Genomic DNA, 288,358 nt, shown 5'->3' on the forward strand with positions numbered 1-288,358 from the left:
AGGCTGTGACAGCCGATTTATAGCATTTATAAGTGTTTACTGTATCTGTTTCTGCTTGTTTTCTGAAAAAAAAAAAAAAAAAATCTCTTGTTTTCCCGCCTTACTGAGCTAGAATAGTCCAGTTTCAGAGCTTGCTGATCCCTGGACTCTGTTTGCAGTTCCTGTTACTGACTCTTTACCTAATTTGGAAGAGAGGAAGTTCCCTTGCTTACCAGTGGGAGTGGGAAGCATTGAGCTGCCTGTTGGTCCAGTTTTGTGAGGTTTCAGCCAGCAACTTGTAGTTTATTGGTCGTTTTGGGCCAGTTCCTAGCTTCTTTCAGCCCCCTGATATAAAAAATGCTAAACGCGCGTTTTTTGGCTTGTACCTACTCAGCACAGATCCTCGTGGTGGCCAGCAGAGTAATCCAAGCTTCAGAGAGCTGAAAAAGCGACTTTACCTGATTTAAGTATATTTTTTTGTGGCTTTCCACTTCTATTTATCTAGCAACTGTATTTCACCTGCTTGCTGATACATTGTTATTGTTTATTCTGCATTTATTCTGTTATTGCACTTGTTTCTCAGTTTGTTACTTTTAAAATCTGTAACTGTTGCAAATTGTTTGTGTAGGCTGTGACAGCCGATTTATAGCATTTATAAGTGTTTACTGTATCTGTTTCTGCTTGTTTTCTGAAAAAAAAAAAACAAAAAAAATCTCTTGTTTTCCCGCCTTACTGAGCTAGAATAGTCCAGTTTCAGAGCTTGCTGATCCCTGGACTCTGTTTGCAGTTCCTGTTACTGATTCTTTACTTAATTTGGAAGAGAGGAAGTTCCCTTGCTTACCAGTGGGAGTGGGAAGCATTGAGCTGCCTGTTGGTCCAGTTTTGTGAGGTTTCAGCCAGCAACTTGTAGTTTATTGGTCGTTTTGGGCCAGTTCCTAGTTTCTTTCAGCCACCTGATATAAAAAAGCTTAAACTCGCTATTATGCCGGGTTTAGCGATGAAGGCTGAGCTGCTACCAAGGTACACTAGGGCAGCGCCTCGTTAAGCAGATTTAAACTATTAGGCTACCTTAAATTCCACCTTCTTCAAATTTTCTCCCTCTTAAAACTACCTTCCTTCCTCGAACTATACTACTGATCTAACTTCAGCAGCTATCCTATAACTAAATAGATCATCTCTACCTGACTCTAAGTAGCCTATTCTGTATCTGTCAAACCTAGCACTTGCTCCTACAGTACTTATCACCTAGATACAGCACTCTTTGTTATAGATAGTACCCCAAAAAGGCTTAACCCCATTTCTCGGACACACCCACATCCCACGGAATCTCTTTTAAATTTTTTTTGTCTATTCCTTCTAGCATGCTCAGAGGGATCAGTTGCTAGTATCCTCTCCTGCTCAGCTGGTGAACCTGGGAATATTGAGGCAATGTTAAATTGCCCCATGTACACAGACAACCCCTCTCCTCCTCCCACACAAAACACAAATACATACGCGGTAGAGATGCAACTATACGTACAAACTGGAGGCTGAGCTCTCTCAACTTAGGACCGACAAGACCAGGACAGGAGGAGAAGGTTACCACACACACACTATAGACCCAGTCTCACAGAGTACCATCACAACCTCAAATCATACACATAAACACACACAAAGACATACCTCGAGGCTCTGATCAGAAATCTACTAAAAACAGCAGAGGCCACCAAAGCTGACACCCAAACAACCACCACCTCAGAACACAACACACCTGCAACACATTGGACCCCACAGTCAGGGTGTCAAACAGTCACAGCCCTTAAGGCCAAACACAATGCCAGACACACTAGTCATTGGTGACTCCATAGTCAGACACACTGACGCCCCGCCACCAGACTGAGTAAGGAGAGAGTTGCAGTAAGCTGCCCGTCGGAGCTAGAATCCGCCACATAACGCCAGCACTCAGGTCCAGGTGCAATTAACCATAGAGCAAGACTGCTCTGCAAATTGCTTGGCATGTTACAGAGCCACAAACTCAGGAACCTCCACATAGGCTTTCATTGAAAACTACTGGAGGGATAAATGTATCTCCAAACACCATCACATACTAAGGTGAGCTTCAATTACTTCCTAATATAGACTGGGAACACTACTCGAAGCCCCAAACACCCTATGAGTTCCTGGAATTCATAAACTCAAATGTGGAACAGCCTGAATCACCATGGAGAAAACATGCTTCAGTCATCACGAACATGGGAGCACAATGTTCAACACCGGAGAATATACCCCTCACTGGTGAGATCAGGATCACAAACTAATCTTGCTGGAGGTCCTCATCCCACCCCACCTGAAATAAAAGACCACAGTAAAAACTTCGGCAGAGCTTCACACTTCTAAAGAGCTAGTGTGGTCTGCTCCTTTAAAAGGAGCCCGAGCCGTGGTGGAAAACAGTACTCAAGCCGCTGAATCGCTTCACGCAAATGCCTTCTAGCACCTGCACGGCACTGCATGGATAAGGCAATCCCAAGCAAAACAAAGACTCTTTGTGTACCAAGGGCAAGCGTCAATCTGGTGGACCCCAGCCATAAACAAACTCTACAACAATTTTGAGGGAAAAATAGCTAAAGACTCAAAGACAATCATTAAGGCCTTATCCTGCAGACATTGCCAACATACTGGCTGGCGGTTTCAGTGCAAACTTCTCCCCACAAAGGAGTCTCTCAACAGCAGGTACAAATACCACTCAGTCATTGTCCACGCTGGTGTAAACGACCTGAGACGTACCTCCTTGGACTACATGAAAAGAGACATTGAGGAGCTCTCTGATTATGTAGCCCAGGCAGGTATGACTCTGACCTTGAGCAGTATCCTACCTTCACCAAGAATGATGCCACAATACAGAGATAAGATGATCAGCTTTAACAATTGGCTTAAACTCTGGTGTCATTCAAAGGGGATCCAATGTCTGTCTGCCTGGGATGACATGCTGGACAAGCCACGCTGCTTCACAAGGGACGGCTTGCACCTGTCACCCCTGGGATTCGGATATTGGCAAAGGCTCTTGCCACCCCCATAGTGCCTTTTTTAGGCAAGGCGCAAATTCTAAACCTACCACCCTAGAACACAAAAAAGGAAAAAAACTAAGGGTAATGCTGCTCAATGCCAGAAGTCTAAATCTCAAAATGCACGCACTCGAGGCCCTTCTCAGTATGGAGAACATCGATGTCTGTGCTGTGACAGAAACCTGGTTCAAGGCTCCTGAGAGCACCCCAGCACTAACAGGTTTTACCTCATACCATGCCTCCGGCCCCAAAATCCGGACAATACCAAGAAAGGAGGGGGGGGTATCCATATTCATCAAGGACACCCACACCTCAAGACTGGTGGCAACGCACGATGCATCGGAGACCATCCAGGTGCAATTAGCCATAGGCAAGACTGCTCTGCAAATTGTAGCATGTTACAGGCCACCTCACAAACTCAGGAACCTCACATGGCTTTCCTGAAAACACTGGAGGGGATAAATGTATCTCCAAACACCATCATACTAGGTGACTTCAATTACCCTAATATAGACTGGGGACACTACTCAAGCCCAAACACCCTAGCCCAAAAGTTCCTGGAATTCATAAACTCAAATGCCATGGAACAACTAGTCACCATCCCCACAAGAGGAGAAAACATACTTGATCTCATCATCACGAACATGGGAGCACAATGTTCAACACCGAAGTATACCCCTCACTGGTGAGATCATATCACAAACTAATCTTCTGGAGGTCCTCATCCCACCCCACCTGAAATAAAAAGACCACAGTAAAAACTTCTAAAGCCGACTTCACACTTCTAAAGACTAGTGTGGTCTCCTTTAAGGCCCCCGAGCTGGCAGAAAACAGTACTCAAGCCGCTGAATCACTTACAAATGCCTTCTACCAGCACCTGCAGGACTGCATGGATAAGGCAATCCCAAGCAAAACAAAGACTCTTTGTTCCAAGGGCAAGCGCCCAGTCTGGTGGACCCCAGCCATAAACAAACTCTGCAACAAAAGGAGGAAGCTACTACAAGATAGAGCAAAATCCTTAAAAGGTAAGACACCTTTGATCACTATAAGTAAAAAGCTAAGAGCTCTCATAAAATCATCCAAAGCAAATTTTGAGAGAAAAATAGCTAAAGACTCAAAAGACAATCATAAGGCCTTCTTTAGCTATGTTAGAAACCTGGGAGGAAACTCCCAGATATGCTCAGAACTAGTTCAAAATGATAGGAAGATTACTAATCCTACAGACATTGCCAACATACTGGCTGACAGGTTCAGTGCAAACTTCTCCCCCCCTCCCCCCCAAAAGGAGAGATATCTATACCAAATGGTTGCAGCCCACAAAAACTTTCAAACGCCCAAGTGAGAACTGCTCTCTCCAAAGCAAAAAACACAGCATCCATGGGACCTGATGGTGTCCCAGGCTGTGTACTCCACGAACTCAACGAGGATTTAAACCCACAGCTAGGACAGCTGTTTAATCATAGTCTCACCTCTGGATACGTACCAGGAGTGGCACTGCGACTGTGGTCCCACTTCACAAAGGCGGTGCCTCCACAGACCCTGGAAATTACCGGCCCATTAGCTTGACAAGCCTTATCTGCAAAGCTATGGAGAGGATCATAATGGACCTCATAAATAAAGACATAGGGAATTTGCAGACTTTGGATCCAACCCAGTTTGGCTTTGTCAAAGGCAGATCATGCCTTTTAAACTTGGTTGACTTTTTCGAAACAGTCACCAAAGCCATTGATGAGGGAAAGGCAGTCCATACAGCCTACCTCGATCTGGCGAAGGCCTTCGACACAATACCCCACTTGGGTATCATTGAAAAACTCATCAGCTTAAATGTTAACCCATACATCACAAGATGGGTTGCAAACTGGCTGAGTGACAGAACCCACAGGGTCAGAGTTGCTGGCGCCATGTCAGACTCAAAGCCTGTCACAAGTGGTGTCCCACAGGGCTCAGTCCTGGGCCCACTCTTGTTTGGCATCTACTTTTCAAGTACAAGCAAACACAGGAGGGTTATGGTTGACAAAGTTTGCAGATGACTGCAAACTGGGCCAGAGTCGAAAACACATCTGACACAGATATCCTTCAGAAGGGTCTCACAGAAACGGATGACTGGTGCCAGAGCCATGGCCTAAAGTTAAATGCCAAAAATGCATAGTCATACCCTTCGGGAAAAACAAGGTTACCCCTAGCTACCATATAGGTGGTAATCCTCTGAGCACAGAAGAAGTTATCAGGGACCTGGGGACCCAGGTTGACAGTAGCCTGTCATTCGACACCCATGTAGCTAAAGTAGTTAGGAAGACCTTCTACATTGCCCACCTTATCATGAAGGGATTCACATCTAGATCAAGGGAGGTCATAGTCTCCTATACTCATCACTCATCAGACCAATGATTGAGTACAATGCCCCATTCGGAATGTATCTGACCCGACACTTGCAGCAGCTGGAGAGGCCACAAAAGTTCCTCACCAAAAGGATAAAGGGTCTCAAAAATCTGTCCTATGCTGCCCGACTGAAAGAACTCCAGCTCTATTCAGTTGCTTACCGCTTGCTCAGAGGTGACCTTTGCCTGACATACAAGGCCATGTCTAACCCAGATTTGATGAATATGCTTCACCTCAAAAAATCTAGATCCATCAGAGCCATAAGGGCGGGAGACTTAAACCTCGACACGGCTATTAATAGGACGTGCTGGAGGGATAGATTCATCACCCAAAGACTCCCTATGCTGTGGAACAAAATCCTGGTATATGTGAGGCAGAGCACCTCGCTGGCCTTGTTCAAGAGAAATCTTGACCAATGGATGGGAGATCGCAGATATACTCCAGGGATTACCTCAGTGTCACTGCTAGACAGAGGCACAGCAAAATAATGGGTATAGTTCCCCATACAAAAGGGGTGGCGTAAGCCACAAAACTATGGGCTAGGCTTATAAATGCCCTCGGGCAGATAGCCTAGTATGAACCTATGAACCTATGAACTTCTCACTGTCAGGTGGACAGGAATTCTGAACATCTTTTGAAAAAAAAAAAAATTTTTGAAGAAATCTCTTCTCACTTTTGCCCCTGCACCCCCCACTTGAATATACAGACTCCGAGATCACACAAGTTTAACAAACATGGTAACTACAATTAAACAATGAATACTCTTGACACTGGCAAATCTGCATGGTTCGTCACTCATAGGTTCATACTAGGCTATCTGCCCTGGGGCAATTATAAGCCTAGCCCGATTCTGTATGGCTTACGCCACCCCTTGATTTGAGTATACTGTGCCCTTTTTAAGGTTTAGTTTACTGTGCCTCTGTCTAATAGTGACACGGGAGTAATCCCTGGGACAAACCTACGATCCCCCATCCACTTATCGAGATTCTTCTTGAAGAGATTCAGTGAGGTGCTCTGCCTCACATGAACTGGAATTCTATTCCAGAGCGAAGGGAGCCTCTGGGTTATGAACCTGTCCCTCCAGCAAGTTCTATTTATTTCTGTGCTGAGGTTTAAGTCCCTCGAGCATGTGGCTCTAAGGGATTTAGATTTACTGAGGTGGAGCATGTCCATTAATTCTGGATTTGACATAGCTTTGTATGTCAGGCATAGATTGCCTCAAAGTAGGCGGTATGCAACTGAGTAGAGATGGAGTTTTTTTAACCGAGCAGCATATGGCATCTGTTTGAGACCCTTGATCCTCTTGGTGAGATACTTTTGGGGTCTTTCTAATTGCTGCAGGTGTCAGGTAAGGTACATCCCAAAAGGGGCATTGTATTCTATGATGGGCCTGATGAGGGATGAATAAAGGGGCACGATTACCTCTCTTGATCTAGATGTGAAACCCTTCGTGATGAGGTGGGCTATGTAGAAGGTCTTTCTAACCACTTTGGCAATGTGATTTTCAAAGGAGAGATTGCTATCAACTTGGGTCCCCAGGTCCCTAATAACTTTCCCTGTACTTAATGGGTTTCCGCCTATGTGGTAATTTGTGGGCACATTGTTTTTGCCAAAGGGTATGACTATACATTTTTTGGCATTTAGCTTTAAACCATGGCGCTGGCACCAGTTATCTGTCTCTGTGAGACCTTTTGAAGGATGTTTGTGTCAGCTGGAGAGTTGATTATGGCCCAGTTTGCAGTCGTCTGCGAACTTGGTGAGCCATAGTCCTCCCACGTTTGCCTGTACCTCGGAAAAGTATATACCGAACAAGAGTGGTCCCAGGACAGAACCCTGTGGGATGCCACTTGTGACCGGTTTCGAGTCTGACATGGCTTCAGCAACTCTCACTCTGTGGGTTCTGTCTTTGAGCCAGTTTGCAACCCATCTTGTGACATAGGGGTTTATATTTAAGCTGGATAGCTTATCTATGATGCCCGAGTGGGGTATTGTGTCAAATGCCTCTGCAAGGTCCAGATAGGCTGTGTGGACTACCTTCCCTTCATCTATGGCTTTGGTGACTGTTTCAAAGAAGGCAACCAGGTTCAAAAGGCAGGATCTGCCCTTGACAAAGCCGAACTGGGTAGGATCTAGTGTCTGTAGGTCCCCAATGTCTTTGTTTATGAGCTCCATGATGATCCTCTCCATAGCCTTGCAGACTAAGCTAGTCAGGCTTATGGGGCGATAGTTTCCAGGGTCCGTAGAGGCTCCACCCTTGTGGAGTGGGACCACTGTTGCTGTACGCCATTCTGTGGGCACATATCCTGTAGTGAGGCTGAGAATGTATAGCTGTTTTATTTGAGGGATTAGTTCTTCTTGTAGTTCATGTAGGACACAACCTGGGACGCCATCTGGTCCCATGGAAGCAGTGTTTTTTGCTTTGGAGAGGGCAGCCTTCACCTGAGCATCTGAGATGTTTTGGAGGCAGCCCTCTGCTGGGATAGATACTTGCTCTTTTGGTGGGGAGGGGGTGGAGGAGTTTGCTCTGAACCTGTCTGCTAGGATATTGGCGATGTCTGTGGGTTCAGTGTATTTTTTGTCGTTTAGAATGAACTCAGAACAAGTCTGGGAGTTGCATCCCAGGTTTCTAACATAACTGAAAAAAGCCTTATGATTGTCTTTGGTGTCCTGTGCAATTTTCTCTCGAAGCTGGCCTTGGAGAATTTTATGAGGGATCGTAATTTTTTTCTAGTACTGATCAGAGATGCCTTCCCTATTAGGGATTTTGCTCTATCATGTAGTAGCTTCCTCCTTCTGTTGTACAGTTTATTTATGGCAGGGGTCCACCAGACTGGATGCCTGCCTTTGGATGATTGGGTCTTGGTTTTGTTTGGGATAGCATGATCCATGCATTCCTGGAGATGTCCATAGAATGCATTTATATAGGATTCTGCAGTTTGGGCTGTAATTTCCACTGGCCCTGGGGCCTTGAAGGATTCCACTTCAGTTTTGAGAAGTGAGAAGTTCGCTTTTGAGAAGTTTTTCACTGTGGTTTTCTGGACTGGGGGTGGGGTCGGGATGTGGACATCTAGTGAAATTAATTTATGGTCTGATCTTACCAATGAGGGATATACTTCTGGTGTGGAGCATAGAGTCCCCATGTTGGTAATGATCAGGTCTAGTATGTTGTCCCCTCTTGTGGGAGTGGTGACTAATTGTTCCATAGCATTTGAGTTTATAATTTCCAGGAATCTTTGGGCTAAGGTGCTGGGGCTTGAGTAGTGCTCCCAGTCAATGTTTGGGTAGTTGAAGTCGCCCAATATAATGGTGTTCGGAGAGATCTTCATGTTCTCCAATGTTTTCAGGAAGGCCGAATGGGATCCCTGACTTTGAGAGGTTGGTCTGTAGGATGCTATAAACTGAAAAGCAGTCTTGCCCACTGTTAGTTGCACATGGATGGTCTCCGATACTTCGTGCAATGCCACTAACCTGGAGGTGTGGATATCCTTGATAAATATGGAAACTCCCCCTCCTTTTGTGGTTCGGTCCGGGTTTTGGGGCCAAAAAGCATGATACGAGGTATAGCCTGGTAGTGCTGGGGTGCTCTCTGGAGCCTTGAACCAGGTTTCTGTCACTGCACAGATATCAATGTTCTCCATACTGAGGAGAGCTTTGAGTGCGTGCATCTTGAGGTTAAGACTTCTGGCGTTTAGCAGCATTACCCTTAGTTTCTTGTTCCTTGTGCTGTCTATGGGGGTGGGTTTGACTTTTGAGCCTTGCCTAAAAAAGGCAAGAGCCTTTGCCAATATCCAAAAGCCCAGTGGTGACAGGTGCAAGCCGTCCCTAGCAAAGCAACGTGGCTTGTCGAGCATGTCATCCCAGGCTGACAGACACTGGATCCCCTTTGAATGACACCAAAATTTTAGCCAATTGTTAAAATCGATCATTTTTGTCTTTGTACTGTGGCATCACTCTAGGTGAGGGTAAGATGCTGCTCAAGGTCAGGGTCATACCAGCCTGGGCTACATGATCAGAGAGCTCCTCTATGTCTCCAGGGAGGTACATCTCAGGTCATTCACACCAGCATGTACAATGACTGAGTCATATTTGTATTTGCTTTGGAGTGACCTGAGTGCTTGCATTATGTGTCGGATCCTAGCACCAGACAGGCAGCTCACCGTGACCTTCTCTTTATTCAGCCTGGTGAGCGGGACGTCAGTGTGTCTGACAATAGAGTCACCTATAACAAGAGTATCAGTTGTGTTATTCAGCCTTAAGGGCTGTGGCTGCTTGGCACACTGACTTTGTGGGTTATGTGTTGTGTGTGTTTTGTTTTGAGGTAGCGTTTGCTTGGATATCTGCTTTGGTGGTCTCTGTTGCTTAGGTAGATTTTTATTTAGAGCCTACGAGTATGTTTTTGTGTATTTATGTGTTTGGTTTGCTGATGTGGTGGGACTATGTGATACTGGAATTGTGTTGTGTGAGGTTACCTTCTCCTCCTGACTGGTTACATCAGTTTTGAGATGAGAGAGCTCAGCCTCCAGTTTGGCTAAATAGTTGCATCTCTCACATATATTTGAACCTGTTTGGAGGAGGAGGAGAGGGTTGTCCGTGTACATGAGACAGTTGTAACATTGCCTCAAAATTCCCAGATTCACCAGCTGGACTGGAGAGGAAACCATTGACTGACCTTTGGACATGCTAGAGTAATAGGGAAACTGAATTTAAGACGGACCAATAGAGGACAGGGTAATCATAGAGAGTATAATAGTAAGTAGTGCTTAAGGTTTAACAGTGCTAACTTATAGGATTACTTAATTGGACCAGTGAAGGGCCTTAGAATGAGAATATGGTGTTTAAATTGAGAGAGAGAGAGAGAGAGAGAGAGAGAGAGAGAGAGAGAGAGAGAGAGAGCAGTTCTAAGGGAAAAAAGTGAAGAGCAGACTTTGTGGAGCCAGGAATAGTTTAAACCCAATTAGGCGGCGCTGCCCGTTGTTGCGCTATGCTCAAAAACGTGCAAAACCGCGCAAGAGAGGGTTTTAAGAGAGGAAGATAAAGGAGTTTTGGAACTGACCCAAAATGGCCAATATAACTACAGTTTCAAGTCAGTAACCACTCCCACAGGGGCAAGCAGGCTGCTCAATGTTTTTCACTGCCACTGATCAACAGAGAGACTTTCCTTTAGCCCAAGCAAAAAATGGCCTCACAGAAACTTACAAACAGTTCAAGAACAGCAAGCCTGTAACTGAACTTTTTTAAATCTCGGAAAAGTGGGAAAAAAGCAAGATTTTTTTAGTTTTTTTGTTTTTTCAGAGATAGCAGAGGTTAACAAGTATCAACAAGTTATAACAGTGCAGTAAATGACCCCACACAAGAGTGCTAGGCCAAAGACAGATAAAATGCAAGTTTTGAGAAAAAAACGATTTTAAAAATAAGTGCAAACAGGAAATTCAGTAAACAGCTCTAGGTTGTGCTCTAAATCATGCATAATTAACATGGCATGTCATACACCCTTGCTACGTCAATCACTTTTGTCATGTCCACTTCTGCACAGAAATGCCAGTGCTTCTACTTATAGTAACTGCCAGAAAATCAGTTACTAGTAAAACAGAAATCAAAATCTAAACCAACTATACTAGAAGTCATGAATATAGTAAGAGATAAAACAAGTGGAACTAAATTTGGAAAAAGGTAGGAGAAAACTACATAAGAAAAAATGGGAATTGTGGGAACAATACATACAGCAGGAGTGTCCAACCCGCGACCCGCGGGCCGCATGTGGCCCTCAGAGCTCTTCCATGCGGCCCAGCGACCCTTAAATTTAAATTTAAATGTAATTTCACTTTTTTTCCGTGTGTTTGCACGTCCGCGTAGTTTTGCTCTTCTGCGCATGCGCCAACTTTCTTTTTTTTACGTTTTTTCCATACCAGCGTCTTTCCGCTGGTATGCGCATGCGCGAAAACACCGTTCGGGCGATTTTTATAAAGAAAAGCTGCAGGAAGGAGCGAGATCATAGCGTAGCCATAGAGAGAGGATTTATTTTGTTTATTTCGTTGTGTACACACCGACTACTACACTACAACAAAGGTAAGTTACAAGAGGAAGGCTCAGCTCGCCAAGAATCTATGTGTTTTCATTAGCAAAAATGCTTTTTGATTGTTTCAGGTAGTAATATGTGACTGCCTCTTGTTTGAGATGCAGGTCTGTGTCCCTCTGTCTACAATGGGACATCTAAAGAAGCGCTGGGCATTTGGGCAGACTAGGTAGAGTACCCGACAATGTACAACTGAATGTCAACTACCTTATGTTATAGTGAAAATGCATGATTTTTGTCATGCTTTTATGCTGATCCCATATTGGGATGTTGTGTGGTATTCAAACATGCAAATAAAGTAGTTTTTATTGTATTAAGGTTAAATACTTTTAGGTAATGTTTACTGTTGGCATCAGTTTTTATTCATACAAATAGAGTGGTTAATATTATACTGAAGTTCTAATATTAATACTTGTAATCATAATTCTAATTTTATTAAGACACTCACATAATAATAACACTATGGTACTACTTTTCAAGGTTGCCTGCTGGGACTTAATGCTGACAACATGAGATGCATAAATACTCAGATTCCAGCACAGCTGCTTGTGTTCTGTCTTTCTGTTCCTTTTTTCTTTCTTCTTTTTGAAGAAAAACACAGTTGTGCATAGCATACTAAATGCTCACAGTTTGTCTTTTTTATTTCAAATTAGTACAGTCAGGATGTCCTTTTCACATATATCCACACCCACACATTTCAAGCTAGCTTTTACTCATTTGCTTGTCCCTGCTTTTTCTATAACACAAGATGATGACTTACCCATAATTATTACAATTACATTTGTAACATAAGCATGGTAGATGTTCACCTGCTGCCAATTTCCATTATGTACTGAATTTATACTACAAAAGCTCAGCTTACTTGAACATTTACTTTCATGATGAATGTACTCCTACAGCTGTACCTTTCATTGCAGCCTGCTTTGTTAAAGACTTGTGCAGCTGACCTGAATAAACCCAGGGTTGTCAAGTACACCTTTATGGTATGATCTTGGGGTTAATCGCATTAAAGTGGTGGTGTGCATGAAGGTCTACCTCTGCATGGGTAGATGCAAAGCCTTCAGCAGTACCTTTTTTTAGTTATTTGTTATGATACTGAATTCCTGTTTTTAATTTGCATAACACAAAATTGCACTGTCTTTTGATAAAACATTTGATACTATAAATACGTAATTGTGTGTTGTTCCATGGCTATGTCATTGAAAAGTATTACTGTTTATATGCCAATGCTGCACAGGTGTAATTTAGATGGCATTCTCCTCTCCCCAAAGCAGTAAACCCATATTTGCCTTTTCCTCAAATCTGCTATCAAAATATTGAGTTAGAAACATATCTTTATCTGGTAATTTTACACATTTTTTATACAAAGTTTTAGTATAATCTTATGAAACTGTCCTATGAGCAGAATGAAAGAATAACTCCAGCTGCTTCTTGAAATCTAATTTTCATACCTGCTGTGGAATCTTTCTTTGTGGAGGAATAGCATTAATTATTGCTGCAGTTTGTGTTGCATTTTGCAGAAAAATATGCTGAATATGTGACTTTGAAATATACATACTGTGGTAGTTTTTTTAATTACACAGATGAAATAAAAGTGAATTAGAATACAGTCAGAGACTTAAAGTGCTTATCTCATGCTGTAGTGTAGTGAATGAGTGTATTGCTGTCTTAGGAGAGGGGATTGGTGACTAATCTAATGACATTGCGTTTGAATACTCAGTATGGTTGTGAAGTTTGCATTTTCAGTTCTGTGCAGCACACAGTTGTCCTTTATCACTTCTCTGTTTAAGTTTTAGTATTTCCTTTCCTTGTTTCTAGGAGTGAGAGGGAAAGACTGTTAAGTTAATCAAAAGGTGGAGCTGATCTAGTTCATTTTCCAGAAAAAATATCTTGCTAAATGGAGCACGAGTGTTCCATAACTAGGAAGCCATTTTAAATTAGTTTTAATTTTTTGTTGATGTAATAGGTGTCATATTTTAACAAAAAATTAGGTGTCATATTTTAACAAAAAAAAAAGGAAAAAATTATCTTAGCTGCACATTGTTCACATTTTGTGGAACTCCTATTGTTTTAATTTTTAACAGCATAAGCAAGCTGGTCTGATTTTTACTATTGATGCCAAAAAGCATGGTTGTACATAAGTATTTTGCTCCCTTAGAACTATGCTTCTGGAGAACTTAAATACTTTCTCTGGCATCTAATTTAATAAGCTACTGTAAAAGGAGATGTTACAAAAGTATACAGCTCTAAGATTGTTGTTGTGTGACATTTTGTACCTGTTTTGGCTAACCAGAGTTGTGACTACATTCTCATCATTATATCAGATGCATTTAAATAAGATATGTGATTCATGCATGTAGCCCACTTTTTTCCCACTCTCTTCATGTTTTTCATTGACAGCTTAAATTTAAAAGATGCAAGCTAGGTTAATGCATATCCCTTTTAGGGATGTATGGGTTTACAATACATCTTTGTTAGCTATATGCCATAAAGTCAGTACACAGAAAAACAGCTCAAGGAATTTGTGTTTCACAAAAGGACTGTAGGACATTGCACAACATACAAACACTTTGAGCTGATGTCACTGTCTGCCCAGATTCATTTTCCTTGATTTGCCTAATTTTATCTTCTGCGTCTTGTTCCTTGTTAGTGTACAAGTTCAAAGTTTTCATCCATCCAAGCCAGTATCATCCCCATGTTTTCCTGTTCCTCTGTTACTTCACTGTTTTACTGATTATCTGAATGCTTTCCCTTTTGCTTTTTGATTGTTTCAGGTAGTAATACATTTTGCCTGTATAACAGCAGTGTTAATTCAGCCCTCTGTAGCTTCCAGGCCACTACGTGTTTTACTTTGGAATTTAATCAATTTGACAGTTAAATCTTCCTTGAATCCTGACCATATCTCTCAACTGTCCAGATTTTTGCCTCATATTTTTTGTCTGTTCCTCATAACATTTGTGGTTTTCTGGCAAATACCTGGGATGATCTGAGGATTGAAGTCACTAAACTAAATAATGACATACATTTGAGTTTCAGACTTCAAATCATTCAGAAAATGTATGTTAACACAAACGCTGTTACTCTGTCAACTTTCTAAGTTTATAATAGCAATATTTAAAAATCTGTCCCTATTTTGGGGCCTTTGTCCCCCCATTTTGTCAGGCTTTGTCCAGATTTCTTGTACTAAGTCTGTACACCTTCATTGTTTTGGAGGTTATGGGGGGATGATAAAAGGGGCTTAGCTTGTGATCACTGAAGGTGTTTGTACTCTCAGCCAGCCATACAGTGAACATTCAATGATCATATCACAATTGTTTTATTTATTATTTTTTGTTAGCTTAGTTAGTCAGGGAGAGCAGGCAAGCATGTCAGCAGAGGAGTATGGCAAGCTGACAAGGAGCCAGTTGGCTGAAATGTGCCAGACTAAAGGACTTGTGTATGCTAACCTAACTAAAGCAGACATGATTGCAGCTTTAGGCACAGCTGCATCACAGAACAGCAACATCGAGGACAATCAGACTGGCTGTGGAGATGTAAAACTCTCAGAAAATGGACAGTTCAACCTTTCCACATAGGACTTAAAAATCCATCTGGAGCTAAAGAGACTTGAATTGGAGGACAAGGGTTTGGAAATAGTGTGTGCGAGTGTGTGTGTGTGAGTGTGAGGGAAAGTTAGTTGGTAGTAACTTTTGAGCCAGAAAAACATCATCCTCATGGATAGAGTGAGTCCCATGCACACATGTTTAACGTGGTTTACAGTGAAATTGGTATGTTGTCTTGAGATACAACAGAAAGGAACTGGGGTCTATATTCAGCAATGGAATAAGGATTGAATAACATGGCTTTGGATTTGTAGATATTCTGTAATGTAAAAGATTATGGCAAAATAACCATGCTTGCATTCAATTTATATCTCCTGCAGAACAAGATGAACTCAAAATGCCCCAGAAGCTACAGTTGGCAATGCATAGTTATCATAGCACTTTCTAAGGCTGCATTGGTCTTGAAGTCTGTCTGTAAATGAAAAGTGCTCCTTATATTGAGAGTTCGAGCTAAGGTTCAAAACAATTAATTTTCTAGCTAGCCTGCGTGTGTAGTAAAATGGAAGCCTTCAAGGAAATGTGTGTGTTAATTTATCTTTGCTTATGGGAGGGGGTGCAATTGGTGCAGAAGGAGAGGGTGGTGACCCCTCTCATCTGTTCAGATGTTCGTAGAATGTCTGTTTGTCTTATTTTTAGTCTTTTCCCCTCTATAAATTTGTCATTTTCTGGTAAATCGATGAGGATTAAGTCGCCGGCTAAAGCTAAATGGTGACATACACTTGAGTTTCAGAGTTCATATCCTTCAGAAAATGCATCCTAACTCAAATCCTGTTATTGCAACTTTCTATGTTTATAAGAGCAGTTTTTAAAATGTGTCCTTTTGGGGCTTTTTCCACTTCATTTATTAGGCTTTACCTGGTTTACCAGATTTCTTGCCCTGTCAGGTTTTGTGGTATGGGGTGGATGTTGGGGGGGGGAGTGGTCATGATTGCTGGACACAGCAACTGTATGTACAGTATAATAAACATGCTTCAGCTTTCTAGTCTCTGGGGGAAAAAAGATTGTTTATGATAGAATCTGCGACTGTGCTGTTACTAAACTTGTCAAATGCAATGTGGCAGAGAGAAGAGGGGAAAGAATTACAGGACTGATGGATTCAGGGAGCATGATTGTATTAGTTATAGTACACAGTATGTCTGTAAGCATAAAACAAGTAGTAAAAAGAAAATGTATCATTTCCTGCAAGTGTTGTGTGTTTTTTGGTTGTATGGTTTGCATTGTTTTTCGGCATAATTGATACAACTACATTGTAAAGCTGTGCACAGTTTTCAGAAAATATTTTTGGGCTTGGGTCTGGGAAGGTAATGTGGAGTTGTTTGTAGTGAAAATTTAAAACACCTCGATAATCAAACTTTTTCATGCATTATAGTAGTTGTGTCTTAAAAAATAAAGGGCTGCTTTCTTTGTGTAAAACAGGATATTTAAGCAAACTTGTCCTTACTTAACTTGTGTGTGGCCAAAGCCAAAAAGTAAGCATCAGATTTCTCTTCTGTCCTGGCTAATGAGACTTACGATGATGGAAATGAATGTACTGTAACAGAAGGGGAGGGGGTGAAGAAATAAAGTAACCTCAAAGAAAAAGAAGAGTAGATAGTGGGAGACAGACACAAAACATTAATATTTTTTTCTAATACAGTGTTAACGGATAGATTTCTACTGTTTGTGGGAATTGTAAAGTTGGCTAAGCAATTTGAGTGTGATGTTTATGTTTCAGGTCGATATTGCAAACGTTTCTGATAAACAGTCTTTTTGGAGGGAAGGGGTTCTTGTCATTTGAACCACAACAATGTTCTGGGGATAGTTACTTTTATTTTATAACAAAATGTTTGTATTTGGCACGTAAATGTAGTTACACTAGGAAGAATTTTGGTACAGGACATAGAAAATGGAGGTAACAGATGAGAGTAATCAATGTGTGTGTCTGAATGACAATAAGGAAATAGCTGCAGGATAAAACTGAATTGTGGATAAATACAGAATACACTGTTATTTGGACCAATTTTAATTCCTGTCTGATAGTGGAGTAGAAAAGGAAAATACACAATTAGGAGATGTGAATGTTGTTGTAGTCACTAGTATCTTTTGGCTTTTCCTGGTTAGGGGTCGCCACAGCGGAACTCCAGTCTGCTAAAGATTGGTAGTTGATTTTTACGTGCCGAGTTACCAGCCCTGACGCACAACCTTCAACGAAGGTACGCCCATTCACGCATGTCTCCACACTGAAGATGCTATAGCTGAGAATTGAACCAGACAGCAACACACAACCGCAGCACCACCACCATGGTCTAATTAGGTGTGAATATTAGTCATTAATAAATATAAGCATATTACACAAGTGAAACAGTCTCTGCCAAAGTGACCCCCTCCAGCATATTACTACCCCTCCTCCCATTCTGCCCTAACTGAGGTGGGTTCATAGGTTCATAACTAGGCTATCTGCCCTAGGGCATTTATAAGCCTAGCCAGAATGTGTTTGGCTTTCACCACCCATTTTAAATTTATTTTGTTATGCCCTTTTTCGAGGTTAGTATACTGTGCCTCTGTCTAACAGTGACACAGAAATGATACCCGGGGTAAACCTACGATCGCCCATCCACTCATCAAGATTCCTCTTGAAGAGAGGAAATGAGGGACTCTGCCTAACCTGGACTGGGATTTTATTCCAGAGTGAAGGGAACCTCTGGGTTATGAATTTGTCCCTCCAGCATGTCCTATTTATTTCAGTGCTGAGGTTCAAGTCTCTTGAGTGCATAGCTTGATGGGATTTGGATTTTCTGAGGTGCAGCATGTCCATTAATTCCGGGTTGGACATGGCTTTATACGTCAGGCACAGATTGCCTCTGAACAGGCGGTATGCCACTGAGTAGAGCTGGAGTTTCTTTAACCGGGCAGCATATGGCATCTGTTTGAGCCCTTTGATCCTCTTGGTGAGGTACTTTTGGGGTCTTTCCAATTGCTGCAGGTGTCTGGTAAGGTCCATCCCAAAAGGGGCATTGTACTCAATTATGGGCCTGGTGAGGGTAAGATGCTACTCAAGGGCAGGGTCATACCGGCCTGGTCTACATGCTCAGAGAGCTCCTTTATGTCTCTTTTCATGTAGTCCAGGGAGGTACGTCTCAGGTCATTCACACCAGCATGAACAATGACCGAGTCATATTTGTACTTGCCTTGCAGTGACCTGAGTGCTTGTGTTATGTGGCGGATCCTAGCGCCCGACAGGCTGCTCACCGTGACCCTCTCCTTGTTCAGCCTGGTGAGCGGGACGTCAGTGTGCCTGACGATAGTCACCTATTACAAGTGTATCAGGTGTGTTGTTTAGTCTTAAGGGCTGTGACTGCTCGGTACACTGGCTTTGTGAGATATGTGTTGCACGTGTTTTGTTTTGGGGTAGCGGTTGCTTAGGTGTCTGCTGCTTAGGCAGATAAAATCTCAGGACATTTGCCATTTTTTTAAATTTTTTGTCAGGACACAACTGCCCAAAGAGGGACTGTCCCTCGCAAAGTGGGACAGGTGGTAACCCTAATTGAACTATGCTGACTCATTTGTAAAATTACTTGGTAATTATACAGTCTGAATAATTCATTACAATATTTCAGTTTGTTATACTGTTCCATTGGTTATTCATCAGTGCTGTCTATACTAGGCAAAATGACTCAAAAGAAAGGGGTGTTAAAATCTGTAGTCTAGTGAACGTCCATCAAACTAATATGAAACGGAGGTCAATATGTATATATAATATATATTGATTGTGGCCTTTTCCAGTAGGTATCTGTCTGCATGTCTGTCTGTTAACTGACTATGTAAGCTAGTCTGTGAACATCTCAATGCATTCGTGCTTGAAGTGTTTGAAGCATTCCTGAATTTCACAATTGCCTGTTGCAATTACTGAAGTAAGCATCACGAGTGCAAATTACATACAAAACAAGGCATTATGACAAAAAATACTTTTTGTCTTAATTAAATAAACAAACCAGCCACAATTAAAAGGTTTTTAAATATATTTAATAATAAACAATAAAAAGAATAAGACAATATTCAATAACTCAATGAATAAAGTGACACAGTTCAGAATTGCAGGAAATACATTGCAGGACAATCTCAAAATACAGAAAACATCTACTAATCTTGCTATATTGCAATCTGTCCCTAAGAGAGGTTACTTATCTCTCAGAAATGTGCCTAAGCCCTGGAACTGGAAGTCATAAAACAGTAGTAAACAGTTTTACATTTGAAACCTGTCATTTTGTCTGTTTCCACACAAAAGAACTTCTGGCTGCAGTGTAGACATCCTGTCTTGTTGATGAGATAACACAGTCGTAAAACAATTCACTTCATTTGTTACCTAGCATTTGGCAAAACTCCTTCTCTATCAATACAGACAGTTATAAAACAATTCACTTCTGTTCTTACTGTTGTCAAATTTAACTCTTTATGTTCCAACTTCTACCTTACAGCACACATCTGCATAGGTATAGTTACAATACACACATCTCTGTTCTTTCCCAGCAGGGTACACTGGTTACATTCTTGAAGCTCAGTACAGAACATACAGTTCAACACACACTTCTGCACCAATAGTTTAATATACACATATGTATAGTTTTTTTTTTACATTTGTAAGACAAGCATAGGAAGCATATTAATATTCAAAAATGACACAGAATTATGTACATTGTACAAAATAACATCTAGCTGGGCTGGCAGCCTCACAACCGCTTTACCCAAAACTTTGGCCCAAAAGGGATGATGATGCATTTGTTGGCATTCGGCTTGCAGTCATTTGTATGGCACCAGTCATTTGTTTGGGTGAGACCCTCTTATTCAGAATTGTTTTATTAAGTCAGTGATGTGAATTCTTTACTTTATTCATTGCAAATTTGTTGGCTTAATGTTGTGGATTGTAATACTGTAGGGCTGCTAATGTTGACATTTTACCTACTTTGGACGGCTGGAGTGGTTTTCGCAGTGTGAATTGGTAGTACAGTAGTAGTGAATTAATGACAGTGCCAGTTTTTTTCATTGCAAGTGAATGACTTTTCTTGGGTAGCATGCAAAGTACACAGTATTTAACTTGAAACTTGATGGTACAGCTCTGATTATGTCATTGAAAGCTGCCATTCTTGTAGCAGTAAGAAACTGTTGATTACATGCAGCTAACCATACATGTTCATAGCTCTATCGCAGTCCATCTGAATTTCATGAATTATGAAGAACTTTTCAAAATGCCCAGTATTACTGGCACAGAGTACAGACCAACAGTCACAGTAAATGTGATGTGCTTTATGCGTAATGGGTGTTTTGAAGACTAATGGCATTAGTACTACAAATGAAACAAAGTGCCTCACTGGCCCTCATGTGTAATCTGCCCAACAGGATGGGTAACTGTAAATTCATCCCAGGGATATTTTTGTGTTATTTTGCAGATGTGAAATGATCCCTTGAACACCATTAACATATACTACTACAAGTATGGATAGTTTTAATTTTTATTTCCTTATTTTTTAATGTAAATTGTTAGCCATTGTTTTAAAAATTATATAACTAGGAATAAAGTAGTTAAGTTACTCCTCTTTTACTTTTCAGATGGCTTCTACATCTGGTCAAACCAAAACCGTGGAACGCAAGATAGCGGACGAAAGAAGAGTCTCAGGAAAAATGGACTGATGAGTACTTCTTTGTTGAATCTCATAAAGCGCTGTCTCGTGTGCAGAGAAGTGGTATCCGTTTTCAAGGACTACAATTTAAAAAGGCATTATATTCAAACGCACCCCAAATTAAGTGAATTGCAAGGAGTGTCCCGTCAACAGAAAATATCAGAATTAAAAAAAAGTCTTACATTTCAACAACAGCTGTTTCGAAAATCAGCTACTCAACCGGATTCTTTACTGAAGGCAAGTTATGTTGTAGCAAATTTAATTGCGAAAAAATCCAAGCCATTTGCCGATGGTGAATTTGTTAAAGAATGCCTTGAAAGTGTAGCAGACATAATTTGCCCTGAAAAAAAATCAGAATTTTCTAAAATCAGTTTATCACACCAGACAATCGCAAGGCGTGTGGAAGATATAGCCAAATCTATTGAAAATATGTTGGAATCTCGGTGTGCAACTTTCAAGTATTACTCCATAGCTTTGGATGACAGCACTGATATTACAGATACGGCACAACTCGCCATATTTATTCGTGGTGTTGACAACGATTTCAATATTACTGAAGAACTGGCCTGTATGGTTCCACTGAAAGACACAACGAAGTCTGCTGATCTGTACAAGGCAGTAAAAGAAACACTGGCAAGATTTTCCTTGACCATCACAAACCTGTCTGGCATAGTAACTGATGGTGCTCCAGCTATGGTTGGAAAGAGGGAAGGACTAACAACACTGATGGAAGAAGATGCAAAACAGATCAGTAATGTGCATTTCATGAAGTACCACTGCATTATACATCAAGAAAATTTGTCTGCACAGACTTTAAAAATGGAAAATGCTATGAATGTTGTTGTTAAAACAATAAATTTCATAAGATCCAGAGGATTAAATCACCGCCAGTTTCAGGAGTTTGACTACTTCGGAATCTACCTATGGAGACATCTTGTACTTTACTGCAGTGAGGTGGTTAAGTCGTGGAAAAATGCTGAAACGCTTCTATGACTTACAAGATGAAATAAAGTCCTTTATGGAGTTAAAAGGAAAGCCTGTACCTGAATTTGAAAGTGCAAGCTGGATGGCTGATTTAGCCTTCTTAGTAGACATCACTGCTCATTTAAACGACCTGAACTTGCACCTCCAAGGGGAAAATCTATTAATAAATGACATGTTTCAAACAGTGACGGCATTTGAAATGAAACTGAAATTGTGGCACAGTCAGATTAAGAACAATAGCTTCATTCACTTTGCAACACTGTCTGAGCAAAGCCATGCAAATACTGAAAAATATGTGGCATTACTTAATAGTTTAGCACAGGAGTTTGAGAGCAGATTTCAAGATTTTAGAAAACACCAACAACAGTTCAGTATATTTGCTACTCCATTCTCAGTTGACATCGACATGTTGCCTGCAAACCTGCAACTGGAATGCATAGAATTGCAGTCAGATATGCAACTTAAAGAAAAATTTCTGCAAGCATCTTTATTTGACTTTTATAAGTTATACCTACCCAAAGAAAAATATCCATCACTTCACGAACATGCCCTGTTCATGACATCTCTTACGGGGAGTACATACATTTGCGAGCAGTTTTTTTCTCGTATGAAGCATACAAAAAATAAAATCAGAACAAAAATTTCAGATGAGCATCTTGAAAATACTCTTCGCATCGCCACTACATCTATCAAACCTGATATAGACGCACTGGTATCAAAAAGACAAGCTCAGTCTTCACATTAAAAAGGTTATGCTCATAATGTTTGTCTACTCTACTACACAAAAGAACAATCCTGACTTGACAGCCTGAACCTCCTGATATGGACACTTAAGTATAACAAGAACTAGGACCAATAAGTTTGAAGTCTGCAAAGGTCTGTGCCTGGCTGCACCCTTGTGAACTGGTTTCACGAATAAACATTGCCACTACTATTTTATTATAAAGTCACTTATTTGTTTAAATGTGAGAAATGCAGATTGGAGAGGCAACTGCAAAACAGCATGTGAGTTTACCTTGTGAAACTGGAGTGTGTTTTGGCATACTACCATATTCTTTGTGTCTCCACAGTAAGCGGGTGAACCAAAGTTAAATGTGTTGTACCATCTGTTAGTGACAGTGAAACAAATGTAAAAATAAAAATTGTTCATTTTTTAAGAAGTAAAAGTGTCATCATTCCTGATATTGCCAGTGCCATATTTCAGGGACAGATTGCAAAGCTAGAAACAGAAGAATACATGAGCGCTTTGGACAACATATGGCCATTAAGGACATGATGGAAGACATGGAAACCAGCAAAATCACAGGTATGATCTCATACAAATTGAAAGGTATGTACCTGTTAATTTTTTTTACAAATAAACTTTACTAAGATGATTTAACTGTTTTTTAAATAATTAGAAAGAGATATTGAATTTTAGGGCAAATATGCATTTATTAATATTTATTAATTTATTTATTGTTCAAATTAACCTACAACAATACAGCCACATTAGTCCGCATAAACCAGTGCTTTTTTTTTTTTTTTTGCTCTTCAGTTAATGTGAGACTTTTTTTTTTTTTTTTTGGTCCTCACCTGCCGTTTGCCCCCAGACCATTTTTGTTAACTCAATGCGGCCCTTGCAACTGAAAAGGTTGGACACCCCTGACATACAGGGAAGGAATAACATTTAAAAGAATGCAGGACTTAAATGAGCTATGTAATGTTTGACTGAAAATGACTGGATAGATAAAATATGATGTACGTTTGCAACTGGGAGTGTGTCATTACGGTTTGGGATATAAAATGCTTGCAACTAGGATTGTGTCAGTGTGGTTTGTTTTTATTTATATAACTGTATGCTTCTTGTTTAAAAACAGGGCAGGAATTGAATAATTGATGTAATGTTGCTTAGATTATATAGCAATGTATGTGAAGCATAATGTTTGTAAACGTGAACTTAATAGTTTTAACTATTTTTATATACATGTAAATTTGCCTATGTCACGGGTAACAATTCATTAAAGGTTAACAAAAAAGTACTCAACATCCTCTCTCACACAACTTCATACGCTCATAGCACAAAACTGCAGGTAATAAATAATTTAAGAAGTGCAAAACAAAGAGGCATGCTAATATGCGATAGTCGAAAATAAAAACGCAACAGCAACTGCATGGTTCTAGTGCGAATAATTTAATCAAATTTTAGTCTGCAGTATTCAGCACAGTGCCCTACAGCCTAATTAGAAAAAGGAGCACATAATCAAAACAAGAGCCATTGTAACTTGGTGTTTCTAGTAGTATCCACTCCAAGATAATGTTTCGGTTAAGGTGAATACAAGGTCACCACCACTAAACGTTGGGTGGTTGCAGAGTTGAAAAAAATATGTATCAGAAGCAAAATCCAGAGTTTATTAGAATAGGAAAATCCTTGCAGGAACAGTCATTAAGTAACAAACAGACCTAATGCTGGAACCCCGTGTCAGCAAATAAAAAACGCAACAATGCGGGACAACACAGGAGGCAAGCAAGTCACTGTTCAAGAAGTTACTTTTTCAGAAGCCTTAAGCATTACCAATTAGATATATGTAGTCAGTCTTTTATGAAATCAGTACTCTGGTTGTCAGCTGCCATTTTCAGGGCCTGTCTTCGCTTGAAGTACCGATATGCCCGCATACTGCAAATATAACCTCCATAGACTGTCAGTAGCATCATAGAGCCAGAAAACACTTTGTAGCCAATATCAGCAATACGCTTCCCTGAAGGCATGTTACCCAAAGTCTCAAACACGATAAATATAGGCTTGCAAAATAGAAAGATAGACGCTAATGCCCAATATATAACGCTTACAAAACGGAAACGTGCCAAGCTATACTACCTCCTAATTGAGCACAACAATACAACTTCGTGGAAATTGAAGCATCTAATAGACTTATGCGCCGGAAGTTATACTTCAGAACCACCAATTTTTCTCAAATCTATTCTGTTTTTATTTCCACTGTTGTAGTTTTCGGTTTGCAACTTTTATTTATATTAGTATATCTGTATTTGGACTTTAGAATGCATTACAAACAGATTGTGTAAACTAGAACTTATGACGGACACAAGGTCAAACTACCATCTCATACAGGACAAAGGGTAAACATTTCCGGAAGACTACGAATATTATTTTAATGACGTATTTCCGATTGGCGACACGAGTATTATTTGGTATTATGTGAATATTCGTTATGATTGGGTATAGGGATTTTTAGTTATATCATTAGTCCAGCAGAAGGTGGTGTGTAAAGAGAAGAGTGGGTCATTAAGGTATAAAGGAAGGATTGCGTTTGAAAGGGTTGGAAACCGTAGGAATGGCCGAACAAGTGCAGAAAAAACTGCAGGCAGAGCTTGAAAAATACCAACAGTTGCAGAAAGGTAACATATGTTCTTTTAGACTTCGTGTGTACAAAATGCAAGAACTTGTGACGAAACGGCCGGCAAGATCCCTTGCTCAGACGTAGCAGTGCTTTGCTGAGTAGAGTATATAGAGGATAGTGAATTTAGCAGCATAATTTGGAAGAACAGTATATATTCAGAATAAGTTTTATGTAAAGCTGTTTACAAATTCGTTAACCAAAGGGGTAGGCTGTACTTAAAGCGTTCTCTAGCCATGACCTGGGCTAAAGGCAGTACAATTACACTTTGTAAAGTATACAGAATGTATAACATTATAGCATTTGTTTGAAGATAGATTATAGCAAAGTAAGGAAGGTAGGCACATGAGTATTTTAACTCTATGGAACAGATCTGCCTTAGGAGCCATTCTTGTCCTGCCATATAATCCTTGCTAAGTGAGGACTAACTGAAGTGGTGGAGTTGTGGGAGGAGTCTGCTAGAATGTATGCTGGGTGAATTGGGAGGAATGCAAGGGGATAGCAAGATGTGCAATGTGAATGCCTTGAATAGATAGGTTTGTATTGCACCCCTTGCAGTTTTGTGCAAAGTGGGTTGGTAAAGTGCCATGTAGAGTCTGCCTGGGACGGCATGATCGACAGTCCACAATGCTTTGCCAGAGATGGCCTGCACCTGTCGCCCTTAGGATTCCGGATACTGGCTAAGGCTCTTGCCACCCCTATAGTGCCTTTTTTAGGCAAGGTTCAAATGACAAATTCACCACCGTAACAGGTACAAGCAAGCAAAATCTGAGGGTAATGCTACTCAATGCTAGAAGTCTAAACCTCAAAATGCACTCACTCGAGGCACTCCTTAAAATGGAGAACATTGACATCTGTGCGGTGACAGATGACCTGGTTCAAAGCTCCAGAGAGCACCCCTGCATTACCAGGCTTCAATTCATACCACACCTTTCGGCACTAAGGGTGGAGGCGTGTCCATATTCATTAAGGATATCCACACCTCCAGGCTAGTTGCGCAGCATAATGCATCCGAGATTGTCCAAGTGCAACTAACTCTGGGCAAGACCGTAATCCAATTTGTAGCTTGCTACAGACCCCCCACCATGCCCCGGGATTCACACTCCTCATTTCTTGAAGCACTGGAAAGTATTAGAGTACAACCCAACACCCTAATAATGGGCGATTTCAACTACCCCACCATTAACTGGGAAAACTACTCATGTACCAAATCTTTTGCTCAACGTTTTCTAGAATTCATAAATTCCAACGCCTTGGATCAACTTATTCACACCCCCACCAGGGGCAGCAATATCCTAGACCTGGTCATTACCAACATGGGGAAACCGGTGTTCCACACCAGAGATCAGTTCCTCGTTGGTCAGATCCAACCACAAGCTAATCAGCCTAGACATCCACATCCCACCCCCAGCCCCAATTAGGGAAACCATCATAAAAATCTTCTCCAAAGCCAACTTCACACTACTTAAGACAGAAGTGGCAAACTTCATGACACCCATGCAGACGGACAATAGAGGTATGACTGCCGAATCCTACACAAATGCGCACGAGTGCATGGATCATGCTGTCCCTAATAGAACCAAGATGTTATCCTCCAAAAAAAAGGAAGCCAATTTGGTGGTCCTCTGCCATAAACAAACTCTACAACAGAAGAAAGAAACTGTTGCAAAAAAGAGTAAAATCCCATGACTGGAGGAACTCCCTGGTCAACCTCAGTAAGAAGCTGAGATCCCTCATAAAATCTTCCAAAGCTAGTTATGAAAACAAAATTGCCACTGACTCTAAAGATAAACACAAAGCATTCTATAGCTATGTCAAGAATCTATATGGGAACACTCAGATCTGCTCTGAGTTACAGCACAATGGCACTAAATATACAGAACCAACTGATATTGCCAACATCCTAGCAGATAGGTTCAGTGCTAACTTTACCCCCTAGAGGGCCCATCTCTATACCGGAAGAATGCAAAGTTCCTATAATCACGGCTGCACCGGTAAAAAAACACACTCTCCAAAGACAAGAACACAGCATCCATGGGACCTGACAATATCCCAGGCTGCGTTCTACACGAACTACAGAATGAACTGGCACCCTACCCAAGTACCATGTTCAATCATAGCCTCACCTCAAGCTTTGTACCCACTGAATTGCGTACTGCGACGGTTATCCCACTCCACAAAGGGGGAGCCACGACAGACCCTGGGAACTACCGCCCCATTAGCCTGACGAGCCTGGTCTGCAAGGCCATGGAATGTATCATTGTGGAACTCATAAACAAAGACATTGGTAATCTCCAAACTCTGGACCCCACCCAGTTTGGATTTGTAAAAGGCAGATCATGTCTCCTAAACCTGATTGGCTTCTTTGAAGCAATCACCAAAGCCATAGATGAGGGTAAAATGGTTCACACAGCTTATCTAGATCTCGCCAAGGCTTTCAACACCATCCCCCACTCTGGAATTATAGATAAGCTCACTAAACTAGGTATAAATTATGTCACAAGATGGTTGCCAACTGGCTCACGGACAGAACCCACACTGTGAAAGTAGCGGATTCCAAATCCGACATCAGACCAGTGATAAGTGGAGTACCACAGGGTTCAGTCCTGGGTCCTCTCATGTTTGGTGTCTACTTCTCTGAAGTGCAAGCCAACACAGAAGGTCTTTGGCTAGCAAAGTTTGCAGATGACTGCAAAGTAGGAGCCATAATCGAAACTCCTAACGATGTGGACAAACTACAAAAGGGCCTCACGGAGACAGATACCTGGTGTCAAAGCCATGGCCTGAAGCTCAGTGCCAAAAAGTGTATTGTCATCCCCTTTGGTAAAAACTCTGTACCCATGAACTACCACATAGCTGTAGTCTACTTAATGCCGAAAATGTGATGAGACCTTGGGACACAGGTGGACAGTAGTCTCTCCTTTGATAATCACATTGCCACAGTGGTCAGGAAATCCTTCTATGTGGCTCATTTCATCACAAAAGGAGTCTCATCCAGAAAAAAAGAGGTCATTGTTCCCCTCTACTCATCACTCATTAGAGTAGAGTACAACGCCCCTTTTGGTATGTACCTCACAAGACATCTACAACAACTGGAAAGACCACAGAAATACCTCACAAAGAGGATTACTGGCCTCAAACAGATGCCCTATGCAGACCGTCTCAAAAAACTACAGCTTTACTCCATCGCATATCGCCTACTCAGGGGCGATCTCTACCCAACATACAAAGCTATGTCAAACCCAGAGCTGTTGGACATGCTCCACTTAAAGAAATCCCAATCCCTCCGAGCAACACGCTCTAGGGACCTAAACCTTGTCACCACAATAAACAGAACATGCTGGAGGGATAGATTCCTGTCCCAGAGACTTCCCATACTCTGGAACAGACTACCTATCTATGTCAAACAGAGCTCCTCATTAGCACTCTTCAAGAAAAATCTTGATGATTGGATGGGAAATGGGAAATTCACCGGGGATCACTTCTGTGGCTCTGCTTGACAGGGGCACAGGAAAATAATTTTCTTGGGTGGCGAAAGCCAGGGTACATTTTTTGGCTAGGTTTGTATGGGCCCTAGGGCTGATAGCCTAGTACCTACCTATGAGTGTGTGAGATGCCATTTGGAGCAGCAGAGTGTTGATTGAAGTGGTGGAATGCAGGGAGAGTGCCTGCAGGGTGCTAGCAGACTAGTGGAATGTAGCAGGTGTATCAGATAGACCATTGGAGTGGCTTGACCACTCACATCTGTTTCTCTTACAAACCTTGCAGCATTGTGCAGGTTGGAGTGACACGTGGATTGCTGGAGTACCATGTGGAGTGTATCTCTGCAGACATAGCAGTGCTGTCCAACATTGAATGCCAATTGTTGCTTGGCACAGTGTGTTGTGTGGAGTGCCAGGTGGATCTTCAGAGTGTTGGATGATGGTGCTGGTTGATCCAGCAGAATACCTCTTATAGACATGTCTGTCTGGTGAACCCAGCTTTGTTGGGTAGAATGTTTGATGCACCTGGCATACAGTCTGTGCCAGAGGGCTGAAGAGTGCCAGTTGGTGTGCTGGGCAGAATATGCTGCCTAAATTCTAGGTGAATGACACACATACTCCATAAATTATTTACTCATGGTTAATTATTTAGGAAACCTGTTTCTTTTAATTTATTTTATATTTGTTGGCTAGGTAGGTGTGCTCTTCCTAATACCTTTTCAAACACAACTGTGGCCTTATGGCTATATGCAAAGAATATATACAGACCTGTAGTAGTGAAGCATAACAGAAGTAGATAAAATATAAAACATAAAACTTACAGCAGTCTGTGAGTCCTAAGCATAGTGCTTTTATACAGATAGCATTCAAGTGAGTCAACTCCAAACCTCTTGGGCTCTGTTTAGCCTCCACTAATAAGCATCTGGAGCCATGGAATTGCACTTTCCATAAATCTGTGTAGCCAGCTTGGTTGAAATGGGCATCCTGAGACAGTGTAGCAATTGTGTCATATTTACTGGCAACCATTGCTTAAACAAATTGACACTGTGTGAGAGATGAAATTTTATGATGCTAGTGGAGGCAAAGCTCTCGGACAAAGCCAGTACAAATAGCCAGCATGTTGTCGCTACCATACAACACTAAACTAAATCAATCACACACTGCACAGGTCCAACACAGAGATGTACATATGCTGAGGCTGTTTAAAGTATTCAAATGCAAATAGTCCAGCAACATCCTACCAAACCACCAGGTAGACCGATTGTTTTGGGTCGAGGATCTCTGACAGAACCATTATCTGCTTTCTTACAGAACATCTACAACCACTTCTTCATCTAGTCAGATCTAGAATCGGACACCACTCAGTTTCTCAATATCATCAATGACACACAGTTGGAACCAGGTTGGCTTTTATGCACATTGGACGTTACTACCCTATACACAAATATCCCACATTGGGTAGGATTGGAAGCCATCCTATTCTGGCTAAATAAAGCTGAATTATTTACTCCAGGTTTCAATACTCTTCTTGTTTGCTTAGCTGAACATGTTCTTACTAAGAATGTTTTTTTACTTTCATGGGAGATGTTACTAGCAGTTAAGAGGTACAGCTATGGGAGCGTCTTTCGCTCCCATTTATGCAGACCTTTTCATGGGCTACATCGAAGAACAATTGATATATGAGAACCGTAACATATATTTCTGGATAACATGGACATTTGGAGACGCTATTTGGATGTTTGTTGGATGGTGTGGAGGGGTGATGCTGGATATGCCCAGGAATTTGTGGAATATTTAAATGAAAAGTGGGGGATACACTTCACACTTAATTATGATTGCAAGCAAGTCACATTCCTGGATGTTTACATCTCATGACCATACACTGCAAACGGAGGTTTATAGAAAATTTCCCCAATTTTAACACCTTCATGCTTCCAGTTATCACCCCTTCCACATCATCCAGAATTTTCCTAAATCCCTGTTTTTATGCATCAAGCGTATATGTTCTTCAGATGAAGCCTATAATACCAGTAAAAATGATCTATCCCAAAGATTTCTAAACAGGGGCTATCATACAGACAACATTAGTAGGGCATGTTCATTTGCTACTGAACAAGGCAGGAGGACTTTGCTGACTTATGGGAAGGGATCCCAGAGAAGTGATAGACAATCTTCCCAACCTATCCGTCTGGTCACAGCATTTGGAAGCAATATCGATGGCTTCAAACGCATTATTAATAACCATTGGGACATTTTGTTGGCCAATGAAAAATTAGCTGGAATGCTCTTTCCACAATGTCTTTTTTCCTACAGACGAGGTTGTACAATTAACTCCCATTTTACTCACTATAAACATTCCACTCCTATTACTACACAACAGACTACTTTATTTGGGGACAAGTTAGTTGGCAGTAATCCTTGTGGCCATTGCAGTGCTTGTACACATGTTTGCAAAACAAAAGAATTTACCGGCAGCAATACCCCACATATTTTTCAAATCAGATGCTTTGGCAACTGTAGCAGTGACTGGGTCATCTATTTGGCCACCTGTTTGTGCTCTGCCTTTTATGTAGGGCAAGCATCTCTGCCATTAAAACATAGGTTCAGCGAACATCTTAGCGATATAGGAAATAAAAGAATATCCAATGCTCTTTATAAAGATACAATGACCCATGCCACTGCTAAATTTCAATTTATAATTTTTGACAAAATTCAAGGAAATAAATCTAATAAAACAGGTCGGCATTCTATATTAAATAATAAGGAATCTGGATGGATTGTCAGGCTGGGGGCCCAGCTTCAATGAATTAAGCTAATTTAGGCATGTACCAATCAACTTTGACTCTTGTCTGATATTGCATTATATAAATGTTAAGTGAATGAATGTTAGCTAATGCACTGAAGAAGGCTTTACTTTTGGCCGAAACCGGTTTGCTGTTCGTTTTGCCACATTAAAGAATTTTATATTCTACACATCTCCTTGGTGCTGGACTATTTTGTGTGTTTGATTACATTTTGGTTTGGTCCGTGCAACTTGTCTCACTTGTGTGGGGTTGAGTAAGGTTGCAGCATCGCTGTTTAAAGTAACCTACTAAAACCACAGAGGTCTCTTAAATGTAACCTAAGAAAAAAGTGCTGTCAGCATCCTCACAAGTACATAATGCAGGCAGCATTCTGAAGTTAAAGCAAATGTTAAGGATTTATGGCTGAGCAAGATTGCAGATAACTCTAAACTCGGTGCTGTCATAAATTCTCTAGAGGGCACCACAATCCTCTAAATGGACCTTTTCCAAAGAAATAGCTGGTGCCAAAATAATGGACTAAAACTAAATGCCAAGAAATGTGCAATGGTATTCTTTGGCAAGCATGACTTCCCTTGTAACTGTCATGTTGACAGCCCACTCCCAAAAGTTGATCCTAATGTCAGGCATCTGGGAACTTATGCCAGCAATGAAATGTCCTTTGGTCATGACATAGCCGGTATTGTAAATATGTCCTTTTGAATCTCACAGCTTATATCTAAAGGTATGGTGTCCAGGTCCAGGGATGTAATCATTCCACTGTAGTTTGCTCTTATTATCCAGTATAATGCCCCTTTTGGTATACACCTGTCCAAACAATTGTTAGAGCTGGAATGACCATAACACTATCTCTCAAAAAAAAAAAAATCAAGGACCTAAATTATAAAAGCTATACAAACCATCTAAAAACCTTGTCACTCTTCACAGTATAGAGCCTCAGTAGATTCTGTCCTTTTAGACCTATTACACATTTGCAGGTCCAGTGGTAGCATGCACGTCTGCTCAAGGGATTTAAGTCTTTTTTATAGGCTCATAGGCGAGTACTAGGCTGTTGCCCTGAAGGGACATTTTAAGTTGAGCTATGTTACCAATTTGTCAACTAGCTGTGTTATCCCATAGGTGTTTAAATAACCTTGCCATGGCTATATTTAAATAGTTCTCATTTATAGCAGATTATTTTGATTGGGTATCACCTTCAGTGTATTTGGGTTCCCTACTGTAAGGCATGTGTTTAAGCACTGCTTTTGTCCATTAGGAGGATGGGGATCAGTCCTGGGGTTAATTTTTATTTCCCATCCCTGGTCCAAATTACACTTAAAAAGGGTCATAGAAGGCCATTATTTTACATAAGGGGAGTCTGTCCCATAGTAATGGTATCTCTAGGACATGTACCTGTCCTTGCAAACCGTTCTGTTTGTTGCAGAAGAGGTTGAGCAGGCATATGTTGCATTTTAGTAGTCTGTATGAGACAGAGTATGGGGACATGGCTTTGAGATATTCCGTGTAGGTTACATGTCTTCTTCTTCTTTCGGCTTTTCCCGGTTAGGGGTCGCCACAGCAGATCACCTGTCTGCTCATGATTGGCAGTGGAGTTTTACAGTGTTGAGTTGCCAGCCCGGCGCCCAACCTTCCACAGAAGGCACACACATGCACACACTCATGCCTAGGGCCAATTTAGAGTATCCAATTCACCTACAGCATGTCTTTGGGATGTGGGAGGAAACCGGAGCACCCGGAGGAAACCCATGCAACCACAGGGAGGACATGCAGACTCCACACAGAAGGCACCCCAGCCAAGGATCGAACCGGAGAACCTCTTGCTGTGAGGCAACATCGCTAACCGCTGCACCATGGCCGCCATATGGCCCACTATTCTTTATGTAAGGAATCTCTGTGGATGCTCCAGGTGTTGCAGGTGCTTGGACAGGTACTCAGCAAAGGGGACATTGTTCTGTATGATGGGCCTAACAACATCTGGGTAAAGTGGGACAGTGACCTCTCTGGACCTAGATGCTATTCTTTTATGTATAAGCTGAACAATATGGAAGGACTTTCTCACAGCAGTGAACAAGTGTTGGTCCAAAGCTAGGTCACTGTCAATGTACATGCCCAAATCTCTGACTTCTGGGTCTATTGTTAGGGAAGCATTGTCAATATTATAATTCCCAGGGGTAGTTGATTTTCAAAGGACACAATAATGCACTGTTTGTCATGTAGTTTAGTACATGACTCTGACATCAGTTATTTGTTTGGGATAAGCCCAAATGTAGGATATTGGAGAACTTTGGAGAGTAATTGACTGGTCTCAGCTTGCAGTTATCCACCAACTTGGGCAACCGTAGCCCTTGATGTTTGATTTGACTTCTGAGAAGTAGATGTCAGAACACCTGCCACATGACAGAGTGATACCACTTGTGACAAGCGTTTTTGTTCAACTTTACTCTGTATTTCTGTAGGTTCAACTTTTTGGCTTATCACACACGATTAGATCCAACAAGCTCTGCCTCATAAGTTGCTAGGATACAAGTGCATGCTACTGCACCCGCATTCTGTGAGCCAGTTTGCAAGCCATCAGGAGACATAGGGGGTTTATTTCTAGTTTAACAGGCTTATCTATAATGTGTGAGTGGGGTATAGTATCAAAGGCCTTGTCCAGGTCAAGGTAGCTAGAGTGTACAATCTTCCCTTCATTCATTGCTTCCATGACTTTTTCAGAAAACCCCACTTGGTTGAGTTAGTTTGGAGGCTGAAGTTGAAAAGTGTTGTTAGGAGCATAAAAATCTTTTTTTTTAACACTATTTAATATGCATCCTGGGATATTGTCTGGGTTCATGGAAGCAGTACTTCTGGCATTTGAGACTGCCTCCAGGACTTCATCTTTGTGATAGCTGGGTCATATGGTTCCCTAATATTTTTGGTGAAATTACTGCAGGGTGAGGGGGTTGAAGTTTGATCTGAATTTTTCAGCCAATATGTTTGATGTATCCTCAGCTTCCTTATAGGTGGCATGATTTATGATTAGCTCAGTTGTGTATTGCCCTTGAGACTGCCTTTTTGCAATATAAATTGAACATATTAGATGAGTAGGTATTTATATCACATAGAATACCACTTCTATGAAGCAATCTTCCACTCTGTATAAAGAAAAGTACTTCTCTTACTCTATTCGAAAAGTTGGATGACTGGATGAGGACCATCAATTCATCCCAGCATCGTCATCCCTCATGGATAAAGGGCCATAAGTAAATGTCCCAGCATATATTTGTTCTGCCCACTTCTGGGTTATTTATACACAAAATGTAAAAGCTAAACAATTACCAGAAGAATGTGAAGATGGGTTTCATATGATCCTGTCACAGTAACCTATAAGTACTATGAGCCTGTGAAGAGCCATATTGCTAACAGTAGTCAAGTGTCATAACAAAGTATTGAATCATACTGTAGAAGTGGGTAAGAAACAATAGTACAAGTGGTGTACATTTTACATCTTAAATTATATCTCCTTTTTGTAAGCTATCTGCATATACATGAGATGCTACTGTGCTACACGATGTACAACAAAGACTTAAACCCAGGTAATGTTGACAGTTGAATTTGTGTGTATTCTTCAAGTGTTCCATAGTTTGGATGTCAGAGCATTGTGGGGGGAGATATGATGATTATGTTATTGGCTAGAGATGGCTGCAGTACTCCTATAGGTGCCTAAATTTTAAAGTGGAGAGGAGGAGACTGGCTGTGGCCTGGTACTGTCATATGGTTAGCTGTTTGAAAAGTATTGCAGTGACATTTGTATCTAGGATCAAGATGAATGAAGCTGCAAATCTGATTGAATGTAGTTTGCAAACAGTGGATGCTTCTTGGAGTAGTGTTGAATAACACTGGGAAGGCATATTCAGGTCTGGGAATAAAAACTTGTTTTTAACCAGATACTCTCTCGCTTAATGAGTAAGGCAAATGGAAATGGAGTATACTACACTTAACTTGATGTTTACCTTTTCTGTTATGATCTCTCTCTGTAAGGCTATTAGAAGGGTGGGGGGACCTACTGTAAGTTGAAGATGTTTGTAATGAGAAGTTATTTTCTGGATGGAGTTATCCATTCAAACTATAGAGAGTAGTTTGCATTTTCTAATTTTTTTTGCTGAGTACTGAAAAGCATGGTTCATAGGTAGGTACTAGGCTATTGGCCCTGGGGCCTATATAAGCCTAGCCAAAAAGGTACCCTAGCTTTCGCCACCCAAGAAAAGTATTTTCCTGTGCCCCTGTCTAGCAGAGCCACAGAAGTGATCCCCAGGGTGAATTTCCTATTTCCCATCCAATCATCAAGATTTTTCTTGAAGAGTGCTAAAGAGGGGCTTTGTTTTAAATAGTTTGTTCCAGAGTATGGGAAGTCTCTGGGGCAGGAATCTATCCCTCCAGCGTGTTCTGTTTATTGTGGTGACAAGGTTTAGGTCCCTTGAGCGTGTAGCTCGGAGGGATTGGGATTTCTTTAAGTGGAGCATATCCAACAGCTCTGGGTTTGACATAGCTTTGTATGTCAGGCAGAGATCGCCTCTGAGTAGACGATATGCAACAGAGTAAAGCTGGAGTTGTTTGAGACGGTCTGCTTAGGGCATCTGTTTGAGACCGGCAATCCTCTTTGTGAGATATTTCTGTGGCCTTTCCATTTGTTATAGATGTCTTGTTGGGTACATACCAAAAGGGAGCGTTGTACTCTATAATGGGTCTAATGAGTGATGAGTAGAGGGGAGCAATGACCTCCTTTTTTCTGGATGAGAAACCTTTTGTGATGAGGTGTGCCACATAGAAGGATTTCCAGACTACTGTGGCGATGTGTTTATCAAAGGAGAGACCACTGTCCACCTGTGTCCCAAGGTCTCTTGTCATACTTTCGGTGTTAAGTAGACTACTGCCTATGTGGTAGTTCATGGGTACAGATTTTTTAACAAAGGGAATGACAGTGCACTTTTTGGCATTGAGCTTGAGGCCATGGCTTTGACACCAGGCATCTATCTCAGTGAGGACCTTTTTGTAGGATGTCCACATCATTAGGCGTTTCAGTTTATGGCTCCTAGTTTGCAGCCATCTGCTAACTTTGTTAGCCAAATACCTTCTGTGTTAGCCTGTACTTCAGAGAAGTAGATACCAAACAGGAGAGGACCCAGGACTGAACCCTGTGGTACACCACTTGTCATTGGTCTGGAGTTGGATTTGGAGTCTGCTACTTTCACAGTGTGGGTTCTGTCAGTGAGCCAGTTGGCAACCCATCTTGTGACATAGGGATTTATACCTAGTTTAGTGAGTTTATTTATACTTCCAGAGTGAGGGATGGTGTTGAAAGCCTTGACAAGATCTAGATAGGCTGTGTGAACCACCTTACCCTTGTCTACGGCTTTGGTGACTGCTTCAAAGAAGTCAGTCAGGTTTAGGAGACATGATATACCTTTTACAAACCCAAACTGGGTGGGGTCCAGAGTTTGGCGATTACCAGTGTCTTTGTTTATAAGTTCCATGATGATATGTTCCATGGCCTTGCAGACCAGGCTCGTCAGGCTAATGGAGTGGTAGTTCCCGGGGTCCGTGGTGGCTCCTCCTTTTGTGGAGTGGGAGAACCATCGCTGTGTGCCATACAGTGGGCACAAATCCTGAGGTGAGGCTATGATTGAACATGGCACTTGGGTGGGGTGCCAGTTCGTTCTGTAGTTCGTGTAGAACGCAGCCTGGGATGTTGTCGGGTCCCATGGACGCTGTGTTCTTGGCTTTGGAGTGTGTGGTTTTTACTCTTGCAGCCATGATTACAGGAACTTTGCATTCTTCTGGTATAGAGATGGGCCTTTTAGGGGGTGAGAGGGGGGTAAAGTTAGCACTGAACCTATCTGCCAGGATGTTGGCAATATCAGTTGGTTCTGTATATTTAGTGCCATTGTGCTGTAACTCAGAGCAGATCTGAGAGTTGCCATTGAGATTCTTGACATAGCTATAGAATGCTTTGTGGTTGTCTTTAGAATCAGTGGCAACTTTGTTTTTGTAGCTGACTTTGGAGGATTTTGTGAGGGATCTCAGCTTCTTACTGAGGCTGACCAGGGAGTTCCTCCAATCATGGGATTTTTTTTTTTTTTTTTTTTTTGCAACCGATTCTTTCTTCTGTTGTAGAGTTTGTTTATGGCAGGGGACCACCAGATTGGCTTTCTTTTTTTGGAGGATAGCATCTTGGTTCTGTTAGGGCTAGCATGATCCACGCACTTGTGTAAGTGCTTATAAAGTGCATTTGTGTAGGATTCAACAGTCGTACCTCTGTTGTCCATCTGCATGGGTGTCGTGAAGTTTGCCACTTCTGTCTTAAGAAGCGTGAAGTTGGCTTTGAAGAAAATTTTTAAGGTGGTTTCCCTAATGGGGGTGGGATGTGGATGTCTAGGGTGATTAGCTTGTGGTCAGATCTGACCAACCAGGAATTGACCTCTGGTGTGGAACACCAGTCTCCCCTGTTGGTAATGACCAGGTCTAGGATATTGCTTCCCTTGGTGGGTGTGTGGATAAGTTGATCCAAGGCACTGGAATTTATGAATTCCAGAAAATGTTGAGCAAAAGAGTTGGTACATGAGTAGTATTCCCAGTTAATGGTGGGGTAGTTGAAATCGCCCATTATTAGGATGTTGGGTTGTACCCTAATATTTTCCATTGTATCAAGAAATGAGGAGTGGGAATCCTGGGGCATGGTGGGGGATCTGTAGCAAGCTACAATTTGGATTGCAGTCTTGCCCAGAGTTAGTTGCACTTTGATAATCTTGGATGCATTATGCTGAACAACTAGCTTGGATGTGTGGATATCCTTAATGAATATAGACACGCCTCCACCTTTAGTGTTTCGGTCCAGGTTAGGTGGCCGAAAGGTGTGGTATGAATTATAGTCTGGTAATGCAGGGGTGCTCTCTGGAGCCTTGAACCAGGTCTCAGTCACTGCACAGATGCCGATGTTCTCCATTTTAAGGAGTGCCTCGAGTGAGTGCATTTTGAGGTTTAGACTTCTAGCGTCGAATAGCATTACTCTCAGATTTTGCTTGCTTGTACCTGTTACGGTGGTGAATTTGTCATTTGAACCTTGCCTAAATAAGGCACTATAGGTGTGGCAAGAGCCTTAGCCAGTATCTAGAATCCCAAGGGCGACAGGTGCAGGCCATCTCTGACAAAGCATCGTGGTCTGTCGATCATGTCATCCCAGGTAGACAGATACAGGATCCCCTTAGAATGACACCAAAAACTTAGTCAATTGTTGAAGTCAGTTATTGCAATTAAGATTTAAATAGTGTGTGGCAAGGCATTCAGAGAGTAAGTTGAACCTATTCTGTAGGAGACTGTGTAGAGTGGAGGTAGATGGACATGATTGATGAAGTATAATTGCACGGAGGGTGCTGTTTACTTGAATCAATGTAGTTGGTGAGATCATTAATAGGGAATAGGATGGGAGCAAGAATTGCCTATTATATGAAATGAAGCTTCCTGTAGATAGTTCAGTAAGATAGTTCAGTAGCATTAAAGATGCATGGACTGACCATATGTGACATCCCACTTTTTAGTATATGACCTTGGTTTTTCACACTTTTATAATTTGTTCTTATTTATCTTGAAATGATTCTACCTTGGTGTATTTATCAGCAACAGCTGTACCAGTATGTTCTTTTGTACTTGTATCTGACTGCCGTAATAATGAGTCAGTTAAAATGTACAGCACATTCCAGGCTTGTCTGTCAGTTGTGCAGCAACCTATTGGAATACCTCAAGTGCTTATGAAGTAACTGGAAGTGTAAGGAATCTGTACCTTTCTGACTGATTTACACATGCTAATGGGTATAATTTATGCCAACAACCCCCTCAAGTTTTCATTTGCTTGTGTAACAGCTGTTTAGAGCTGCTCTAGTAGTGGTGAAATATAAAACTAACAATAAAGAATTTTGTACCTTTCTAACTGTTGTGTAGAGTGGGAAGCTTTCGTTTTCTAATGTTATCTGTCAGAACTCTTGATGTGAATTCAGTAGTGAAAAAAACTTTTGTATTTGGGATTGAGACCAACTTTGCAAGCAAATGTCTCTTGTTAAGTCACATTGTTCAGGTCTTAACACATCAGTATGGATGCAAGCATTGCTGTAGAACAGTAACCATACTGTTTGTCTATTCTGATGGGCTTCAGTCCCCAGTACTTCAGTAGTATTTTCAGATGCAGTGTTTTACATTATGCACCAGTGTCTAGTTTATAGTTAACATTTTGCTTATTAATGCTCACTACTGCTTGTCCGCTGTCTTGTATGTATTTTTAGAATTCTTTTTATCAACTCTTTTCAGTCTCAAATGTTTTCTTTTTCAAAATAGCATGCAAAATGGTTTTCAACAAAATTGTTTTCCCCTTTACCCATTTAACAAAATGGCCTTCAGTAACTCTGATTTGGCAAGTTTTAAAATGGCAAAAATGAAAACAAACGGAACGGATACAAACTGGGTTATAAAAACTGGAAACTTTTAATAAAAGCAAAAATTCAAACTCCAAATTATAAAATGGATTAGTGCTTTTATCTGTTTACCATAAACAATCCTGACTTCTTCAGATACTGTATTCATCTAACCAGCGGTTTAAAAAACAGTAGTCATTCCATTAATCAAGTATCCTAATTAATTATATGACATTACTTTATACCCTCCCCCTTGCTTTAAAACCAGCCTTATTATGACATACCTTACATACCATTAACCTAAGTTTTAGTACACGTAAATGTAGAAATACTATAAAAATATAACAATTATATACAGTTACATAAATAAATAAATTACATATATAACAAAATCCAGTATTTTTATCTATCCAGAGCTTTTATTCCCAATAAGCAGTAGATAGAGCAACAATCGTTCAACCCAGGCCAACTGCAGGCATTAAACTTCAGTTGCCATAGCAACTCCTTTTTTTTCCTCCAAATATAAACTTCATGCACCTCCCCTTGGGCTAATATTTAATCTGATGATGTAAATCTTTGTTCATTCCTTACTGATAGGACTTCGGTTTCGTCCTCGGAACTGACACGGCCATTTCCAAGCTCGCACTAGCCAAAAACTCTCAGCTAAGACCTTCCCATAATGCCCCTCTCATAGTCTCTTCAGATCTCGTTTGCTGTGTTCCTCGTCAGACGTGCCAAGCCTTCTCTCTCAAAGCTAAGTGTAAAATTTGTGTTTCTCTCAAAACTTTACCTTTTTTAGTCAGTCTCGCTAATTTCTCCTCTCACCTGTAAATTTCTTCTAGTTCCTACCCTCTACCTTTGGTAGTTACCCTTATACCATCGTTGGTACTGTCCCTCTCTCCTTTTGGTAGGCCCTCTTTTTACCACTTGTGGCATTTCTAGATACCATTGTTGGTACTCTCTCTCTCCTTCTATATAGCTTACAAAAAAAAAAAACCTTCCTCCTTTCAGCTTGTTGTTTCCTTTCTTGATAATTTTTTTTTTTTTTTTTTTGACGGCGTACATTGTCAGAAAAAACTAAATTGGAGTTTAAGCAGTGTGAAAAGTGTGGGCATAAGATGCCCAACTCAGACGGTCACGCTCGGTGTGTTTATTGTTTGGGTGTGGACCATATAAATGCTTTGTGTGACATCTGCTCTAGTTTCAGTAATGGCACTCTAGCCGAAAACAAAAACAAACTGATTTTGAAGGGTTTAATAAAAACGCCTTTTTCGGAGGCTCTTTCTGAGACAGAGGTCTCACCACCTTCTAAGACCAAAAAACACATAGAGAAACGGAGTCACCTGATTCCTACATCTCTGTCCGTTATGAAACCGAGTCGACACAGAGCTTCTCTGGCGCCTTCAGGGCAGACAACCTCGGCACCAGGCTCTGTGTCTTCTCCCTCAGTGCAGTCTCTGATGTTGGCTCCTATTATGGTTCCAGCTTCAGCACCATAGTCTTCAGTGCTGTCCTTGGTTCTGACACTGGCTTTGACGACCATATCCGCTTCGGCACCATCCCCGGCCACGGTGCCGATAGCTTATTCGGTTCCACATACTATGACCCCATCAGTTCCAAAGGTTGAACACCTTCCAAGAACCAGATACTCTCCAACTTACAACCCCTTTTTGGGGCACCAATTTAGCCCCTTTCTTGAAAGACCTGACTCTGCTTCAGCAGCCTCCTATAGATCCACCAGGAGCCTCCTATAGATCCACCAGGAGCCTTTCAGAACAAGATGTAGTGCGGGTTGTGGACCAGCTTCTGGCAGCTAGAGGATTCCTCACCCCGGCTATACCTTCCTTCTCCTTTGGAATGCAGCCTTTTACAGCATACTCGCCAGTATTTCCTCCTCTGGCCTCTTCCCAGGCTCCGGAGATCTCGCTACCAATGACCATCCCGGTACATACTGTCTCTGCTCCGGCGGAGTTTCCCCTATCGGCACCGACTACCCTTGGTGCATCTGCTCCTTTGGAAAAGGTACACTCTGAGCGTGTTTGGGCTGTCAGCATTGTGGTTCCTAGTTTTGCGCCTATTTTTTCACTGGCACTGTCTATGTCCATGGCCCCACCAACAGCTACCCAGTCCTCTTGGAGCTCCTCGGGGTGGGGTGTGACCCCGGTTCTGAGGTTGTCCTTCTCTGTTCTGGGCTCCCATCTCTCCTCGGGCTGGCCTGCTTTCCAGGTGATGGAGAGAGTCCTTGCCTCCACAGGCTCGCAGTCAGCACCAATGGCATCGAAACCAGAATCCCCTTCTAGCATGCAGCTATTCCAAACCCCTACTCTAGGATCCAGGGCATGGGAGCCGCAAGACCTTCCCTTGAAGGGAACTCTTTCTCTGGAGTCGTCCTTAGAAGATCCCACTGGAGAGCTACCCCAAAAGAAATGGTGCAAGAGGAAGAACCATGATTCCCCTGAGGAATCTATCACTGAGGACACCAATTGCGATGAGGGAGAAGGGTCCCCACAGTCTCCCCTAGAAGATGTCTCATTTGGAGACATTCTCAAAATCGTCAAGCAGAGAGGAGACTGGAAGTCCTCTAACCCTTCGGAGTAATCTGTGTTCAAAGCCTTCCGTGCCTGGCCATCTACCTCCTGGGTGGCCCCACCTGTGGATGAGCTTGTAAAGCTGATCGTGCAGCATGCCTGGAAGGCCCCAGGCAACTTAGAACCTGTCCCCTGGAGGCTGGACAAAATTTTATCCACCCCCCCAAAGATCAGCCCAATTGGTCCAAGCAGTTGACAGTTGATTCCATGGTCATGGCAGCAGCCACCAAGAGGTAACTGACAGAAGATAGTTCCACTGTGCATGACCCGAACAGGGAGTTTCGTGCCATGGACATACTGAGGAAGCGGACCTATGCTTCAGCGACCTTTGCCATTCGGTCACTGAACTATCTGGCACACTTCACTCGCCTCCAAGAGACCTAATTTCTGAAATGTCTACTTCTTTGGTGGGGGGTACTGCCTGATGAGGTGAGTGACACTGCCACCTTGCAGCTAGCTACCCTAGAATCTCTCTCTAACTCCTTGATGCGATTGATATCTCACACCACCGTGGGAGCAGCTCGAGCAGCCGCATCAGGCATAGTCATAAGTCACGCTTGGATGCGTTTGTGTGGTTTCACAGACCCCCTTTGTCTTCCTTCGTCAACATGCCTGTCGACGAATTTTCACTCTTTGGTCCCAAAGTATGTTAGACACCACGAAGTGAGAAAGACTGAAAGACCTTGTCTGCTGTGGGCATACATTTTTCCACCTCCCAGAGGTCCTATTCCAGGAACCAGAGGGGAGGGAAATTGTGGTTCAGAAAGTCCCAAGGATCTTTGTGACACTCGTGGTGAGCAATCCCCCCAGGGCAGAGGGGGCAACTCATCTGAAAGACTCCCATTTCTGGGCAGAGGGGGTCCATGTAACCAGGGTATTAGAGATTTCCTTCTCTGGCCGACCCTACAAGCGCTCCTGAGCAGAGACCCAATTACTTTCTTCTGGAAGCAGTCGGGGGTCATGTTTCTCTGCACCTACTAGCCTGGCAACTTATTACTACCGATTTTTGGGTGCAGAGAGTAATATCCAGAGGCTGCCATATCCCATTCGATCTTTCTCCGTGACTCCTCAAACGAATCCCCGATGTTCTACCCAATCAGAGGGAGGTAGGAGCCTTAGAAATAGAAAAGCTGCTAAGAAAGAGTCATCCAGCCAGTCCCACCAGACCAGAGAGGATCCGGGTTTTACTCAAGGTTCTTTTTCGTGCTAAAAAAGACAGGGGACTGGAGACAAATCCTGGATCTCAGCCTGTTGAACAAATTTATAAAACCTCAAAAATTCTGGATGGTCACGGTACAATCCATTCTCCCTTTTCTAGGAAAGGACAACTAGATGTGCTCTATAGATCTCCAGGACACGTATTACCACATAAAGATGGACAAGCACTCCCGGAGATTTCTCTGCTTTTGGCTGGGAGCCAATCACTACCAGTTCAGGGTACTGCCATTCGGTCTCTCGACACCCCCCCCCCAGAGTGTTCACCAAATGTATGGCAGTTGTAGTAGCTCATCTTCAACTACAAGGATTCCAGGTGTTTCCATATCTAGACGATTGGCTCCTTACTGCCACAACCAGGAATCTTCTCATCCACAGCCTCCCGTACACTCAAGGCCTTGCGCTCCGCTTGGGGATTACGATCAACAAAGGCAAATCTCAAATGTCCCCAACAAAAACATTGGAATTTATTGGAGCGATCTTCGACGCAACATCCTGTCAAGCTTACCTCCCTCCTCACAGGCTTTCAAAAATAAGAAACCAGATCCAAGTCCTCCATAGACTTTTGTACCTGCACGCCTTGTACTACAACTGTTAGGCTCTATGGCAGCAGCCATTACCCTAGTGAGGTTGCACATGAGGCTATTACAATAGCCTCTTTCATCACAATTGTCGATCTTAACCCACCCCCTCGACCACATGATACGCCTTACAAACCTTTGCAAGAAACAACTGCTATGGTAGATGAAGCCAGAATCAAATCTTTGTTGACCGTTCTGCCTCCCTCAGCCCAGGGCCACGGTGAACACGGATGCTTCCCTATTGGGGGGGGGGGGCATTTCCAGGAAGACTGTCCAAGGCACTTGGTCCCCCATGGAGGCCAGTTTGCACATAAATGTCCTGGAATTGAGGGCAGTTCTCTTAGCGTTGCAAGTGTTCCATACATCCCTCCCTTCCGGGACCATAGCAATGCAGACGGACAACATGTCAATCGTCTAGTATATAAACAAACAAGGCGGAACCAGGTCTTGTCCCCTGTGTCGGGAAGTCTTGAGGATTTGGCACTGGGTGATAGCTTCGAACCACTTTCTTATAGCAATGCACATTCCTGGGAGTTCCAACTTTATTGCGGGCAATCTGAGCAGGAACATCCTGATGCCTCACGAGTGGTCCCTCAATCCGGTAATAGCAGATCGGATTTTTCACCGTTGGGGCAGGCCTTGCTGCGATCTGTTTGCTTCCCCTCTAAACAACAAATGCAGAAGCTACTTTGCCCTGATTCCCCCCCCCCCTCAGGGGGAATTACAGAGTGATGCTCTACTGCACGATTGGCCCCCGGGTCTACTGTATGCCTTCCCCCGTTTCCCCTCATCCCAAAATTCCTCCAGAAAGCTCAAACGCTGAGAAGGAAAGTGATCCTCATTGCCCCTGTCAAGTCTTGTTGAATGGCCTCATCTGACTCACAGCCCGTGGATCCTCTGTCAATCCCAAGGTCTGCTATCTCACCCTGCGGGACTGATTCATCCCAATCTCCACAGCCTCAAGCTCACAGCTTGGTTCCTCCACTTCCAATGATTGCCGGGCTGCCTGATATTTCATCTCCTGTCCGGGAGATTCTTCTGGCTTCACACAAACCTTCCACCAGGAAAATTTATTCTAGTAAATGGGCTAGGTTATCTACATAGGCCAAAGAGCAGGATATAGACCCTTTCTCTATGCCTATTCAGAAGATCCTATAGTACCCGACTACTCTTCTACATGCAAAAGCCTCATGCAGAAGCCTCAGCAGTGACAATTACTGTACATTTAGCAGCTTTCGCAAATTTTCATAGTGGACTCTATAATTCTTCTGTTATGTCACACCATCTGTGCAAAACTTTCTTGGAAGTAGTATTACATGTTAAACCTCCTGTCAAGCTCTCCATAGAACCGTGGGACTTGACTTTGGTACTTCAGTCGTTAGCAAGCCCTCCTTTCAAACCTTCTAATTCATGTGATATAAAATTTTTATCTTGGAAGACTCTACTTCTAGTAGCACTTACCTCAGCGAGAAGAGTACCTTGAGTTGCAGGCCTTGAGTGTCGAGAGACCTTACTTAAATTTCTACAGGGGTAGAGTGTCCCTACGTACTGACCCTTCCTTCTTGCCCAAGGTCATCTCTGGATCTTTTGCACACCCTTGATGTTCATAGGCAGCTTCATTTTTATTTGGACAGAACTAAATCTTTCAGAAAAATGGATCAGTGGTTTGTGGCCTTTGCGGGACCCAGATTGGGTAAACCTGTCTCCAGAGTGACTCTATCCTCCTGTCTTAGAAATGTATTACCTTCATCTACCATCAGAATAAACTGCTCTTACCTTCCAGAGTAAAGGCTCATTCCACTAAATGGCTACTTCTGTGGCTTTTCATTCCAAAGCCTCTATGGATAATATCTACGCAGCAGCCACTTGGGCAAGACCTCATACCTTTAGCACTCATTACAAATTGGATTTGGCCTCCAGAGGACGACCATCTTTTGGCTCTATGGTGCTCAGGAATATCCTTCCTTAGGGTCACCCAGGACTCAAGTAGCTGGGGACTCAGTCCTATCAGTAAGGAATGAATAAAGATTTACAACATCAGGTAAAGAAGTTACGTTTTACCATAACGTTCCATCTGTGTTGTAGATCTTTATTCATTCATTACTTCCCGCCATCCTTCCCCCTGCCTGGTCTCCTTGCGGACTTTAGGATCTCCTGGTTAAGGTATTTGCTCAAACAGAGCCTCCTACTATCTCTCTTATCTGTATAATATAGGGGCGGGAAAACTCGATCTGAAGAGACTGAGAGGGGCATTATGAGTAGGTCTTGCCTGAGAGTTTTTGGCTGGTGTGAGCTTGGAAACGGTCGTGTCGGTTCCAAGGATGGAGCCAAAGTCCTATCAGTAATGAATGAATAAAGATTTACAACACAGATGGAACATTATGGTAAGACATAACTTTTTTTTTTTTTTTTTATCAATAGCCATATATTTAAACGTATTGGCAGGGAACTGACTTGTATGCCTTGTCAAAGCATTATTGTCTTTACCTTTCTTAATGTTGTATTCATGTTCGTATATCCTATCCCTGAACCTACGTTCAGTTTTTCCTACATAAAAACATGAACATTCTTGGTAAGAAGCCAAATATGCAACATTTTTTGAGTTGCAATTAAACCTTTCCATCAATTTATATTTGGTTCCCCATAATGTAAAGCAGTTCCCTATTGTAATATTATTACAATATGGAAACCTACCAATTTTACCATACAATTTATATAACCCTTTTCTCTCCAATTGGGTTTCTCCAATATATTTTTGAAATTTAATTCCCTTTGAAAAAATACTTTGGGGATCAACCCCACCTTTTCTCTAATGTTCTTATTGTCCAGCAAGATAGTCCAATTTTTTTGTAAGAATCTATTTAACCAATTTATGATCAGCACTAAACGTAGTTACAAAATTCAAAGAAAAATTAGAATTAGTTAATACTTTTATTTCTTTCCTCCATGTCCCCTAAATATTGATCCAAACATCTATATTGCTGCCCCCTACACAGTATAGGTTGGAATATTCCACTCTTTCCCTTATTAAATACCTCTGAATAGAACTCCTGTAGTAAATTCAATGAGTACCCCTTTCTCTCAAACATAGAAATCAAATTCTCACATTATTTAACAAAATCATCCTCCAAAGACACCATTCTTGCTGCCCTAACTAATTGGCCTTTAACAACTGATCTTTTTCGATGGTATGGGTGGGAGCTGGTAAGCCAGTTTGTCATAGGACATGGATTCTAATAAGGTTGTAGCTGTTTCTGAGGACTTCCAAGATGACTGCACATTGAGTAACAGCTTAATTCTAGCTCTCCCAGTGTGAAAACAGAAACTTTACAGAGAAAGCCAGTGGACCTATACTTTTGGGTAAATTTCAGTAACTGGCTAGTAAGTTCACTGCCTGGATTCCAGGAAAAAAAAGAAATGCAGAGGAACTGAATGAAAATCTGCTACAAAAACACTCACTGGAGAAAGAACTGCAGGTGTTCAGCAAAAAGCAGTGCAAGCTTCAGATTTGACTTTCAGTAACCTAGAGGAAAGTATAGGACAACTACACACAGACCTGATTAACATAATCAAAACACTGATGGAGTATATCGACTCAAACAACAAAAGCATGGAAAAAATGGAAGAAGCTTTAAACGGATATTCAGATGTGGTGATAAAAGTGCAAAACCCAGAGGTCAAAATGAAGAAAATTCTGGCTGAATATGAGCCTGCACAAAAAGATGAATTAAAAAAAAATAGAATTAGAGGACAGAGCACGCAGGGAAAACCTCAGATTTTTTGCAGTACCAGAGAAGTTGGCAGGAACAGATTGCTTTCATTTTATTAAAGCACAAATAAGCAACTGGGCTACTGTTTCACAATGGGAATTATTAATTGAAAGGGCATATTATGTATATGCTCCAAACCTGGCTATGAGACAGCAAGCTAGACCTTTGGTACTAAATATGCAGTTTTACCAGTAGAATGAGTTGATTTTGGAAAAACTGTGGCAGAAGGACAAAGTTTTAAATGTGGGAAACAGCAGTGTGTGTGTGGAGAATGGCTACTCATTGTACACGAGGCAGAAGAGGAGTTCATGTATTCATTATTTAGAGAATGTCAAGAAGTAGGCGTGTGATTCAAACTGTTATGCCCAGCTATCCTTCAAATTATTTTTCCCTGGAAGGACATGTTAAGGAGAAATACAAAAGTATGTCCAACAAAAAGTGAGCTGTAAAATAGAAGGAGCTTGTCCTTGTTCTTTTGGTAATAAAGAACACAGAGACTGTGCCAATGAAACCTTTTCCAATGTTTCAATGGAAAATGCTTGAGAGAAGGGGGGGGGGGCACGAGTCAGTTAGAATAATCAAAAGTACATTGGAAATGAAGCAGATATATAATCTGGGAGATGGAGATGAACAGAAATAAAATCAGTAACTTGGAAATTGAGAAATGTGGGTTTACGGAGCAATAATTATATTTGTGAAATATGACCAAACAAATCTAGAAATACTAGACTTTCAATTTTGTTAAATGTGTAGGGGACTCTAAAGCATATACCCTACTTCATGTCATTAATGTTTGGAAAAATAACTAGGAGAGGGGAAAAGAGGGAAGTTTAACTGTAAGTAAAACAATTTTTCTTAATGGTACTGTTTTAATATTGCAGGATTTTCTTTACATGCTATAAAGTAAAGTAATGTTTTCTCAGTTATTTTTAAGTGCAACAGGGATACCAGTGTAAATATGGGCTCCTTTTTTTCCTTTCTCCCTTCTTCGCTCTTTTTCCTTGTTCAGTTTTAAGAAATGTAAGCACTGCAAAAAAGAGGAAGAAAAATCTGTTTTTTTAAGAGTATGACAAAAAATTACAGTGCTTTTTTTCATTCTTGCATAGTGGAATGATTGGATTAAGGCCCTTAGCTTGATATCGTAACACTTTTTAAGAGAATGAAAGTAAATAGAGTATTAAATATTATACTTTTTTTGTATTAAATAAATGTATGCTTAGTAATTTTGTATCTGGTTCTCATGTCTTTAGGAGACGATCTAATAAAGAGAAATGGCGAGGAGATAATGTTCTCTGAAAGTATTCAAGTGTTTCCCCAGCTGAGAAAGCTGTAAAGATAAGACAAAACCTTACAGCACTTAATAGAAGAACAGGGTGCACCATGTGTCTTGGCATGGATAACCTTTCTTTTAGGTTATCTCAAGTCCAGGAATGTGGCTGTCAGTTTGGAACGTTTGTTCCTGTTAGGAGGGTGAAGCTTTAATATTTGAAGACATACATAGTTTTGTGCTTTAAGTTAATGGGTGTTAAGGAATTTTTTTTTTTTTTTTGAAGACTTTCAATAAAGCAAAATGTTTTGCAAGATGTGACATATGCTCAAATGGATATTTCAAGAAACAACTGTATAAAAGATCAACCCTCCAAACAGTGTATGCATGTAACACAAAAGCTGAAACTAGACATTTAACAAAAAGCTATCCTGCATAAAGGTAGGAATAATATCTTTTAAGAGAATGTTTTCTGTAATGTCTTTAAATGTCAACTGTGTCATGGATAAATACAAAAAAGAAACAGTAGTGAACTATTTAAAAAATGAAGAGTGCAAATATGTATGCTACAGGAGAGACAGTTGGAAAGAACTCAACATGTGAATTTAATAAAGAAAGGTTTTCAGGATGGTTATTCAGTGGAATACCTTGGGCAAAGGAAAAGACAACTACTTAATTGCAAGAGGAGCTCCAATAGTGATATAAGAGGATCAAAAGATAACAATGGTAGATTTGTAGTACTAAGGGGCTACTGACAAGGGAGGAGGATTACAATGACACCTATTTATATTCTACCTAAAACTGCTACAGTGGAGCTTAAGAAAATTCTGGTAAAAATGATCTGCTTTCGGCGGGGAATATTACTTGTAGGTGGGGAATGGAATGGAATTTGATTTGCAACAGTAAATGTGTCTGGGGGCCCCAGAAGGGAAGATATAACAGAAAGGTAGATTTTTGAAGATATTCATGAAAATATTTGGAGTGGAAGATGTCAATTCAGTACTAGGAATTCGGAGTGAATTTACATAATATTCCCCAAGATACAAAAACTGATCTAGGCTAGACAGAATTTACATTTCACAAGAACGTGCATTTAATTGAAGGTCTTGTTACCACCCAGTAACTATTTCAGATCATGCACCAACAATAACTAAAATAAAAGCACATGGTAATGAAATAAAAATGGGACACTGGTGCTCTCCCACCTATCTTTTGAAAAGAGAGGAATTTAAGGAATGTGTAATGGGAATATTTAGGAGCTATTAGAGATGGTAGAAATTTCTTCTGAAAATATGGCTAGGGAGATGGATAAAATTGAAGTGGAATTTAAAAATATGGTGGACATAAAAGAAAGGGAGCCATGGTTAAGAAGTAAGAAGAATTATTTAGAGGGACTGATAAATGTTTAAGTATTGCAAAATAGGGGGAATCTCACAGAACAAGAAGACTAGCAATTGCAGAATGCTGAACAGAAAATAAAGGATTGCCTGGGTAATATGTATGAGTTTAGAAAAGATTGCTGTTTAAGCAACTGTTTTTTGATGATTGTAGATTACAAAAACTTTTAGTGCAGCGACTCTGGCAACAGAAAGTAGAAAGGGCTGTTGCCAAGCTTAGGAAGGCTGTAACATAGGAGGTTACTAGGCTAATGGTCCTGGGGCCCTTATAAGCGTAGCCAAGATTTTTATCACCAAAAAAGAAACCTCAATCAGCACCTGTCGCCCTTGTCAATGAGGGACAAAGGTGGAACCCCTGGGAGAAATTTATGGTTTCCCATGCACTCATCAAGATTGCGTTTGAAGAGGGCTAGTGCGGTATTCTGTTTGACATGTATGGGAAGTCTGTTCCAGAGATGGGGCAACCTCTGGGAGACTAAGCTCTCTCTCCAGCAGGTTTTGTTGATGTTGCATATTGGATTTAGGCCTATGAGCGGGTTTATGGATATGGAGCATCTCTAGTAAGGCAGGGTCCGATATAACATTATAGGGTAGACACGGATCACCTCTGAGCAGTCTGAGACAGAGTAGAGTGATGGTGATTTAAGCCTGTTTGCATAGGATAGTTGTTGGAGGCCATGGATTCTCTGTGAGGTATTTTTGTGGCCTTTCCAGTTGGTGCAGGTGTTTGGAGAGGTACATACCAAACGGGGCATTATACTCAATCATAGGCCTAATAAGGGAGGAGTACAGAGAGGTAATAACCTCCTTTTTTCTGGATGTAATCCCTTTACTTATAAGATGAATCAAGTAAAAGGCTTTTCTGACCACAACTGCCACGTGATGGTCGAAATGTGAGATTGTTGTCAACCTGAGGACATGGGTCACTCACCACAGATTGTGTGCTTAGAGGGTTACCATTGATGTAATCAGTAGGGGCCATGTTTTTGACGAATGGTATGATGATGCATTTTTTGCATTTAACTTAAGGCCGTGACCTAGGCACCAGTTATTTGTAGCTGTGAGACCCAGTTGCAGTATGCTAACATCAACTGGGGAGTCAGTGGCCGCACCCAACTTAGTCATCCGCAAACTTGGTCAGCCACAGGCCCTTTCTTTGCATGGTCCTCTGATAAGTATATGCCAAGCAACAGGACAGATCCTGGGGAACACCACTAGTGACAGGTCAGCTGTGGAGGTGGCAGCACCTATTCTGACCTTGTGGGTCCTATCTGTGAGCCAGTTGACCAACCATCTGACTAGATAAGAATTCAGAGACAGAATTTATGAACACACTTATGCTATTACCCACAAGTTTCATGTTGTATCTTCCCCTGACCATACATTTAAATTCTTGATTATTGACATATTAGATAATAATCTTAGAGGTGGTCCCTATCCCCTGAAACTCTTGGAACTGGAATTAAAGTGGCAAATAAAATTAAATGCAAGTAACTTTCCAGGTCTGAATGAAGCTTTATCAATAGGAGTCCTATTAAAATTGAAAAGTTTGGCGAGATAAATAAATTAAAAAATAGTAAATTTGTTTTTTATACAACTAATAGTAATACTAGTATAATAAATAGAAGGTTACAAATAAGAAGTTATGTAATTTTGAATGTTCTTTCAAAAGTGTATATAAGCTATCTTAGTTTTTCGAGTGAGATATTTATATTATACAAGCACTGGATGTTTTATTTATTTCATATATTTGTCATTTCATTCTTTTTATTATTTTTTTTTATTATTTTTATCATCCTTTTTTCATTTTCATTTGTATTGTTCATTATAATAATAGATTAGAGTTTGTAATTTATTTCTCTAGCTATGTATAAGGTTTACTATTTATCAAGTTCTGAGTCTACCATTATTACTTACATGGATTAATTTCCATAGTGCATCATTGCCTAGCCATATAAACTTGTGCCTTTAAAAGTTAAATTTCTTAATTGCTTAATTAAGCATTATTGTTTAATTTTGGCGCCTTTTTTTATATATAAAAATATGTAGAAGTTAATCTATTTGTATTCTGAAGAAGGCTAACTACTGTGTGCCGAAAAGCGCTTCAATAAAGGTTCGTTCTCCAGGTTGGACGTGGTTCTATTCTTTGAATTCACACAAAGTTGTGTTAGCTTTTCGATGAAGCCCGAGTGAGGGATTGTGTCAAAGGCCTTGGCCAGGTCAAGGTAAGCTGTATGTACTGACTTGCCTCATCCAGGGCCTTGGTGACTGTTTCAAAGAAGTCAGCTAGGTTCAATAGGCAAAATCTTTCCCTGACCAATCCGAATTGGGTGGGTTCGAGTGCTTGGAGATTGCCTATGTTCTTGTTTGAGATCCATAATAATATGCTCCATGACTTTACAGATTAGACTTGTCAAGCTGATGGGGCGATAGTTTCCTGGGTCAGTAGCGGCACCACCTTTGTGCATAGGGATGAATATGGCAGTTCTCCACTGTGCTGGAATGAAGCCTGTAGTTAGGCTGTGGTTGAATAGGGTGCTCAGTAGCAAAGCTAGTTCTTGCTGGAGATGGTGCAGAATATAGCCTGGGATACAATCCTGTCCCATGGAAGCTGTGTTCTTTGCCTTGGATAGGGTATTTAACACTTGATCTAAAGAGATGTGAGGTGTGGGAAAAGTATCGTGGATGTTGACTGGGCCTTTGGGGGCGATATGGGGGGTAAAGTTTGCCCTGAACCTATCGGCCAGCAGCTTGGCTAAGTTAGCAGGATTGGTGTAAGTGGTATAATTAAGTAAAAGTAATGGTTTTCGGCTTTTCCCGGTTAGGGGTCACCACAGCGGAACTCCGGTGCTAGTTTGGAACAAACTTGAACTTTGGCATGGAGATTTTTAATGTAACTGAGGAAGGACTTGTGGTTTCTCTTTGTTTTGAAGGCTAGTTTCAACTCCTAATTGGCTTTGGAAGTTTTCACTAGTGATCTAATTTGTTTGTTGAGGTGGGGGGGGGGGTTCGGATTTGGAATTTGTTCCTTTTTACCCTTTGGCAACAGTTTCTTCCTTTTGTTGTAAAGGCTGTTGATAGTGGGTGTCCACCAGGTAGGTTTGTGTTTCCTTGAGGAGCAGATTTTAGTTCTGTTGGGTATGGCTGAGTCCATCCAGTTGTACAGGTGCGTGTATACTGCACTGGCGTACTGTTAAGCATAGTTGTCTGCATCTTCTGTGGGGGGTGGTGGTGTGAAGCTGTTGATACCCTCCAAGGAAGATAAGGGATCCTGTAGAAGTATTAGAGATATTTTGGAAATTGTATGAAAGTCTGTATAAAGCAGAGAAAAATGGACATTATGAAGAAGGTACAAATGAAAATGGCATATTTAATTCTTCTATAAACAAGATTAGAGGTAGATGAGACTAATATAGACTAATATACCCTAACACTGATTGCCCAGCAGGGCAAGGCTCTTTATTCACCCCTCACCAAACCAAGCGGCTCACCCTACTATTCAGGCATGACCAAAAGGCAACTTCAGGTGCACTCTCCAGTCCAGCTGGTGAATCTGGGTATCCTGAGGCAATGTTTACAACTGCCTCATGTGCACGGACGACCCTCTCCTCCTACCACAAAGCACTAACATATGCGAGAGATGCAATTATATAGCCAAACTGGAAGCTAAGCTGTCTCCACCCAAGACTGGAACAGACAGTCAAGAGGAGAAGATTAACACTTGCACCACACCTCCAGCTGCACACAGACCTACTAAAACAGCACTGGCAAAAAAATACACATAAATACACAAAATCATACTCTGAGGCTCTAAATAAAAACCTGCAAAAGCATCAGAGACCTCCAAAGCAGACACCCAAACAACTTGCACTTCCCGTCAAAAACCAGACAACACATAAAACACAAAATCAGTGTGCCACACAATCACAGCTTTTAAGGCGAAATAACGTACCTAACACACTAGTAATAGGTGACTCTATAGTCAGGTACACTGACGTCCCACTCACAAGGCTGGACAAGTAGAAGGTTACTGTTAGCTGCCTGTCGGGAGCCAGAATCTGCCACATAACACAAGCACTCCAGGTCACTCCAGAACAAGTACAAATATGACTCTGTCATTGTTCATGTTGGTGTGAATGACCTGAGATGTACTACATGAAAAGAGACATGGAAAAGCTCTCTGATCATGCAGCCCAGGCTGGTATGACCCTGACTAGCATCCTGCCCTCACCAAGAATGATACCTCAGTATAAAGAAAAAAATATCAATTTCAACAATTTGCTAAGCTTCTGGTGTCATTCAAAGGGGATCCAGTGTCTGTCAACCTGGGACGACGTGCTTGACAAGCCACATTGCTTCACAAGAGATGGCTTGCACCTGTCACCCCTAGGCTTTTGAATACTGGCCAAGGCTGTTGCTGCCCCCATAGTGCCTTTTTTAGGCAAGGCTCAAAAGTCAAACCCACCTCCGTAAACAGCACAATTAACAAAAAAACTGAGGGTTATGCTACTCTGCTAGGAGTTTAAATCTCAAAATGCACGCGCTTGAAGTAGTCCTCAGTATGGAGAACGTCGACATCTGTGCAGTAACTGAAACCTGGTTCAAGGCTCCAGAGAGCACCCCAGCACTACCGGGCTACAACTCATACCACACGTTTCGGCCACAGAACACGGACCGAAACACAAAAGGAGGGGGTGTATCCATATTCATCAAGGATACCTACACCTCCAAGAAGGAAAGGCATCCCTGATCAGTATCAGTAAGAAACTAAGGTCCCTCATGAAATCATCCAAGGCTAACTTCGAAAGAAAAATAGCCAAGGATTCAAAAGATAACCACAAATCCTTCTTTAGCTATGTTAAGAATCTAATTGGCAACTCGCAGATATGCACTGAACTAGTGCAAAGTAGCACAAAAATGTATTTTTATTTTATTTTATTTTACATTTGTTGACCGGGCTAGTCCAACTGGATACATGTCCATTTTCAGTGTAGGCCCGGGGAGAAAAGCTCCACATTCCAGAAAAAGATCACGATAGCGTAAGTACATTACAAGATTTAACAAGTTTAACTAGTAAATACATTTTAGCTAAGAGAATACTAGTAAATGCATTTTAGCTTAAGAGTAAGGAAAAAATATTCTAAGCTAACAAATCATGTTTGGATATACATACAACCAAAAACAGTAGGTAAGTAACATTGAGCAATATTTGAACTTTCAGTTGGTTTTACAGACAAATATGTTAATAGAAAAGGAAATCACTAGTTTTGTGTGAGTGAGAAGAATAGGGTCAAGGAAGTTAGTTTGAGTTTGCACAGGGGCATAGCCAGTGTAATTTAAGGTATGGTTTGAGCTTGGATTTAAATAGGGTAGTAGAAGGTAGGGAGGTAAGATAAGTAGGGAGGGAGTTCCAGGTTTTACCTGGGTATACTGAACCTACTGATATTGCCAACATCCTGGCAGATTCAGTGCAAACTTCACCCCCCCTCTCACCACCAAAAGGGCCCACGACAATACTGGAAAAGTGTAGTGTCCCAAAAATCACACACACAGGTGAAAACAGCCCTTTCAAAAGCCAACAGCACAGCGTCAGTGGGATAGATGGTGTCCCAGACTGCATCTTGCACGAACTGCAGAACTAACTAACCCTCCACCTAAACACGCTGTTCAACCTCAGCCTCTCCCCAGGCTACGTGCCCATAGAATGGCGCACAGCAGCTGTTGTTCCTCTCCTCAAAGAAGGGGCCACAACTGACCCTGGTAACTATCGCCCCATAAGCCTGACTAGCCTGGTCTGCAAGGCTATGGAGCACATCATCATTGAACTCATTAACAAAGACATTGGGAACCTCCAAACACTTGACCTGACCCAGTTCAGCTTTAGGGGCAGATCATGCCTACTAAACCTGGTTGACTTCTTTGAGACGGTCACCAAGGCCATAGACGAGGGAAAGGTGGTTCACACAGCCTACCTTGACCTCACCAAGGCCATAGACAAGGGAAAGATGGTTCACACAGCCTACCTTGACCTCGCCAATGCTTTCGACACTATTCCCCACTCGGGTATTACAGAAAAACTCACCAGCCTGAACATAAACCCCTATGTCACTAGATGGGTTGCCAACTGGCTTACAGACAGAACTCGCACGGTAAAAATAGCGGGCCCCAGGTCCGTGTCTAAACCAGTCACAAGTGGTGTCCCACAAGGCTCAGTCCTCGGACCCCTACTGTTTGGCATATACTTCTCAGAAGTACAGGCAAACACAGGAGGACTATGGCTAGGCAAGTTCGCCAGTGACTGCAAACTGGGAGCCATAATTGACACTCCAGCTGACAAGGACATCCTCCAAAAGGGCCTTACTGAGATGGACACCTGGTGTCAAAGTCATGGCCTCAAGCTAAATGCCAAAAAATGCATATTCATCCCATTTGGGAAAAACAAAACGCCCACAAATTACCACATAGGTGGCAGCCTCCTTAATACAGAAGAGGCAATAAGAGATCTGGGGACCCAGGTAGATAGTAATCTCTCCTTTGACAATCATATTGCCAAAGTAGTTAGGAAACCCTTCTATGTGGCCCATCTAATTACTAAAGGGTTCTCCTGTAGAAATAGAGGTTTTAGTGCCCCTCTACTCATCACTCATTAGACACATCATAGAGTAAAATGCCCCGTTTGGGATGTACCTCACAAGACACTTCCAATAGCTGGAAAGACCACAAAAGTACCTCACCAAGAGGATTACTGGCCTCAAACATATGTCCTATGCAGCCCGACTGAAAACTCCGGCTGTACTCAGTGGCATATCGCTTACTCAGAGGTGATCTCTGCCCGACTTACAAAGCCATGTCCAACTCAGAATTGATGGACATGCTCCACCTAAAGAAATCCAAGTCACTGCGAGCCACGCGCTCTAGTGAGCTAAACCTCACCACAGCAATAAATAGAACATGCTGGAGGGATAGATTCCTGTCGCAGAGACTCCCCATGCTTTGGAACAAAATTCCAAATTACATCAGGCAGAGCCCCTCTCTAACCCTCTTCAAGAAAAACCTTGACGAGTGGATGGGTAACAGAAAATACACCCCTGGGATCACTTCATTGGCTCTGCTTGACAGAGGATCAGTTAATTAATCAATGGGGTGGCGAAAGCCGACACAATCTAGCTAGGCTTATAAATGCCCTTGGGCAGATAGCCTAGTACCTGCCTATGAGGCTCAATTACTAACTGTTAAGAAAGGAGGAGATGAGATAAACGTGGTGATGTATAAGCAGTCTGCAGGAAAGTTCCCAGAAATGGATGGTATTTTTGTGGAAGTTTGGAAGCTAGGATGGAAAACACTGATAAAGATATGGAAGGTTTTATTTAACAGTATTTTCAGAGGAGGAGAAATCCCAACATCCTAGAAGAAAGAAGTGGTGGCTGTAATACCTAAACTGGGTAACGATCCATCAGATCCAGCTTCATTCAGGCCCATTTCAATACTAAATGATGATTATAAAGCGTTTGTCTATAATGGCTAAAAAAATGGCAAAAGTGATGCCAACATTGATAGGTATGGATCATTGTGATTTTGCGGAGGGGAGGCAAACATTTGACAGCATTAACAGAACATTAAGAAGGGAAACAGAATGCAGAGAAAGCATTTGAGAGAGTAAACTGGGACTTTATCAGCAAGGCAGTGTAAGCAGTTGCATTCCTGATAAAATTATAAGGTTGATTAGGAGGATATATAAGGGATTAGAGGTGAAAATTAAAGTAGGTGGGTACTTCTCTGATAAATTCTGCTTGAGCAGAGGAGCTAGGCAGGGATGTCCTATTTCCCCTTTGTTTGCATTATATTTAGAACCATTGGCAAAGAAATGAGGGACTCAGAAATTCAAGGGTATAATTGGTATTATAGTCAAGAAAAGCTGTCTCTGTTTGCAGATATTGTTTTATACTTGATAAAACCTGAAGGTGACATTACAGTGTTGTGGAACATTGATGCAGTTTCATATTTTTTCAGGGTACAAAATGAATGAAGCTAAAACAAAGGCAATAGTAGTAAATTATGTACCCACACATGAATTGGTTCAGCAATATCCATATTTATGGGGACTCCATAAGTATTTAGGAGTATAGATTAAAAACGTTTTCAGTGTGGCAGCTAAGGATATGTGGTAAGAGACTTGACAAAAGATAAAAACAAAAGCTGAGAAATTGGAAGCTCTGTTACATGGATATGGATAGTAAGATACAATCAGGCATATTTTTATGAACTAGAAGAGAATTATAAAGAGCTGAAGCATTTTATCTGGGAGGAGGAGAAGACAACAAGAGTCGAGTGGGATAAGATGATTCTTCAAATAGAACAAGGCGGATTGGGATTGCCCGATTTGAAGGGATATTTCAGAGCTACACAGATAAGGCTCCTATACATAGCACAAGCAGAAACCTATAATTCAAAGTGGAAAGGGGTGATGATGAAACGGGGAGAAGCTGAAGAAACAAGGAGAGACTGGGATTTTGGGTGCAGACCTTTAAGGAGAATAACAATAATCCTGCAGAATATTCTATTCCTAAATTAGCAGAAGGTATTTAAGAACTAAGACAACCCAGGAATGGAGAAAGGAGATTCTGTTGATAGGGATAACTGCAACTGGAGTTGGACAATAGGCAAGGGGCTGGAATTTATTGGAGGAAACTGGCAAAGGGACCAAGGTATTAGGAGCAAATACCTAGAGAGGGGAAGGTAATAGAATGGGAAGATGCCAAGAATTTATTTGGACTACAGGTTACAGATTGCCTTTCCCTATCAAGGATTGGTATTGGAATATAAGCAAAGAGAAAGAAATAGGGGGTTCCTAAACGAAAGACCAGCACTAGTAGAGTCTTAGAGTTTAGAACAGAAGCTGCTGTTAAAAAAAGGAATAATTAGGAGATCATACAAAATGCTGCATGATAATTATAAGAATTAGTCAGAGGAGGTTAGAAAAGATTGGGAAGATAGATTGGATAAGCAATTCAAAAAGAAACAATGGGAGGAAATATGTTTGCCTCCCAAATATGCAAAAACTCTAGAAGATTTAGGAGTTTTCATGGAAATGTTTACATAGATATTTCTATACCCCAAGTAGACTCCAGAGAATTTTTCCTCGGGTAAACAGCAAATGTTGGAGGTGTGATGGGGGAAGAAAAAGGTAACTGGGAACATTTTCTGGGATTGTAATGTGTTGGCATACTTTAGATTCCCTTCAGACTACACTGTCAGAGATACTGGGTGAGCAAATTGGTGCAACTAGGGAAATAATATTTCTGAGGTATGATAAAATATTGGAATTGCCTAGACATAGTAGGGCCTTGCTGAGTCTGGGAATAGGACGAAAACGTATATTGTGAAGAACGTTAATGTAGAGTGGTGTTCGGAGTTAGTTTCTTTTTGTGTTTGGAGAGCTTTACTAATAAATTCGTTGTTCCTGTACAAGATTTACTTTCTGGTTCTCCGTTCTTTTGGATTTCCTTGCTGAGTCTAATTATGATGGCTGCCAAAAAAGCAATTACTAGAAAATGGAAATCCAAGTCTAAACCAACTGTACTAGTAATAGTGAATATAGTAACAGAGGTAAAACAATAGGAAATGGGGTCTTTTATAAAAGGGTAGGAGCAAATTACTCAAGGAACAATAGATATAGGGGAGGAATGAGGTTTAAAAGAAGGCAGGAGTTGAATGAGCTATGTAATGTTTGACAATGAGTGGGTAAATTGTAAGTGATCTATAATGGTTGAAACTAAAATTATGTCAATATGGTCTGATTTAAAATACTTGCAACTATGACTGTCAGTATGGTTTGTTTTCATTTATATAAATGTATGATTGTCTGTCATAAGTGATAATTTAATAAAGATGCTCCTTGTTAAAAAAAAAAAAAAAAAAAAAGAAGTTGTAACTGTTTCTCATAATAGCCATTGTGTTGCTTCATTTTTCATTGTACTCCAGAGCATTCTGTTTTATCGGTTAAGTATGCAACTGTCCAGATTTGCTCTGTTCTTCAACTAAGTAACATAAGTATTTGTAGTCCCTGCAGACTTTGTACAGCACACATGACAAATCCTTTTAGGCTTGCAGTGGTTTCTGAAGTTCTCTTGTACTTCTGCTTTGTTTCTGTTCTTCAGAGAAACTTAGAATTAAAGCTTTAAGTGTATGTTGCAAAAATGTGTCACATTTTAGGTTTTCAGTTATTCCACTTGCAGTGTTCCAAGGATTAAATATAGCTGTTAATTCCTTGTATCAGGAGAATAACTGGTGATTGCACCTCAGTCAGGTTTCCACGTGAATTATACTTTTCTTCCAATCACTTGTTGCTCTTAAAAGCAAATGTGTCTTCACTTTCATAGGTATATTTCTTCATTTCTGCAAATTTCTCCACTCTTAAGACTGTGATAGCTGCATAGTGAGTAGACAACATGGAAATATTTTGTTTGCAACTAACCTCCCATAAGTTTTTAAAGTGCACTCCAGAATAAATGTGTAGCAAGTGTAGCTTGTAATAAATAGATCACTACGTTTTAAAGCAGTGTACCCAGTATATGACTCGGGCTAGCAGAATGGCTTGCAAGACCTAGCTATTTGCCTAACAGGATGTGTGGTGTGACCTTTTGGCACCTGGCACACAGTCTCTTGCTGGGAGGAGAGGCAGAGTGTCAGAGGGACCAGTGAAATGCCTCGGCCATATTGTGTGTGTGTGTGTGTGTGTGTGTGTGTGTGTGTGTGTGTAGCACATCAAGCAGCGCTTTGATGAGTGTGGTGTCTTGTCACACCATCTATAATAGCTGGGATTACTTGGTTTAGTGAGTGTATGACTACTGGAATTCTGGATGGTTTTCCTAGCAGAGTGCCAGCTGGAGTGCGGTGTGGACCAGTGGAGTGCCTTAACCAGATATGACTATTTGTAACATGCAAATGTTTGTCATTGTGCTTATATAGTATAAAGACTGCAAATGTGACTAGCTTCCATGTGTTTATTCAGAATGAACTTCCAGAAGGACTTTGTACCATGAAAAAATTAACTGTGGTGTGGAATTAGCATAATTACCTGCCTAATATACCTGACTCTTCAAGTTATAAAGTTTTTATGCAATAGCGTCGTCGTAGTCTTCTTTCGGCTGCTCCCGTTACGGGTCGTCACAGCGGATCAAATGTTTCCATTTCTTCCTGTCCTCTGCATCTTGCTGTGTCACACCAACCACCTGCATGTCCTCTCTCACCACATCCATAAACCTTATCTTAGGCCTTCCTCTTTCCCTGTTACCCGGCAGCTTCGTCCTTAGCATCTTTTTCCCAGTATACTCTGCATCCCTCCTCGGCACATGTCCAAACCAACGTAATCTTGCCTCTCTGGCTTTGTCTCCAAACCTTCCAACCTGGGCTGACCCTCTAATATACTTATTCCTAATCCTGTCCATCCTCGTCACACCCAGTGCAAATCTTAACATCTTCAACTCTGCCATGTCAAGCTCTGACTCTTGCCTTTTTGTCAATGCCACTGTCTCCAACCCATATAACATAGCTGGTCTCACTACCCTCTTGTAGACCTTCCCTTTCACTCTTACTGGTACTATTCCATCACAAATCACTCCTGATACTCCTCTCCACCCACTCCATCCTGCCTGTACTCTTCTTCACCTCTCTTCCACACTCACCATTACTCTGAACTGTTGATCCCAAGTATTTAAACTCATCCACCTTCGCCACCTCTGCTCCCTGCATCCTCACCATTCCTCTGTCCTCCCTCTCATTCACACACACACACGCACACACACACCCACACACATTCTGTCTTAGTCCTGCTGACCTTCGTTCCTCTTCTCTCTAGAGCATGTCTCCACCTCTCCAGGGTCTCCTCCACCTGTTTCCTACGCTCATTACAGATCACAGTGTCATCTGCAAACATCATAGTCCATGGGGACCCCTGTCTAATCTCGTCTGTCAACCTGTCCATCACCATTGCAAATAAGCAAAGGGCTCAGAGCTGATCCTTGATGTAATCCCACCTCCACCTTAAACACATCCGTCACTCCCACTGCAGACCTCACCTCTGTCACACTACCCTCGTATATATCCTGTACCACTCTTACATACTTCTGTGACACTCCCGACTTCCTCATACAGTACAACAACTCCTCTCTAGGCACCCTGTCATATGCTTTCCTTCTGAACTTCTCTGTACTTCTACATCAACACACTCAGAGCAAACATCACATCTGTAGTGCTCTTTCCTGGCATGAAACCATACTGCTGATCACTAATCACCTCGCTTCTTAACCTAGCTTCCACTACTCTTTCTCATAACTTCATGCTGTGACTGATCAGTTTAAACCCTCTGTAGTTACTACAGCTCTGCACATCACCCTTATTCTTAAAAATCGGTACCAAAACACTTTTTCTCCATTACCCAGGCATCCTCTCACTTTCCGAGATTTCATTAAACAATCTAGTTAAAAACTCCACTGCCATTTCACCTAAACACCTCCATGCTTCCACAGGTATGTCATCTGGACCAACAGCCTTTCCATTCTTCATAGCCATCCTTGCTTCCTCTTTGCTAATCCACTGCACTTCATGATTCACTATCCGCACATCATCCAACCTTCTCTCCCTCTCATTCTCTTCATTCATCAGCCCCTCAAAGTACTCTCTCCAGCTGCTCAACACACTCTCCTCGCCTGTGAGTACATTTCCGTCATTATCCATTATAACCCTTACCTGCTGCGCATCTTTACTAGCTCGGTCCCTCTGTCTAGCCAATCGGCACAGGTCCTTTTCTCTCTCCTTAGTGTCTAACCTTTCATACAACTCTTCATACTCCTTATCCTTCGCCACCTCTCTCTTTGCCATGCACCTCATCACCTTATACAGCGTGCACCTCATCACCTTATACAGCGTGCAGTATGTTAATGTGTTATTCATTTTAACTAACTCTACACTGAGGATGACATGAGTTTAATTTTTTAATGTCCAATTATACTTTTTTGTTATTATTCAAGAAAGAAGTCTTTTTCAGTCCTTAGAATCACGTTCATTTTCAACTGTTTATATATTTGTTCTTCGGTGCCAGTATTTCTGTATGTCCAATCATTATGTTTTGGACAGGTATTGTTATAACTCGGTCTTTTAGTGCAAGAAATCTGGACAAAGCCAAAAATGGGGACAGATTTTAAATATTGCTCTTATAAGCATAGAAAGTTGTTAAAATAACAGGTTTTGTGTTGGCACGCATTTTCGGAAGGATATGACATCAACTCTGTCTATCATCGTTTGGTGACTTAAATTTCCAGTGGTTTTGCCAGAAAGCTACAATTTTTTATGAGTAGCAGACCAAAAATGTGAGGCAGAAATATGGGCATTTTGCAAAAATCTGCCCAGTTGAGAGGTATGATTATTATTATGTTGCAACTTTCTTGGAGATGTAATTGGAGGATCTCTGTGTACTAATTACAGTACTGGTTGTAACACACCTGGGTGCTCGGCTTTCCTTAACTTTGGTATGTTTGCTTTAATGTTTCTGATTCTTTCTGTATAGCTTTCCATCCTCCCAACAAACAGATTGGTTGTCTTGATTCAGCAGCTTGATCAACTAATTTTCATAACTCTTGATGTGAATCTTCAATCTTTTCTTTTCTGTAACCTTTACACTCAACGTATGACACACTCCTGTTTTATTTCTTGATTTCTGTCTCCTCTTGTACGCCTGTTCCCACTTTTCTGGAATACCCTAAACTATTTGTGCACTGCAATCCCCTTTTTAAAATTTACATTCTTTGACAACTGGTACTTGGCATATTCACCTAGTCTATGTTGAAGCTGTAATCACCCCCCCCCCCCCCAAAAAGTAAAATATATATATATTTTTTTTTTACTTTTTTCGTCATTTATACAATATTTATTACAGAGTTAAACCTGCTATAACAGTTTTTTTTATTAAATTCTAATTTTACCGTAAATTACTTTATTTGTATTTTCTGTGGAGATTTTCTTAATATTCCCCTATATACTAGAATCTGTTCTCTACTCTTTCCCTCTCTTAAGGTGAAATTAAAACAGTTGTAAACTTATTCTCGCTTACTCAGATGTATAATTACAATTATCAGAATCTGTTGCTTTATTATTGCAGAATATTCTTCACACCTGAATTTGGAAATCTAAAAGTGAAGTTTACACACAATTGCCAGTCACTAATAAATGGTATAGTAAAATAAGACTAACATTCTGTATATTGCACTGTAAATGCAACCCTATACATTGTATGTAAATGTTGACTATATTGTTCTCTTTGCGTCTTAACAGAGATGTTTGCCATCTCTGTATACTGTCTGTATCTTATATAAATGTATTTCTACTGTTTTATGTCGTGTGGAGCTTTGCTCCCTGGACCTCTGCAGAAAAGAGGTTTTATTGTTCTTCTGGGCTTTCCCATTAGTCAAATGCAATAACTATAAACTAAAATGAATTATTATTAGGTTCATGGGTAAGTACTAGGCTAGCTGACCTTGCGGGCTCTTTTAACCCTAGCAAATTTCCCTTTTTAAGCTCTAGTTAGCCTATCCCTTTTGGTTATAGATTGGCCTTGCCCATCCCATGGTTGATAATTGCACATTACCCCAATGAAAATAATTCAGGTCATACTGTAGATAATTTGAGAGGACCCACGCAGGGGATAAAGCATTTAGGAGCTGCCTTTGTCCATTAGTAGTATAGATGACAGTCCTAGGGTAAATTTTCTGTTAATCAATCCATAGAACCCCGGTTGAGCTAAAATATACACAGTGGAAAACTTTGTTTTATATGGATGGGGACTCTGTTCTAGAGCAGCGACATCCTCTCTGAGATATACGTGCCCCTCCAAACCATTTTGTTGATCTTGTAGAACAGATTTAGTTCCATAGACTGTGTTTGATACCTTTTGACATGTTGTGCAGTAAATCCATAGCACTGAATTGGAGGATGTCATGTATGTCGGACACAGGTCACCCTTTAGCAGTCTGTAGGCTACTGAGTATAGTGACAGGGCTTTGAGTTGACCCATTTAGGACATGTTGTGGCCTTGTATCCTTTAGTAAGGTATTTCTGGGGACGTTCCTTTTGTTGCAGATGTCTGGAGAGATACATGCATTATATTTTAATGACTGGCCTAATGAGGCCTGAGTAAAGGGGAGATGGTGACATCTGGAGATCTAGACACAATCCCTGTGTTTTATAAGCTGTGCAGTATAGAAGGACGTTCTTATAACAGTGGACACATGCTGTCAAAACCTAGGTCAGTGCTCGCATAAGTTCCCAAATCCCAAACAATTGGGTTAACTCTTACCAGTGTATAGTCAGTGTGGTAGTACCATGGAATAGATGACTTCCCAAAGGATACAGTAATGTATGATGTTAAGTTGTCTATCTCGCCTTCATTCTTGCTGGTTGGGTTCGGAGCCGATCCTCGGCTCTGACTGCCATTTTCAAAAGCTCGAGAGCTGCATACTGGCTCGAGGCCACCCCATATCCCATGATGCCTGGCGCTAGATACCCAGATCTCATTTGCCGCTTCTGCTGCGAGGTTGTCTTACTGGCTCAGGTCTTATATTTTATTATTATTATCTCTTTTTTTGATAAAACTAGTAGGTTTAGTGTAGTTTATAAATCGTAGTATACTATCTTTCTTGGGGTATCTTTGTTTAGGTTTATATCCTTCCCTTCAGAACTCTCGTTTTAGTTAGAGAGTTTTCCCCCCCCTCTCTTTTCTGAAGTAGCCGTTTAAGTTAGAGGCTAACCTATCTTCTCTTTTAAAAAAAAATATATATAGTTAGTATTTACTTAGTTTAGTCTTTTGTTGTTGTTAGACTATTGTGTGTATACTTGACTGTTTTTGGTATAGTAATTTTGTGTGTGTTAGTTACTATACAAAAATTGTTATAGTTGCGTTTTTTTATCTGGTATTCCTTCTTTAGCTATGTGGATGCTGCGGTGGTGGTGCTGCGATAGCGTTGTCGCCTCACAGTAAGACGTTGTCCTGTTCGATTCTCGGCTAAAGCGTCTTCTGTGTGGAGACCTGCGTGAATGGGCGTACCTTCGTCGAAGGTTGTGCGTCAGGCCTGGCAAGTTGGTACGTAAAAATCTACTGCCAATCATTAGCGGACCAGAGTTCCGCTGTGGCGACCCCTAACTGGGAAAAGCCGAAAGATACAACATTCCTCCTTTAGCTATGTCTAAGGATACCAAGGTGTCCGGATTCAAGAAGTGTGATTCATGCTGTCAGAAGATGTCTGACAGATGGTCACACTTCTTGTGTCTATTGTCTCGGCGCCGTGCACCTGCAGGACTCTTGTTCGGTTTGCCATGCTTTCAGTCCGAGAGTCCTACCGGAGCGTAGGAATAAGTTAATCCTACGGGGTTTGCTCAAACCCGAGGAGTCACCGGCTAAGGCTCAGCCCGTGAAGTCCTCCAAGCCACCTAAACCTCCGACTCCCAGTTGGAGCCATCATTAGGTGAAGCTGCTACTTCTGCCTTTGTTCCGGCTGGAACCGATGTGCCTGCCTCTGTCGGTTCCGACACACACTTCGGAGCCGACAGGGAGTCGAAAGAGATCTAGGTCTCCCTCCCTGAAGTCTATACGCTCGGCTCCGAGGTCTCCTCTGCTCCAATCGGAGCGCAGTCATCGGTCCTCCCACTCTTCTCGGTCATCGAGATTGTCAGATCATGAGACCCCAAGTGTGGGGAAGCCACGCTCCAGGGCACCCCCTTGGGTGTATCGTCCTCTTCCGAGGCCTCCCCTGATCATTCAGAGGAACCACCTCATATGAGGAAATGCAAGAGGAAGCATGTTGATTCCTCTGAGTCTGTCGCATCAGATACCGACTTGGAGGATTCGGAAGGGTCCCCAAGATCCCCCTCTGAAGATGTCTCCTTTTCAGACATCCTTGAGATGCTTAGGCAGAGGGGAAACTGGACTACCCTAAGCCCCTCCGAGGATGAGTCTGTATTCCTGGATGCGTTTGGATCCCGACCTTCCACCTCCTGGGTGTCCCCGCCTTTTGACCCACTCATGTCCGTGGTGGCTCGGAAGACATGGTCAGCTCCAGGCACAGTGGAACCCACCCCCAGAAGACCCGCTAAATTCATAATGGCACCACAGGATAAACAGTTTTTGACCAAAGATGTCCCTGTTGATGCCATGGTGGTATCGGCAGCCACGAAGAAGGAGTTGGCTGAAACTTCTTCATCTGTCCATCCTCCTCACAAGGAGTCCAGGACGATGGACAGATACGGGAAGCGGATGTTCTCTTCAGCGACTTTTTCTATGAGGTCACTAAATTACTTGTGCCACTTTACCCGCCTTCAAAGGGATCTCCTTAAAGAGCTTGGAGATACCCTCCAAGATCCATCAGCTGAGGGGGCCCGGGCTAAGACAGCCTCCCAGCTGGTGACTCTTAATTCAGTGGTGAACTCCTCCATGAGGCTTATTTCTTATGCAGCAGATGGTGCGAGTAGAGCTGCAGGCACAGGTGTTGCTCTAAGAAGACACGCTTTGATGCGGCTATGTAACTTTGCGGAACCTTTCCGAGCGTCTTTTACCAACACCCCCTTTGATGGTTCCTCTCTTTTTGGATCACAGATGGACACCAGGTGTGAACAGGAAGACAAGACTCTCTCTCTGCTGTTGGAGTCTGTTGTTCCACTCCTTCTAGATCGTATCCCAAGGGTCAGAAGAGCGGAAAGATGTGGTTCCAGAAATTTCAGGGAGCCTTGCCGGACACACGTGGTGAGTTCCCATCCAGGGGCAGAGGAGGGAACAATAATAGACGCTGCCCTCATGGCAGAGCGGGGTCCGCAAAACCAGGGCAGCAGAGAATCCTTCTCTGAGAAGCCCTCCCACCATCCCTAAAGGGTTGCCCGACTGCTCACCTCTGGAGGCAGTTGGGGGTTAGATTATCACTGTACCCAAGGGCCTGGCAAGACATAACACAAGACAAATGTGTATGGTCAGTTATACCCGGAGGCTACAGAATACCCTTCATTCTCACTCCCGTAAAGTCATACAATTCCCTTCCAGATGTTCCACCCAGTCTAAGGAATCAAGCAGTACAAGAAATTTCAGAACTGTTAAGAAAATGAGCCATCCAGCAAGGATCCGGAATTTACTCAAGGTTCTTTTTGGTACCAAAAAAGACAGGGGACTAGAGACCCAGTCTGGATCTCTGCAGACTGAACAGGTCTGTACAAAGAACCAAGTTTCAGATGGTCACGCTACAGTCCATTATGTCCTTTCTGGGTCAGGACAATTGGATGTGCTCTATAGATCTTCAGGACGCGTACTACCATGTCAAAATTGACAGATGCTCCAGAAGATTCCTCCGCTTCCGGCTGGGAGCCAGCCATTACCAGTTTGATCTCACCACAGCCCCCCCGGGTGTTCACCAAATGCATGGCAGTAGTTACCGCTCACCTGAGACTGCAAGGATTCCAGGTGTTTCCATATCTAGACGACTGACTCCTTACTGCTACCACCAGGCATCACCTTTTGCGAGCCAGAGACTTCACTATCGACACTTGCTCCAGACTAGGTATCCCAATAAATTTCAAAAAGTCTGCATTGTCGCCCATCACCTTTATAGGCGCAAATTTAAATACAAAAGACATGTCAGTGAGTCTTCCACCAGACAGGGTAGTAGTGATTCATCAACATGTACAGGTCTTATTAGCATGCAAGAGAATTCAAGCCAGGTTCGTCCTCCAAACTCTAGGTCTCATGGCAGCAGCTATCATACTCATTCCTCTAGCTCGTTTTCACATGAGGATCCTCCAGTGGCTGCTTTTCACCCAATGGTTCTTCCAGCAGCTTCCCATGTCTCACATGATTATGATCACTTAAGCATGCAAAAAGCACCTTGCATGGTGGATGGTCTCCACATCAGTACCCCTAGGCAGACCATTTGTACTTCCCCCTCCTCTTGCTACGGTTACCATGGATGCTTCCCTGATAGGGTGGGGAGGGGGGCATTATCAGAGCAGGACAGTCCAAGGCACCTGGCAACCTCACGAGTACCACCTGCATATAAATGTCTTTGAGATGAGGGCCGTGCTTCTAGCGTTGCAAGCTCTACGGGACTCTCTTCCTACTGGGACCATTGCAATTCAAACGGACAATGTGTCAGTAGTGTGGTACATCAACAAGCAGGGCGGAACCAAGTCCTATCCTCTATGTCGAGAAGCACTCCGACTCTGGCAGTGGGCGATCTCTTCCCAACGGTTTCTGATCGCAATGCACATCCCTGGGAAGTCCAATGTCATAGCAGACAGACTGAGCAGAGCAATTCTCATGCCTCACGAGTGGTCTCTGAATTAAGCAGTTGCAGACCAAATATACCGCAAATGGGGCCAGCCTTGCTGCGACCTTTTCGCCACCCCTTTCAACAGCAAACGCAACAAATTCTTCTCTCTCCTTCCTCTTCCCGGACATCCCCCCAGAGACGCTGTAGTCCACGATTGGCCTCAGGGACTTCTTTATGAATTCCCTCCGTTTCCCCTTATTCCAAAACTGATGTAGAAAGCTACCATTTTGGGCTGCAGAATGATCCTCATTGCTCCTTACTGGCCTTGACAAATATGGTTCCCGTTCCTGCATCATCTCCTCGAGCAGCCTTGGACTCTGGACCCAGTTCCAGACCACCTGATCCATCAGTCGGGCGGGCTGCACCAATCCCTGCAATCTGTCCAGCTCACTGCTTGGTTGCTTCATTTCCAACCTTAGCCAGGCTTCCAGATATCTCCCCGTCCGTGTGGGAAATTATTTTATCATCGCACAAGTCTACCACTAGAAAAGCTTACGCTAGTAAGTGTGGAAACGTTTTTCTTCCTGGGCAGAGACTAAGAGTATAGCCCCCTTTTTAGCCCCTATACACTACATTTTGGATTTTTTTGCGGAACCTTTCCATTCTGGGTCTGCTTCTGCTACAATTAGAGTTCAGTTAGCTGCAATTTCAAATTTTCACATTGGCCTGTCGGGAAATAATATCATGTAGCACAAGCTGTGTAAAGCCTTTCTCAAGGGTACAACTCTGCTCAGGCCTCCAGTGAGAGATCCCCCACCTCCGTGGGATCTAAATTTGATTTTAGCTCCTCTAATATTGCCTCACTTCGAACCTGAAGCTTCTTGTTCCCTGAAGTTTTTATCGTGGAAAACTCTTTCTGGTAGCCATTACTTCAGCCAGAAGAGTTTCGGAACTGCAGGCTCTTTGTTCTTGTCCTCCGTATCTAGTGTTCCACAATGATAGGGTTGCTCTCAGGACTAATCCTTCCTTCCTTCCTAAGATCTCTTTAGAAAATAACTTGAATCAGTACATAGATCTTCCTGTGTTTTTTTCCCAACCATTCCAACAGGGTGGAATACAAATTGCATCAGTTAGATGTTCACAGGCAACTACGCTTTTATTTGCATAGAACGAAAGATATCAGGAAATCGGACCAACATTTCCTTTCCTATGCTGAGAGTAAACAAGGTCTTCCAGTTTCAAAAGTAACCTTGTCCAGGTGGTTGACTTCTATCATCACATTTATCTATCAACTGAGGAATAAAGAGTTACCTGTTAAACCAAAAGGTCACTCCACTAGAGCTTTAGCCACTTCTGTGGCTTTTCAGGCTAGGTTGCCCATGGAATCTATTTATTTGTGCTGCGGCTACATGGGCCAACCCACATACTTTCATTTCACAATATAAGTTAGATTTGGTTTCCAGGAACCGAGCTGATTTTGGTTCCACTGTTCTGAAGAGTTTGTTCCGATGAGCCACCCAGGATTTTAGGTGCTAGGGACGCTGTCCCAACCAGCAAGAATGAAGGCGAGATAGACAACTTAACATAAAGAAGTTATGTACCTACCATAACGTTCTATGTTAGTTTGTCGTCTTCTTTCTTGCATCCCACCCTCCATCCCCCTATCCCTGTTGCCAGAGAAGAGTTCTTTATGGTGTTTGTTCACTGGCTGAGTCTTCTCTGGCTATTCCTTTCTGTCTATTAGCCTCTCTGGAGGTTTTATATATTCCAGGATAGGATCCTTTGCTTTATTGTGTTTGCAGTTAGTCTTACCAAACGAGATCTGGGTATCTAGCGTCAGGCATCATGGGATATGGGGTGGCCTCGAGCCAGTATGCAGCTCTCGGGCTTTTGAAGATGGCCGAGTTGGAGCCGAGGATCGACTCCAAACCCAACCAGCAAGAAGAAAGCGAGAAGAAGACAACTAACATGGAACGTTATGGTATGTACACAACTTCTTTTTTGGTACTTCATTTCAGTCTATGGTTTTGGCACTTTTTTTTTTATTTGGGACAAACCTTCCTGCAGGATGGCCAAGTCATTTGAAGATTCAATGACTTCTCCTAGCTTGCAGTCATCTGCAGACTTAGTCAGACCGGACCTTTTTGGTATTGGTTTTTACTTCAGAAAAGTAGATGCCAAACAGGTGTGGTCCTGGCACAGAATACTAGGGGACTACTCTGGTGACTGGTCTCTCTGGGAAGGTAACTTCCCCCAGTTTTGATTATCTGCCTCATATCTGAGCCTGTTGGCAATCCAGCAGGTGACATAGGGGTTTATCCCCAGTTTATTTAGCTTTTCTGCTATGCCTGAGTGAAAAATTGTCAATAGCTGTGGCCAAGTTGAGGTATGTGATGTGCCCATTTTGCCTTCATCCATTGCTTACTTAACTTTTCAAAAAAAAAAAAAAAAAGTCATCAAAGCATGAGCTGCTTTTGATTTAAATCAGACTGAGACGTGCCCAGTGTCTGGAGGTTGCCTATGTCCTAATTGATTAGTTCTGTGATAAATCTTTCTAAGGCTTTGTATGCAAGATTGGTTAGACTTTGGATTTGTAATTGCTTGGGCATATGGAAGGTCCTCCCTTATGCAGGGTCTGACTAGCTATTCTCTAATTTGCTTGATACAAAACCTACATGAAGGCGGAGTCTGAATAGTGTTGTCAGGGGTGTGGCTAACTGGTGCTTCATCTTATTTAAGATGCATGCATGGATATTGTCAGGACCCATCAGTGCAGTATTTTTAGCTTTTGATAGCACTTTTATGACTTTTTTTTTGTGATAGCTGGAGCCAAACTAGTTTCTGGTATATGTTGAAGGACAGACATTGGGGAAAGAGGGGTAAAGTTAGAGCTAAATTTATCAGCTGTTAGGCTCGCTGTATCTTCAGCATCAGTGTAAGTAACATCATTCACATTTGGCTCACAGCATTGCCACATTGTATTTTTGAGATTACGAACAGAACTAAAAAATGTGTCATGATTGAGTTTGACTTGGGTAGCTATTTTAGCCTCCAACATGGCTTTGGTATATTTTATTAGGCTCCTGAGTTTGTTCATTTCAGTGACCTAAGACTGTAACATTCTGGGAATTGCTCTTACTTTTGATTAAAATTCTTTTCATTTTATTATACAGTTTGTTGATATTGTAGTTCCATCATGTGGGTTTGTTTAAGGTATTGTGGGTAGAGGGGATCTCTGGTTTGTTTTATTTCAAAGGAGACTTTTTTTTATGATTAGACAAAAAGTGATGAAGATACTCAAAGGTCGATGCAGGATGTTCCATGTTAGCAAGGACAAGATCCAATATGTTATTTCCCCATAGTTGGTACTCTGACTAATTGTTCTAGGGCACATGTATTGACAAAGTCCAGGAATCACTGTGCTTGTGCACTAGTGGTAGTATAATTTCCCAAACTATAGTTAACGAGTAGCAGTTAATTAGTAAGAAACCTGCTGAGAAGTGAGCGTAAAATACAAGGCAGGGATGACCTCTTTTTTTTTTTTTTCCCCCATTTTCTTAATGGATATAGAGCATTGAAAATGAGGTGCAAACATCGGAGGGTGTGAGTGGAATGGGTGTGAGGCAAGAACAGCATTGTTTGCAGTCATCCTTATGTATCTAAAATCCAGAACAAGCTGTCCCTGTATTGTGAAATATTTTGAGACCGTTCTAAATGTTTTCATGTTATATAGTAAATGTATTTAAAACCAAAAGCCATACCTGTAAACTAAAAGCCCGTGCATGAGTTAATGGAGCAAGTCCCATACCTTTGGGGCATGAAGAAATTAAAGTACTTAGGACCATGGCTTAGGAAAGGCTTGTTAGTAGCAGCAAAGAAGAGGACGTGAGGGGGGCATGGGATTGCTTGATTTAAAGAGGCCTGTTTAGGCTACATAGTTAATATATTACCTGTACTATAAGTAGGGTGTGGGGTATAAACCAAAATGGAAAGATATGAGGCAAGGAGGGCTTACCAGAGATGGTGAGAGACTGTTTTTTGGAAGCAGTGAGAACAAAATCAGTCAGAACATTATGTGTATAAATTGGTAGGTAGTATACTGAAAAATGAGCTAATGAGGAAATAGAATTAAGGCATTTTGCCAACATGGTTCCCAAATAAAGGGAAGGAGAAGTGGGTAAGAGTTGGGAATAACTGGAAAAAGTTACCAAGAAACTGGTGTGCTAGGAGCAAATTACATGGGGGTTGTTTAAGAGAATGATGGGAAGGAAAATGACTTTTGATTACATGACAAGGATAAGCTGCCCTATCAGGGAATAATAGCAGAATGTAGACACAGAAAGGAATAACGGGCGAGTGGCTGCCTATGGTAGAATATTGGTCGAACTGAGAACAGGTAGGGTTATAAAAAGGGGGATAACCTCTTGGGAAATTCTGTATACCCTACTAATGTCTTAAAAATCGATCCAAGGAACTTTGGCAGGATTGGGAGAAAAGGTTGAATGGACAGTTTGCAAAGGATCAATGGGAGAAGTTTTCATGGTTTCGACATATATCCTTAAATCAAGATGGTTTAGGATATTTGCATATAAATGCTTGCATAGATATTTAAACCCCAAACAGATTGCACAGGTTCTTTCCTCAGGTTCAGAGTAACAGCTGGAGGTGTGTGGAGAAACTGCACGTTTTGGGGAGTGTGCAGAGCTGGCAAAGGTTAGACACACTGCAAAATGCTACAGGGCTGATGCTAGCTGGGCAAGTGGAAGTTATTTAGATGCTGCTAAGTTAAAGTAGGGGAGGTAGAATGTTATGACGTAAGGTCTTGTTAAAATTAGTTATGTTAATAGCAAAAAAAGTGATAACTAGAAACTTGAAATTAACTCATTACATCTAAGGGACTCCTTCGGGCACCTCTGCAGTTACCTCCTACTGACTCTTGTTAGACATCAAATGTTGTTCATATTTGCATTAATAATTCCAAAAACATGTAAGGTATCAGATGATTTCATCTTAAAGCATGCATGATGGCAAACACAATTGTATTGATATTTGACATCTGTCTAATGCAGCTAGCGATACTGAATATTATTTCTATACTGTTTGTATTGTAATAATTTTCATATTTCTCTAAATATCTCAATATCCAGGTAGTACACATAGAACTGCCGTGGTGGGTACAGTGGTAGTGTTGTTGCCTCACAGCAAGAGGTTCTCCTGTTCAATTCTCGGCTGGAGTGCCTTCTGTGTGGAGTTTGCATGTCCTCCCCACGGTCGAGTGGCCTTCGAAAGACATGCGTGAATGGTTGTGCCTTTGCTGAAGGATGGGCGTCGGGCTGGCAACTTGGCACCATAAAAATCTACTGCCAATCATTAACGGACCGGAATTCCACTGTGGCGACCCCTAACCGGGAAAAGCCAAAAAGACAAACAACAAACGCACAGAACTGCTTAGAGTCATATGAAAGCTCACAATTGTATGAAAAAAATCCTGGTGGCAGTATCTGTCTTGCTTGAATGGTTACTGAGATATCATAAGCTTTTTAAACTACATTACAGAATTGATATTTAACCGCCTTTATTGTGGCTTATAAAACACCAAACTGAATGAATGCCACTAATGTAGATATTAATTTGTCCTGAATATTATGCCATTTACAGTTTTCTAGTAACACTTTTGGTTCCGGAGATATGAATATTTGTTTTAACTGCAAGGTGATAACTTCATTTTTAAAGGCTCAAGCTGCACCGTCTGGGAGTTGATTGTAAAACTACATACTCAAAAGAGTTGTACTGGAGGGAATGAATTAAGGGTTATACTGCCCTTTGAAGATGTGCTAGGAATTGTAAAGGAAATAAAACAGTAGGAGGAAGATTTGCTATACAGGGGAAAAAGCAAGATGTGTACTCTTGAATGGCAGTGTATGAGAGACCATTACCTTCACAGTAGAGACCAGAGTAATTGGAGAAAAGAATACTGGGAAGATTCAGAAATGGCACAAAATAGAATGGTGAATGACAGGCATATATTTTTTTTGTGTATTTATTTGGTGACCAGGATAGAGCGCTAATCCAATTGGACTGCTTTCAGGCTCAGCCCCGGGTCTAAAAATAAAGCAAAGTATTTCTACCAATAAAACATTTCAAGGTGTTTAGCAATAGGTAGCAGAGATGGAATTTAGGAGTGACTAAAGCGGTCACCAGGTTGGAAACTGTTGTTAAAGGCTTAGACACAATGGTCAAATCAATCCAGTATAAAAATACACACTACAGAGTAGAAACCGTGCTTACATCTTATCATGCAGTCATAATGTGCATTACGTACACTGAAATTTGCTGCTGTTAACTGGTGCTGTTGCTAAAGTAAGTGTGGGAAGAAGATGTTGCAGTCTGTAGGGATTATGAGAAGTGGAGAATCTGGAGGAGGGAAGGTGGGAAAGGAGTGATTAAAAGAAATCCAGCAGTACCTAGCACTAAGAGCTAGTTGGTAACATGTCAAGTATACACTAAAGTTTGGACTAATTCTGAAAATACTGAGTGTGGGGTTAGAGGATGGTTGCAGAAAGAGGTGTGAGGAGTTGTGTTAAGTGATGGAGCTGTTTATAGTGCACTTACACTGGGCCTGTTTATAGAGTGCTTTTTCATTTCTCCAGAATTTCATTTGAGATAATATGGACTTTGTGTGTTAATGTGGGTACAACTGAGAATGTGTGTTCAGTACATTTTAGATTAGTAAGTGGGGGTATGTAAGTGTAAAGACTGGAAGAGGGATCCGAGTTTATATGGTGACAGATATGTCTGCAATCCTTTGAGTGAAAAAAGGGAAGCTTTCTTCCATGGCAAGTTTGAAGAACAGTTGTTTGGAATGCACAGCCATCTGACTTTTTTTTGGTAGTGGCTTTCCTTTTTAGTGAGAGGGTTATACGTCTGCAAATGTTATCAGAGATAGACCAAAGTATTGGTAGGTTTTTGTTGTCAGGTGGAGGAAGTCTCTGTACCATATAGGGAAATGCGGCCACTTTTTTATAGCTGCTCTAACTCCTCGACAGTAGTGGAAAATAAAATAGTAAAAAAAAATGTTGGAGAAATTAAAAATTGCACAAAAAAGAGTGGTTAATGGCATGTGGGTTCACTGAATAGAATACTTGAGTTGTTAGAAATATTCACTTCCTAATAAATTAATAAGTAAATTCATTAAGTTTACGATGATAGTGGTGGTGGTGATTTTGGAAATGTTTGGAAAACTGAGTTCAGTAAAGGTAGAAAGAAGACAGCCACAGCCTTGAAAGCATGGTCTCCCTGCTTCTTTTTCCCATCTTATGGTAGTAGCTCTCTGTTTGAGGTACTTCAGAACCATGCTGCCTCTCACCCATCTGGTAAACCTCCCCCAGATATTCACTTTCTCCACCCAGCCTCTTGGTTTATGCAGAATGCTTATTATCAAAAATGGAGAATCTCCTAGGGTTGTCTAGATTTTTTCCTGTGCATAAGGAAAATATATAAAGCGGGGGGGGGGGGGGCACATTTTCTGATTTTAGGCCATGGCCACTGCCAGAGGATATATATATATATATATATATATATATATATATATATATATATATATATATATATATATATGTGTGTGTGTGTATATATATATATATATATATCTATAAAACTACTTTGCACAAATATTTCTGTTAGTATTGACAATTCCTTTAAGTCCGCCTTTCACCATTTCCAATTTTCTGCAGTGGTTTTAAAACATTTTATTGGCTTCTCAAGTATTATAAAGGTGTTCTGAAGGGCATTTTCCTCATCAGACTATCTTTCAGGAGAAGTTAATATTGCCTCTCTTCAAACTTGCTTCTACTGTAGAATTTTTTATTTTGAGGAATACCGTTTCTGGTGGCTGTAACTTCAGTCAGAAGGATCTCAGAGATTCAGACTTTGGAAAGTGCATCCAGGGGTTTTTGTGGAGAAATGCATCTTTTGCCTAAAGTAGCCAGTTGTTAACATTTGAAAAAGGTTGTGAGTCTCCCTATATATTGTCTAAATCATTCAAGTAAAGCAGAGATTACCTTACATTGTCTGGATTTTTATAAGCATTCCTAATTTTTATGTAGACTAGACAAAACCTGTTCAGAGATTATTTGTATTGTATGCTTCCCAGTAGATTACATTTCAGACGTCACTGTATTTTGGTAACATACTAAATGCATTCAATTCTAGGTATGGCATATCTTTTGTCATATAGTCCCACAGTAGATTCTGAAGAGCAGTAGCTATGCCTCAGGCATATTTGAGAAATTATTTTCTAAACCAGTTTTTTTTAAAACTTGCCCCCTCCCCTGGAACTGTTCAGCAATCCAGCTGTTGTCCTGGCTTCTACACCTGCTCGATCCCCAGTTCCCGCAGTGGATCCTTCTGGGTACCCCCCAACGTAATCATTCACAGGGTGAACCCCATGACTTCTTGAAGTCTGCCTTGGTGATAACTCATTTGTAGTTGTGGAGAATGGGAGATCCCTCTAGGAGTTGGGAGCCTTCATCCTTATAGTTGCTGGTCTGAATCCGTACCCTACAGAATAGATTGTGCAGTGAAGTCAGAGATGTCATCACCACTCCCTATAGTCTTAAGTGGGTGACGTTTGAGACACTGGCATTGACCTTCTCTAAATCCTCCCCCATAAGTAGAAGAACAGGCCATTAGTTGCTTCATCTTGACCCCCCCATTTGTCCCTTCTGACAACTGAAGTCCTTTGCCAAACTGTGGTTCAGTGCTGTGCAAACTGACACCCTACCTCAGCAGCATGAGTGTCAACTCCTGGATGACATTTCTGCAGCTGTGTGACATGGGCTCTTCTGCATACTTTTACAAGGCACTGTTAGCATGATGTGAACACAAAGTCTAGGTTCTTCTGCAAGGCCACTAGCTTAAGAGCAATTCTTTCCGTATTTCCTCACAACATTGAGCTAGGGGACTCTGTCCTCAAATGAGGATGATGGACTTGAATAGTCATGGATGCACCATTTATGTACCTACCATCAAGCTGGATGTAGGTGATCCAAGGCCATCCTCCTTCAGATACTTCTTCCCCAGCTTGAGGCCTAGAGGTGGTGGACAAGGTTACTGTTTTTTATATTGGTGTTTGCTCTTTAATACAGTATTCATTTTAGGTGACACACTGTTAAGTCTAGGGAGGAGTGGAGAAGGGTGATAATATGGGTAAGGGAAAGGAGTTTGTCTGGGAAGAATTCCTCTGCTGAGCCGACTTGCATACTTTCAAATGTCCATGATTTTGACTGAAATTTTTGTTCTGTCCTTCCTAATTCCTGTTTAAAGCTGGTATCATTGGAAGATAAGGTAGTGGATTACATTTAATGAATAAGGACAATAGGCTCCGTTTACATTACGTTTTCTCATTCTGTCAACTTCTCAAGTTAATATTAGTAATTTTAAAGTGTCCCTGATTATTTCTGGATTAGTCCCTGATTTAAGCACGGAGGGCTATGCTGACTTGAGCCTATGGCTAAGTCCTGAAAGTTTTGAATAGCATGTACTGTGATTGCATAGGTCTGTCTTTTTATAGTTAGTTTGCAAGTTCATTTTGCAATTTATGTAAGGTATGACTTGTTAGTATGGGTTTGAAGTAGTTGTATTGTAGGAGGAGGGTATATGTGTTGATTATTCATTCTTTCCTTCATTTTTGATTGAATGTTGATCTCCTAGCTTTGATTGGCTATGCTGTTATTGAATACAACTGCCCTGTTTTTGATTGGTTATTATTTTTCCTGTTTTAATTTTTGTGCTTTTCCTTTTGATTGGTGTGGTGGTTATGGCTATATGGTTAAAGATATGTGGGTAGGGGTGGAGAAACCAAGTAGAGTGAGGAAGTGCAGAAAATACTTGTGATCTGCAAGAAAAAAAAATCAGCTGCCTTGTTTCAACACCTGAATCTCAACATTAATAAGTAGAGCCACACAAGATTTACCTAATCAGGATATGAGGTGCTTTGGTTTTGTTACCCTTTGGTCATAAAAATTTCTGAGTAAAACTGCCAGTGGTGAGAGCAGTTAGCACTGACTGCAGCTAGTGTAACTCATGAGGAGCAGATTGAGTTTCTCCCAGCAGAGAGACTAAGTAGAAGGTGTAGTCTGCAGGCAGCAACAACACAATGCTACATAGTAAAATGGGAGGTACACTGGGTTTATTATTAAGTAGTAACAGCAGAAAGACTTGCACATATTTCATTTGTGACAAAAATGAGCATCATCTCACTTTCAGTCCTTTTCCCTGCAGCATCTGCAATGATTAAATATGTATGAGTTTGTACTTGCTCATTGGCTTGGGGTGAAGGAGGTGATCACAGTGACTAGTAGATTGGGATCCGTTGTAAACAAAATTAAGTGAAGTAGTGCTTAATTGTAGGTAATGTGCTCTAGGCAATGGCTAAAATACTCTAAACCAAACTATTAACTTGCTACATGGATATCTAGACACATTTAAGCACCATAATTAAAAGCATGAATTTAATGTTCAGACTAACATTGCAGCAAGCTATAACCATACAGTAGAATTCGGTATGCAGATACTCCAAATCTACATAGTAGCTTCTGTCACATGGTAAGAGATGTTTCAGAAACATAAACAATGGTATACTTCATTTGCTAGATCCTCTGTCACACTTGTAATGGTTAGCTGTATAAGGGGAAGGAGCCAGATACAGTTGAAAGTTGAGTATTGTTTAAGAAACCCATGTCCTGCACTTTACCTAATCATCCTTGAATATTCAGAATAGCTGAAAAGGTATGAAAAATCTGTATTTAGACAGGTAAGTGTATGTTTGTACAGTAGTACTCAAAATATGAGTAGCATTTTCTGTAGTGTATCTGCATGCTAAGGATGCAAGTGGAAACACTTTGCGTTGCAGAGTAGCAGGTGTGTCATTCAGTTCTAAGCCAAACTACAATTTATTGGGTAATAATTGTATTTCAAGACAGTTTTTACAGTGTTATTCCAAGATAACAAAATTGCATATTAATAAAATATGCAAAAAAATGTTTATAGAGTGATGCATCTCCCTAATGTAATCCAAGTCTGTGCTTGAAAGAACAAATTTAATTTAGGCTATGATCTTGATACAGTTAAGCCCTGTGCCCTGCCAGTAGTATTCTATTTCCACAGAGTGCAGTCAAGACCAAAAGGTAGCTGGGAAATGACTCCAATACAAAGACCTTTCTGACCTTTAAAAAAAATGTCTGCTGCTTCAGGTCAAACTTTGAACATCGACATTACTAAGTAGCAGCCCAGAATCCTTAAGTAATAGTGTTGCCTTTTTGGAATATAAACTGTTTTATTAGGATGTCCGTGGGGCATAGAAAATTCCAGAATTAAAACTAATTAAGATTAATAGTACACTTATTAAACCATTTTATGTGGGAAGAGGAGTTAGCACTGTCCTTGGCTATCGAACCTCTAAAGGACAGGTTGAACTGTTTCCAGCATTTGGACTGAAAAGAAAATGCAGTCAGCATGCTGCAGCACTGTGCTGCACACTAAAGTGTGAGAAACATTGGGCTTGTTTAATAGTAACAGCAGGAAGGCATTCCGAACAGCTTAAGATGCAACAAAAACTGTATGCAAATGGGCTACAAGTTCCAGTAACTCTTGTTTCATTTGTTAGAAAAGTGTTGCATGGATTCATAATTTACTGTGTTTTTTTTTTTTTTTTTTTGACTTTTATTAGTTGCTGAGAGATTAATACATGTGTACAAGTTGACAAATTACTTGCCGAATATTCCACCCCCCTCAAATAAAAGGGCTGCTGCCTTTGAGGATGCTACTGCTCCTGCCACAATTCAAGGTCATGCCGTGCTTCAGGAAAGGAGACAATCAGCACATCTTTGCTCATCTACAACTAGTTCCAAATATACTTCCAGTACAAGCACATGCCTCCCATCCCAGTATGTTTGGGAACTTGTACAGCCTTCCATACCTGGGCAGTGAATATAGACTTGAGAAAGTGCTTTTTGTATATTCAGCATTCTTGCATACACCTTCACATTCAGCAAGTATGAGTGGCAGTGTCTGTCTAGTTGCTTTTTCCTCAAACTCCCCTTCACTCATACATACCCCTACTGGTTAGAGTCAAACTGACATGTTTTAGTGTTTGCTAGATAGTTGTCTGTTTCTGTTTACTGTTGTAAATGGTAACCCATTAATTGTAGGCCAAAGTGCGAGCTCTGACAGCCAGTTTACCTCATACTGCTAACATGTAGTGCCGTTATACTGCTGTGACCTATTGTAATGTCACCAGTGATGCAGCAAAGCTTCAGTGAGGAAGCTTCTCTTCTTGATAGCAGCATGCAGTACTTCAGTAGCATTCATCTCAGTGTAATTTGTACATCAGAGTCAGTCTATGATGTTTTGCTTGATGGTGGGCTCTGATCATCATATGTGACATGTGGGTATGGACATTGGTTGGGGAGTGCAAAGGCATCTGTTTCACATGCACTTAAAGCATGTGTTATTCAGGTCTAGTCTGCAGCGGTGCTATAGTGATAGGGCATAGAAAATGTTCCATATCTGTGCTGCTTCCTGATTGTGACATGTAACACATTTGCACCATTCTGACCTGTACCACTATATCTTTAGGAGTGACACATTATTGATCAGTAATATTCTTATCTAACAGTGAGATATAGTGTGTTATACACACTGAGGAAGTTATTAATAACAAATGTGTAAAAGCATGGAACTTCCAGCTGTGCTGTTCTTTGATGGTAATGCAAAATACAGTGGCACAGTTAGGTGGCTATTAAAGAAAGTGTCTTAGCTGTGGTGATCCTTGCTAGCATGCAGTATCATTATAGTTTGCCTACAGCTGTGCTTAAAAAAGACCTATTTCTTAACAGCTGTACTGCTGGGATTTTGATAATGTTATTGTTGCATATTTTTTATTAACTGGCACTTTCTTATAGTAGGACATGGTACCCTTCTACAGTGGGAACCATTCTGCCATTGAGAGACATGGTTTTATCTCACAGCTGTACCTCTCCTAACAGTGCCAGCATGTCAGATATGTTATTGGTTGGAATGAAGCCAGAAGAAGGAGCCAAGTATCTGACTGTACTATTTGATGCTTCTATATCACGTTATCGAAAGTTTACTTAATTGAATCAATAAAGGTTGAACTTTATTGATCGATTTAAGTAAAACATCGAATAACGTAAAAAAATGAGCAGGGGCAAGTCCCCCCACTTAAATATACCAACTCCAAGACCGCACTACATTGAGGTAAACGGAAATCTCCCCTAACAGAGATTTCCGTTTACTTGCACGATGTTCTTCACTTTCGATATTGTCGTGCTGACAATATCAGACTCTCTATTGTCAGCTTACTACAACGTGAAGTAGACCCTGTTTGATGGTACCTTGTAGTGCTAAAGCAGCCTGTACAGTTATATCACTGTGGATCTGATGTAGTCCTTTTCATTCTTTCTCAACACATGGGTTTGGATTAAGTCCTCTGATCCGACTCGGCCGTGTACTCCAGATTTTGGATCTGGCTCCCTGTACCCTTAATGCTGTATTCCATCCCCATTACCTCAGATCTCATTTGCCACCACCGTGAACAGTTGCAGGTTCCTCTCTCGAGTTTTAGCAGTGATTTTTTTTCATGAGTTGATTCAACTTTTTTGATCTTGTTAAATCCTTATCTTTTTCTTTACTATAGTTAATCCTCCATGTTAGTTGTTTTGCAGGATGTTAGGACCTTTTTTGCTCATTTCTTCTTCCTACTGTTCTGATAAGGGAGGGTGGCCTAATGGTTAAGGTGTTTGCCTTGCAAACACAAGGTGCACGGTTTGAGTCTCACAAGTTATAATTGGCTAGGCTTAAAATGGCTCGCAAGGGCAGTTAGCTTAGTACTAATCTATGAATCTACTAATCTATGAATCTACTAATCTATGAATCTATTGCTATTGCTGATATTTATTTATTTATTTGTCGTTGAGCTTTTTACCATTAAGGTATTTCCTTAGATTACCATTGCTGGTAATTTAATTTTTTTTTTTTACTAAATTTTTCTCCTATCAAAAAAAAAACTCTCTCTACTTATATTGGTTTCTTTTGTTTTAGTTGCTTACCATGTTAGATAAACTGATCGGATTCAAAAAATTTACTTCTTGTTGGCATAAAATCCTTAATTCAGATGTCCACAAGGACTGTGTGTACTGTCTTTGAGCCAGGCACTTGGACATTGCATGTACCATATGTTCCACATTCAATCCAAGAGCCTTGGCAAAATGACGAAACAAGTTAATTTCAAAGGGCCTCTCCCTTCCAAATCTTCTTCTGGGGCTCAAACCCACTCCAAAACTACCAAGTCTGCTCCATTACAGCACAAGAAATGCTCCCCACTGAAGTCCTCCAGGTAGTCTTCGGAGTCACTGTCCAAAAACAGAAAAACTTAGGATCTGACACTTTCCAATCCAAAGACCCAATCCTCAGATCCAAAGGCTTCAGCTCCAGTTGTTGTTTTGATAAGCCCTACAGCACTACCCTTGGATCCTAGATCCTCTGATCCGAAACCTGGTACTTCTTACAGGAGCCTTACTGTGGAGTATGTCCTGAATCCCATTTCACCCACCATGCACTTTCCATTGCTTCAAACACCAGAGAGACATTCCAGGCCACCATGCAGTGCGTCCTCCAGAATTTTGGAAGAGGATGTGGATAGGATGATGTGAATTTCTCAGAGTTCAGATCCAGGTGGAGGTCTTACAACTCTGTCCCCTATCAGATTTGTGAGTCTTCCTATGATGTCCAAAACAATCGTATCTCCTCCTTGATCCATCCAGTGGATGTTCTTCGTGTTTCACTGTTGCATTCATTACATTTGGGTAATCTGCTGGCAGGTTGCCCTCAGTCTGCCTGATTAACAAAGTCTTGGGTCCTGCGTCGGTTGCTGTCCCTTCTTCCATGATGTCAGGTCGTCAGGGGTATAAAAATGCAGCTGATGCCATTTTCATCAGTCTTTCTTGCCGCACGGTGCCCGAAGCAGAAGCCATTCTTAAGTGCCGGTCGGCAGACTCATGAAATTTTCGTTTTCGAGTTTCAGATCCGAAGTCTTCAACTTAAAGCTAAGTACCCTGTTGGGTAAACTTTTTCTTGCTCCTTACCAATGTCAGTAAAAGTTAATAATTGTATTGTGGGAAGCAAATACCTCGTAAGGATTTTCATTTGTACTGTATTCCTTGCCTAGGCCCTGACCACAACGTGCCTTTCTGTTCGTTTTGTGCTAAATTTAATCAACGCACTATTAAGCGTTGGTATATTTTTGCATCTAAATATTTTGACTCAAGATTTAACTATCCAGAAATGTCATCTGTTAGCAATCTGACTACCGGAATAAAAGAAAGACAGAGACAGACCGTCTAGGTCCAAAATTGACGACTAAGCTTCTCCTAAGCCAGTCGCCAATTTGCTGGTACTCGGTGAGGTGCTTTCGCAGCCCCTGATACCCGCTACGTTTGATTCGCAGGCCTCTACTGAGGCTCATTCAGAGTCCGGTATGCCACGAGACACTTGAACCCGTGGATGTCTCTACCTTATATGGGTCCGGAGCCGCTGAGCAGGCACCAGCTTCTGAGGGTGTTTTCAGGCCTAAAGATTTGTATTTTAAACCAACGCCATCTTCAAAACCTAGGCCAAAATCAACTTCTATGTCTAAAAAAATTACGCTTGGGCCACGTGCACAGGCCCCTATGCATAAAAACAAATGATAAAAACAGCTGAGGATTTAATTACCTTGATCAGTTTCCCGTTCCCCTTCTGCTAAGAGGCCTAGGCAAGGCACTGACTGTGAATCATCAGATCAGGTTTCTATTTCTTCTGATCAGGAATCATCTATTCCACCTTATGAGGACTCTGATGCAGAAGAATCCATCCTTTCTGCTTCTCCTGAGGATTTTTCTTTTGGAGAAACTTTCACTGGGAGAGTCAGGATTTCTCAGAATCTAAAAAGAGGCTTGGGGATTTCCTTCCTTCCTTCTTCCTCAGCACAGGCCTTTGGCTATACCTCCTGTCTAGACATTGTTGATGTTTTCTCAGAATCCAGCATGGCTCCTGATTCCCTGCCTCTGGCTCCTAGTAAGCCAGACAGATATTACAGGGTTCCTGACTCCCACAAATTCCTTTTTAAAAACCCTACTGCTGACACTGAAACCATTTCTCAGGGTCCCAAGGGCGTTAAGGCCTCTACTGCTAAAAATCCTACCACTTCTGATAGAGACTCCAGGGCGCTGGATAGATGGGGTAAGAAGGTTTACACGTCTGCAACCTTGGCAATCGGGGCTTTAAACTGTCAATTTCATATGCTTAAATATCAGCAGCATGTCATGGGCTTACTTAAACAGAAAATGATGTTGATTTCTGACTGTGTGGAAAATAGAGTTACAGGATTTATTGCATTCAGCTGAAAAAGTTGGAAAGCATACTTTGCAATGTGGTTTTGATTCCTTGGAGGCCTCTTGCATGGCCGCTGTAACTGGATCTGTGATAAGAAGGCATGCTTGGCTCAAGGAGCAAAGTATGCCTGATCATGTTAAAGCAAAATTGTTGGATGCTCCTTTACAACAGGACAGTCTATTTGGTAATAAGGCAGAAGAAGTTTTGAAAAAGATGGAAGATGAAGCTAAATCTATGCAAGCTGTAAAAAATTTCCTACAAGTGCAGCCGCCCAGGTTCACTAGGCACTGGCCTACTAAGAATTGATCCTTTCCAGTACTCATCAGAGCCGCTCAGGTCAAACCCAGACACTCCAAAGGCTTCAGGTTTCAGTCACAAGGAACTTACAGAACAAAACAATGGGGTGCCTCCACCTCCAAATCAGGAAGTAACAAGGCACCTCCCTATGGTAAACAGTCTCAATGACTTTCCTCTGCCATCTCCAAGAACTTATCTTTTGGCAGCCCCTTTGGGGAGGAAAACTGGCACTTCATGCACGAAATTGTCATCTAATTACCCAGGAAAAGTGGGTTTCAAATATAGTATCCCAGGGATACAAATTTCATTTCCACACATTGCCAATCCCAAACGGATGGCCAGATCTGCCTCCAAATCAGTGGGCAGAGGCCCAGAAACAAGTTATGTCTCTCATGAGTATGGGGGCTATTCCACCAGTACCAGAAAAGGAAAAGGGACAAGGTTTTTATTCAAGACTTTTCCTGGCACCCAGAAAAGACAAATCATGGCGTCCAATTCTGGACTTTTCCATTTTAAATACATTTCTGGACATTCCAAGATTCAATGTGCTTGACTCTACAACAGTTACTGCCTATGCTAGGCACGGATGCCTGGTTGGTAACTCTAGACTTAAGAGGCTTACCTGCATATCTCAATCAGGGAATCTTGCAGAAAATACCTCTGCTTCAAAGCAGGCTATTTGCATTACCAGTTCTCCGCACTGCCCTTTGGCTTATCTACTGCCCCCAGGGTCTTCACAAACGTGCTTGGCACCAGTAATTGCATTTTGCAGACAAAGAAACATTCAAATGTATCCTTACCTAGACGATTGTCTAATTCAGGCAGAAAACAAGGACACACTTCTACAGCATCTGGCGTTTGTAAAAAGGCTTCTAACTTGTCTAGGGTACACCATAAACGAAAATAAATCACAGCTGGTACCCTCTCAACTAATTACAGTCCTGGGTGCAAGCTTGAATACAACTGCCCAGATGACTTACCTCATGCCAGAAAAACAAATTCAATTGATGACTTACTTCAAACAAGTGGCCACAAAAACCCAGCTATCTGCAAGACAAATTCTGCAGGCCTTTGGGTTCATGGCTTCCTGCATTCTACTAATTCCATATGCAAGACTGCATATGAGGAAACTTTAATGGTACCTAAAAAGCTTATGGAGTCAGCTTTGTCACAGCCTGGAAACTGATTCCCATCATTCCTTGCCTGCAGCAAGAGTTCCTATGGTGGGCAGAGGCCTGTCACCAGAACAAGGGACTGTCATTCATTCCATCCCCTGCCACCCAAACCCTGACTACAGACCCATCAAATTATGCTTGGTGGGCGCATCTGGCAGGGAGATACATTCAGGGTGAATGGAGCCCAAATCAAATGCACCTACATATTGACAAGAAAGAGATGCTAGCTGTACAGAATGCTCTGACAGCCTTCAAGGATTATCTCCATCTAGGGCAACTACTGATAAAGACAGACAACACCACAGTCATGTGGTACATAAACAAGCAGGGAGGGTACCCATTCCTACCCCCTTTGCAGACTAGCCATGGCTTTGTGGAACACTGCCTTGACTTACCAAATACATCTACAAGCTCAATTCCTGCCAGGAAAGCAAAATACTCTGGCAGACGAACTAAGCAGAAATCTTATGGACCCACTCGAATGGAAACTGGATCCACAAATCTTCAGCATGTTGACATGCAAATGGGGGAGCCCAGACCTAGATCTTTTTGCCTCACCCCAAAACTATCAGTTGGACAAATTCTGCACAAGAATTCATCACAAAAAAGCTTTGAAAGTGGATGCTCTATCCTTCAGCTGGAAAAACCTATCAGTCTATGCCTTTCCCCCTCTGCTCTCCAAGGTCTTACTAAAAGTCAGACAGGAAAAACCAAAAATGATTCTGATTGCTCCAGACTGGCCTCGCCAACACTGGCACCCGCTCCTATGCAATATGTCACACCTTTCTCCATGGTACCTGCCTCAGACACCTTATCTACTGTCTCAGCAGAACTATCAAATTCTGCACACTCTGCTCCAAACTCTGAATCTTGCAGCATGGCTAATCCAACTAATTTCACCAGTTACATCTCTCAACAAACCTGTGATGGATGCCATTTTGGAGGCTAGAAGGCCTAGTACTAGAAAATGTTATGCTGATAAATGGAAAATTCTGTGCCTGGAACTAAGCACAAGGAATAAACACAGCAATGCCCAATATTTCTCACATTCTGCAATATTTAACTGCGATGCTTCACAAGGGCCTATTTTTTTCTTCCATAAAAATCCATGCCTCTGCCATTCCAGCTCATTACAACACAGAGCCTCCCCTCTTTTCCCATCCCCTGCTAAAGCAGTACCTCAGAGGGGTCAAAAGTTTAAGACCTCCCAGGAGAGCACAAACTCCTGCATGGGACCTCAATTTTGTGTTGGAAAAGCTCACCCTACCTCCATTTGAACCAGCTGCTACTGCAGACATAAAATTCATCTCTTGGAAGACAGCATCTGATATTGTTAATTCTCGTTCGTTCCATACACATGGGTATCGGTTCCGAGCTCTCGTCAGCTTCAAACTCTCGAGCTAAACTATTACCCACAACCCCCCTCTCCCTGTTACCTCAGATTTCGTTTGCCACTTTGCCATTCGGTCGTGTCAAGCTACTTCTCTTGAGCTAAGTACAGTCAATTGTTTAATAGCTTTACAGATTACTTTTCTGTCGGAAAAGTTCATATTTTATTGCCTCTTACCCTATCGCATCTAGCATTCATAATCTCTTCAGGTCTTTCTGCTTCTTTCTTTACCACTTTTACTGCAAGGTATTCTCTCTCTACCATGGTTGGTAATCCTTTTCCCTTTTCTCTCATACCTTCTGGTACTATCTTGTACCATTACTGGTACCTTTTCTATTAATTAATTTGCTGTCATGGCAGATAAGAAAAGTAGTCCGGGGTTTAAGCGGTGTTCTGATTGTGGATACAAACTGCCTACTTCTGATGCACACTGTGTGTGTGTTTCTTGTTTGGGAGCTTCTCATTTGTCTGTTGACCAACCCTGTACTGTTTGAGAACTTTTCTAATAGAACCTTGTTGGAAAGGAAAAACAAGCTGTTACTGAAGGGACTTCTAAAATCTCCCTTTTCAGAGGCTATTTCTGGGTCGGAGGCCTCAACCCCTCCTAGAGCCCATAAGAAAAACTTGGATGTTCCTACTAAGGCTAAGTCTTTGCCTTCATCCCCAGCTGGGGACTCCCACTAACCAAAACCTAAAAAGGATATAGTTTTGGCTCCGGAGCTCTCTGTCAGCCCCAGTGCTTTCGGTGCCTAGACCTTTGGCACTGAGGCCTTCGGCTCCATTAGTGATTTCGGCTCCATCCTCTTCTGCAACCTTCTCTATATCGGCACCGAGGGGCTCCTTGGTTCAGACCATTACCACTGTATCAGCACTGACCGTTCAGTCAGTGCAGACCTTGACTGCTTCGGCTCCGAGATTTTCCTCGGAACCGACTCCTTTATTATGGACTCCAGTTTTGTCTGTTCCAGCTTCGGCACCGACAACCACTTCGGCATTGTTCCCTGTGTTAGTGCAGACCATGACCTCAGTACCGATGACGACTTCGGTGCAGACAACGGTAGTCCAGTCTCTCTCGGCACCGTTGTCCTTTGTGCGGTCAGATGAGATGGGCACCGAGACTGCCTCTTTTGTGGACAAGCCTGTTTCTCCCTCTGTCTCCGTGACATCCACTAGAAGCCTTTCCGAATATGTGTTGCGTCTTCTGGACCAGGTACTCTTGGCCAGAGGTACTCCCACCCCCCCCCCCTCGGGAACTATCCTTCCTTGGGAGGTGATCACCCATCTCCAAAGACCCCTTCTTATTCTCTTCCTTCATTGCCTTTGAAGTCCATGGATATAGCACAGTCTTCCCCTTCTGCGGTTCCCTTTATGGATCTCACTAAGGAACCGCAGTTGCCTTCGTGGCAGGAAAGTTTTGCTATGACCCAGGATGTCAGTTGTGACACGCATAGCTTACTGTTCCACAGCCATCCAGGGACTCCAGGTTGGCAGGCTGAACCACTTAGGGGAGGGGTGACCCCTGTCCTAGACATGCGCTCCTCTTCGGGTCGACCAGCCTTCCAACTGATGGAGAAGGCTTTTGCTGCTGCTGGCGATACCAGACTGGCTATACCTCCGCCGTCCTCTGGTACACTGGTTTCGCAAGTCGTACCTAGCGGACACCGGGTGCAAAGACCGCACGACATATTGCCTCAGGAATCCCCTTTTCCGTTGTCTTCTCCAGCTTCTCCCGCTGAGGAGGTCCACCGGAAAAGTTTGTGTAAGAGGAAGCACATGGACTCCACAGAGGAATCCCTCACCAAAGACACAGATTTTGATGAGGGGGAAGGATCCCCTCTGTCACCCTCTGAGGTATCCTTTGGTGATATCCTCAAAATCCTGAAACAGAGAGGTGACTGGCAGTCCTCTAATCTGACCTCTGAGGAATCTGTATTCCTGCAGGCCTTTCGCGCCCGGCCCCCTACCTCCTGGGTTACTCCACCTGCCGATTAACTTGCCCGGCTCATCGTGCAGCGTGCTTGGAAGGCTCCTGATACCGTCAAAACTATTCCCCGGAGGCCAGATAAGCTCTTGTCCCCTCCTGCTTCGTATCCCCATTGGTCCAAAGATATTCCTGTGGATGCTTTGGTGGTGGCGGCCGCAACAAAAAAGGATCTGGCAGAAGAAAGCCAGACTGTCCATCCACCTAACAAAGAGTCCTGGGCCCTGGACAGGATAGGGAAGTGCACCTTTGCTTCAGCGACCTTTGCTATCGGGTCCCTGAATTGTATGGCACATTTTACCAGGCTTCAAAGGGATCTGGTTTCTGAGCTCTCTGAAACCTTGGCTGGTGCCGTGTCTGAGGTCCGTGACAAAGTGGCCTCTCAGCTGGCCACCATTGAATCTATATCGAACTCCTCTATGCGACTGATATTTCATGCATCAGAAGGATCATATAGAGCAGCGGGTTCAGCTGTGGTCTTGAGATGACGTGCCTGGATGCGCTTGTGTAACTTCGCGGAACCCTTTAAGTCTTCTTTTCTTAATGCCCCGATTGAGGCATCCTCGTTGTGTTTGGGCCCAAAGTTAAAAGCACACTGGCCAGATGTGAACAGGACGGTAAGACCCTTTCTGCAGTAGGTGTCCGTTATTCTTCCCCTCATCGTGCATTCTCCCGAAACCAAAAGAGTGGGAAGATATGGTTCAAGAAATCAGAGTCCTTTCCGTGACACGCAGGCCGAGTTCTTCCCTAAGAGGCAGAGGGGGGAAACTCACAGGGAAGACTCTCCTTTCGGGGCAGAGGGGGTCTGCGTAACCAGGGTTCCAGGGATTCTTTCCCTGGTCATTCCTACCAGTGCTCCTGAAGAGCGGCCCAACTCATTTCCTCTGGAGGTGGTTGGGGGACGTTTTTCCTTGTGTATCCTTCTGCCTGGCTAACCATCACCACCGATTCCTAGGTACAAAGGATTATAACCAGAGGTTATCATATCCCCTTCGGTCTTTGTCCCGTCCCTTCAAAAAATCTTCCAGACGTTCCACCCAGTCAAAGGGAAGAAGCAGCACTAGAGATAGATAAGCTGCTAAGAAAGAGAGCCATCCAAATAGTCCCTCCAGACCAGATAGGATCTGGATTTTATTCAAGACTGTTTTTGGTGCCAAAGAAAACAGGGGACTGGAGACTAATTATGGATCTCAGTGTATTGAACAAGCTTGTGAGAGTACAAAAATTCTGGATGGTCACAATACAGTCTATCCTTCCGCTTTTGGAAAAAGACTATTAGATGTGCTCTATAGATCTTCAAGATGCATACTACCACATAAAGGTGGACAGGCCATAAAGAAGATTTCTGTGCTTCCGTGCCGGAGCCAGTCACTACCAGTTCAGAGTACTGCCCTTCAGACTCTCTACAGCCCCCAGAGTGTTCACAAAGTGCATGGCAGTTGTCACAGCTCACTTGCGACTTCAAGGATTCCAGGTGTTTCCATACTTAGACGACTGGCTCATTTCCACCCCCACCAGACATCTACTGGAAAAAGCCCTGGCATACTCTCTCCTCGCTGCTCAAAGGCTAGGCATAACCATAAGCTGGCAAAAATCCAATCTCACCCCATCTCAGTCGGCAGAATTCATAGAGATTATCTTGGACACAAAAAACTGCCGAGCTGCTATTGCAGAGCACAGAATTCTAAGGATATAGCAACAACTAATTCCAATCCTTTCAAAGGAAAAATCCTTGGCTCACTCGGTTCTACAGCTGTTGGGTTCCATGGCAGCCTCCATCACCATTGTTACCCTGGCCAGGTTTCACATGAGGCTTCTACAATGGCTACTGCTCACCCAATGGTATCATTTTCAGCATCCTCTTTCAGCCATGATTCGAGTAACCCACAGGTGCAGACAGGATTTAAATTGGTGGATGACAGACTATCTCTCTCAATGGTCTCGGCCCTTCTTCCCCCAGCAACCCAAGGCCACAGTGACCACGGACGCCTCCCTGATGGGATGGGGGGGCTATGTCAGGGACAGACTGTCCAAGGCACTTGGTCTGAACTGAAGGCCCATCTGCATATAAATGTTCTAGAGCTGATGGCTGTGCTTCTGGCGTTGCAGGCATTCTATCCCCTGCTGCCTTCTGGGACAATTGCGATTCAATCAGACAACGTGGCGGCTCTCTGGTACATAAACAAGCAAGGTGGAACCATATCTTACCCCCTTTGTCGAGAGGCCATGAGGATATGGCAATGGGCGATGGCTACCAACCGTTTTCTAGTAACGCACATTCCTGGGAGTTCCAGCATGATAGCAGACAGACTCAGCAGGTGCATTCTTCAACCTCACAAGTGGTCCCTGATCCCTTGATAGCGACTGAGATCTTCCACCGCTGGGGCCATCCTTGCTGCAACCTCTTTGCATCCCCGACCAACTACAAATGCAACAACTACTTCGCCCTGATCCCCCCCTCCCGGACAGTCACCCAGGGACGCTCTAGTCCACGATTGGCCCTCAGGTCTTCTTTATGCATTTCCACCCTTTCCCCTCATTCCCCAGTTTCTGACGAAAGCCCATCTGTTGAAGAGCCAGGTGATCCTCATAGCACCATATTGGCCTCGACAGATTTGGTTCCCCTTCCTTTGGCCTCCCCTACTAGATCGACCATGGATTCTCCATCCAACACCGAAGTTGATCTCACATCCACACATCTTGATTCATCCCAACTTGAACAGCCTGAAGCTCACAGTTTGGCTACTCCAATTCCCCTGATTGTCAGGTAGAATGATCTTTCTTTACCAGTACGTGATATTCTCATTGCTTCTCATAAGTCTTCCACTAGAATTAATTATCTGAGCAAGTGGAAAAGATTTACCTGTTGGCTGAAAGATAAACAAGTAGACCCCTTTTCAGCACCAGTGTCGATAATACTAGACTATCTGGCCGACCTGTTTCAATCGGGTCTGTCGGCCTCTACCATTAGAGTTCATTTGGCTGCAATTTCTAATTTTAATGAGGATGTACAAGATTCATGTCTTATGTCCCATAAATTGTGCAAGACCTTCATAAAAGGTGTGAATCATCTGAAGCCACCTTTTAGAGAACCTATTCAACCATGGGATTCATCATTAGTTCTACAAGCTCTGACAATGTCACCTTTTGAACCAGCCTCTTGTTGCGATCTCAAGTATTTGTCATGGAAAACCTTGTTTTTGGTCGCCATTACTTCTGCCAGACGTATTTCTGAGCTTCAAGCTTTATGTATCAAGAGTCCATACTTGATTTTTCATAGAGATATTGTCTGAGAACTAATCCGTCATTTCTGCCTAAAGTGATCTCTGAAATGTCCATTAATCAAGCCATTGAATTGCCAGTTTTTTTTTCCCAATCATTCAAACAGAGGAGAGTATTGCCTACATACCCTAGATATACACAGGCAAATCCATTTTTACTTGGGGCTAAACCCTTTCATAAATCTGACCAGTTATTTTTGGCCTTTTCTGGACCTAGATTAGGATCTGCTGTTGCTAAGATCACATTAGCTAGATGGTTGAAGGACTGTGTGACCTTTATTTATACACACCGTAATATCTCATTGCCTGCTACCATGAAAGCTCATTCAACAAGGTCGGTGGCAACTTCTGCTGCCTTCCATGCCAGAGCTGCTTTACATGACATCTGTGCAGCTGCAACTTGGGCTACACCTCATACCTTCATCAATCATTACAAATTGGATTTGGCCTCCAGGGGAAGAGCATCTTTCAGTTCTGTGGTGCTCAGGAATGTCCTTCCATGAGAGCCTCCCAGGAATAGAGGTAGCTGGGGACACTGTCCCATACTTAAGGAATGAACGAGGATTAACAATATCAGATAAAGAAGTTATGCCTTACCATAATGTTCCATCTGTATTGTTGATCCTCGTTCAGTCATTACGACACTCCCTCCTTCCCCCTCCTGTGGCTTCTAGTGGATCTCACCATCTGGTTCTATTAGGTTTTGACCAGAGGTAGCCTCTACCTTCTTTGACTTGCAAACTCAATCTGAGGTAACGGGGAGAGGGGGGTTGTGGGTAAGAGTTTAGCTCGAGAGTTTGAAGCTGACGCGAGCTTAGAAAATGGCCAGCTCGGTTCCGAGCTCGGAACCGATACCCATGCGTAATGACTGAACGAGGATCAACAATACAGATGAAACGTTATGGTAACTTCTTTTTTTCTTTTAGCAGTCACTTCAGCCAGAAGGATTTCAGAACTACAGGATCTCATGGCAGTGGAGCCTTTATATTATCTTTTACCCGGACAGGGTGGCTCTCAGGACCAATCCTTTATGCCTAAAGTGGTATCTAGTGTGGCTCTTAATCAGACCATTCATCTGCCAACTTTTTTTCCCAAATCCACAGAACAAGGGTGAGTGGATTCTGCATTCATTGGATGTACACAGACAACTAAGATTCTACAGGACAAACTCTCTAAGAAAATCTGAGCAATTACTGGTGGCATTTGCTGCAAGGGCAGAGGGAAGGGCTATTTCAAAGCATACTATTTCAAAACGGATAAGCCATTGTATTCGTTTCTGTTACATGCACCATGGTAAGCCCGTCCCCAAGGGGATCAAATCCCATTCCACCAGGGCTGCATTTACTTCTGCAGCCTTTCTCAGAGGGGTTCCTACTAGAGACATTCTAGAAGCTGCTACCTGGAGCTCTGTTCATACGTTCACCAAACATTACCATTTACCTCTCTTCTCTAAATCCAGAGCAGGCTTTGCCACTGCTGTCCTGCAGGGCCTTTATCGCTGCTCCTAATGCTTTAGAATTCCATCCTCCCAACCACAGCTTTGGGATTCTACCCAAATGTAATGACTGCAACAGTGAAACACGAAGAACATAGTAAGTTGTGTACACTTATCATAAATGTAGATGTTCGAATGTATTCACTGTTGCAGTCCTGGTTACCCACCCGCCAGCCCCCTATTTTTCTCTTACTATACCTCTTCTTTCTTTTACTGTGCTCAAAAGCCTTTTTGGTGTATTTGTTTTTATTTGGAGGTATATTTTCTGTGTTCTAAATTACATGTGTGTGTATGTATATATATATATATATATATATATATATATATATATATATATATATATATATATATATATATATATATATATATATATATATATATATATATGTATATATATATATATATATATATATATATATATATATATATATATATATATATATATATATATATATATAGATATATATATATATATATATTTTGCTCTCCATTTGGGGGCACCTGACATCTGGGGCAAGAAAAACTGATGAAAATGGCGTCGGCTGCATGTTTTATACCCCTGATGACCTGACGTCATGGAAGAAGGGACAGCAACCGACGCAGGATCCAAGACTTTGTTAATCAGGCTGACTGAGGGCAACCTGCCAGCAGATTACCCAAATGTAACTGCAACAGTGAATACACTCTAACATCTACATTTATGGTAAGTGTACACAACTGTACTTTTCAGAGTCCCAGGATCCGAACTCACTGAGAGGTTCAGCATCAGATCCGAAGAAAATATGTTCATCTCCAACCATATCCCTTACTAGTTCCGTTCCGATACCGAAAGTATCGGTGTCTGATCCGAGGGGCCAAGATAGACTCTGATGTTGTCGGGTCCATTCCTCCCCCTCGGAGCCTTGGCCCTGGACAGCTCTGGTCCTGTTTCATCCTCGAGGCACTGATCTGAGACTGCTGGAAACCTACCTTCGCTGCGAGTTCCGGCTTGAGAAGGCTGGTTGAAGCCTCTCTGGGTCTGTTGGTCTTTGAAGTTGTGGAAGGGGCCTTTTCTGTTACCAGAGAACTGCCTTCTCATTTTTTGGATCCAACTCCCCCTTCTCATCGGCTGTGACCGCTGAGGCAGTCAAACCTACTCCACAGGGACAGCCAGTTCTAATAAGTGTCCACTTAGTTCCGATTGAGGAACCTCCCCTCTCTTCCGACACCTTCCCTGAGCATAGCCCACAGAGGAGGCACATTGGAAGCGAATGTGCAGGAGACACCTTGACTCCCCGATGGAGTCACTCGTGGAGGATACAGATTTTGATGGAGAAGGGTCGCCCAAATCACCATCCGACATCTCCTTCGGAGACATTTTAGAGATCCTCAAACAAAAAGGTAGCTGTTTTTCCCCAAACCCCTCAATGAGTCTGTGTTTTGGGAGGCTTTTGGTTCTGGCCTGCCTACATCTTGGGTTACCTCCCCTCCCCAGCAGATTAATTTAATTTATTGATTTGGTCTCCACCCGGCTCGGAAGGAACCAGATATCATTGAACCAATCCCGAAGGGACCTGACAGGTTTTTAGCCCCGCCAAAAGAGCAAAGGAGTCCCAGTTGATACTGTGGTGGTGGCAGCAACCACCAAGAAAGAGCTAGCAGAGCTCTTCCGTCCATCCACCAAACAGGGAGTCTAGGACACTGGACAGATTTGGAAAGTGAGTCTTTACCTCGGCAGCCTTTGCACTGAGATCTCTAAATTATCTGGCACACTTTGAGGCTTCAGAGAGATTTAACCAAAGAGAGATTTCAAAATTCTCTGAGTCCATGTCTGCAGAGGACTTCAAAAGAACGTCATTGCAGCTGGCCACTCTTTTTTGTCTATTTAAAGTGTTTCAAAAAGGTTGGTCTGTCACACATCTGAAGGCTCCTCACGAGCGGCTGGTTCAGGCATTGCCTTTAGGAGACATGCCTGAATATGGCTTTGCAACTTTGCAGAGCCCTTTAAGACGTCTTTTATCACTGCCCCATTCGATTGTACATCTTTATTTGGGCTGTCAGTGAGAGAGAGGGATGCTTACCCACAGCAAACAAGATGGAAAGCCCCTGCCTTCCATGAGAATTAAGTTCACTACCCCTCAACGGACCTTTTCCAGGAGTCGGGTAGATGGTAAGAAAAAATTTGGTTCCAAAAATCTCAGGAGTCTTTCCAAAATCCGCATGGGGACAATTCTTCCAGAGGCAGAGGAGGAAATTCTAATGGGAGACATCGTCCTAGAGGCAGAGAAGGCTGACAGAACCCAGGGGTTCTGAGATTCCTTTCTAGACGGACCTTTTCAGTACTCCTGAAGCGCTGTCAGACTGTCCAACTCTGGAGGCAGTTGGGGGACAATTATCCCCACACCCAGAAGCCTGGGCAATTATAACAAAAGATACCTGGGTGCTGAAAATCATATCCAGAAGGTGTTCATCGTGTTATACTGCTGCAGTCATTACACTAGGGTTATCCTGCCATCAGGCGGTTCCCCAGTTGGCCTGAGTTCCAAAGTCTTGGTCCGGCGTCGGTTGCTGTCGCCTCCTCCCTGACGTCAGTGCGACAGGGGTATATAAGATGCAGCCAACGCCATTTTCTTCAGTCTTTCTTGCTGCGCGGTGCCCGAAGCAAAAGCAGTTAGCAAGTGCTGGTCAGCAGTCTCCTGAGATTTTCATTCCGAATCCAGAACCGAAGTATTCTACAAAGCTAAGTACCCGTTGGGGAAACTTTTTCTTGCCTCAGACCGATGTCCGTAAAAGTTAATAACTGTATTTCTTGTGGAAAGCAAATACCTCATAAGGATTTCCATTCCTATTGTATCCCATGCCTAGGCCCAGACCACGACGTCACTGGTTGTCGGTTTTGTGCTAGGTTTAACAAGCGCGCTATTAAACGTCTGTTTGATTTTGCCCGACATTATTTTGGTAGAAAATTCAGTTATACCATGCCGTTGGAACTTCCGACGACTGGAATACACAAAAAGCGCACAGACAAGGATAGGCATTCGAGGCCTAAAACTGACGACGAAGCCTCTTCTAGGCCAGTCGCCGGATCTCCGGTTTTCAGCGAGGTGCCTTCGCAGCCCCTGACAACCTCTTCTGTAGAACCACAGGCTGCCTCTGACTCGCATGTGGAAATGGCTGGGCCTTCGGACGCACAAGTTATTCAGCTTACCGAGACTAACCTTTCAGAGGGATCCGGAGTAGCTGAGCAACCCACAGCTTCAGAGGGTGTCTTCAGATCTACTCAGTTAAGCATTAAACCCTCAGCTCAGTCTAAGCCTCCTTTAAAATCAAAGAAACAAGTACAGCATTATCCATGACAGGCCTCCAAAGGCCTAGACAGGATGCAGATTATGACTCATCCGACCAGGTGTCCATCTCTTCTGATTCCTCCTCAGACCTAGGATACTCTTTACCCCCTTATGAGGATTCTGATGCTGAGGAATCAATTCAATCAGCCTCACTGCCTGAGGGCTACTCCTTTGGGGAAACCCTACATACCATGAGGGAGCATTTCCACTGGGAAGACCAGGATTACTCAGAATCCAAGAAAAGGCTCGGAGACTTCCTTTTATTACCTCAACACAGACCCCTTGCTATTCCGCCAGTGTTACATATTGAGGATGATGTGTATACTGAATCCAGTTTAAATCCTGATTCCTTACCTCCAGCCCCTGTTAAACCTGACAAATACTACAGAGTCCCTGACTCACATAAAGTTCTGTATAAAAGCCCTGTAGCTGACCCTGAAACTATTTCTCAGGGACCCAAAGGAGTTAAGGCCTCATCAGCCAAGAATCCAGTTCCCTCTGACAGATTCCAGAGCATTAGACAGATGGGGAAAGAAAGCATATATGTCTGTAACTTTAGCAATGAGAGCCTTAAATTGCCAGTTTCACATGCTAAAATATCAGCAATTTTTACTGTCTCAGTTAAAACAGAAAATGCTTTCAGAATCAGATCCTCCTAATTTTAAAGAAATGCAGGATTTATTGCATGCAGCTGAACAAGTGGGAAAACATACTTTGCAATGTGGTTTTGATTCTCTAGAGACCTCCTGCAGAGCAGCAGTTACAGGCTCTGTCATTAGAAGACATGCTGGGTTAAAAGAACATACGTTACCAGATCATGTTAAAGCAAAGTTATTGGATGCACCTTTGCAGCAGAATGTGTTATTTAGATTTAAGGCAGAAGAGGTATTAAAGAAAATGGAGGATAAGGCTAAATCTATGCAAACGGTGAAGGATTTCTTACAGGTTCAGCCTCCTAGATGTAGCAGAAACTGGCCAACTAAGAATTGGTCCTTTCCAATTACAGACAGACCTGAAAGGGGAAGATACAGACGTCCAAGAGGTACAGGTCAAACACAAGGTCCTCTATAGGCCTCGACAATGGGTTGCCTCAGGCCAGAAAGAAGGGGAAGACAGGCCTCAACCATATAAAAAGCAGCTCCAATGACTTCCCACTACAACTGCCAAACAAATCCCTCTTGGCAGCCCCCTTGGGAGGAAAACTGGCACTCTTCTACCGCAATTGGCAAATGATCACCAAAGACAAATGGGTTCTCAACATTGTAATTCAAGGTTACAGGTTCCACTTTCACACTCTGCCAAGGTTAAAAGACATGTCAAATCTGCCACCAAATCAATGGGCAGAGGCTCAAAAACAAATTACAGCACTCATGGATATGAGAGCTATTCAAAAGGTACCATCACAGGAGCAAGGACAAGGATTTTACTCGAGACTCTTTCTGGTACCCAGAAAGGACAAAGCCTGGAGGCCCTTTCTGGATCTTTCATCTCTAAACACTTGCATGGATGTTCCAAAATTCAAAATGTTGACATTACAGCAGCAGCTTCCCATGCTGGGCAAGAAAGCTTGGCTTGTGACTTTGGACCTCAAGGAGGCATACCTGCATGTCCCTATCAGACAAAACTGCAGAAGATACCTCAGATTCATAGCTGGTTCAATGCACTACCAATTCTCTGCACTGCCCTTTGGCTTATCTACTGCGTCCAGGGTCTTCACAAAGTGTCCTGGCACCAGTAATTGCATTTTGCAGACAGAAAGGAATTCAAATTTATCCGTGCCTGGAAGACTGCCTGATTCAAGCAGAGAGCAAGGACATTCTTCTAGAGCATCTGGCGTTTGTAAAAACGTTATTAAGTTGCCTGGGGTACACAGTAAGCGAAAAGAAATCAAAACTAGTGCCCTCACAAGAGATTATATTCCTGGGTGCCAGCTTGAACGCAACGGCCCAGATGGCTTATCTCACACCAGACAAGCAAGGACAACTGACTCAATACTTTCAATTGATGGCAACAAAGACCCAACTCCCTGCAAGAAAAATTCTGCAGGCCTTGGGTTACATGACATCCTGCATACTACTAGTTCCATATACCAAACTGCATATGAGGAAACTGCAATGGTACCTAAAGAATGTTCATAGGTTCATACTAGGCTATCTGCCTTGAGGCAATTATAAGCCTAGCCCGATTCTGTATGGCTTACGCCACCCCTCGATTTGAGTATACTGTGCCCTTTTTAAGGTTTAGTTTACTGTGCCTCTGTCTAATAGTGACATGGGAGTAATCCCTGGGACAAACCTACGATCCTCCATCCACCTATCGAGATTCTTCTTGAAGAGATTCAGTGAGGTGCTCTGCCTCACATGAACTGGAATTCTATTCCAGAGCGAAGGGAGCCTCTGGGTTATGAACCTGTCCCTCCAGCAAGTTCTATTTATTTCTGCGCTGAGGTTCAAGTCCCTCGAGCGTGTGGCTCTAAGGGATTTAGATTTACTGAGGTGGAGCATGTCCTTTAATTCTGGATTTGACATAGCTTTGTATGTCAGGCATAGATCGCCTCGAAATAGGCGGTATGCAACTGAGTAGAGCTGGAGTTTTTTTAACCGAGCAGCATATGGCATCTGTTTGAGACCCTTGATCCTCTTGGTGAGATACTTTTGGGGTCTAATTGCTGCAGGTGTCGGGTAAGGTACATCCCAAAAGGGGCATTGTATTTTATGATGAGCCTGATGAGGGATGAATAAAGGGGCACGATTACCTCTCTTGATCTAGATGTGAAACCCTTAGTGATGAGGTGGGCTATGTAGAAGGTGATTCTAACCACTTTGGCAATGTGGTTTTCAAAGGAGAGATTGCTATCAACTTGGGTCCCCAGGTCCCTAATAACTTTCTCTGTACTTAATGGGTTTCCGCCTATATGGTAATTTGTGGGCACATTGTTTTTGCCAAAGGGTATGACTGTACATTTTTTGGCATTTAGCTTTAAACCATGGCACTGGCACCGGTTATCTGTCTCTGTGAGACCTTTTTGAAGGATGTTTGTGTCAGCTGGAGAGTTGATTATGGCGCCCAGTTTGCAGTCGTCTGCGAACTTGGTGAGCCATAGTCCTCCCATGTTTGCCTGTACCTCGGAAAAGTATATACCGAACAAGAATGGTCTCAGGACAGAACCCTGTGGGTCACCACTTGTGACCGGTTTCGAGTCTGACATGGCTCCAGCAACTCTCACTCTGTGGGTTCTGTCTTTGAGCCAGTTTGCGGCCCATCTTGTGACATAGGGGTTTATATTTAAGCTGGATAGCTTATCTATGATGCCCGAGTGGGGTATTGTGTCAAATGCCTTTGCAAGGTCCAGATAGGCTGTGTGGACTACCTTCCCTTCATCTATGGCTTTGGTGACTGTTTCGAAGAAGTCAACCAGGTTCAAAAGGCAGGATCTGCCCTTGACAAAGCCGAACTGGGTAGGATCTAGTGTCTGTAGGTCCCCAATGTCTTTGTTTATGAGCTCCATGATGATCCTCTCCATAGCCTTGCAGACTAAGCTAGTCAGGCTTGTGGGGCGATAGTTTCCAGGGTCCGTAGAGGCTCCACCTTTGTGGGACCACTGTTGCTGTACGCCATTCTGTGGGCACATATCTTGTAGTGATGCTGAGATTGTATAGCTGTTTTATTTGAGGAATTAGTTCCTCTTGGAGTTCATGTAGGACGCAACCTGGGATGCCATCTAGTTTTGATGGCGTATGGTCACAACACTGTCAAAGTTTGGAAACGGTTATACCACTAATCCCTTGCCTTCAACAGGAGTTTCAATGGTGGGCTCAAGCTTGTCACTTCAACAAGGGATAGCCTTTTAAACAACTCACAGCCAGGCAAACACTGACAACAGATGCATCGGATTACGCTTGGGGAGCACACATGGCAGGCAAATGTATTCAGGGCACGTGGCCCGCAGAACAAAGGCATCTTCACATCAATCAAAAAGAGATGCTAGCTGTACAAAATGCCCTTATAGCTTTCAAGGACCTGCTGCATCCAGGACAACAACTGATAAAGACAGAAAACACTACAGTTATGTGGTACATAAACAATCAAGGGGGCACTCACTCTTGCCCTCTATGCAGACGAGCCATGACCTTGTAGAACACAGCTATAAACCTTCAAGTTCATCTGCAAGCACAATTCCTGCCAGGAGACAAAAACACACTGGCAGACGACTTGAGCAGAAACATCATGGATCCCTACGAATGGGAATTGAATCCACAAATATTCAGAATGATAACACAGAAATGGTGGAGCCCGGACATAGGTCTGTTTGCATCCCCAATAAACTGCCAGCTACAAAAATTCTGCACAAGGAGTTACCATCCACAAGCATGGAAAGTGGATGCCCTCTCATTCAGCTGGGGGAACCTACAAGTATGCGCTTTTCTGCCACTTCCTCTCCTGCCAAAGGTACTCATAAAAGCCAGGCAAGAAGAGCCGAAGATGATCCTGATTGCACCAGACTGGCCACGCCAGCACTGGTACCCAATCTTAAGGAGCTTAACACAAGAACCACCCTGGATTTTGCCTCAAATCCCACATCTGCTGACTCGGCACAACAATCAAATTCTACACAGCCAGCTAAAGACCTTAAAACCTAGCTGCTTGGAAGATTCCTTAGTCAAGCAAGCAATGCCTCTTTCCAAAGCTGTTATGGATGTCATTCTGGAGGCCAGAAGGCCAAGTACCAGGAAAGCCTATTCGGATAAATGGAAGAGATTCTGTGCCTGGAACCAAGCTCACAACCTTGACCTTCTTGTCCCAAACATTCCTCTTGACCCAAACATTCCTCAGATACTACAATACTTAACTGAGATGCTGGACAAAGGCCTCTCCTTCTCATCCATCAAGATCCACACCTCTGCCGTCTCTGCTCATTACAACAATGATCCACCAATTTTCTCTAATCCTCTGTTAAAACAGTACCTCATAGGGGCTAAAAACATAAGACCGCCCCGTAGAGTACCTACTCCAACTTGGGACCTCAACTTTGTTTTGGAAAAACTAACTTTACCTCCTTTTGAGCCAGCTAACACAGCAGAATTAAAATATATCTCTTGGAAAACTGCTCTGCTCCTGGCAATAACATCAGCACAAAGAGTTTCAGAATTACAGGCACTAATGGCAGTGGAACCTTTCCTCATTTTCCACCAGGACAGGGTGTCTTTAAGAACTAACCCTACGTTTATGCCGAAGGTGGTATCCAGTGTGGCTCTAAACCAAACTGTTCACCTGCCAACTTTCTGTCCTAAACCACAGAATAAAGGGGAGAGACTACTGCACTCTTTGGACAGTCACAGGCAGTTACGCTTCTACTTGGACAAAACCAAAGCTTTCAGAAAATCTGAGCAATTATTGGTAGCCTATGCTGCAGGAGCACAGGGAAAGCCATTTCAAAACAGACTATTTCAAAATGGATAGGACATTTTATACGTTTCTGCTACACATACCATGGAAAACCTGTACCTAGCAGCATTGGATCTCACTCCACCAGGGCAACAGCCACTTCAACTGCCTACCTCAGGGGAGTTACCTACCAAGGATATTTTGGAAGCAGCAACTTGGAGTTCTGTACATACCTGCACCAAGCATTACCATCTGCCTCTATACTCTAAATCCAGAGCTAGCTTCGCCACTGCAGTGCTGCAGGGCCTTATAGCCACCCCTAATGCATTATAGAACCAGTCACCCTACCTCAGCTTTGGGATTCTACCCAAGTGTAATGACTGCAGCAGTGTAACACGATGAACATAGTACAGTTTTGTACCTACCATAAATGTAGATGTTAGAGTGTATACACTGCTGCAGTCCAGGTTACCCTCCCTCCTTCCCCTCTTGCTGGCTGGTACGTATGTATGTCTTCTACCCTTACTACCTATGGGGAGTATTTGCTGGTAGCTGTAAGTTGTTTTTTTTTGCTTTTCTTATGTATGTTTTATTAGCAATTGGAATTGCCTACCTATTTAGAGGTACCTGATATCTGGGGCAAGAAAAACTGAAGAAAATGGCGTCGGCTGCATCTTGTATGCCCCTGTCGCACTGATGTCAGGGAGGAAGCAACAGCAATTGACGCTGGACCAAGACCTTTGGAACTCTGGCCGACTGGGGAACTGCCTGACGGCAGGATAACCCTAGTGTAATGACTGCAGCAGTGTATACACTCTAACATCTACATTTATGGTAGGTACAAAACTGTACTTTATTTCATTCCATTTTTCCAAACTCCTCTTCACAAAAAGAAGAAACTACCTGACATTCCACCCAGTCAGATGAAGGGCACAACACACGAAATTCAAAAGCTGCGAGCAAGAGTCATCCAAGAGGTCCCACCAGACCAAATAGGTTTCAGTTCTTACAGGTCTTTTTAGTGCCCAAGAAAACAGGGGACCTCAGACAAATCTAAGTAGTTTGAATCAGTATGTGAAGCAGTCAAAGTTTTGAATGGACACTGTACATTCCATCTGACCTTTTCTTCACAAAGACGATTGGATGTGTTCGATAGATCTTCATGCCTCAGAAGCCATTTACGCTTTTGGCTGGGAGCCAGTCGCTACCACTTCAGAGCCCTGCCCTTTGGACTCATCACAGCCCTCAGGGTATTTCCAAATGCATGGCAGTGGTGGCTGCTCATCTGAGACTCAGAGGATTCAGAGTGTTTCCATATCTGGATGACTGGCTCCTCATCCCCTTCCCCAAGCATCTTTTCTTACATTCCAGGGACTGTTTGCTCCAAATTTGCCAGTTATCGTGGATACAATGAATTGTCAAATCAAACCTAACACCAGTGCAAAGCCTGGAGTTCATTGGTATAATTCTGGATACGACAGCACATGTAGCTTCACTACCACCTCATCACATATCCACCATCAAGAATCCGGTTCATCTACTTATTTCCCATCCATCTCCTCCAGCAGGATCAGTTCTTCAAGCATTGTGTTCTATGGCTGCAGCCATTGTTCTACTTCCCTTGGCACGTTTCTTTATGCGTGTCCTTCAGTGGACACTTGCTGTTCAGTGGTCCATTCTATGTCAACCCCTATCCTTTCCAGTCAAGCTAACTTCTATTTGCAAATGACTCATTCACTTGTGGATTCAGTTGGACAACATTCATCTAGGCCGTTCTTTTGTTTTGCCAAATCTGTTGGTCCACCATGATCACGGACGCGTCCAAGTGGGGCATTTCCTGGGAAGTACGGTCCAAGGCATGTGGTCCTCCCAAGAGACCAATCTGCATATCGGTGTACTACAGATGAGAGCAGTCCTATTTGCATTCCAGGCTTTTCAAGATGCTCTCTCTGTGGGGATTATTGCATTTCAGACCGACAACATGTCTGTGGTCTGGTACATCAGCAAACAAGGAGGAACCTGATCTTATCCCCCTCTGCAGAGAGGTCATGAGAGTGTGAGAATGGGCAATCTCATCAGATCGCTTTCTAGTTGCATTGCACATTCCGGGGAAAACCAACATGTTAGCGGACAAACGAAGCAAATTCATTTTGATGCCTCATGAGTGGTCTGTCAACCAGTCTGACAAAAGGGATCTTCTGTCGTTTGAGCCAACCTTGCTGTGACCTTTTTGCGTCTCCCCACAACAACTGCAGCAGATACTTCACTCTGATCTCCCCTCACGGGAAGTCCCAGAGAGATGCTGTAGTCGGCACCTTCTTTCCTTGCTACACAAATTTTTGTAGAAAGCAAGTCAACTGAAGAGCTCCGTCATCCTCATTGCCCCCTTCTGACCTTGACATGTATGGTTCCTCTTTTTATGATCTTGTCTTTGTTATCCTCCATGGATACTGGAATCATCTCCGGATCTCCTCTCTCACCCATCAGGAATCCAACATCCCAATAACCAGGCCCTCAAACTAACCATATGGTTTCTCCAATTCCAGTAATGGTTAGACAGCCCAGGCTTTCTTCTCCCATACATACCATTATCTTGGCTTCACAAATAGTTTATAACAGCAAGTGGAAAATATTCTCCCTTTGAGCATTAAACAATGAACTTGATACTTTATCTGCTCCAGTTTCCACAGTACTTGAATTTTTAGCTACCCTTTTTAAAGAAGGGGCAGTTTCTCTACCATCAAACTACAATTAACAGCTGTTTCTAATTTCCACACAGGAGACAGAAATTATTCCTTGACTTCATCTAAATTATGCAAAGAATTCTTAAAGGGTATTTTTCTTCTTAGACCACCTATAAAAGATCCTTCACCTCCCTGGGATCTCACACTTGGCCACAGGGTTCAACTCAAAAATCTTTTGAACCATCAGTTAGCACTGATTTGAAGTTCCTTTCTTGGAAAACAAGTCTTTTTAGTTGACATTATTTCTGCTAAGATGATATCTGAACTCCAGGCTTTCGCCTCAAAAAAACATTACATCATTTTCCATAAAGATAGGGTAAGCTTAAGGACAGCCCTTCTTTTCTTCCCAAAGTGGCCTCTGAAAATAATGTCAGTCAGTCTGTTCATTTACTAGTCTTCTTTCCAAATGTTTCAAATAAAGGAGAGTACATGCTTTGTGTTCTTGACGTACACAGACAGTTACAATTTTATCTTCACAGGACATAGCACTTCAGAAAATCAGATCAACTCTTTTGTTTCCTTTTCACCAAAAGACTAGGATTACCAGTATCTAAGATGACTTTAGGATAATGGATTATAGACTGTATTTCTTGCCTTACTCAACTCTCTTAACTCATTCAACCAGATCCATGGCTGCTTAATCTGTATTTTGGTCTAGAACATCTGTTGATGAAATTTGCATAGCCGCTATATGGTCCAGTGCTCATACTTTTGTTACTCATTACAAATTGGATATTCTATCTAGAAACAGAGCCACCTTTAGTTTGGCAGCATTCCGGAATATCCTTCCATGAGGGCCACCCAAGATCAACATAGCTGGGAACTCTGTCCCATGGGTTGAGGAAGAATGAAAAGGACAACATCCGATTTTAGAAGTTGTGTACTCACCATAACTAGGCATCTGTGTTGTCCATTTTCTTTCTTCCTCAACTTCCCGTCCACCCATCCTTCTTTTTGTGGAGAGACCTATAGGACTGTTTCTGAACCCACAGTTTTGGGTTTGAGCCCTTCCTTTGTCTGTAAGCTATTCCTGTCTGTTTGCTGTAAGTTCTTATGGCAACAAACTTGATCTGAGGTAGTGGGGTTGGAATAGGGCAGTATGGATAGAGAGAGGAGCTCGAGAGCTGGATCCGAAGTCTAGAGTATGCGGCTGAATTGGATCCAAACCCATGTGTTGAGGAAGAATAAAAATCGACAACACAGATGCCTAGTTATGGTAACTACATAACTTATAATAACAAGTAGAACATCACCTTCCTTACCATTTTATTTTGGTTACTAAAATGTTGATCTCTGTCACAATTTTAAGGTGGAAGATGCAACGATCTTTAATGTGATACAGGTGTCTATCTTGATAAAAATTGCTACTAAATGTTTTATCATTGAATAGTGTCATGTGAAACACTACTATAGTTTTGTCATGCAGTTACCGATTGCTGCAGTAGTAAAACATATAGTGCCTTTCCAATGTCAGTATGGCACAATAGGCAACTGTTTGACACAATATGTGATTCCCTGACGGCAACATACAGTGCTATAGCACCATTCATACCTAGAACCAGTCTGAGTGATGAAGCAGCATGCCATGTTGTCCTAGGGTGCTGTCCCTTGAATATCTTGTAGTGCTGTAATACTTCTCGTTCACTGGTAGTGCCATTGAGAGGTAGGATGTCTTGTCTTTTCTTACAGGTCTGCTGCTGCACAATGGTAACTTGTCATTCTGGCTTCTTTCATTGTTAGTGAGATGACACTGACTGTGAATGGAGGAAAGCAACAGATATTGCTTTGTTACATGGGACTTGGCATATTTTGACAAATTTTGTCAGTCAAAAATGAGAAAAATGTGCTTTAACATACACTAAAAACAGTTTTTGGTTAAATGTACTCTTTTGATGTCCCACTGATTCAGCTGCTGTTTAACTGTACTTGTTGTCTGCCTGTCATACAGATCTCAGTAAATGCATGTCTGCACGACAGAAACTGGAAGCACAGGTCACTGAAAACAACATTGTGAAAGAGGTAAGGAGCTGGTGACTCACAGCATTACCATCATAACTATTAAAACATTGCAAACACTTGGTTATTAAATGAAAAATGAAACTGTTGGTCTTAACTATATCAACATTTTCAAGAATATTACTGTTTGTTACTAGGAACCAAAATCCTTGGTCCCATAGCACTGTGGCACTTTTCTTAAAAGACTGCTTTCCCATGTGTGGAATAGCAGCCAGAATTTGTAATTTTTCAGAGTAAGTTTGATTTTCATGTTTACTGTTCTTTGATTAGTATTAAAACTTTAGTCCTCTTTCACCTTTTCAGATCTGATCAGTAAATTTTGCAGTGCAAGAGTTTTGCAGCTGCTTGTTAGGAACAGTACTGTTGAGAAATGGACTTGAATTGTCACGTTTGGCTTGTATTTAACGATTAAGCCATATGTTATGCTCGTCAGCATTATGACACAATGATAAATCTGCAAAACTTTTTATATAGATGGTTGTTATAAAAATGATTGCACGGTTTTAATATTTATTTATTTTACTTAGGAGTTGGAGCTCTTGAATTCTGACAATTTGGTCTTCAAATTGATCGGGCCTGTTCTAGTGAAGCAAGACTTGGAAGAAGCTAAAGCCACCGTTTCCAAAAGGCTGGAATATATCAATGGGGAAATGTAAGCATTAGCCTAGAAAAATACTCCCATCGTATTGTGAGTGAAAATGTCATAACATGTGAAGTTATGTGGTAAAGGTTGAGCTCTATGAGCAGTTTTGCTAGGAGTCCTGCATCTCCTGTTGAACACCCACAGCAAGAAGAAGTATGCAATTCAAATACTTTTGATGTCATTCCCTTCTGAAAACTTAAAACTACAAGCACTAAAAGTGGTTTAAACTGGGAACGGACTCTTGCAAATACCATCCCCCCAAACACACAGTCTGTCACCAACCCTCACATGTTCCAGAACTAGTCTTGGCTATACACACATAATCCATACAGTTAAAAAAAAAATAACACCTCCATTTTTTTTTAAAAAATCCAATTTTTAATCCAGTTATTTTGCTGCTGTTTCTGTTTTTATCCCTTTTAGCAAAATAGATGCATCACACATGTTGTTGCATCTTGGTGCTATTAAATAAATTCTATATCCTGGATATTTGGTGGTGGTGTTGTTGCATCCTGGTGCTATTAAATACATTGGATATCCTGGATATTTGGTGGTGGTTTTGTTGCATCCTGGTGCTATTAAATAAATTGGATATCCTGGATATTTGGTGGTGGTCTTTGAAGTGTCTATTCGTGTGGCTTGCATCATTCTTCGTTATGCAGGCTTCTTTAATGCTAATCACAGTGCACGATGAATCATTTTTTAAGTTGCCTATTTCCAGGCTTTGTCTTGTGTGAATCAAATTTGTTGGACTTGCTGTTTAGTCCTCGAAGCAGCTGCCAGTGATGCATGATTGGGTGGGTGGCATGTATCTACGTATCCCACTTAAGTAGACTTCCAAAAATGGGGTTGCAAGACATACTGTATTATTAATTGATTATTTACTTAACATTTGTGTACTGGGAAAGTCTGACTGGGACAGACCCCATTTTCAGCAGAGGCCCAGGGAGAAGTGCTCCAGATGCATGTCTTTGGAATGTGGGAGGAAACCGGAGTCTCCGGAGGAAACCCATGCAAAACCAGGGAAGACATGCAGGCAACACACAGAAGGCAATTCAGCCAAGAATTGAGCCGAAGAACCTCTTGCTGTGAGGTGACAATGCTAACCCCTTCCCCACTGTGCCGCCCTTAATAATCTTGTATGCTGCAGATTTTCCCCTGCTACTGTACTGCTTGCCACATTCCAGTAGATTAATGTGAATTTTCCTTGTTCTGCCATTAATATAAGGAACCGTCTACACTGGTTGCCTCCATCCTGAAGGCATACAGGTGGAGGTGGGACATTACTAAAATGCAAGTAGTTTTTCCCTGGATGGTGTGAAGTTTGAATTGCTTATGATTTTGTTTTCCGTGCCATTTTATTTACTTTGTTTTGTGTGTTGTCTAAAGTGGCATGATATATGCTAGATGCTAGATTGCAAGCATAAAACATTGCATTAAGTTTTCTCTGTCTGGAACCCTGTATAACTTCATCTGTGTGTTGTGTAACGGGCCTCTTGCTAGATGGGTTTACTGGGACCTATAGGGACAAGATTAAATCTTTTAACAACTGTCCCCTTTTTCTCAATCTGTGGTGACTAAGAAATCACTTGCATGAGCTAGTTAGAGTGAAAACAGTAGCTGCCTAAGACAGCTGTTTGTTGTTTTGGGGAGTTTCTCCTTTCTCATATTTTCTGAGACTGAAGTCAGTATATGTAATTTATGCTTTATTTTGTCAGACACATATGGGACAAACTGTTTCATCCTCCCATCATGCAAACATGTGCTCTTAAGTTATAGCCACCATTAACGTCTGTCAGAGGTCTGATTGTGATCAGAAGAGCATATGTGTTTGTAATGGCCCCAGTAATGCATTTCACCTTGATATTGTCAGCTACATAAAGTGCAACCCACCCACTCCCCCACAACACACTCACCAGTTATAACCAGTTTATTCACTGTGTTCACCTCAGCTGTCTGTGATCAAATGAATAAATAAGAGCCAAAGTAATGTGTTTCAGCTCATTGCTATCAAAAACACACTGTAACCCATTGCAATTCCCCTGTGCTGTCGCACACATGCCCACTAATCACAGCCACTTTATTGACTCTCTTCATATCACGTCTGATTGTGATCAAATTAATAGTCACAGCAGTGTATTCATTTTGTGACTGTTCTACATAAAGTGCAACCTGTTGCAACTACTGTGTGCTTGGGCTCACATGCATGCTCACACACACAATGCTAACTGGTAAAAAAAAATACATATACATGAGCATGCCCATCCCGCACAGAGTTATTTTTAATAAAAAATTTCAGTGTAACATTGTTGAACAGAACATCACCAATAAGGTCTTCTGCAAAAGTGATCATATCGCACAACAAACCTATTATTTAGTAAAAAAGTATTTAATTGAAAAAAATGTATCCCCATGCTTGCACCATCATTGTCCATCCACAAGTGTTTTTTCACTTTTCACCCAGATTCTCTGGTACCAGTTATCTGAGACATCTGAGCCAGTGAGGAACTGCTACTTGCTGCTTTGTCTGGCAACCCAGGCAATCCCCATTGCAACACCTTTTCTGCCCCTCAGAAACAGCAGTCGGACGTGTGTAGTAAGGCATAATTGACTTGTTCTTGCTCGAAGAGTATGTGAAAAGACTGAACTGTTCAGCAAACAGATCATCTGTATAAGCAAACAATTTACACAAGTTCCCCTGAGAATGAAAAAATAGATTTCATTTTAAGCAAAAAAAAGTTTAGAACAACAGTTCACTAACATGAGTGACCTCCTATTTTAATATTGGTGTAGTTTATGTACTTACATCTCAGAGAACTAGTAGTGCAGTCATAAAAACTGTTGTGAATGTTAAGCCTGCATACTACTATTGCTATGCATATTTATCCTTTACATCAGGGGTCCCCAACCACTGGGCCGCGGATCATTTGTTACTGGGCTGCACAGAAGGGAGTGAAACAAATGTGTGTCTGTGTGTGTAAGTACGTTTGTTTCTGTGTGTGTGTGTGTGTGTGTGTGTGTGTGTGTGTGTGTGTGTGTGTGTGTGTGTGTGTGTGTGTGTGTGAGTGAATGTGTGCTTGAAAGCAGAATGTACATGAGTGTGAAAGCAGGAGAGACTGTGTGTATGTGTGTGAGAACAGTGAGATCTAGCAAGGAGTTATTTTGCACTCGCTAAGCAGAGCTTTTGCTGTTTAATGAGTGCAAAATAAAAATAAATGAAATGGGAAAAAGTGTGCATGCATGCATGAAAGCTGAACAGACTTGGTGAGTGTGTTTCTTTCTGTATGTGTGAGTGAATGCATGCATGAAAGCAGAAGATTGTGTGTGCGTCTACCAAGGAGTTATTTTACACTTACTAAGCAGAGCTTTTGCTGTTTAATGAGTGCAAAATAAAAATAAATGAAATGGAAAAAAAGTGTGTATGCGTGCATGAAAGCCGAACAGACTTAGTGAGTGTGTTTGTTTCTTTCTGCATGTGTGAGTGAATGCATGCATGAAAGCAGAAGATTGTGTGTGCGCGTGCATGAGAGAGTGAAGCGTGAAAACAATCCCTGGCAGCAGCATGAATTTAAGTGGTTTACGTACTTCCCGCACAATAAATCTGGACAGAACTCATAGCTGTTAACCTCCGAGCACAAAAAATCTGGGACAGATTTTAAATATTGCTCTTATAAACTTAGAAAGTTGATAGTATGCATGCTGAGCGGCCAAGTGCTCCGTATCGCATTTTGCTTAATGGGAAGTCCAAGTCTACATGTTAGTATCCATGAAGTATGAATAGTTTGACAGAAACCCAGTCAATTTTACTGACATTTAAGAAGATTTGGTGAGTCTGTAGGAAGCTGCAAAAAAGTCCCATTCCTAGCCAGTTGATAGTCTTTGTGTGCACTGTCTGCAGTCTGTTTTAAAGTACTGATGGAAACTGTTTTGACCCATATCAACATCTTTGCAGACTTTTTTTTTTCTGTTTAGTTTCTTGTGTTGCATCACACACAAATCCTTCATTAGAAAGGCATCCCTTCCTGGATGTGGGTTTTCTTGTTCTTTGCAGAGATTTTCAACCATCGACCTGTCAGCTGATCCTGCCATCCCAGCAGCTTCCTGAAGTTCAGTGTACTACACATCATACTGACTTCAGTTTTTATTTACTTTGAATCCTCAAGGACTGGCTGCTTTGTGTGAGACTTCACTTTCTTTATCCAAAATCTGTTGTAACTTCTGACAAAGTTAGTCATGCTGCTTGTGTATTTCAAGGAAAGCAGCTGTTTTTGCAGCAGTGTGTTTTTGTTCCCTGTTTTACTTTCATTGCTTTTATTTCCACTTTCAGTTGTAAAATGTGTATTTCTTCCCTGACAGTGGTGTCCATTAATGCAGTATTGTCAGTGGTGTCCATTATGCAGTATTGCCGTTCAGACATCTTTTTCTCACTACATTGAGTAGTCACTTCCATCAGTCATAAATGGTGAATTCCTTCCATTTCACTGTTGCAGTATTCATTACACTAGGGATCCCCTGCCAAGGGTGGCCCAAAGTCCAGCCAGTATACCAAAGCCTTTAGGTTGCTTGAAGGTATGCCACAAGTCGTACGTATGGTATTTTGCGTAGCATAGGGCATAAAGGTGATGTCCAGACTTATGATCTTCAGAACTTCATTGCCACCAGTCCGAATGCCATCTCTGTTGTCAGTCTGAATGTCTGTTCTGTTGCTGGTCCACTAGGCTGTTGCAGATAAGTGCTGTTTTTTTTATTTTTATACTTGTCTGTCTTTTGTTGCTTGTAGGGTTTCATGTCATCCAAGAAGGGTAAGTGCCAGCGTGGAAGACAGATTTCCCATAAAGACTGCCACGAGCAGAGTTTGTTTTGCCTTGGCACCTCGCACAACAATACAGCCATATGTCCTGTTCCATCTGTCAGGCCTAAAACCCTTCGTAGTAGACTTTTCTTTGGCACTTCATCTTGAAAATCAGCATTTTAAGCTTCTTGTGAATGACACCATGGAGGGAACTCCCTGCTCCAAGGGACAGCCGTCTGTGAAGAAGGCACCCAAGAAGCCTAGACCAGAATCTTATGCTGTTAAGCCTCTGCTGGACGTCTCTCCCAAGGTGAGTGAAGGCCCAGAGGTTCACCCATCTTTATCATTGGATTCCTCTGCTGCGACTGTTTGGAGGCTGGCAGGGATCTTACTGTAAGCACATCTGAGGAGACATTTCAGACGTCTGCTTCGTATGTTGAGGGGAACTATTGCTGATCATCTCCAAGAGGCCTAGGGGTGTTTCTCAAATATTAGTCAAAGAAAAAGTCCCAACTACCATCATTGAGTGCTGTCCTGGGTCAGAGCCTTCCAAATTTTTTAAGGCAGACATCCCACTGAAGAAAAAGTAAAAGACTAAACATTTTACTCCTACTCGTAAGGAGCCACAGCGTGAATGGCAGCCCTTCACTCATGGCTTGTTTAGTGATTTGATGGCATTGAAACCTCCTCAAGGAGTTTCTGTTCCAGCCCCACCATTGTCCTCTACTCCCCAAAAAAGACCCAGGGGAACAGGATTCCTCTGAGGAGGAGCCAGATTCAGATGAGGACTCCTTTGTTTATTCTCAGGTACCCTCTCCTGAGGACTCCTTTGTTTATTCTCAGGTACCCTCTCCTTTGGACTATGGATAAGAGGAAGAAGAATCTACCAGTCTTGAATCCCTTTGAAGAGATTTCTTCTGGGGACATAATCTCCCGGATGATGGGAGTTCTTAAATGGGATTGGTCTCCAGTTTGAGGCACATAAAAGGTATTATGAGTCACTGCAGCTGTATTCCCCTTGACCTTCTGCTGTTCCTCCTGCTTTGGCTGTCTTGTTGAATGCATTTTCTAGTGCTTCTGAGGCTCCAGACACACTGCTCCCTGCTCCCATGAAAACTGGTAGATTCTATAGGATGCCTGAGGACTGTAAATTTTTGTACAAGTGTCCTGCTGAACCCTCGGTGGTGTCTGTAGCTTCTGACAAGTCCTCTCAGTTGCTTCTTTCTCCCAAGTTACTGCCCTCTGGTAAAGATAGGACATAGGGCCATGGAAAAGCTAGGCAAGAAGGTTTATATACCTCTGCTACCTTGGCTTTTAGGACTGTTAATTATCAGACCCATATGTTCAGATATTTGTTGGCTCTCCTGTCCAGACTATGAGGGTAAAACTTTTGCCCTTTCCTTGTTAGGGACTTCCTCCCAGGTGGCTCGTCATTCAGTCAAGTGTAATTATGATGCAGCAGATACTTCTAGAACTGCTGCTTTTGGGTCCGTGATAAGGACGTATTCTTGGCTTCAGCTTCAACCTTTGCTTGATGATATTAAGGCTGAATTGATGGATGCCCCTCTTGGTAATAAACATTTGTTTGGTGAAGCTGCTGTGTTTCTCAGGATAAGGGTAAGGCCTTAAAAGAACTTAAATATGTTTGTTTCTCCTGTGCCTAAATTTCAGAGAAGCTACTCCAATAAGCCAGCCTTTGTTCACAGGAAATCTCGCTCTCTCTTCCTCCTAAGGGTAAAAAGGTTGTCAAGTGGGCCCCTCCTGCTAAGGCTACTCTGACTTCTGTGCCTCAGAATTCTCCTTTTCCAGTTAAACCAGGTGCTGTCTGACTATCCTATTCTTCCTAGCCACTTTCCTCTTTCTGTTTGGCTCACTGTCTTTCCTTCTTGGCTACAGGTTACTCAGGATTCTTGTGTCCTGTCCATTATTTGTCAAGGGTATTTCATGGCCTGGAAATCCCTTCCCCCTTTTATGGGTATGCCTAAGCCACAGTCAGGAACAGCTATCCTTTCTTTCCAGAGGTGCTTCAGGATCTTTTGACTTAGGGTAGTATTCAAGAGATGTCTGTGTCTCAAAGGGGTATGGGGTTTACTCCAGGATGTTTCTAGCACCCATGAAAGAGGGTACTTTGAGACCAATTCTAGACCTCTCTCATCCAAACACTTTTCTGATGGTGTCCTCCTTTCGAATGTTATCCCTTCAGACTTTATTCCCTCTTCTGCTTCCTCAGGCATATATGGTGTCTCTGAATCTCAAGGATGCTTATCTCTGTATTCCTATTCATCCCCTTTTCAGGAAGTTTTTATGTTTCTCTGTTGCTTCCTGGGATTTTCAGTTCTCTGCTTTGCCCTTTGGTCTTTCTTCTGCCCCATGGTTATTTGCCAAATGCCTTGCTCCTGTGATTGCTTTTTGCAGGATTCAGGGCATCCAAGTTTTTCCTTACTTGGGCGACGACCTATTTCAGGCATCCTCTCCAGAGGTCCTGTTGCAAAATCTTCATTTTGCTGTTTCTCGTCTGTAAAGGCAGGGGTTCACAGTAAACTTCAAAAAGTCTTTTCTGACTCCTTCTCAAGACCATGTTTATTCTGGGGTACAGGATACAGACTGTGCTTATGTTGGTATCCCTGCCTTCTCCCAAGGCCTTAACACTAACTCCTTTCTTTTAAACTCTAATGCCCTTCTTTCAAACTCTTCTTCCTCTGGCCTCCATAACAGCCAAGGAATTTCTGAGGGCTCTGGGGTTCATGACATCCCCACCCCTATACTCTCTCTGGCCAAACTCCACATGAGAATGTTTCAGTGGTTTCTAAAGTCAGTTTGGGTTCAACATGTGCATCTCCTAGAATTTGTAGTTCTTTTTCTACCTTGTCTCAAGAAGGAACTTCACTGGTAGATACAACAGTTGTCTCTAAATCCAGGGCTTCCTTTTCACCCCCCTCTTCCCTCTCAGGAGCTGTTCACAGATGCTTCAGATGTGGGATGGGGGGCAGCTTTTGGCTCCCTAATGGTGCGAGGGGTGTGTGTTCACCACTTCAACAGAAAGAGTACATCATTTGTCAAGAGATGAGAACTCTTTTGCTGGTGCTTCAGGCTTTTCATCCTCTTTTCTCTACAGGGCCTCTCAAGGTATTTACAGACAGTGCCACAGTGATGTGGTATGTAGAAAAAAAATAAAAAAAGAGGGGAGAGGGCGGTCGATATTTTATCTTCTTTGCCGGTTGACACTTTCTGTGTGGAATTTTGGTATCCATTTTCAAGTGACTCTTCAGGCACATTCCCTCAGGTGAAAGCATTGTGGCATTCACACTGAGCAGGTCCTTAGCTCAAACTCACAAATGGATGCTTCCTAGAGTTGTGTTTCTGGGCATTGTCCACCAGTGGGGTACTCCTCAGAACTTTTTGCCTCCCCTCTGAACAGACAACTTCCTGTATTTTATGTCAGAGTTCCAGGTCCTTGGTTTGGAAGGTGGACACCCTATCCGTTTCTTAGACGGGGATGTTTCTTTACGTTTTCCCCACCCCTTTCCCTCATTCCAAAAGTCCTGTTCAAAATTCAACATGTTTCTTTGTGCTTTCCTTCCCTTTCCCCTCATTCAAAATGTCCTGTTCAGAATTCAAGAGGGGTCTCCCAAAATCTTGTTAGTGACTCCCTTTTGGCCGAGACAACATTTGGTTCCCTCTTCTGCATTTAGCCAAGGGCAGTCATAAGTTAACTTACATGATGGATCTACTCACACAGGACAAGGGATCTGTCATCCATCCCCATCCATCTGACACTGTGGGTGTTAGGATTTTGATTCCACAGAGACACCTTTTTTTCCTGAGGACATGCTTAGGTACTGCAGGAGGCCAGGAAAGCCAATGCTAGGAAATCCTACTTATCCAAATGGAAGAGATTTTGTGTTTGGTGTCTTTTTCTCGTAACCTGGATCCGCTTTTAGTGGATGTTCCTTTGGTTCTCTCCTGTCTGTGTGAATTGCTCAGTGATGGGTTGACTTATTCTTTTGTTAAGGTCCACTTATCAACTGTCTCTGCTTATCTGCCTTTATCTCCTCCTTCAGCTTCTAGATTTGAAGCTAAACAATTCCTTAAAGGCGTCCTTCATATTAGGCCTCCCAGGAAGCCTGTTCCTCCTTCATGGGGGTTTTAATTTTGTTTTGGAAAAATTGACTCTGGCTACTTTTGAGCCCGAAGCTTCAGCTTCCTTGCAACATTGCTCTTGGAAGACTCTACTTTTGTTAGCCCTTACTTCTGCCAACGGGTGTCTGAGCTTCAAGCCCTTATGGCTTGTCCTCCTTTTTTGGTGTTTCATAAGGACAGTGTGTCCTTGTGTACTAATCCTTCTTTTATGCCCAAGGTGGTGAATGAGTTGTACCTTAATCAGTCTATTAATTTGTCCACTTCTTTTCCCTTCTCTGAAGTTTGCCAGTAAGAAGGTGCTGCATACGTTGGACGTGAATAGACAACTCGTTTTTATTTGGATAAGGCTAAGACTGTACATAAATCTGATCATATCTTTGATGTCCTTCAAGGATGCATCTGCAGTCATAACAAATGGGTTGTCCTGTCGTCAGGCAGCCCTTCGGTCGGCCGGATTACAAAGTCTGGGTCTGGCCTCGGCTGGTGTCGCACTTCACCCGACGTCATCTCTGCTGGTCTTCGGGTATAAAGGCATCAGCCGACGCCATTTTCCTCAGTCTTTCTTGCCGCGTGGCGCCCGAAGCAGAAGCTGTTCGCAAGTGCCGGTCGGTCAGATCCAGAGATTACTACTACCGAATACTACTTCGAAGACTTCTAAAAAGCTAAGTACCCGTTGGGGACTCTTTCTTGCCTCAGCCGATGTCAGAAAAAGTAAATAACTGTTTAACTTGTGGGAAACAAATACCTCATAAAGATTTCCACTCTTACTGCTTACCTTGTTTAGGCCCAGACCACGACGTAGCAGCCTGTTCAGCCTGTGCTTCCTTCAACCGACGAACGCTTAGACGTCGGTCGGAGTTTGCTGAACAGTTTTTCGGCTCAGATTTTGCGTACATTATGCCGTCGGATCCTCCAACTACACAAATTGTTAAAAAACGCAAAGAAAAAGACCGACACTCGCGGTCCGCGGTTTCGGCCGAAACACGGTTAAGCAAACCGCGAGTGTCTCTGTTTCGGCCGAAACCGAGCAAACGGGTCAATCTTCAGCCGAATCCATGACTACTACCGAGGCTCCTGCTACCCTAGTTGAATCTGCCTCTGAAGTTTTGCCTACTAATGTGGTTTCTAGTGAATTATCAGACACCATCCCTTTGGATGTCTCTACCCCAGCACGTGGTGCTGCTAGGCCTCCTGCAGCCATGTTTATTAAGGCCTTTGCCAGGGCCAAAGCAGCCAAAACTGCTAAATCTGTGCCTGTTAAGCCCCCCTCACACAGGCCCAGTTCCAGTTCTCAAATGCTTACTCTGGCAGAGGATCTCATCTCTTTAATTAGGGGATCCCAATCTCACCCAGACAGGGCCTCTCAGCCTCCAGAAAAGAGACCTAGAGCAGAGCCCCCTGAGCCAGTGTCCTCTGATGATTCTTCGGATGACTCAGACATTACAGACCATCCAGAGGCTCCTTTTTCTACTTATGAAGATTCCGATGCTGAAGAATCTATTCCATCTGCCTCTCCACCAGAGGAATTTTCCTTTGGGGAAACCTTACATGCCATGAGAGAACAATTCCAATGGCAGGGACAAGATTTCTCAGATTCAAGAAAAAGGCTTAGGACCTTTCTACACTTACCACAACATAGGCCCTTAGCTATACCTCCAGTTCTGCCTGTTGTGGATGATGCATTTAATGATGTTTGCACTGCTCCTGATACTTTACCTCCAGCCCCTGCCAAACCAGATAGGTTTTACAGGGTACCAGACACTCATCACCACCTATACAAGGCCCCTCTTGCAGATCCTGAGACTATCTCCCAGGGGCCTAAGGCAGTAGCTTCGACCTCAGCAAAGAACCCTCTCCCTTCTGAAAGGGAATCCAGGTCCTTAGAGAGATGGGGGAAAAAAGTTTACACCTCTGCTACTCTCTCAGCTAGAGCTTTGAACTGTCAGTTTCATTTGATCCAATACCAAGAGTTTATGCTTGATCAGTTAACTAAGAAACTGTCCTCTGATGACTCCTTAGATAAGAAATATGTTTTAGAAATGGTGAATAACATTCAGCAGGTTAGTAACCATTCTTTAAAATGTGGCTATGATGCACTGGAGGCTTCATTTAGATCAGCCATGACTGGCACAGTGATAAGAAGGCATGCATGGTTGAAAGAACAGGTCTTGCCGGATCATGTTAAAGCAAAGCTGTTAGATGCTCCTATGGATAAGGCCAGTCTGTTTGGTACCCCTAGTCAGCAAGTAATGAAGAAAATGGAAGAGAAGGCAAAATCTGTACAAACAGTTAAGGATTTCTTACAGGTTCAGCCCCCAAGGTTTAGCAGGAACTGGCCTTCCAAAAATTGGTCCTTTCCAGACTCCTCAAAATCTCAGAGAGGCAGGAATAGACATTCCAGAGGCAGAAATCAATCCAGAGGAGGTGCCTACAGAGGACGCCAGTGGCAAGGCAATAACCAGCGAGGCACAGACACAACCATTGCCACTGCAACAGGACAATCACAGTGACTTGGCTCTGACACCGCCTACCAGGGAACAAATAGCAGCACCTTTAGGCAGAAAGTTAGCCTTATTTTCAAAAAACTGGCACTATATCACAAAAGACAAGTGGATTTTGCAAACCATAGACCAAGGCTACAGGTTTCACTTACACACCTTACCAGTAAAAAGAGGAATGCCAAACCTACCTCCAAATCAAAAAACAGAAGCTCTAAAATAGATAGCTCAATTAACAAAGATGAGAGCTGTGGAAAGAGTACCACTAACAGAACAGGGCAAAGGATTCTACTCCAGACTCTTCCTAGTACCAAGAAAAGAGAAAAGTTGGAGACCTATTCTCGACCTGTCCGTTTTAAACACATTCATCATTGTCCCAAAATTCAAAATGCTGACCCTACAGCAACTTCTTCCCATGCTGGGCAAGGAGTGTTGGCTGGTAACTCTAGATCTCAAGGAGGCATACCTGCACGTCCCCATACGACCAAATTGCAGAAGATACCTCAGATTTCTTGCAGGATCAGAGCATTATCAATTCTCAGCATTGCCCTTTGGCTTATCTACTGCGCCCAGAGTATTCACAAAATGCCTGGCATCAGTAATCGCTCATTGCAGGCTACAGGGAATCCAAATTTATCCATACCTGGACGACTGCCTGATACAAGCGGACAACAAAAGCAAGCTGACAAAAGACTTACAAAGAGTCATTTGCTTACTACAAGCTCTGGGATACACAGTCAATTTAAAAAAGTCAAGACTGATACCATCCCAAACAAGAACATTCTTGGGTGCGGAATTGGACACAGTAAAACAGATGGCATTCCTAACTGCAGAAAAACAAGAACAACTCCCTCTTTACTTCTTGGCATTAACAAAGCAGAACAAACTAACAGCAAGAAAAGTACTGCAGGCCTTGGGCTTCATGGCATCATGCATAATCCTGGTCCCCCATGCCAGACTGCATATGAGAAAACTACAGTGGTACCTAAAGAATTTATGGTCTCAACACAGGCACAGCTTAGAAACCGAAATCCCACTAATCCCATGCCTGAAACAGGAGTTCCTATGGTGGGCTCAAGCATGCCAGTCAAACCCAGGCTTGCCCTTCCACAACTTTCAAGCAAGCCAAACCATCACAACGGACGCCTCAGACCTAGGCTGGGGGGCACACCTGTTGGACAAATGCATACAAGGATTATGGACTCCAGACCAGCTGCACCTGCACATAAATCAAAAAGAAATGCTGGCAGTAAAACTAGCAATCCAGAATTTCAGACCTTTCCTCAAAGAAGGCCATTTAATGATAAGGACAGACAACACCACAGTCATGTGGTACATCAACAAACAGGGAGGCACTCATTCATACCCCCTATGCAGAATGACTCTGGACCTTTGGAATACGGCTCAGAGCTACAACATCCAGTTACAGGCAATGTTTGTACCGGGAAAAGAAAACACCCTAGCAGACATGTTAAGCAGAACTACCTCGGATGCTCACGAATGGATGCTACACCCGGACATCTTCAAGGCCATCACAAAAAAATGGGGAATGCCACAAATAGACCTATTCGCATCCCCACTCAATCACCAGCTCAAGAAATTCTGCACAAGGACATACCACCCACTTGCATGGAAGGTGGACTCTCTATCCTTCAGTTGGAAAGGCCTGACAGCATATGCATTTCCACCTCTTCCTTTGATGCACAAGGTACTACTGAAAATCAAAGAGGAACGTCCAAGGATATTTCTGATAGCTCCGAATTGGCCAAGACAACACTGGTATCCATTGCTGAGGAGCATGTCTCGGGGGGGAAAATGTGGACACTACCCCTGATGCCTTTGATGTTAACTCAGAACAACTACAACATCATGCATCCAAACCTAAAAACTCTGCAACTGACTGCCTGGAACATCACATAACAGCAACTAACCCAGATTTATCCCAAAGGGTTAAAGACATTATCCTTGAAGCCCGCAGACCTTCAACAAGAAGGAACTATGCAGGAAAATGGAAAAGGTTTGTCATTTGGAGTACTGAAAGAGGAAAAGATGTGTCGAAGATAGATATTGCTAACATCCTGGAGTACTTGGCAGAGCTTCTCCATACAGGCCTGTCCTATTCCTCCATCAAGATACATGCATCAGCTATCTCTGCAGAATACAGATTCGATCCCCCTGTCTTCTCACATCCTCTACTCAGACAGTTCCTCAGAGGAATCAAGAATGTAAAACCTCCTAGGAAACCACCATTACCAGCATGGGACTTGAACTTTGTGCTAGAAAAATTGACACTCCCTCCATTTGAACCAGCAGCAACAGCAGATCTTCAACACCTATCATGGAAAACTGCTTTCCTTCTGGCAATTACTTCGGCAAGGAGGGTTTCAGAGCTACAGGCCTTAATGGCAGTACAACCCTTCCTAATCTTCCATCAAGATAGTGTCCATGAGAACTAATCCTACATTTATGCCTAAGGTGGTATCCAGAGTGTCTCTAAACCAGGCAATCCACCTACCTACCTTCTTTCCCAATCCACAGAACAGGGGGGAAAGACTGCTGCATACCTTGGATGTACATAGACAGTTACGCTACTACCTGGACAGAACCAAAGGTAACAGAAAAACTGACCAGCTTTTAGTAGCCTATGCAACAGGAAGGGAAGGAAAAGCAATTTCCAAACAGACAATCTCCAAATGGATAGGAAATTGCATAAGATTCTGTTACTCCTACCATGGAAAACCAATTCCACAGAACATAAGACCTCACTCTACAAGGGCTACAGCCACTACCACAGCTTTCTTACGAGGAGTGGCAACTAAGGACATTATTGAGGCGGCTACTTGGACCTCCGTGCATACATTTGCCAAGCATTATAACTTACCTCTATACTCTAGATCCCGAGCAGGGTTTGCCACTGCTGTATTGCAAGGGATCCTAACTACACCATAATTCTTCTTCCTTCTCCCCTAGTTTGGCTATGGTATTCTACCCATTTGTTATGACTGCAGATGCATCCTTGAAGGACATAGTACAGTTTTGTACCTACCATAAATGTAGATGTCCGAACAGGATAGCATCTGCAGTCAGGATTACCCACCCTCCTTCCCCTCTGTGGTACTCCTAGGGTATTTGCCCTCCTAATAGCTAGCTAGGGGGGGTCTCTTATGGTGTATTTATTTGTATATATGTACATACATGCTTATTGTTTATGTTTGCCTTCTATTTTTTTTGGAAACATTGGCATTTATCCAAAATTTAGCTTTCCAAAAGGGCAACTGGCATCTGGGGCAAGAAACACTGAGGAAAATGGCGTCGGCTGATGCCTTTATACCCGAAGACCAGCAGAGATGACGTCTGGTGAAGTGCGACACCAGCCGAGGCCAGACCCAGACTTTGTAATCCGGCCGACCGAAGGGCTGCCTGACGACAGGACAACCCATTTGTTATGACTGCAGATGCTATCCTGTTCGGACATCTACATTTATGGTAGGTACAAAACTGTACTTTTCCTTTCATCCTAGGTCCTTAGAATTGGCTGTGTCCAAGCAACCGATTTCTTCTTGGATTTCGAAAGCCATTTCTTTTTGTTATTTCTTTCACGGCAAGAGCCTTCCTTCTGTTGGCTTTTTTTTTTTTTTTTTTTTTTTTTTTATGCTAACTCTGTTTTTGAAGCAGCTACCTGGACTTCTGTGCATACATTTTCCAAGCAGTGCAAGTAGGCTGCTTTTGCTAGGGCCTTCCTTCATGGCTTCCTAGAGAGCTCTGCTGGTCTTTCCTCCTCCCTCTGTGCTTACTGAGTGTTGGCACTCTCCCTAGTGTAATGAATACTGCAACAGTGAAATGGAAGGATATAGTACAGTCGTGTAAAATCTTACCATAACAGTAGATGTCCTTCTCTCCACTGTTGCAGTATTCCCTTCCTACCTCCACCCCCTGGTCCATTTCTCTTCTGGATCTACTGACTACCTTTCTTTTCCTTGTACTGGCATTCCTACTGGGGATGTCAGTTCTGAGGATGGTACATCAGGACGTCACCTTTATGCCCTACGCAATGCATGGAGCAACTGTGATGTACAGTGTACTTTAAAGCAACCTAAAGCCTTTGGTATACTGACTAGAAGTCGGGCAGCCCTTGCCAGGGGATCCCTAATGTAATGAATACTGCAACAATGAAGAGATGGTCATCTGCAATTATGGTAAGATTTTACGCAGCTGTACTTTCACAAATGTGCACCTTCATGTCTTCCAAAGACCACTATTATGTCTTGCCCATTGACAGCTCCAGAACATTCCACTTGTATAATTTGCTCATTTAAGGTACACCTTCAACTCAGTCTTGTATCTTTCTTTTGTGTCTGCTTACATAATGTTTTGCAAATGCTTTAGAGTGTTTTGCTTTATTAAATAATTTTGTGTGCAACATGGGATGGAACAATCCAATGGTATGACCAGACACTCACAGTAGTACCATCAAGTGAAACAGGTGTATCCATCATCATTGATGGAAACTTTAGATTTTAATCATTTGCCAGCTGATATGGGCTGTAAACAGTTTTATTATTTATGGAATTCTTCCACATCAGTGCTAAATGTAGAATAGTTTCCCCAATTATGTGGTGTTTGTTTCTTCATTAACAAAATGTCATGCATACTTGAAAATTTCCAAGAGCCCATTAGTCCACAGGGATGTAGATGCTGTCAACTGTTAAGTCTTCTCTGTTTAATTTCTCTGTGCTGTCACTGTTTAACACTTGCGATCACCACAAACACTTCACCTATGAATATATATATTTTTGTACTGCTTCAGTGTGTGTGCAGGCTGTTTCCTGCACTGAAACAGGTACATTTTATTTACTTTTGATGATATGGTTAGTACCATTAAGCTATTGACCTAATTTTTGGGAGACTTGAAGTGATGCACACAAGTGGAGATATTTAGCCGAAATACTGAAGTACTTCCTTACTGACGGCAAGAAACTCTGTTTGGTGGGATTGTACAGCAAAGGGAAATGTGCAGATGATGTGGGCATAGATGTTTCATCTGGTCAAAAGTTTGGAAATAAGACACTGAAGATGGCTGCATGTTGAGTAACAGCTTAAATTCATCTCTCCTATTGTAAAAAGAGAAACTCAGAAGAGAGCGAGTCAGTGAACTCTTTTTTTTTTTGGGGGGGGGGGGGATTTCTATAACTAGTAATAAGTGCACTGTCTGGATGCCAGTAAAAATGAATTTAAGAGAACCTGAAAGAAAATGAACCACAAAAGGGGAGGAAAAAACACTGACTGGGAAGAATTCTACAGTGTTCAGCAAAAAGCAGTGCAAGATCCAGCTTTGGTGAAAGACATGACCTCCAGTAACCCAAGTCAAGTGTACTCACAGCTGATTAAAATAATCAAAAAGAGTATTTCAACTCAAATAAGAAAAGGCTAGATAAAATGGAAGAAGTTTTAAACAGATATTCAGATGAGGTGATAAAACTGAAAAACTTGAAGGTTGAAATAAAGAAAAGGCTGGCTGTATATGAGACTGCTCAAGATGAGATGTTTTAAAAAAATAATAAAATTCGAGGATAGAGCACACAGAGAAAACCTGAGATTTTCTGTTGTACCAGATAAGCCGGAAGGAGCAGACTGATAATTTTATGAAACTACAAATAAGCAACCGGACTGGTATTCCACAGCAGGAACTGTTAACTGAAAGGGCACATCATGTGTATGCTCCAAACCTGGCCATGAGAAAGCAACCTAGACCTTTAATACTAAATATACAGTCCTACCAGCAGAAGGAATTGATTCTGACACAACTGTGTCAAAAAGACTACTACTAAAAGTGGGAGACAGTAGGGTGTTTGTGGGAAATGATTACTTACTGTACAGCAGGCAGAAGAGAAGGAAATGTATTCTACTAATCAGGAATATTGAGAAACGGGTATGAGATTCAAACTGCTGTATCCAGCTGTCTTCAGAATATTCTTTCCTGGGGGAACAAAATTATTTTTTGATGAACATGCTAAGGAGGAAATGTAAATGTTTGTCAAACAAAGTGAGCCGTGAAACTGAATGAGGTTCTGCTTCTTATTGTTCTGGTAATAAAGACCACATAGAGACTGTGCCAGTAAAACCTGTTCCAGTATTTCAACAGAAAATGCTTGAGAGAGAAAAAAGCACAACAGTTGACTAGATGAACCAAGAGTACAGTGGAAAGGAAGCAGAGACTAGATTTGGGCGAAGGAGATTAACAGGAATAAAACCAGCAACTTGGAAATTGACAAAACAATGTGGGATTATAAAGAATTATATTTGTGAAACATGACAGAACAAGAAAACCTGGAAATATTGGACTTTTTTCACTTTGTTAAACTTGTAAGGGACTCTTAAAGCATATGGGCTACCTTATGTCATTGATGTTTGGAGGAACACTTAGGAGAGGGGAAGAGGAAGGAAAGAGTTAACTACGTTAAACTAACTTTTGTTCTCAACAGTAATATTTGTAAAGTGCATGATATCTACATGCTGTAAAGTAAAGTTTTCTCCGTTATTTTCAAGTGTAATTGGGATACTAAACTGTAAAGGTGTCCCCCTTTTTTTTTTTCTTTTCTGTTTCTCCTTGTTCAGTTTTAAGAAATGTAGGCACTGCAATGTAACAAAAAGAGGAAAAGTCTGTTCAGAAGAGTGTGATACAAGAAAAAAAACTGTTTTGTTCTCATTCTTGCTTAGGGGAATAGCTGGATTAAGGCTCTTTTCTTAATCTAGTAACAAGTTCTAAGATAAAACAAATAAATATAACATTCTATATAATAAAGCTTTCCTCTAGCAAATAAATAAATACTTGTAGAAACAACCCTGTATCTAGTTCTCTGGTCTCCATGGAGACAATTTAATTATGAGGAATAAAAGCAGAATACTTCTTTCATTTAATGGCTTTCTTTCAATGGCTAGGAGATAGGGGTGTAGCAAGCAAATTCTATTTTGTACTCACAAGCTCTTAGTGCTTACCCCTCTTGTTCACCTGTCACTTAAAATGGACACAACTCTCAAAATTCTGCTCCCCCAAGCACTTAATAAATGTAAGCAACCTCATCAACTGTTTCCCTAAAACTATTAAATATATTGTTTTTAGATTAGCAGTGTTGCACCTGCTGTAGACATTCATTTAGACAGTTTGTAGACATATGACTTAAAAAAAAAAAAAAAAAAAAGCCACATTGATATGATGCTCAGAAAAAAAAATGTACTCAGAGTACAAAGAATGCCTAGCTACACCCTTGCTAGGAGATCATGTTTTCTGAAAACATTCAAGTGTTTTCTCATTCTGTGAGAGCAGTAAAGATAAGACAAAACCAGACAGCACCTAGTAGAATCACAGGCTGTGCCATGCGTCTTGGCATGGATAACTTTCCTTTTAGGTTAACCCAAGTTTGAGTGTGGCTGCCAGTTTGACAGTTGTTAAAACCCTAATATTTGAAATGCATAGTTTTGTGTGTTAATATTACGTTAATAGGTTTTTGGGGTGTATTGGGGGCATATTTGATTTTTTGTTTGAGGGCTTTCAATAAAACAAAGTTTTGTAAGATGTGACAGGCTCAGATGGATATGACAAGAAACAACTCTGTAAAAGGTCAACCCGCTAAACATTAGCGTGTGCAACACAAAAGCTGAAACTAGATACTTAACAAAAAACTGTTACAAATAAAAGATAGGAATTAAAACTTTTTATTATGAGCTTTTCAATATTATCTTTAAATTTTAATGGCATCGCATATGTATATAAAAAAGGTTAGTGAACTATATTAAAAATGTAGTGTGACTGAATAGATTATAAGTGATCTATAATGTTTGCAACTACAATTATGTCAACATGGTTTGTGATGTATAATGTTTGCAACTAAAATTTTTGTCAATATGGTTGTTTTCATTTATATAAATGTTTGATTGCCTATGTCCTACGTGATAATTTAATAAAGATATTTCTTGTTTAAAAGAAGTTGGAAATAACTGCTAACGTTTTGTGGAGGAAGACTATAGCAGAAAAGATGAGAGCTGAATATGAAAATATTGTGCCATTAGTTGTGATGAAGCTATCGGTCCTTCCATGACAGAATGTTGATAGAGTGGGTGAAGTTTCTAACCCACCTGTGGAAGCTTCTTAGCCTTTGGTGGAGAGGGATCGAGACAGTAGCAGTGATGGAGGTTGTTAACCGCCAAAATGGAGTGCAACATTCTACAAATGATACAAGTGTTGGAGACACTGTGTCCAAAGATAATGCAGTAAACTATAATAAATATAACATATTAATGTATTAATATTGAGTAGAAGAGTCTGGGTATGATATTTGGAACACAATTTGTAAAAGCCAAGCCAGACCATGCATATTGGTAAAGAAACAATTGTATATTTTAAGCTTAGCGACAAGATGATATGGGGGGAAATATGCTGGATCACAGGGAGGAAAACAAATGATAAACCATGGGCAGACTTGGCATGTAACTTGATGGTGTTTAGAAGAAGAGATGGAAAGAACAGCGCAGGAACAACAAAAATAAAAAGGAAAGTGTGTAGTTATAGGAAGTAAAACTGAAAAAAGAAAGTTAAGTGAGGTAGTGCATACAGAACAGAAAAGTATTTTACACAAAATGGAAATAATGAATACAATGAGAAAATTAAAAGTGCAACAGTAGGTAGAGTAATTGAAAAGAAATTGGAAAATAAATTGAATATGGATAGGCAATTTCCTTGGAAAATGAGTGAAAGGATGTTGAGTGATGCAGATTTTTTTTATTTCTTTTACAGTTGTAAGCCATCAGTACATGTGCATGCACACCTGAAGAGTAATATAGAAAATGTCCCGAAACTTTTTGAAAGGACCAATTTCCTGGTCATTTGAAGTGGAGATTGTTTGTACTGCGTCTCTCCTTCCTCTCATTATTCAGTTTGTTCTTAAGTTACAAATGAGACATGATTAGAGTTACATTACCTGAAATTACAGCATGTTAACATTGCATAATACATCTATGTATGTGTAAGGTATTATTGTGTATATAAATACATGCATTCACTGACTCACTCTGTGCACACATGTATGGGAACTGAAAGTTGTCAAGTCTGTCTTTGGTTGACATCTGTTTGACAAAATTTAGTAGACTGCACAGGTGGTTAACAGGTATGTGAAGTATACAGTTCTCAGGGTTAGGAATTATGCCCTTTCCCTGTTACTGTGCATGTTCTTGGAGTTGGTTTATATAATTAGCAAGGGTTTGCAGATGTGGGGGGCAAGTTCCCCTACAAAAAAAAATGTTTTTATTATATTTTTAAACTTTAGTTTTGGATGTGCTGAGATTTGAGTTCGGTACTTGTGTAGTAGTGTGCCTATGTTTGTAACCTAATTCTTTTGAGGCTGACATTGTGAATGGCTATATTTGTCATTTGCTCATTATCGGTACACTCATGTACATATGTACCGATTATGTGTAAACACTGATGTAAATGTGTTGGTCTGTGTGTGTATGTGTAATATGTGTGCGTGTTTGTGCACATGTCATTGACAACAGTAGAAAGACAAGTTAAAATGAAGACCATATTTAATGATTCCTAGTGCAGTTTGTCACAGTTAAAATATTTTTAAAGGGCACCATCTTATTGTACTCCTAAAATTCAGTCAAGCAACAAATTGAATGTTGTAGACAAACACAATATGATCCTCATGTATAGTGCATATAGGTTCTTTCACTGGGTGCCTGTCTGTATTTTCATCTTAATTTACATAATAATGCTTACATTTATACCAGCCCAATAGCAGTGTTCACAGTTCTGGTATATTTGTGTACAATAGTTTATCTAATCCTGTGGCACATTATTTCCTTTTAGTTTAAGGTCCTTTGATGTTATCTCTCTCTGATTGCACACTCCCCATTTGTTATAGGTTGGTAGGTAAGTATTAGGCTAGCTGCCCTTATGGGCCATTTTAAGCCTCGCAAATGTCCCTAATTCAAAGTGGAAAGGGATGATGTAGAAACAGGGGGGAAGCTCAAGAAACCAGGAGTGACTGGAACTTTGGATGCAGGCTTTTAAAGAGAATAACAATAATTATGCAGAATATTGTATCCATAAAGTAGCAGAAAGTATTCTAAGAACTAAGCCAACGTGGGAATGGAGAAAGGAGCTTCTGCCAATAGGGATGACTGCAATTAGGGATATAGACAAATGGGCAAGAGGGGGGCTGGAATGTATTGGAGAACTGGCAAAGGAACCGAGGTATTGGGCGCAAGCAACTAAAGAGGGAAAGATGATAGATGCCAAGAATTTATTTGGACTGCAGCTTAGAGATTGCCTTCCCTATCAAGGAGTGATATCAGAGTATAGGCAAAGAGAAAGAAACAGGGGAATCCTAAAAGAAAGACTAGCACTGGTAAGAGTTTTTAGTAAAATCTAGAACAGAAGCTGCCATTAAAAAAAGAATAATTAGGGGAGCATATAAAATATTGCATGATAACTGTAAGAATCAAGGAAGGTAAGAAAGGATTGGGAAGAGAGATTGGATAAGCAATTCACAAAGAAACAATAGGAGGATATATGTAGGTCTCCCAATTATGCAACAAAATCTAGAAGATTTAAGGTTTTTGCTTGGAAATGCTTACATAGATGTTTTTATACCCCAAGTAGACTCCAGATAATCTTTCCTCGGGTAGATAGCAAATGTTGGAGGTGCGACATGGAAAAAAGAGGCAGTTGGGAACATATTTTGTGGGAGTGCAGTGAGTTGGTGGACTTTAAGGATTTCCTACAAGTCACACTGTCAGAGATGCTGGGTGGGCAGGTTAGTGTTACTAGGGAGATGATTTTTCTGAGCTACGATGCAAAATCGGAATTATATAGACATGTTAAGGCCTTGCTGTGTCTAATTATGGTGCCTGCCAAAAAGCAATTACTAGAAAATGGAAATCAAAATCTAAACCAACTATATTAGAATTAGTGAATGTCATAACGGAGGTAAAACTGGAATTGAGAGCTTTAAAAATATGGTAGGAGCAAACTACAAAGGAAAATATGGGAATTGTGGGAACAACAGATACAGGGGAGGAATGAGGTTTAAAAGAAGGCAGGACTGAAATGAGCTATGTAATGTTTGACTGAAAACAATTGGATAGATTATAAGTGATGTATAATGTTTGCAACTGGGAGTTTCAGTATGGTTTGTGAGGTAAAATACTTGCAGCTAGGCTTGTCGGTGTGGTTTGTTTTCATTTATATAAATGTATGATTGCTTATGTTGTAAGTGATGGTTTAATAAAGATGTTTCTTTTAAAAAAGGGGGGGCAGGACTTGAATAACTTATGTAATGTTGCTTAGGTTATATGATATATGGGGGGCAGGAATTGAATAATTTATGTAATGTTGCTTAGGTTATATGATCTATAGCAGTATATGTGAAGCATAATGTTTGTTAATTTAAATGTGTTAATACAGTTTGGTTACTTATATATAAATGCAAGTGTGAGTATGTCACAAGTGATAATTCAGTAAAGGTGTTAAAAAAAATCCCATTTGTTTATAGACTGGCCTTCTCCATCTTATTGTCAATAAGTATATATTACCCCAAATAAGAATAACTGAGATCATACCATTAACTTTTTTTTGTCATATTAACCATTTCCTGTTTTTATTGTCCTTAATTCTGTCTTGGGTCCAACACACTGTCCAATGTTTCAGTGATCTCATGCAGTTCCTTAGTTTTCTATTTTCTTATCTTACTTTTTTGACTACTAATAGAGAAAATGATGTATTCCTGTTTAGATCATATTACAAGCAATATACCAGCACTTGTACTGCTTTGTCTGTTGTGTGCTGCACTTAATGTCTGAAGGCTAAATGTTTTGTTAAGATACAGCGTACTCTTGTAGAAATTGCTAAGTGTACAGGGAGTTGCACTGTAATATTTTTTTTAAATGGCTCCATATGTAAGTAGTGCTGGTTTACTCATTTGTTTTCATGTTTGCAGTTTTTGTCTGACAACACTGTGAAGGATTACTTATTTGTCTTTGTGTATGGCATAAACTACAAGCATGAAGTCCTAATTGCAAATGGTCTTAACAAAGAATAGTAATTTTTCCATTGTTGTAAGAATGGTTCATAAATGCCAGCCTGAGATTACAGCTGATTGCCGTGTTTTTCTCTTGCTAGATTTCAGTCACTTTAAAAACATACTCATTTTTTCATTTGCAAAGTATTTGAAAAGGCTGGGGCTTGTCATATTAGGGGACAAAGCTAGTTTGAGTTGATGTTGCATGTACTAAACCCACTCTCCTTTTACCATTTTTCTCCACCTTTATCTTCTGTAATCCAGGAAGGAGTGGAGGATACCATATCTCCTGTATGAGCCCAACTCAGGACATGTATTCCCTCCTTTTCTCTCAGGATTAGAAGCTGGTGGTTCTGGTGCTGTCATCCAACAGAATGTGCAGGCATCAGATAGGTGACTGCTGATGTTATACAAAGTCATTTTCACTGAAGGCCGCTAGGCCGCTATATGATAGCAATTCTCCCTTTGTTTAGCATAATGCAAGACAGGTACAGTAGCCTCATACGGCCAGCACCTGTTACTGACATCTTATCTCAACATAGTCCATGTCAGTCGTACTGGCATGGCTGTCCTTAAGATGTGAGCAAAGTAGGGGGCATAATCATCAGACATTGTCTTCTCTGTTCTTTATGGCTCTTCATTACTTATTCTGGTGATTATATACATCAGTATGGTGGGGCTATTCATCCTGTTCTTGGGTTGGCCTTCATAGAGAGAAACTACCTTTTTGGAAAGATATTGGCTCTAGGGTAAACCAAGGTGCTTCAGCAATGTTTAATAGTTCTTTGATGTGCATTGGCAGTACAGTCTGTTGTTTTTTCCCTCAAGACTGCTCTCTCCTATGCAGGACGGCTTTTAACTTTAGTATGGCTTGGAAGACGCATTACAGATCCCCTCACATTATCCAGGATACCAATTTGTAAGGATTCGTTTGAGATTACCACTCAGTATAGCATGAAGGAGATACCCTGTGTCTGTTTGGATGTATTAACATTGTTGAACAGTATTGACTCCATAACCCTATGTAACTGTGTAGCTTTTTTTTCATAAAGCCCTTATGTCATTGTAGTGTAGATTACTGGAGTCTGAATAATTAATCAGCAGTTTTCTGAATTAGATGAATCTTTACAGCTTTACTGTTAATACGTGTTTATTATTACATTTTGCCAGGAGCATGTTTTTACCTATACTATCTCCATTTGTACATGGACTTTTGTAAGATAATTGGCATACTTATGTCCTGGGTATGAAAATGTGTGTACAAAGTTGCCATTACATGCACATACATATTTCTGGCCATCTGACCAACTACCATTATTGCTTATGTGTACAGGTAAAGAAAAGTTGCTTGCAAGTCCCATGTAACTAAAATTAACCTTTTCAGTGCCTATACAACACTCATTCTTACTTACAGCCATTCTATTCATATGTAGAGCCTCTGTGTATGTATTGTTTGTATGTGTATTTATATGTATGCATGCAATTTATGTATGTGTGTACATATTTTCATATACCTATATATAAATGCATGTTTATATGTGTAGGTATATGGAGTAGCTTATTACTTATCAATTGATAACGTACTACACCCAGTAAATGCCAAAATAGTAAGTTTTCAAAAATAAGAAAGTTGACCCTGGTTGTAACGGGGGCTGTACTTTCCACTCAACTTTTATGACAGCTGAAGTAAAAAGGAAAACCACCCCCCACTGTTTTGATAGTTACCAGGTGCGATGAGTTTGCAGTGCGACTCCTTGGGTTTTCAGCTGTATTACAAGCAGGTTTAATGGGTGTGTGAATAATATGCATATTCATTTATTTAAATGTGTTAACTAGGATAGAGCACATGATTATTCACAAGTGATCAGTTTTAGTGTCCGCCCAGAAATAAAGGACTTTATTCACATGAAATTATGCAAAAATTAATGCATTGGAGACCTACAACAATGGAAACAAATTAATAAACAGATGTGTATATTACACACAATAAATCAGGTGCTCTACAACATGAACAACACAATGCGATTCAACTTGTCGACAATAGCCTCTCTGGTGGATAAAGTCTTGACTGTGGCCCAGCCTACCCTGGTTCAGTTAGCTAGCTGCTCAGGCAAATGGGTGGCAGGGGAATGGGTGTTATCACTCACTTAGGTGGGCTATCTAATGGAAGTTTGTCAATGCTCCCTGGTGGAATTCAAGCTGTCTTCTAGGCTGTCCAATTTTAATTTCTGTAAAAGTGAAATGATTTTGATTATTTACTTGAAGTGGAAATATGAAGCTGTATAGGGAGGGGAAGGGTGTGTGGGATAAGTAGGTTTCTGGTTGGAAGGACATGGTTGAGGGAGGTCACTGAATTCTCTGAGAAAGTCATCAGAGATAAACTGAGAGGATGTGTTTTGTGAAGATGGTGACTGAGTGTGGTTAATAAGTCAGTTGGCAACTTTGCAGAAATGTTTAGGGAATTATTTCAGGGAATTTCATTAAGTGGACTTTGTAGCATCTTAGTGCTTGTTCAGCAAGATTTCTTGTGTTTTAAGTATTGGGTTTGAATTTACAATGCCATACTTCATTTCTGAAATGTAAAAGGGTTTGAAATTCATATGGTAACCATTGTTTTTCTGTTGGGTTTGTGGGCTACTGATGGTGATGAAGTAAGTATTTTTTTATATTAAGAAGTGTTTAGGTAAGTAATTCTGAGGTGTAGTTGGGGTCAACTTTGCCCCGAATAGGTTACCATCCCAGGTTGGAGAAAGTTTATGTTGGAAGGAGCTTTAGACCCGATGGTGAGTAATTTAAGGTCAAGTTGATGGCAGGGTTGATTTACAGTAGGACGGTAATGGAGCAATGGTCACTAAAGGAAGGGATTGTGTACCATGATAGATATTAGTATAGGTTTATTACTAATTGGTAGCTCAAGCTAAGAGTGTCATGGTGATTTAAAATTGGGTTGGGTGGGTTGATGCACTAGTTGAATGAGGCTGAAGTGTGTAAGTTGGTGGGTATATTGTAACTAGGGCTAAGTATATTAAGGGTTAAGTGTTGTAGAATGAGGAGGTCACTGTTAGACTCAATTGTGTCACAAAGTACCATTTTAGATTTGACTAGGGTGGCAGATGGAAGGAGGTATGCCACTGGGAAATGGGGTGTTTGCTGTGGGTAGTTGGGCTAGGAACAAGTTGGATGGTAGTCTGATATTGAGTTAGCTTGACTAATGAGTTGTATGTCCAAGTGATCTTTAAAAGGAAGCATAGTCCTGCCTGACATCAGGGTAGAGGTCTTATCCTAGAAAGAAGTGTAGTATAGCCCCTTTGATCCAAGATTCAGTTATAGATGTGTGGTCAGAGTTGTTTTGAGAGATGAAAGCACCAATTTGGTTTTAATTTTTAGGCTTTTGCATTTGTAAAGAGGTGGGGGGAGGGTTGGAACACTGTTACTTTCAGTGTTTGTGCAGAAAAGTTGTCATATACTGTTGTATGTATTTGTACAGATACTCAGCAACTTCTAGGGAATGATATTAAACATTATGCTGTATGAATAGAACAGAGCAGTAGTTTGTTCGGCTTGGGTGAAAGTTGAGGAAGTGGACAAGGTGTGCGATGTGGCAGTGTAGATGAAGTAGAAGGAATACATATTTGGGTATTATGTGAGCATAGTCATTTGAAAGTGCAGAACTTTATGGGTAAATCTTGGGGTTTGGCTGTTGGGGCAAAGGGGACTAGTAATATGAGGAACGTGAGGAAGAGGAGTGTTCTTGCATCATGATGTGTGCAAAAAATTAGGAGCGACTAGGTGAAAGATTAGAAGTACCTTACCTCAAATCCTAGATTACCTAGCAGAGCTGCTCCACAAGGGCCTATCCTTCTCATCCATTAAGATTCATGCCTCAGTCATCTCAGCTCATTATAATACTGAGCCACCTCTCTTCTCACCCTGTGGTCAAACAGTTCCTGAGAGGAGCTAACAATTTAAGACCCCCGAGAAGAGCTCACACCCCTTGCCTGGGACCTTAACTTTGTACTAGAGAAGCTCACGCTCCCCCCTTTTGAGCCTGCTGCTACAGCAGAGTTAAAATTCCTCTCTTGGAAAACGGCCTTACTTCTAGCCATCACCTCAGCAAGAAGAGTGTCTGAGTTACAGGCACTAATGGCTGTGGAACTCTTCATTGTTTTCCATACTGACAGGGTTTCCTTCAGGACTAGCCCATCATTTATGTCCAAGGTGATATCCAGTGTGGCTCTAAACCAATCCATCCATTTGCCAATCTTTTTCCCTAATCCTCAGAATAAAGGGGAAAGGATTCTGCACTCCTTGGATGTGCAGAGACAGCTCAGGTTCTACCTTGACAGGACTAAGCCTTTCAGGAAATCTGACCAGCTGCTAGTTAGCTTTGCTACAGGGGCAGAGGGCAAGGCCATTTCAAAGCAAACCATTTCCAAATGGATAACACACTGCATCCATTTCTGCTACAAACACCATGGAAAACCTACCCCACAGGGGATCAGAACTCATTCCACTAGGGCTACCTCAACCTCTACAGTATTTCTTGGAGGAGTCTCTACCAGGGACATCCTGGAAACTGCAACCTGGAGTTCTGTACACACCTTCACCAAGCATTACCACTTACCTGTCTTTTCTAAATTCAGAGCTGGATTTGCCACAGCAGTCTTACAAGGCTTGCTAGCCAGCCCTAATACTTCTTGACTGCCTCCACCCTTCCTCAGCTTTGGGAATCAACCCAGGTGTGATGACTGCAACATTGAAACACTAAGAACATAGTACAGTTGTGTACACTTACCATAAATGTACATGTTCGAGTGTATTCACTGTTGCAGTCCTGGTTACCCTCCCTCCAGCCCCCTGACTTTTCTATGCTTTCTACATTTCCTCGTTTTGGCCATATCTTTTGGCTATGGTATTTACTTTTTACTGGAGGTGTTCCACACCATGTAATTGCTTCCTATTTTGGGGGCTTTTGACATCTGGGGCAAGAAAAACTGATGTAATGGTGTCGGCTACATATTTTATACCTCTGACGACCTGATGTCATGGAAGAAGCGACAGTATCCGACACAGAAATCCCAAGACTCTGGTATTCGGGCTGACTGAGGGCTACTTGCAGGCAGATGACCCAAGTGTGATGACTGAACAGTGAATACACTTGGAACATCTACATTTATGGTAAATGTACACAACTGTACTTTTTGATTCACCCCTACTTGCTACACTGAAGTTGCCTCTCAAGATGGGACTAGCTAAACTGTCTCTGAGATTTATAACTTCAGCAACTATGTTACGTAACCAAAACAAATCATATCCCCTGATATAAAAATTCAGTCAGTTTAACCTCACCATCAATAACCTCACCATCAAAAACAGAATCTTCACTAGTCAAATGTCTCAACCTTATAAGTTGTCCCTTGACAAGGTTAAGGTTGAGTCGTTTGACTAGTGAAGATTCTGTTTTTGATGGTGAGGTTAACAAACTGACTGAATTTTTTATAGCCAGGGGATACGATTTGTTTTGGTTACATAACACTGTTGCTGAAGTTATAAGTCTTGAGACAGTTTAGCTAGTCCCATCTTGAGAGGCAGTTTCAGTGTAGCAAGTAGGGTGAATCAAAATAACAAGGTGTTTGAGCTGGCCTTCCCATTGCCCATTTCAGATGGAATGGACATTATTAGACGTGTTGTTAAGGAAAATTGGAAGGTGTTGCTTGGACATTCTGAACTGGTGAAAGTCCTGGGTAACGGACCTTTGTTCACTTATAAAAAGTTATGTAACATAAGAAGTATATTTGAAAGTACTTCTAAGACATCACGCAATGAGGTCAAAGACCCTGTTGGGACCTTTGCTTGTGGTCATTGCAGGCAATGTAGATACATAGCCAATTCAGGTTCTGTTGAGTTGAAACATTTCAAAAAACTTATTTGGGCAAAGGACGACAGATTTACATGTGATTCTGTGGGTATTGTTTATATCACAATATGTAATTCTTGTACCAGTTTTTATGTTGGCAAGACCATCAGGTCACTAAGTAGAAGGATTTATGAGCATGTGTTGGCAGTGAGAAACAAAGACAGGAATAATGCACTAGCACAACATGTTTTATTATGTAACAATTTTAAGAAATTTACATTCTTTGTCTTAAAGTAGTTTGTGGTCCTTTGGTGGGTAATTTTAAAGCCTTATTAGAATGTAGGGAAACTAAATGACAGATAGCTTTAAGAGCAGACTACCCTTCAGGACTAAATGAAACAAATGAAAATGAACATCAAGTGTTTTCTTCAGTTACAAAGGATTTGATGTAGTGAGCCAAGCTGTTCAGAAAATGGGCTTTTTTGACAAAACACTGGGTAGTAGTTTGTTATTATTGACTATTTATATATATATATATATATATTTTCATGTTTTTATACATATGCAAAAATTTTGTAGTGCATTTTTAAATTTTCATGACATCACAATGGCTATTTAAATTTTTTTTGCACATGACAAGTATTTAAAGGGTGGTTTCAAGTTTTTGTATTTATTCTGATGAAGTTTGTGGTGTTTTATTAAATGAACAAAAGCTTACAGGTTTTGTGGTCCGGTCCCTTCCTGGTCTTTGCTTTGCTGCTTTTTTACACACACACACACACACACACACATATATATATATATATATATATATATATATATATATATATATGTGTGTGTGTATGTATATATGTGTGTGTGTGTGTGTGTGTATATATATATATATATATATATATATATATATATATATATATATATATAAAAAGTGTACACACACTTGTTAAAATGCCAGATTTGTGTGACAAGATCACAATAAATAATTTCAAAACTTTTCCCACCTTTAATGTGACCTATAACCTGTACAATTCAGTTGAAAAACAAATCTGTTAGGGGAAAGAATATAAAAAATAAAAAACGCACAATATGCTGGTTGCATAAGTGTGTACACCCTTAAACTAATACCTTGTTGAAGCACCTTTTGATTTAATTATTGTATGCAGTCTTCTTGGGTAGGAGTCTATCAGCATGGCACATCTTGACTTGGCAGTATTTGCCCACTCTTCCTTGCAAAAGCGCTCCAAATCTGTCAGATTGAGAGGGCATCTCTTGTGCACATCCCTCTTCAGGTCACCCCACAGATTTTCTATTGGCTTTAGGTCTGTGCTCTGGTTAGGCCATTCCAAAACTTTAATTTTCTTTGGTGAAGCCATTCTTTTGTTGATCTGGGTGTATGCTTGGGGACATCGTCATGTTGAAAGGTGAAATTCCTCTTCATCTTCAGCTTTCTAGCAAATGCCTGAATGTTTTGAGCCAAAAGTGACTGGTATTTGGAACTGTTCGTAATTCCATCCACCTTGACTAAAGCAGCAGTTCCAGCTGAAGAAAAGGAATCCCAAAGCATGATACTGCCACCACCATGCTTTACAGTGGGGATGGTGTTCTTTTGGTTATGTGAAGTGTTGTTTTTGCGCCAAACGTACCTTTTGGAATTTTGGCCAAAAAGTTCAACCTTGGTCTCATGAGAACATAACACATTTTTTCCACATGCTTTTGGGAGACTCGATGTGTTGTTTTGCAAATTTTAGCCGAGCCTGGATGTTTTTCTGTGCAAGAAAAGGCTTCCAACATGCAACCCTACCCCATAGTCCAGACATATGGGGAATACGGGAGATTGTTGTTACATGTAGTACACGACCGGTACTTGTCAGAAATTCCTACAGCTCTTTCAGTGTTGCTGTAGGTCTCTTGGCAGCCACCCTGACCAGTTTTTTGTCTTGTCTTTTCATCAACTTTGGAGGGACTTCTAGTTCTTTGCAACTTCACTGTTTTCCCATATTTTCCCCACTTTTTGATGATTGTCTTCACTGTGTTCCATGGTATATCCAATGCTGTGGAAATTTTTTTGTACCCTTCTCCTGACTGATACCTTTCAACAATGAGATCCCTTTGATGCATTTTAAGCTCTGTGAACCATGGCTTTTTCTGTATCAGGCAACTAAGTAAATGTCAGGAAAATCCTACTAGGACAGCTGAACTTTATTTGGGGTTAATCAGGGTCTCTTTAATTGATGGTAGATGTGTACCCAAGAAGACTGAATATTGTAATTTAAATCAAAAGGTGCTTCAACAAAGTATTAGTTTAAGGGTGTGCACCCACAACAAAGTATTAGTTTAAGGGTCTGCACACTTATGCAACCAGCGTATTGTACGTTTTTTATTTTTTATATTTTTTTCCCCTAACAGATTTGTTTCTTTTTCAATTGAATTGTGCAGGTTATAGGTCACATTAAAGGTGGGAAAAGTTTTGAAAAGATTTATTGTGGTCTCATTCTTTTTATGTCACAAAAACCTGGCATTTTAACAGGGGTATGTACACTATACACACACACTCATACGTACACCCACCCACATACACATATGTTACATTTCTAAGGGAGCACTTATTGCTAATGAATAAATCTGTTTAGTTGATACATTTGGTTAACTAAAGATGTGGTCAACAGGTGTATAAGATCACACAGACCCTGGGGTTGGAGAATGTAATTTCTTAGAGTTGGTATATATAATTACCAGAGGGTGTTGGGGAGGAGGGTCTTGACTTCTGCCTAAAACTGCTATTTTACAATTTTTTTTTTTTTTTTTTTTTTTAGTTTGCATGCTGTTAAGGTATTCCTTGCACATGCATATAGTGACTTGTCAACATTTGGGTATTTCTTTTTAAGTCTGCATATAAATGTGTTTATAATATCTGTCTCTTTGTAGTAAATGAGAATAGAGTGAGATGAGAGCAAGCAGAACTGGACTGCAGATTAAAGAGTACCTTCCATTCCAGGAATTGATAACAGAATACAGGTAAAAAGAAAGGGGGAAGTGACCAACTCTGGTAGAGTTTTTAGTTGAGTTTAGAACAGAAGCTACTGTTAAAAAGGAATAATTTAGTAGGGCATATAAAATGTTGCATGTTAAGAATCCAGTCTCTAGAGATCAGAAAGGTAATGTACAAAGGAAGGGTAGGAGGATATCTGTGGGGCTCCCAAGTTTTCTGTGAAGTCCCAAGGCTTAGGATGTTTTCATGGAATTTGCATAGGTATTTTTGTACCCCAAGCAGCCTTCAGAGAATTTTGCTGAGGTAGATGGCACATGCTGGAGGTGTGATAAAAAAGTAGGAGATGCTTTTTGGGACTCTAACAAATTGGCTGATTTTTACAAATTTAACATTTTAAACATTTCCTACATTATACTTCATCAGAAATGTTTGGGGAACAGATGACTAAGTAAGAAAATTGTTCTTTTGACCTGGGATATAGGATCTGAATTTGCTTGGACGTGGGCTTTACTAAGTTTAATGTTCTTGTTTTCCAATAAAGCAGTTACCAGAAAATGGAACTCCAAATTTAAACCAACTGTAATTGAAGTACTGAATATTGTAAAGGATATAAGTGGAAGTGAAATCTTTAGAAAAGGGAAGGAGCAAAGTGCGAAGAAAGAAAGTGGAATTTATGAATAATACGTGCAGAATAATGTTCAGGAGAAGGAGTGAAATTTTAAGGGAAAGCAAGACTTGAGCAGTGTATGTAATGTTGGAGTGAAATAAAATTGTTTAATGTATATATTTAATGAAAATAAAATTGAAAATGTTATGGTGTTTGTTTTCTGATGCTATATATGTTTGCATGTCACTTTTAAAAATGTTTAATAAAGATGTTAAAAAAGAGTGAAGATAATTTTGTTATAAAGCAAGATTGGATAATTTTACACACTAAGAGAAGGCAAAACTTTCATTGTCTTCCGTAGTGCCCTTTGGTGATAATTTATTGAATATTCTAGGGACAGCTGTTTGTGAAATTGGAGAGAGAATGAATAGTGATTTATTGGGAACACAGTTAGCCGATGAGTAGTTAAGAGCACTTGGGAAAGGGCATGTTGAGAATTTTTTAGGAGATTGAATATTGTATGGTTTATCAGAATTATTTTAGACTCAATATGAAAGCTTGCTTTGTGTAACTGTTTTGGTGTAATGGAATTGTTGGAAGGCACTGCCTACCTGTCACCTCCAAGAAAGCATGCTTATCACTAAAAATGATCAAATTGTGCACAATAACTATAGGAATTGATCAGAAGTGATCAGAAAGATTTGGGAAGAGAGCTGGAATACGCAATTCACAATGAAGCAATGGGAAAACGTATGTGGTTCCCAAATATGTAACTGTAGAAGATTTAGGATTTTTACCTGAAGTATTTACACATGTACTTTTTTACCCCAAGCAGACTCCAAATAAGTTTTCCTCAGGTAGATGGCAAATGCTGAAGGTGTAAAGGGGAAGAAAGAGGTACCAGGGTAGACTTTTAAAAATTCCCTACAGAGTGCTCTGTCATTAATACTGGGCATGCAAATAAGTGTAACTAAGGAAATTTTAGTTTTTGAGCTGGGATACAGGATCTGAATTGCCTAGACATTGTAAGGCCTTGTTTAACTCTGGTAGCTGCCAGAAAAGCAGTTATGAGAAAATGGAAATTAGAGAGAGAAAAAAAACAGAAAGTAGTATCTTTAGAAAAGTGTAGGAGTAATTACATAGAAATGGAAATTTTGGCAACAGTACATGCAGAAAAATGTTTTGGAGGAGGAATGAGGTTTAAAAAGCAGGACTTGAACAATTTGTGCACGGTCGTTGTGATTATATTGTATAGAACAAAATATGTGATGTATAATGTTTGTAAATGTGAACTTGCTAATGTGGTTTGATTTATTTTCATATAAATATAAATTTGTCTATGTCGCAATTGGTGATAAAGGTGTTTAAAAAAAGAAAATGTGCTTATCGGAAGCAAGGGATTATAGTCTATTGGTAAAACGTTTATTAAGTTGATATACAAAGTGCATTGAAAGACAGCAAGCAGGTTGTTTAAAAATAAGGGAAGGATTGGAGTGTATATTTATGTAAAAGTGGATTGGCGTTTTACCTAGATATGCTCTTCACAACTTTTTGCTTGGCAAAGAGGCAAAGATTAAGAAGAGTAGATTCTGAAGGTTCATCTTCACTGCTGGAGGTGTGAAAGAGCAATTTTAGAGATATGGGAGCATATGTTGTGCTCATGTACAAGTCTAATAGGTTTTAAAGATAATTTAGTGAGATTCAGGAGTTTGACCAAAGAAAGCAAAACTGTACTTTACTGTGATATGAAAAACTTGTACTTTTCTAAACTAGAAGCAGTGTTCTTGCTTTTAGTTGTGAAGAAAACTGTCGCACAAAGGTGGACGTCAAAGTGAATATCAACAGTTAGGGATGTGATCTTAATAGTGGATGAATAGGGCGAGTCATTTTGCAGAGAAGTGTTTATGGAAGACATTCACAGCTAGATGGCGATCATGGAATGTAAAAATGCAACTGAAGTTTAAATCCCTCAAGATTTAGGGGAAGTATTAAATATATTTGACTGGATTGGGCTATATGAGGGCAGTTTCATGTAAAGCAGATATCAGCTGGGTGCCTTCATGTTTGAGATGTTTTCTTTTCTATAACTTAGAGCTGATGTGTATCAGTGTAAGCTCAGTCAAGAATGTTAGTTGATTGTTGCTTGGGATATGATTTGCATGAAACTAGTTATTGTCAAAAAATGCTTACGTGTGCCTTGTTTTAGCCTGAATATGGAAAGTGGCATCTGTCACATTCACAGTGAAGTGTTGATAAATTACTATGTTTTACTTTTTATGGTGGTGAGTGAGTATTGAAAGTTTTGTCAGAGTTGCAAGAATCTTTACCATATCAAATGTAGCACCATAACTTTGGCTTTTTTATCTGTATGTTTAATTCATGATTTCTTTGTGCCCCTCTGGTGGTGGACTTCTAGGCAAGAAAATTATTCTACACAGTGACTGTAAAATTGACTTGCCTGCGAGAATACATTTCTGCGTCTCAGTAAATGAGAAACACCAATGTGTTGAAAACAACAAATCTGTTGCTTTACCTAATGTGACAAATTGTACCAGCATTGTGCATACTTAACTGTGGCTTGTGGCCTTTGTCCAAGCACTGAAGATGCAGCATGGTATGGTTTTATTTATTTGGGGGGGGGGTGCAGTGGGAAGATAGTTTGCGTGAGGTGACCATCTATATTCATAATAGTGAATACATGCTAATGACTTTTCAGAGATTGAGGTACTTGTGATGGAGGCTTGGGTGTATGGCCATTGTCACTGTGATGGTGACTGGATATTTTTAAGCAAATGTATGCTGGTGGAATTTAACTTGTTAGGACACGACACTAACTACACTGGATAGACTGATCATCAGCCATGGGTGCTAGAAGAATTACTAGCATAGGATGTGACTAGGCATTCATAACTGTGAATGTGAAGCCAAGAAGTCCAAGTTTGGTGAGGGTAACTATGTAGAGCCTAGCTGATTCTGGGAGATTGTGTATACAGTACTGTAGTTGTATATGGGCTCTTGATTTGGAAGGTCAGTTGCTGTGGTTGGAAAGAATTTCTGATCAGTTGAGCACGTTTTTCTTTGTGGACAGATTTATGACACTGAGGAGTTGACACACACACACACACACACACACACACACACACACACACACACACATTTTCTTTGTAAATGGATCTGAAGAGGCTGTCCTAAGCGATTGGCATTTTTTTTTCTTTTTTGGACACTTTCACTGCACTTTTTTTGAACCTGCCAACTGTACTGGCGTCATTAAGATCAGAGATTAGGCAATCCTTATTTTTATGACCAAGGGACCTTTGTGTAAAAGGCCAGAGAGGTATGTTTTGAATTATTAAAATAATGTTGTTTGTAGTGATGCGGTTTTTTTATGTTTTTGGAGGCTGGTCTTGGCAGTTTGGAAATGTTATTACTGTCAATAGATGGATCATTTAACATTGTGGGAAACGGATACTTTGTTTTATGATTAGAGTGGAGAAACATGGATTTAATTATCAGTCTGCAAAATGTGTACTTTTTTGAAGTTACAGGTGTTTTTCTATTACAGGGTGATTACTTTGTGATTTGATTAAAATAAATGCTGCTTTCCTGTGGTTTAGAGCTTTCAGATCTTTCCAGTTTCAGAACACTTATTGACCTCTTAAGAATGCAGCTTGTGTTAGTGTCACTGAAGTCTAGCATGTTAACTTGGTTTATAATGTGATGCATGTTATTTGGCATACGCTTTGAACTAGATGTGCTTTTAGTGAAATGCAGGGTTTGGAGGACTACTGCTGAAAACTAACAAATTACTTTTCAAGTGAAGGAGTGATTTTCTATAAGTATTCAACATTGCCAAGTTTAATTTGGTGTTAACCAGTTCGTGTAACATTTCATACATTTTTATAATGTTAGCTGGGGGGAACGCCTCCAAAATAGATGTTGCATCAAAAGATTGAAAATTCATGCCTTTCTCTGTCCTGTCTTACAATTTTTTCTAATGTTCCCCTTGTGTTGAAAAGCATTGTTGACCGTTATGCATGACAGCGGAGGGGTGTGGATAGATGACACACTGACAACTGCAATGTTAGAGGGGATAGAAACTTTTCCTGTCTTTGCACATCTGCATGCTCAGGCTTATTTGTTCTCAACTTGGAACATTGACAGTAAAACTGCTGCCTTTTAATGGTAACCATTTTTCTGTCCCCCCCCCCCCTTACAGAAAGCGATATGAAGCACAGATAAAAGACTTGGAAAAGAAGTCTGAGCAGCACCGTGACACATTGACCAAACTGCAGCAGGAGTTCCAGAAAGCCCAGACCAAGACGTCTGCCAAAGCATAACCTTGGATTTGTGTGTGTACCTTGATTGCTGATGGTAAACAAGAATCACCTACTCAAGCACATCTTTTTACATCCAGGAATGAATATTACAGGCGGGAGAGACTCCAGAATTTTGCTTCATACTTTGAGTTACATAATCCAGGATTTTGTGCTACTTCAATATTTAAATTTTCTGTAATTTTTCAGACATCATCTTGAACTGGGGTCATAGTCATGAATTAATTCTGAAACTCCAGAAGGTTTTGTTGAAGTGCATTACTAATTTGTCGTAATGATTTTATGCATTGCCTTTGACAGTGATGCAGGTATAGAGTGTTGGCTGAAGGCATCGACTGCTAACAAAATGGCATCACAGTTCTCTCTTTCTTTGTGTTTGTATTGCTGCAGAGGAGCCTCCTACCTTTAACAGCTGAATTGTAGACAGCAGCCTGCATCGAATACTATTACATTGGATGATTACTTTTTCAGGGGGGTCTTTCTTGCTTAGCATAATTGGATATGATACAGCTGAAGTAATTTATGTATTTCATGGTGAATTTTTTGTTTATTTGAAAACTTAGAAGTAAAAAGCTATAATAAGAGAGTCATATATAATTTTTGCAACATTTTTAATGGTCTTAAAGTAGCGGTTGAGTCTGGGTTCTTGTAGATATGCAAGGTGTTACCTTTGTCTTCCATTCTGGATTCTCAGCTTGGGGGAGAAGCTGTGGAACAGAATGCTACCCTTCTATATTTTGTAGATCAAGATTTCATCTAAATCTGAAGGACTTTGCATTGTTAAACATCTGTGTAGATAGAGGGCATTGGTGGAATTTTGGCAGTGCTTTGCAGAAAATCTTAAGGGAGGAATGTTGTATTAAGTATTTATGGCATTTAATAGTTGACTTAGTGTTACCGCTTAACCAGCTTTTCTTAGCAGTCAAGTCTTCCTTTCCCTGAATGACCAAAGTATCTGTATGATGCTGTCTTCACTTCTTATCAGTGCTTCACAACCATTTTGCATTTTCCATCACAGGCGGTCTCACTGGTCACTTTAGTTGAGAATTACTAGTTGTTTTTTAGACTTCTATTGTACTTGACTAGTAAGAGAAAATAGGTTTTATTAGTTTTTTTTTTTTTTTTTTTAACCAGCCTTCTCAGTTAAGTCAATTAACAAGTTTGCTTGTTGTAGAAATTGCTCCTAAAGGATTCTGTCTGGTTGTGTTTGTATTGTGACTTAACATGCTAAATGATCCATTGTTTGAATGAGAACTAAAAGTATCCGGTGTCTCACAATTTCTGAGTCTTACACCATCATATTAATGTCTAACTTTTGTGTGTTGTGTTTCTGACTTAGGGTTATGTCTGAACAGGGTCTTCAGGCCAGTTCACTACTCTGATCATCAAATGTAATCCTTTACAGAACCGAACTAGCAATCATAAGCATTGGGTTGGCAAGAATGCTCTCACTTAGAGCTATTGGCAGCATCTGCAAAAAGAAAAGCTAATGTAGAAATAGTAAACTGTATATTTTACAGTAGTGTGTCATTATTAGTCATGAAGCGTAAGGAAGAGTAAGTGGGACTGGAGGAAGAGTTAATGGTGATCTTTAAGAGTAGAGAGGAGGTGGGGAATGAACTAAGGGGATCTGCAAATGTGTGGGGTAAGTTATTGTGTACATCTGAACACGGAAAGATTTAATGAATGCGTCAGTGGGAGGAGACATAAACCATTACACATCATTATTTAAGAAAATTCTTAGTAAACCTGAGAAAGAAGCAACATTTTTGGAAAGGGGGATATAATTTTTAAAGGCACTTAAAATTATGAAGTAGATGCTTATTACTGACTGGAAGGAAGTAAGAGGGAAGAAAAAGACAAAATATGCAGAAGAAAAGATTCCTCCAGGTTGTTGCTGAAATGGTGATGAAAATGTATTCGGCAAAAAAAGCTGTTGCTAACATTTGCTGTTTGGGAGTTGGGCAGCAAAATTCTTTCACTGGGTCAGGTCTTGGATGCATAGTGTTGGTTATCTGCCGTAATATTTGAGGAGGGGGTATAGTTATCTTCCAGATGAGAAGAATCCACAAATTAGGAGATGTGTGGTTTATTACAGAATTGCTGGATTTAAATTGGTGTCTAAGCTTTTACCTTTGTCTTGCCATCAGCATCTACATTTTCACCAATGTACAAGCTACTGCATGTTGCATCACCAGGCGCTACATCCTCATTTCATGTTAGTACCGAAAGTGCAGACCAGGCAGTAAAACTGATCCATCAAACTCATGAGATTGGTTTGGGAAGCTCTTCACAGATACTGCGCTCTGCTACGGTCTCTTGAAAATAAATTATAAAATTAGGATGATGTCCTCCCTCACTTTCGTTTTCTTCAGAAGAAAGTTTGTATGTGAGAAAAGCAGTGTCAGCCTTAGCAAAGGATATGTATTGTGATGGGCAGTAGTCCCCTTCGCTACAATCCTCAATTGCTGGTTTACTGAGGGTGTTTTACGGGAGGGTGTCTAAGGTCAAATATGGAGTAGCATGCTACATAAAGTATAATGGCAGATAGGTTAAAGAGGAATAAATGCCCTACCACATATGGGCCAAGAGTGGTCAGAGTCCAAACCTAGGTTAAGTGCCCTAGAACTTGTGGGTGGAGGTGTGTGTGTGGGGGGGGGGTAAGTGCGCAAGAACTGGTACACTATGACAGTGCATCATCCCTTGAACAAATTAAAGGAGGAAGATATGAGACTGGAAATGGGAATGAAGGATTAGGGTAGAAGGAGCAGGGTATCGTTTATAGGAGATTTAAAACTGCTAGGAGCAGATTGGGCTTCCAGATTTTAGGCAGAGAAAATGCGCGACTTGGAGGTCTTGGGCCATGTCAAATTCAACCAATTGTTGCAGGGCCATACTAGAAAGTATAGCATTCCTGGACATGGTTATGACCAGTCCAATATTGTCATTGATGTCCAGAGTAAAACGTCTTTAGAAAACCATGATTAAGTTACTGCGTGTTATAGAGTAAGAAAGTGGTAAAATTATAAAGAAAGAAAGACTGATCTAGGATTTTAGTAGAGTATATCTGTTATGTTAGGGAGTTAGGAGACAGAGAACAGAGTGAGTGAATGGGCGAGGGTGGACAAGGGTGTGAGAAATATGCAAAATGAATGGTAGCAGGATGGCATCAAAGGTGAGTACTAAGGAGTAGTAGAAGGGATCAAGAATTTGAAGCCAAAACTTTTAAGGTACAAAGTAGAATTGAGAAAGGGAACTGAAGAACTGGTTATACAGAGTAAAACTGATGGAAGATCGCAGAAGACTGGGAGAAAAGCAGAGGTGCTGAATAAATACTTGCTTTCGTCTTCTCAAAGGAAAGGGAGGGTACCATGGTGAGAGAGAAGAAGAGTAAAATGAGTGCTAGCAGAGACCCCCTGCTAATTCAGAAGTTCCTGAGGACTGGAAAACAGCAAGTGTGATACCCTTGTACTAGGAGGAGCAGAAATAATCCTATAGCTTTAATAACAGTAGCAGAGAAGGTCATGGGGAGAAAGTCTTGAAGGGAAAGGCTGATAACATATCTAGAGGTAAACAATTTCCAGGACAGCGACCTGCATGGGTTCAAAACCCGAAAGAGCTGTTTACTACACATGCTTCATTTTTTGTGATTGGATGGTATTGACAAGAGGATAGCAATTGGCATGGCCTACCTAGACTTTAGCAAGCCTTTTGTGTCAGTCGCACACAGTAGGCTGATAAGAAAGCTGGAGGAGTTTAGGTGGGCTGTGACTGAGTTTCTAAATTGCTGCATAGTTGAATAGTAGGACACAGAGGGGGGGGGTCATAAGAGGGTATTAGGCTAATGCCCCTTGGGCCTTTACAAGCCTAGCCATGTTATACTCATGTACCCTAATTGACCTTGATCAGATGGCCTTTATTCACGGAGCTAGTCTATGATCAGCATAGACTGCCCTTGTCCATGAGGGACATAGGTACCACCCCCGGAGTGAATTTACAGTCTGCCATCCAATTGTCTAGGTTGTGTTTGAATAGGGTTATTGAGGAGCTCTGCTTTACATGAAGTGGGAGTTTATTCCAGAGGAGCAGCAATCTCTGGGAGATATATTTGTGTCTCCAGCATGTTCTGTTACTGTCAGTTGAGATCCCTGGGGAGAGTGACTTTTGTCCCAGTTGATTTGTGGATGTGCAGCATTTCAGTAAGGTAGGGTGAGAGACTGCTCTGTAGGCCAGGCACAAGTCTCCTGTCTGCAGCCTGTAGGATACAGAGTACAGTGACAGGGCTTTCATTCTTTCCATGTAGGTTAGGTTTTGGAGGCCCTTAATTTTCTTGGTAAAAAACATCTGTGGTCTCTCCAGCTGCTGCAGGTGTCTAAGGAGGTACATGCAGAAGGGAGCGTTGTACTCCATTAGTGGTCTGATGAGGGTCGAATACAGAGGAATTATAACATCTGTAGTCTTGGATGCGATACCCTTACTTATGAGATGCTCAACGCAGAAGGCTTTCCTTACCACTGTGGACACATGGTGATCGAACTTTAGATTGCTGTCAATCGGTGTTCTCAAATCCCACACCTTTGGGTTTAAGATGAGGGGGAGGGGTGCTGTCAATATTGTAATTTGCAGGGACTTCCTCTTTGCCAAAGGAGATAGTAGTGCACTTTTTTTATTTTAGTTTTAGTCATCATTTTGGCACCAATCATTTGTCTGTGTTAGCCCCTTTTGTAGTACATTTGTTGGGGACTCCATGATTGCACCCAGTTCGCAGTCATCAGCGAACTTGGGAAGGCGCAGGTCATATACTTACGCCTGGACTTCCATGAATTAGATTCCAAACAGTAGAGGGCCCAGCACAGATCCTTGTGGTACATCACTGTTAACTTGTCTACTGGTAGAGGTGGAATCCCCAGATTTGATGGTATGCTTTCTGATGGTGAGCCAGTTGGCTACCCATCTGGTGACGTATGGGTTAATCCCCAGCTGGGTGAGTTTCTCAGTGGTGCCTGAGTGGGGGATTGTGTCAGAAGCCTTGCCTAAGTCAAGGTAGGCAGTATGTACTGTTTTCATCCAGGCTTTTGTGACATTCTCCAAGTCCACCAGATTCAGTAAGCATGATTTACTCTTAACGAAGCTAAACTGGATCGGGTCAAGAATTTTAAGGTCACCTATGTCCTTGTTGATCAGGCCCATGGTAATTCTTTTCACGGCCTTGAAGGTGAAGTTGGTTAGGCTTATGGGTCTGTAGATGTTCTTCATCTCACATTGCTGCAGTCCTTGCACTTGGAACCGTCGCCCCGTCAGGTCGGCCCGAATATCAAAGTGACGCCGGGGCGTCGGTCAAGCGCATAACATCAGACGCCAGGGGTACAAATGCGCATGACGGCGTCCGGCGTCATATCCGCATGGTTTTGCGCATGGTCCGAGCAGAAACGCGTTGCAAGTCAAGTTGACGTTCGGAAATTCAAGTCGGAGTTTCAGAAGTTGGCTAAGTACCCGTTGAGAATATTTGGAATTTTTTGAATTTTTCTGTATTTCTACCCGGATACCGGATGTAGAGAAGTGAATAACTGTATTTCTTGTGAAACAGATACATAGAATTATCATACTGTGAGTTTATTGTACTTTGGGGCCAGCTTACGGCGCGGTTAGGTGGTTACTTTTGTGCTTTTGTGCTTTTAGCAAAATTAAAGGTTATTAAAAAGCGGTTATGCTTGATTGGTGCAATTGAGTTATGCCGTCGGATGCTATAACCGGACGCCGGGTTCCAGCGGCCCGACAAAGCAGCTAAGCCAGGCAAGAAGCGTAGCAGGTGCAGGGCGTGCGTGCGTGCCGTATGCCTCCAGGCGAGGGAGTTCCGAAGAGAGGGTTTCTCTGGAGGTTTCTCTGGAGTCCCAGGGGAAGGATTGTTCTGCGGAGGCAGGGGGCAGGTCAGGAGGCAGGTCAGGCTGAAGGGCCTTCCTTCTACTGGTGGCCCTCCCCTCCTTCTGGTTCCAAGGCTTCTCTCCTTCTGTTTCCAAGGCTTCTCCCAGAGGCAGGCCCAGCTTTTCATCAGGTCAGGTGCCCAAGAGTTCATCAGGATCTGCCCCCAGAAGATTTAGTACTAAAATTAGAGGTCTTTAATTATCTGACCTAGGGTGCCTTTGCCCTATGGGGAGTTTTCATGGGTGGAACCAGAGTTCAGAGTCTTAGGCTGAAGACTTGACTTCTTCAAGTCTTATTCTGATTCTGATGGGGATGATTCTGATCCTTATGATTTGGATTCCTCTACTTCTCTTTCTGATCCTTCTTCATTCTTTGAGAACATCTTTTTGGAAGGTGGGAACTCTCTGATTCCAGGAAAAAGGCTTGTGGGATTTTTGTTCAGGAAAAGCATAGGGGAATTTTAGGCCCTCCTGCATACCTGGCTGTGGACTCTGTGTTTGCAGGGCTGCTCTTAATCCTGATTCTTTGCCTGGCCGGATGCTTAAAACCCGGATAGGTATACTTGGGTGCAAGCTCTGGAGGCCTGGGAAAGAGTCCTAGAGGCGGACCCAGAAAATGTGAGTTCCAATTGCCCATACCGGGCGGCTTCTGTTGTAAAAATCCCTAAGGGCCAGATAAAGAATAGGGGCTTTGGATAGATGGGGAGAGAAAGAGACCAAGTGGCTTCCACCTTGGCTTCTAGGGGTCTACGCTTCTTTTCACATGTTGAAATACATGAAATATCTACTTTCTCAATTGAAAATGCCGGTAGCGTCTGATGTTCTGTTCTACAGTCTGTAAGGAGAAGTCTGAGGTGGTACATGTTTCTGAACAGAGTGGTAAGCATTCCTTTTTGCAGGTGGTAAATGCTTCACAGGTAGTTGGTTAGGGTGGCTGCCACTGGATCAGTTCTTGTGGATGCAGCCTGGCTGAGATCAAATTTATCCTGAGAGCCTGCCTACCCAGGCCTCTGAGGGGGTACAGAACTGATGTGTTGTTTGGCTCACCTGTAATCTTTTGGAGGCCCAAAATGAAGGCAGGCACAAGTCTTAAAAGACTGGGCAAGATTTTTGCAAGTTCAGCAGGTGACAAAGGTTATGCAGACCCTGGAGTTTAATGGGCCGTATCCTTCCCAGGGTATTGGATATCTAGGGGTAGATTGGGACAGTGGTTCTAGGCTTAGCTCAGGGCTCTTTAGGGGGCGGCCTGAAGAGGAGTTCACAAAGACACAGGGCTTTCAGGAGGCAGGGAGTCAGTCCTTTAAGTAAGCAGGCCCAATGACCTATGAGCGGGCCTTTCAGAGCCTTCTGCCGTCTGGCAGCACAGCACAGGAGAAGGTTGGCAGACCAATTTTGAAAGGGTGAGTTTAATTACCCATTTGGACGGGTTAATGTTGGATATCATACACCAAGGTTACAGTTTTGTTACATGCCTTGCCTCCTTTCTTTTCAATGCAAGGCTTTCCTCCTCAACAAGAATGTTCCTATCAGAACAAAATGCAAAGAATACTCATGCTAGCTGCCATACAGCGGGCACTCTGCCAAGAAGTGGGCCTAGAGGATTTTTATTAGGGCCTGTTCCTAGCCTAGAGGGGAACGCGTTTCCTCCAACCAATGAAGGTTCTATCCTATTGGAATTTCTGGACATTCCCAAGTTCAAAATGTTGGGACACACTCAGCTTTCACCTCTGCTGGGCAATAGATCCACTAACTCTGGACTCTGGATATCAAGGAATGTTAAGTCCAGTCTAATACCCTTAAGTTGCAGGTGTTTCTATCGTTTGGAAGCATCTGCTTCTTGGCCTGCAGACTTCTTCCAATTATCTTCTCTGCATTCTTACTTCCCCAGAGTGTTCACGAAACAGTCCTTCAAGCCTTTAGCTTTCTTTGGCTCCTTAGATAGCTTTGGAGCTCCTGCCAAATTCGATTTGGAAATTCTAATGAATCAAAGGACGAACTTCTTGATAATTTGCTTAGGATTATAGCACTGCTTTTCAGCAGTGTGCTGATTCTAAAAGGAATTTTGTGAGAGTCCAGAATGTCACCCTCTCCAGGACTCTCTGAGCATGCCAGATGACTGAATCAAGACTGAATGATGGCCTTTCCATCCGGAGCTTCAAGGCGGACAAAACAAAAGATTCCATCAATTGCAATCCTCATCCTTCAAGCCTACATCAAACATTTGGTGTATTCTGGTGCTTCCCAATGCCAATTAATATATAAAGGAAGCTACACTCCAGGGCAGGAAATGATCATACACAACATACAGGACCCTCACACAATACAAGAATGGTAAGGGGCATTCATTCTTAATTTTTATGGTGAGCTCCAATTTGGTTGTGGGACACTCAACTCTCTGTGACCGGCCAGGCGACATCAGATTTTAGCGACAGATGCCTCAAGATCCTAGCAGGAGATCCACTAAATGGAAGAACTACAACATCTACGAAAACTGCCAGGATACAACATCTACATATCAGCTTGAACAACTTTCCAGACATATTTGCATTCCAAGCTTGGTGTTTGCTTCTGCAGGGCACACAAAGATTTCACAACAGAACCCAACAAGTGATTCATGTGGTACATCAACACTGTGCACACTCACATCAATTTTTTATGGAGGCAAGCCTCCTTTTTGTGGTAAGACTAAAAACGTGATTTTGCTAAAATCTTCAGCTGAGGATACTAGATGAGCACAGCGACAGCACTGCGATGTGTTCCTGCAGGCCAGTTATGGATCCCCTCAGTGGAAATTGATTCCTCATGTATTTCAAGAGGAGAGGCATATATCTAGGGATGCTAGACATAGATCTGTCAAGCTATCACTAAAGGTTTCTTCTCAAAGTTTTGCCAGCTGCCAAAGTTTTGCAGCTTGGAATTTGGATGCTCTTTCTTTCAAGTGGAGCCTTTCCACCTCTTATCTCCTTCCACAAGTGTATGCCTTTCCACCTGTACTCCTCCAGTCCAGATGATGTTAGCCAAAAGAATTTAAGTGTAGCTCATGATTTTTCTCGACAGAAGATTGGTCCTTTGCACCTGAAGTCTTTTGGGAGCCTCCATGGTGCGGACCTTGATTCCAACAGTGCTTGCTCAGGAGTCTACTTCATACTTCCTCTGTTCAAGAAACATCTCTTCACCTAACTCACTGGCATATTCTCACTTGAACCTGGAGGGTCTCAACTTAACCTTTTGAGCAGGCAGCCGCCGACAGGGAATATTTATTTGATAATACTGAGAAAAGTATGCATATTAGAATGGAAAGAGATTTTTATTTTTGGAGTTTATTTTTGAGTGTTGATGTTTAATGAGCTAATTCAAGTGCTTATCTTCAATTGGCTACTCGAACTCTTCACAACGGTTTGTCCTTCTCTTGTCACAAAGGTTCATGCTATGACAATTTAGGCTCCTATGACTGCTCACCACCACTGTTTTCTTTTTCCTTTCATCCTTAAGGCATTTCTTTTCTTAGCAAGAATGAGTGACCTAAGACTGTCAGAGCTCCTACTCCTTCTTGAGATCTGCTTGAGCCTTTGGAGAAACTCACTCTACAACATTTGAGGGTGATTGCTTCTGCCGATGCTGCCATTTATTATGGAATTATAACATCCAAGAATTATTTTTGTTGGCCATTACCTCTGCAAGAAGGGTTTTTAATTCAGTTTTTCCTTTCTTAATTTTCCAGCCTTTTTTAGTATCTTTCAGTACTAATAGTTCCTTTTCTACTAAAGTTTTCACTTGTCCACTTTTTTCTAAATCTATTGCTGGTTTTGGCCAAATGCAAATTTTTATAAATAAAGGAAAAGAAGTTACACCTTATTTGAGCCATCCTCAGTTGCACAGACAGTTGAGCAAGATATTATTTGGTTCAGAGCAGTCTTCGCAGGGCATTGAGTCTTTGCTTTGGTTTTTTTCATAGTTGTAGATGTCAAACATGTCATTTCTAAATTTTCATAATTTTGCATTGCTTCCCATTGCGGTCTGGTATGTAGGAGATTCCAGCTGGGATTATTCCTGTTCCCTAGGGCCTTGCCGCCGACAACTGGTTGACAGCTGCAACTAAGATTTGGAGGCAGCTACTTGGAGTTCAGTGCATACTTTCTCTAAGCATATCACCTTCCACTTTATCACCTTCACTTTACTGGTTTTCCACTGCTATTTTTGCGGGCATTTTTGCAGCTCCCTTTATACTTTCTTTGCCATCCTCCTTAGCCTCTGGAGGACCATTCTACCCACTGATGCAATGCAAGTGTATGTGAGATACTACCATAGGTACAGTTTATTTAGATACCACCATAAATGTAGATGTTGAAGATCCACATTGCTGGGAGTTTCTCTGATCCACCCCTCTAGTTAGAAGTGGTTGTCTATTGGGTTGTACATATTATTGTTATTTGTATATATTGGGTTTATTATTTGTGCATATTGTAGTTATTGTACATTGACCTGGTGCTTGGTTGGACCTTTGCTTTGGTTTTCTTTTGACCTTTGCAAAAGAAAAGACTGAGGATATGACGTCTGGCATCGCTGAGTCACCCTGGCGTCTGATGTCAGTCTTAAAGCGCCTTGACCTCGTCTCTTGTACCGTCAGGCTTACCGAGACCGACGTGGGCCTACGGACGCTACCCAAGTGTAAGGACTGCGGCAATGTGGATGTCAAACATCTACTTTCCAGGATCAGTTGATGGGACCCTCATTGTGCAAGGGGATTACTGTTGCTGTTCTCCACTCTGCTGGAACAGAGCCGGTGCTCAGGCTGAGGATAGAGAGAGTGCCAAGAGGTTCCGTTAGGTCTTGTTTTAGATTGTTTAGTAAGCAGACTGGGATGTTATCTGGTCCCATAGAGACTGTGCTTTTGGCCTTGGAGAGAGTGGGTATGACCTGCTCTTTGGTGATACTAGGTAGAGGACTGGTATCGGGCATGCTTTGGGGTATGGTGGATGGGGATAGGGGGTTGATGTTTGTGCCACAATTTCCTCAGGTTCAGTGAGAGGTGCCATCCACTATAAGTTCAACACATAGTTGGGCATCCCCTTTTAAATTCTGGATGTAGCTAAAAAATGCATTATGATTATTCTTAGCTAGGGATGGTAATTTAGCTTCATAACATGCTTTATAGGACTTTAAAAGATATCTGATTTACTTGATCTAGCTGTGGAGGGTATTCTTCTGCTGAGTAACTTTCCTCTTGTTCTTACACATCAGTTTCTTCCTTTTATTATATAACCTATTTATACATGAGGTCCACCAGGGTGGCCTGGTTTTTTGAGAGAACCTGGTTTTGATCTGGTCAGATATAGCAGAGTCTGTACAGTTGTATAGATGGTTATACAGGCATTTGTGTACTGCTCTGCATAGGAGACCTTGTTAGCTGTGTTAATGGGGGGGGGGGTTGGAACTTTTATACCTTTGCCTAGTAGGCTGTAATTTGCTTTAGAAAAATGTTTAAATTGTTTTTGCTCCTGTGGGGTGTCAGATCTGATAGTTACTTCAAACGAGACAGATTTATGGTCTGACCTTACCAGGGAGGGAAACACACAGTGGGTAGTGCAGCAGTGACTCCCCCCATGTTGGTGAGCACCAAGTCTGGGATATTTGAGCCCCTTCTCAGGGGTGCAGACTAGCTGTTCCAGGGCATTCGTATTGACCAGGAACCTCGGGGTGAGCATGTTTGTGCTAGTGTATGTCACCCTTTCAATAGCAATATAGTTGAGATCACCCATGACCAAAGTGTTTGACTGTATAGTGAATGACTGTAGTAAGTCCTGGTAGGCAGTGTGCCTCTCTTGGTACATGGTGGGAGACCTGTAGCTAGCAATGATGTGGTAGGGTGCTTTGCCTATAGTTGGACCTGGAGTAGCACATGGGAGAAATACTGTTTAACCAGCCTCAGGTGTGTTTGGCTTTAATGAAGATGGACACACCTTTACCTTTTGTTCTTTCACACTCATTTGTCTGAACTTGTGGAAGTCATTTAGCCTTGCATGGCCGGGGTGCTGTCTGCAGCCATGAACTGTGTCTGAGACTGCACAGACGTCAGCATTTTCTAAGGTGATGAGTGCTTCCAGGGAGTGCAGATGTTCTTTGTGTTTCACTGTTGCAGTCATTACATTTGGGTAATCTGCTGGCAGGTTGCCCTCAGTCGGCCTGAATAACAAAGTCTTGGGTCCTGCGTCGGTTGCTGTCTCCTCTTCCATGACATCAGGTCGTCAGGGGTATAAAACATGCAGCCGATGCCATTTTATGCAGTCTTTATTGCTATGCGGTGCCCGAAGCAGAAGCAGTTTGCAAGTGCCGGTCGGCCGACTCCTGAAATTTTCACATTCGAGTTTCAGAACCGAAGTCTTCAATTAAAGCTAAGTACCTCATTGGGGAAACTTTTTCTTGCTCCTTACCGAAGTCAGTAAAAGTTAATAATTGCATTACTTGTGGGAAGCAAATACCTCATAAGGATTTTCATTTGTACTGTATTCCTTGCCTAGGCCCAGATCATAACATTCCTTGCTGTCGGTTTTGTGCTAGATTTCACCAACGCACTATTAAGCGTCGGTATATTTTTGCTTCAAAATATTTTGGATCCAGATTTAATTACCCTGAAATGTCGTCTGTTAGTAATTCGACTACCGGAGTTCGCAAAGAAAAAGACAGACAGACCGAGGTCCAAAACTGACGACGAAGCTTCTCCTAAGCCAGTCGCCAGTTCGCTGGTACTCAGTGAGGTGCTTTCGCAGCCCCTGATGCCCACTACTTTTGAGTCGCAGGCCTCTACCGAGACCCATGCGGAGTCCAGTATGCCGCGAGATTCTCAGAGTATTGAACCCATGGATGTGTCTCCCTTGGATGGGTCCAGAGCCGCTGAGCAGGCACCGGTTTCTGAGAGTGTTTTCAGGCCTCAACATTTTTATATAAAACTGACACCAGCTTCAAAAAAAAAAAAGATCAAAAACGTCTTAAGTCTAAAAAACTGACGCATGAGCCACGTGCTTAGGCCCCTATGCCTAAAAAACAGATGATCAAAATGGCTGAGGACTTGATTACCTTGATCAGGGGTTCATAACCCCCCCCCGAGGCCTAGGCAAGACACTGATGATGAATCTTCAGATCAGGTTTCAATTTGTTCTGATTCCTCTTCTGATCAGGAATTTTCTGTTCCACCCTATGAGGATTCAGATGCAGAAGAATCCATCCCATCTGCATCTCCTCCTGAGGATTATTCTTTTGGAGAAACCTTGCATACTTTAAGGGAACATTTTCATTGGGAGAGTCAGGATTTCTCAGAATCAAAAAAGAGACTTAGGGATTTCCTTCTTCCTCAGCATAGGCCTTTGGCAATACCTCCTGTATTAGACATTGTTGATGTGTTTTCGGAATCAAGCATGGCTTCTGATTCCCTACCTCCGGCTCCTAGTAAGCCAGACAGATATTACAGGGTTCCCGACTCCCACAAATTTCTATTCAAAAATCCTGCTGCTGATCCTGAGACTATCTCACAGGGTCCCAAAGGTGTAAAGGCCTCTACAGCCAAAAATCCTACCCCCTCTGATAGAGATTCCAGGGCACTGGATAGATGGGGAAAGAAGGTTTATACGTCTGCAACCTTGGCAATTAGAGCCTTAAACTGCCAGTTTCATATGCTTAAATGTCAACAGCATGTTATGGGCTTATTGAAACAGAAAACTATGTTTATTTCTGGTTGTGTGGAAAATAAAGAATTACAGGAATTATTGCACGCAGCAGAACAGGTTGGAAAACATACTTTGCAATGTGGTTTTGATTCCTTGGAGGCCTCTTGCAGGGCCGCAGCTACTGGTTCTGTGATTAGAAGGCATGTCTGGCTCAAGGAGCAAAATCTGCCTGGTCATTTTTAAAGCTAAATTGTTGGATGCCCCTTTACAGCATGATACTCTGGTAATAAGGCAGAAGAGGTTTTAAAGAAAATGGAAGACAAAGCTAAATCTATGCAAACTGTAAAAGATTTCTTACAAGTGCAGCCACCCAGGTTCAGTAGGCACTGGCCTACTAAAAATTGGTCCTTTCCTGTGTCCAACAGAGCCTCTCAAGGCAAATCCGGGCTCTCAAAAGGTTCTAGATACTAATCACAGGGTTCTTACAGGTCAAAGCAATGGGGTGCCTCCACCTCCAAATCTGGAGGAAACAAAGCACAACCCTACAGTAAGCAGTCTCAATGACTTCCCTCTACTTTCACCAAGCACTTATCTTTTGTCAGCCCTCTTGGGGGAAAATTAGCGCTTCATGCTCAAAATTGGCAGTTAATTACCCAGGACAAGTGGGTACTAAACATAGTATCCCAGGGGTACATATTTCATTTCCATACTTTGCCAATCCTAAACAGTTGGCCAGATCTGCCACAAAATCAATGGGCAGAGGCTCAGAAGCAAGTTACGTCCCTCATGGATATGGGGGCTATTCAACCAGTACCAGAACAGGAAAAAGGACAAGGTTTTTATTCAAGACTTTTTCTGGTACCCAAAACAGACCATGCCTGGCATCCAATACTGGACTTATTGATTTTGAACACGTTCCTGGACATTCCAAAAGTCAAAATGCTGACTTTACAACAGCTACTGTTTATGCTGGGCAGGAACACTTGGTTAGTGTCTCTAGACTTAAAAGAGGTATACCTGCATATCCCAATAAGGGAATCATGCAGAAGATGCCTCCGCTTCAAGGCAGGTTTTTTGCATTACCAATTCTCTGCACTGCCCTTTGGCTTATCTACTGTGCCCAGGGTCTTTACAAAGTGCTGGCACCAGTAATTGCATGTTGCAGACAAAGAAGCATACAAATTTATCCTTACTTGGACTAATGTCTCATTCAAGCAGAGAACAAGGACATTCAACATCTGGCATTTGTAAAAAGGCATCTAACATGCCTAGGGTACACAATAAATGAAAAGAAATCCCAACTGGTACCCTCTCAAATAATTACATTCCTGGGTGCAAGCTTGAATACAACTGCCCAGACAAAGGCAACTCACAACATACTTCAAACAGATGGCAACAAAAACCCAGTTATCTGCAAGACCAATTCTGCAGGCTTTGGGGTTCATGGCATCCTGCATTCTACTAATTCCATATGCAAGACTGCATATGAGGAAACTTCAATCCCTAAAAGGTTTATGGAGTCATCGTTGTCACAGTCTGGAAACAATGATTCCTCTCATTCCCTGCCTGCAACAGGATTTTCTTTGGTGGGCAGAGACATATCACCAAAACAAGGGACTGTCATTCACTCTACCCCCTGCCACCCAAACCCCAACTACAGACTCATCAGACTATGCTCGGGGGGGCCCACCTGGCGAGGAGATGTATTCAGGGCATATGGAGCCCAAAACAAATGCATCTGCATATCAACCAGAAAGAGATGCTAGTTGTTCAGAATGCTCTGACAGCCTTCAAGGACTTACTTCATCCAGGACAACTACTGATAAAGATGGACAACACCACGGTTATGTGGTACATAAACAAGCAGGAGGGGGGTACACATTCCTACCCCCTTTGCAGACTATCCATAGCATTGTGGAACACAGCTTTGACTTGCCAAGTACATCTTCAAGCTCAGTTCCTGCCAGGAAAACAAAATACTCTGGCAGATGACCTAAGCAGAAATCTTATGTTTCCGCACGAGTGGAAACTGGATCCACAAATCTTAAGCATGGTACCACAGAAATGGGGGAGCCCAGTTATAGATCTGTTTGCCTCTCCCCAAAATTATCAACTGGACAAATGTTGCGCAAGGACTTATCACAGACAAGCATGGAAAGTGGATGCCCTATCCTTCAGTTGGAAAAAACTATCAATCTATGCCTTTCCCCCTCTGCCTCTTCTCTCCAAGGTCTTACTAAAGGTCAGACAGGGAAAACCAACAATGATCCTGATTGCTCCGGACTGGCTTCGCCAGCACTGGTACCAAATTCTAAGGAATATGTCTTGACTCCCTCCTTGGTATTTGCCTCAATCTATCTCAGCAGAACAATCAAATTCTGCACACTCCGCTCCAAACTCTGAACCTTGAGCATGGCTGATCATTTAATTATTCAAACAACACTTCTCAGTAAATCTGTGATGGGTGTCATTTTGGAAGCCAGAAGGCCTAGTACCAGAAAATCTTATGCTGATAAATGGAAGAGATTCTGTGCTTGGAACCAAGCACAAAGAACGGGCACAGCAAAACCAAATATCCCACAGATTTTACAATGCTTGACTGAGATGCCTGACAAGGGCCTATCTTTTTCTTCAATAAAAATCCATGCCTCTGCCATCTTAGCTCATTCCAACACTGAGCCTCCCCTCTTTTCTCATCCTCTGCTAAAACAGTATCTTAGAGGGGCGATAAATTTAAGGCCTCCCAGAAGATCACCAACTCCTGCATGGGACCTCAATTTTGTGCTGGAAAAACTCACCATGCCTCCTTGTGAACCAGCAGCTACTGCGGATATAAAATTTTTATCTTGGAAAACAGCTTTCCTCTTGGCAATCACTTCAGCAAGAAGAGTTTCAGAACTACAGGCTCTCATGGCTGTGGAGCCTTTTATTACATTTTACCCGGGCAGGGTGCCCCTCAGTACCAATCCTTCCCTTATGCCTAAGGTGGTATCCAGCGTGGCTCTTAACCAAACAATTCATCTGCCAACATTTTACCCAAATCCGCAGAACAAGGGGGAGCGGATTCTGCATTGATTAGACGTACACAGACAACTAAGATTCTACTTAAACAGGACCAAATCTCTAAGAATGTCAATAGCTTTGGGATTCGAACCAAATGTAATGACTGCAACAGTGAAACACGAAGAACATAGTACAGTTGTGTACACTTACCATAAATGTAAATGTTAGAGTGTATTCACTGTTGCAGTCCGGGTTACCCACCCACCATCCCCCTTTTCTATAACTTCTCTTTCCTGCACTATGTTCTAAAGCCTTTGTGGTATATTTGCTTTTAGATGAAGGCAAAGTTTATGTCGCTAAAAGTGCATTTACATATATTGCCGTTTATATTTTTTTATATTTTTGCTCCCCATTTGGGGGGCACCTGACATCTGGGGCAAGAAAAACTGAATAAAATGGTGTCTACTGCATGTTTTATACCCCTGACGACCTGACGTCATGGAAGAGGAGACAGCAACCGACGCAGGAGCCAAGACTTTGTTATTCAGGCCAACTGAGGGCAACCTGCCAGCAGATTACAAAATGTAATGACTGCAACAGTGAATACACTCGAACATCTACATTTATGGTAAGTGTACACAACTGTACTTTTCTTTTTTAGGCTCTTAGCATTAAGCAACATAACCTTGAGTTTGTCTCACATGGATTTGTTTATGGCAGAAATGTTGTTGTTTTGACATTGCCTAAAAGGCGCACTATGGGGGAGGAAAGCACCTTTACCAGTATCCAAAAACCTAGCGGAGACAGGTGAAGACCATTTCTGGCAAAGCAGCATTGTCTGTCAAGCATGCCTTCCCAGGCTAACATATACTGGATCCCCTTGGATTGACACCAGAAGCTAAACCAGTTGTTGAAGTCAATTTTTTTTGCCTGTATTGTGACATCATTCTGGGTGAAGGTAGGATGCTGCTTAGGGCTAGGGACATACCTGGCTGGGGCTTATAATTTCAGAGTTTAGTAATGTGTCTCTTCATATGGTATAGAGAGGTATATCTCAAGTCATGCACCCCAACATGTGCTATGACAGAGTCATAGTGCTAATTGTTGAGTGACTTGAGTGTGTGTGTGATCTGACAGATCCTGGCACCTGACAGGCAGCTGATAGTGACCGTCTCCTTTTCCATCCTGGTGTAGGGGACATCTGTGTGTCTCACTGTGGAGTCGCTTGTGACCAGGGCTTTTGTTTTGAGGTCTTTTGCCTTATGGGCTTATTTGCTGAGACACTGGTGTGTGTGTTTTGTAGCGGATTCGATTTGCTTTGCAGTATGTGCAAGTGGTTTGTGCTTGGGAGGTCTCTGATCTTTTGGTAGGCTTCTATTGAGTACCTCTGCTTGAGTTTGTGTGTTGTGACCTTGATGTTCGTGTTACCCTGCTGCAGTCATCACACTTGGGTTATCCTGTCGTCAGGCGGTCCCGCAGTCGACCCGAATTCCAAAGTCTTGTTCCGGCATCGGTTGCTGTCGCTTCTTCCCTGATGTCAGTGCGCCAGGGGTATATGAGGCATCTGACGCCATTTTCTAAAGTCTTTCTTGCCGCGCGGTGCCTGAAGCAGAAGCAGTTCGCAAGTGCTGGTCGGCCGACACCTGAGATTTTCGAATCGAATTTCAGTCCGAAGTCTTCAAAGCTAAGTACCCCGTTGGGGAACCTTTTCTTGCCTCAGTCCGATGCCAGAAAAAGTTAACAATTGCATTTCTTGTGGGAAGCAAATACCTCATAAGGACTTTCATTCTTATTGTATACCTTGCCTAGGCCCAGACCACGACGTCACTGGTTGTCGGTTTTGTGCTAGGTTCAATAAGCGAACTATAAAGCGATGCTTTGATTTCGCACAACACTACTTTGGTAGGAAATTTAATTACACTATGCCATCGGAGCAACCGACTACCGGCGTGCATAAAAAACGCAAAGATAAAGACAGGCAGCCTAGATCCAAGCCAGACTCCGAGGCCTCGGCTGGGCTGGTCGCCGGTTCTCCTGTTTTCAGCGAGGCGCCTACGCAGCCCCTGGCGACCGCAGAATTGTTACCCCAGACTGCTTCGGATTCTCAAGCAGAGAGTACTAGGCCGATGCAGCCATTTTCTTTAGGCCCTACCGACAATATTGCAGAAGGAAACGCCGGTGCTGTGGAAACGCCTTCGGTTACAGAAGGTGTCTTCAGACCGACTACTCTCACCATAAAATCTTATGCTAAGCTTAAGACTCCTCTAAAACCAAAAAAGACTCCAGTTCAAGGCCCCATGCCTAAGAAACAGATGCTTTAAAATGGCTGAAGATTTGATTTCTTTAATCAGGGGTTCCCAACCCCCCCCCCCAGACAAAAGGCCTAGACAAGAGGAGGATTATGCCTCCTCTGATCAAGTGTCTATTTCTTCAGGCTCCTCTGAGGAACAGGATTACTCCTTTCCCCCTTATGAAGATTCTGATGCTGAAGATTCCATTCCCTCAGCTTCTCCCCCTGAAGACTTTTCCTGTGGGGAAACCTTACATACCATGAGGGAACATTTCCACTGGGAAGGTCAGGACTACTCCGACTCAAAGAAAAGGCTCAGAGTTTCTTTTACTCCCCCAGCACAGACCACTTGCTATCCCTCCAGTTTTAGACATTGTGAATGATGTTTACTTAGAATCTAGTCTAAATCCAGATTCTCTGCCTCCTGCTCCAGCAAAACCAGACAGACACTATAGAGTGCCTGACTCGCACAAATTCCTTTACAAAAGCCCTGTTGCTGACCCAGAGACAATCTCCCAGAGTCCCAAAGGGGCTAAGGCTTCTATGGCTAAAAATCCTGTACCCTCTGAAAGGGACTCCAGAGCACTAGATAGGTGGGGGAAGAAGGTTTACACCTCAGCTACTGTAGCTATGAGAGCACTAAATTGTCAATTTCACATGCTGAAATACTAGCAATTCCTAATGTCTCAAATAAAACAAAAGATGAGCACGCACCCTCAACAGTCTGAATTCAAGGAAATGCAGGATCTGTTGCATGCAGCTGAACAGGTGGGCAAACATACTTTGCAATGTGGATTTGATTCCTTGGAAGCTTCCTGTAGAGCAGCTGTTACTGGGTCTGTTATACGTAGACATGCTTGGTTAAAGGAACAAACTCTGCCTGATCATGTTAAAGCAAAGTTACTAGATGCACCCTTACAGTAGGATGTCTTATTTGGGGTTAAAGCAGAAGAGGTTTTAAAGAAAATGGAGGATAAGGCAAAATCTATACAGACGGTCAAAGATTTCTTACAGGTACAACCCCCACGCTTCAGCAGAAATTGGCCAACAAAAAACTGGTCCTTTCCAGCTTCTGACAGACCACAGAGGGGTAAATACAGATGCCCAAGGGGCAGAGGTCAAGCACAAATCCCTTACAAACCTCGCCAATGGGGCACTGCAACACAGAAGGGAGAAGACAGGCCCCAAACTACTAGAAGACAAACACAATGACTTAAACCTCAAACTGCCAAGCAAAGCTCTCTTGGCAGCTCCCTTGGGAGGAAAGTTAGCATTTTTTGCAGACAACTGGAGCATCATCACAAAGGACAAATGGGTCCTAGACATCTCACAAGGATACAGATTCCATTTCCACACCTTGCCAAGGATAAAAGGAATGCCAAACCTGCCACAAAACCAATGGACAGAGGCACAAAAACAAATTACAGCTCTTATGGATATAAGTGCCATTCAACTGGTACCTACACAGGAGCAAGGCCAAGGATTTTACTCAAGGCTCTTTCTAGTCCTCAGAAAGGACAATGCATGCAGACCCATTCTGGACCCTTCAATTCTCAACACCTACTTGCAAGTACCCAAATTCAAGATGCTAACACTGCAGCAGCTTCTTCCCATGTTGGGCATGAAGGCTTGGCTAGTAACGTTGGACCTCAAGGAGACATACCTGCATGTCCCTATCAGACAAAATTGTAGAAGATACCTCTGTTTCATTGCAGGTTCAACCCATTACCAATTCTCTGCACTGCCCTTTGGCTTATCTACTGCGCCCAGGGTCTTCACAAAATGCCTGGCACCAGTAATTGCATACTGCAGACAAAGAGGAATTCAAATATACCCATACCTGGACGACTGCCTCATCCAAGCAGAAAGCAAGGACATTCTCTTACAACATTTGGCTTTTGTAAAACACCTTCTAGTTTGCGTAGGGTACACAGTAAACTAAAAGAAATCAAAACTAGTTCCCTCACAAAATGACATTCCTGGGTTCCAGCCTGAATACAACGGCCCAGATGGCTTATCTGACGCCAGACAAACAACTACAACTAACTCAATACTTCAAAATAATGGCAACAAAGACCCAACTCCCTGCAAGAAAAATTCTGCAGGCCTTGGGCTTCATGGCATCTTGCATACTACTAATACCATTTGCAAAACTGCATATGAGGAAATTACAATGGTACCTGAAAAGCGTATGGACTCCACACAGCCACAGCTTGGAAACAATGATACCTCTCATTCCCTGCCTTCAACAGGATTTCTATGGTGGTCACAGGCATGTCACCTAAACAAGGGTCAACCTTTCACCTTACCCCCAGCCAGGCAAACTATTACAACAGATGCATCGGACTATGCCTGGGGGGCACACATGGCAGGACAGTGCGTTCAAGGCATATGGACTGCAGATCAAAGAAACCTGCACATCAGTCAAAAAGAAATGCTAGCTGTACAGAATGCTCTGACAGCCTTCAAGGACCTCCTCCATTAAGGACAGCTTATAATAAGGACAGACAACACCACAGTAATGTGGTACATAAACAAGCAAGGGAGGTACACACTCCTACCCTCTATGCAGGCAAGCAATGGCCTTGTGGAACACAGCACTGGCTTACCAAGTTCAATTACAAGCACAATTCCTGCCAGGAAAAAAGAACACATTGGCAGACTACCTAAGCAGGAACATCATGGATCCTCACAAGTGGAAACTAGATCCACAAGTATTTGCAATGATAACTCAAAAATGGGGGCGCCCAGACATAGTTTTGGGGGTTGGCAAACAGGTCTATCAGCTATCAAAAGTTTGCACAAGGACATTTCACCATCCAGCTTGGAAAGTGGACGCACTCTCATTCAGTTGGAAAATGTTGACCGTATATGCCTTTCCTCCATTGCCCCTTCTCACAAAGGTGCTGCTGAAAGTCAGGTTGGAGAGAACCCGAATGATACTCATTGCCCCAGACTGGCCCCGCCAGCACTGGTACCCACTACTAAGGAACATGGCCCGCGGCCCACCATGGATTTTACCACAAATTCCTCATCTGCTCACACAGCAAGGCAGTTAGATTCTACACAGCAAGGCAGTTAGATTCTACACAGCCAGCTCAAAACCTTAAATTTGGCTGCATGGCAAATAACCTAAGCAACCAGCCAGCTCCTCTTACACAAGCTGTTATGGATGTCATTCTAAAGGCCAGGAGGCCCAGCACTAGGAAAGCCTACTCAGACAAATGGAAAAGATTTTGCACCTGGAACCAAGCTAAAGGCCAAAATCCCCTTGAGCCGGACATACCTCAGATTCTACAATATTTAACTGAGATGTTACACAAAGGACTTTATTTTTCATCTATTAAAATCCACGCCTCAGCTATTTCAGCTCACTACAACACTGATCATCCCTTATTTTCATATCCACTTCTAAGGCAGTACCTCAGAGGGGCCAAAATCATTAGGCCTCCCAGGAGAGCACCAACACCAACTTGGGACCTGAACTTTGTTCTGGAAAAACTTACGCTGCCACCTTTTGAGCCAGCTTTTTCAGCTGATTTAAAGTTTATATCATGGAAGACTGCCCTGCTGCTAGCAGTTAGTTCAGCCAGAAGAGTCTCAGAGCTACAGGCACTAATGGCAATAGAGCCTTTCCTCATTTTTCATCAAGACAGAGTTTCTCTACGAACTAACCCCTCCTTTATGCCAAAGGTGGTATCCAGTGTTGGCTCTAAATCAAACCATCCATTTACCCACCTTCTTCCCAAATCCACAGAACAAAGGAGAAAGACTCCTGCACTCCTTGGACATTCACAGGCAACTACATTACTACTTTGATAAAACTAAGGTTTTCAGAAAATCTGACTAGCTTTTTGTCTCAGAACAAACCATTTCCAAATGGATAGGACATTGCATACGTTTTTGCTACACCCATCATGGAAAACCAGTTCCTGCTAGCATAAGGCCCCACTCCACCAGAGCAGCAGCTACATCTACAGCCTTCCTCAGGGGGGTGCCAACCAAGGATATTCTGGAAGCTGCAACTTGGAGTTCAGTACACACCTTCACCAAACACTATCACTTACCACTTTACTCTAAGACTAGAGCTGGCTTCGCCACTGCAGTTTTGCAGGGCCTTCTAGCCTCCTCTAACCCTGTTTGACTCCACCTCCCATCCTTGGCTTTGGGATTCAACCCAAGTGTGATGACTGCAGCAGGGTAACACGATGAACATAGTACAGTTTTGTACCTACCATAAATGTAGATGTTCGAGTATACACCCTGCTGCAGTCCAGGTTACCCTCCCTCCATCCCCTCTGACCTAACTGAAACCTTTCAATAGCTTACAATCTGATACAATCTTTGTGGTGTATTTGCTTATAGCTGGAGGGATGTTTTGTTTGTGCTAAACTTTTATTATTGGTACTATCTACTGACCACCTTTTGGGGGGGCACCTGACATCTGGGGCAAGAAAAACTGAAGAAAATGACGTTGGATGCCTTATATACCCCTGGTGCACTGACGTCAGGGAAAAAGCGACAGCAGCCGACGCCGGACCAAGACTTTGGAATTCGGGCCAACTGCGGGACTGCCTGATGACAGGATAACCCAAGTGTGATGACTGCAGCAGGGTGTACACTCGAACATCTACATTTATGGTTGGTACAAAACTGTACTTTTTGTGTGAGAGGTGATGTATGTGTGCTGACGACCTGTTTGATGTCTGGTTTGTTATGCGAGACAGAATCTATTCCAAATTCATAGTGTAATCACATGTGTCTCATATTATATTTGTTTGTTTTTGGAGTAAGTAGTTGTCAGTATGCATGAGTCCATTACTACATTGCCTCAGGATGCCCATGTCAATCGGACTGGCCAGAGAAATAGTTGGAAATTGACCGTCCATTATGGTAGGCTTTTACTGTAACTACTTTTGGAGTGTGGGCTAGTTTGACCAGATTTTGCTATAGGATTAACCAAGTGGCTTATTCTATTGAAGATTAGGGGGTGAAAACTATGGCAATGCTTTTTCAGTGCACAACTGAGTTTCCCCACAATGCAGCAGGGAAGCTTGGGAGGGCTCATCAACAGATGTCGAGGAGAAAATGGTATTTCATGGCTTTTACATCCATACAGGACACTGCTGAACCCCCATTTAGTGTTGAACAGCTACATGCAAATACAGGGCTTAAATACAGGTGAAATTTAAGCACTTTTAAGCTAAAATATCAATGGGAAAGCACGCAGTGAGCTTTCCTACAGTAATCTCAAACTCCACTGAGGCTCAGACTACACACTGCTGCAGCAAGGGTGCAAGCAGAATCCTCCTAATGTAAGATGGCTGGAGTAGTGCTCAAGTGTGACAGTACAGTCTAGATTCAGCAGATCTGAATCTAGTCTATGTACTAGATACTTAAAGCAACAGAACAGCTTTTTAAAGTGCAGAAAAATGCAGTAAAAGTTAGCAAAATGATAAAATACAGTCAGCAAAGTGCAGAGGAAACTCACAGGGTGCTTATTTTTTTCAACTTTAGCAGTGGATGCTTTAGATTTCAGAAGAATCTCTCCAGACCTCTGGCAAAAGTCGCTAAACGTTGAGCAGCTCTGGTTAAAAGAGGGTAAACCCACACAAATGCAAGGCTTGAATACAGGTGAATTTAAAGCTTTTAAGGTAAACTAACAATGGAAACACACAAAATGAGCAGAAGTAATTCTATAGGTTTAATAACGATAGCAGAGAATGTCATGGGGAGAAAATCTTGAAGGGGAAGGCTGATATGTCTAGAGGTGAACAATTTCCAGGTAAACCGTTTCCAGGACAGCAACCTCCATGGGTTCAAAACCAGAAAGAGCTGTTTCCACACTTCATTTTTTATGATTGGATGGTGTTGACAAGAGGATAACAATCCTCTTATATCTGCTGTTCCATGAAACAGAACCTTCTGATGGTTACCTCCTGAATGACTTCCAGCAATTTTGTTTTTTTTGTACAGTTCCCAGAAAGTCATACAAGAATAAGAACACAAAGTTGCTTGAAGTAATTCAGGGGATGGACATCAGAAAGTTCTGTTTGATGGGGCAGTAGATGTGATGAGAGGAGCTAGAGCTATTTCACTTTGATATGGAAGAGGCCGAGGTGGCATGGTATTGGTGCACATGAGAGTGACCTTTTCATGTCCCTAACATGATCAACAGGAGAAAGACGTATGTAGTAAAAGGGGTTTACAAGGTGCCTAATAGTCTAGGTTTACCTCTTGGGAAATGTCTGTCCGAGTAGTCCACAAAGAAATTCTGCAACTATACTGTAAAGAAAGATGACTGCTTATATTTTAAAAGGATATTTTCTAGGGCAGCATAGACCACATGGCTTAGAAAAGAGAAGGGAATGCAGGACCTTTCATTAAAAGTAACAGTAGTCTTAGAATATGGCCAAGAAACTTTTTTGAGGCCAGTTTCCCTCTTTGCCATTCCATCTTGTTGGGGAGGTTGTATTTTTTTTTTTTTTGCACAACTGAAGGGATTTTAGACATTTCCAAACTTAACCAAGACATCAGTTTTACGTGACTTTTTGTCAAAACCCCACAAAGTACAGTTGTGTATACTTTCCATAAATGTAGATGTTTGAGTGTATTCACTGTTGCAGTCTTCACACTTATTCTGCCAGAGGTAGCCCTCAGTTGGCCCGAATACCAGTGGCTAGTATTTCTGCGTCAGTTGCTGTCACTCCAGGACTGACGTCAAGTCGTCAGTGGTATAAAATCAAGCTGCCGACACCAGTACATCAGTTTTTCTTGCTCCAACTGTCAGGAGCCCCCAAATAGGGAGCTAGATTATGGTGAAAGAACACCACCAGTAGAAAGTAAATACCAAAAATTCCCTGTAAGGAGAGGGGAAGAGAGAGAGAGAGAGAGACAAGGGGGATGGAGGGTGGGAAACCAGGACTGCAACAGTGAATATGCTCCAACATCTACATTTATGGTAAGTGTACACAACTGTACTGTGTTCTTCATGTTTCGCTGTTGCAGTCATCACACTTGGGTTGATTCCCAAAGCAGAAGAAAAGGTTGGAGGCAGTCAAGAAGACTGGGGGCTGGCTAGGATGCCCTGCAAGACTGCGGTGGCAAAGCCTGCCCTGGATTTGGAGAAGATAGGCAGGTGGTGATGCTTGAAGGTATGAACAGAAGTCCATGTTGCAGCTTCCACGATGTCCCTGGTGGGGACCCATCTGAGAAAAGCTGCAGAGGTGGAGGTTGCCCTGGTGGAATGCATCCTGACCCCCTTTGGGGGCGGTTTCCCATGCTGTTTGTAGCAGAAATGGATGCAGTGTGCTATCCATTTGGAGATTGTTTGGATATGGCCTTGGCCTCTGCCCCTGCTGCGAAGCTGACTAGCAATTGGTCAGTTTTTCCAATTGGCCAGTTTTTCTAAAAGATTTAGTCCTATCCAGGTAGAATCTGAGCTGTCTGTGCACATCTAGAGAGTGCAGAATCCTTTCCCCCTTCTTTTGTGGGTTAGGGGAAAAAAGTGGGCAAATGAATGGATTGGTTGAAAGCCACACTGGACACCACTTTAGGCACGAAGGGTGGGTTAGTCCTGAGGGAGACCCTGTCAGCATGGAAAATGATGAAGGGCTGTACAGCCATGAGTGCTTGTAGCTCTGAAACTCTTCTAGCTGAAGTGATGGCCAGAAGCATGGAGGTTTTCCAAGAGAGGAATTTTAACTCTGCTGAAGCTGCAGGCTCAAAGTGGGGGAGGGGGGTAGGGTGAGCTTTTCCAACAGAAAGTTAAGGTCCCAAGCTGGGGTAGGATCTCTTCTGGGCGGCCTTAAGTTGTTAGCCCCTCTTAGGAACTGTTTCATGAGATGGTGTGAGAAGAGAGGTGACTCTGCTGTAATGAGCAGAGATGGCAGAGTCATGAATTTTAATAGAAGAGAAGGATAGACCCCTGTGTAGTAGGTCTGCTAAGTAATCCAGGATGAGAGGTAGGGAGGGCTGTGCTGTTTTAGCTCCCTCAGCCTGGATCCAAGTGCAAAACCTTTTCCACTTGTCAGCATAGGATTTTCTAGTACTGGGGCATCTGGCCTCACGTATAACACCCAGGACTGGTTTGCTTAGGCTGGCAGCTGGAGGAGATGTCAGGAAATAAGCCAGGCTTCCAGGTTCAGGGTCTGCAATTGTGGATGCATGAATTCTCCATTCTTCTGGGTCAAGAGTGTTGGGATCTGAGGTAGGTGCCATGGTGGCAGGGGGTGACGGGCTGCGCAGCAGTGGGTACCAATGCTGGCGTGGCCAGTCTGGGGCATTCAAGATTGCCCTTGGATGTTCTTCGTGTTTCACTATTGCAGTCATTACATTTGGGTAATCTGCTGGCAGGTTGCCCTCAGTCGGCCTGAATTCCAATGTCTTGGGTCCTGTGTCGGTTGCTGTCTTCTCTTCCATGACGTCAGGGGTATAAAACATGCAGCAGACGCCATTTTCTTTAGTTTTTCCTGCTGCGCGGTGCGAGAAGCAGAAGCATTTCGCAAGTTTTTCCTCCCTTATTTTGAGCAGTACCCTTAAAATGAGTGGTAGAGGGGGAAATGCATAGATCGAGAGGTTTACCCATTGGAAGGACAGAGCATCCACTTTCCAGGCCTTGCTGTGAGGTTTCCTGATGCAGAATTTGCTGAGCTGATGATTAGAGTGGGAGGCAAAGAGGTCCACCTTTGGGGTGCCCCAATTCTGGGTTAATTGAAGGTTCTGTGATTTAGCTGCCACTCATATGGGTCTAGCAGGTTTCTGCTTAATTTGTCTGCCAGAGAGTTTAGGGAGCCTGACGGGAATTGTGCTAGCAGGTGTATTTGCATGGCTGAGGCTGTGTGCCATAGGGTCATGGCGAGCCTGCAGAAAAGATAAGAGCAAGTCCTTCCCTGCTTGTTGACATACCACATCACTGTGGTGGTGTCTGTTTTGATCACTAGAGGCCCTGGGGAGAGTAGGGGTCTGAAAGCTGTCAGGGCATGTTGAACAGCTAGCATCTCTCTTTGGTTTATGTGCAGATGTTTGATTTGGGCTCCAGTGGCCCTGAATGCACCTGCCTTCCAAGTATGCACCCCAAACATAGTCCGATGCATCTGTGGTGAGGGTCTGGGCAGCGTGGGGTTGAGAAGGGAAGTCCCTTGTTGTGGTTGCATGCTGCTGCCCACCAAAGAAAATCTTTCCTTAGACAGGGTATCATAGGTATAATAGTTTGCAGGTCTTGAGAGTTTTTCCACCAAAGGCTTTTTAGGTACCCATTGTAGTTTCATCATATGCACTCTGGCATATGGAATGAGTAGAATGCAGGAGACCATGAACCCTAGAGCTTGCAGGATTTTCCTTGCAGATAACTGGGTTCTGGTGGCTGGTTGAGAGAAGCAGCCTGTCGGGTAGGCTTGTTTTTCTGGAGTAAGGAATGCCATCTGGGATGCTGTGTCCAGACTTGCTCCCAGGAATACATGTTTTTGTGTGGGGACTAGTTTTGATTTCTTTTCGTTGATAGTATATCCTAGGGAGGTCAGTAGGTCCTTTACAAAGGTCAGGTGCTGTAACAGCTTTTCCTGACTGTCTACCTGAATCAGCCAATCGTCTAAGTAGGGGTAAATTTGAATATTTCTTTGTCTGCAAAAAGCAGTGGCTGGAGCCAGGCATTTTGGGAAAAAACTGGTAGCAGTGGATAAGCCAAAGGGAAGCACAGAGAACTGAAAGTGCATAGATCCTGCCCCGAAACGTAGATATTTCCTGTAGATTCCCTGATAGGGATGTGTAGGTAAACCTCTCTTAGGTCTTGCGTTGCTAACCAAGCATCCTTGGAAAGCATAGGAAGAAGCTGCTGGAGGGAGAGCATTTTAAATTTTGGTATCACCAGAAAGGTGTTTAGAATGGATAGATCGAGGATTGGGTGCCAGGTGCCCTCTTTCCTGGGTACCAGGAAGTGTGTGGAATAGAAACTGTGACTTATCTGATCTGCAGCAACATGCTGTATTACCCTCATGGAGAGCAGGGCATGGACTTGCTTTTTGGTCTCTGCCCACTGGTTTTGATGAAGATCTGGGAACCCTTTTGGGGTTGGCAGTGTGTGGAAATAAAATTTATATCCCTGGGACACTATGTTGAGGACCCATCAGTCGTTGGTAATAGATGCCCAGTTGTTTGCATGGAAGGAGCATTGTCCTCCTAGGGGCACAAGTAGGTGGGCAGATGTAAGGGGTGGAGGTGTAAAGTCATTGTGATTTCTTACCATAAGGGGGGTGGCTTAGTACTCCCCGTTTTTGAAGAGGAGGAACTCCATTGCTTAGATCTCTGCATTCCCTGGGAATGCTGTCTTGGGGATCTGCTTCCCCTGGGTCTTGCCTGAGCTGGCCTGGAGAGGGCCGGAAAGGACCAGTGCTTGGAGGGGCATTGCCTACTGAGCCTTGGAAGCTGGATCTGTAAACATTCTTTAACTGTCTGCATAGATTTAGCTTTTTCTTCCATCTTTTTAAGACCTCTTCTGTATTGGTGCCAAGCAAATTGTTTTTGTTCAATGGTGCGTCCAATAATTTTGATCTGACATGACATTGGCCTTAAGCCAAGCCTGCCTTCTAAGGACAGAACCAGTGACTGCTGCCCTGCAAGATGCGTCTAGGGCGTCAAAGCCACATTACAAGGTGTGCATAGTAACTTGGCTTGTAGAATGTGTAAGCTCTTGTAATTATTTTCTGCACAAGCAGGAAAGGAAGATATTTTTTGTTTGAGGAGTTCAGTGGTATGCTGCTGATATTTCAGCATGTGGAACTGACAGAGGTGTATACTTTTTTTATCCCATCTATCTAAAGCTCGGGAATCCCTGTCCGAGGGGGTGGGATTCTTAGCTGAGGTTGCTTTAATTCCTTTAGGTCCTTGGGAGATGACCTCTGGGTCAGCAGTAGGATTTTTGAAAAGGAATTTGTAAGAGGCAGGGACTCTGTAGTACCTCAATACACATCCATGCAGCACAAAATTTCCCAAAAGTATACAAATTCCACGACCAGGAACACCACTGCAGGACAAAACAGACTCTTTATTTGACATGTTCTCTAACTATCTTTCCCAAAACGTTGGAGAATTCTGAATATTTGGTGACGAAAATAATTTCTCATAGTCTTCATTCTTCTTATACATAACTTCTCCTCCATTATAACTTTTGATTGTCCTAGTGTGACCCTCCCTATCACCCATAATTGTATTCCTTGCCTTTTGTAACATACTGTCATCATAACCTCTGACTTGTAATCTGTCATACACCTCATTTAAACAAATTTCCTTTAACTTAACTTTGGAGGTATTAATGAAAATCCTTTTGAATTCTCCATATAGCCTTGACTTAATAAGGTGAGGGGGTGCATACTAGTGGCATGCAGAAAATTGTTAGCTGTGGGTTTCCTGTATGGTTTATGTTGAACCCTCTGCTTACTATCCACATAGAAAACTACATCAAAAAATGAGATGCTAAATCTATCCATACCACAAGTAAATTTCAATCCATGTGGATTATTAAGAACTCCTATGAATTCCAAAAATTCTGTTTCACTACCTTTACAAATGAATAGCAAAATCATCTATGTATCTTTTGTAGTAAATTACATTCTTCACAAAATAATCTTCCAGCTTCATAAAATGACTTTCAACGTCCCCCATGTAGCATAGGATAGGGCGAAAGCCGCCCCCATCGCTGTCCCCTTCTTTTGTAAGAAAAAAATCATTCTTCCATTTGAAATAATTGAGTTAAACAAAACTCAAGAAGGGTTAAAAAAAAAAATGCTGAGCGGTGTCCTTCCCCCAATCTCTTAGCCACAGCTTCCATGCCCCATCTCCTATCAGTGTTGGTATATAAAGCATTCACATCTACCGTCCCCCCAGAATAGTTCTCTTTTCATTCAGAATTCACTAAATCTTGACATATTTCCTAAGTGTTTTTAACATGGGAAGGTGTTACAGTTAAATATCTTTTAAGATGAAAATCTAAAAAAAAAATGTACATTCTCTAAGAAAGATCCAGTTCCCGAGATAATAGGTCGACCAGGAGGTTTAGATAAATCTTTATGAATCTTTGGAATGGCGTACATAACGGGATGTCTAGGTGTACTAACAATCAACTTCTTAATTTCTTTGCTTTTCAATAAACCAAGCCTTTCCCCACGTCCCAAAATATCATTCAATTCTGTTGAAAGTCTGTGAATGGTATTGTATTGTAACTTATCATAATACCCATCTTCAAACAATATCTTTGACACCATTTCATCGTATTGACCTGTACTCATCACCACCCAATTACCTCCCTTGTCAGTTGTTTTATATACGACCTTATCTAGGTTGGACATTAATTCCTGTAATGCCTGCCGTTCTCCTTTGTTGAGATTGTAGGAACAAAATGTCCTTACAAAATTAAACAGTTCTCAACTTTTTTACATACTTTCAAACACATTAATAGCATTATTTGTCCTAGGGGGCATGAAATTACTGGCAGACATCAATTTAAGCATATCTAAATGTCCATATCCAGTGAAAAATGGCTTTAACCTAGTATTAGGTTCAGCATAATCATCCGTGTTCCCAACACCAAGTCCCACACACTGTTGAAACATTTAATTGTCATAAATGCTTAAATAAATCATCATCAGAAGATGCATCACTGGTATTTGTTATGTTTACATTTTCTTCGCTAGTTGTTACAATATTCTGCTCCGCATGAAAAAAACTTTTAAGTTTATTTTATGACAGAACTCCTTAACATCCAAAATTATGTCTGCAAGAGGTGGAATTCTGGTTGGGACAAACTTTGCCCCTCTCAAAAGTACCCTTTCAGCATCACTAGAAATATTAATACCAGTTAAATTAACAATTTTTCAATGCATTGCTTTCCCCTTCACCATGTATATCCCCACATGTTTCAGAAATCAAACCAACACGGTCATGAATCAAATTGACATCACAGTTATTTTTGTTTATATTATCTGAAACAGAAATATAATTCAATTGTCCATCACAAGCATCAGGGTCAGAGACACACAGTCTGTTTTTTCCTCATACCGTCTTTGGTCGTGCTTGTTGCTGAACTGGCTACTGCCCTCTTTTAATGTTTTTTGAATGTGAGGAGTCTTCTGAACTGATTTCCTCAAAGGAAACCCATTTTCTTCCGAAACTCTGTTCTCCTGAAGATACCGTTAAGTCACGGACATCAGATGCAGTCTGTTTACCCTTCCTATAATTGCTGATGTGTCCCCTACATGGACGAGTAGAAATCAAATTATTTTCAAAGTCATTCATGTCACTGGTTAATTTTTTCTTTTTCCACTCGACAACATTGATTTCTACTTTGTACACTTGCATTTACTTCGTCAAAGAGTTTTTGATACCTTTGGGGGGAGATTTCACTTAAAGAATTCTTTAACAAAGTGATCTACCCCGCAATTTCTCCAAACTTCGAACGTTCTTTTTGATCAGGACCTGTAACCAAGCAAGCGTACATTGCAATGAGGCCTGCCTCCATTCAGCCAGATCATCACTCTCATCATCAGTGAAATCCCCAGCCGGTAACCGGTCAGTACCGAGGCCTCTCAGAGTAAAGCTCAATGAAACATATTTTTCAAGCAATTTTAGGTCATAAAGACTGTTACCTCTTTGACCATCAGTCTCTAATGACCAGAATTTGTCCGTTTCCCCATTCTCGACAGCAGCAGTCCAAGGATCAATCTCTACATTCTCGATCATGAACCATGTCCGCAAACAAGGTAGTAGTAGTACCTGGAGGTTCAGTGGTCCCATCTTCATGGAAAAGCAGTGAACTCAATACACATCCACACAGTCGTGGAATTTATGTATTTTTGGGAAACTCTGTAGTACCTGTCGGGTTTCCTGGGAGCAGGAGGAAGGGTGTCAGGAGTCAAACTGGATTCCATTAAAGCATCATCCACAACATCCAGGACAGGAGGAATGGCTAAAAGTCTGAGCTGTGGTAAATCTGGGACTTCCCCGAGTTTCTTTTTTGACTGAGGATAGTCCTGACATTCCCATTGGAAATGCTCCCTTAAAATATGTAGGGTTTCACCAAATGAAAAATCCTCAGGAGGAGAGAAAGAAGGAATGGATTTCTCTGCATCAGAATCCTTATAAGCAGAGAGGGGTTGCATGTCTTCATAGTTGGAAACTGGAGATTCATCTGACTCCTGTTCAGATAAAACTACTGGGGACAAGTCTCTCTTTCTTTTGGGAGTGGTAGCCTGGCTTCCCCTAATAAGGTCTTCTACCATTTTAAGCATTTGAGATTGAGGCATGGAAGCAGGTGCCTGAGCTTGGGTCGTCGTTTTTTTAGGCGTAGTTCGTACCCTGGGCCTTAGAAACTCGGTAGTTTTAGAAAGAACTGAAGATGCGAAAGTTGGTTTGTGTCTAGTATCGGTAGTGCAAAGAACTTCCTTGGAAGCCGGTGCCTGCTCTGTGGCTCTGGACCCATTCAAGGTAGAGACATCCACAGGATCCTTAGTTGAAGAAGAGTCTTGCGGCATACCGGACTCCGAATGGGTTTCGGTAGCGGCCTGCAAATCCACAGAAGTAGGCGTTAAGGGCTGCAAAAGCGCCTCACTGAGGACTGGAGAACTGACTAGCTTAATGTAAGTGTCTTCGGCAGTTTTGGACCTGTGCGGTCTGTCTCTGTCTTTATCTTTACTTTTTTGGAAGATCAGTAGTCTGATGGCTTACTGAAGCCATATCGGAATACGAGGACTGAGAGTGAAAATATTTAGCTTCAATAAGGGCCCAACTACGTATAGTTCTGGCATTGAACAAAGCACAAAAGTGACAGTGAAGGGACGTCGTGGTCTGGACCTTAACAGGTGACACAGTAAGAATGGAAGTCTCTGTGTGGTATTTGCTTCGAGACAATTAACTTTTTCTAACTTCGGTTAGAGCAAGAAAAAAGGATCCCCAATGGGGTACTTGGCTTTAGAAGACTTCAACTTCAATTCGGAAACGAAAACTCAAGTAGCGGCTGACCGGCATTCGTCCGAACTGCTTCGGGCTCCTTGGCAAGAAAGACTGATGTAATGGCATCGGCTGCCTGATTTTATACCACTGACGACCTGACGTCCGTCCTGGAGCGACAGCAACCAAGTCTCTGGTATTCAGGCCAGCTGAGGGCTATCCCTGGCAGGAATAACCCGTGTGATGACTGCAACAGTGAAACACAAAGAACATCTGCAGTTACAGATAGCTCTGTAATTAGCTTTTCATATATCCCAGTAAATTTAAATACTGTGGCTTCCAGATCAAGTAAAAAGTTGCTGTTCAAGATTTTTTGTGGTATCGAAGAAGGGCAATTAAAGAATTGTACTGGAGCGGTCAGATTTTGGCAGGTTTGTTGCACATTTTCATATGCTTTTACTGGAATAAATTCTTGTTTCAGATGTGTCACTTCAACTTTATTTGTATTTGATCAAAGTAGATCATTGATCTCCATGGACCTTTTTCAGACTCTGGCTGTCAGGTTAAGTGACTTGCTCAGAGTCTCACCCTGAGTTTTGACTTCTAACATTTGGCCCCTTTTCAGTCACCAAGAACGTTTACAAATTCTTTAGCTCCAGCCTTTGCCTTTCTTCAAGCTGCCATTGTAATTACACAAAGTTAGTGAGAACTTGTTTCTTTATGGATAATAGTCATCTTGGAAAAGATTTTCATTGTCTTTCTACGGAATTAATTTGTTGATGCACTTTTTGATTCATTTCTTTTAATGATATAAAGTCCAGAAAACCAGAAGTCTCTGATGTTAAAGCTAACTATAGGAAATCAAATAAAACCAAAACAGACCACTGCACAGCACCACACCACTTCCGCATAAAAAATTGCTCCAATAAATTTCCTTTGAGTAAGAAAATTTTATTTGTTAAAAGGGGAGCGCTTTCATGATAATCTAAATTGCTTCATCAGACCATAAAAAATAACTTTCAAAATAAGACTTGTATATCATTCCTAATGATAAAACATTTAATCTATTCAGCCAATTAATCAGTTGGAATCCATGACAGCTAATAGAAACAAGTGTGCTAAGGAATATACAAGGCAAACAGAGAAACAGAAATAAGTGCCACAGAACACAGCTAGGAAAAACTTGAAACATGTTACTTCATCAATTTTCTTCCTTTTAAAACACGTTTAAGTGGGGAAAAAATCATTTAAACCAATGCCCCTACGTGCTGACAACTCTAGACACCATCTTATTTCTTTATTTTCAGTATTATCACATCACCTGTCCTTAAATGTTCCACCACTTCATCCATAGCAAGAAAGTTAAACTAATGGGTGTCCCCTTTTTTTAGGATATGCTTGGCAAAAACACTGTAACTGTGCCCTTTGTGCACACAGTAATAATGAATAATAGTTAAAAATAATTGGCATATTCTTAGACCTGACCCATAGCTAAATGGAATCTTAGATGACTCCCCTATTTTTGTTTATAAAAACAAAAAATCTTTGGTGCAAAAACTTTATCCAGCTTATAATATGCTTGTTAAAACTATATTGGATGATAATATTGGTACATTTTCTTGTGACAAGTGTGCATTTTATAAATATATATAAACAAATAGATTTGTCCATTCTGAAATTAAGAAGGAATATGTTTTTAAAGTCAAAGCAACTTGCGAAAGTAAAAATCTTGTGTATTTAGCCTACTGTGTCCTTTGCTTGGTTTTCTACATAGGGAAAACCAATACATGCTTGAAGGAGCATATTGGGGATCACTAGAGTGGTCAGCACATAAGGGCCTTGGTTTAAATTAATTTGTCCCACTTAAACCTGTTTTAAAAGGAAGAACATTGAAGTAAGATATGTTTTCTAGCTATGCTGTGTGGTACTTATTTCTGTTTCTCTATTTGCCTTGTATATTCCTTAGCACAGTTGCTTCTATTAGTTGTCACGGATTCCAATTGATTAATTGGCTGAATAGGTGAAATGTTTTATCATTAGGAATGATATGTGTGCTTTTGAAAATTATTTTTTATGGTCTGATGAAGTGATTTGGATTATCACGAAAGCGCACACCTTTTAACAAATAATTTTCTTACTCAAAGGAAATTTATTGGAGCATTTTTTTTATCTGGACATGCTGTGGTGCTGTGCAGAGGTCTGTCTTGGTTTTCTTTTAATGGTATACCCTTTTTAGGAGATAATGTGGGGAGATACTGAGGTCTAAGAATAACTATTTTCTGCAAACCTTAGTAGGGTAACACTCGTATGTAGCCTTACAAGCCGTGTACAGTACATCATTCTCAGACTACAGCTGGTGTAAGTAGCCATCAAATGTACACATACTTCAGTATGTGCAGAATCCAACTTAGGACTGTATCTCATGTTTTTACATTCATACATTTGTGCTATGCTTACCACTCTGTAAAGCATTGTAAAAGCACAACATAAAACAATATTAAGCTTAGTCAGAACATCAGGTCCACCCCCAGTCTAGCTCCTACTCAGTCGCATAAAATTAACAATACCTTTTCCGTTTTCCTGTTTGAAAAACTAAAGCCTACTACTACTACTAGCAGATTACCTTAGAATCGCTGCTGATGCAATTGCCTACACTGTATCCATCTTTATTAACAGATCCATATATGAACACCAAGTCTGTGCTATTTGGAGGATTTCTTACAATTTCTTTACACACAGGTGGCAGTTCAACAGAACCATCCAATTATTGGCCACATGCTATCCTGTCACCCCTATCTAAGATCCTTGAGAGATGTATACGCATACAATTTATGGACTTCTTACTCACCAACAATCTTCTATCCAACACTGAACATGGATTTTGACTCTACCATAGTCCAGCCTCTGCTCTCATGACTTTCACTAACAGTTAATCAACACGGAAATAATGGCAAATTTGTATCCATCTTCCTTGATCTGTCAAAAGCCTTTGATATGGTCTCTTACACTAAACTTATTACGGTACTATCTGATCTGAACTTGTGCCAGTGTACTGTAGCCTGGTTCCTAGACTACGTAACTGGGTGCCAATAAGCAGTACAGTAGCAACAAAATCTCCTCTTCTATCTGTTACTGTAGGAGTTCTCCAAGGGTCTATCCTAGATCCCCTACTTTTCACAATGTTTACTAACGGCCACCACACTTCAACCCTACATGCTTCAGTTGTGCAATGTGCAGATGATTCCACATTAATAGGTGCTGCAAATTCCTTACAACTACCACAAGTAATAACTCAAGACTTTCTCAGCAGTTGAAACATGGCTAACTAATTCTGAACCCTAACAAAACTAAACTCATGCTATTCCAACCTACAAGACCCACTGTCCCTCCCCCCTCATTCAACATTGTGTCTATGAATAAATACTATAATTTTACCCACAGCCCATACTAAGCTTCTAGGGGTAGTGATTGATGGCAGCTTGAGATTTGGTATCCATATTGCCCAGACCATAAAGAATGTGCGCAAAAAAAATTGGCTTGCTATACAGAAATAAAAAGTATCTTACAAATAACACAAAATCAACCATTGCACAAACACATCTTATCTCGGCTCTTCTCCATGCCTCTCCAATTCTAAATAATAAGGAAGTCTGATTTATCAACACTAGACTCATGTTATAACAAAACTGCCAGATTTGCCACAGGCTGTCCTTTCAGGTCAAGTCATTGCATAGCACTCAACCAACTCAGTTGGTTAGAACTTTCTCTACTCTTACTATATAACCAAGTTACTATGGCCCATAAAATTCTAGACCAACCAGGGAATACCCATGCCCTTCAAAATTTCCTACACCCCTACTCGAATAATCGTGTCCTGCGGTCTAGCAATAAATCACTAATAAATGTAACCAAGTCCAGCAATGCTGCAGAAGACTGTCTTTTACTCAAACTGTATAGCTAAAAATCTGGAATACATTGCTTACTGATTTAATATCTACTACTAACTTCTCGCTTAAGGGTTTTTTTTTTTTGTTTTTTTTTAAAGACTCGCTTGTCCAAAACTAAGCTGTAATCTTACACTAGTCCTGGTTAGTTTTCCTAGGTTTCTAACTCTGTAACTAGGTACAAATGTTTGAAAGGATATAGCCCACACCTCATATTTTTGTTTATATTTTGTCTTCTTACATGCCTGTCTGATTTGTCTATTTACATGCCATCTGACGATCTTTAGCTATGACTGTTACCATTCCTTTTGTTACTTTGTACATTTTCTTAATATCCGATGATTTGTCTATTTCTAATGAACCTGATGGTTTTTTAACTATGATTATGCTAACATCCCCTTTTTTACTTTGTACATTTTCTTAATGTACTGTTTATTCACATTTGTTTGAGATCTATGTGGAGCATGTACACATGAACAAGTGCATAATACTTGTACTGTGTTATTTGTGTAACTATTGTACAACTCTTGATTATATGTAAACTTGCTTATAGATATATATCACCATGTTCTATTTTTTTTTGAGCTTTTCCCCCAGGCCTTCACTGAAAAAGGGCTTGTGTCTTGTTGGACTTTTCTGGTCAACAAATGTAAAATAAATTTACAACCCAGCTAACAAAGAATGTCAACTCTGCAGAAAGGTGGACGAGGAAGAGAATGGATGCTAAGTTGAAAAGAAGTGTAACATCTGCAATTATGGTGAAAGCTCATGTTGACTGTACTGCATAGATATTCATCTTAGGAGTCACTGCTGCAGTATAATTCCATATCCATGGGAGAGTTGAGCCACAGGTACATGTCTGTCTTCCAGTCCAAACTCCACAGTTCCTAGGTGTTCCAGCATAGTGCAGTTCTCTCCAAGCACATTGGCGATCAGCTGTTAAGCTGCTGAAAGAGAGAGCAGTTAAAATCCACAGATTTTTTTACACCTTAAGAAATGGTCTATTTGTTCAGTCCTTTCCAAGTGACTTTACGAGCAATAATTCTTTATTGTTGAGATTTGAATGTTTTATTCAGCAGCTGTGAATTTTTTTTTTTTTTTTTAATTTGCTATTGGACTGTCATGATTTTCTTCGTGTTTCACTGGTGCAGTCATCACATTTGGGTAATCTGCTTGCAGTAGCCCTCAGTCGGCCTGATTATCAAAGTCTTGGGTCCTGCGTCGGTTGCAGCCTCATCTTTCATGACGTCTGGTGGTCAGGGGTATAAAGCATGCAGCAGATGCCATTACATCAGTCTATCTTGCCATGCGGTGCCCGAAGCAGAAGCAGTTAGCAAGTGCCGGTTGGACGACTCCTGAAATTTTCATTTTTGAGTTTCCGATCCAAAGTCTTCAACTAAGCTAAGTACCCCATTGGGGATCCTTTTTCTTGCTCTAAACCGATGTCGGTAAACGTTAACAATTGTATTTCTTGTGGAAAGCAAATACCGCAAAGATTTTCATTTGTACTGCATTCCTTGCTTAGGCCCAGACCATGACGTACCTCACTGTCTGTTTTGTGCCTTATTCAAACCTCGTACTATTCGTCATTGGTTTATTTGTGCATCTAAATATTTTGGTACTCAGTTAAGTTATCCAGAAATGGCTTTGGTAAGCCACCTGACTACCGACATTCTGAAAAAACACAAAGATAAAGACAGAGACAGACCGCATAGGTCCAAAGCTGCCAACGACGCTTCTCCTAAGCTAGTCGCCAGTACTCAGTGAGGCGCTTTCGCAGCCCCTGATACCCGCTACTTCAGATTCTCAGGCCTCTACTGATACCCATTCGGAGTCCGGTATGCCACGAGATACTGCTTCGATTGTGGGATCTGCGGATGTCTCAACCTTGGATTGGTCCGGAGCCGCTGTGCAGGCACTGGCTTCTGAGGGTGTATTCAGGCCTACTGACTTGCATATTAAACCAACGCCATCTTCTTCTTCAAGGCCTAAAACTCGATCCATGCCTAGAAAACCGATGCCCAGACCGCATGGGCAGGCCCTATGCCTAAAAAAAAAAATGATGAGAATGGCTGAAGACCTTATTACTCTAATCAGGGGAAGCCACCCTTCCCCGTCTAAGAGACCTAGGACTGATTTTCCTTCTGATTTGTCTGATCAGGATTCTGAAATTTCTGTTTTCTCCAATGACCAGGATTTGCCCTTATCTACCTATGAGGATTCTGGTGCAGAGGACTCCATTCACTCTGCTTCCCCACCAGAGGATTTCTCTTTTGGTGAAACCTTTCATACTCTTAGGGAACATTTTCACTGGGAAAGCCAGGATTACTCTGACTCTAAAGAGAAGCTTGGGGAATTCTTACTCCTGCCTCAACACAGGCCTTTAGCTATCCCTCTTGTACTGGACATTGTAGATGATGCCTATTCGGAATCTAGCCTGGCCCCTGACTCTTTACCTCCTGTTCCCAGACAACCTGATAGGTATTACAGGGTACCTGACTCTCACAAGTTCCTCTTTAAAAATTCTACTGCGGATCCTGAGACCATTTCACAGGGACCCAAGGGCATTAAGGCTACTACTGCCAAAAATCCTACTCCCTCTGATAGAGTTTCCAGGGCGTTGGATAGATGGGGTAAGAAGGTATACACTTCTGCAACCGTGGCCATTAGGGCCTTAAAACTGCCAGTTTCATATGTTAAAGTATCAGCAGTATATTATTGGGTTGCTTAAACAGAAAATTATGTTGATTCCTGACTGTGCTGAAAATAAAGATTCACAAGATTTAATGCATTCTGCTGAACAAGTTGGAAAACATACTTTGCAATGTGGTTTTGATTCATTAGAGGCATCTTGCAGGGCTGCTGTCACTGGGTCTGTACTTAGAAGGCATGCTTGGTTTAAGGAGCAATCTTTGCCAGATCATGTTAAAGCTAAATTACTGGATGCTCCCTTAAACCAAGACTGCCTGTTTGGCAACAAAGCAGTAGAAGTACTTAAAAAAGATGGAGGAAAAAGCTAAATCTATGCAAACTGTTAAAGATTTCCTGCAAGTACAGCCTCCCAGATTTAGTAGGCATTGGCCCTCTAAGAATTGGTTCTTTTCTGCCTCTTCCAGGCCTTCTCAGTCCAAACCTAGAACCAGCAGAACACACAGGCTTCAGTCCCAAGGTACTTACAGGCCTAAGCAGGGGGGGGGGGTTCCCACTTCCAAAGCAGGTAGTAGTAAGACTCCACCCTATGGTAAACTGTCTCAATGACTTAACTTTAAACCTTCCAAGCCCGGCTCAACTGACTGTTCCTTTAGGGGGAAGATTGCCCTGAATGCAAAAAATTGGGAACTCCATTACCCAGGACAAATGGGTTTTAAATATAGTTTCCCAAGGATACAGATTCCACTTCCACTACTTACCAATCCCAAACGGTTGGCCAGACCTACCCCCAAATCAGTGGGCAGAGGCTCAAAAGCAAGTTCTCTCTCTTTTAAGCATCAGGGCTATTCAACCTGTCCCAGAAGATGAATGGGGGCAAGGTTTCTACTCAAGACTTTTCCTGGTACCCAGAAAAGGCAATTCCTGGCGTCGTATCCTGGACCTATCTATCCTAAACACATTTTTGGTAATCCCAAAATTCAAGATGCTAACACTTCATCAGCTGCTTCCCATGCTAGGCAAAGATGCCTGGTTGGCAACACTGGATTTAAAGGAAGCCTACCTGCACATCCCAATAAGGGAATCTTGCAGAAGATATCTATGCTTCAGAGCAGGCTACATGCACTATCAGTTCTCTGCACTGCTCTTTGGCTTATCTACTGCATCCAGGGTATTCACAAAGTGCCTAGCTCCAGTCATTGCATTTTGCAGGCAAAGAAATATTCAAATATACCCATACCTGGATGATTGTCTAATTCAGGCAGAAAGCCAGGACATACTATTAAATCATCTGGCATTTGTAAAGAAATTGCTGACGTCTCTGGGGTGCACCATAAACAAAAAGAAATTGCATCATGTACCCTGCTAAGAAATTGTATTCCTGGGAGCAAGCTTGAATACAACTTCCCAGATGGCCTACCTCACGACAGAGAAACAAGTTCATTTGACAGTCTACTTCAATCTACTGGCCATAAAGACCCAGCTATCTGCAAGGAAAATACTGCAAGCCCTGAAGTTCGTGGCCTCTTACATTCTACTAATTCCATACGCAAGACTGCATATGAGGTAACTACAATGGTATCTAAAAAGCCTATGGTGTCAACATTCTCAGGATCTAGAATCAATGATTACTATCATACCTTGTCTACAGAGAGTTCCTTTGGTGGGCAGAGGCCTGCCACCAAAACAAGGGACTGCCATTCACTCTAGCCCCTGCCACCCAAACCCTAACAATAGATGCATCAGACTATGCATGGGGGGCTCACTTGGCAGGGCAGTGCATTCAGGGAAAATGGAACCCAAGTCAAATGCACCTGCATAGCAATCAAAAAGAAATGTTAGCTGTACAGAATGCTCTGACAGTCTTCAAGGACCACATTCTTCCAGGACAATTATTGGTAAAGATGGACAACACCACTGTTATGTGGTACATAAACAAGCAGGGGGGAACCCACTCATACCCTCTCTGCAGACTAGCCATGACTCTGTGGAACACAGCCTTGAGCTACCAAGTGCACCTAGAGGCACAATTCCTGCCAAGAACTCTAAGTACACTGGCAGACGACCTAAGCAAAAATCTCATGGACCCACACAAGGGGAAACTGGAACCAAAGATATTCAACATGTTGAGAAACAAATGGGGGAGCCCAGAGGTAGACCTGTTTGCCTCCCCCCAGAACTACCAATTGGAGAAATTGTGCACAAGGACTCCCCCACAAACAAGTTTGGAAAGTGGATGCCCTGTCCTTCACCTGGAAAAACCTATCAGTTTATGCCTTTCCCCTTCTGCCTCTCCTCTCCAAGGTGCTACTAAAGATCAAACAGGATAAACCAAGGACAATACTGATTGCACCAAACTGGCCACGCCATCACTGGTACCCCCTCTTGCGCAGTGTGTCACTGCTGGCATCATGGCACCTGCCTCAGACTCCAGCCCTGCTGTCCCAGCAGGAGGGCCAGATTCTGCACCCACAGCTTCAAACCCTGAACCTGGCAGCCTGGCTAGTTATCTGATCTCTCCGTTACCATTCCTCAGTAAGCCAGTGATGGTTGTCATTCTGGAGGCAAGGAGGCCTAGTACTAGAAAATCCTATGCTGAAAATGGAAAAGATTCTGTTCCTGTAGCCAAACTCAGGGGATGGACGCCCAATTTACCCCATATTCTTCACTACTTAACTGAGATGCTTCACAAGGGCCTTTCCTTTTTCTCCATCAAAAATCATGCCTCAGCCATTTCAGCTCATTACAATACAGAACCCACCCCTCTTCTCTCATCCACTGCTGAAGCAATTCCTCAGAGGGGCCAAAAACTTAAGACCACACATGAGAGCCCCTACTCCAGCCTGGGGTCTTAACTTTGTATTGGAAAAGCTCACTCTCCTTCCCTTTGAGCCAACTGCAAATGCAGAGTTGAAATTCCTTTCTTGGAAAACAGCTTTCCTTCTAGCCATCACTTCAGCAAGAAGGGTGCCTGAATTACAGGCTCCATGGCAGTGGAGCCTGTCATCATCTTTCATGCTGACAGGGTGTCTCTCAGGACTAATCCCTCCTTCATGCCCAAGGTGGTATACAGTGTGGCCCTTAATCAGCCCATTCATTTGCCAACCTTCTTTTCTAATCCACAGAACAAAGCGGAATGAATACTGCACTCCTTGGACGTGCACAGACAACTTAGATTTTACTTGGACAGGACTAAGCCTCTCGGGAAATCTGAACAGCTGCTAGTTGCATTTGCTGCAGGGGCAGAGGGGAAGGCCATTTCAAAGCAAACCATTTCTGAGTGGATAGGCCATTGCATTCATTTCTGCTATAAGCACAATGGAAAATCTACCCCACAGGGGATAAGACTACATTCAACCAGGGCTGCATCTACGTCTACAGCCTTTCTCAGAGCTGTCCCTACTAGGGACATCCTAGAAGCTGCTACTTGGAGTTCTGTACATACCTTCACCATGGTATACCACTTGCCAATTTTTTCTAAATCCAGAGCTGGCTTTGCCACTGCAGATGTTCTTCATGTTTCACTGTTGCAGTCATTATATTTGGGTAATCTGCTGGCAGGTTGCCCTCAGTTGGCCTGAATTCCAAAGTCTTGGGTCCTGCGTCAGTTGCTGTCTCCTCTTCCATGACGTTAGGTCGCCAGGGGTATGAAACATGCAGCCAAAACCATTTTCTTTAGACTTTCTTGCTGCGCAGTGCCCAAAGCAGAAGCATTTCGCAAGTGCCGGTTGGCTGACTGCTGAAATATTCGAGTTTGAGTTTCAGAACCGAAGTCTTCACTAAAGCTAAGTATCCTGTTGGGGAAACTTTTTTTTTCTTGCTCCATACCGATGTCAGTACTTGTGGGAAGCAAATACCCCATAAGGATTTCCATTTATACTGTATTCCTTGCCTAGGCCCTGATCACAACGTGCCTGGCTGTCAGTTTTCTGCTAGATTCAACCAACGCACTATTAAGCGTCAGTATATTTTTGCCTCAAAGTATTTTTGGAAACAGATTTAACTACCCAGAAATGTTGTCGGATAGCAGTCCGACTACCGGAGTACATAAAAAACGTGAAGAAAAGGACAGAGAAAGGTAGTCGAGATCCAAAACTGACGACGAAGCTTCTAAGCCAGTTATCGGTTTGCTGGTACTCAGTGAGGAGCTTTTGCAGCCCCTGATACCCACTACCTTTGAGTCGCAGGCCTGTACAGACACCCATGTGGAGTCCGGCATGCTGCAAGATACTCGAGGTATTGGACCGACGGATGTATCTCCCTCAGATGGGTCTGGATCCGCTGAGCAGGCACCGGCTTCTGAGGGTGTATTCAGACCTCAACATTTGTATATCAAACTTGACGACCGCTGCAAGACAAAAGCAACTTCTAAAACTAAAAAAACACACGAGCCATGTGCACAGGCCTCTATGCCTAAAAACAGATGATCAAAATGGCAGAAGACCTTATTACCTTGATCAGGTGTACCCATCCCCCTCCAGATAAGAGGCCTAAGCAAGACACTGATTATGAATCTTCAGATCAGGTTTCTATTTCTTCTGATTCCTCTTCTGATCAGGAATTTATCTATATCTCCCTATGAGGATTCTGATGCAGAGGAGTCTATACCATCTGCATCTCCCCTGAGGATTATTCATTTGAAAGAAACCTTGCATACTTTGAGGGAGCATTTTCACTGGGAGAGTCAAGACTTCTCAGAATCAAATAAAGATGCTCAGGGATTTCCTTCTTCTCCCTCAGCACAGGCCTTTAGCCATTCCCCCTGTTTTAGACATTGTGGATGGTGTGTTTTCGGAGTCGAGCTTGACCCCTGACTCCTTACCGTTGGCGCCCAGTAAGCCTGACAGATACTACAGGGTCCCTGACTCACATAAATTTTTATTTAGAAACCCTGCTGCTGACCCTGAAATTATTTCACAGGGTCCAAAGGGAGTTAAGGCCTCAACAGCAAAAAATCCTACCCCCTCTGACATAGATTCAAGAGCACTGGACAGATGGGGAAAAAAGGTTTATACATCTGCAACCTTGGCAATCAGGACCTTTAAATTGTCAATTTTGTATGCTTAAGTACCAACAACATGTTATGGGATTGCTGAAGCAGAAAATGATGTTGGTTTATGAATGTGCAGAAAATAAAGAATTGCAGGAATTATTGCATGCAGCTGAACAGGTTCGAAAGCATACTTTGCAATGTTGTTTTGACTTTTTAGAGGCCTCCTGCAGGGCCGCAGTTACTGTATCTGTGATTAGGTGGCATGCCTGGCTAAAGGAACAAAATTTAGCTGATTATGTTAAAGCTAAATTGCTAGATGAACCTTTACAGCATGATTCTCTGGTATTAAGGCAGAAGAAGTTTTAAAGAAAATGGAAGACAAAGCTAAGTCTAGGCAAACTGTTAAAGACTTCTTACAAGTGCAGCCACCAAGATTCAGTAGACACTGGCCTACAAGAAATTGATCCTTTCCTGTGTCAAGACAGAGCTCAAAGGGGCAAATCCAGACGCCCTAAGGGTTCCAGATACCAGGCTCAAGATTCATACAGGTCAAAGCAATGAGGCACTTCTACCTCCAAATCTGGAGGAGATAAAGCGCAAACCTACAGAAAACAATCCCAATGACTTCCCTCTGCCTACACCAAGCACTTATCTTTTGGCAGCACCCATAGGGGGAAAATTAGCACTTTTTGCTCATAATTGGCAGTTAACCCAGGACAAGTGGGTACTAAACATAGTGTCACAGGGATACAGATTCCATTTGGACACTCTGCCAATGGCAAATGGTTGGCCAGATCTGCCAAAAAATCAATGGGCAGAGGCACAGAAACAGGTAATGTCCCTCATGGATATGGGGGCCATTCAGCCAGTACCAGAACAGGAAAAAGGACAAGGTTTTTACTCTTCTGTTCTTGGTACTCAGAAAGGACAAGGCCTGTCATTCAATACTGGATTTATCGATTTTGAACACATACCTGGACATTCCAAAATTCAAAATGCTGACTTTGCAACAGCTTCTGCCCATACTGGGCAAGAGTGCATGGCTGGTGACATTAGACCTAAGAGGCATACCTGCATGCCCCAATAAGACAATTGTGCAGAAGATACCTCAGATTTAAGGCTGGCTTAATGCATTACCAATTCTCTGCACTGCCCTTTGGCTTATCTACTGTGCCTAGGGTCTTTACAATGTGCCTGGCACCAGTAATTGCATTTTGCAGACAAAGTAGTATACAAATATATCCTTACTTGGACGACTGTCTCATTCAAGCAGAGAACAAGGACAGGTTTGTGAAAAGGCTTCTAACATGCCTAGGGTACACGATAAATGAAAAGAAAAAAAAAACCCTGGGGAATTCGGAAATTAAAGGGGCCACGTGGGAGTGGGGCCCTCAGCACAAAGTGTTGTCTCATGGGTAGAGCTGCATGCTAATGAGGCAGTCCCTTAGTCATGTGCTTTCCCTCAGAAATGCCCACCATTCACAATTTGCTCAGGCAAGCAATTCAGAGAATCTCTTAGCAGAGAAAAAATTTACTGTATAGGTAAAAAGGGAACTCCATAAAATCATGGTAATCACCTATTCACTACTGTGGGTGTACTAACAATGAAGGCAAGCTCAGCAAAGACTTTGGGCAGGAGCTATTTTTCTGCCTGTTTGTAGACAAGAGTGTATGTTTGTAGGAGCATAAATGTACCGGTATAAATGTGTGTGGGGGTTAGAAAAAAAATCAAGATACTGGATGTGTGTGTGTGTGTGTTTACATGGCTGTCTGAATGCAGTGTGTGTGTGGGTGTGGGTGTGGGTGTTTGGGTGGTGAAAGCCAGGGTACATTTTTTGGCTAGGCTTGTATGGGCCCTAGGGCCGATAGCCTAGTACCTACCTATGAACCTATAAATCACAACTAGTACCCTCTCAAAAGATAACATTTCTGGGTGCAAGCTTGAATACAACTGCCCACATGTCTTACCTCATGCCAGAAAAACAAAGGCAACTGACTACTTACTTCAAACTGATGGCAACCTAAAACAAGTTATCTGCAAGACAAATTCTGCAGGCTCTGGGCTTCATGGCATCCAACTGATTCCATATGCAAGACTGCATATGAGGAAACTACAATGGTGCCTAAAAAGTTTATGGAGTCAACATTTTCACAGTCTGGAAGCAATGATTCCTGTCATTCCCTGCCTACAACAGGAGTTTCTATGGTGGGCAAAGGCATGTCACCAAAACATGGGATGGGCCTTCACTCTACTTCCTGCCAGCCAAACCTTAACAACAGACGTATCACATTATGCCTGGGGGGTCCACATGGCAGGAAGATGCATTTAGGGCATATGGACCCCAAAATAAATGCATCTACATATCAACCAGAAAGAGATGCTAGCTGTTCAAAATGCCCTAACAGCCTTCAAGGGCTTACTTCATCCAGGACAACTACTGATAAAGATGGACAACACCATGGTCATGTGGTATATAAACAAGCAAGGGGGCACACACTCATACCCCCTTTGCAGATTAGCCGTGACACTGTGGGACGCAGCTTTGACCTACCAAATACATCTTCAAGCTCAATTCCTGCCAGGAAAGCAAAATACTCTGGCAGACGATTTAAGCAGAAACCTAATGGATCCTCACGAGTGGAAACTAAATCCACAAGTCTTCAGCATGATAACAGAGAAATGGCGGAGCCCAGACATAGATCTATTTGCCTCCCCTCAGAATTATCAATTGAAAAGATTCTGCACAAGGACTTATCACAGACAAGCATGGAAAGTGGACGCCCTGTCCTTCAGTTGGAAAAGGAAAAACCTATCAGTTTACACCTTTCCTCCTCTGCCTCTTCTCCCCAAGGTCCTCCTAAAAGTCAGACAGGAGAAACCAAAGATGATACTAATTGCCCCAGACTGGCCCTGCCAATACTGGCACCCAATCCTAAGGAACTTGTCTCAATACCCAGCTTGGACCTCCCCTCAAAGACTTCAACTACTGTCCCAGCAAAACAATCAGATCCTGCACAATCAACTACAGACACTGAACCTGGTAGCATGGCTGATCATGTAGTTATTCAAACAACACCTCTCAGTAAAGCTGTGATGGATGTCATTTTGGAAGCCAGAAGGCCTAGTACTAGAAAATCTTATGCTGACAAATGGAAGGGATTCTGTGCTTGGAATCAAGCACAAGGAACTGATACAGCAGAACCAAATATTCCTCAGATATTACAATACTTAACTGAGATGCCTGACAAAGGCTTATCTTTCTCATCGATTAAAATCCATGCCTCTGCTATTTCGGCTCATTACAATACAGAGCCACCAATCTTTTCTCATCCTTTACTAAAGCAGTATCTTAGAGGAGCCAGAAATGTAAGGCCTTCTAAAAGATCACCATTACCTGCATGGGACCTCAATTATGTGTTGGAAAAGTTCACCCTGCCTCCATTTGAACCAGCTGCTACCGCTGATATAAAGTTCTTATCATGGAAAACAGCTCTGCTGCTAGCAATTACTTCAGCAAGAAGAGTTTCAGAGCTACAGGCCCTCATGGCTGCAGAGCCTTTTATCATATTTTACCCAGACAGGGTGTCTCTGAGGACAAATCCTACATTTATGCCTAAGGTGGTTTCCAGTGTGGCTCTTAACCAAACAATTAATCTGCAAACTTTTTATCCAAATCCGCAGAACAAGGGGGAGAGAATTCTGCATTCCTTGGATGTACACAGACAGCTAAGATTCTACTTGAACAGAACTAAAGCTCTAAGAAAAACTGAGCAATTAGTAGTGACATATGCTGCAGGATCAAAAGGAAAGGCTATTTCAAAGCAGACAATTTCAAAGTGGGTAAGCCTCTGCATCTGTTTCTGCTACTTACACCATGGTAAACCTGTGCCCAAGGGCATTTAGGTCTATTTCCACCAGAGCTGCAGCTACTTCAGCAGCCTTTCTCAGACGAGTACCAACCAAAGACATTCTAGAGGCTGCTACTTGGAGTTCTGTTCACACCTTTACAAAGCATTATCATTTGCCTCTCTACTCTAAGTCCAGGGCAGGTTTTGCCACTGCAGTTCTGCAGGGCCGTATAGCCACACCTAATGCTGTTTAGCTCCAGCCTCCCAACCATAGGTTTGGGCTTTTACCGAAATGTAACGACTGCAACAGTGAAACACGAAGAACATAGTACAGTTGTGTACACTTGGCATAAATGTAGATGTTCGAGTGTATTCACTGTTGCAGTCCAGGTCACCCTCCCACCATCCCCCTATCATTCTGAAGTTTATCTTTCCTTCTCTATCTTCTACAACCTATGTGGTGTATTTGCATGTAGATGATGGTAAAGTTTATATTGATGCATGTGTTTTATTTATATATATATATATATATATATATATATATATATATACACACACACACATATATTTATTGCTACCTTTTTGGGGGCACCTGACATCGGGGGCAAGAAAAACTAAAGAAAATGGCATCGGCTGCATGTTTTATACGCCTGACGACCTAACATCATGGAAGAGGAGACAGCAACTGACGCAGGACCCAAGACTTTGGAATTCAGGCCGACTGAGGGCAACCCGCCAGCAGATTACCCAAATGTAATGACTGCAACAGTGAATACGCTCTAACATCTACATTTATGGTAAGTGTACACAACTGTACTTTTTGCAGGGCCTTATAGCTGGTCCTAATGCTATCTAATTACCTCCTCCCATCCTTGGCTTTGGGAATCTACCCAAATGTGATGACTGCAACAATGAAACACGAAGAACATAGTACAGTTGTGTACACTTACCATAAATGTAGATGTTAAAGTGTATTCACTGTTGCAGTCCTGGTTACCCTCCCTCCAGCCCCCTGACTTCTATTGACTATACCTTTATTCTTGTTTACTATGCTTAAAGATTTTTGGTATATTTGCTTTTTTGTTGGAGGTGTAATATTGTATATAATTGCTTCCCATTATGGGGATACCTGACATCTGGGGCAAGAAAAACTGATGTAATGGTGTCTGCTGCATGCTTTATACCCCTGACGACCTGACATCATGGAGTATGAGACAGCAACTGACGCAGGACCCAAGACTTTGATAATCAGTCCGGCTGAGGTCTACTGCAAGCAGATAAGCCAAATGAGATGACTGCAACAGTGAATACACTCGAACATCTACATTTATGGTAAGTGTACACAACTGTACTTTCTAAAACCTTCACTTCCCCAGAAAACATTTATGGTGGCAGATATGCTTGTGAAAGCAACAGACTCCACCAAAAAAATTTTTATGTGCAGTGGAGAGATCTATATACATGTATAGGCACGTGTGTGTATATGTATATTTTTGTATAACATACTGGATTATGAGTTGGTCACCAATCCTAATCAACATATGTGTTTGAAACCTAGATGCCAAGAAATTCACCTCAAGAACGAGGCTCAAGAGGTGATTCTTTGTATCCATGTCAAGAACACACAGAAGTAGCTTAGGATCAGAGACCTGCTCATAATTCTTTGGAGTGCATGGAGCTTTATCTGCTTCATGTGCTACTAGTTAACTGTTTTTTTTTCTTTTTTACTGGCTTTCAAATCCATAACTCATTTGGTGTGCACTGTCAGAAAGACAGTCCTTTTCCTTTACACTTTCATTCCATACCTCTCAGCTGTTCAGATTTTTGCCTTGTATGTGTTTGGTCGGTTCCTTATAAAGTCTGTGATTTTTTGACAAATTACTGCGAATTGTATTCATAAAATAATGAAATGTGGTTCAGACTTCATATCCTTCAAAAATGCAGGTGAACACACAAGTGTTATTCTAATAACTTTTAAGTTTATAACAGGAAGTTGGGGACATGCTGTTGGTATGGACAGTAGGGAGAAACAAATATTTTGTTCTGGAGGAGACCATATTTTGGAGTTGTGTACTTACCATAACTTGGTGCATGTGTTATCTTTCTTCACTGTTCCTCACCTTCCCTCCCAGCCATCCCCCATCCTTATTTTTCTAGAAGGATATTGGACGCAATGGGAACCCTGGGTTCCTAGGTTTTTAGTTATAATGCTTTCTTTTATGTCCTGTCTTTATAAATCAGTAGTCATACGCAGCAAACTCTATTTGAAAAGGTAGAGTTTGTATGTTGCATTATGGGAAGAGGGAGGAGCTCGAGATTGTGATCCGAAATCTGGTAAATGCGGCTGAGTTGGATCTGAGGATCAGATCTGTAACCCATCAGTGCGGAAGAGTGAAGGACAACACCTATACCAAGTTATGGTAAGTACATAACTCCTAATTTTAGCAACTCCATTAGTCCCAGGGGAACCACCCAGCAGATGTGTTCTTTTGTCTGTTGCAGTCCTGTTGCCTTCAACAGTTGCATCCCTCTGTCCTTACCTATTTGGAAGCAGGTAGTGGGACCTGAAGTAGCAAAATGACTAAGACCCTACAGTAAAATATAAGGTCCATCAGGCTTGAATACCTACTTCTAGCCACCAGCAGTAAATGTCTCACCTTAAATTGTTCATACTGTGCCATGCAATGGATCCTCCCAAGACATACCTACCATTCTGATGTGCAAGTAAGTTTGGAATACTGACATATTGTGAAGCTTTCCAGGCTTCCTTCTCTTTGACCAATAAGCTGCTGCCTGTTCCTGGTCATTGGTTAGTGCCCGAGTCCAAGATGATGGCTCTGCTGGAATTGCTTTGCTACTGTTTGTTCAGTATAGGTTTGTCAAGGCTTTGTGGCTGTATGGCCCAGGATTAGACCAAAGGTAGCTCAGCGTTTGATCTCAGGAGCAGCATTTCACCTAAGTGGAAGAGAGACTTTTCTCCATCTTCACTTCTTGGTGTCAAGAATGTGAAGATTTGGGTTTCTCAAATCATTTTGTCTCTCCTTAGCTGCAACACTAACAATTTCAATCAGCTTCCCTTAGAAGTTAAAAAGAAAAGTTACCACAAAAAGGCTCAAACACTCTCTCAAAAGAACGAATATCCAACTTCAGAAAATAGAGACACAGTCATGGCTGATATATCCAGGACAAAAATCTTTACTCCAGTGCACAAACACAAGCACTTTTGGTGAAAGTGCTTGTGTTTGTGCACTGGAGTAAAGATTTTTGTCCTGGATATATCAGCCATGACTGTGCCACTTTATTTTCTGAAGTTCCCTTAGAAGCTGTTTTATTTGGTGCGAGACTAAACCTAATGAAGTAGAATTGTAAGTGGGATTAAGAAAGGTGTCCAAGCCCTTCAAAAGGAGTGAGATTTTGGGACTTCAGGAGCCAGACTCCACAGCAGTGCCATCAGTATTCAAGCATTCAAAGACTCCTGAGTTAACTTCTATAGGGCCTGATTCACAGTCCTCACCTCCAAAGAAGCCTAATAAATTTTACAAGTTTGAATAACCCTATATGTACCTGTACAAAATCCCCATTACAGATCCAGCAGCAGTTTCCACAGGAACCACCAGAGGTTCACAGCTTACTGAAGGGCTCAGTACACATACTAATGGCAGGGCAAACAAAGACCAGGAAAGATTTAACAAAAGACATATGCTTGTGTAACCCTGGCCTTCAGAGTAATATGTAGGCACAAATCAGAGTGTCTAGGAGATGGCCTCTGGGAGATTAAGGACATGGTCTCAAAAATGCAGGATGATGTCATGTGTATAGAATTAAGGCAGATAAAGATATGAGGGGGAATTCAATAAAGCCTACACGGAGTGATTTTTCCATGTAGGTGTAGTGGCACGGAGCTTACACAGAAGTAAGCAGCCGTGTGATCCAGTAAAAAGAGCAGAGGGGCATGCACGAGCTTGCAGACACACAAGTGTCTGTGTATGCAAATCACCTCATAAGCAGGTGAATTGCATTGAAATGAGTGTGCTGGAGCAATCCACCAAGCAGATAGGTAGTCCTGCAGACCGCATGTCGGTGTCCGAAGTGTACACAGAAAATTTCCATGTACAAGAAAGTAAAAATGGAACAGGAGCTGTAAAAGCCCATTTGGAAGTTCAGAAATTACACAGTAAGCACAGGTATGTGTGAAACTATGCCCTGTGTGTTCAGAAAAATAATGTAATGAATTAATTTTTTTTTTATAATACCCATATTATGTTTGTGTGCAGAAGTGCCATTATGCAAAAAAAATATTAAGTATAAAAACTAAAAATAAGACATATGTGAGAATAATGCATTATAGGGCCTTGCATTGAGTATGTAGAATGGTAAATATTAGTGGTTGCTAAGGAGGTAGGCCCTAGAATAGTGAAGTATCCAGGTTGTGTGCACTGATCTGTATGCAAATGAGCTGGGGTTACTGAATAGCAAAAATGGACTACTGTGGCCACAGATAAAAATCCGTGTAGCAGTGGAACCATGGTGGTGTCCACAAAAGAGCTAGCTGACATCAAAGGGGGGGGGGTGTCACTATTTGTTGATTGGAGCTCAGTGGTGCCCGTTTGCATGGTACTGCTGAGCATTGTTTATACCTGTGGCACATGCTTGTGCACTGCATCACAGTGCTTAGCATTAAAAAAGGAAGTTGCCTGGGAAAGCCAATCCTGTATAAAATACTGATAACACCTGTTCCACTAACAATCCGCCATTCATGTTCCACTTACAATCTGCCATTCAATCCCCTTAATGATGTACCTGACAGGTGAAATGCATCATAGTTATCCAACCACACAGGTTGTATCTGCAGTAGAGCACTACAAAGTATGCATACACCCTACAATCTGATTTTTTCCCCCACCATTGTAGTACAGACTTGGAAATTTTAACTGACAGAATGCTATGGGCTACTGCTGCTCTGCTACATTTGTATGTGCTAGAGGCTGAAGTCAATGCTGATGCGGCCACTGACAATAGGCTTAGACTGAAAAGAGGAAGAGTGTTCAGGCCAAGGGTAACTTTCCAGGAGCTACATGAGCTGGAGATTGTAGAGCGCACAGGGACATACTACAGAAACTCGCCGAGCTCTGCCACCCTCAAATCAGACCCAGAGCCAACAGAGGGGAACACATCCCAGTGGAAACAAAGGTATGTGTAGCCCTTAGAAAACTAGCTACAGGTACTTTTCAAAAACCAACTGGGGATATGATGGGTGTCTCACAGGCATCTGCATACAGAGTACTCTACCAGTTCCTGGCTGTCATGCAAGCACATGCCAGTGAGCACATTTATTTACCCTGCACCCGTGGGGAGATGGCTAGCCATATGCATCTCTTCTACCATGTAGCACACTACCCTGATTTACTGTGTGCCATAGACTGCACTCATGTGCACATTAAAGCACCACCCAGTAAGGAGGGCAGAGTCTACGCCAACTGCTAGGTATATCACTCCAACTGCCAGGTCATGTGCAATGCCCAGGGCATCAGCATGAACGTGTGTGCTGGCAGTTATGACTCCCAAGTCTGGCATGCATCACAGCTGTGCCACATGTTTGCCGGGGGGCATCATGTACAGCCATGTAATAAGGAATGCTGGCTATGCACTGGAACTATGGATGATGACACCCACACACCTGCTGCAGAATGCCATAATGAGGCACACGCACAAACTAGGAATGTCAAAGAGCATGTGTTTGAGCTGCTCAAGTCACATTTCTGGTGCCTCAATATCTGGTGGAGCCCTGCAGTACTCTCCAGCCACATGTGCACAGGTGTTCATAGTATGTGCCATGATACACAATATGATCCTGCAGAAACGGCTACAGCAGGATCATCACAGGAAAGGGACACAGCCACACCCACAGAGGGACTCTGAGGAGGTTCCCCTGGAGGCTGTCCCTGTAGTCAGATGTAGGCATACCCAGTTTGCCCTGGCCTTGGTAAAGAGGCAAGGCATAGCACATGCACTGACATCCTAGGGGCTGACACGTTACCCCCACTCACATACATAGTAAAAGGGATGCCAGCCACACCACTCAACCTGTACCTTACCATGTATTGGCTGTGTACTGCATGCATCAGAGTCAGCCCCTGAAAACAGATATCCCAACTGCTGCGTTCACAAGGTAAGTCACTGTCCTTTACAACAAATGTACGCGGTACTAGACTATGGTAGCATATGTATGGACCTGCTGCATTTATGCAAGGGAATATTGGGGGCATCTGGATTACTTGCAGAGAACAAACAGCTGTGTGGGACAGCAGGTACTCTGCCCAATAGTGACTGCCCCATAATATGCAGTGGGCCACAAGGCAGCAAAACCCACGACTGTATGTAAGGGAATTGCCAAACGGGGTCATAGGACAGATGCACGAGTCCCCTACCTCCCAATATATCAGTGTTCACATACAACTGCAGTAACAGAGTATATTTGCAAGGATATATCAGCAGACTACGCAATCCCAGGGCTGTCCCAAACATCCTGGCTACATGTCCTATTTTCCACAATATGCAGGGGGCCAAAGTGTATATGTCTGTCTGCTGTTGATAGTGTGAGGAATTAAAACTCACTTTCTGGTGGCTGTTGTGGCTCAGTGGGCCAGGTACATTAGCATGGTTGATGGTTCATGGTTCAAAGCTGGCTGCACCTACAACCTTTGCATGTGAGGTAGTCCTATGAGTCCCACACACTGTCAATATATCACAATCTGTTACTGCAAGAAAACTGGACAAAGCCAGAGACAATGAAGGGACAGAGGCCAAACCTACAGACATTATACATGCTCTTAGTAACAAAGAAGGTGGCTAGCATAACAGCAGGTTATAACAAGTCAGAGTAGCAGCAGGATGTAAGGGCCATGTCAGTATGGACAACAATTCAGTGGCTTCCATTTAGTAGTATACCACCGGAAAAACACGATTGTTTGAGGAGCAGAGTAGACATATGGGGTAGAATGCTGGACATTCTGCAAAACATGTACAGTAAGAGGTGTGAAGACTGTCACCCTATGTGTGATGTGTGACATCATGTACCCCAGTCACAGCAGAAAATATGGACGAATCCATGAACATTAGTTGGACAAAGGCCCAAATATAAAAAGGTTTAACTAGTCACCAGAGAAATGTAGAAAGTTCAGAGAATAACAGGTCATGCAGTAGCATGGGTTTCCTGGTGTGTATGGAGTCAGTAACCCAAATGTCTATAATCATTTTTTAATGTCAGTCTATAATGATTTGCCGCTGATGTACTAGAAAATCACAGTGCTATGTACAATGTACCGTACATATGATGCAAAACTACGTGCAGTCTATTACAATCTGTACAGTCATTAGGTAGGAGTCCTATATTGCGTTCAGCACACAGCCCGGGACTCCCTTGGACAAAATATCAGGGAAGTGCTGGACTGTTGAATCAGATGCACCAGCCAATTGGCTGCAGTATACAAAATCCCAGACTGGAATACAGGTAGATCTCACCTTGCAAGTACTGACAGTCACACTGGGTATGCTGCTACACTTGAATTAACTTGAACCCATGTCTGACGCCTCATCTGCCTAAAGAACTGCTATGTGAAAATATGTCTGTGTATCTGCATCTCCCTATACCCCTCATACATGATCACTCTATCATTATGTGGCGCACACACACATAGAGAGAGAGCGCGCTACATAAATGTGTAGCATGATGTAGACCCTCCACATATATCTATATGACACTGTTACATAATGCAAACACAGCTACACCTAACTTGATATTTCTTTATATATATATATATATATATATATATATATATACACACACACACACGTGTATATGTGTGTGGGGATGCACAAATGTCCACACTTACATGCAGAATGCTGGGTTTATCTGCACCTACACACACAAATAAGTTATCTGACAGTAAAACACCAAGGCTGCATAACGACATAATCCACCCAACCACAGAACCCTGTGCCTGTGGAATGTCACTCCTGTAGACAGACTGGTGAGCAGATGTTTTAATGTGCAATGGCTTCAAGGCAGGACTTGGACAGGTCATATTGTCACTGGCCAATTGTCCACGTAGCAAAATACAACCGTCCAGAAATGGTGATACTGGTTACTGTACACACACAAGGGTATTAAGTACACCACTGCTAGGACACTAGATACAATAGCAGCATAAAGCAGGTTCACTCTGCAGGCCACACAGGCTGTATAATACAAGGCCAGTTTGCATAACCCACAAGTATGTGGTTGCAGCCACATGTAAATGGTGGTATGTGCAATTAGTACTGCAAGCTATAGTGTGTAATAGTAGGTATGGGGTTCTAATCTCACATGAGCCACCTTGTGTGCATCTGTGTGTAGATATTTCCCTTACAGCAATACAGGCATGCCCATCTCTTTGCAATGGCCGATCATTTTATAGCCTTGTGACTAGTGTCCTCCTCAAAATTGGCCTCTCTGTCAACACCTGCTGATGTCATCCCCCCTAACAGCACTGGTTGGCAATGTCAAAACAGATGAACTCTGTGACACATGCGATAAGTACTTAGTGCTGTAATGTGTACTAATAGGGGTTCTAATCTTCAAAATGGCAAGTGTGTCTGTGTGTGTATAAATATATCCCTTTGCAGCAGTGTGCTATCTCTGTGCACTGGTTATACATTTTAAGGCCTTGTGACTACCTGCCAGCCTCCTCGTTGGCCTCCTTTACAGAGCCTGCTGATGTTATCCACCTTAACAGTACTGGCTGACAATGTTAAAACAGATTAGCTCCATGGCGCATGCGGTAAGTACTTAGTGCTACAGTGTATACTAATAGGTAGGGGTTCTAATATCACTAAAGGCAACTCCTTGTGAGTGCACAAATATATTCCCATGCAGCAGTATATATATATATATATATATGGCTGTATGGGTGTGCAATTGTCATGCATTTTACTGCCCTGTCATTATCTGCTGGCCCTAAATAACCTACATCTATCAAGGCATACATGCTGTCTGAGACCATATAAATTTATATGTACAGAACACCCAGGTGACACATATCAAGGGTAGCATGCCTTGTCACAGGGTATGCATGCAAGATTACGCTGACTGCCCCCCATTGTCCCTGATGCACTGATGTCCTTCTATTCCTGTGTTGCAGTATTCTTGGTGTGGGATTTCCCACCTCAGGTGACCTGTATGTCTGTTCTTATACAAAAGCTTCACCTTGGCTGCTGTAGTTGTGTGGGACATTACACGCAGGGCCATAAACCAGGGGCCTTAAATGTAACGTCTGCATGCACAGATCTCAGAACTTTTCAGCTGCAGACTACCATCACATTGTGTACTTTGCTCCTTCAACACAAGACATCTAAAAGCTAAGTACCCTGTTGGGGTTTTTCCTTCTTTGACTTCTAGCTAAAGCTTGGTTTGCTGTATTAATCTTTAGCCAATGTCAGCTAAAAAGGGTAAATGCCAATGCGGGTGGCAGATACCACATAAAGATACCCATGACCACTGTTTTTTTGCCTAGGCCGAGAGCGCAACCATACCGCTTGCTCATTTTTCCAATCATTCATACCAAAGACCTTACATAGCCATCTGGCTGTCCTCAATATATACCTAGAAAACCAGCGACATAACTAGCGCTAAGGATGCATGCCAGTTCAGAAGTTCCGACTGAACCACCGCGGAAGAAGGCCAAGATTCCAAGGCCCATTTCCACTGCATCTTCGCTTTCAGATGCCCCGTCAGTTACCGATTTAGGAGTTGAGGGACGTCCATTAGATCCGTCTGCTTCAGCAACCTTCGAGGAAGCCACTTCTCAGTTGACGATTGGCACGTCCACGGAGCTTACTCAGACATCGGCTACAACCAGTGTTGAGGGGTAACCAGAGACATTTGGACCTCCTCTTGACACTGCCACCCTTAGCCATGCACCGGATTCCAGGCCTTCGCCTAAGGCCACTCCATTAAAAAAAGAAACAAAAAAAAGCAAACATCTGGCCACAACATCTGAAGGCCTACTTGATTGGCAGTCCTTTACCTCCTGTTTGATGCAGGCCTTCATGGTCTTTGGGCCCACAGCCTCTTCTCCAGCTACCTTTCCTCTACTCAGCCCTTGGCCTGCCTCTTCCTCCTCCCACTTCTCAAGACAGGGAAGAAGAGCAAGAGGCTTATTCATTTTCAGATGAATCCATCTCATATGCCTCTGAAATAACCTCTCCTCAGGAATACTACTCCCTTGATGAATCCATCAAAGGGGATTCCCCTCCAGAGGATATCACCGTTGGAGAGACCATTACTAAAATGAAGGAATACTTCAAATGGAACACCTCACAAATGTCTGAAACTCAAAGATATTTTGAGTTACTGCAAGTGGAATCTCCCCACCCTTCTGCCATACCCCCTGTCATCCCTGCTTACCTAGATGCCTTTTTGTCAGCATCTAAGACCCCAGACTCTCAACCTCCTGCCCCTAAGAGGCTGAACCACTTCTACAAAGTGCCTGATGACCAGAAAGTCCTAGTTAAACCACCCCTGGCAGATCCTGCTGTGATTGTAGTATCACTAGACAATCCAGACAGATTCAGTCTGCCTCTCTCCTACCTACTGACAAGGACAGTAAAACTATGGGTAGAATTGAGAAGGTTTATACCTCTTCCATACTGGCCTTCAGAGCCATCAACTGCCAAACACATATGACCAAGTATGCTCTGGACCTAGGCTCCCAAGCCTCTACTCTATTGGCTGCTACTCCAGACTGCTCCACTAAGTCTGACATAGCGTCTAAACTGTCTCTGGCTGCCCAAGTAACCAGACATTCCATTAGATGTAGTTATGATGCTGCTGCAGTGGCCTTTGCATGATATGCAGCCTCCGCCTCTGTACTTCGGAGATATTCTTGACTACACCTACAACACTTACCAGAGGACTTCAAATCTAAAATCTTAGATCTCCTCTAGACACTGACGTATTGTTTGGAAAACAGTCAGCAGACCTTTTTAAAAACCTACAAGAAAAGAGTAAGGAATTACAAGACATCAAGCACCTTTTTGTGTCTCTTATTCCTAAATATTACAGAAATTACCCTGCAAAAACTACCTTTGTCAGAATAAACCCCTCTTCTACTGGACCTTCCTCTTCCAGGCACAGAAGAGGGGCCAGAAGCCAAACTTCTTCCAGGCCAGCTGTCCACTGCCTTCCACTAGGCAGCCCTTTCAAGAAAGAGGAGGACCCAACAGTGCATGACTGCCTTACCCACCTTCCCCTGTCTGCCTGCTTCTCCCACTGCCTCCCCTTTTGGAAAACCATCACCACAGACAGGTTCTGGCTATAGTTCAAAAAGGATGCTTCCTTTCTTGGAGAGAGAGGTCTCTCCTCCCAAGAAATCAGAGACCCCTCTTCCCCCAGATTTTACAAGACCTTCTGAACCTGGGAACTATAGAACCTGTCCCCACAGGGCAGGAAGGAAAAGGCTTCTACTCAAGATAGTTTCTGGTCCCCAAAAAAGATGGACTATGGAGGCCTAGCCTAGATTTTTCCTTTCTAAACTTATTCCTAAAGGACCCCATGTTCAGAATGTTGTCTCTACAAACTTTACTCCCTCTTATACCAGCCCAGGCTTTCATGGCCACACTCGACCTAAATGAAGCCTATCTTCACATCCCCATATTACCTTCTCACAGAAAATTATTACATTTTTCTGGACCCTCCTCTCAATTTCAATTTACAACATTGCCCTTTGGTTTGCCCACTGCTCCCAGTGTGTTCACAAAATGCCTAGCACCTGCGATAGCTTTTTACAAGACACAAGGAATTCAAATATACCCTTACCTGGATGACATCCTTATTCTAGCAGAATGCAAGGAAACTCTGCAAAACCATTTACAATTCACAATTTCCCTGCTTCAAAGACTGGGGTTCACCCTCAACATCCCCAAATCATCCTTGATCCCAGAACTAGACAAAATATTGTAGGAGCAGGACAGACATAATGAAAGCTTTTCTTCCCCAGGGCAAAATTAGTTATTTGTCTCCACACTTCAAAATCCTTTTACATATACATACATATATATTTTACAGGTAACTGCAAGGCAATGCCTATGAATTTTGAGTCTAATGGCAGCCACCATTCCCATGCTACCACTAGCCAGAATGCACATGTGAAAGCTGCAGTGGTGTCTAAAAATGTATAGTCACACCACCAACATCCTTTAGAGCAAGAAATTACCCTCTTGCACTGCCTAAAAATCAGAGCTAAAATGGTGGATTCAGCAAATTCAGCTGAACCCGGGCCTTCCACTGCAGTTACCCACCCCAAACCAGTTCATGCATACAGATGCATCAGACCTAAGATGGGGAGCTACGATGTCAAGCTACAGGGTGCAAGCAAAGTGGCACCCTTCCATAAAGAACAAACATATCAACATGAGGGAAATGACTGCTGTTCTACTGGCATTGAAAGCCTTCCTTTCCCTTTTACAACCAGGTGCTCTCCTGATCCTAACAGACAACACCACAGTTATGTGGTACCTCAACAAGCAAGGAGGGACAAAAACCTACCTCCTCTGCAGAATAACCTTACAAATCTGGGACTTAGCCTCTCAGCACAACTTGTCCCTGCAGGCATCCTACATCTCCTTGCAGGACAACAAACAAGCAGATCTCAGCAAGACATCCTCTCCGAATCACGAATGGATGCTGGACAGGAGTGTCTTTCTAGACATTGTCCACCGGTGGGGCACACCTCAAGTAGATTTGTTTGCCTCCCCATGGACAGACAACTGCAGGGCTTCTGCACCAAGACCCACCCTCCACTAGCATGGAGGATAGAAGCATTCAGCATTTCAGGGAAGGGATGGTTTCTATATGCCTTTCCACACTTCCCACTAATTCAGAAAGTACTCCTGAAAATCAGGAGAGACCAACCAAAAATCTTGCTGGTGACTCCCTATTGGCCCAAGGCAGCACTGGTTCCTCATACTTTTCTCTCTAGCCAAGGTCAGTCACCACAAGTTACCTCACAAGGTGGACTTTCTGACACAACAAAAGGTCATTCACCCACACTTGCAGATGTTGGCCCTGACACTGTGGGTGATGAACTTTTAATTCCCTTCAGGCAGCACTACTCAGAGGATGTGCTTTCAGTACTAAGGGAGGCCAGGAAAACTACTACAAGGAAGTCTTACTTATCTAAATGGGAAAGATTTTCCAAATGTGTCTAGGCAAGGGCAGGAATCCATGCCTTGCAGATCTGCCCCTAGTTCTTGCCTATGTGTGTCAACTCATTAAGATGGGACTTTCATATTCTTCAGTGAAAGTACACCTTTCAGCTATTTCAGCCTGCCTGCCACTAGATCCTCCCCTACTAGCCAGGCTCGACATCATACTATTCATAAAAGGGGTCTTGCACATCAGACCACCAAGAAAACCCATTCCTCCACCATGGGACTTGAACTTCATTCTGGAAAAACTCACACAGTCCCCATTTGAACCAGCTAGTACTGCTACTCTGCAAATGCGCACATGGAAGACAGTACTGCTAGTGGCTATAACTTCAGCCAGGAGGGTGTCAGAATTGCAGGCCCTAATGGCCTGCCCCTCCATACACTACCTTCCTTTATGCTTAAGGTGGTCAACGATCTGTCCTTAAACCAATCTATTCATTTACCCACCTTCTTCCCCTCTCCCACCAATGAAATGGAGAGGGTACTCCACTCCCTGGATGCACATAGACAGCTAAGGTTTTACCTAGACAAAACCAATTCCATAAGAAAATTCAATCAACTTTGTTTCCTTCCCAGGCCCTGGGCAAGGCAGTCTCCAAACAAACCATCTCATGTTGGGTATGGAAAACTATTTGTCTATGTTACTCGCACCATGGCAAAAACCTTCCACAGGGAGTAAAGGCGCACTCTACCAGGGCAGTGGTAGGCTCCAAATCCTTCTTAAAAGGGTCTATGTTAAATCATTGAACGCTTAAAAAAAAACGAACGATGATTTATTGAACCCATGTAAGCGAATGCTTACATTCTCAAATGCTTAGAACAGCAATTTTTTTCTCCAAGGGAAAAAGTCGCTGTTCCGCAAAACAAAAAAAAAATGTAAAACATTACATAAAGTGGGGGTGCTTCACTCCCCACACCCCTCAATGTGAGCAACTGTGCCCCCACACCCTTCCCTACTTAAATATACCAACTCCAAGATTGCACTACAGTGACGAAAACGGCAAAGTAATGGAAGCGGCCAAGTGATTTCTTTCCCAGGGAAAGAATTTGCTTATATGCCATTTCATTATTTTGCCTTTTTGTGCTTTCAGGTTCGATCAAGATGGAAAGAATGTGTCTTCAATCATTTAATAGGAACCCTCTTAAAAGGCCTGGACACTGCATCCATCCTGGAAGCAGCTACATGGTCCACCATTCATACTTTCACCAGACACTACAAGCTTGATAATGTCTCTAGAGCAGAAGCAGGATTTGCCAGAGCAATTCTGCAGGGCTTTGTGGAATCAGCTACTTCTACCTCCTCCCTTCAATCTAAGCTGTAGTATTCTGCCACACCAAGAATACTGCAACATAGGAATAGAAGGACATAAAATAGTTGTGTGAAATCTTACCATAACCATAGATGTCCTTCTCTTCCATGTTGCAGTATTCCTTCCCATCCACCTAACCCTCATTTCTATCCTTCTCTCCCTCACTATTGACCTGTCTTGGGTCACCTGGTGGTTATACCCTACACAATGGCCAATCTAGCCACCAGCTGTCACTTTGATCCTATGGTTGACATCATTTGCTACTCTATTTTGAGCCATCCTACTGGGCTTCAAGTTCTGAGGTCTGTGTGTGCAGATGTCACATTTAAGGCCCTGGTTTATGGCCCTGCATGTGACGTCCCAAGCAACTACAGCAGCCAAGCTGAAGCTTTTGTATAGGAGCTGACTTACAGGTCGCCTGAAGTGGGAAATCCCACACCAAGAATACTGCAACATGGAAGAGGACATCTATGGTTATGGTAAGATTTTACACAGCTATTCTTTCTACACATATGCACATAGGCAACCATGCACATATACAGCCGTACCTTGCTGATGTCATATTTCTGCTGTGCTGCCATGCTGTCCTGTGCTGCTTTATTGCCACCAAGGATCCATATCCATTCAGACCCCTGTAACAGAAACATGGACAGTTCTGTGAGACACCCATTATTCTGCACCACTACTGCCAATCTACCATCATGCAACAAAGGTACACAGACTTTGATGTGGACTTATGACACATGCCAGCATACAGCACCTGTCATAGCATAACACTACAGCACTAAAAAACTACATGTAATGTAATATAGTCACCCTGTGCATCAGACACATTTGCATGTTCCTGCATCGACGGTATGCATGGCAGGGATGTGGCACAGGTATCATCACAGGCACAGGGTGTGGTGTGGGGGTGGCAGAGGCCTAGGCTGTGCCAAACAGTTGACAGCGTGTGTGTGAGTCAAAGGTGCTGCTTAGCTGGGTCATGGCAAGGTGCCGTGTGTGTCTTTTGGTGGCCTGCATGTAACAGTGATGTTTGTGAGAGCATGTACACAGTCAAGTCGAGTGCTAGCCCTCCACATGTGTATGTTGGACAGCAGTGGACCATACATGGCAATGTGGACAGTTCACCGTCTCCAGCTACGAACATGGGAACTGGCTCGACCAGGAGTGACACTGGCACCACCATGCCTAGGGTCAGATGCAGTGCTAGTTGCTGAAAGTGACTGGTGTTTTTTGGGCCTGTGTCTCATATGGGACCACCCAGGACCACGTGCCTATAGCCTGCCATGTCATGGTGTGGACAGCACACTCCTTTCTGTAGTGCTGGAGGTACAGCCACTATCTGAGCATGCATGTGCATGGTCACGTAGACTCTCAGCAGATAGTGTTGCTGATCTACGTCCACGTGTCCGATGCCCTACTCCCACCAGATGTTCTAGTGCAGATGTGGTCAAGGACTGTGACAATGTCTCACCCCACTGTCTGTCCACTACATCAGTGAAACAATCTATGGCATCACCAATGTGGTGAAGGGATTCATGGATGTCAGACTGTGCTGCATCCATGATCATCCATCTGGTGTTGCATTCGGAATGTGCCTGTGCCTCCATGATGGACCGAAACATGTGAGTGACACGTGATGTGACAAGTGGTGGATGGGCAGCAGTCCTCCTTCGAGCACCCCTGTCAGTCTGCCTGTGTGGGACCTCGCCAGCTGTCTGGCTATGGCTAGTGTCTACACTCACTGATGCCATAGTTGCCACACACTCCTGTTCAATGTTGCCCTACACTAACTGTCTGATACCTGTGGCCACAGGGGACTGGGTATGTGTGAGCATACTGTGCGTGCAGACACTGGGGGTGGAAGTGGGATGTCAACCCATGGTCCCATTCAGCACCCAACAACTCCAACTGTGCCTCACTATGGCCGCCATCATCATCAGAGTCCGATGAGATACTGACATCAAGTTGTGAGGGGGACACACTCTAACCCCCACATTCACTTGTGAGGAAGACCAAATAAGTACATTACTACCTGCACTGTTTTGTATGGTAATTCACACACATACACCTACAGGTGAGGAGCCACACATACCATATCTTATTTCTGATCCCATGCACAACACACAAGCAGACTACAACATACACAGACAAGATAGGCCCTTTATAACATGCACTGCAGCTACCAGCTTAATGTTGCCGGTACTATATACCTGTGCATTAAGCAATATGTCAGTCTGTGTGATAAACCTACACCTAAAATACAGTGCACCCATCTTGGGCATAATATGCCAGTTCTAGAATCACTGCCTCAGGTATGCACCATCTCCATATTATGTGTGAACAGGCATCTGTGAGCGATTGCCTCGTGTAGAGCAGTCTGCCTAGACCTTCTCAAATATAAGTGCAAATGTGTTACTGCTGCTGCAAATAAATGACTCTGATTACTCATTCAGTGTACGTCAGTTAACCCTTCTAAAATTGACCCCAATGCAGATAGACCTGACACCCATGCACTGGTATGCAGAGTCTGCAACAATGACTGATACAGTATTACACTGATGAACACATGAAGCTTACCTGGATGCTCCTCTGCTGTGGATGCTGTGGCACCCACCTCCATGCTGTATGGGATTATGGATGCTTGGGAGCTGGTGGTGGTTCCCAGGTTTGCCAGGAATTTCTCTGGTTGATTGTTCTGCTGCAGGCCCTCCACTGGTGGCAACACAGTCCTTGGCCACAGCGGTAGCCCTTTGCAGTGCAGCATTAACTATCTGTGGCCTGCTGCCAGACCTTGTAGGTTCTGCCCCGTAGGCCTACTTGGTTTACTGCTGTGATGAGATCTGCCCACAGTGCTGCACATTGGTCATGATGCTGGCGAGTCCTGGACAGCAGAATGTTGTGATGCAGTCTGAGGCCATCCAGGATGACATTCTTGTCAGCCTTTGAAAATGGTGGGTGCCTCCTCTGATGCATCCTTTTTGAAAAACAACAAGAGGGGAGCACATCACAGGACCAGATAAGTTGATACCACTATGTACACACCTTGCGCATCCAAACTGGCCTGCACTATCCACTCCTACCTCGCATGCCATACCCTGCAGTTTAGCAACACACTATGTATGTTGCTATCCCCAACATAATAGCAATATCAGTTATGTTCCTGTGTGCAGTGTGTCTTCACACCCATCTGTGCTGTCTACTGTGGTGTGTCCCCTGTGGGCAAAGTCCCACTACTGTGTCCTGTCAGACACACAGGTGTGTGTTGTTACAAGTATATGGGGACAGTCTAGCAACATCAGTGTGCCACAAAGACAGCAATACAAACCTGCTGTAGTATATCTTCCCTGCAGGCATCATACTTCTTTTGTACACAGATGTTTGCTGAATGTGTACGTGTGCCTGATATATGTGGTCCTTTTGGCACATACTTGTGGATGTCTGGCAAGCGGTTTGCCAATATTTGATGGCTGTGCTCAGAATATAGAGAATCTGGCTGATGCATGCCAGAACCCTCAGAAAATAGTTATGCTACAGTAATATCTGTTACTGTGTTCATATTCTCACTTTGTATAACCAATATGTACACTCTTGCTGAGATTTGGCCTGTATCCCCCTCCCCCCAGTAATAATGGCTATGACCTGATTTCCTGCTGTAGGGGATTGCCAGGTATGTTAGCCATAGCTCTCATGCAATGACATACAAATGGTGACTAAACTGTGACCTAACCAGAGTACATCAGGGACACTTTTACAATGTCTGAACTATTCCTGTGTGACATTCAGACTGAGAGGAGCTGAATGATAGTACATCATGTGATATGACAGCTGTGTCCACCCTTACTACCTGTCAATATGTCTAACACATAATCTAGTAGAATTTGTACAGGAGCCGACCATTGGAGGGAGCGAGAGGGCTACAGCGGTGATGTAATTCACAGCAGGCGCAGTTGAGAGGCATGCCTGTAGCTGTTGGACAGCAGAGTATCAACTACATGTTATTCCTAGAGATATACTACAGGCCTACTGTTGTAATCCCTATTCCTCATAACTGTATTCCATTATATGGGGACTTGTATTGCATACCTAGTAGAGTGACGTAATCCTTTTGTGAAGAAATCCTCAAGACAAATGCTTGGTAAATCGCAGTCTGTCTTAGTAAAGCAAGTTACAGACCTGTTTCTTATAGGCAGTTGCTTGCCTTTTGCAGGTAATCCTCATTAACAGGTAATTGCCTGTGCACCAATCCATGGCTCAGACATGTTAATTGCATCCAGAACAGCTGGGTTGCAATTTCTTTAGCCAATGACATTGCACAGCAGTGCAATATTTAAGGCCTTCGTGTAGGCCTTGGCCCCTTTCTAAGTCTGTGAGATGGACATTAGTGAGGTGTGAAGACCACAGCATTACAGAGGGTAGGTACAAATACTGTCCACTGTTGAAATTTATGGGGTATGTCCACAGTTTTTCATGCTATGTTTGGCCATTGTCAAATGACTATGATTATCTGGCAGTTCAGTGTTAAGCATTGTGGGTTGAGCTCAGTAAGGGTGAAGAGATGTGCGAGTGTGAGACATCATACCTGTCAGAATATGCATGCTGCTGCTGCAGTAGCTGTTGGTCTATCAGCTCTCTGTGTTTGTAGGGACTGACTGTGACATGTCCCTGTCACTTGATTTTTGCCCCCCCACACCTTTATGTATGGGTGTTGTGTGGATCCCTTGTTCTAGGGGGTTGTGAGGTATTGTAGCAGGTAGCATAACATACAGCTGCTACTTTTTGCCTAGGACTGACAGTAGGGAGTGTGTACACAGAGGACAGCAAGCTGTGTGTGTCACTGAGGGAGCAGTGTCAGCTCTGTTGTTACAGCAGAGCCAGGGCAAGGGTACCCATAACAGTCCAGTCGAGGCATGTGCTTAAGGGACATCTGTTATGTAACAGTGCCAGTCAGAGAGTAGTAGTAGTAGTAGTAGTAGGTGACATATAGGTAGGCTATATGAGTATGTGTAGTGTGTCCCTACCTACAGGCCTGTGACCTGCTAACATGGGTAGCAGTTATTTCAGTAGCAGCAACCTGTTTTAGTTAAAACTGCATGACTCAGTCTATTATTTGCTGTATTCACAAGAATGTAATTGAAGTGCAACACACTGAATTCGACCACAGGACTGTGGGTGGCAAAATGTACTGCATGCATGGCATTAACAGACTGAGCTACTGAGTCACTACTGCAGCAGGTGTATTTGCAATATATATATGTGCATGCATACAGTCTGTGACACAGGAATTGAATTAGCATGTGTTTTCTGATGGGTATGAGGTGTGACACAAATGTCTGCCATGATTTTCTAACCTCAGTCTTTAATGACTTGCTAGTACTTTAGCAAACAGATACGTTTTTTTGAAACCATGCTAAAATTAGGGGGCACAACTGTGGACATTCTGCAACAGTTGACAGCTATACCTGCTTTCGCAGGCCTCATGTACATCCATTAATATTTATTTGGCTGTGTACTGTCTGCATCACAGTCCCAAGTACACTGCCATTTTCCCCATTATATGTACTTGCAGTGTGTCAGTGGCAATCAGGGTATGTTGGTAGAAACACCTGTTTTAATTCACAGCTGAGTGGCCTAGTGGGCTAATGCCCAGTGCTGTAGGTGACAGGGGCCCGGGTTAGAAATATGGCAAAGGTGATTATATTGCAGATGCACCTAACACTGTCAGAAACACATAAGATGTTAAGGCATTTTTAAGTGGGTTTACATGGCACAGCACTTACACCTGTGCTAAAAAAATTGAAAAAAGGGGTGATAGCACAGTGGTGAAATGGGGGCAAGCAGGAGAAAAAACATGCTGAAAGGCAGGTAGGGATGCGCAGGACGTGTGTAGGAAAGGACCACAGCTCTCCATTTCTTCTACAGCAACAGCTGTGCATGCAGGTTTTACAGAATTTGGGGTCTCACACCCCAGAGAGAGGGCTGAGTGCAACATAAATGATTGATTAATGTAATAACTAGTTATGTCCATTGGACACGTGTGTGTGAAATGGAGAGCTATGTATGGGGTGAACATACAGGGGTGGTGTGTGAAACATGAGGGGGTAAATATCTTGGATGGGGGAGGGTCTTGTGGAATCAGAGGTCCATGTACCCCCAGATGACAGCACTGTGACTTAGCTCCCCACCCATGGGCAGTCAACACTGCTACTTCACTGCCTCAAAGGTGGCTGGGCGATTGGGGTCATCAGGTCCCTCCAGGCTGGCAAGCTTGCCTTCAATCTGGTGCAGGCATTTCTCATGCCCATGATGAACTATCCTGCACACAATCACAGGTAGCTGATCCTGAGTGACAATTCCCCCCCGCTCCCAGGGGCGACAGGCCCCGTCCCTGAGGCAGTTTCACCCATAGGTAGTGCAGGGCCAGCAGAGGGGGCACCACTGGCTTAGGTCCCAGACGTGCTGGGACCTGGCAACACAGCTGGCTGAGGTAGGATCAGCGGATTGCCAGGAATCGGCCTACCCAGTTGAGCTGTGGTATTTCAGTGTGTATAGGTTAGTAATGAACAAACCATTTAGCTAGTTATAACAGCATGCCAGAAGATTGCAAATAACCCAATAACATAGCATTGCATAGTATATGGAACATGACACTATGTAGTATAATAGTCAGCAAGTAATAGCATGAGGTCAACAGCATAGATACTTCAACAAGATATGTTTGTATGCAACCATTGTACTGCATAACAATAATAAAAAACAAGGCCTAACATAACGTTTAGGGAACAGCACATGTTAATAGTAAACCATAATGAATGTATAACAATAACTTATGATGCTGATAAGGGATGGGAGTAGAGAGAAATATGGTCCATTAATAACAGCATATACTATATAGTTTTCAACAGTACTGTATTATAATCTACAGGTCTGCCCTTCATGTATAACAGTGCCCTATAGCTGTTGTAGCACGTACATACCTCTCAAGCTATTATCATGGGACAGTATAGGCCAAGCAGTAACACCTGCAGGTACACAACTACAGAGGACTATTACAGGTCAGGTGGACCTATATAACTGCCAAGGTGTACTGTGGACTGATGTGTGACTGTGCTATTGACATGATCATAGATCTGTGACAGGGGGATTCAGGAACAGTGATTACAGTCTATGACACTTGAGAGACATGTATCGTGTACAGTACAGAGACTATACGACTATTGTGTCATCCTTGGGAGGCATGGGGTTAGACTGTTAGCAGACATTCACAGACACACCAGGCATACAGCCATACCAAGAGTACACATTTTATTTAATATATTAACTTTTATTAGTATGTACTTGTTGCCTTTATTTTATGGCATATTATCACATTCCTGACTAATGCTGTTGACACTTACATCTGAATGCACAAATTATTAACTCATACTAAGTGCTACTGCACCCATTTACCTGTAATTTCTGTGGGGAGAACATCTGTTAAGAATAAAACTAAAACTGCCCTAACCAGTGTGAAGAAACCAATAAAAATAAAATGACTGGCAGCAACAGAGGAACAACCACTAAACCTTTAGCGTAGAACAATTTATTCAATGCAGGACTTCATCAGAAATACAAATTCTCATTACAAAACCCACTTTAAATACTAAAACCAACATCAAGCAATTATGCAATTAATAATACAATTAAATGTTGTGTCAGATTCCCTATTGAAAATACTCTAAAAATCTAAGTAAGTAAACATAAAAAAAAAAAAAAATTGTTTAAATATCCAGTTTCCTATTGGTTAAAAAAAAATAATATTGACCAAATCATTTAATCCTGGGGGGACGACAATCTGCCCCTTGCCTAGGTTGCCATAAAGTTTCCTTCCTCTCCACTTTGGTTTTGACACCATCCCACATCATGATTAACATGTTCTATAACAGCTTTTTTTTCTTTTCTGAAATAAGACGTTTACAATCTCCTGCATGCCTATAGAGAACATTGTTGACATATTTGGTCTTAAAAGCATAATAATGTTCTTTAATCCATTTATTGATACATCTGGTAGTCATACTTATATAAATGGAGCATCCTGAACATAAAGCTATATAAACTGCATTACTAGTTGGACAATTAAATTTACTGGGAGTTCTGATAATATATGAAATATTATCTAAACATACATAAGACCCTTTGTGAATATATCTACAACATTCACAACTGTAACATTTGTAGGTGCCATTAGGTCTCAGTCTTGGGAAGTGAAACTAATGTGTTATCTGTTTCCTACATGTTTTTAATATTTTTACCTTTTTTTTTTTTTAAGATACAAATTGTGGTGACTGACCTAAGGACTCTCATAACTCACTATTCCTAGTAATAATTTTCCAATTGTTCTTAACTGAAATAATACTCCTACTGTCATGTCAACAACACATCTTGGTACAGCCACTGATGTTTTTCCTCCTATCAAAAGTGTTTTTTTTTGCAGTCAACTCATAAACAATAATTGGTGGAAAAATCCTTTTCCCATCTAGTTTTAATTTCCAAAGCTAGCTTATTCAGTATATCCAAAAGGATAGTCCCTTTCGGTAAAAAGAGTTATGATCTTCATTATGAAAATCTGCATCGCTAGTCACCATGCATGAGGCTCTAATAAACTGGCCTTTTGGGATATTATTTTTCATAAAAACAGGTGATTACTCCTGTAATGTACGTAATTATTAACATAGGTACTCTTCCTATGTATTTTACTTGAAAACGTGTTAGATTTACTGAGTCCCAATTTAATTCTACATCTAAATAACAAACTTTTTTTTTTTACTTATATCTCCTAGGGTAAAATTTAGAAAAGTGTTACTTGTATTAAGTCCTTGCAAAAAGGAAACATTTAAACTAGCAGGACCTTTTAAAATAAAAAAAAGTAATCTACAATAATAAATGACATTTTAAAAAAGACATAAGGTGAGCAAAATTTATTTCTCCCACCTCTCCGTGATCAGACCTGCAAAAGCTGGGGCTACCGTGGCCCCCATCACTACACCTTTTAGTTGTTTGTAATACTTATTGTTGAAAATGAAAACATCGTTTTCCAATAATTCCAACAATGCATTATATAATAAAATAGTGGAATTGTTACAAGTGGTGTATTTATGCAAAAAAATTCACAATATATTGCAACCCTTCTACTTGAGGTATAGAAGTGTATAAAGATGTAACATCAACACATAACATAAAAAATTCACCATTATGTGCATCCAAAAATTCTTTGGTTCCAGAAAAAATCTTCACTTGGTCCAAAAAGGACCAAGAATCTTTCATATATGATGGTAATTTTTGAACCAATGGATTCAAAATTGAATCCAACAACAAAGAAATACCTTCTGTTATGCTACCTGAAGCTGATACAATGGGACGGAAGGGTGGGTCATCAGTGTTCTTAATGAAATTTAGGTATACTGAAAGTTATACCTATTTTAGGGCTATCAACTGACGAAAAAAAAAAATCATGCAATTCAGCTGTTAAATCTCCATTCATCAAAAGATCTTATAGACAATATTGTACATATTTATGACTTCTGGTAATAGCATCATAATTAACTTTACAATATTCATCCTCATTGCTTATCATTTTCTCCATAGCTTTTATATAATCAGACATTTGCATTATAACCACCCCACCCCTAGTCTGCTTTCATAAAGTGTAGTTGTTGGTCCCTTCTAAGACTTTCCAAAACCTTTTTTGTCTTCGTTATAGAAATTAGAATAATAAAAATCAGGTCTGTCATTTATAACAGATGTGATTTCTTTTTCACAAAATTTCTCGAACAATTTTAAAGTACTATGTAATGGGGGATTAAAAGAGGAAGACTTATGCACACTTTTTCTCATATTAACATTAATGTCCTTCATTATATATATTAAATTTAACTTTTGTGTGTACTACTTTAAATCCAATAAAGTATTCGTTATGTTGGCCCTACGACTGGGAATAAAATTAAAACTCAGCCCTAAAAGACGCCAATGTTTATCAGACAAAACATCAGTCAAATTATACAAAGTCTCTTTGCAACTCACATGAGTTTCTATGTTCAGTTTCTCTTGCGAAAACGACTTCTCCCTCTGCTTTGTTTGGACTGTGTCCTGTTCATTTCTGTTGTCTTTTTCAAGTTTTTTGAACCCAAACTAACATGGTTGGATGTGTTTGTTTTCACACTTGTAGATGGCCTAGCAATCTGTATATTCTGAGAAAACGTGGTGTCTGATGTGTTATTCACATGGGTAGACACTTTATCCCTTCCATTTAAAGAACCCACACAATTTTTTACAACTGAACTATATGTTGAATTCCGACTGGAATTTTTTATGAAATTAACGTGTGTTCTGCGATTTTTTTTTTTGCTAAGTTTCTATTACATAAGCAGTACCATTGTTGTATTTCCTTACATCTCAGTCAATTTTGCCAGATTTCCTTTGGATAATCAACTTCTCATGTTTATCAACTGAGTCAGAAATTCTCAAATAGTTATCATGCTCAATGTGACCCTTTAATTGTTCCCTTATACTTTTATCTACGGTTTCTAAGTTGAATCTTAGTACCCAATGTTCTCATGTTATGCTTAATTAGGAGCTTTAAAAAGTCTAATCCGGTACTATTAAAAAATGTAACAAGCTCTTTGAAAAAAGGGTCACCCTGATGTACACCATTAGGAACTTTGAAAAAATGAAGTCCCTTGGGAACTATTTTACTTTGAATACAGTACTCACAATATTTATTTTCAGTTATAAGAGCATGATACCTTTTGAGTCCCCTTTCCAAATCAAGTAATGGGTCACCCAGATTGTTGTTGAGCATAGTTTGTTCTCCTAAATTAGCATGCTGACCAAATGGATTAATGGAAAGGCTTAAAACTGAGGCAGTGCCTTTATACATAATGTCTTTGGTAGTTTATGCTGATGTAACTATCTTGTTGGATGTTAAAGATGAAACATTTTCTGGAACCAAAGAATTTTTGGATGTACAAAATGGTGAATTTTTTATGTGTTGACATTACATCTTTATACACTTCTATATCTCAAGTAGAAGGGTTGCAATATATCATGAATGTTTTGCATAAATACACCACTTGGAACAATTCCACTATTTTATTATGTAATGCATTGTTGGAAAACAATTTTTTTGTTTTCAGCAATATGCATTACAAACAACTAAAAGGTGTAGGGCTTGGGTTCATAGTAGCTGTGGCTTTTGCAAGTCTGGTCATGCGGTGTTGGGAGAAAGAAATTTTGCCCACCTTAAGTCTTTTTTCAAATGTCATTTATTGTAGATGACCTGCTTTTTTATTTTAAAAGGTCCTGCTAGTTTAAATGTTTCCTTTTTGCAAGAACTTAATTCAAGTAACACCTTTCTAAATTTTACCCTAGGAGATATAGGTAAAAAGTTTGTTATTTAGAATTAAATTGGGAGTAATCACCCATTTTTTATGAAAAATAATATCCCAAAAGGCCAGTTTATTAGAGCCTCATGCATGGTGAGTAGTGATGCGGATTTTCATAATGAAGTTGATTACATTATAACTCTTTTTGCTGATGGGGGCTATCCTTTGGGTATATTGAATAAGCTAGCTTTGGAAATTAAAACTAGATGGGAAAAGGATTTTCCACCGATTATTGTTTATGGGTTGACTGCAAAAAAACACTCTGATAATAGAAAAAAAAACATCAGTGGCTGCCCCAAGATGTGTTGTTGACATGACAGTTGACAGTAGAGGTATTATTTCAGTTATTGAGAACAATTGGAAAATTATTACTGGGAACAGTGAGTTATGTGAGTCTTTAGGTGAGTCACCGCAATTTGTACATAAAAAAGGTAAAAATATCAAAAACATGTTGGAAACAGATGACATGTTAGTTTCACTTCCCAAGACTGATAGACCTAATGGCACCTACAAATGTTATAGTTGTAATTGTAAATGTATTCAGAAAGGGCCTTATGTATGTTTAGATCATATTTCATACACTATCAGAATTCCTGGTAGATTTGTGTGACTAGTAATACAGTTTATATAGCTTTATGTTCAGGATGCTCCGCTTATTATATATGGTATGACTACCAGATGTCTCAATAAACAGATTAGGGAACATTATTATACTATTAAGACCAACGATGTCAACAATGCTGTCTATAGACATGCAGGAGATTGTAAGGCTTATAAAAAATTCACCTTTGCTGTTAATAAAACATGTTAATCATGATGTGAAGGGGGGGTAAATATCAAAAACAAGGTGGAGGGAAAGGAAACTTTATGGCAACTTAGGCTAGGAGCAGATTGTCCCCCATGATTGAATGATTTGGTCAATATTAAATGTTTTTTTTTTAAGTAATTTAATTAAATTAAATGTTTTTTTTTAACTAATAGGAAACTGGATATTTAAACAAATGTTTTTTAATAAATGTTTTTTATTTACTTAGGTTTTTAGAGTATTTTCAATAGGGAATCTGTTGACACTCTTTAATTGTATTATTGATTGCATAATTGTTTGATTGATGTTGGTTTTAGTATTTAAAGTGGGTTTTGTAATGAGAAGTTGTATTTCTGATGAAGTCCTATGGACAAAACCATTGAATAAATTGTTTTATGCTAAAGGTTTAGTGGTTGTTCCTCTGTTGCTGCCAGTTGTTTTATTTTTATCTGTTAACAATACATAACTAATTCAATAATATTTACTAGTACTTGTCACTGGATTTGAACCCTGGTCTGTGTGCGTGAGACAAAATGTACATCACATACACCATTTAACAAACTGAGCCACTGCTGACTATTGACTGACTGTTTGCCTAGAGCTCACCTAGAAACAAAATATGACCTGGTATTAGTAGTACTGTTTTATACAAGACTGCAGTGACATTTGAACACCCAAGGATGAGATTCATGCATGACAGAGATAATAGGTAAACTGAACATTAATACATAGAATGTAGGTGTACACAAACTGTTAGTGGTTGGAAATATCTGTGACATGTACACACCATATCGGGCCCATATACAGTTGCAGATAGTATATTTGCAGTCTACAGCTGTTACAGTTTCATACTTGCCAGTAGCACCGTACCTTGGAGCAGGAAGACATATAGCTGAAATGCAATGGTTAACACAAGACAATCCTGATGTACACAATCTACCTTGTGTGTTCCTGGTATTGCTTCAGATGTTAGTGCAGAACAAATGTCATTATGCATATATCTTGTAGTGCAGCTCTAAATCCACAGTTCAGCATAACACTCTTCCTTAGGTAACCCTGAGTCACTTAGTGGTATTCTTTGTGTTTGTATTTCAGAGCAGATGTACTCGATTCTATGAACAACAGCCCTACTTACATACACATTGCACAATGCAGCTTTATTAGGGGTGCCTTCATGCAGTTATTGGTATATTTTCAAGTCTTTATTGCACAACAGTTTATATAATGCAGGTGTTGCAATGCAGCTGTACTTCCACAATTATTGCAGTAGAAACTTCATTAACATTATTAGGTTTCATGCTTTAATCTTTATTGCACTATACTTGGCAGTAGTCAGTTATTGCAGTACAGGCCTACGTCCACATTCATTATAATACACAAATCTGTACTGTATGTACCTTCAGGCAGTGAATGAATTACTCTGTCTTGTGTATTAGCAAAAATCTCCATTTCACATGAATGAGAAGTCTGTTCCAGAGAAGGAGATAATCTCTGAGACTCATACCTGCCCCTCCAACATTTTTTATGTCACAGACTAAGTTTACATTGGGTAATTCTAGTTATGTTTGTTTTGCAAATGTGTAGCAGATCCATTAGAACTGGTTTGGAGAATGCTTTGTAGGTTAGGTATAGATCACCCCTCTGTAGTCTGTAGGAGATAGAGTACAGGGACAGGGCTTCAAGGAGGTCTGCATAGGACATACTATTTACACTCTGTATTCTTTTAGTGAGGAACCTCTGTGGTCATTCCAGGTGTTGCAAATGCCTGGTCAGGTACATGCCAAAGGGTGCATTGTAGTTGATTATTAGCCTAATGAGGGCTGAGTATAATGGGACTATGATCTCCTTAGACCTGGATGTCATACCCATACTTCACAGAAAAGTAGTTTATCACTACCATGGATACACAGTGATCAAAGTTTAGGTTACAGTTAACCAAGTCCCGTACCACTGGGTCTACTCTTAGGGGAGTGTTATCACTTTTTCTCTTTTTTTTTGTTAAACAGAAAACATCTTTATTATATTATTATGTATGACATAGACAATCTTACATTTATATAAATGAAAATAAACCATACTGACACAATCTCAGTTGCAAGCTACAAACCATGCCAGCACAACTGTAGCTGAAAACATTATACATCACTTAATATATCCAGTCATTGTCAGTCAGCCATTACATAGGTAATTCAAATCCTGCCTTGGTTTAAACCTTGTTCCTCCTCTGCATCCTCCTATCCTTTTCTAAACATGCAAATTCCAGTTGTATCTCTGTTACCATCTTCACTACTTCTACTAAAGTTGATTTAGGCTTTGATTTCCATTTTCTAGTAATTGCTTTTTTGGCAGCCATCGTAATTAAACTCATCAAGGCCTTAAGTATGATTAGGCAATTCCGATTCTGTATCATAGCTAATAAAAATAATTTCCTTAGTTACACCAATTTGCTCACCCACCATCTCCGACAGAGCAGTCTGCAGGGAATCTCTGAAGTCTGCCAACTCATTACACTCCCAGAAATAATGTTCCCAGTTACCTCTTTCTTTCCCATCATACCTCCAACATTTTGCTGTCTTCCTGAGGAAAATTTCTTTGGAGTCTACTTGGGATATAAAAATACCTATGTAAACACTTCCAAGCAAAGATACTAAATTTTCTAGACTTTTACATATTTGGGGAACATACATACATCCCCCCATTGTTTCTTTGTGAATTGATTATCCATTCTCTCTTCCCAATACTTTTTAACCTCCTCTGATTGATTTTTGTAGTTGTCATGCAATATTTTATATGCTGTACTAATTATGCCTTTCTTAATGGCAACTTCTTTTCTAGCCAGTGCTGGTCTTTCGTTTAGGACCCTTCTATTTCTTTGTTTGCCTGTACTCTGATATCAATCCTAGCCAGTGCTGATCTTTCGTTTAGGACCCTTCTATTTCTTTGTTTGCCTGTACTCTGATATCAATCCTTGATAGGGAAGATGATGTCTAACCTGCAGTCCAAATAAGTTCTTGGTGTCGTCCCATTCTATTACCATTCACTCTCTTGTTATTTGCTAGTATCTTGATTCCTTTGCAGGTTTTCTCCAATAAATTCCAGTCTGTACCTCTAATTGCAGTCATCCCTATCGGCAGAATCTCATTTCTTCATTCCAGTGTTAACTTAGTTCTTAGAATAGTTTCTGCCTACTTTATGAATATAATATTCTGTATGATTATTGTAATTTTCCTTAAAGGCCTGCATCCAAAATCCCAGTCTCTCCTTGTTTCTTGAGCTTTCTCGCTGTTTCTTCATCATCTCTTTCCACTTTGAACTATAGTTTTCTGTTTGTGCTATGTATAGGAGCCTTAACTGTGTTGCTGTGAAGTACCCCTTCAAATCAGGTAATCCCAATCCACCCTGTTCTATTGGAAGAATCATCTTATCTCACGTGACTCTCGTGTCCTTTGGCTCTTTATCAATTACTATTCACAACATTTCCTATGGTTGATAAAAATATGCCTGACCTATGTATAAAACTAAAGGGACTAAAACATTTTAACTGCTTGTATCTTCCTATTGATATCCATATAACAGAGCTTCCATTTTCTCAGTTTTTGTATTATATTTTGTTTAGTCTTTTCCCACATAACCTTAGCTGCCACACTGGAATAATTTTTATTCCATAAGCTTAAATACTTCATTTTATCATGTCTTCATTAATTTTGTATCCCAAAAAAATGTGAAACTGTCTTAATATATTTCACAGCACTATAATGTCCCCTTCTGGTTTTGTTGGGTATAAAATAATGTCATCTGCAAATGGAGCCAGGTGTAATTGACTACCATGCCAATTATATCCTTGAATTTCTGAGTCCCTTATTTTCTTTGCAAATGGTTCTAAATATAATGTAAATAACAAGGGGAGAGAGGATACCCCTGCCTAGTTCCTCTTCTCAAGCATATATTTTCAGAGAGGACTTCACACACTTAATTTTCATCTGAGATCCCTTGTTATATACTCCTAATCAACCTTATAATTGTATTAGGGAATGCACATGCTTCTATTGCTCTGCTTATAAAGTCCCAGCTTGATCAAATGCTTTCTCTGCATCCAAACCCACCAGTAACAGTGTCATTTTCTTACCTTCTGCTTCCCTCTGAATCATCAGTGTTCTCTTAATGTCAGATGATATGTTGTCCTATCTCGCCTTCATTCTTACTTGGATGGGTTCGGAGCCAATCTTCGGCTCTGATTCGGCCGAATACACAGCTGGAAGTCTCAAACTTGGCTTGTGGCAGGTAGGTATCCCATGATGCAGTGGTGCAACTCTCCAGATCTTGTTTGCCACTTTACGAGGTTGGATGTTCTCTTCTTGGCCGTGGCTAAGTTTTATTTTTTTTTCACTTGTTGGCTTTAAATTTTTCAGGATTTTTACCTTTATAGAGTTTTTCTAAAACTCATATAGCTCATTTATATCTTTCTACTGTTGATTGTTGTTTGTCCGTAGTTTTCGTAGGCCTTGTTGTGTCCCTTAGTTCTGTAGTGGTGTGTTGTTTAGTCTGTAAAATAGTCAAAGGAGTACAACGGTTTTCTATAATGCATTCCTCAACTTCTCAGGCCTTTTGCTCCCTATTTACAGTTCCCTCTATAAAGGAACAACAATGCAGGGTTTAAAATATTTCAAATTCACCTTACATCTCTAATAGAATCCTACCTTTGTGTATTGTGATGGTTTCACTTTCAAAAAGATTTTCTCACACTTTATTAAAGCTTGCTAAAGTCACCCAATTATTCACGTCATTGCGGCCAGGCAGTGCAGGTACTTTTTCTGACCAGTTCCCTCCCCAAAGTGACATCACCACAGCCGGATTCTGATTCTAATTAAAACAATGAAACTCACCCATTCTGTGATGTCAGAGCTCCCTGGTCCTTCCCCACTCTTTGAGTGCTCAAATACAGCTGCATTAGATAGGGAAGTTCTTTTTCTGTGTGTGTTTCCAGTACGCGTTATTTTCGTATTGGAACCTCTTGTGCAAGTATCTCTCTACTTCAGCTTCTCTCATGGTGAGTGTGATCTTATTTTTTTTTTTTAATTCTTAGCTCTAGGGTAAAGTATTAATTTGCTCATTAGTATGGCAGCTGCAATAATCCTTGCTTTTATCCTGTTGCTGTACTGAATAAGTTCACATGTGCATGCAAAAACTGTAAAAGATTGCACGCTTCGGTCCTGTTTGCCATCAGAATTGTTGTGTGTGCACATGTGGACTTTGCATAAGAAACTCCAAAAATTGCTCGGACCTTTACTGCTATAATTTTGTTAATGTTGTTTGCATTTACTGCGCCATTTGTTTCCAAGCTGGTGCACATGGTCTTGGTTGCCAATAGCAACCGTTTTCGTTTTATCACTTGTAATGTCCGTAATTTTGTTTGTGTGCATAACTGTGTGATCAAGATCTACCTAGCCATTTTTTTGCACTTGGTAAGTTGTTTACTTTTTTTTTGTTTTACATTCACTAAACAGCTTAGGAAGTATAAAAGAATGGCTTGGTGGATCCAAATCGCTCACTCAAACACACACACACACACACACACACACACACACACACACACACACACACACACACACACCCTGGTTTCCACAACCGTTTTAGGGTTTTCTTGAGGATCGGTAACCCATTACATGCGCTATGTACACAGTATCTGCCTGATTTCTATTACATGATCCAATAGGGGGAGTTCAGTGCTGGTATAGGGGTGGGCTAGGGCAATGCTTGTAACTACCCGATTTTCTGTTACCACTTTTGGCCTTAGTCGTTTTTCAAATACATAAAGTAAATAAAACAGCTGTATGGTGTTCTGTGAGTCCTTAGTGCAATCACTCCTGTCGTAAGTATATATGAATATGTTCCACTACTTACTATCAGATTTGCATAAAAAGACATATACTGAGTTACTCTAAGTGCTCCAGTTTCTCGTGTTGTGTGACAGTGATATTAATCAGCCCAATAAGTTCACAGGCTGCTGGCTTGGGCTTGGTAGATCACTGACTTATTTTTCTTATTGTGCCTGTCACTTATCAGAATGGAGCTTGGCATTTTTACATTTTGTGTGTTTGTAGATACCGTACGTGCAAGTGATACATTCTGGAAGTCTATAGTGGTGTTTTAGTCATATTCTGCAGCAGTTTCCCTGATGGAGTGTAATGGAAGTTTGTATTTTACATTGTTTAATTGAGCGTGTGGTTGTTGTGATAGTGACCATGTTATGAGCAACAATATATATTTGAATTGCACATGTGTGTGTGCTTGTACTTGTTTGGTATGGCATAGATAGGCAAATTGGCTCCATCGAAGAGGACAGATTGTAGATATCCCTAACTTGAATTAAAATTGTAAAAGTGTGTTCCATATATGATCACACATTCATACTATGGCAATGTTAAGAAAATTCATTTACTTGCAATTGTATTTAGGGTATATCTCTAAAAGATTTGCAGTGGCATTAGTGTTAAGATATTTTACATGGACATTGCTGTGAACTGCAATGTATAGTAGACTATTCCGGTACCAGTGCATGTTAACGGACCTGCTGTGGTGCAACCGTTGTTCTTGTTATCATAATTATAAGGTGTTGACGGAAAGAGTGCATGTACACAGCACATACCGTACCCATTTTAATTTTTACTGTAATTGTTTTTTTGGGGGGGAAGGAGAGGAGTAATTTCAGAAAGTGCCGTTGTACTGTGTGCATTGCTGTCTAGTTCTTCACTGTGATGAATTGCGTGGGGGAGGGGCAGTTTGTGACATTGCTGTATAGTAAAACTTTTGGAAGCAGTGTCTTGAGAAAAATGCAGAAAAGCTCTGAGGACCATTGAGGTTACACAGTTGCAGGCTTTTTAAACATTAAGGGGGCATTAATCTTTAGAGTGAGTCTTGCTGTGGAGTGCCACTGGTGACTATATTTTGGTTTACTATCCTCGTAAAGTGTGTATGTGTGTAGAGGGCATGGAGTTCATTCCTTATATTGTTGGCCTCTTTATCATTGGATTCCAACCCCCCGTTTTTCTGAGGTGGTAGTTTCTCAGGTCAGTGCATCATTGAAGGGAGTGTTTTGTTTTGTAGAAATAGACTGGGGAGTCTAATGTTAACATGCCAGTTTCCTCTGGTGGTAGTAAGTTAGTTTTGTAACATGTTATAACCGGGGTAGAACAAAGGTTTATTTGGGTTATTTCCAGTTTTATCCCGGGTGTGTACTGCAAAGTATAGTACCAGGGAGGGGGGGCGCTGGGTATGAAACATATTCTCATGTGTTAAATGTCAACAGTACAGTGTAAAACAAAGCCATCCACATTATAAAATTAATGTTTATCTTGAGGAGGGGTAGAAATTGTTGGGCAAATATAGAATTCAAGACTTTCCTTAATTGCTGGAGGTTACTAATATCATCAGCCCCCTTTTCCCATCTGTATTTTCTGCATGGGGTTGGTTTGTTCACAACCTCTCTTGATTCAGTGGCATGGGCAGTGTCTGGGTTATTTACCTGTCCCTCCAGCATGTGATGTTGATTTTGGTAATGAGGTTGAGCTCTCTGCAGCGTGCGTTGCGGAGGGATTGCAGTTTCTTTAGATGTAGCATTTCTAACAGAGCTGGGTCAGGCATGGCTTTGTAAGTCAAGCAGAGAACGCCTCTTAGCAGACAGTCTGAGATGGAGAATAGCTGGAGTTTTTTGAGTCTGTCCATGTAGGACATGTGTTTAAAGGAGTAGTAACTTAGCAGTCAGATCTTCTGCATTCCTTGATATACTGCCATCCAGGTTATTCAACTTGCATAGTTAAAGTTCTTCTTTAATTAAATATTTTTATGCTGCATGTCCAAATGCATTTATCACTGCATATTACATTTAGATTAGCATGGTCTAACTCCTTTATTTTCTAAGTGAAGTTGTATATTCCTCAATGTTAACATATTTGTGGCTAATCATTAGATTTAATACTTACTGAGAAGAGTGGTATTTAAAACCACATGTTGCCAAACTGCTGGCATTTGCAAGTAATTGCCCAGACCTCTCTACATATTAACATTAATATTTAGTACCACTATCTGGATACTGATCATGAGGGGTGTGGTAGCTGGTGAGTCTTTGTGGCCCAAAAATCTAGAGTGGTGGCAGTCCACCATAGCAAGCCAGAAAATATTGAGAATTGAAAAATTCTGCCTTCCCTGGCTATTGTTTGTGTGTGTGTGTGTGTGTGTGTGTGTGTGTGTGTGTGTGTGTGTGTGTGTGTGTTACAAATAATTTGCTTGAAATGCAATTACCATGATTAAGCGTCAAAGGAAGACACTGGTGTTCACAGAAAGAGTGGTGAGAATGGGACAATGGTGTGTCGGGTCAAATATTCAGCACAGTAAGTGGTATTTATGTGGTCCAACTTAGGATTTGGATGTAGGAAACCCAAAACCCCTCAGAGATAATCACACCTATTTGTGGTCATCAAGGGATCATAGGAGGTTACTAGGCTATTGGTCCTGAGGCCCTTATAAGCCTAGCCAAGAGTTTAGCCCATGTTTAGACAAGTCAGCACCCAGCTCCCCTGTCCAACAGGGAAACAGGTGGAATTCCTGGGATGTATTTTCTGTTTCCCATCCAGTTATCCAGGTTGCACTTAAAAGGGATAATGAGGTACTCTGCTTGACATGGAGAGGGACTCTATTCCACAGATGGGGAGTGTCTGGGACACAAATCTGTCCTGCCAACAAGTCCTATTGATATCACAGACCAGGTTGAGGTCACGTATATGGGGTACTCAAGTGAAGCATGGCTTGCAGATATGCAGCATTCTCATCAAGGTGGGGTCTGAGATTGCTTTGTATGCCAGACAGGGGGTCACCTCTGAGGAGTCTATATGAAACTGAGTAGAGGGATATGTGTATGGTAGATGTTTGAAGCCCTGGATTCTCCAGGTGAGGAACCTCTGTGCTCTCTTCACCTGCTGCATGTGCTTTGCGAGGTACATATCGAAGGGGGCATTGTACTCCATAATTGGCCTTATAAGGGAAGAGTACAGGGATGTTATGACCTCTTTGTCCCTGGATGAGATACCCTTACTTATGAGGGTGGCCACGTAGAAAGCTTTCCGTACAATGGAAGCAACATGGTAGACAAAAGTCAGGTTGCTATCAACCTGAGTGCCCAAATCCCTCACTACTGATTGTGTTCTTAGGACATTTGTATTAATGCGATAGTATGTGCGGACATCACTCTCCCCAAAGGGGATGATGATGCATTTTTTGGCAATCAGCTTGAGGCCATGTTTCGGACACCACTCATTTAACAGATGTTTTTATAAGTAAAATCAGCATATTTTAACCATTCTATCACCTTGCTAGTTGAAGTTGGTAGTGAGCTGTTAGTATGTGTTACACATTTGACTATTTGTTCCACATTATGCGGGCTAGTGTTGCTCAGTTTGGAGATGGATGGTTGAGAGATATGGAAAAGGGTTTCAAAATGGAAGAATACATTTTACATCTGATAGCTTGGTGATCATAATGTACTTGAAGTTTGCTTTGCAAACCATTATAGGTTATGTGCTGATTGTGCGTTGTTATTTGCGTTGCAAAAACATCACCATTTGCTTGGTTTTTTTTGAATATGGCGACCATGTTTTTGTTTCATACTGTTTAGTTATTGCCGCATGTTGTTTCTATGTTGAGTTTGAATTACTTTGATTAGCACTGGGTTAATGATCCTTACTTAATAATAATCAAACAGAACTGAAAGTTGCTGCCTGTACTCATCTTGTCTTGAGTTCCTTCTTTGTGGAGGTTGCAGTGTCTCCCTTCATTCATGTGGGTTTTCTCAAATCTTTTTTAATGTGAATTAATCTCGCTAACCAGTCCGATTTTTGCCTTAAACCCTCCAGGATGGGATGCTCTTTATTACTGTAATTTTTTTTGTTGAGGTTTGTGTTGCCCAAAGCAAAGCCTAGGATTTATTGATTGCTGGTGTAATAATATAATTAATTACACACAAGGCTAAAGGGAAGTCTCTGTGTTCACCAGTGGGAGTGGTTAACACTGAACAGCCTGCCTGTCCCTGGAGGAGTGGTTACTGCCTAGAAGCTGTAGTTTTATTGGCTATTTTGGGTCAGTTCTACTCTCCTATATCTCTTACTCTTAAAACCCTACAACTCTCTTTTTGTGCGGTTTTGCGCACTGAGCAGCGTCGGGCAGCACCGCCTAAACAGGTTTAAACTATTCCAGGCTCCACGAAGTCTGCTCTTCACTTTTTCCCTTAGAACTGTTCAAACTCTCAAAGTAATCACTCTGTTCTCTTTCTAAAGCCCTGCACTTGCTCAGCTCTTATAAGGAAACACTAACTAATTAAAACACTAGACCCTCCTTGACTTCTCATAAGTATTAGGCTCCAGATTGGTCCTTCCTGATCAAGTGAAAAATCAGTTCCCTTCCCTAATCTGATCAGTAAAAAAACAGTTCCCTATACTAATCTGGTGTGTCCAAGGGTCAGTTTCAAGGTTACTCTCCAGTCCAGCTGGTGAATCTGGGAATTTTGAGGCAATGTTACAATTGCCTTATGTACACAGACAACCCTCTCCTCCTTCCAACAAACTCTAATACATGTGAGAGATGCAGTTACACAGCCAAACTGGAGGCAGAGATCTCTCAACCCAAGATTGGCACAGTCAGTCAGGAGGAAAAGGTAACCACCCGCACCACAAATCCAGTCTCACACAGACCTATTGCATCTGCATACCCAACACATAAACACACAAAAACATACTCGGAGGCTCTAAATAAAAATCTGCCTATGCAGCAAAGACCTCCTAAGCAGATATCCAAGCAACAGCCACCCCTCAACAATACCCTCGAATCACATATCTCACAAAATCAGTGTGCCTCACAGTCACAGCCCTTAAGGCCAAACAACACACCAAATACACTTGTTATAGGGGACTCTATTGTCCGGAACACTGATGTCCCGCTCACCAGACTGAACAAGGAGAAGGTCACTGTAAGCTGCCTGTCGGGTGCCAGGATCCACCACATAACGCAAGCACTCAGGTCACTCCAAAGCATGTACAAGTATGACTCCGTCATTGTCCATGCTGGTGTGAATGACCTGAGACGTACCCCCTGAACTACATGAAAAGAGACATAGAGGAGCTCTCTGACCATGTAGCCCAGGCTGGTATGACCCTGACCTTGAGTAGCATCTTGCCCTCACCAAGAATGATGCCACAGTATAAAGACAAAATGATCAGTTTCAACAATTGGCGTCATTCAAAGGGGATCCAGTGTCTGTCAGCCTGGGATGACATGCTCGACAAGCCACGTTGCTTTGCTAGGGACGGCTTGCACCTGTCACCCAAGGCTCTTGCTACCCCCATAGTGCCTTTTTTAGGCAAGGCTCAAAGGACAAACCCACCTCCATAGACAACCCAAGGATAAAAAAACTAAAGGTAATGCTACTCATTGCCAGAAGTCTAAACCTCAAGATGCACACACTCAAGGCTCTCCTCAGTATGGAGAAAATCGATGTCTGTGCAGTAACAGAAACCTGGTTCAAGGCTCCTGAGAGCACCCCAGCACTACCAGGTTATAACTCATACCATGCGTTTCGGCCCCAAAACTTGGACCGAAGCACAAAAGGAGGGGGAGTATCTATATTCATCAAAGATACCTACACCTCCAGGTTAGTGGCACTGCACGAAGCATCGGAAACCATCCATGTGCAACTAACAGTGGGCAAAACTGCCTTTCAGTTTGTAGCCTGCTACAGAACACCCTCCCTATTACAGGAACCCCACTTGGCATTCCTGAGAACACTGGAGAATATGAAGGTCTCTCCAAACACTATGCTATTGGGTGACTTTAACTACCCACACATTGACTGGGAAAACTACTCAAGCCCAAACACCCTCGCCCAACGGTTCCTTGAATTTATAAACTCTAACGTGATGGAACAACTGGTCACCACTCCCAGAAGAGGGAACAACATATTGGACCTGGTCATCACCAACATGGGGACTCTATGTTCCACACCAGAGGTAAACCCCTCATTGGTAAGATCAGACCATAAACAAATTTCCCTGGACATCCTTATCCCGTCCCCACCCCCAGCCAAGGAAATCACTGTAAAGAATTTCTCAAAAGCCAACTCTGCACTTCTTAAGACTGAGGTGGAATCCTTCAAAGCCCCCAGGCCAGAGGATAATACAGCCCAATCTGCAGAATCCTTTACAAATGCATTCTATGAGCACCCGCAGGAATGCATGGATCATGCTATCCCATATAAAACCAAGACTCACTCCTTCAAAAACAGGATACCGGTCTGGTGGACCCTGGCCATAAATAAGCTATACAACAGAAGAAGGAAGCTACTACATGACAGAGCAAAATCCCAAAAAGGGAAGGTATCTCTGATCAGTATTAGCAAGAAACTTCGATCCCTCATAAAATCATCAAAGGCCAGTTTCGAAAGAAAAATTGCCCTAGACACTAAAGATAATCACAAAGCCCTCTTTAGTTATGTCAGGAATATGGGTGGAAACTCCCAGATATGCTCTGAATTGTTGCATAACAGTACAAAATATACCGAACCTACAGACATAGCCAACATCCTGGCAGACAGATTCAGTGCAAACTTCTCCCCCCCCCCCCAAAGGAGCAAATGCCTATCCCAACTGAATGTAACCTCCCTGACATCACAGATGCACAGGTGAAAGCTGCCCTCTCCAAAGCAAAAAACACAGCATCTGTGGGACCGGACAGTGTCCCAGGCTGTGTCTTACACGAGCTCCAAGAAGAACTGAACCCTTACATTAAGTCACTGTTCAAACTTAGCCTTACTACAGGATATGTACCCAAAGAATGGCGTACAGCTACAGTGGTCCCACTCCACAAAGGTGGTGCCACAATGGACCCAGGGAACTATCGCCCCATAAGCCTGAGTTGTCTGGTCTGTAAAGCTATGGAGCGTATTATCATGGAACTCATAAACAAAGACATTGGAAGCCTCCAGACACTGGACCCTACCCAGTTCGGCTTTGTTAAGGGCAGATCTTGCCTGTTAAACCTAGTTGATTTCTTTGAAACAGTTACCAAAGCCATAGATGAGGGCAAGGTAGTCCACACAGCCTACCTGGACCTCGCAAAAGCCTTCGACACAATACCCCACTCGGGCATCATAAATAAGCTTACCAGCTTAAATATCAACCCTATATCACAAGATGGGTTGCAAACTGGCTCAGAGATAGAACCCACATGGTCAGAATCGCAGGTGCCATGTCCGAATCCAAACCAGTTACAAGTGGCATCCCACAGGGCTCAGTTCTGGGACCTCTCTTGTTCAGTATATACTTCTCTGAGGTTCAGGCTAACACGGGGGGATTATGGCTGACAAAGTTCGCAGATGACTGCAAACTGGGGGCCATAATCGAATCTCCAGCTGACACAAGCATCCTCCAAAAGGGTCTCACAGAGACGGATGCTTGATGCCAAGGCCACGGCCTCAAGCTAAATGCCAAAAAGTGCATAGTCATCCCCTTTGGGAAAAACAAGGTGCCCACAAATTACCACATAGGTGGTAATCCATTAAGAATGGAAGAAGTAATTAGAGATTTGGGGACCAACGTAGATAGTAATCTCTCCTTTGATAATCACGTTGTCAAAGTGGTTAGAAAGACCTTCTATATAGCCCACCTTATCACAAAAGGGTTCGCATCTAGATCAAGAGAGGTCATTGTGTCCCTCTACTCGTCACTTATCAGGCCCATAATTGAATACAATGCCCCTTTTGGGATGTACCTTACCCGACACCTGCAGCAACTGGAGAGACCCCAAAAGTACCTCACCAAGAGGATCATGGGCTACAAACAGATGTCCTATGCAGCTCGACTAAAGAAACTCCATCTTTACTCAGTTGCTTACCGCCTACTCAGAGGCAGTCTATGCCTGACGTACAAAGCCATGTCAAACCCAGAATTAATGGACATGCTCCACCTCAAAAAATCCAAGTCCCTTAGAGCTACACGCTCCAGGGACTTAAACCTCAGCACAAAAATAAATATGACATGCTGGAGGGACAGATTAATTTCCCAGAGGCTCACCTCGCTCTGGAATAGAATCCCAATTCATGTTGGACATAACCCCTCACTGACCCTCTTCAAGCGAAATCTAGACTCGTGGATGGGAAATCGCAAATTCACCCCTGGGATCTCTTCTGTGTCCCTGCTAGACAGAGGCACAGTAAACTAATCTTAAAAGGGTACTTTCTGTGACCTACTTTACAGAGGCACAGTAGGCTAATCTAATAGGGAGGCGGAAGCCAAATACATTTTGGCTAGGCTTATAAGTGCCCTAGGGCAGATAGTCTAGTATCTACCTATGATCCTAAGAATTGAGTACAAAGCTTAGGATTTATTGATTGCTGCTGTAATAATATAATTAATTACACACAAGAATTGAGTACATTTTAAATAGTTGTAAAGATATCAAATTAACATTTGTTAAAAAGCTGAAGATTAAGTAGTTGTGTAGATGTACTGAAACTCTGAAATGAGTCCAATATGTCAATGTATTCACTGTTTTTAAAGATAAAAATCAGTACTAAAAGAATACGGTCATCCAGCATGTGCATTCCATTATGTAAATTTATTTTTTTGGGGTGGGTTAGGCATGGGTGGGGAAAGGATCATTAAAGCAAGCCTAAGGTTTTTATGGAAGCATAATTGACCTTGTCAAATGATTTGGACCTCAAAACAATACTGTGGACAGAAAAAGATCTGGGCGCATTCATTCGGGGGATGATAACATTTGTAATGTACTGTGCATAATTGGTAGTGGTGATGGAGTGTATGGTTTATGTCGTGTGTATGGAATGGTATATTTCTATTCACTTGTTTTTTACTACAGATATAAGGAATGTTTGGCTGTGGAGGTATTTTGGATTTTCAATGAAATGTGGTCCCAGAAGCATTAAATTGGGCAACCGGCATTTCTCTTTCTGCAAGGTTTTGAATGTAGGAACATTGAAGCATTAATGGAGGCTGATTTTATTTGTGGCTTAGAATGAATTATATACTTGAAAGCAGAAAAGTAACACCGTTTGCGTACTTTAAGGTATTTGAAAGGCAGCTTATTGTGCTGCGGATATTGTTAATGTCTTTCATAGGGTTTTTTTCCAGGTTTGGCCCCAGCTATTGTAAAGATGTCTTGTGTTTTTCACTGTGTACTCAAGTTTTTATCCTACATCCCTAAGATGTGCTACAGGTGGATTACAGTCTTTCATATTACATGAAATGTAAAGTTCTGCTTAATGTATTCTGTTATGCTTACTCTGCTAATCAGGGTCATCCTACTGGCCCAGTGCTTGTCTTTTCAGCACTGGCTTGAGGCAGTATTCATACTGACTACAGGAAATCTGGCCAGGGCACTGGAAATGATCCCCTGCTCTGGTAAATGGCATGGAATCTCTTAGACCCACCTAAGCTTCCATCGAGTGAAGCCGATGGGATGTCTGTGTAGCATCATAGCCAAAACATGGTACACTCAGGAGTGAAGCATAAGTACTGCAATAAATAATCAAAGCAGCTGATATGGGAATAGAACCCACAGCCTTTTGATATTCCAGCTCCAAGGGTATCTGTCTGCTACCTGGTGAGCCAATGATGTCTACATTTGTCACAGTGTGAATGCTGGAATAGCCTCTACCCACCCTGTGACTGAAAGCTGGTTAAAATTTGGTATCGGAACATCAACTATAGGGCTGTGAAAGACATGTTACGTAAACAATTATATGTGTTATAGCTTCCAAGAGTTGGGATCTCAATGGAGTTGTCTAACTGCATACCTGTAGCTGTTCTCTGTTGTACTGCTGGGTGGTTGACAATGCCCCGTGTGGATAGCAATGCACAGATGCTCTTATGGGGGAGTGGAGACTACACTGTCTCTTCTTAATGAGCATAAAATCAGAAGCACATCATGGCTACCTACCTACCATAGTTCTCAGAAATCAGACTGCTGAGCTAGTTGACTCAAGCCAAAGATCTACAGTAAATTACAAATTTAGTGCAGATATACTTGAGGAATAAAATATGTCAGGTGTGGTACCTTTGTCCTAGAGGAGGAATAGGGGAAATTGGGGGTAAACTACAGGCTTGTCAAGAGTAATAGTGGAGTCAGGCAAGGCTTGTAGTGTTTAGGGGGTTATTATTATTGCTATTAATGTCATGGATTTATCAAGTTAGTAGTTGGTGAGTGTAATATTTTTTTCTAATGGCATTGCTCTACAGCAAATATTATGTGTTAGTTGCAGTAATCCTGGGTATGTGTTAGATGCAATAATCCTGCCTTTTCTCAATATGTGCAATCAAAAACTGTATACGTTTGCCTGTTTTGGTCATGTTTGACAACGTAATTGCTGTGGGTGCACATGTGGACTTGGCTATCAAACTCCTAAGCTTCTGTCCATCCATTTACTACATTACTTTTCTAATGTTTGGTTGCATTTGCTATGGCGTTTGTTTCTGAGCTGCTGCACGTGGTCTTGGTTGCCAATTGCAACCAGTTTTCCTTTTATTGGTTTTCTCATAGTTTAAAAAAAATCACTGCACTGTTCAAAGGCATTAACATTGTGTTTTAAGAAAATGCACTTCATCTTACATTTATTATTAACTGTTTGTATTCTAATGTTGACGCTTTGAGTATTCTTTGTGTGGGGGTTGCAGAACTTTGGGCTTAATGGCTGGCGTCAGTTCGCAGTGTTTTCTGTTTGCTGTAGTTTTTAAGGATTTTTCTAAAAATGTAATCTTCCTGCATGCAAAATTACTTCAGCAACCTAGGCAGCAAGGTTTTCACCACCAGTGAACACTTTATCTATCCAATGTCCTTAAAAAAGGTTTTGGCCACCAGTCAACACTTGATCTAAAGGAATGCACAATGAATACTTGCGAGTTACAGGGTTCGGAATTCCGCAGAAAATTACTTCCATTCAAACTGTAAGCGTGTTTAATATCTGAGTTCTTTGTGCGGATGGATATGCCTAGACTTTTAGCGATTTCGTTGAGGCATGGTAGGGTCAGTGGATTCTTTTTATGAACCATAGGGTCAGTGGATTCTTTTTATGAATCAGCTGATGACAGAGTTGCTGTTTTTTTGTTTTTATTTTTCACTTTAAGTAATCGTTGGGTAAATCAAACATTGATTGTTTCGCCACTTTAACAGCCAAGCATGCCTTTTGAAATTATACGGTTTGTTTTCCATGTGGCCGGAAGATGGTGTAGAGTAGAACTCTGTTTCATTGCTACAAAAACTGTTCTTTTTGTGGTTAAGTTTCATATAGGTTTACAGAGCTGAGGTGATACTTGCTTAATTAATCTGTGTTTTAAGTCTGCTGGTGGTCAGGCTTAGCTGTTTCTGTTTTGTTGTTTTAGCCTTCCTCTTTCTCATGTTTTTTTCAGACATTGGTTACTCAGATCTCTCCTCAAAGAGGGAGCATTTTATTTTTACTTTGAATATGGTTTTGTGCGGTATGGCAAACTTAGCCAGTGTAGTGTGTGAGTGATCTGGTTGGTATCTTCCTCTGGTCTGAATTGCACAGTATTTTTATCTCTAGGCTCTGCTAATACCATTTTTAATTTTTCCGTGCATGCCATATTGCCGAGATCCTCCTTTATTGTCTACAGCTGGATGTCAGTGGCAGTTCATCTACTGGTTGTCTAGTGGCACGTGGTTTAATATAAAGCATAATTCTTAAGACTATTGAAGTAGATACTGTTATGTTTTTCCAGTAAAGCCTTGTCATCTAAGGTTTGACTTGAATCTGGGTCTAATACATATAGTCTGCAGTGTATTTTTTGACAAGTGGATCATGGGTAAAATGCACAGATTTTATGTACCCAGTAGCATTAATATGAAAACCACAGAAACGAGTAGTGGCATACCACCTTTGTTATTTGGAACTTTTAAGAACTTTAGCTTCATAAAACGTGTTTTGGCCAAAAGTAAAGAATTGCTCTATACTGCCAGCGTTAGTATTACAATTTGCAATGTACTAAACAGCGTCTCACGTAAGCATTTTAAAATGGGTGAATTGTATGTTTTTGTACAAGTGCAGTGTTATGTAAATACAGTCAAACTAGTTTCCCATTTCTTTCACATCTTATTGCTACTTTGGGTATAATTAAAGTAAATGGAGTATTACTTAATGAATGCAAGACACTACCTAGTATCATGAACAGTACAGTTTTACATCAGTATTCTTGACTAATGTAGTACACAGCACTTGTCAATGTTAATGGGTTGATAGGTGTGTACTAGGCTAATGGCCCTGGAGCCTTTACAAGCCTAGCCCACAACTAAATTGCCTAGGCACCATGCCACCCGTTGTTAGTTCACAGTGCCCCTATCCAGTAGGCCAACTGGAATGATCCATGGAGTGAACTTTTGGATACCCATCCACTCACCAAGATTTCTCTTGAAGAGGGCCAGCGAGGTGCTCTGCTAGGCATGAATGGGAAGCTTATTCCAGACTATGGGCAGTCTTTGGGAGATGAACCTGTCCCTCCAGCATGTTCTGTTTAATTTTGGTAATGAGGTTGTGATCTCTGGAGCATGTGGCATGGGGGGATTGGGATTTCTTTAGATGTAGCATTTCAAGTAGAGCTGGTTCGGACATGGCTTTGTAAGTCAAGCAGAGATCACCTCTAAGTAGATGATCAGAGAATGAGAACAGCTGAAGTTTCTTTAGTCTGTCTATGTAGGACATGTGTTTAAGGTCTGTGATCCTTTTTGTGGGGTACTTTGGTGGCCTCTCCAGCTGTTGTAGGTGTCTGGTCAGGTACATGCCAAATGGGCATTATATTCGATGAGTGGTCTAATGAGGGATGACTAGAGAGGGAATATGACCTCTTTCTCCCTGGATGCGAAAACTTTGGTTATAACATGTGCCACATAGAAGGACTTTCTGACCACAGTGGCAGTATGGTGGTTGAAAGTGAGGTGGTTGTCAACCTGTGTGCCCAGATCTCTTATGGCCCCTTCAGTGTTCAGCAGCCTCCCATCAACGTGGTAATTCATAGAAACTGATTTGTTTCCCAAGGAGGATGATAATGCGTTTTCTGGTGCCAAGCTAACAGCTGTACAAAAGTGGAGTAAATTGTCTATGTATATATATATATATATATATATATATGTGTGTGTGTGTGTGTATATATATATATATATATATATATGTGTGTGTGTGTGTGTGTATATATATATATATATATATATATATATGTGTGTGTGTGTGTGTGTGTGTGTGTGTATATATGATATATATATATATATATGTGTGTGTGTGTGTGCTTCCTGCACCAACTAGAAATGCTTGCAAAGAAATAGACAGCAAACCTCAACAGATGCCCAGTAAAGTAAAGCAAACTAAACAGCCAGAGGTTCATTTAAATTTTTTATTACACAGGACAAAGTAGTTATTAATTACAGCTGGTCATGGGTATTGAATGTTCTTCATTCTTGCTGTACTTCCATATCGTATGGCAACGTTGAAATTTTGTATGCATATCTTTACATTCTCCAAGGCAATTGCTGCTGAAGTGGTATGTTGCTCGTACAGTGCTCTGTGTTTGGGTTGCACTAGATACTCCTAGTCTGCCCTGCAGGAATAGAAAGATTAAAACATTAGCGTGTTATCAAAGCTGGCATTGCAACATATTTGTAGTGACAAAACAAGTGAGAGTAGCTGTAAGCAAGCAACATGTGAAACCTGACAAACCACTTGGAAGCAATGATTGTAGCTTCCACATAGGGTTACCACATGTCCCTCTTGGCAGTTGTGTCCTGCAAAAAAAACTCATAAATGGCAAATGTCCTGAGATTCTAAGACAAAATATATTTCTTAAGTTTTCTTTAATAGTTGCATAAAACAGTTATTTTGTATCTAAAACACATAAATATATGAAAAAGCATAAGCAACACAAATGCTACAAAAATAAGCTTTTATTTTGGCTAAAAAGTGAAATTCTGTCCTTTGCACTGGCTGTGGGTATGTTTTGTCTTGCAAAATATTACATTTCTACAAAAAAGTCCCACTTTGGGCATTTGAAAAGGTGGCAACCCTATTTCCACACCTTACGTCTGATGAAAATGACTTGACATATTCACAGGGTTGTTGGGTAAACATGACTAGCTGCATATTGATGGATAAAGCTGTATGGGCATGTAGGATTGTTACTACACTGCAAAACTGCTGTGTAATAGTGGGTGTTTTTGAAGGCATCATCAAACTCACCAGTGTATTATAGACATAGCACCAATTGCACTGGAGGCTGACAGATGGATTAAGTAATGTATTTTGTCTGTGCACATCACTATTTTAGAAGTCAGTTCTTGCAGTGACATCTATAATCTGATTCAGGTAAATTAACCGTGATGTCCTTGCTTTAGAAATCCCTTCTTTGTGAAAAGTGACATTGAAATATTCACCAATGGCCACACTGGTTTCTGGACACAACAAAAGGGAAGGGAAAATATAGTGATGTGGTTTGTATGTACAAAGATAAATGCAGGAATAGTGCAAAAGTATTTTTGACAAGCAAGTGGAATAAAAAAGTATGTAGGCAGACATTGCATACCAACATAGTTTGATATGTCAATCTCAAATTTTAAGAAGGTGAACTAATAAAGTAAGTGATACCTTAAACCTTAAATTACTACTTGAGAAACTGCTTTTGAATGCAGTCAGGTAAGGCCATGGCTATAATGCATCAAAAAGAAATGTCTCCTCTGTCAAAGGATATGCTAGAACAAAGGAAAATTAGATGAGTCAAGCCCCTTACTGAGAGCTGCCAATCACAGGAATTAAGAAGCTCAAATTACCCTCAGGACTTTGATAGCTAGGGAAGCTAAGTGTTACGGGAGAGGGGAGAAGTAGATGGACTGGAATTCAGTCTCTCACAAATGAGTGCCATTTAAGTGTAATTGAAAAAGCAGCAGTAAAAAGCATTTTGAAAGTCTATTCTGTGGCATTTGCACTGCTTCTGTTTTAAGTAGTCATTCAGCAGCAGGGAATGTTACTTAAAAAGTACTAACTCAAAGAGAGCAGTGTATGCATGTAACATCTATGGAATGACAGCAGCTTTAGGCAAAAGGAGTGCCATTTTAGAGCCAAACGCTACATTCTGGGATACTGAATGGCAAACTGATTTATCAAAACCATGTCAAGATGCTAGACCCCACGTGGTCTGACTGGAATTATGTACAAAAATATTTAAAATGCTGTAAATAGTCCCAGAGTGCTGTTAAAATGTAAGAAACATCAAGCCATGATAAATTAAACATGTTTTTTGAGTCTGTGGGTGCGGTACTCCTTTAAGTAGTTAATTAATTAGGTTATTGGTTAGTTAGTTGTCTAGTTCATTTAAATTAGAGAGCTAATCGCCTGTTTTAGTTAGAGGGCCAGTAGTATTAGTGTTTGCATGTGTGCTCTCTTGGTATCTAGGGCTGTTTAAAGGACAACCGCACCCTCAGACTCAAAAAATATATTTATTTCATCATGGTTTGGTGTTTCCTACATTTTAACAGCACTCTGGGACTATTTAGAGCTTTTTAGATATTTTTATATGCAATTTCTGACTCTGACCACATGGGGGCTGGCATTTTGAAATAATTCAGACTGTTTACTCTGCCTCTAAGTATCCCAGAATGCATTGTTTGTCTCCAAAAATTGCATCAGATCTGCCACGTTTTCCCTTAAGCTGCTGTCACTTCATTGACTTAACAGGCATTCACTGCTGTCTTAAAGTCCCCTACTTTTGGTTAAAATGTTATCCTTTTTCAATGACTACTTCAAACACAAGCAGTGTGAATGCTACAGAACAGAACTGAAAAGTGCATTTTATTGCTTTTGTTTCTTAGAAATGCTAACTTGCTTTCTTTTGTGAAGGCTGAAATCTAGTTTTTCAAGGCATCTCCCCCCCCCACTTCACACCTACCTTCCCTAGCTGTCAAAGAGCTAAGGATAATTTGACCCATTATCTGCATGTGATTGACAGCTCACAGCAGGTGACCAGAGTAATGTACTGTTTTCTTGTCAGCCTTTCCCTCCTTACAGTGGGACACTTTTTGTTGCACTCCTCCTGTCAAATTTAGAACCAAGGTACATAGCACTGGGAATAATCACCATTTTGCAAAGCATCAAACTCCCACTTATTTTTCCTTCCCTCACTCACCACCCACCACACTCACTGCCCACCACACTCACTCACCACACTCACTCTCACTCACCACACTCACTCTCACTCACCACACTCACCACTCACTCATCCATACTCACTCACCATCCACACTCACTCACCACACTCACCCTCATCCACCTCACTCACTCACTCACTCACTCACTCACTCACTCACTCACCACCCACCACCCTCACCACACTCACTCACCCACCCACACTCACCACACCCACTCACCCACCTGCACTCAACCACTCACTCACCCACCCACATTCAAACACTCACTCACCCAACACACTCACCCACTACACTCACCATACTCACTCACCCACCACACCTCACTCACTCACCCACATTCACTCACCCACACTCAGTCACCACCCACCACACTCACCCACACCAACTCACTCACCTACCACACTCAACCACCACACTCACCACACTCATCCACTCAATCAACCACCACACTCACTCACCCACTCACCACCCACTCACCCACTCATTCACCCTTATTCAACTCACCCACCCACATTCAACTCACCCACCCACTCACTCACCCACCACACTCACCCACACCAACTCACTCACCTACCACACTCAACCACTCACTCACCCACCACACTCACCACACTCATCCACTCACTCAACCACCACACTCACTCACCCACTCACCCACTCACTCACCACACTCACCCAACACACTCACCCACTACACTCACCACACTCACTCATTGCACTCACCCTCACCCACCACACCTTACTCACATTCACTCATCCACATTCACTCACCACCCACCACCCTCACCACACTCACTCACTCACCCACCCACACATTCACAACTCAACTCACCCACCCACATTCAACTCACCCACCCACTCACTCACCCACCACACTCACCCACACCAACTCACTCACCTACCACACTCAACCACTCACTCACCCACCACTCTCACCACACCCACTCACCACACTCATCCACTCACTCACCCACCACACTCACTCACCCACTAACTCACCCACTCACTCACCACACACACACTCACCTCACACACACTCACCACACACACACACTCACTCACCCACCCTCACTCACCCCCCACACACACTCAACTCACGCACTCACTCACTCAACTCACACACCACACTCACTCAACTCACACCCTTTCACACACATAACCACAAGTTTGTTTGGCAACACCAAGAATGACCCCAGGCCTTTGTCCGAGAAATGCACGAGTAATTATGTACTTTGGCTGTGCAGACATCAGAAACAGAAACACATGCCTATACAGATCTTACACATCAAGCCGCTCCATTCAAATTGTACATGAAATGCACCCATTGAACAGTTTTCCACCTACAACATTATTAAAGTACTTTAATCCAACACTATTGAGCCTTACTTTACACAGCCCAGTAAACCTGTCCACAGATTCAGCTTCTACAGCACAGTCCAATAAACTGTCTACTGTACATTAGTGTTAACACAGGAATTTCCAGTTCTTATCAGCAAACCACATACATAATCTTCCACCTCAGACCTTTCATGAAGGATGTTTTATTTTTAAACTTTCATCCTTCCCACTTTAGGGATCTTACATAAATCCCAGCAAAAAGGAGACCTATAAACTGCAATCACCCTGATCCAAATCCATCCAAACATGGCTGCAAAACTAAAGATGTTACGGTTTTGAGGTGAGGGTTAAGCAACCATGCCCACACCACCTGGGAACAATCAAATTATTCCTGTCTTTATAACTACACAGTTCCACAACCACAGGGAAAAAATTACCCAGCAAAGGCACACCAGTACCTAATGGAATTAAATGACAATTCAACACTAAATCATAAATCACAAAACAGACTTTATCAATTCAGTATATGAAGAACATACCAGTATAGTGTATTTAAAGTTACATCTAACTACCAGATTCTGCTGGGACAGCTTTAGAGATAAAAGTGGTTTTGTAAATTTCAGCAGATACTGGCAGAGTACCCTTTATCACACAAACGTGCACACACTTGCTCCTTATCACACAGATGCGCACACACTTGCCCCTTATCACATAGACACAAAGTTTGTTTGGCAACAGCTAAAATGACCCAAGGGCTTCTTCCTTCTGATAGCAGTCTGTTAGATATAGGTTCATAGGTTGGTACTAGGCTATCGGCCCTAGGGCTTATACAAGCCTAGACATAACAATTCCCTGGCTATTACTTCCACACTATTTTCTACCCTGGACCCCTGTCTAGCAGGGTGAGTGACGTGATCCCAGGGGTTAATTTCTTTCTCCCATCCAATCGTCAATGTTCCGTTTGAAGAGGGCCAAAGAAGCGGTCTGCTTGACATGTATGGGCAGTCTATTCCAGAGTCTGGGCAGTCTCTGAGTCAGGAACCTATCCCTTCAGCATTTGTTTATTGTGATGACAAGGTTTAGATCCCTGGAGCGAGTTGGGATTTCTTTAAGTGTAGCATGTCCCAGAATGGGTACATGTTTTTTTCCCAAAGGGGATAACTATACATTTCTTGGCACTGAGCTTGAGCCCATGGCTCTGGCACCAAGCATCTGTTTCTGTAAGCCCTTTTCTAGAGTATCCACAACATTTGGGGATTCAGTAATGGTTCCCAGTTTGCAGTCATCTGTGAACTTTGTTAGCCAGAATCCCTTAGTGTTAGCCTGTACTTCAGAGAAGTAGATGCCAAACAAGAGCGGCCCCAGGACTGACCCCTGAGGCACTCTGACTTGTCAGAAGCTGGATTTGGAGTGGGCTACTTTTACAGCGTGGGTTCTGTCAGTAAGCCAGTTGGCAACCCATCGAGTGATGTAGGGATTAATGCCCAGCTTAGTAAGCATACATACACATACACACACACACACACTTGCCCCTTGCTTGCATTCTCACACACACACACACACACACACACACACACACACACACACACACACACACACACACACACACACACACACACACACACACACACACACACACACGCACACACACACACACACTTGCATTCATACACACACACTTTCCCCTTGCTTGCATTCACACACACTTGCTCCTTGCTTGTATTCACACACACACACACACACACACACACACACACACACACACACACACACACACACACACACACACACACACACACCCCTTGCTTGTATTCACACACACTTTCCCTTGCTTGCATTCACACACACACACACACACACACACACACACACACACACACACACACACACACACACACACACACACACACACACATTTGCCCCTTGCTTGCATTCACACACACACACACACACACACACACACTTGCTTGCATTCACACACACACACACACACACACACACACACACACACACACACACACACACACACACACACACACACACACACACACACTTGCTTGCATACATGCACACACACTTGCCCCTTGCTTGCATTCACACACACACACCCCTTGCTTGCATTCACACACACACACACACACACACACACACTTGCCCCTTGCTTGCATTCACACACACACACTTGCCCCTTGCTTGCATTCACACACACACACTAGCCCCTTGCTTGCATTCACACATGCACACACTTGCCCCTTGCTTGCATTCACACACACACACACACACACACACACACACACACACTTGCCCCTTGCTTGCATTCACACATGGACACACACACACACACACACACACACACACACACACACACACACACACACACACACACACACACACACACACACTTGCCCCTTGCTTGCATTCTCACACACACACACACACACACACACACACACACACACACACACACACACTTGCCCCTTGCTTGCATTCACATACACACACGCACTTGTGGCTTTAAAACACAAGAACCAGTATGACGGTCATAGTCCATGATACCTCACTGGACTATATGAAGAGGGACATGGAGTTCTCTGAATACATGTGTCCCAGGTGGATATGAATCTAGCCTTGAGTCGCATCCTACCTTCAGCAATGATTATACGACAGGACCAGCAAAAATGACCTACTTCAACAAATGGCTCAGTTTCTGGTGTCACAACAAGGGGATTCAATCTCTGACAGCTTGGGTAGACATAACTGACAAACCACTATGCTTTTCAAGAGATGGTTTGCACTTATCACCACTTGGCTTCTGAATATTGACAAAAACTTTGCCACCATAGTGCCTTTTTTAGGATATGCCAAGTTAAGCCCGCCAACATAATAAAAATCAGTCAGAAATACCTAAAGGTGCTGCTTCTCAATGCTAGTAGTTTAAATATAAAAAAAAATTATTACCTGGAAGCACTCCTTACCCTAGAAAATTCACACACATATATGCAGTCTCAGAAACATAGTTCAGAACCATAATAATCACTCTGGCTATTAACGTCTACAGTGCCTTTCATACATTTTGATCCCTCTCAGCTCTGAATAAAACATATGGAGGAGGTGTTTCAATGTTTTTAAAGCACTAATACAATGCTATACTGGTCCAAAAACATGACTGAATTGAGCTGCTGCTTGCCAAACTAACCACAGGTGTGAACCCCCATCATATCCTTGCATAATAGTGGTACTAAAAATAGACACAGGAATGTTTAGAGGAGATGCATTAAACACATTATAAAGCTAAACCAGGAGCAACATTAAACCATACAGCCCTGAAATCAAGTTAAAATCTAATCATACTGCCTATGCTGATAAAGCAATTTCAATGTCCATAACTGAAAAATCTGGCACGGTTCAATTAACACCACTAAAGCTACTGATGTGCTACAGTAAGACAATCTAGCAGACCTGAGCAAATGGTCAGTTCATACAAGACCAGTGTTATTGCAAAATATCAATGTTAATAATACATATAAGTGGAAAAAATGGGTGCCGCTGATGAAATTATATAGTATTCTCCATTCATAACGAATGCTCCTGCTATGCTGACTCAGCAGAAAGTACAGTTGTGTACCTACCATAAATGTAGATGTTCAAGTGTATTCACTGTTGCACTCATTACTCTTGGGTTATCCTGCTGGTAGGCTACCAGCAGTTGGCCTGAATTCCAAAGTCTTGGTCCGGCGTAGGTTGCTGTCGCCTCTTCCCTGACGTCAGCGCGCCAGGGGTATAAAAGATGCAGCTGACGCCATTTTCTTCAGTTTTTCTTGCCCCAGATGTCAGGTGTCCCCAAAAGGGTAGGCTAAAAATTATGCCAATAAACATGCATGCACTAAGGTAATCATTTCCTTCATCTACAAGCAAATACACCACATAGGTTGTATAGAATAGAGAAGTACAAATAAGACCCAGCAAAAGAAAGGGGGATGGTGGGAGGGTAACCTGGACTGCAATAGTGAATACAGTCTAACATCTACATTTATGGTAGGTACACAACTGTACTATGTTCATCGTGTTTCACTGTTGCAGTCATTACTCTTGGGTTGAACCCCAAAGCTGAGGATGGGTGGCTGGGCTAAATAGGATTAGGAGAGTCTATGAGGCCCTGCAGAACTGCAGTGGCAAAGCCTGCTCTGGATTTAGAGTAGAGAGGTAAGTGGTAGTGCTTTGTAAAGGTGTGCACCAAACTCCAAGTTGCAGCCTCTAAGATGTCTTTGGTTGGTACTCCTCTGAGGAAGGCTGCTGCTCTGGTTGAATGTGGCCTAATGTCCTTAGGCACAAATTTGCCATGTTGTGAATAGCAGAAATGAATGCAATGGCCTATCCATTTTGAAATATTCTGTTTTGAGATAGCCTTTCCTTGTGATCCTGCAGCATATGCCACTAAAAGTTGCTCAGTCTTTCTGAAAGCTTTAGTTCTGTCCAAGTAGAAGCATAGCTGTCTGTGTATGTCCAAAGAATGCAGAAGTCTCTCACCCTTATTCTGTGGGTTTGGATAAAAGGTAGGCAAGTGAATGGTTTGGTTAAGGGCCACACTGGACACCACCTTAGGCATAAATGTCCGGTTTGTCCTCAGAGAAACCCTGTCTGAATGGAAAATGATAAAAGGTTCCACAGCTATGAGTGCCTGTAACTCCGAGACTCGTCTTGCAGAGGTTATTGCTAGGAGCAGAGCTGTTTTTCAGGATAAGAATTTTATATTAGCTGTTGAGGCTGGCTCAAAAGGAGGCAGTGTGAGTTTTTCCAAGACATAATTGAGGTCCCATCCAGGTATTGGTGCTCTCCTTGGAGGTCTTATGTTTTTGGCCCCTCTGAGGTACTGCCTTATTAAAGAATGAGAAAAGATAGGTGGTTCCATATTGTAATGGGCTGAAATGGCAGAGGCATGGATCTTAATTGATGAAAAGGATAGGCCTCTGTCCAGCATCTCAGTTAAGTATTGTAAAATCTGAGGAATGTTTGGAACAAACGTGTCAATTCCTTGTGCCTGGTTCCAAGCACAGAATCTCTTCCATTTTTCTGCATAAGATTTTCTGGTACTGGGCCTCCTGGCCTCCAAAATAACATTCATTACAGCTTTGGAGAGAGGAGTGTTCTGAATGGCTACATTACCGCCATGCTGCCAGATTTAAGGTCCTGAGTTGGCTGTGCAGGATCTGATTGTTTTGTTGGGTCAGTAAGTGAGGAATTTGAGGCAATGTCCAGGCTGGACCTTGAGACAAGTTCTTTAGGATTAGGTACCAGTGCTGGCGTGGCCAGTCTGGGGCAATCAGTATCATTTTTAGCTTCTGTTGTCTGACCTTTAGGAGTACCTTGGGGAGGAGAGCCAGTGGAGGAAAGGCATATACTGTTAGGTTTTTCCAGCTGAAGGCTAATGCATCCATTTTCCATGCTTGCTTTTGATAAGTCCTTGTGCAGAATCTCTGTAGTTGGCAGTTGTGAAGGGAGGCAAATAGATCTATGGGCATCCCCATTTCCTTGTTATCATGCTGAAGACTTGTGGATCCAGTTTCCACTCGTGGGGATCCATGAGGTTTCTGCTTAGTTCGTCTGCCAGAGTATTTATCTTTCCTGGCAGGAATTGTGCTTGCAGGTGAACTTGATAAGTCAAAACTCCTGTTGCAGGCAGGGAATGAGGGTAATTAATGTTTCCAGGCTGTGGCAATGTTGAATCCAAACACTTTTTAGATACTATTGTAGTTTCCTCATATGCAGTCTGGCATATGGAATTAGCAGAATGCAGGATGCCATGAAGCCCAAAGCCTGCAGAATTTTTCTTGCAGATAACTGGGTCTTTGTTGCCAACATTTTGAAGTAAGAAGTCAGTTGCCTTTGTTTGTCTGGCGTGAGATAAGCCATCTGGGCAGTTGTATTTAAGCTTGCACCCAGGAATATTATCTCTTGAGAGGGTGCTAGTTTTGATTTCTTTTTGTTTACTGTGTACCCTAGGCAAATTAGTAATCTTTTTACAAACGCCTGATGCTTTAGTAGAATGTCCTTGTTCTCTGCTTGAATAAGGCGGTCATCCAAGTAAGGATATATTTCAATTCCTCTTTGTCTGCAAAATGCAATTACTGATGCCAGGCATTTTGTGAAGACCCTGGGTGCAGTAGATAAGCCAAAGGGCAGTGCAGAGAATTGGTAGTGCATTGAGCCAGCTATGAATCTGAGTTATCTTCTGCAAGATTGTCTGATTGGGACATGCAGGTATGCCTCGTTTAGGTCCAAAGTTCCAAGCCTTCTTGCCCAGAAATGTGTTTAGAATAGACAGGTCCAGTATTGGTCTCCAGGCTTTGTCCTTTCTGGGTACCAAGAAAAGTCTTGAGTAAAATCCTTGTCCCTGCTCTTGCTGTGGTACTCGCTGAATGGCCCTCATGTCCATGAGGGATGAAACCTGGTTTTGTGCCTCTGTCCATTGATTGTGTGGCAGGTCTGGCATACCTTTTGCCCTTGGCAGGGTGTGAAAGTGGAACCTGCAGCCCTGAGACACTATATTCAAGACACATTTGTCCTGGGTGATCATGTGCCAATTTTGTGAAAAAGTGCTCGTTTTCCCCCTAAGGGGGCTGCCAAAAGATAAGTGCTTGGTACTGGCAGAGGAAAGTCATTGGGACTGTTTCCTGTATGGCTGTGATTTGTCTTCTCCACTTTTGGAGGTAGAAGCACCAGACCTGTATGAACCTTGGGGCTGGGATCTGCCTCTGGAGCATCTATCTGCCTCTTTGTGGCCTGTCTGACACTGGAAAGGACCAATTCTTTGTGGGCCAGTTCCTGCTAAATCTGGGTGGCTGCACCTGTAAGAAATCCTTAACTGTCTGCATAGATTTTGCTTTGTCCTCCATTTTCTTCAACACCTCTTCTGCTTTAACACCAAACAAAGTATCATGCTGTAATGGAGCATCTAATAATTTTGCTTTAACATGATCAGGCAGATTCTGTTCCTTTAACCAAGCATGCCTCCTAATGACAGAACCTATAACAGCGGCCCTGCAAGAGGCCTCCAGAGAATCAAAACCACATTGCAAAGTATGCCTTCCCACTTGTTCAGTTGCATGCAACAAATCCTGCGTTTCCTTTATTTTATTTATTTATTTATTTTATTTTATTTTTGTTAACCGGGAGGGTCCGACTGGATACAGGTCCATTTTCAGCGGAGGCCCGGGAAGTAAAGCTCCATGTTACAATATTAGATTAGTGCAATACAAAGGAATTTACAACATATAAAGTAGTACAAAGGAACATTAGCAGTAGAGTGTACTATTATTACAGGAATGGAGAGATTAACCCCATTTTTTTCTTCATATTGACAAAAACATTAATAAATTTACATTCACAATACATTTCTGCTTTAATATAACTGGGCAGTATGTAAATGCTCATAGTGGCATAACTACAATATAGGTATAGGTAGGATGAGAGTAAGAGGATCTATTTTAGGTATTATATGAATCTTAGATACAGGTTAGAGCAGTTTTCAGGTAAGGAATATAGTACCAGACAGAACCAGTGTTGGTATGATTTCAGCTGTTGGATTGATGTTATGTTTGGATGAGTATGCAAGGATATCAGTAGAGGTAAGTAAGGGAAGTGTTATAGTGTAGTAGTATCCTTGTAACTGAGTATAGTTATTGCTACCCTGGGGTGTTGCAAGAGCAGAGCCAATTATTAGAATAGTAGGATTTCAGGAGGTGTTTGAACTGGGTGCTAGAAGTAGTCCTAGTTATGTTGTTTGGGAGTGAGTTCCAGGTTTGTGCTGTTGTTGTCCTTGTTTTCTGCACATTCAGAATTTGTTAATATTTTCTGTTTAAGCAGTGACATTAAGTATTGCTGATATTTAAGCATATGAAATTGACAATTTAAAGCCCTCACAGCCAAGGTAGCAGAAGTGTAAACCTTTTTCCCCCATCTGTCCAGTGCCCTTGAATCCCTATCAGAGGGGATAAGGTTTTTTGCAGTGGAAGCCTTGACCCCTTTGGGACCCTGAGAAATAGTTTCTGGGTCAGCAGCAGGGTTTTTATAAAGAAATATATGTGAATCTGGAACCCTGTAGTATCTGTCTGGCTTAACAGGTGTAGGGGGTAAAGAGTCAGGAGACAGGCCGGACTGTGAAAATACATCATCTACAATGTCTAAAACAGGGGGATAGCAAGAGGCCTGTGCTGAGGTAGTAAAAGAAAGTCTCTGAGCCTTTTCTTAGATTATGAGTAGTCTTGGCTCTCCCAGTGGAAGTGCTCCCTCCTGGTATGCAGGGTTTCCCCAAAAGAATAATCCTCAGGAGGAGAGGCTGAAGGGATAGATTCTTCAGCAGCAGAATCCTCATAGGGAGGAAGAGAGTATTCCTGTTCAGAAGAGGAGTCAGAGGAAATGGAAACCTGATCTGAAAATTCATATTCTGTCTCTTGCCTAGGCCTCTTATCAGGAGGGGGCTGGGAACCCCAGATCAAAGTAATTAGGTCTTCGGCCATTTTGAACATCTGTTTTTTAGGCATGGAGGCCTGTCCATGGGCTTGCTGCACTTGTTTCTTTGTCTTTAGTGGTGCTTTATTCTTTGCCTTTGAAGCTGTAGTCGGTTTTACATATAACTGTGTAGGCCTGAAAACACCCTCAGAAGCCGATGCCTGCTCAGAGGCTGCAGACCCATCTGAGGGAATATTTTCCAAGTGTCCAATGCCTTGAGTTTCCAGTGGCCTAGTCTGCTCCACGTGGGAGTCAGAAGCGGACTGTGGCTCTGAGGTAGTGGGTGTCAGGGGCTGCGAAAGCGCCTCACTGAGAACCGGCGACTGGCTTAGAAGAAGCCTTGTCGTCAGTTTTGGACCTCGGATGCCTGTCCTTTTCCTTTTCCTTGTGTTTCTTGTGAATTGCGGTAGTCGGATGGCTATCCGACGACATCGTGTAATGAAATCTTAGGCCAAAGTAATGAAATGCAAAATCGTACCGACGCTTAATAGTGCGTTGGTTAAATCTAGCACAAAACCTGCAATTAGCAACGTCGTGATCAGGGCCTAGGCAAGGAATACAATAAGAATGAAAGTCCTTATGAGGTATTTGCTTCCCATAAGAAATACAATTATTAACTTTTTCTGACATCGGTCTGGAGCAAGAAAAAAGTTTCCCCAACAGGGTACTTAGCTTTAAATGAAGACTTCGGATCTGAAATTCGAACACGTAAATCTCAGGAGTCGGCCAACCGGCACTTGCGAACTGCTTCTGCTTCGGGCACCGCATGGCAAGAAAGACTGGAGAAAATGGCATCAGCTGCATCTTTTATACCCCTGGCGCACTGACGTCAGGGAAGAGGCGACAGCAACCGACGCCAGACCAAGACTTTGGAATTCAGGCCGACTGCGGGTAGCCTGCCAGCAGGATAACCCAAGAATAATGACTGCAACAGTGAAACATGATAAACATCCCCTTCCGGACCTCGGAGGTTTCAGTTAGAACAGTTTCAGACCTACACCAACATTACACTTCATCGGATTTTTTAAATAGAAGTGTTATGTGCTACAATACCAAGAACAGCTCACAGAGCTAAAATATCTACAGCAGTACCTAACTTGGTTCAGAATATACCATGAAAGAGAAACTTTCTTCGGGGTGAGGGGGCTTTTCAAAAATGTAGAGGATATCGGCACACACAAACATGGCCCACAGCATACACAGCAAAACAAGGGCATGTAAACATGATACTTGCCGACGAGAGAACGTTGCAATTGCAGTCCAACTCGCTCTAACCTTTAAAACGGCTGCATGAAACACTAACGTGCAGCAGAAAAAAAATATATATATAAACGAGCACAGGGCACACAGACGCTGAAATGAGCATTAATAACATGCTAAGATTAGAAAAAACAAACGAGCAGCAGTAGTGATAAATATACGAGCTATCACTATAAACCAACACTTGCATAAAAAAAAGAAGAGTCAGCTTATTCTGAGTATCAGTAATGAAGATAAATGCAGATAATACTCACCAAGCCGAATTCAGCATGCAGCATGGGACCTGACTAAAACAGAAGGCAGCATTCACACACAGGAACACGACGACTAGATAATTAACTGAGAACCAGCAGTATCAAATAAAATGTATAACCATAATACAATAATAATATACAAAATACGTATAATTATATATCAACAGCAAGCAAATACAACAGAAGGCTAATCTAGATAGTCGGCAGCAGCATACACTAGTGAACCATGTGGCATTCTCAAACAGAAGCATAAAGTATATCAGGCAGCACAAAATAGGGCTAGAAGTGCATTCAAACAGGGGCTGTGTGTAGAATTACGTTTTTAATTCACTAGGAAGACTTACCTTACCAATGAAGCAAAAAATGCAGACGAAGATGCAGGCAATCCAAACTTTTCAGTAGTCCCTCAAACAAATGCAGTCGACAGGATACACGTACAATGAAAAGGAGTTCCACACACCACATGGATTTTATTAGGCTGAGTGGGCAGGGTAAGGCAGGTCTGACATCACAATGTGGGAGGAACACTGGCTCTTCTATACAGCATGCAAATCAGGTGGGGATTACATCACTTTGGGGGAGGAAACATCCCGATAGCTAGAGCAAGAGCAGATGGCAGATGTGACATCATAATTTCAGAGCCAGCTACAGGTTTTTCAAGTTGGTTTGCAAAGTGAAACAAAAACAGTGTAGAAAGCTAGGAAGCAGAACAGGGAAAACAGTTGAGTGGATTACTTTTTAAAGCTGCAAGGGTGATTCTTTTAAGCTTTATCAAATAACAGGGACTGGAAGAGTCAACAGGTTGGGGAATCTACTTTAATATCCTGTTGTTTTCCTTTAAGTTAGAGGCCCTAGTGCTTGTTTTTTTTTTTTTTTTGTCAGAGCAAGTTGGTCTTTTATTTTATCTTATCTTACACTTAGAAGTGCAATGTTTATTAGATTACAATCTGTTGTATATCTCTGTTCTTAGTTAGTTGTTTTTGAATCCCTGTGGGAACTTTCTCCCATTATGTCTAAGGATTCTAGAGAAAGAGAGCATAAGCCTTTGGGCTTTAAAAAATGTCAAAAATGTACACAGAAAATGTCAGTTGCTGACTGACATGTCATTTATGTTTACTCTTTAGGGGCTATACATTTATAGGAGGATTGTACTTTCTGCCACTCCTTTAGTACACATGTCTTACAGAAGAGGAGAAACAAACTGATCCTCAAGAGACTCTTAAAGCCAACCTTTAAGGAAGCTGTGCAGAGTGCTTCTTCTTCTTTGTCCTGTTCTTCTTCAAAGGACAAACCACCCAAAAGACCATCACCTGTCTCTTCGGCTCAGACTGATCCTCCAGAAAAATTGTCTAAACTTTCAAAGCCATATGCCTTCTTGGCTCCACAGTCCTCGGAACCAACGGAGGTTATCATCATAGGCAAGCCTGGTTCTTCAGCTCCTAGGTCTTCGGAGCCACAAGATACTTTGTCTCGGAGCCAGTCCATTGACATGCCACCGGTCTCCCCTACTTTGAGATCTCCCATTTTGGAGAGATCTCGATCTCCTTCTCTATCCTCCAGTCGACTATGAGCCTATCTGATGATGATGTGGAGCGGGTGGTGTGCAGACTCCTGGAGTTGCCGGCACTAGCCAAATTGTTCTCGGCTCCTACCCTTCAGGTCTTGGAGCCTTCCAAAACCATTGCATCCACAGTTGTTCCACCTCTGAGCCAAGTTGGACCCTCAGAGCCTGAGTGTTTGGTACCACTTAATGTAGAACCATTGGTTCTGGGACACCCTTCGGTGATCACGGAGTTGACATCTGCTCCGACTATCTTGGCACCATCCAGAGTGTCTGGGAGCCGGGTTCTCTGGCCAGTCCTGAGGGGGACACATGGGCTCAAACTTCTTCAGTTCTGAGTCTACCCCTTGGAGCGTTGGCTCGGGTGAGCTTGGTTCCCATATCAACCTCGGAGCCGATCTCCCTGGGTCCAGGGGTGCCCTATGTCTCTTTGGAGCTGGGGACATCTTCGGTACTGGTTGGGTCTGCTTTCAAACTGATGAGGAGTGTGCAGTCTCCCTCTACAGCTCTACATAAGGATACCGACATTCGTCTCCCTAAAGCACTGACTACTGTCTCGGCACCACCCCATCCACAGGACAGCAGAGATCCAGACCCTTAGGATACCCCACTTGGTGAACCCCTCTCTTCTGAGGCCTCCCCAGAATACCCTTCTGAGGAGCCCCCTCAGAAGAGAACTTACAAGAAGAAGCATATAGACTCCCTTGATGAGTCGGTCACCTCAAATACTGAACTCGAGGAGTCAGAAGGGTCCCCACGATCGTCCTCTGATGATATCTCATTTGCAGATATCCTTGAGATCCTAAAGCAGAGAGGCAGCTAGAAAACCGTCACCCCTTCTGATGAGGAGTCGGTGTACCTGAAGGCCTTTGAATCTCAACCTTCAGCCTCCTAGGTGTCTCCACCTTTTGATGAGCTGATGGACTTGGTCAGTTGAAAGTCATGGGAGTCAACTGACACTATGGAATCAGTCCCTCGGAAGTCAAACAAGTTCTTGCCTGCCCCTACCGGAAAGGATTTTCTCACAAAGGGTGTATCTGTAGATGCTATGGTGGTGGCAGCAGCCACCAAGAAGGAACTCTCTGAGACATCCTCATCTGTTCATCCTCGGAACAAAGATTCTCGAACGATGGACAGATATGGGAAGTGTGTCTTTTCGTCAGCGACTTTTACACTCTGATCGCTGAACTACCTAACTCACTTTACAAGGCTACAAAGAGATCTCCTGAAAGAGCAAGGAGATACTCTACAAGGTACATTAGCTGTGGGGATGAATGAGAAGGTCTCTTTCCAGCTATCCACCTTAAATTCTGTCGTCAACTCCTCCATGAGGCTGATTTCTTACGCAGCGGATGGAGCGAGCAGGGCAGTGAGTTCAGGAGTTTCCCTGAGAAGACACTCCTGGATGCGCTTGTGCAATTTTGTGGAACCTTTTAAGTCTACCTTTACTAATGCCCCCTTTGATGGTTCCTCACTCTTTGGACCCAAAGTGAAGGACACACTCACCAGATGCGAGCAGGAAGGGAAAACTCTCTGCCGTTGGAGTACATTTTTCCCTATCTTCAAGACCTTACCCTGAAGGTCAGAAGAGTGGGAAAATGTGGTTCAAAAGATCTCAGGGAGTTTTCCAAGACGCACAAGGTGAATCCTTCCCCAGGGGCAGAGGGGGGAGGTAACAATGGTAGACATCGTCCTAGAGGCAGAGAGGGTCTGCAAAACCAGGGCGACCATGATTCCTTTCGTGGACATTCCTGTCAGCGCTACTGAAAGGAGGCCCACCTCTACTCTGGAGGCAGTCAGCAGACATTTGTCTTTGTACCCAGAAGCCTGGCAAAATATCGCAACAGACAAGTGGGTACTAAGAATAATATCCAGATCATATTCCATTCCCTTTTGCTACCCTGTCCCACAAATCAGAACAATCCTGGATATTCCACCCAATCTAAGGGAGCAAGCAGCTATAGAAATCCAAAAATTGCTAGACAAAAGAGTTATCCAAGACATCCCCACAGACCAAACAGGATTCAGAACTTACTCAAAATTCTTTTTGGTGTCAAAAAGAACAGGAGACTGGAGACCCATATTAGACCTAAGCAAATTAAACAAATCTGTCAAAAAGTCAAAGTTCCGAATGGTGACACTGTAGTCAATACTTCCCTTCTTAGGGAAAGATGATTGGATGTGCTCGATAGACCTCCAAGATGCGTACTATCACATAAAAATGGACAGAGCATCGAGGAGTCATTTACACTTCTGGCTGGGAGCCAGTCATTATCAGTTCCGAGCTCTGCCCTTTGGTCTCATTACAGCCCCCAGAGTGTACACCAAATGCATGACAGTGGTCACAGCTCACTTGAGGCTTCTGGGATTCCAAGTGTTTCCGTATCTGGAGGACTGGCTCCTAACTGCCACCACCAAGCATCTACTCCAGCAAGCCAGGGATGTGACTTTGGAAATTTTTGCTCAGTTAGGCATAACAGTCAACTTACAAAAATCTGCCTTCTTGCCCTGTCAACATATTACCTTCATAGGCGCAGATCTAGACGCTGTTTCCTTGAGGGCACGTCTTCCAGCCAACAGAGTTTTATCCCTCAGGCAGCAAGTACTTCACCTTCTTTCCAAGGGCAACGTAAAAGCAAAAGTAGTTCTGAAACTCCTAGGAACAATGACTTCCACCATAACACTAGTTCCTCTCACCAGAATGCACATGAAAATTCTTCATTTAAGGAACCATTTCCCCTTTAGGATTTGAATTTTGTTCTGCCTCAACTTTGTTCTCCCAATGGTCACTTCAAGAGCTCCTGATGCCCCACCTCATCAGAATAACGGAGTCATGCAAAAAGGACCTACGGTGGTGGATCCAGTCTGACCATGTGACTATCGGGAGACCCTTTATTCCATGACAACTGGTTGCTACAGTGATCAAGGACGCTTCCCAGATAGGGTGGAGGGCATTATCTGGGAAGAACGGTCCAAGGTATATGGTGGGAACATGAGGTCCACTTACACATCAGTGTCCTAGAGATGAGAGCAGTGCTTCTGGTGTTGCAAACACTCCATGACTCTCTTCCTCTAGGGACAGTTGCTATACAATCAGACAGTATGTCGGTGGTTTGGTACATAAACAAGCAAGGAGGAACCAAATCCTATCCTCTTTGTCGCAAGGCTCTGAGAGTTTGGCAATGGGCAATTTCTTCCCAGTGCATATCCCTGGGAAGTCCAACATGATAGCAGACAAGCTAAGCAGGGCAATACTGATGCCTCATGAGTGGTCTCTGAACCAGGACATAGCGGAAAAGATATTCTGGAAATGGGGTCAGCCTTGCTGCGATCTTTTCACCACTCCCATTAATGCCAAGTGCAGCAGCTGCTTTGCCCTAATTCCCCCACCAGGGGAGACACCGAGAGATGCACTTGTACATGACTGGTCCTCAGGACTTCTTTATGCCTTTTCTTCATTTCCCCTCATACCCAAAGTCATCCAGAAAGCAAAATCCTTGGGAAGCAGGATGATTCTCATTGCCACATATTGGCCACGTCGGCTTTGGTTCCCCTTGCCTTGGACTCTGGACCCAGTTTCAGACCTGCTGACACATATGTCAGGTACACTTCATCCTTCTCTCCACACCCTCAACTTGACAGCATGGCTGCTCCACTTCCCAATGTAGTCAAGCTTCAAAATTTCACCCTAACAGTTAAACATATACTGATGTCCTCTCATAAAGTTTCTACTAGAAGACTATATTCTAGCAAGTGGAAAAGGTTTTCTCACTGGGCACAAAATAGAAACACTGACCCTTTTTCTGCACTTATTCAATCCATTTTAGAATTCCTGGCGGAACTCTTCCAACAAGGCTCGGCTGTAGCAACCATTAGAGTCCAGCTGGCTACAATTTCAGATTTCCACATTGGTGACCATTCATCTAATTTAATGTCAAACAGGTTGTGTAAAGCATTTTTGAAGGCGCTTCCTTATTGAGACCTTCATTTAAGGAACCATTTCCCCCTTAGGATTTGAATTTTGTTCTGTCCCAACTTACACTGCCACCGTTTGAGCCTTCTTCATCTTGTGACCTCAAATTTCTTTCCTGGAAGACCATTTTTTTAGTAGCTGTGACATCTGCGAGAAGGGTCTCAGAGTTGCAAGCACTATCTATTAAACCACCATATCTGATTTTTCACAAGGACAGAGTATCGTTACGAACGAATCCATCCTTTGTACCTAAGGTTTGCTCTCAAGCCAATATCAATCAATCCATTGAGCTCCCAGTTTTCTTTCCCAATCATAGCAACAAGGCAAAATATAGACTCCATCAGTCGGACGTCCATAGACAACTCAGATTCTGTTTGCATAGAACTAAAGATTTCAGGAAATCTGACCAATTCTTCATCTTCTTCTCTGAGGCAAAAAAAGGCATGCCAATTTCTAAAGTTACCCTTTCTAATTGGCTTTCAAATTGTATCACCTTTATCTATACCTCCAATAATACAGATCTACCATTCAAAGTTAGGGGTCATTCAGCTAGAGCACTAGCTACATCATCTGCCTTTCAGGCCAGAATTTCTATGGACAGCATTTGTGCTGCAGCTATGTGAGCCAATTTTCATACATTCATCGCTCATTACAAAGTGGATTTGGCCTCCAGGGACAGGGCTTTTTTGGTTCCACTGTGCTCAAAGGTGTACTCATGAGCCAACCGGGGAAAAGGTACTAGGGACACTGTCCCATCCAAGAATGAAGGCGAGATAGGACAACATATCATAAAGAAGTTATGTACTCACCATAACGTTCCATGTTTGTTGTCCATCTCGCCATTCATTCTTACGACCCCTTCCTCCTTCCCCCATCCAAGGACTCCTAGAGGACCTGGTGGTTATCTTTCCTCCTTACAGGAGTTCCTTGACTCAGTTTGTTTCTCCTTGTTTTTGGGGTCCTAGATATATATATATATATATATATATATATATATATATATATATATATATATATATATATATATATATTTACTTATGTTACTCATTAGTAAGTTAGCAGCAAACAAGATCTGGAGGTTGCACCACTGCATCATGGGATACCTACCTGCTACGAGCCAAGTTTGAGACTTCCAGCTGTGTATTTGGCCAAGTCAGAGCTGAGGATCAGCTCTGAACCCATCCAAGTAAGAATGAATGGAGAGATGGACAACAAACATGGAATGCTATGGTGAGTACATAACTTCTTTTATCCTCTACTCCACAAAACCACATTGTTCCGTATCTATCAATTTTGTCATTTTTTTAGCTTATATAATCATATTGTATAAACATGTTTTAATATTGAAATGCACCTGTATGAAGCTGGATCTGATGGACCTTTTACCCTTGGTAGGTATAGGTTCATAGGTTGGTACTGGGCTATCTGCCCAAAGGCATATATTAGCCCAGCCACGTTGTGCGGTATTCACCGCCCATTTAGTAGTTCCCTAGACCCTTGTACTAGCAGCTAGTACCCTTGGTCCCTATCTAGTAGTGCTGTTGGTGTGATCCCCGGTGTGAACTTTCTGTTACCCATCCACTCATCAAGGTTCCTCTTGAAGAGTGATAGTGAGGGGCTCTGTCTTATGTAGATCGAGACCCTGTTCCATAGTAAGGGAAGTCTCTGCGAAGGGAATCTATCCCTCCAGCATGTTCTATTCATTGTTGTGTTGAGGTTTATATCCCTAGAGTGTGTAGCTCAAGTAGATTTGGTTTTGCTAAGATGAAGCATGTTCAACAATTCTGGGTTGGACATGGCTCTGTACGTTAGACAGAGATCGCCTCTGAGAAAGCAGTATGCAACAGAGAACAGTCTTAGCTTTTTCAATCGTGCTGCATAGGGCAACTGTTTGAGGCCAGTAATCCTCTTGGTTAGGTACCTCTGTGGTCTCTCCAGCTGCTGGAGATGTCTAGCCAGGTACATTCCAATTGGTGCATTGTACTCAATAATGGGTCTGATGAGGGAAGAGTAGAGGGGCACCATTACATCCTTAGATCTTGATGCAAACCCTTTCTTGATCAGATGGGTCACATAGAAGGATTTTCTAACCACTTTGGCAACATGGTTATCAAAGGAAAGCTAACTATCTACTTGGGTCCCTAGTTCCCTTATTTCTTCTTCAGATTTCAGGGGATTACCTCCTATGTTGTAGTTTGCGGATACTCTGTTTTTTCCAAAGGGGATTACTACGCATTTTTTTGCATTTAGCTTGAGACCATGGCTTTGACACCATTCATCAGTCTCATTTAGGCCCTTCTGGAGGATCTTCATATCGGCCAGAGACTCTATTATAGCACCCAGTTTGCAGTCGTCCGCAAACTTAGTCAGCCACAGCCCTTCTGTGCTTGCCTGTACTTCTGAGAAGTATATGCCAAACAGGAGGGGCCCCAGGACAGAGCCCTGAGGCACACCACTCGTTACTGGTTTGGATTCGGACATAGATCCCGCTACTCTTACTTTATGGGATCTGTTTGAGAGCCAGTTTGCGATCCATCTTGTGACATAAGGGTTTATGCCCAGGCTGGTGAGCTTATCAATAATACCTGAATGGGGAATGGTGTCAAATGCTTTAGCAAGGTCAAGGTAAGCCGTGTGTACCTCCTTTCCCTTATCTATAGCCTGAGTAACTGTCTCAAAGAAATCCACCAGGTTCAGGAGGCATGATCTGCCCTTGACGAAGCCGAACTGTGTGGGGTCCAGTAACTGGAGGTATTACAGCTACCACTGCTTTCTTCCAGGCTGTTGGTACTTCTCATACTCTTAAAATACTGTCAAACAAAACCTTCCAGATCTTTATCAGTTTTTTTTCCCTCCTAGCTTCCAAACTTCCACAGGAATGCCATCTGTTTCTGGGGACTTTCCTGTAGATTGGTTATACATCACCATTTTTATGTCATATTCTCCTATCCTGTTAGTAATTGAGCCTCCTCTACTTCTAACCTTGGCATATTTAATTCTTCCATAAACATTTCCATTTGTACCTTTTCTTGATTTCTATATTTCTTTGCTTTCATACAATTTCCAAAATATTTCTAATACTTGTGTAGGATCCCTTGTTATAGGCTTTCTAAGCTTGGTGACAGCCCTTTCTACTTCCTGTTGCCTGAGTTGTGCTAAAAGTTTTTGTGCTCTAGCATTATTATCAAAAACAGCAGTTCTAAACTCATGCACATTGAGGTAGTCCTTTATTTTCTGTTTAGCATTCTGCAGTTACTCCTCCTCCTCTTGTTCTGTGAGATTCCCCCTATTTTGCAATATTTTTAACATTTGCCAGTCCCTCTAAATAATTTGTGTTACTTCTTAACCATATCTCCCTTTCTTTTATTTCCACCCTATTTTTAAACTCCAGTTTAATCTTATCCCACCCCTAGCTATATTTTCAGAAGAAATGTCTGTCTTCGCTAATGGCTCCTGAATAATTTCCATTATCCACTCCTTAAATTCCTCTCTTTAAAACTGAAAGTGCCAGTATCTCATTTTTATTTCATTGCCCTGTGTTTTTATTTTAGTTGTTATTGGTGCATGATCTGAAATAGTTATTGGGTGTGTATCAATGTCTTCAATTAAATGTACATGTTCCTGTGAAATATAAAATTTGTCTAGCCTAGCCTAGTTGTTGTATCGTGAGTAGTAATATGTGCATTCACTCTGAACTCCTAGTACTGAATTCACATCTTCCATGCCAATATTTTCATAAATGTCTTTAAAAATCTATCCTCCTTTGTTATATTTTCCCATCTGGGCCCACTGACACATCTAAACTACTGCAAATCAAATTCCAGTCTGCACCTATAATTAATACTCCTTGCTGATTATTTCTCCCAGACTTTTGTTGTGCTCCTTTATAGCAGTTTTCAGTGGAATATAAATACTTGCCAGTGTAATCCTCCTCCCTTGCCAGTAGCACCTTAGTACTACATTTACCATTATTGTCTTTTTTTATCCTCTTCTATTACAATGGGAGCTCCTCTTGCAATTAATATAAGTACTCCTCTCTTCCTTTGCCCAAGTATTTTGCTGTATAACCATCCTGAAAGCCTTTATGAAATTTGCATGTTTTCTTTCCAAGTGTGACTCCTGTAGTATAGCCATTTGCACTGTACATTTTTAATATAGTTCACTGCTATTACTTTTTTGTATTTATCTGTGAGACCACTAACATTTAAAGATATTATATATTATTATAGAAAGTGTCATACTCTTGAGAGATTATTATTCCCACCTTTTATGTATAAACAGCTTTTTTCTTAAATTTCTAGTTTCAGCTTTTGTGTTACATGCATACTGTTTGGCAGGTTAAACCTTTGTACAGTGGTTTCTTGTCATCTCCATTTGAGCCTATGTCACATCTTTCATAACTTTTTGTTTTGTTGAAAACCGTCAAACAAAAATGCATACACCCAATCCCGCCAAAGCCTTTTAAATTAATAATAACACAAAACTATGTACATCTTCAAATATTGAAGTATTACCCTCCTAATAGGAACACAGAGACTCAAGCTAACCTGAAAGAAAGGTTATCCATGCTAAGGTGCATGATCTAACCTTTGGTTCTGTTAAATGCTGTCTGGTTTTGCCTTATTTTTATAGTGCTCACAGCTGAGAAGACACTGGAATGCTTTCAGAAAACATTTTCTCCAAACCATTTCTTTTTATTGAGTTGTCTGCTAGAGGTGTGAGAACTAGACACAAAGCTTTTACTAGAAGAAGCCTTATAATATTCAATATTGTTTTTCATTTAGTTGCTTTCTCTTAAAACTTAATAGATTAAGCTAATGGCTTTAACCCAGTCATCCTCCTATACAAGAATGAACACACAAAATTTGCTTTTGTCATGCTCTTTTAATTAAAAATTTTTACATTGCAGTGGCTACATTTCTTAAAACTGAACAAGAAGAAAGAGAGAAGAAGGGAAAACGGTGTGACATCTAGATAATACCCCACCGGGCTACCAACAATAATGTGACATCCCTTACTTTCCTGGGTCAGTAAGGAGCTTCAATCCTCACTGCTAACTCCATTGTGAGACTGTCACTAAAACAGGAGTAATGTTTCACAATTTCCCCCAAGAGCACAACAGGAACATGCTCTATAACTTGGAAATGGACTGTATACTTCTCTCCACCCCAAATATAACTCTTTATTACACACTACAGAACAATGTGTCCCAGTTTAAGAACTCTGATATGCTCACAGTTAAATAAATTATATCTCACACATCCAAACACTTGTGGGAAAGCCTGACACAGATTTCCAGCTGTGTCCCTTCCCTAAAATAGTATAGTAGCACACTGCCAGCAATCAGAGAGCCTACATGCCCTTTTAGGGATGTCCAATTATGAAAATTAGATATTAAAACAAGTGATAGCAAATGACCTAAAACAGCCAGGCTTTTGAGTGGCACAGAAGGTTCTCAAAGGAGGTATAAGCACTTTAAAATCACCAAAGAAAACACCGAGTGACTAGCAACAATGTAAGTTAATAAAATATTTAATAATGAGCAAATTGATTATAAAACAGTAATTTCCAATAAACAAACATAACTCAATTACCAGGAGAATGAAATCAATACTGAAAAATAGAAATCCAACATTTAGAAAAACTCTAATTAGTTATATTTTCCTATCTGACTAAAGAACAGTGTCTCTGTTCTAAACTAAATTATTAGAACAAAGAAAAGGCAGTGTTACAGTTCTTGGTGAGTCCTTTTGAGTATACACTGCATAGTAAAACTGTAACTAGCTGGTAACTGACAACTGACTTCATATGTCTTCAGCAGGCTCTTTTATAGACTAGTTTAACTGTCACAACTGTTCCAGTTCTAATTTTCATTCCATATTTAGAAAATCAACCAACAGCTGTTTACTAAAGTTCTTTCCTTTCAGCCTCTGACAGTAACACATAACTGTCAACATTCCAATGACATCATCTGCAGATCAGCTGATCTGAGACAGTCTGCATTTAGAATCTTCTTCACAAATATATGCAGTTAGAAATGTAAAGGAACACTGTGCAAGTCTTTAAAACATTCTGTACAAACAGATTAAAAATTAAAATGTAAAATATTATTTACAATATCATAGCCAGTCATGCTGACATATAATACACAGGTTAACCTGAAATTATGTACAAAAACTTCAGCCAGACATGCTAGCACAAATAACAGTGTCTAATTTCTTCACAAAAGGAGAAAAAGAAAAAGCAGAGCCCCTATTTACATTAGTATCCCCATTACACTTAAAAATAACTGAAAAAAATTAGTTTATAACATGCAAAGAAAATCATGCATCACTGAAATAGTACCATTAAGAAAAAAATTGTTTTACGTACAGTTAACTTTGTCCGTCCTCTTCCTCCTGAGTATTTTTCTGAACATTAATGACATGATTTAGGGCATATGCTTTAGAATCTTGCACAAGTTTAACAAAGTCCAGTATTTCCAGATTTTCTTGTACTGTCATGTTTCACAAATATAATTATTGTTTTGTAATCCCACATTTGTCAGTTTCCAAGTTAATGATTTTGTTTTCCAAACATTAATAACTTGAAGTAGAGCATATGCTTAGAGTCCCCTACAAGTTTAAACAAGGTACAAGAAAGTCATATATTTCCAGATTTTCTTGTTCTATTCCTGTTCATTTCCTTCTTCCAAACCCTGTCTCTACTTCATTTCCAAGGTACTCTCGATTCTTCTAGTCAACTCTTATGCTTTTCTCCCCTCTCTCAAGCATTATCCATTGAAATACTGGAAAAGGTTTAATTGGCACAGGCTGTCTGTGGTCTTTATTACCAGAAGAACAAGAAGCAGAATATCCTTCTATTTCACAGATCACTTTGTTGGGCAAACTTTTGTATTTCTTACTTAGCAGGTACTTCATCAACAATGATTTTGTTCCTCCAGGGAAAATGTTTTGAAGATAGCTGGGTACAACAGTTTGAATCTCATGCCTGCTTCTCGATATTCCCAGAATGATGGGGTAAATTTACTCCTCTTCTACCTGGTGTACGAGTAGTGGTTTTCCACAAACATTCTGCTGTTGTCCACTTTTAGTATTTTGTCCTTCTGCCACAGTTTTGTCAGTATCATCTCCTTCTGCTGGTAAGATTGCATCTTTACTATTGAAGGTCTAGGTTTTTGCCACAGTTTTGTCAGAATCCGCTCCTTCTGCTGGTAAGATTGCATCCTTACTATTAAAGGAGTACAACAGGTTTCCCTAATGTTTTTCTCAACTTCACGGCCCTTTTCCTCCCTATTTAAATTGTTCTCTTTAAAGCAACAACAATAAAGCATTTACAATTTTTATAATTCCCCTTACTTCTGTAACAGAAGCCTACCTTCTCATACTGTGATGGTTTCACTTACAAAATGATTCTCTCATGTTTGAATAAAGCTTGCTGAAGTCGCCCATTTACTGACATCATCGAGGCCAGGCAGTGCAGGTACTTTTTTTTTTTTAATTAGTTCCCTCCCCCAAAGTGACATCACCACAGCCATCATCTGATTCTAACTAAAATAATAAGACCCACCCATTCTGTGATGTCATGGCTCCCTTGTCCTTCCCCCAGCCTGGGTGCTGTTCATTTTATTCAGTAGTAGTGTAGTAACACCGATGTTTGGAAACACAGAAATTTGGTATGCATACTTATACATTCTGCACGGCAAATGATGCTTAGGTGGTGTACTGCTTGCATACTTCTCTGTTGTATTTGCACCAGATACTGCTAGTGTGCAGTGCGGGAATAGAAAGATTAAAACATTACCCTGGTATCAGAGGTGGCAGTGCAACATATTCATAGTGGCTTAACATGAGAGTAGCTCTAAGCAACCACCATATGAAACATGAACAAGCACCTAGAATTATTCAGTGCAGCTTCCACACCTTAAGTCTGAAAATGAATTCACATACTCATGAACAGGAATAGCTGCATATTGATGGCTAAAGGTGTATGGGCATGCCAGGTGGTTACTACACTGCAAAAGTGGTATGTAATGGTGGAGATATTTGGAAGGCATGAGCAAACACACCAGTATATTAAAGCCATAGCACCAATTGAACTGGAGGCTGGCAAATAGATTTAGTAAGGGATTTTGTCCATGTACAAATATTTCAACAGTGATTCTTCGTAGTGGCATCCATTATCTGATTCAAGGTAAGTTAACCTTGATGTCCTTTTATTTAAAAAAAAAATCAATAAAAAATTTACTTTGTTATAAGTGACTTCTGGACACAAGAAAAAGGAAGGGGGAAATATAGCAATGTGGTTTGTGTGTACAAAGACAAATCCAGGGACACTGCAAAAGTTTTTTTTGCAAACCAACCAGTGGAATAAAAACATATGAAGGCAAACACTGCATACCAACACACTTTGCACATGTAAATCTCAATTTTTAACAAGGTGGAAGCATGAAGTGATACCTTAACACTTAAATTAATAAAGATCTAAACTGGTTAATAGTATAAATGTTTTATTCTTTAGCTCCTTGGTGCAAGACCTTACTGGATGTGATTGCAGTCAAGTAAGTCCATGGCTATAGTGCAGCAAAAAATGTCCCCCTAACAAAGGAAATGCTAGAGCAAAGATTAAATTACATGACTCAAGCACCCTGCTGAGATCTGTCAATCAATGGAATTACCAGGTCAAATTACCCTCAGGACTTTGACAGCTAGGGAAGCTAAGTGTTATGGGGGAGGGGAGAAGTAAATGGACTGGAATTCATTGTCTCACAAATTAGTGCTATTTAAACTAAATTAGAAAAAAAGGCAGCAGTAAACAGCACTTTGAGTGTTTTCTGTGGCATTTGCACTGTTTTTGTTTTAAGTAGTCATCTAGCAGCAGGGAATGTTACTTACACTGTTCTATTTTACTCAGTACTTTTTACACATGCAACATCTATGAAATGACAGGAACTTTAGGCAAACAGAGGCCTGCATGATGTAACATTTTTGAGCCAAACAATGATTTCTGGGATACTGGATGGCAACCTGATTTATCCAAACCACGTCAATATGCCAGCCTCCAGGTGGTCAGTGTCTGGAATTACATATAAAAATATTTAAAATCCTGTAAATAATCCCAGAGTGCTGTTAAAGTGTAGGAAACACCATGCCATGATGTTTTAAACATGTTTTTTGAGTCTGTGGGTGCGGTACTCCTTTAAAGGTCTAAGTTGTTTTCTCATAGCCAGGTTTGGAGAATACACACAATGTGCCCTTTCAGTTAACAATTCCTTTTATGAAATACCCGTCCAGTTGCTTATTTGTGCTTTAATAAAATTAATAGTCTGTTCCTTCCAGCTTCTTGGATACAGCAAAGAATCTCAGGCTTTCTCTGTGTGCTCAGCCCTCTACTTCTATTATTTTTGAAGCATCTCTTCTTGTGCAGTCTCCTATTCAGCTAGCCATGTCTTCATTTCAACCTCTAAGTTTTGCAGTTTTTTCACCTTATCTGAATATCGGTTTAAAGCTTCTTCCATTTTTCCTAGCCTTTTATTGTTTGAGTTGACATACTCCATCATTGTTTCATTTATTTAGCGAGGTCTGTGTGCAGTTGCCTTATACTTTCCCTTCAGGTTACTGGAAATCATGTCTGGAGCTTGCACTGCTTTTTGCTGAACAGCTACAGTACTTTTCTCAGTCAGTGTTTTTTGTCACCTTTTATAGCTGATTTTCCTTAAGGTCCTCTGTATTTCTTTTTTTTTTTTTCTGGCATCCAGGCAGAGCACTTACTAACCAGTTACTGAAATTTACCCAGAAATCTTGGTCTGCTGGCTGTCTCTGCTAAGTTTCTGTTTCACACTGGGAGAGCTAGACTTACGCTATCTCTGCTAAGTTTATTTTTTCACACTGGGAGAGCTAGACTTACGGTATCTCTGCTAAGTTTATTTTTTCACACTGGGAGATCTAGACTTAAGCTGTTACTCAATGTTCAGCCATCTTGGAAGTCAGGAAGTGTTATTACTGTTGTAATTTTCAGGGTTGGTAGTCTTCTCAAAGGGTATAATTACACACTTGTTTTGCACTGAGGTTTAGGCCATGGTTCTGGCATCAGTTATATGCCTGTGTCAGACCCTCCTGGAGGATATATAGATCTTTGGGAGAGTCAGTGATTGCACCCATCTTGCAGTCATAAGCAAATTTGGTCATTCCAAAGACCTCTACACTTCTTGACTGCAGAGAAATATATTCCAAACAGAAGAGATGCCAGTACCGAGACCTGTGGAACACAACTAGTAACAGGCCTGTTAGTGGAGGTGGATTCCCCCACCCAAACTTCATGTGCCTTATCTGTGAGCCATTTGGCTATCCATCAGGAGACAGAGATTCATGCTTAAATTTGTGAATTTGTCTAGAATACCTGAGTGAGATAGTGTCAAATGCCTTTGCCGAGTAAAGGTAGACAGTATGTACCATTTTGCCCTTTTCCATGGCTCTAGTGACCTCTTTGAAGAAGTCCACCAAGTTAGCAGGCTTGATCTGCCCTTGACGAAACCAAACTGGGATAGCTCCACTGTTTGAAGATTTCCTCTGTCTTTGTTTATCAGGTCCATAATAATCTTTCCATGGCCTTGCATATAAGACTATAAGACCTGTAATTCTTATAGGTCATTAGTTCTCTGGGTCTGTTGATTGTCCACCTTTGTCCAGAGGAATTACTGTAGCAGTCCTCCATTCCCTAGAGATGAAGCCTGTCTGGGAGCTGTGGTTAAATAGAGTTTCAAGTGGGCCTGACAAATCATGTTTCAAGTTATTCAGGAGGTAGACTGGGATATTATCAGGACCCATTGATGCAGTGTTTTTAGCTCTGGAGAGTGTAGTGAGGACCTGTTCTTTAATGATACTTGGGGAGAAATGGTAGTGGTTATTTCTTGGGAAGTTGGAGGGTGATGGGGGTGAAATTGGAGGTAAATTTATTGGCCAGCAAATTTGCTATATCCTCTGGCTTGGTATAGGAAGTTTCAATTACTATTGGTTCAGCATACAACTAGATCTGCCTTTAAGGCTGCGTACATAACTGAAAAATGCCATATGGTTGTCTTTAGTCTGGAAGAGGCCATTTTTGTCTTGAAGTTGGCTTTGGTGGACTTGATTAGTCCCCTGGGTTGCTTGTTGTGACTGATCAGGGAGTTTTTTTTTTTGGGGGGGGGGGGGCTTAGCCCTTCTTGTTTTTGGACAGGATTTTCTTTCTTTTGTTGTACATCCTTATTTATAGTGGGGGGGGGGGGCACCAACAAGAGGGCTTGTTTTTGGTTTTTCCTAATTTTTTTTCAGTTTGGTGCTTTCTACACAGTTATTTACATGCTTGCACAGCGTTTCCATAAACACTTCCAGATAGGCCATTGTGTTCTCCGAGTTTAGCAGGGCTTGGAATTTAGCTATACCATTGCTTAATAGGAGGTAGTTATCCTTGGAAAATTTCTTAATGGTTTTGGGGTTTGCTGGGAGTTCAGCCTTAACATTTATTTCAAGAGTGATTGCTTTGTGATCTGATCTTACCTGACCTGACCAGTGAGGACATTACACAAGGGAGGGTGCAATGTTCCCTCATATTTGTGAATACCAGATCCAGGATATTTGCACCCTTAGTTGGTGTGCAGACTAGCTGTTCCATGTTGTTTGCATGGACAAAATCTATGAATCTTTGAGCCTGCATGTTAGTGGTTGTCTGTGTATCCCAGTTTATGGTAGGATTGTTGAAATCATCCAGGAATATGGTATTGAGCTGAATTATGTGTGATTTTAGTACATTCAGGCATGTGATATGGTTATCCAGGGTCATAGATGGGGACCTATATCAAGCAAGGATATGGTATTGGACTTTACCTAAGATTAGTTTGGATATGGAGTATCTCAAGCCTGCCATGTTGTTTGACAAAGCTTGAAGTGTGCTTACTTTTTATGTAGATTGATGCACCTCCACCTCTTGTCCCTTCTTGTGCTGTAGCTGATCTAAATGTTTGAAAAGCATTATAGTCTTGTGCTGCCAGGGTGCCTTCCATGGCTTTAAACTATGTCTCCATAACTGACTGCACAGATGTCCACACACTCAAGGGTGAGGAGCACTTCCAGGGAGTGGACCTTCTGGTTGAGATTTTTGGCACTGACACGTAGTAGCGCCTTTAGTTTATCTGGCATAGAATGTAATGTTTTGGATGGTTTATCAGGTTGGCATAACTTATAAAAGGATATTGTAAGCCTAGTGGGAGACAGATGCAGACCATCCCTGGCAAAGCAATGTGGTCTGTCGATCATGTCCTTCCAAGCTGACAAATATTGGACCCCCTTAGAGTCACACTAATAACTAAGCTAATTGTTAAAATCAATAATCTTTTGTTTATATTGTGGTATCAACAAGGGAGTAAGTAGAATGATGATCAGTGCTCAGCTCACATGTGACCGGGACACACAATCTAAAATTTCTGTCATGTCCCTCTTCATATAGTTGAGGGAGGTATGTCTCAGGTCATTAACATCAATGTGGATTATGCCAGTGTCATATTGGTACTTGTTCAATATCCTGAGTGCATGTGTGATCTGGTGGGTGACTGTCTCCTTGCTCAGCCTGGTGGGGGTGGGGGGGTGCAGCAGTGTGTCTCAATACAGTCTCCAGTGACCAATCTGTTGAGTTGTGTGGCAATTTGCCTTAAGGGCTTAGAGGTTGAGATATTGTGGGATGTGGTTGTATGTGTTCTGGGGAGTGATGTCTTTGTAGAGTGTTGGAAGGTTGCTGAGGGCAGCATATGGGAGGCCTTTGAGATCTGGTTAGATCGCATTTAAAAGCCTCAGCATAAGTGAGTTTGTGTCTGACCCAATATAGGTGTAGTATGTGTGTGTTACTGGCAACCTATTTGGAAATAGTGTCTGTATGCCAGAGCTTTGCCTTCAAAAACATAGTATAGTTACATCTTTCACATGAGTCAGTCTGCTTAAAAATAAAGTGGGTGCTAGTAAGCATGAGACAATTGGTACATTGTCTCAAGCTGCCTATTTCCACCAGGCTGATTACAGAGACAGTAGGAAAGTGTACATCCATGGCTGTGGATCCTCTTTTTTTGTGATATATCAGGGGTGGTGCAATCTGGGTTTGGAATTGTTGGGATTGGCAGAGACGTCTAGGATTGTTCTATAACAGGACTCTTGGGGAAATGCTTCTCAGTGGGCAGACTAGCTGCTCTACAGTTAGAAACTTGAGAAAATAGCAAAGGATGTTTTATAGGGAAAATACATCTCTAGGTGCCTGCTTCTGTACAAGGCACAGCAAACCACTACTTCACAGGTTATAGTAGTTGAGCTAGAGAAGAATCCAATCAGTAAACAGTAAAAAATGCAGTATGTATATATGTGTGTGTGTGTGTGTGTGTGTGTGTGTGTGTGTGTGTGTGTATATATATATATATATATATATATATATATATATATATATATCACACACACCATACCTCTCAACCTGGAGACATCAAAAATCTGGACAAGGCCCATGAAGAATAGGTACAAATCTGTACGCTGATTAACATAAAATGTGCATACATAATTATGTAACCTCACCCACTTCAATGGGATTGTGGGATACCAACTTTCAAATGCAAACTGAAGAACAGACATCCAAAATATGGTACCAGAGTCCCCCTGCAGCCATTCCAATGTCCCATTACCTGGCTATTTTGCCCATTTACCATAAACACTAATGTGTGCGTACTGCTTTACTAATACAATGATTATTTGGATTTTAGTTTTACATTTTACAGCCCAATGCACAAACACCAATAGACATCTGCTAAACAAACCAATACTGTCTCACAACAAAAATAGACTTGGCATTAAAACTTCTCTGCCCTTGAAACTCCCATTCATTGAAACAGCATTGAAACCCACACCACATTCAAAGAAAATGCATTTGGCCAGTGGTGGATAAGGATTACTTTTGGGCTGTTTTCAAATCATTGGCCCCTTGCACACAAAACAAGAAACATATATGTTTTCTTTGATACACCTTCCTGACTTTATTCAATTATATTCCTTGTATAATACAGCACACTTGTTAGAGCGTATTTTACATTTATTGTTTGAACATTTTTCCAGCAGGCTGTAGGCAATGAAATAAATGCATGAACCAGTAATGACAAACATTCCCAATTCAGAACATTTCCATCATAAAAGTCTACTTCCAGTTTGTCCACACCCGCACTATAAATAGAATGACAGTAGTGTAATCCATAGGCATCTTGCACAACTTCTCGCACTTATTTTCAATTTCAGTTGTTTTTTAGGAGGGGTACAAAAGGCCAAAAACCAGGGACACATTTTAAACATTGCTTGTATAATTTTGAAAAGTTGCTAGAATAAAATGTTGTGTTACCACCATGCATTTCACTGGCAAGTCTTGAACCCAGGACCCTATACACTACAGTCAGAGCAACATACCACTAAGCCAAATCATCAGTTTCCTGAAAGACAGGAAGACTGAAACGTAAATGGCTATCATTTAGTAAATTCAGTTCTGACTTCTTACCATAGCTCCCAGTCCCAACCTCTTAGCACAAAAAAACTGGACAAAGGCAATAATGGGGGATACAGAATTCAGTTCTCACTTCTCACCATAGCTCTCAACATCTTAACACAAAAAAAAAAAAAACTGGACAAAGCCAATAATGATGAAATACAGCCCTAAAATATCAAATACTGATCTTATAAACTTAGAAAATTGCTAGAATAAAAGGTTTTGTGTTACCATTTATTTTCTGAAGAATGAAGTCTGAAATTCAAATACCTGCCATTATTTAGTGAATTCAATCCTTTAGTGATTTGCCACAAAAATCCTGAAAACCACAGATTTGATGAGGAACAGAATAAAAATGAAGAATAAATTCACAAGTGGTGGTGGCTAGTGACTTTAGGGTATTTTTACCTGTACCAAAGGTACAGAGTTCGAGCCTGAGTACCTCTAGCCACCAGGTGTATTCTGTTGGGGGCATTTACACACACACACACACACACACACACACACACACACACACACACACACACACACACACACACACACCAGAAGTAACTCAACTCACATAAAGCACCTCTGTGCGGCTTAATAAATAACTAAAATCTGTTCTCAACACACACCAGAAGTAACTCAACTCACATAAAGCACCTCCGTGCAGCTTAATAAATAACTAAAATTTGTTCTCAACTCACTCTGTTAATAAATAACTAATCTGTTAACAGCAAAAGCAACTCAAGTAATGGACTTAAAGTCTGTGCAGCAGTAACTCAACTCACTTGACTTATAACAGAAAGCACCTCCATGAAACTTAAACTCTGTTAACAAATAAATAATCTGATTCTATACAGCAAAAGCAACTCAACCTCAATACGGCTTCAGAAAACAACTCAACCTCCGTACAGCTTCAGAAAGTCCATGCAAATAACTTAACTCACCTGGCTTATAACAGAAAGCACCTCCATGAGACTTAAACTCTGTTAACAAATAAATAATCTGATTCTGTACGGCAAAAGCAACTCAACCTCAGTACGGCTTCAGAAAGCAACTCAATCTCTGTACAGCTTCAGAAAGTCTGTGCAAATAACTCAACTCACTTGGCTTATAACAGAAAGCACCTCCATGAAACTTAAACTCTGTTAACAAATAAATAATCTGATTCTATACAGCAAAAGCAACTCAACCTCAATACGGCTTCAGAAAACAACTCAACCTCCGTACAGCTTCAGAAAGTCCTTGCAAATAACTTCACTCACCTGGCTTATAACAGAAAGCACCTCCATGAGACTTAAACTCTGTTAACAAATAAATAATCTGATTCTGTACAGCAAAAGCAACTCAACCTCAATACGGCTTCAGAAAACAACTCAACCTCCGTACAGCTTCAGAAAGTCCATGCAAATAACTTAACTCACCTGGCTTATAACAGAAAGCACCTCCATGAGACTTAAACTCTGTTAACAAATAAATAATCTGATTCTGTACAGCAAAAGCAACTCAACCTCAATACGGCTTCAGAAAACAACTCAACCTCCGTACAGCTTCAGAAAGTCCATGCAAATAACTTCACTCACCTGGCTTATAACAGAAAGCACCTCCATGAGACTTAAACTCTGTTAACAAATAAATAATCTGATTCTGTACAGCAAAAGCAACTCAACCTCAGTACGGCTTCAGAAAGCAACTCAATCTCTGTACGGCTTCAGAAAGTCCGTGCAAATAACTCAACTCACTTGGCTTATAACAGAAAGCACCTCCGTGCAGCTTAAACTCGGTTAAAAAATAAATAACAAATCTGTACAGCACCAGAAATTAACTTACTGTCTGTCTCTCATAAGGTCTCAGAAATGTTCTCAGACTCTGTTCTCTGTGTAGATGTAGCAGCAGTTGTTTCAGATCCAAACAGCCGGAAATGTGTACGCATGAGCCCTTCAGCTCAATTCTGACAGGCTGATGGTGCTGACGTCATCACGCACGTGATGATGTCAGCTCAAAAGTGCGAAAGAAAACAAATAAAAAAAATAGCTGGAAAAATCGGAAATGAAGGGGTGCCACTCGGGAATCGTGGCACCCCATTATTTGGACCCAAAAACTCGGCAAAAACCAAGAAATTCGGGATGGTTGAGAGGTATGACACACACCCCCCCCACACACACACACAACATACAAACACACCCCCACACACACAAGCATAGATATGTATGGCTCAGATCTTGCAGTAATTCACAATTCTTTCACTATTGTGTGTGATGCTACAAAAGTAAGTACAATACAAACTGGAAAAAAAATGAGGCTCATATCCTGTAGCAATTCACAATGATGTCACTGTTATGAGTGATACTACAAGATGAGACTAAGGTCTCCTGACCAAGTAAAATGTAATAAATGGAGCACACATACTGCAGCATTTCACAATTCTCACACTATCATGAGTGATACTACATGACTAAATGAAATGCAAATAGAAAGCAATAGAAATGTAGTGGATGAGGCTTAGATCCTACAGCCACTCAAAATTCTCCCAGTACTGTGTGGGTACTACAAGACTAATGTATCAGACCAAGTTGAAATGCAAACAGTTGACTTTTGGTTCAACAAGAAAAAATACACTGTCTAGAATAACACTTTGAATATTGCTTTGTGCACTACATAAATGGGATTATATGAAAGAGAAGCTAACTTGAGCATTAAGAGTCTAACAGGAGTACTTTATAGTGCTCTCAGTGTTCAGTAGAAATAACACTGGGAGGGGCTTGCAGACTTAATTTACAGTAGTGGTAGGCAGCTAAAATGGCACAAAGTTTAAAAACACAAGAAGTGTGTGTGTGTGTGTGTGTGTGTGTGTGCGTGCGTGCGTGCGTGCTTGCATGCGTGTGTGTGTGTGTGTGTGTGTGTGTGTGTGTGTGTGTGTGTGTGTGCGTCTGTGTGTGTGTGTGTAAAAATCCAAAATCAATGCAGTTTTAAACTCAGAACTTTTGTAGTTGAAGAGGAACGGATGTGAGCACCTTAAAGAAAAAAAACTGCTTCTTAGCTCCTCTAATTAGCTAGATCTGATTGCTTTTCAGTCAATTGATGTAAAATGAATATTTCTTAAATGATCCTAGTCAACAACTTTTAAGATGTCAAGGAAAAAAAAACTTTGCAGTAAAAATTTAAAATGCAACAAATTATAATATAATACCAAAATCAAAAAAAGTAATGGAAATATCCAAACATTCTTCTTCTTCTTTCGGCTTTTTCCAGGTTAGGGGTCGCCACAGCGGATCATCTTGTCCGCTCATGATTGGCAGCAATATCCAAACATTAAATGTAGAAAATCCAAAAAAAAAAAAAAAACAATGCAGTCACACAGCAGTTTGGTAAGAACAGATTTCAAAGCCTTTCCTGGGAATGCTTCCCATTCTGACCCACCTCCAAACCTAAGAAAAGAAGAAACTATCTCAGCCAGTCTTGGCTCAACTCTTTCAGGAGCTATAGGGTGTCCCCTGCAAGAATGAGGAAAGTGGTTTTATTCCAAACAGAGATGACCTGGAAGGCTTACTGCAGCTGTCTCCAGGCTGAACAGTTTTTTTTTTTTTAAGTTCCAAGTTCAGGATGCTAACACTACAACCGGTACCACTAGTGTTTTATTAATAAACTCTCCTAGAGACCCTAAAATGAAGTGAGACATACTCCTTCACAAAGTGTACAGTTCCTGAGGAAACAGCACTTAAATTAATCTGCTTGCCCTGTGCTGTATTCATGGTACCCAGAGTAATTGCCAAGTTTGCATCATTGGTATGTGACTACCTCATGGCGCAAGTGATCCATCTCTGCTCTTACCTGGACACCTGTCAGGCAACATCCAATGAAGAAATTCTGAGAATAGTAAGAGAGTGTTGATATTTCTCAAGCCTTTGAGTTTTGCCTGAATGTACTCATAGTGAGCCTCATAGTGGGAAGAACAAACACCATTCTCAAAAGTCTGACATTGCAGAGCAAGCCCGTCATGCTACAGGACAAAACCAATACGACAGTACAGTTATTCAGAAATTTCAATATGAAGATGAAATGGCAGCACTGATGTCTCTGCATGCTCTAGGATACATTGTTTTCCATTTTCAAGTTCTTCTTGGAGGAAAATTCAGCTGAACTCTGTGGGAACAGCACAAGATGCCCAATGAGCAAAACTCTCTGTTTGATACTCTTTATCTAGAAGGAATTCAAATGGTGGTCCTCAGTAGGTACTAAGGAATCTGGGGACACTCTTTGTAGTCCCAAGCAACAAGTGCACACTGACTGTAGCTGACTCTGATCTAGCGCTGGAGCCACACATAGACTCATACAGGGTTCAGGGAACTTGAAGTACATCTATGATCTGAAGGCACATTAGTGTACCTAACCTAATATGGATTTTCAAAAGAACCTGGCATTCATGATCCTGGTGATGACTACAGACCAGTACCACTATGTGAAATGTAAACAATGTTGGGTCTGTTAGTATGCAGGTTAGCAGTTTCAGCCATGGAAATAATCTCATCTAAGCCTTCACCTCCAGGTATGTTGCATTTCTTTAGACCTGACTATTGTTGCAGACTAGCTAAGTAGGCTGTGGACAGTCATAAATTATAAATGAATCACAGTATCTTTGAGGACCAGCAGGAAGGTGGGGAAAGTCAGAGATAGACTGCTTTGAATCAGATCAACTGTATGCTGAGGAGATTTCGTTCCATATAACTTTTCAAGGAATCATGAACAGTAAATTAATTTTCCATGCACTGATAAATGTCCAAAATGCTTTGAATGGTCAGAATGGGTGGGGCAAGGATGATTTCAGTAGCTCGAATGTAGCCCAGGCATCAGTTTATTTTTTTCTTTTAGTCCAAATGAGTAGAAAACAACCCCTATGCCTTCCTCAAACCTCTGTCTTGCTAATATAGGAGAGAGAGCCTGGCAACTTGATTGGTCTCTGCCTGATTCCTTTCAAGGACATTTTATAAGAGGAAGTGCTGTTTGCATCAGATAACCTAAGTACCGTTTGCTTCTTGGTTGATATAAGATGAAAAGAAGGGGATGCTGGGAATGATCAGCATCAGCTAATTCACATATCTTGGGTGGAGATGGTGGGTCCCAGTCAGACCAACCTTATCCCATGTAAGTGGAGGCTTGTGAGTTACTAGTGGTGGCAGAGACAACTGATATGTGCTTAATGATGTTAAGTCGGTAATGGTAGCTCTCATGGGGGGTGTATGTGTGTGTATATGAGTGAGAGATTGTTGTTGTTTGGGTCTATATTTAGTCATCTAAACTCACTTCATCGTCACTCAATACATCTAAAAATAAAAAAAAATGAAAAACCATAAAAAAAAATTAGTGTTCTCTGCTAATTATATAGTACATCTCCAAGATCCCACAGCAGTGGGGAAAACTGCAAACTCCCATAGCCCATTTTGTGAGATCTCACAAAGAATACCTACATTTCATCATACCTATACCTGTGTGGGTCTAACCCAACATTCACCTACAATATTATTTAAAAAAAGAAAAAAAAAACTAAATGTACATGCTACAAAAAAATTGTTTTACAGAGCATTGTAGTACTTAAAACTGAAGCTTACAGCAAGTGTATTTAGACCAAGTGAATGGTACCCTGTTGCGTATGTCAACTGCTGGGGGTGAAGTTTGGGACAAAACACCCTTATTTCTGTGAGGAGCACAGCCGTCACCATAGATAACTGTATGTTGCTCCCCCAAACCAGTTCTCAGTACTCCTGGGAAATACCCATTATGGGGGGAGGAAGGACAGATGAACTGGGGGTTGATTGGCGGAGGGCCATAGAAGAACAATAAAGCCCAGCTACAGAAAAGCATATCTAAATAAATGGAAGCAAAATTCTTTATGGTGTGAACCATGGAGCATTACTTCCAGAAGACCCACAGACCCAGAGGTCCCAAGATATCTGGTGGAACCCTTCAATAAGGTTTTTTCTTCATGCACTTAAAAACACTTTGGAAAGTAGTCTGCATTCTTTGAGACCTTTAGTTTTTGTCCTAGAAAGTCAACCCTGCCCCCTTCCAGCCCAGCTTTTCTCAGTAGAACCCATGTTCCTGTATTGATAAACCTTATTTTTTCATTGCGATTAGCTTATCTTTAAGCATGTGAGTGAGCTTCATCCATTGATGTATAAAGAGCCTTACACCAACTTCCACAGGGAAAGTGAGCTTCAGAACCAACCTTTCTTTAATGACAAAAATAGTTTTTGTGTTTCTGAGCTGGCACTTAGAAGGACTAATTGTTGTACAGTGTCCTGATCTTCAAACAAAAACAAAAGAATCTTGCACCGTCTGAATGTCTGTAGGCAGCTGAAGTATTAAATGAAAAAAATTTCAGGCAGCCTGAACAGTTGTCTACTTTATGGATGTAAAATGGTGAAGCACTGTCTGTAATTAGCATATGTTATACAAATGGCTAACAAACTGTACTTTTTGTTATGAAGCTGATGGGAAACACCTGGAGGGTCCATTCTAAGATGGCATTGCTTAGGAATCTTTAAGCACAGACTATTTGTGAGTCTTATAGCCAAAAGTGCACAACATTTCTAAGCACTACATACCAGTTTTGCAACAGTGGCATTGCAGGACCTGTTGTAATCTCTACCTTCACATTATGGAAGCTACTACTTTACTATGCTTTCCGAGGATAAGGAATTGTACTACAGCAATGACTTATATGATTGAAGTTTTACAGTTGTATGAGTAGACCCGCCATAACCATAAATATTCTAGTAGAGTCACTGCTGCAGGATGGGCGTGCACCTTCCTTACTTCTTTTATCCAGAGAGCTTTTCACCCTTCTGCCCTGAGTGGGCAAGTGGTGAATGCTTCACAAGATACATGTGAGTGCTTCACTATGTCTCCAAGAAGGACCCAGCCATGGACCCAACCAGCACTGTCTCAGATCTTGTACTTCAGAAGTCTGTAGATAAGACAATGTACCCTGCTGCATTCCAGACAAGGTGTGGGTGCCAATTTTTTGATCCTTGTAACAGAGCACAGCTCCTAGTCATCCTGCCATAAAAGAACTAAAAATGGTGCAAGCTGCTGTCCCTTTTTGGCCATATGATGACTGCCAGTGCCTCAGAGGCTACAGTAGGAGAAATTTACTGAGCTATAAATGTCCCAAAATTGTAGACGCCAGGCTGAATGATAGTGGCTTGCTTGCGGCTTAATACTGCATGACTAAGAAATTATACTGTAAACCAAACTGCATTCAAACACATACAGTTACAGTATGAGTTTGCCTATACTAATGTACTTTTGTTTAATTTCTATATGCATTCATCACAAGTGGGCAGAAAAGCAAGTTATACACTTGCACCATGGGAGGAAATACTACTTCAGTTGAGCAAGAAATTTAAAAAAGCTGTGTTTCTTGTTCAGCTGAAAATATTTTGTTTTCATTTAGTTTTCAGTCAGAGCTCTAGGTATTTGAGATCTAGCATACTGGCACTCAGAAATGGCACACCTACCTGCAAGTGGGTGTCAGTGAGTTAAAAAGACCTGTATTTATAGACTAGAAACACCAATATTATTTTCCAGAAGCGGGTAGTGCTCTCTGTAGCCCCTCCAACTGAATATTGAAATTCTGACCAGATAGAGTAGAGCCCTGCATTATTCCTTTGGTCCAACCCATAATCCATTGGTAATAACCTTTTGGCACCCAAGGAGCAAACCGTAGTATTAGAAAGGGTGAACATGAGCTTCATGTGCTATGTCAAGACTCAAGGGGTTTATTCATCAAATGTTTTAATCTGTCCAAGTTGTACTCATCCATAATTTATTATATACTAGTAAAGCTTTTAGCTATCTCATAATTTAGTATGAAGTAGGAGTCTGAAAAGAGTGTGTATGACATCCACATTGGGCTGCTATACGGTTTGCTGTAGTTTTGGTTGTACTGCTGCTTTGGCTAAGGGAGCAGGCTAGGGATATGCCTGTGCAAAATGGTGTGGCTGAAATCTTCCTCTCTAAAGGATAAGGTCATACAGCCAGTGATTCCTATATGTCTCATTCCAGGAGGAATTTCTGTTCATCCAGTCTTTTGAGAAACATTGATACCCCATGCCCCACTTCTCTTCAAGACTTGGCCAAACCTCCCGTAAGAAAATATCCCTTTACAGGGAGAGGTGGAGTCTCAAGGTCTGATGATCTTGCATCTTGGTTGTGGCAGATAAGTCTGATGTGAAGATAGCTCCAACAGCCCAGTAATACCTGCCTTGGAGAGCCACCACTAATAACCACGGGGCCGTCATCTTGGCTATAGTTAGCAATTTTTTTATTTTATTTTACATTTGTTGACCGGGCTAATCCAACTGGATACATGTCCATGCAATGTGTTAGAGCTCTTACACTATCCAAGAAAGGGCTTCCCTTAGAGACTATGCTAACACTGCAAAGTTCTTGAGAATTCTTCCAGAAATGGCTGCACTCAGAGACCAGGCCATCTGGAGTGGATTTCTTTTTTTCTGCCCCCTGCTGCCTGCTGATCATCAGCCCGCTCTCTGCCAATGACCCATTTGTTTATTTATCCCAGAGGGTGAGTCTGCCAAAAGGGGTCGTCATTTATTTAGCCATTATAGATGGTTTGGAAATTTTTCCTTTTTCACTCTGTCTCCTATGCACACCCTGTAATAGCCCATGAGTGGGACATGCACGGGGTGTCAACATTTCACTGCCACAAGGGTCTGACCTCAGCAGAGCTGCAACATCCACCCACAGGCAGCACACTGCAGACTCGGTCTTTACTAGGAAAGTCCACCGATGTATATGTGCCCCAACTGCTGATCCTTCTGTATGCTCGTGTCTATCTTCCCTGTCTACACTGTCAAACAACCAAGCTACAATTCAAACGTTGGTCTCCCAGGCCATAGTCAAGGCTTTATCTTTCTTTGCCACTACTGGTGCATGTTTATCTGTAATGGAGTTTTCCATAACTGCAGTCTTCAGAGAGGCTATTAGTTGGAAACAGCCCTTATCATCTCAGCTGATTGTCTACATAACTGCAAAGCTGGCCACTGAGTATCAGTCATGTCTGCCACTGGAAAAGATATGGTTATAGTGTTTGGCAGCCTCCAACTGATGGTTTTGTCCTAGACCCTGCCTTCAAAACCTCTGCTCAGTGACCTCCTTGATCTTCATGGTGCTTTTCATACTGCCACAGAAGTACCTCACAAAGAGGATTACTGGCCTCAAACAGATGCCCTACACTGACCGTCTCAAAAAACTCCAGCTTTACTCTGTAGCATATCGCCTACTCCAAGGAGATCTCTGCCTAACATATAAAGCTATGTTAAACCCAGAGCTGTTGGACATGCTGCACCTTAAGAAATCCCAATCCCTCCGAGCTACATACTCTAGGGACCTAAACATTGTCACCAGAATAAACAGGACATGCTGGAGGGATAGATTCCTGTCCCAGAGAATTCCTATACTCTGGAACAAGCTACCCATCTATGTCAAGCAAAGTTCCTCATTAGCATTTTTCAAGAAAAGTCTTGATGAGTGGATGGGAAATAGGAAATACACCCTGGGGATCACTTCTGTGGCTCTGCTCAACAGGAGCACAGGAAATTAACTTTCTTGGGTGGCGTAAACCAGGGAACCTTGTTGGCTAGGCTTACTTGGGCCGATAGCCTAGTACCTACCTATGAACCTGAGAATGTGGATGTTGAAGTATGTAGTGTTTGACTATTAAGTAAATGAGAAAGACAAAACGTGTGTTGTAACCTTCTTGAAGTATGTATTCCAACTGCTATGAGATTCAAATCAAGGCAACAAGTGTACCACTTAAGAGATGCAGCTTTCTGTGGATGACTCATTAGAATTAAAAGTATGTACTCCATATGTAACAATTCCCTGTGTACTTTGTGGGTCACTGTTGCAAACATAAGTATAGGGATATCTGCTGTTGGCCAAGTCTGATGTCCAGCTTGACGTTTGCAGGCTCCCGTTCCCAATGGCTGGGCTAACATTGTCTTACCTTGTGCATCTTCACTTCACAGGTATGGTCTACTCACATCATCTTTAGTCTTTTCTTGCCATTTACAAGTTTGTGATCTAGTGTTGGTCTGTGCCTGCTTGTGAATAGTATTGGAAACAAAGTATCCTGTTGGGAATTCCTTTTTTTCATTCACTAACTTTGCAATGAAAAATTGTGAGCAGGTGACTAGAAACAGATTGCCTGACATTGGAGATGCGATATATGTCTGCTCATTTAATTTCTGCAAATTCTTAGGATTTTTGCATACCTTGATGGGAATGGGCACAATTCCTAAGTCAGGACATTTAAAGTTCACAAAATCAGTTTAGCGTCAGTCATGAGTACTCTTCAAAGAAACCATAATGCTCCCAGAATTGCCTCCTTTTGCATTCCATAAAAGGGTTGCATGCAATGGTAGCATATTTAAGTATGGTTGAAAGTATTTTTTATAGTCTTGTTGCTACTAGTACTACAGGAGTTCAGCCAGCCAGTGAATCCAACATGTCCCTTCCCAGAAAGAATTTCTGTTCAGGCCCAAATCACCCCTAAGAAGATGTCCTTTTACAGGAAGAGATGGGCATTTGAGGTTTGTTGAGCTTATGTCTCTGGTTGTGTCAGTTAAGTCTGACTTAAGGATAGCTGCAGTAGCCCTATCATACCTGCCTTGGAGAGCCATCACTAATAATCACCTTTTACTCAACTTGGCTACAGTAAGTCTGGGTATCATTCTTCCACATTGCTCTTGTTTCTTCTTGCAAATCCCGATATTGTAAGGTTTGTGTCTCTTCAGTATGTAAGGCACTATAATTACTGGAAGTAGCAATTTCAATGATCAGTGCTACTTTTTTGTTTTTTCTAGTACTACTACATCTGGTTTTCTTGCATCTGTTTTTTGAATTGTTAGTAATGGTTGATGCCTTGTGATATTGACTTCATTAATGTTAATAATACTTTGTAAATCGTCTTTCCAATGCTTCTCAGCTACTTCTGTATTGAAGTGTTTGCACAATTCCCAGTCCAACAGTCCTGCCATATTGTTGTGCCTTTAAGTATATAGCCCCTCAGCCATGAGATTTATAACTGTTTTACCAAACCTGCATTTGTCTGTTTCTCCCACTTTTTCAATGAACTTTGTAAACCAATGTGCACATAGCCCACTGTATTGGGCCAACATTATTATCCTTTCATTTTTTGGTTTCATTTC

At 41.9% G+C, this 288,358-nt stretch overlaps 3 protein-coding genes across 3 annotated transcripts in view; 1 reads left to right on the plus strand and 2 right to left on the minus strand.

The window, feature by feature from the left end:
* Nucleotides 1-23,869: 23,869 nt before the first annotated feature.
* On the minus strand, nucleotides 23,870-24,726 carry LOC122811590 (cytochrome c oxidase assembly protein COX14). The gene has a single exon (XM_044083535.1). The coding sequence runs from the start codon at nucleotides 24,458-24,460 to the stop codon at nucleotides 24,284-24,286; it is 177 nt and encodes a 58-aa protein (XP_043939470.1). The 5' UTR covers nucleotides 24,461-24,726; the 3' UTR covers nucleotides 23,870-24,283.
* A 108-nt stretch (nucleotides 24,727-24,834) lies between these two features.
* Nucleotides 24,835-148,007, plus strand: PFDN6 (prefoldin subunit 6). The gene is made up of 4 exons (XM_044083534.1): nucleotides 24,835-25,108; nucleotides 109,422-109,492; nucleotides 110,017-110,141; nucleotides 147,306-148,007. Exons 1-4 carry the CDS (start codon nucleotides 25,045-25,047, stop codon nucleotides 147,424-147,426), a joined length of 381 nt encoding a protein of 126 aa, XP_043939469.1. The 5' UTR covers nucleotides 24,835-25,044; the 3' UTR covers nucleotides 147,427-148,007.
* A 94,889-nt stretch (nucleotides 148,008-242,896) lies between these two features.
* Nucleotides 242,897-288,358, minus strand: part of RGL2 (ral guanine nucleotide dissociation stimulator like 2) — a 791,449-nt gene continuing 745,987 nt past the window's right edge. The window contains exon 18 of the mRNA XM_044083541.1: nucleotides 242,897-243,114. Within this exon, the coding sequence (XP_043939476.1) occupies nucleotides 243,095-243,114 (20 nt within the window). The 3' untranslated portion in view covers nucleotides 242,897-243,094. The remainder of the gene's footprint in view (nucleotides 243,115-288,358) is intronic.

This window comes from Protopterus annectens, chromosome 9.part0, assembly GCF_019279795.1.
Source record: "Protopterus annectens isolate FY-2018-M chromosome 9.part0, PAN1.0, whole genome shotgun sequence".
Classification (NCBI taxonomy): domain Eukaryota; kingdom Metazoa; phylum Chordata; order Ceratodontiformes; family Protopteridae; genus Protopterus; species Protopterus annectens.

Coding starts and splice junctions, on each gene's coding strand:
- PFDN6 (XM_044083534.1), top strand. CDS start 25,045: ATGGCCGAACAAGTGCAGAAAAAACTGCAGGCAGAGCTTGAAAAATAC. Junction 109,493..110,016: donor AAAACAACATTGTGAAAGAG/GTAAGGAGCTGG, acceptor TATTTTACTTAG/GAGTTGGAGCTCTTGAATTC. Junction 110,142..147,305: donor GAATATATCAATGGGGAAAT/GTAAGCATTAGC, acceptor CCCCCCTTACAG/AAAGCGATATGAAGCACAGA.
- LOC122811590 (XM_044083535.1), bottom strand. CDS start 24,460: ATGCCTTCAGGGAAGCGTATTGCTGATATTGGCTACAAAGTGTTTTCT.